General features: G+C 28.0%; 14 protein-coding genes and 2 long non-coding RNA genes across 21 annotated transcripts in view; 5 read left to right on the forward strand and 11 right to left on the reverse strand.

The window, feature by feature from the left end:
* Positions 1 to 369: 369 nt before the first annotated feature.
* Positions 370 to 1439, reverse strand: LOC126899477 (uncharacterized). Its single transcript, XM_050674439.1, has 2 exons — positions 1421 to 1439; positions 370 to 1172 (listed from the first exon to the last, which is right to left on the reverse strand). The coding sequence occupies exon 2, from the start codon at positions 1028 to 1030 to the stop codon at positions 530 to 532; it is 501 nt and encodes a 166-aa protein (XP_050530396.1). The 5' UTR covers positions 1031 to 1172; positions 1421 to 1439; the 3' UTR covers positions 370 to 529.
* A 49521-nt stretch (positions 1440 to 50960) lies between these two features.
* LOC126899474 (Krueppel homolog 1-like) lies at positions 50961 to 63137 on the forward strand. 2 transcript variants are annotated; one of them, XM_050674436.1, is made up of 2 exons: positions 50961 to 51392; positions 59974 to 63137. In XM_050674436.1, exon 2 carries the CDS (start codon positions 60000 to 60002, stop codon positions 62058 to 62060), a length of 2061 nt encoding a protein of 686 aa, XP_050530393.1. In that variant the 5' UTR covers positions 50961 to 51392; positions 59974 to 59999; the 3' UTR covers positions 62061 to 63137. The 2 variants fall into 2 exon arrangements, with proteins under 2 accessions (XP_050530393.1, XP_050530391.1); XM_050674434.1 differs by lacking the exon at positions 50961 to 51392 and adding an exon at positions 55319 to 55959.
* Positions 63138 to 68596: 5459 nt separating this feature from the next.
* On the reverse strand, positions 68597 to 71261 carry LOC126899475 (mannose-P-dolichol utilization defect 1 protein homolog). Its single transcript, XM_050674437.1, has 6 exons — positions 71095 to 71261; positions 70876 to 71017; positions 69825 to 69890; positions 69630 to 69762; positions 69270 to 69474; positions 68597 to 69155 (listed from the first exon to the last, which is right to left on the reverse strand). Exons 2-6 carry the CDS (start codon positions 70970 to 70972, stop codon positions 68907 to 68909), a joined length of 750 nt encoding a protein of 249 aa, XP_050530394.1. The 5' UTR covers positions 70973 to 71017; positions 71095 to 71261; the 3' UTR covers positions 68597 to 68906.
* A 1706-nt stretch (positions 71262 to 72967) lies between these two features.
* Positions 72968 to 75789, forward strand: LOC126899476 (uncharacterized). The gene is made up of 6 exons (XM_050674438.1): positions 72968 to 73106; positions 73306 to 73564; positions 74207 to 74336; positions 74443 to 74572; positions 74637 to 74690; positions 75309 to 75789. Exons 1-6 carry the CDS (start codon positions 73089 to 73091, stop codon positions 75456 to 75458), a joined length of 741 nt encoding a protein of 246 aa, XP_050530395.1. The 5' UTR covers positions 72968 to 73088; the 3' UTR covers positions 75459 to 75789.
* A 3519-nt stretch (positions 75790 to 79308) lies between these two features.
* On the forward strand, positions 79309 to 80969 carry LOC126898351 (acyl-coenzyme A thioesterase 13-like). Its single transcript, XM_050672297.1, has 3 exons — positions 79309 to 79649; positions 80137 to 80345; positions 80694 to 80969. Exons 1-3 carry the CDS (start codon positions 79563 to 79565, stop codon positions 80857 to 80859), a joined length of 462 nt encoding a protein of 153 aa, XP_050528254.1. The 5' UTR covers positions 79309 to 79562; the 3' UTR covers positions 80860 to 80969.
* Positions 80970 to 81078: 109 nt separating this feature from the next.
* LOC126898349 (vacuolar protein sorting-associated protein 26C) lies at positions 81079 to 86539 on the reverse strand. Its single transcript, XM_050672296.1, has 7 exons — positions 86307 to 86539; positions 85972 to 86115; positions 85598 to 85828; positions 84573 to 84728; positions 84415 to 84511; positions 81779 to 81904; positions 81079 to 81316 (listed from the first exon to the last, which is right to left on the reverse strand). Exons 1-7 carry the CDS (start codon positions 86361 to 86363, stop codon positions 81237 to 81239), a joined length of 891 nt encoding a protein of 296 aa, XP_050528253.1. The 5' UTR covers positions 86364 to 86539; the 3' UTR covers positions 81079 to 81236.
* A 404-nt stretch (positions 86540 to 86943) lies between these two features.
* LOC126897219 (Fanconi anemia group I protein-like) lies at positions 86944 to 102293 on the reverse strand. 3 transcript variants are annotated; one of them, XM_050670637.1, is made up of 25 exons: positions 102101 to 102293; positions 101080 to 101190; positions 100036 to 100211; positions 99794 to 99961; positions 97115 to 97335; positions 96856 to 97055; positions 96655 to 96791; positions 96501 to 96583; positions 96163 to 96309; positions 95882 to 96074; positions 95680 to 95809; positions 94752 to 95069; positions 94524 to 94682; positions 94249 to 94446; positions 91687 to 91817; positions 90843 to 91013; positions 90616 to 90767; positions 90325 to 90557; positions 90069 to 90239; positions 89614 to 89999; positions 89461 to 89533; positions 89261 to 89404; positions 89109 to 89204; positions 88123 to 88254; positions 86944 to 87771 (listed from the first exon to the last, which is right to left on the reverse strand). In XM_050670637.1, exons 1-24 carry the CDS (start codon positions 102212 to 102214, stop codon positions 88123 to 88125), a joined length of 4044 nt encoding a protein of 1347 aa, XP_050526594.1. In that variant the 5' UTR covers positions 102215 to 102293; the 3' UTR covers positions 86944 to 87771. The 3 variants fall into 3 exon arrangements, with proteins under 3 accessions (XP_050526594.1, XP_050526595.1, XP_050526597.1); XM_050670638.1 differs by having other exon boundaries at positions 86944 to 88254; positions 94527 to 94682; XM_050670640.1 differs by lacking the exons at positions 86944 to 87771; positions 88123 to 88254; positions 89109 to 89204 and having other exon boundaries at positions 89270 to 89404; positions 89609 to 89999.
* LOC126897222 (uncharacterized) lies at positions 89627 to 91693 on the forward strand. Its single transcript, XR_007702053.1, has 4 exons — positions 89627 to 89737; positions 89882 to 90029; positions 90099 to 90159; positions 91502 to 91693. It is a non-coding gene; the product is annotated as an uncharacterized LOC126897222 (long non-coding RNA).
* A 5303-nt stretch (positions 102294 to 107596) lies between the features above and the next one.
* Positions 107597 to 195926, forward strand: LOC126897221 (uncharacterized). Its single transcript, XM_050670641.1, has 4 exons — positions 107597 to 108774; positions 144689 to 144856; positions 179833 to 180287; positions 194974 to 195926. The coding sequence occupies exons 1-4, from the start codon at positions 108186 to 108188 to the stop codon at positions 195175 to 195177; spliced, it is 1416 nt and encodes a 471-aa protein (XP_050526598.1). The 5' UTR covers positions 107597 to 108185; the 3' UTR covers positions 195178 to 195926.
* On the reverse strand, positions 188756 to 198094 carry LOC126897223 (uncharacterized). The gene is made up of 3 exons (XR_007702054.1): positions 197960 to 198094; positions 197518 to 197842; positions 188756 to 189339 (listed from the first exon to the last, which is right to left on the reverse strand). It is a non-coding gene; the product is annotated as an uncharacterized LOC126897223 (long non-coding RNA).
* Positions 198095 to 198489: 395 nt separating this feature from the next.
* LOC126897859 (protein DENND6B) lies at positions 198490 to 202801 on the reverse strand. Its single transcript, XM_050671785.1, has 8 exons — positions 202544 to 202801; positions 202213 to 202482; positions 201643 to 201828; positions 200217 to 200449; positions 199958 to 200148; positions 199581 to 199852; positions 199288 to 199500; positions 198490 to 199226 (listed from the first exon to the last, which is right to left on the reverse strand). Exons 1-8 carry the CDS (start codon positions 202655 to 202657, stop codon positions 199014 to 199016), a joined length of 1692 nt encoding a protein of 563 aa, XP_050527742.1. The 5' UTR covers positions 202658 to 202801; the 3' UTR covers positions 198490 to 199013.
* A 3775-nt stretch (positions 202802 to 206576) lies between these two features.
* On the reverse strand, positions 206577 to 222984 carry LOC126897313 (protein hu-li tai shao). 2 transcript variants are annotated; one of them, XM_050670826.1, is made up of 18 exons: positions 222646 to 222981; positions 219374 to 219493; positions 219118 to 219295; positions 215421 to 215572; positions 214596 to 214810; positions 214376 to 214535; positions 214177 to 214275; positions 213893 to 214093; positions 212541 to 212677; positions 212351 to 212477; positions 210843 to 210953; positions 210585 to 210677; positions 210275 to 210461; positions 210112 to 210198; positions 209764 to 209835; positions 207398 to 207456; positions 207189 to 207332; positions 206577 to 207004 (listed from the first exon to the last, which is right to left on the reverse strand). In XM_050670826.1, the coding sequence occupies exons 2-17, from the start codon at positions 219473 to 219475 to the stop codon at positions 207204 to 207206; spliced, it is 2109 nt and encodes a 702-aa protein (XP_050526783.1). In that variant the 5' UTR covers positions 219476 to 219493; positions 222646 to 222981; the 3' UTR covers positions 206577 to 207004; positions 207189 to 207203. The 2 variants fall into 2 exon arrangements, with proteins under 2 accessions (XP_050526783.1, XP_050526782.1); XM_050670825.1 differs by lacking the exons at positions 206577 to 207004; positions 207189 to 207332; positions 207398 to 207456 and adding an exon at positions 208528 to 208943 and having other exon boundaries at positions 222646 to 222984.
* Positions 222985 to 226604: 3620 nt separating this feature from the next.
* On the reverse strand, positions 226605 to 233084 carry LOC126897314 (beta-galactoside alpha-2,6-sialyltransferase 2). Its single transcript, XM_050670827.1, has 6 exons — positions 232910 to 233084; positions 231932 to 232221; positions 231161 to 231480; positions 228027 to 228226; positions 227715 to 227889; positions 226605 to 227585 (listed from the first exon to the last, which is right to left on the reverse strand). Exons 2-6 carry the CDS (start codon positions 232189 to 232191, stop codon positions 227338 to 227340), a joined length of 1203 nt encoding a protein of 400 aa, XP_050526784.1. The 5' UTR covers positions 232192 to 232221; positions 232910 to 233084; the 3' UTR covers positions 226605 to 227337.
* A 1337-nt stretch (positions 233085 to 234421) lies between these two features.
* LOC126898481 (synaptic vesicular amine transporter) lies at positions 234422 to 239010 on the reverse strand. Of its 2 annotated transcripts, none has more exons than XM_050672533.1 (13): positions 238872 to 239010; positions 238270 to 238359; positions 238056 to 238187; positions 237848 to 237970; positions 237555 to 237767; positions 237401 to 237484; positions 237159 to 237341; positions 236452 to 236553; positions 236216 to 236390; positions 236102 to 236153; positions 235851 to 236034; positions 235658 to 235791; positions 234422 to 235167 (listed from the first exon to the last, which is right to left on the reverse strand). In XM_050672533.1, exons 3-13 carry the CDS (start codon positions 238156 to 238158, stop codon positions 235099 to 235101), a joined length of 1422 nt encoding a protein of 473 aa, XP_050528490.1. In that variant the 5' UTR covers positions 238159 to 238187; positions 238270 to 238359; positions 238872 to 239010; the 3' UTR covers positions 234422 to 235098. The 2 variants fall into 2 exon arrangements, with proteins under 2 accessions (XP_050528490.1, XP_050528489.1); XM_050672532.1 differs by having other exon boundaries at positions 237555 to 237788.
* Positions 239011 to 269025: 30015 nt separating this feature from the next.
* On the reverse strand, positions 269026 to 274460 carry LOC126898502 (RNA exonuclease 4-like). Its single transcript, XM_050672580.1, has 2 exons — positions 274321 to 274460; positions 269026 to 269837 (listed from the first exon to the last, which is right to left on the reverse strand). The coding sequence occupies exons 1-2, from the start codon at positions 274423 to 274425 to the stop codon at positions 269253 to 269255; spliced, it is 690 nt and encodes a 229-aa protein (XP_050528537.1). The 5' UTR covers positions 274426 to 274460; the 3' UTR covers positions 269026 to 269252.
* Positions 274461 to 286799: 12339 nt separating this feature from the next.
* LOC126898484 (RAD50-interacting protein 1) overlaps positions 286800 to 288358 on the reverse strand; it is a 5422-nt gene continuing 3863 nt past the window's right edge. Inside the window, exons 9-12 of the mRNA XM_050672536.1 lie at positions 287757 to 287971; positions 287378 to 287543; positions 287168 to 287301; positions 286800 to 287041 (exon numbers count right to left, since the gene is read on the reverse strand). Coding sequence (XP_050528493.1) covers positions 286915 to 287041; positions 287168 to 287301; positions 287378 to 287543; positions 287757 to 287971 — 642 coding nt within the window. The 3' untranslated portion in view covers positions 286800 to 286914. The remainder of the gene's footprint in view (positions 287042 to 287167; positions 287302 to 287377; positions 287544 to 287756; positions 287972 to 288358) is intronic.

Below are 288358 nucleotides of genomic sequence, written 5' to 3' on the forward strand. Positions count from 1 at the left end.
TATTTAACGATATTAAACATTTAAATACGTGCTAAGAAAAGGACAGAAGAAAACACTATATAAATCCTATACATCATATATGTATACATCATATTTTTTAGAATTGTGTAAAAATATCAATAGCTTGCTACTACATCGATATTGTAAAATTACAATGGTACAGTACAAGTTCATTACAGTATCAAATCGATGTAGTTTTATGACGCCAGATATAAAATCATAAATTGTACATCATAATTTTAAGTAAATTTTCAAATTATACGTCGTTATAAGGAAACATTACATGAATTTTAAAATTTTAGAAAATTAACCAAATCACCTTAATAAAGAGTTTAATTTTACTTTATTATAAATATCAATTAACAATTTTATTTTCAAAACAAAATTTATTGTTATTGAATTTATTTTAGTATATATTTCATAAATTAGTAGCGATTTCAAAAATGACTAATATATTAAAATTTTAACAAATGAATGCTTCTCTTACTTAATTTTTTAATTATTCTTTTTTTGATAATTTAGAATTTTATTATTTTTTTTCTATGTTGTACTCTTCAGAAATACATTTGATGACAATATCTGTAGCTCTTAGAAATTTAGCTTCATTCGTAAATTTATTTGACCCAAACAAATCTTGCAATTCTTCGTTAACTACACTTGGAAGTAATTTAGAAATCATTAATTCGATATTTTTTTCCTCTTCTGTTTTTTTTGATTTATGTTCATCTGATATTTTACTTTTTGCTATTCTTTTGTAATCATTATAAAATTCACTTTCAATTTTATTAATTAAGTATTTCAACAGTTCTAAGACCCCAATCATACTAATATGAATATTTGAATTTAATTTAATATATAGTGATAATTCATTTTCTAAACGATAAGGAATTTCATAAATTTTTTTGAAATTAATAATAGTTGTTAATGCCGTACTTACCATCTCAACTATATCTTTAGGATTTCTTGTTTTATTTCCAAATTTTAAACAGCATACTAATAAGTAAAGATATTTATACGACCTTTTTTGCATTGCTATGCTATATTGCTCCAATGAAATATCACCATTATTTATATTAGACAGTCGTACATAGGTGTCATTCACAATAATGTACTCGTTTTTTATTAAATTTCCATTAAGAAGATTTGATAATTTGTGTGTATAAGAAAATGGGCTGCAAATCGTTAAAATAATGACTGCAATTAATATTGATACCATTTTGGTATTGTACTAGAAGAAACTTAATAGTGATGCGAAAAGTATATTTTAAAAAAAAGTGAACAATTATAATATGTAAAACCAAAAGTTTTATTATCATCAAGCTTATATACAAAATACAAAATTTATTTTTGAAAAAAAAATATGCTGTATAATTTTAAGTAAATAATATTTTTTTTAGGCGTAAATAATTATTAATCTCACCTAAAAAAATGTATATAATTTTTCACTTACATGATGTGTACATTTTTATTGCTAATATAAGACTTAGGTTTGCAATAACATTTTTTATCACAGTAAAAATTTTATTACATATAACAAAAAAATCAAGTACAACTCTAAAAAATGTATTCACATGTGTTTTTAAAATTAGATGAATATACAAATTTCCCATTACTTATGTAGTAGAAGTGTTTCATGCATACACATGCATTAAAAAATTTCGATCGTTTTTTACAGCGCTCCGAAATTTTAAATTCATTCACTTTTTGTAAATACATAATAACCTATTGAATAATACGTTTATCGTGATCAAATCAAATATCTCATGAAAAAAGCTGAGCATTTTTTTTTTATTTCTGTTTGCTAAGTACAATTTGTGTTAAGCATCTACTAGATTTCCCTTGACTAGTTTAACAAATAATTGTACTATTTTAAAAATATTATTATTATTTAGTACACATATAATTTTGGTAGGTTAAATTTTAATATAATTTTTACACAATTATGAAGTGGGCAATACGTGAATTCTATACTTAAGATGGCAATATGATATGCATATAAGTTTTGAAAATCTGACATTTTTATGAGAACTACTTCAATATTTAACCTAACATTACAAATTTTTTCAATAGTCTTTTTCGTCTTCTAAAAAGCAAAATATGATTTTTGCTGAAAATTATCATTTTAGTCATCTTTTTCTAGCTATGGACTAAGATGACAAAAAAAAATTGTAAAACTTTGTAACCAAAACCATTGTAAAAGAAATGGGACCTTATAAATTAATAGGTATTAATTACAGTAGAACTCCAATTATCCGAACTCCGATCATCCGAATCGCCGATTATCCGAATCACTTTCAGAAAAAATCAGAAAAAAATTTGTCCAAAGTCCGCGGCTTCAGTGTAGGCACAACACGTGGTAAGAGTTCCCACTCCAGTTCCGGCGCATTGCAGTCACCTGTCATTGTTTATTTTGATTAGTCAGTGAATGGGTCCCGGTCCCCATTAATTCGGATAATTGGAGTTCTACTGTAATACATTTGTATATTTAAGTGACAAATTTAAAAAATTTTCCTCAGCATAAGATATCTATAATTTTGATGTTCAAAAATAACATAAAATATGAATTTTTAACCACAACTAAAATTAACGTGCGCGCACTTGTGTTAACACAAGTGAGTAGCAAAGTATACCGTAAGAGTCTTTTATATTAGTAATCATATGCTAACTATCACTATATATGATTGATTTTAAGAAAAACTGAATTCGTCATCTTACCCTGCCTTTCCCCAAGTAAATTTATTTATTAATTAACAAAATTAATCAATGTATTAAAGAATATTCTGATATTTAAGAATGGAACAAATAATTTAATATTAATAATGTATTTTATATTCAAGATAAATATAGGTATCATTAATATGTATTGGTCGGAATTTGTAGACTTTAAATTTCTATAATACAAAAAAATATTTGTACAAGCTTATATGAAGAAGTATGAAACTAAACTCATTGTTTCTTTATTTGATAAAACTGACTATAATATTTCAATTATTAAAAAACAAAAAAAAAATCTGACACCTTTAAATAATTATAGAATTAATAGACACTAATTTTACAATAGTCAGTTCATAAAAATCATCTTGAGAGACTGTCTGATCATTTATTTAGTTGTATAATTATGAACACAAATTCCATATAATTAAAGCTTATAGAAAATACCAAAATTCTTCTTCGCTTTGAACTTTTTATTGTAATCTTCTAATTTTATCAATGATCACCGAAATATGTTTTAATTTTTTAATTGTAAAATAATTATTTTTATATTCTATCTTTTTACTTCAAATAATGATAATTATAGATTAAAAATTTGAATGAGAAAACAATTTTTTTGTTAAATGTTTGTTATTTATTATTAATATGCTTAAGGGATATGTTATAAATGTGTTAAGAAAATTGTAATGTATTCTAATTTTTATTTGAATACATTTATAAAAAAAAACCATTTGAATTAATTACAATTAAAATTACTTTTTATGTTTCTAAGTGGCCTTAGTGAATTTTAATATGAAAAGGTTAGTGTTGGCATTTTTAAGGAAAACAGATAAATCTGTGTTTAAATTAGTTATATTCTAATACCTTAGAAAAATATATTTCACCAATTTTTATGATTAAGAAATGTTAATGGAAATAAAATTTTTCCATCTAAACTTGTATAAATTCAATATTTTTTTTATAATTATAATTATAATTAATAACTTTTTTTAATTAAAAATGTAGTTTTTTGCATTTTGATATTTCCATAATTATCCAACAAAAATGTTTCTACAACGCCTGTATTAACTAAGGGCGCAGTACTGAGACAGTACTAGCATTTAAAAGCTGCCCAGTCCGTACTGCCTGTTATCTCGTTTATATACCGAGGCAGTACTGACCGTAAGTACTGGCTGCAGTTGTAACGCCGTTGCTGATTGAATACCGGCAGTGTACTGGTACTACTAAACCTCCAATACTTGTTTGCACTGGCTCATAAGACTTGTGCCAAGTGTTGGTCGAATACCAGCGCAATACTGATACAACAAATTCTTCATTACTGAAAAATGCCACTATAAAATTACCAAAATTAGCAACTATTATAATGAATATGAATTTTAAAACATACAACTTTTAAAGTCAGTCAATATCTGTTAAATTCATGAAAATAATAATCTACAAATATCAATTGGAAAATAAGTGATTTTAAGATTAACCTTATGTTGGATACTATCGTTTCGTTTTTTAATAATAATCTCTTTTAATACAGTTACATATGATAATCAAACAAGGTAAAATAAAAAAAAAAGGTAATCTCGCTGGTATCGAATTAGCCGACTCCAAAATGCACCGTCTACTAATTTTATGTACAATGTAAAAATTGTGCCAATAATGCCAAACACAATTGCACTAGTATACTATAAAATACAAAACCCAGAATTTAATACAAATATGTCATATTTTTAAATACGATGATTATTTTCACCATGAAGCCAAGTCCAGAGGTCAAATTTTTTTTTTTAATTTAAGTATTTTACCTAAGCATCAATTTAAGACATATATAATTTCCGAAACATTATTAAAAGTCAAGTTGAAAAAGTTCTACTTTCTACACGCATGTTTAAAATTTAAACCCCCCTTGTATGAACGGAAATAATCCAATTAAAAAAAAAAGTATGTCGGATTAAAGGGGTATATAAAAAGTATTTATAAAAAATAATAATATTGATCCATACATTTTTCAAAAAGTTATAGTAATATAAATTTAAAAATATAAACTCGAGAATCTCTTCACGGAAATAGTACGTTTTTCTTTAACTTTGATGTCGGTTTTCACAATAAAAACAATTCCAGAGGTCAAATTTTTTAACACAAAAATAGCATGTTTTTAACTACGGCAGCTATTTGCACATAGAAGATATGCTGTCGGGACAAATTTTTTCAATTTATAGTACATAACATAAACTTTAATTTAACATATATTTAAAAGATGTAGTATTTCTGGAACATTTTCAAAGCTTGAGTTGAAAAAGCTGATTTTTGTAAAAAAGTTTCCCTTTTGAATCCCGCCTCTGTGAAGAGTTATAGAGTTAGAATTTCAAAAAAAATAATATCAAATAAGAGGGATTACCTGAAACTACACATTGTTTGATGAATCATATAGAATGACTACTTTCATTATTATTTATAGTATCTGCTACCTCAGCAACGCCAGAAAGAACATTCAGTGGGTTAAAACGTTTGAAAACCTTTTTACGTCGCACTATGAGCCAAAAGCGTTTAACTCATTTGCTGCTAATACATTTGAATCAAAATATACTCAACAAAATCGGTTGGGTGAGAGTTGAAAAAAAGTGGCAACTGACATTAAAAAAAAAAACTCATCGTAGTTAAATTAATATGTTTTCAGCTTCGCATCGAAGATAAAAACAAAATAATCATAAGAGATGCTTTATAAAGTCTAACACCCCGAGATCTATTTAACTTCATACAACCTCGTTCCCTCTTTCGTTATTTAATTTTTTGTTTATTACAAAAAAGACTTAAGAAAGAAATACAAAGAAGTTATCCAAACTGATGGTATTCGAATTTCGTACTCCGACCGTATAAGACTGAATTATTAAATGCCAAGCAGCATTCGTGCTTTACACGTTTAAATAAATAAAAAGGATTATTTAAGCTAATTCAAATATTCAAAATCGCTTTTCTGAACTTTGAGGAGGTATAATAATAAAAATAAATTTAAAATTATATTTAATGTAAGTTAGATTCACGTAACTTTAATAAAAATTGTTGGTCTAATTACTGTGGCAAGCCCATGTAAGGTATTTTAAAATAAACAAAAAAAAGTAAAATTTGAATACAAAAATAGCATGTTTTTTAGCTTCGGCAGCCATTTGCCCATAGAAGATAAGGTATCAGGACAAATTTTTTTTTTAACGTATAGTACAGAACAAGAGCTTTAATTTGACATATGTTTAAAGGACGCAGTATTTCCAGAATAATTTTAAAAAGTAAGTTGAGAAACTTCAACTTTCTATATGCATTTTATAGATTTGAACCCCCCCTTTATATAGGGAAAAATCCGATTTAAAAAAAAGTATGTCGGATGAAAGGAGTATATATAATGTATTTAGAAAAAAATTGTATTGATACATTCATTTTCAAAAAGTTATGGCAGTTTTAAGAAAATAAAATAAAAGAAATGTAAAAATTTACCGATTTTAAAAAACGTACATTTTGGGGGATTTACTCTATTGTCAAATGAATGGCTTTTCAGTTTCCCTTGGAACTAAAAGTAGAAGCAATGGCTACACAATATATTTAACAAAAGTTTGTATATTTATAATTTTACAATTACTCTGCATAAAGTTTTGATCAAATATTAAAAAGGGTTAAAATCCCTTTCATGTTGTGGCGATCAAATGTTAGAGGATTAAAGGGATACGAGATATCGTAGATTCCTTCATTGGCATAACATATTTGTCATTAATTGTGATTTTTATAATTTATATTATAAACCCTAATAAAAATAGAGCTATTTAATTACATCCATTCATTCACAATAATATCCTTACATTATTAACACAAATAAAAAAACTCTGAAATTTGAGATAACAGCATTCACGAAATATTATAACAAAGTTTTTTTCTCATTCATTTCTATGACAAAATCATTTCACTACCAATAATGTACTAAGGCTTTCCATTTGATTTTCATGAATATCATTTAAAAAGATTTCTTGTTAGTCTATACTACGTTATATTAATGTTTCATAAATATTCGGTTTTTTTAAGAAAGTTATTGCAATTTAAAAATAAAATAAAAAATTGTAATTTTAGAAATTTTTGACGGCTGCTATATTTTGAGATATTTTTCTAATTTTTTTAATAGGGAAACCTTCAAATAGATCAAGTTTGGGTACTTTTGAAATATATATCACTAAAATCGCCATGTTAAGATCTGTCAAGTTTTAAGGACACCCATAAAAAAAATAGACACCATCAAAAACCATTACAATCTTAGCTTTGCATCGAATCTAAAATGAAGTTTACATTCATATAAGTCATAAGAGATGGTATTATTAGTAGTAAATAGATGAAGAAATTTATGTAAATTAAAATAAATATGTTTTTTCAGTATTGTATTTATATTGCGAGTTTTTCTGCGGCTTATAATAAAATAATCAATCTGTATAAATTATATAATTTTATGAGTTTATACAACTAATCCAATATGATCAGATATAATCAATATAAGCAAATAATTATTACATAAATAGTAGGTTTACAAATTAAATTAAAATTATTTCAATCATATTAAATATGAATAAATGTTATTCATTAACCGATATTACAATAATTCGTTGGAAATTCATTCATTTTTATTTGGTACTCATTGGTAATTCTTTTCATAAATTTATCTGAATCAACATTATACCATATCTTTTTACAATAATTAACATCGAGATTATATTTATAAGAATCTTTAAATAGCAATCTGGAATTAATTTTATCATCGAGTTTTTTTAGTAGTTGTTTTTTGTTATTTACTATCTCATATCTTTGATCATTTTTGTGATAAAAAACGAATAAAGGCTTAATCCAATCAGGAAACTCCGTCAACAAATTTTTGACCTTGTCATCACTTACAGAATTAATCTTTGGTATCATCTGTTCCAAATTTTCGAATACAGGTATTCTATGATATTTCATGTAATCGATGATGCAATTTAAACTCTCGACCATATATTTTTTAATTTCACATGGATTTATATGTTCAAATTCCCTTAGTATATAAATGGGTAACAAGTATAAATATTTATACGCCCTGTTTTTCATTGCATTGTAGTATTGTTCCATTGTAACTTGGCCATAGTATAAAATATCGTCTAGTCGCAAATTATCATCATCGCAGAAAAGGTATTCGTACTTCATTATTTGTCCGTTGGGTAGGTCTAATAAACGTGTCGTTTCTTCAGAAATAATGCGGTACTCATTGTGTATATTTTCAATTATTCTGAGAAGAGCATTAAAATTCATTTTATGATCATCATAGGTAAAAGGTGGAAAGTCTTCTAAACCATTTTGGAGTAAATTTTTAAAAAACGATTCCGAATAAATTTTTTTGTAGAGTTTCTTTAGTAGTTTTTTATTTTTATTTACTATCTCATAAGTTTGATCGTTTTTATGATAAAAAACGAATAGAAGCTTAATGGAATGCTTAAATTCCTCTAAAACATTCTTGATCTCGTACAAATGTGTATACTTTTTAAAATTAAACATCATTATCAATTGTTCCAAATTTTCGAATATAGGTATTTTATGATATTTCATGTAATTGATGATGTATTTCATACTTTCGATCATTATATATTGCATTTCCCATTCATTACTCAAACGATATGCCTCTTCTATATAATATGGTAACAAGTATAAATATTTGTATACCCTGTTTTGCATTTCATTGTAGTATTGCTCCATTGTTACTTCGCCATTGTTTATTATGTCAGCTAGTCGCAAATTATCATCATCGCAAAAAAGGTATTCATTCTTCACTATTTCTCCATTGGGTAGTTTTGAAATAAGTATCGCTTGTGAAAAATTTAAAAAACTAGTTAAAAGAATAAATGCCTTTAATATTGATCTCATATTACTCACAAACAATTGTAAACGAATTTGCTGTTTTGACAAAATAATACAAGGTTTACAAGAAGACAACTTAAAAATAATTTGATGTTTAGTATTTATAGTCTCAACTCGCAATAATATATTAAATATATGTAAGAAAATAAAAAAATAGTAGATAAATAAATTGTATTTGTTTTGACAGTTATAAAATTTTGAGTAAATAATATGTTTGCGTTGAAGATTGTACAACGTGAAATTGAGCTGCGAATAATATTTTCATGGTTCATATAAAATATTATTTAGAATATGTCAATAAGATTTCAATTTAATTTAAAACAAAAATTATTTGACGTTAAAAATACATAAAAATATTCAACTTAAGTTTGACCTAATTGTATGTTAAAATATTTTTAAATACGTAGTTATTCTTAGTAATTACAGTAAACTGTAACAAAATTTTCCAACAAAGTAATACTAGCATCTGTTCAGAATTTATAATAACCTAAGTAAAATATTGTACCAATTATTCGTTAAAATTTTTAGAAAATCACTAAATATTTGAAAATTATACAATAAGTATGTTGTAATCAGTATACTGATAAAATTTAATAATACTGAGTTTCATATTTACAGTTTATTTTTCTAAATAAGCTGCGACAGTCCAGATCTTGTTTGGTCTCTCCAGTCTTTTTTCATTGCACTCTATATCATTAATGTTTGGTACATGTGAACAATTAGCTACTACCCTACAAAGCCCATCGTATACAGCTAGTGGTGCAAAATATGCGTTTGATAAATTAATTAAAAATCTTGAATCTTTTCGCAATGATTCGGTTTTTAATGATGATTGGAATAAAACAAAACAACAAGCCGATCACCTCGATCTTGAGTTACCCCAACCACTCAGACCTCGAAAGGTTCCTGCTAGATTTGAGTATTCAGTAACACCTTCAGCTGATATTGACGAAAAAACAACTTTAAGAAAAGAATTTTTTGCTTTAATTGATTGTCTACTTTAAGAATTACACAGAAGGTTTACTCAGTATGGTTTTAAGAAACTAGTATTCATTGAACCTATTCTTATAACAACAATAAATGATGAAAAATTTGAAAAAAAGGAATTTATAGAATTACTCTCCACTCGTGTGACGGATTTTTATATTGATCAACTGATCAATTAATAATGTTGCTCAGTATATTAAATTTTGGCGAATACAATGAAAATTTAATGCACATAGTTGATGTGTTGAGCACATTACCTGAAACTACACATTGTTTGATGAATCAGATAGAATGACTACTTTCATTATTATTTATAGTACCTGCCACCTCAGCAACGCCAGAAAGAACATTCAGTGGGTTGAATCAAATTTGAATCAAAATATACTCAACAAAATCCTTTTGGATAACATTTTAAAAGAATTNACACTCGTGTGACGGATTTTGATATTGATCAACTGCGAGCTCAATTAATAATATTGCCCAGCATATTAAATTTTGGCAAATACAACGAAAATTTAATGCACATAGTTGATGTGTTGAGCACATTACCTGAAACTACACATTGTTTGATGAATCAGATAGAATGACTACTTTCATTATTATTTATAGTACCTGCCACCTCAGCAACGCCAGAAAGAACATTCAGTGGGTTGAATCAAATTTGAATCAAAATATACTCAACAAAATCCTTTTGGATAACATTTTAAAAGAATTTATAAGTCAGACAGCGGAGAAAAAATGTCTTTTCGAATAAAAATTTGATTGTTGAATTAAACTTCTATTCATTTTTATTTTTATTATAAGTGTGCGTATATATTATTAAAATTTGTAAGTAAATATATTAAAATTAAAATAAGTTGGCGATTTTTTTTAGGGGATTTGCCCCATTTATAGAGAATGAGGGAAATTTTTTCAGTTTTTAAGGACAATGTCTTCAACTTAATACGATTTGTGGTCTTTTGACGTATCGTTGAATAAAATCGGTCGGTTGAGAGTTGATATAAAGTGGCAACTGACATTAAAAAAAAAAACTCATCGTAATNCTTTTCGAATAAAAATTTGATTGTTGAATTAAACTTCTATACATTTTTATTTTTATTATAAGTGTGCGTATATATTATTAAAATTAAAATAAGTTGGCGATTTTTTTTAGGGGATTTGCCCCATTTATAGAGAATGAGGGAAATTTTTTCAGTTTTTAAGGACAATGTCTTCAACTTAATACGATTTGTGGTCTTTTGACGTATCGTTGAATAAAATCGGTCGGTTGAGAGTTGATATAAAGTGGCAACTGACATTAAAAAAAAAAACTCATCGTAATTAAATTAATACTTTCTCGGCTTTGTATAGAATCTAAAAAGTATAAAACAATTGAGCTCTAAACATAACACAAAATTTAATGCTTGAAGTTTTTAAATCATTAACTTAGAGTTGATTTTTACAGTAATTTAAAAAGCTAAACGTGTCCGATTGTTTAACTATGTTTTTTCTAGGCTGTTTTTTTACGTTTGGTATCGCTGGCAAACTCTGCTAATAAATTAATGTATAAAAATTAATAAAACAATAAAAGTAGAGGCAAATGAATATGCAATCAGTAGCTGAATTACCATAAATTATTGTACTTTACTATTAGCACTGTTAAAAAATTAGGTTCTTTTAATTTATTTACACCTGTATTTGTTTAAGAATAGATTAAAATTACATAATATGTAACTATTACATAACGTTAAATCCAAATTGCAAAAAATCTTATTCCAAAAAAAATCATTTTGATATTATACATGTTTGTTTTATTATTTTATTAAAAAAGTTTATTTACCAACTATACTCAAAAGGAGTATAATCAAATTTGATATTTTTCTAGCTTGTTAAACTTCTTGTTAACATTTTTATCAATATATTAGGACTACTAATATTTTCATTTGTTTACCTTGTTGAAGTGACAATTAAAAATATTTAACGAACTAACTTAATATCTCAATATTCTGTTATCTAATTTTTGAAACACAGTGAACGCAAATCACAAGTTATTTGAATTAAATTACTTAAATGTTTATATTTTTCCAAATAAAGTATTCGTTACTATAAATGTTTAACTATCAAATNACTATACTCAAAAGGAGTATAATCAAATTTGATAATTTTCTAGTTGTTAAACTTCTTGTTAACATTTTCATCAATGTGATAGAACTACTAATATTTTTATTTGTTTACCTTGTTGAAGTGACAATTAAAAATATTTAACGAACTAATTTAATATCTCAATATTCTGTTATCTAATTTTTGAAACACAGTGAACGCAACAAGTTATTTGAATTAAATTACTTAAATGTTTATATTTTTCCAAATAAAGTATTCGTTACTATAAATGTTTAACTATCAAATAATACACGTATAAGACTGAGGTGTAACCTATAAACGCGTTTCAAGGCGCAAAATTATAATGCTTTTAATAAAAATTAAATACATACTGAAAACATATTTTGTTAAGTTTTAACACATAATTTTTATAACGAGTATGAAAGTATTTTTTTTTTTTTATTAACTTTAACACAACATTAAAGTTTTGGTATCGTAAGTATATCTACAAACTTTATTATGACTTTATAATTTCTAAGTATTTTTGAAAATGAATTTAAAAAGCAACCCAGTAGATACCCAAGTACTAGGACAATTAAATTATTAATTAACTATTACACTTAGTTCTGAAATATCAAATATAATTAATTTTGATATTGACGTCTTCCGAATTGCTTAAACAAATTTTATGAACAATCGTGAAATCATTAACATTCATAAACAAACACTAGATATTCTCTTAACTCTAATGCTGAGTTTTAAGTTATTATCTAAAAATTTACAGTTACCCATAGACGAAAAAAACATTTTTTCAAGCTATGCTACACAATAAAAGCACATTTTTCATCAAAATTTTTAATTTGAATCGATTTTTAATATGTTTTAAAAATCTCTTCAAATCAAATAATCATCGACCGTTGTCCGATGCCGGGAATTGAAATTATGTATTATGAGATAATAAAGAAGATTTGAACAATTTAATCATCTAAACGAACAAACACTATAATTTTAATTTTATTTATATCATTCTTTATACAAACAAACATCAATGTAATCTATCTCACGTCATCGATAATGATATTGATGTTACTCACTATTGTTACCCAACGACTTAGCATAGGCCAAATATTTAACTGACCATTGGTCGACTTAATGATTGCACTGTAAACTCAGAAGTAACTATTAATAATATTATGATCGGTAGATTAGGAGTGTCTTTTATCATTGGACGTTTTTCTTTAACATTGCCTAGTTTTTATGAGATATTAGTATAGACAGTTTTTGAACCACAAAAAATAAACAATTAAAAAGATCAAATGAACATAATATACTAATTATTAGTTTTTCATTAGCACAAATAGTGTTACTGTTGAGTAATTAGCGATAAAAGTTCAACGTTTTAACACCACTAAGTGGTCGACGATGATAAAAAAATATTACAAGAATTACGTCTAACTATAATTAAGTTCAATGTTAAGGCCTTCACTCGTCGTGCCCATATAATTGAAAGACTAGAAAACACTATTGTAAAAATTCACCAATTAATTATGTGTAGCGAAAACATTAACGAACTCCGGTAAAACACAAAAAAATGCCACCGAATCGTGCGAACATTCGGTAGATGGCGGCAGTAGATCGTGTTCGATAAAAATGGGAAATTTAAGGCAAAAAGGGACTTCAACATGCGGTGAATTAATGACAACAAATATAAGTACTTTGATTTGGGACGAATTTAAAATAAAAATGACATAATCGAATGTTAAACATTATGCAAGCCTTCGGCGTGAACTCCAAAAAGCCGTTGATTTTACAATTCTCGGAAAAGTAGCCATTATAAGAAACTGCATTACTTCTTCGAGGTGCACTTTCTCATCGTTTGTATTTTCAGTGTTATCTAATGTTTTCATTGGGAGAATCAATATTTGTCGGATTACCATCGACGGCAGTTGGAAATTCCACGGAAAGGTGAAAGTAAATCTTTATTATTGTTATCTATTTGTTAATGTAAATTAAAACTGTCAACGTGGTATTTAATTTACACTGTAAACTTAACGTTTGAATAGGCTGACGCGTATGTGATTACGTTTTTTTCTCTATTATGTCGTGCTCATGTGTTTGATTAAATATTTATTACACTTGGATGGAAACAAAAAAACGTTTAATTTCAGCTTTTTAGAACCGCTACAATCCTCGCGCGTTTACTTCTCAACTCGTTGTGCACTCGAAAAGATAGACTTTTTTTTTTTAACGTGTCATAGTATTATCTATTTCAATGACACTAGGCGGTTATAAAACGACAACAATATTACACGCTATGGTTATGAATTGTCGAGCTGCAGCAGCCGTTAAATGTCGAAAATAAATTGTCTAATTTGTAACCACAAGTACTATTATTATGTAATGTAACGAACAGACGATGTACTCAGAATCGATTGCGATCCGGCCGACCGTGTGAGCTTTGCTAACTGAGTAAATTAGATTTGACAAATACACGACCGAAAATAACATTTGGACTGTACGCTTTTTGTGTTTGACTTTGTCGTTTCAAAGATAATACATTATCTGTGCGTTGAATTCTATTCACACGGATGCGGTTGCACGTGCTCGTTACGCTTATTTTTTAACCGGTTTCCTCAAACAAAATTCGCCTAAATCAACACAAGCGACGACTCGCTGAGAAAATAAAATCTTATTTTTAAGACATTAGGGTATATATACTTGTTACGATTTCGTTGTGAACGTCAATTGTACTGGGAGTGCAATCGCCAACTCCTTTGAGTCCGACGCACGGTCAATGGACGTTTCGACGGAGATGTTACAATAAAAATGCCTTTCGTTTGGACGGGGAGGCAGATGTTTTGTTGTTTTTGTGGGCAGCCAGTGAACAGAACACGATGGGTTCATCACATTGAACAGACAGCAGCAGCTGACGACTACCTCGCACATTTAAATATCTTAAAATACACGCGTATTATCTTGTGAACCTCTTGCGCACTACAATGACTTTCGCGCAATGGTCGGTTTGCTACACGCCAAGTACAATGCGCGGTCCTTGTAAATTACAAGGATGACACACTGTTTACAAACACATCATTTACACCGCTTTTGTGCGATAGGAGCTGTTGTTATTTTTAAGTTTTCAGTTGGCCCCGAAAGAGAAAAACGGTTATTTTTGTTCTGTACTCGGCCTGTGATTTATATGTGCAATAGACATTTGATATTACGGTCGCTATGCGGAAGAGCACCTCGAATTTTTAAATAGACTGCGTTACTCCAAATTTAAAATACTACCGACAGGTTTTTTTAGTCAGACACTCAAAGTCGATCGTTGGGCGCGCGCAATAACAACGCGGCCGCTCTACAAAAACCAACGCGACTCTTTCCAAAAACACGTTGCCCGACTGTTTACTACCATCTTTTTAAATAATAACTATACACTTGGGATTGACTGGTACGATAAAAAGTAAGCACTGCGTACTTTTACTGAAACCTTTTACTTTTACGCAAAAGGCGTCAATCGGTTGTAAACAGTCAATCAATAGATTTGTGTGCGCAAGATGGCGGTACAAAAGCGACTCAAATAACAGGTCGACTTAAATGTACAATAATAATATTATAATAGCGCTTGGGTCATTAACACGTGTTCGAGTAAACAACTGAAAAGTTAAATAAAAATTTGTGTTTGTCTACTGTGTTGTTATAAACGAACTGATAATTTTCAGTCACGTCTCGTTGCCGCTCTCTATTGATTATGACTATGACGACGATAAAAAAATAATTAAAAATATACAAGTTTTATCCATCTCACGGCATTGGCGTCAGCGGTCAGACGTTAGCCTATTATCAAATTAGATAACCTGATACAATAACAATGTCCAGCGGAAGAGATGAGAGAGTACTAACTTCATGTTTGAATTGCAGTAAATTTACTCGAAAGTAAAAAACTAAACATCTCGTCCATTTAATTGTCGCCGAGATAAGGTAAAAACCGAATCAAATCGAATTAAATAAACAGTAGAAGTTGTCCGATTATTAAAAGTATAAGTTAATAAGTTTGAAACACTAAATCGTTAAATGTTTCACGGCTATAAATTGTACAGTTCTCTTGATATTTTTCTAGAATGCAGTTGTAATTGAACATAACTTGAGTTTAATACAACACAACGATAATAGTTGAGTTACATGTGTCAAATGCAATTACGGTCACCAAAGTATTGAACGACTGAAAGACGAAAAACTATTTATTATTGATGGGATCGGTCTATTTTATTACCAGGACTTTTTCATTCACTTAAAAAAACCCAAATGGGTTTTACGAAGAATTCCGGCTTATAACTTCATATTTATGAGTTGTGTCAGTGAGTTCGTAGGTGAGACCAGTGGGCCATAACCTGCTCTACCAAAGATTTTAATAAAAATTAATAAAAACGTTTCTATTCTGTGTAATTTATCTGACGAGTCCTATTGAAATATACATAAATGAATGAGTCTGGATTTATATGCAATTATAAATTTTATTAAGTTACTCTGAACACCGTCAGTCAGTAAAAATGTGTAATAACTGACTTGAAAATTTAGTAACGTGTTTAGGATTAAGCATTGAGGATAAAAGGGGGCTTATCTATCCCTAAAAATATTTCTATGTTACTGTAAATTCCTGCAACAAATTTACATTAACTCGAGTCTATCTAAAAAGGCTCAAATAAAATTAATACATAAAATATAAATCAGAACTCTTTAATTAATAATAATAGTTACTTCTACTTTTTAATTATTTCTAAATGTAAGATGAATTGAAAGTATTGTTTTTGTTGTAAGCAATTTTACGAAATTAATTCTTGTTGTTTATAGGAATTTACAAAAATCTTTCCACGACTTCATCATTCTAACATTTTTGTCACAAATGCACTCGAGTAAATTCAATTAGAATCTCTTATTGCTGTACAAACGTCCACATTAAGTAATGAACGTATAAATGGACTCCATTTTTTTTTTATTTCTCAAAAATAACTGAAAAGAAAAACTATGACAAAATGGGTTCAGTAACTGTCCTCGCAGGGACCGTGGCGCTATGTTTATGTAGAATAATCATCTGACACAAGAATTTAAAACTTACTCGTAAAAAACGTACAAAGATAATGACTCAATGTTTGTTTTCAATGAAACGTTTACAACCGTATCGAACTGTCATTTAAAAGACGAGTATGATACAAGGGAATAATCATTTGTCCGAGCCATCAACAACGACCGTTGCAAAAGTTACGTAGAAACCCTGCACGTGTCCACAGTACATATCTTTTTTATACTCCCCTCACTCGAATTCATCCAACTTACAACTTAACATTTTCAATTAATTCTTGAATTATATATATTCTCTATTCGCAGAAAAAGCAAACATTTAATATTTGATGTTATACAAACGATTTCCCAAATAATAAATCATTTACTTTCCCTGATAGGTCAGAGATACGTTGACACTAATTCGATTTTATCTATTTGTTTTTATTATTAAAAACATGTCGCTTGCGTTGATAGAGTAGTAGTTAGTAGTAACGTGTTTTTTTCGATTCTAAGTAAAAATCATACTAAAAAAACGTTACAATTATATACATTTTATGTAGCGGCTAAATACTAAATTGAAGCTGCTATATCGAACGCCTTCTTCAAGAAAATCTTAAAAAAAAAAGGCCTTTAATATACTTTTATCGGTATTTAATTACCGATCGAAAAAATTGTTTTTGCGAAGGCCGTACTTGGACGTTCGTTCGATACTTAGACCAGTTTTAGTCGTCGGTATTATTTATATTTGTTGTTTGCGACTTGTTACAAAAATAACCAGGTGGGCCTACAGTTCCGATATTATTAAATCCGGTCCGATGAGAGGTTCGATAAGTGGGGAAAATATAATATGATATTTTTCTGGATATCGCCAGATTTACTAACTCCCCCCCCCACCCACCCACCATACAGCGCTGTTGGCGTCCGGAGCGAGAGATTTGAAACGTAGAAGTCTGTATTTGTGATGGAAAAGTTGAGAATTAAAATGCATTGTTATCTAACATTGTACGATGATGAAACGCAATCCGTGTGTAATTGTATTATTCAGGATCTTGTTTAGCGGTCAACAGAAACCGGAGGACGGCCGTGAACGAAGGTCCTTTGCCCGCGTAGGCCGATTAATAGAAGTGCTCCGAAGAAAGCATTGCCCATAGCGAATGCGTTTCTAACGCGTACGTTACCATTGTGTGGGATACGGTTTATATTACCAATACGAGGGGGGGGAGGGGGTCATCAGTGATGGATGAAAGGGCGCAACACACACACCCTGTCCGTTGTACGCCTCAACAACGCAAAAGCGATTGCAGTTAATGGTCATCGGACAAATCGTCGATTATAACGATTTATACGCGGCGATTCAATCCGAATTTTTTGACGACGACGTTTGTTTGATTCCCACCGAAGGTGTATCGCAACGCCGCCGCCGACCGTCTCCATTGTACACGCGTGTTAATAGCGACGAGTTTTTTTTACCCGCACTCGTTCCAAAGGGTAATGTCCCCTCGTCGGAGGTACAATGTAGTTAAGTTGCGCTGTTGTAAATTACTATTGCGTTATCGTCGCCAGTGATGTGTGTGCACGTGCCGCTGTTAAGTGGATGTTATGGACTCGTCCTGCAGCAGCGGCGGCAGGGAACGGCCGACCGATAAAATGTGAATGTGGTCGCGCTAGTCGAAAATAGATGCACCACAACGCACACGCTGAATACAGAGTATTAATAGTGTACCTCGACGGTAACCTCTCGTTAATTCCGGCGCGAGGTTAAGAACCTCCAGGAAAAAACAACGACTTGCATCAGGTTCGTTTGTCGTTCGCATCTCGCGTTACACACAACCGTTGCGCAAGCCGCCTCGGTGCCGTGTGCACACGACGCATCGTCGTAGCTGCCTGATGCGGTCGCAAAGCCACGGAGTTTCGCCGCTCCGATAAATACCCAAATCTCCGGCCGTTGGCGGTCGCGAAATCATGACGTGTCGCGTAACTAACGTTCAAATTGAACGGCAGTCGACGTTCTCAAAATTCCCCATCGTTTATCGTACGCCGCCCCTTTATAAAGGCGGAGCGGTAAAGTTGTGATTTTGAATTTTCGGCGCGGACACGTGCCGTTTTGACCTGTAGATTTCGACTATCCGAGTGCGGAGCTCCACGAGTGTGTTTTTCGGGGCCTGGGACAGGTGAAACACGCGCCGCGGCAGGTGAAGTTCTCGGAAAGATATTCGCCGCGCGCGGAATTAAATTGAAATCAAGGAGCGGATCCCTTCGAAAAACCCTACATTTTTCGCCGTCCTGGCAGGGCTACTGACCCTTTACGGCGATCAGCACGACACGTGTGCCGCACAGTGCACGTGTACCACTACGACAGCGTAGAGCAGTCCGGACCGTAGTGCCGGGTCGCTGTTGTGTGCAACGGAGAAATGCATCGGAAGACACTCGGTATGCGGCGGTTCGTCGAACCGAAGAGCTCGGGCAACCAATCCCAAGGACGGTTTTGTAAACCCACCACGTGACTGCGGCAGAGCTTGACGACACAATAGACACTTCCACGTGCACTGAGGTCGCAAGTTCAACAAACTCTAACGCGGAGGGAACCGAAGAAAACTCGCGGTGGCCACTTTTACAATAGGGGAAAAATGGTGATTGCGCGGCTGCGCCATCCGGACTCACGGCGCGTTGGCCCGATCCATATGCCGCGCGGCAGCGACAACAACTACAACAATAACAAACATCTAGTTGCATTGTTATCCCCCGGCGCCGTTGTCACTGTTGTTTACGTTTACACCTGACCGACATACACGGCGTGCGGGCGCTGGGGTTGTTTTTGTTGTCATAAAAAAATAGTCGCCGACCGAAGTACAAATAGAGACGGGGGGGGGGTTCAAATGTAAACACGAGCACTATTGAAATGCGCGGCGAAAGCAAATTTTACATTTCCAACACGTACCTAAAAACGTCCGGCCAGGTACAGCGGAGTTTGTCTTGTCTGGTCGTCACTCGATAATAACATACTTAGTGTTTTATATTATCTAGCGAGAGTGGCGCTTGACGGAAAGCGCGTATATCACAACGCTGTTGTTTGGGGTTGACGGGCATCATGCATGTCTCACAACGATAATTCAATCTAAGTATTAACGAGTCGGTTTCAAAGGTACTTATTTAACGACTGTCTCTACATCAACCCGTCGCACTGCCGTAGTTTTTAATGGGAAATCGCACACGTGCCATTAAAACGACTCGGTTCCTTAACGAAATCGTAACCGCTAACCTGAAAACGTGCGTATTAATTATATTTCTGTATTGCTTTTTCTAATAATCGCAAGTCATACAAGTGATGTACGCCGGTGTTGCGATAACGGCTTTTAATGACACTGTTGGACGTCCCGTGGCGGTTGTGTCCAACTGGCGTATGCAAACGAGGAAAAGTCGTTCGAAAGGCCACCCGACAATAAAAACGAAATAAACGACAATCGCGATCATTAAATTCGATGAAAAAAAAAAGCAAGTGGGTATAAAACACTTCATTGTAGTAATACAGTGGGACAACCTAGCCCAATGTGTTTCACGAGTAACTTCTAAACGATTTAACGAACTGCAATGAAATGTGTTCATCGAGTGAGAAGGAAATTTTATTTTTGCAATTTAGTATCTTTTCATGGCAAAAATGAACACATTGTAATTTCAAAAAACTATCGTTGACATTTACGATGATCGACAATGCAAAACAAAGCGGTGAAAAAATCTTTAAAAAAAATCACCATCATTTTCACGGGACTAAATGTATTTCTGGGAAACCTTGGAAACGCATCGAGTCTTTTCAGACTTGGGGACTCGATTAATTCGTACACGACTGCGAATAGAAATCGTCGGTGGAATAAAACGCGTTTGAAAAACTCTCCAAAAGAGTATTTTATGGGTGACATTGTCGGGAAATGTCAACTCTGCCGGCGCACATTGTTAGCTGCTCGTACGTCATCGATTCTTGGAACACGACACATTAAAAGCCAAATCGTGCCCGGTCGTTAGAAAATCTGTCTCAACTTATTATACTTAGATGGACTCCATATATATATAACAATTGCAATAACGAAAATAATTACACGGCAAAAATCATCTCTGTGTTATTGACAAAAAAAAAAAGTGGTATACTATTTTTTTAAAAGATGTTAGTGATCAATTGTCTTGCACGTATAATATAACACTGTGCTTTACAGCGTTGTTAAATTTATTGTATGTATTCATGTATTGAATAAGCATATAGAAATGGAACTTTTCGTCTAGTCTGAATTCCTTAGAGTACGTTCAATACTAAAAAATAAAAAAAATTAACACATCATGGAAAAATTAATACCTTATCAGCTTTGCATCGAAGCTAATTATACTTTTACACGTCGCTTACCCATCCGAGTAACAGTGTATAACAATAACATTGTGTAAGTTGGTGCCTAAACTTCTGCTGTGTTTTCGGAAGCAAATGAGTAAACGTTGAGATATTGTTGTTGGCGGACTCGGTCGCACTTCACGAGATGAGATGATAACGGCTGATAGTGATTCGGTCGAATTTGTAAAGTTTTAATTCGTTCGGTTCGGATATGCCGCGGGCCACTCAAAGACCCTTCGAGTGTATACCCGATTGGTTAATTGCGTTTGAAGAAAGCAGAGGAAAATCAAGTAACCGATGCGACTTCGCGTTTGCCAGTAAACGATGAGCGGAGGATGTACAAAACGGTTGACAACTGTGTTATTTTTGGAGCCAATTGATTTTTACGATTGTGAATTGTACGCGAATAATCGTTAAAGCTTGTAACGCCCTTTTAACCCTCTCGAATTTAGCCCACGACACACTGAATAAATGTGTATTTAGTTACAGTAAAACTATTTAAAAATTTTTAGACGCTGGGTTCTGACGAAACTTCGAAATCGGTCAAATAAAAAGGGAAGGGGCGGTCGTATATCTCAGGTAGTTTGTTTGGTTGTTGGGTTTTTTGAGTATACAATGTGGTTTATTAACAATACTACACACAATTTTCTGTTCAATAATGAATTTTTCATAAAATATAGTTTAACGTGGTGTCTTTAGAAAATTAATCGTGAATTGATTTTGCACTATTAGATTGGGAATTACCCGATCAAATTTTCACTGGTTAATAACCAGTTTTGTAATTTGTAATTTTAAAAATAATTAAAAGAGTAAGAAAAAGAAGTAGTGTTTACGAAGTATAGTTAAGTGTTTCGTTTTCGTGAGTACTATATGAACTCGCTCGATGCCTTTTAAGTTTAAGATTATGCCGCTAAATACAAATCATATCCGTTCCCATCCTCTGCCGTTGCCGCCACCTTATTTATGTGTCTTTTATGTAGTCTTCCCATCTTAGCTCCCCATAGGTACTTTTCCTGTAGGATTTTCTTTTATCGCAAGCTTAACTAGGGATCTTTGCATACATCAAAAAGAGAAATATATCTCTCTTACACATTTGTTACTCAAAATTCGTCCCTAAAGTAAGCTTTTTTTTCAGTTAACAAGAATAATTCATTATTATTTATTTAAAATACGTTTAACAAAAAAAATAATTATGTCGTTTTTCCTAGGTGCAGTTAATGTGAATTATGTAATAATTTAGTTTTAACAAAAGTCGATTGATCGATTTTAGTGTTGCGACTTAGTGTTGAACTTAGTGTTGCGTTTAAAAAAATTTCTGGGCTGTATTAACTAATCCGATTGGATTGAGTCCATTAGAGCACATCAATGGTAATATATTATGATTTATATAAATATATATTACATATTAATAATATCGCTAAATTTTAAAATACTATTAGTATTGTAACATTATGCGAACATGTGATTTTTATTGTTATAAATTGATCATAGTTATTACTACGTCGTTCTGTATATTTGTAAGTTTCGACACTGTTTTCTTTATCAAATTAATGGCACATAGTTTTGATAAATCTTGTATTGATTATATCTTATTTTTCATAATTAAGTTATATAAATATTAGTGATCACGACCGAAAACAAAAAAATAAATATTAAAAATTATTGATGAACGCTTATCTCAGTATTCGTTTTATCTAAATACCTTAACATAAAACGTAGCTAGTATATTGCCAAAAATTCATGATACACGTGCGGCCTAAAAAACAAATCTTGTGTATTCGCAATGTCGAAACGTTCAGCCTTGAATTAAATTTATCGTTTAAATTGAAATACCCTAAAAAACAAACTGCGCGAGTTACTTCATTAACTTAAATTAGCCACCATGGCAAACGGAACAGGAACTTTTGATTTCATTTGTTCTGCGCAACTACAACGATATTGCACATTAACGATCGCTTAACGAATATATTCAATTGTAATTAGTTTACTTTCCCAACGTAAAATCAATAAAATAACACCATACAAGTCTAAAATCCCAATATTTTGATTATTATGGTTAATTTACGGGACTTATTTGAATTCGGGAAATTGAATCCAAACATTGTATGGTTGGGTTGGGTTTGGTCCGACTTCGCCAACTGTCCATAGTTTAAAATGTTTTTGTATCTGACATTGACAAGTGTCAGTTTTTAATAGTCTCCCGATTTTTAGTTGGCATTTTATGAAAAAATACTCCGCCGTTCCCGTTGATGTTGGCGTCAATCAAATACAAAACGGATCTAATTGACTGTTTTAAGTGTTTATAGTCAAAAAACCTTTTGGGTTCAAAAAAAAAGAACCGCACGTGCACTTCGTAAAAATTAATTTAACAATAAAGTTTACGAACTTGTGAAGAGAAAAAATACCCTTACAATCGCTGTTGTAATAATCGTAAACAATAACAAGAATATTTATGTAAAAGAAAACGCCGAAGTTTTGTACGGCGAACCGTTAAACCGTAAAATCGGTAAAGTATAAAGTATGTTTATTTAACTTTAAACGCTTAATCACTCATAAAAGTACCGATGAATTAAAAAAATACATTTATCTGTGACCCAGTTGAAAAGATTTTTTAATTAAACGTGAAGTTTTGTATCAGCATTGACACGTGCTATTCAAACACAATTTGTCTAGATATGAAACTTTGTTTTGCTGTCATAAAAATTATTATACACTTATTAACTTCCCTTGTTGCGTGTAAAACTTTGCTGATACTTCAAAATTGCTGGATTTAATAACAATAAAAAATAAATAAAACAAACCTGATGTCGTAAAATACATGTATTCGTGTTACATATTAATTTGATTTTAATTGAAGGTACATGGAGTATTTTCGTAGTTAATCGTATTATGTCGTACTCTTTAATTATATTGTAATTTTTATTGCTTCAAAGGTTGCTACTAATATTGAATCACTGCCCAACTGAATCTTACTGAATCGACTTAATACGAATATAACATAAACAAAACCGAACTATGATTTTTTATAGCTAATTTTTTATAAGTAATTCTAATTTTGTCAATGGAACCTATTTTTAATAACTTTTTTGCTTATAAATAAAAAAATATTATTTTTTCACGTTTTGTTGTTTTTAATAACTTAATTTAATGCATATGTCGAGGATTTTTTTATGATTAAATGCATATAATTTTAAACTTTTTAGATGCACATAAATCCGTACTTAAATTGCGATCGACGGCAAACATTATTATCAATAAACTATTTTCAAGTTATCGTAAAAACAATTTTATACATTTATTTTATTGCAACATTAATTCTATATTAAGTCGAAACTGAGGTACGGATTTTAGAAAAAACTGGTGAATTTTTTGTGTAAAAAGATACACTAGCAGTGTATGAATTTTGCGTGGTGCACTGCCGTACGCTCAGATTTGTACATCACATGTAAAGTGATGTACAACTGAACGATGTGTTGATAATTTTCTGAGTGTCGTTATATTACATATTTATATTACAATAACGAAATTAGAACGGACGGTCTTTGCGTTTCAATTCATTTTTTGGAAAAATATACGTCATAATACAGTTGCTGTCATTTGCATAGCCTGCTTATGACCTCAGACACCTCATTATCACGAAGACTTTTTAATTTATTTCAATAAAATTAATAAATAAATATTATTTTTAATTAATATAATTACGATCCAATCCACCCTGGTTCAAGTGTATTAAAAACAATTAACGAACATGACGTGCAAGTCGTCCATGACGCTTAACAATCAAGTTTGAATTATGAAAATATATCTTTAAATCTTGATTTTATCAAAGCAATTATCATAAATGTAAAAATCCTGTACAGTGGGGCATAATGGTATCGTGGCATAGTTGGGTCAAGCACGTAGATATAGACAGTGATTAACATTACTATCATAAAAAACACTACGATGCAAGTCTGTTAAATTTCACAATATTTGTAATTTTACAATTGCTATGTTTGAAATTCCTGTAATCGTTTAGCCTATACTCTTCTACTAAACAATCAATTACGATCCTTCGGAGACATGAAGTACATGAAACTCGTGTCTTTCTGCTTTTTTTTTCTTTTTTAATTGCGTTTTTTTTTTTTTACTTTAATGATCAACTTCAAAGAACAAAGTCGGACAATGTTTTTTCTTTTAACATTGTAGTTAAAATCTTTAATTTGATAAAGATTTAAAAGACGCAGACGTTTCGGAACATTTTCCAAAATTAAATAGAAAAAAAATGTTTACACTTGTAGGTGTCACTTTTAAACTTTTCCTGCCTGATGTTTTCCCTTGAGTTATCACAAAAAGTATAAAAATAAAATTTTTATTAAGATTAGTGTTTTTAAAACGAATTTATGGAAAATATAAGAAGTAGAAATTTCTTTTGGAAAACGCCGTTTTTTGCGGTAGTGTATTTTTGAGATACTTTGCTAAATTTTTGAAGAAACTTTTTTTTAATTTTCAGTGGTAATAGGTTCAACTAAATTAAAATCGAGTTCTCTTGACGTATTGATCATTAATATCAGTCCAGTGAGAACATATAATTTTTCTGGTCAGACATAAAAAAAATGCACCTAATCAGAAAACCATCTCAGCTTCGCATCGAAAGTAAAATACAATAAACGTAAAAAATACAAATATCAAGTTGATACATTCAACGAACAAGGTAGTAACCAGAGTCGTCTCGAGGGAGAGGTAGATAGAATTTCATCGTTTTAATTGGTAATTTTTGAATATAAACTAGTAAAAAATAATGATTAAAAAAAAAATTTTAATTGACAATGATAATTTTTTTTCCCTACCTTATATTTTTAGCAGCACTATTCGTGATTCTAATTTTTTTTGTTTTGTATCACGAGTATATCATAAGAGAAAGAGAATCTCTTTTTTCTGTTAATCAAGAAAACTGTGTCTCTAGCTATCCTATAAGACATAAACTAACATTTTAATCATTTTCCAAGATGACGTTTGAGACGAATTAAGTCGTATATATTAATAATTAGAAATATTAATGATATTTTATAAATAATCAAACATTTATTTATGGTATCCTCCTATAGAGGATTAAATATAGTGTTTTAAAAAAAAAACAATAAAAATATAGAATTAGCTACAAAATTTGAGTATTGTTTTGCTTCATCTAAAAATTGACAAAATGAAGTTAGATTGTTGAATGTATCGAAGTACTGTGTAACGTAGAGATCTTTATTAAACAATACAACTAAAAGAAGATTAATTCAGATAAATATAAGTTTAAAATAAATTGCCTAATTAACAGCACTTATCTATCTAAATAATTATGTTTTGCTCAACTTGTTATAGGCATGCAGAGTCACTGATATATATAATATGTATCTTAGAATATTTTACACAAGAACATTTTTTTACCCCTACTAATATCAAAATTAAGGTATTTTTCAAGTTCTAGGACATTATTAGTTGAGTTTGCCTTGTTAGCATTCTGGAATGCTAATATCTTTTAAAATACTAGTTAAAAAAGTTATCGATTAGTCATTTTCCTAGAGTGATCATTTTCTAATTTTAAAATTATTTAAACATTTATGTTTTCATTTAAAAAAAATAAAATAGTAATAAATTATTTTTGGAAATATAGGAAGTATTATACTAATAGTTTCTGAACTAAATTATGTTTTGAATATTTAAAGATATTGCGTAATCTATTTAGAAAATCATTCAGAAGAAGAACGATAATTTAATTAATATTTACACTTGACCATGTGTTTACGTTCAAATTATAAAAATTTGAACATAATTGGTTATTTTTTGAGGGGTTTCTGTAATAATCGATTCATTTGTCTTAGAGTCGGGGATATTAACAATTAAAATTAAGGTACAATTAAAATTAAACAAATTATATTTATCATTTTGGTTAACTAAAAAAACACTTTCCTATTATAAATAAAATAAGTTATTTTTCATTATAAACTACACATAATTCATCAATAAATTGACTTCTTCCAAACGAAATTTGATATCAACAAATTGGTTTGAGAAAAATGTCAACCTACCCCACTCTCTTGTACTTTATATTTATAATCTAGTTTGATTATATTGCCGGTATATTAGTACAAACATTTTTACGAAACAATCTCAATATTCAAGTTGAAAACACGTTAAGTGATTATTTTCCCAATTCTATTTATCATAAATACTGCGATTAAAAATTTAATTATTTTAAACGCACTGGATATTGAACGAATTAGATACGAACAGTAATTGGACGTTAGGTATTGACAATTTGTACAACAAACAATCTAATTCAGATTGTAATTACTAATGTTTAATAGTTAACAGTTTACTGTATTTTTAAATGTCAATAGATGACATGGGAAATCCTAATGTTTATTACAGACCCAAAGTCTCATTAGTATGTGTATAATATACACATAGTATATTATATTATATTATAATTCACTCATTGCGGTCCATGTGTACGTTTGAAAAACGTTTAGGCTTAAACTCTGTTGTAAACTCTGCGGGCAATGAACTGAGCGTACATCAAGTTCATTGAAAATAAGTCTAAAAAATAAAGACCTAACGTTAGTGTAGTGTGCCAAAAAATTATATGTGTTGTTACACCCGAGAATGAATCCATACGTCAACAAGTGTGCGATCAGGTCAAGGAGTCAAACTGAAACAGTAAAGTGAATGCATTCCATCATTGAGTCGATACATTCTTTACTTTGATTTAGTCAGTTGGCTGCCGGAAAAAAATTAACATAGGAAATATTTTACAAATTATTTATGAAACATTCTAATAATAGACTATTATTTTTCAAATCTTTATTTATATCTGATATGATTATAAAAAAAACTACATCTGTTCTACACAAAAACATTAACTCAAATAAACTTCAATCAATATAGTGACTAAAATACAAAACGCTCCTATTAACAGTGACATATACAGGGTGAGTAGGGGGTTGTACACCCCCCCCAAATTAATTGTTTCTAAGTTTTAAAATAATATTATAAATATCAAATATTTACAAAATATAACATACAAAAATTAATCAGCTATTAACATTATAAAAAAAAAAAAACCCAGAGCACTGAGGATGCGGCAGATCATATCTGATAGTGATTAGAATCACTATCATCAAAAGAGGCTTCTATTCAAATTTGTAGATAGTATTTAACTTTTAAAAGGAATGTTTCACTTTTTCAAAAGCAAATAAACTTCTGTTTCCTTAATTATATACTGATTGCATACTAAGCATAATTAATGAATAAAAGATTAGTATAAAATTAAATTTAGTATGAAATTGATATTCAATAATTTAGTATTGTAATTTTTAATTTATAAAAAATTATGAAGTAGTATATTTTTACCTTAATGATAAACGTGTATACAGATTGTAAGTATGGATTAATAAAAAAAAATAAAAGAAAGGTAACTTCCTTAATTCCATTATTCTAACCCTCGTTATTTGATTATAATTTCAGTTATGTAATGAAATTGTTATTTGTCATAAGGTTTAGGGAATAAATATTTTTTTTTTGTAAAATAGAGTTTAAATGTGAATGTTTACTCGTTTCCTTTATAACTATACTAATTACATAAATAGGTAAAAAAATTGAAACACGAAAAACAATGATTTTATATAAAAATATCATTTTTGTTTGTTTACAAATAGATAAATCGTGAAGACACATTTTTTTTTTAACACAGTATGTAAAATAAACTTTACTTATGTTTTAAGTTTAGAGTGATTCCATATTATTTTCAAAAATTAATTTTTCATTCTATTGTTGCTATTTTAAATCATCTTCCGTGAGCAACTAATGAGTCAAATTTCCAAAAAAAATTTACCCATTAAAAGGAAAATACATAAGGTATTTATAAAAAATATTGTTTCTGTTCATTCATTTTTCAAAAAATTATAATAGTTTAAGTAAACAAAATTTTAAAAATATAGATATTTACAAATTTTATAAATGGTGATACTTTGGGAAGTTTCACTCATTTACGATGAAGGTAAGAAACTTTTTTAACTTTTGAAAGTATGTCTTTTACTAGAACCCTTCATTAGAATTTTTTAGTTAACTTTTTTAGTTAAAAAATTTTAATTATGTTAAATAAGTTAACTAAATAAAATTAAGTTAAATAAAATAACTTTTTACTTTGAATAAAATAAAATTAAACTGTTAAAAAAAATATAGTTCCCAAAATATTCGACACTGAGAAGTTAAACTGGATTAAATATGGATTGTTTTATCACGTATGTAACAAAATCGATCGAGTGAAACGTGTTATGTTGAAAAATAATAAAATAGTCGTGATTGCAAAAGACATGAATTAATAATTTTATTTGCTCAAACTTTTTGTGCTACTGATTTTCCACGGAATGTATTGATTTGTTGGAAAATATATGCTCTCAGCGAATATTCAAACTATTCTACTTAAATGTTATTTATTTTAAAATGACTTCGAGATAATTATTTTCTTTTAGATATTTAAAAATTTTTTTTAAATCAATTCGTATTAAATTAATACGTTCATAACAATAAAAGAAATTGTAGTGTATAAATAAAATATAAAAAACAATCGAATAATTCTTTACGATAAAGTAACTTAGCTTAACTACCGTACCTTATAAAAAACGCAAACACAGTATATTAAAAAGCAAAATAAAAATTTCGATTTTTAAAAATGTAAAACCTTACTCTTGTATATTATATTTTTAATTAGAGCAATGAATGTATTTTAATAAAATATTTAATAATTATTTATTTCAGAATAAAATAATGAATAATGAAGCAATAAAATAATACCATATATTGATATGAAATAATCACTTGTGTGTTTTTATTCTTAAAGTAGTTTAGATTAAATAGTGGAGCATCTACTAGTATATATGCACCCCTACGTAATTAATTATAGCTAGTCTCACTACAGTCTTATAGAACTTACCTTACAGTCTCATTGGAATTCTCTTATCGCATAACACCCACACTTAATCGTGTTTTACATCCTCGTCAATACCACCGTTCTTTTCCACAACTGATCCTCAATACTTAAAATTTTCAACCTCTCCGATCACGTTCTCGTTTATTGTCACTGATCTCCTCATTTCACTTACCTCGCGTTCTCTTTTGTCATACTCGTACTCTATATACTCTGTCTTACTCCTACTTATTCTTAATCCCTTTTTTTCAAGAGCTGATCTCCACAGCTCTAGCCTTTGATTAATTTCTTCTCTATTTTCTCCTATTAACACTATATCATCATTCAACTTAATAAAAATTCAATCTGAAAAATCTACATAAATTTTATTTGATTGGTCATGGGAATTTTTAAATGACAATTGGAACGCTGAAATATTTTGCGCTTCAATGGAATCTAAAATGCCTACTACTCTAATGAACCTTTTAGATTTTTGTAAGACGTATAAAGTTTCTACTTTATATATAATAGGTTCAAAGTTTAGAAAACAATTAACAAACTTTCTTTAATGTAAATCTCACTCGGAGTGAATTGTAAGCAAAGAAGCTGTTTCGATTCATTGGGCATGAAAACTAGTCTTAGTTATAATCGTTTATGATAACTTTACAAACGAAAACAATTTTAAAACAACCATGTACGCTGAATGTATCTGTAAACTTTTCTATATCTAGTCAATTTTACACGATGATTAATATTTCTAAAAGTATATGAAAGACCGTATCACAATATTATATTAGAAAATTAAACGAAAATAAAAATGGTTAATTTTAAATTTGATGGATAAGATAACTTCAATCATTTCATCGGAGAAAAAACTATCTAAACGTTTTCTTTAGAGGCCGCGAAATACTCATAAAAAATTCTTTAATCATTTTCAGCGCTACGAGGATTCTTTAATTTTAATTTTCTTTGTAGGCACAAAACTTGTCTCGGGTACTCGTGTCAAAACTTTTGCCATATAGTCGATAATAATTGTTGCGTTTCTTTTGACACATGGTGAAGGGGCGGGTGTTATTATTAACCGGTGCAGTCTGATACTCGAATATTCTTTTTTTGGCTTTCTGTACTGTATTGAATATTGGATACATCGTCGAGGGGAGCGAATACTTTACACAACATCACAGCGTAAACACCTGTGGCTACGATGTCGTTAAACCAAAAGGATCTCTTGCGCATAATTCTTTGACATCATCTTAAATTGTATAATTTATACCGAGTAACAGCGTCGATTGTACATTCGGTAAAATGGCAAACAAAGTCTTTCCGGTGACACGAATAATACACAACGTCGTTATTCTAGTCCGTTTCACAAAAAGAGCCCAAGGGGATCGTTGACTATTAGCGTTTCCCGGTCCAATATAATACAAATACAAATTGTTACGATAGGATGATGCATTAAATTTGTTGGCTGTTAACTTCACGCATTGTGTGTGTGTGTGTGTGTGTAATTCCAGTGTTGATAAGTCCAACGGAGGACCAGAAGAGGCTAGCAGCGGTGTTCATTTATTTTGATTGTTGTTCGTTCCGCATGCAACTAGACTTGTGACCTAAATTTCGTAAGCGTAATAGGCCTTTTAAATCTATATCATCTGACGCAGGATGATAAAAAACTATCATCGCTGGAACTTCCCGGACGGCCTACGTGACGATCCCGTGCACCATTTAGGGAAAATATTTTATCCATTATGTTCATTACCCGTATCCGCTGGTCGGTATCAGGTCAATGAAAGAATCCACCAAAGGGACCACCGGCTGACCTACTCATGTTGAAACCGTAGCTGCCAAACTCTGACTGTTTGGAAGCGTTTTTTTACTGTGCACGCTAACCGCCCAACAAAAGCTTATTAACCACAGCTACTCATTAACAAAATCAACACCATTAGTCTGTCGACAAAATAAAACAACTACAATTTCTTCATATTGTAGTTTTAATTTAATAATTTAAAGTACTGACGCAGTAATCAGTAATAATACGTCCGCTTTTAAACAATTTTCAGGAGATATAAAAAACAAATTTTTTATCATCAAAATGCAGTAAAAAAAATTAGTTGTTTCACTCCGTAGAAAATTATAAGATTTTACTGTTCTTTACATCTATGTATACAAAACCCTTACCACGCCTTGTTATATACAAAATAAGTGGCCCGCTCACTCTGGCCTTTCGTTGGTACTGAGTTACTTGTATAAATTGCTGATTTTTCTAAATTATATTTATGTTACTAAATTATTATATCATATAATATTATATTATAACTAAACCTAGTTTGTATTATTAATTGATTTGTTAGTATACAAGAACAAAAAAACCCTCAATGTTGGGGTTGTTTGGTAACAGCAACAGGTTGTCTTAGCGACTATCGAAGATACGCCACACTAGTGATAGTGAAGTATTACCTTTTGTTTGTGCTGGAACTACCCTCTAAAAATGTCAAACCCGAGAAGTTCATGTGTTATTAAAGATTTTAATGAAGCTCCACAGTTAGAAGCTAGTTATTTAATATTTATTAATTAACTGTACAACGGAGTATACGACAATGTAAAAAGTAATTTTTCACAAATAATGGACGTGTTTGGTTAATGTAACAGTGCCTTCAATTATTGTCGTGCGGTGGCCGGCCATAGTATTAATTATTAGTATATTAATTATTATTGGTAAGTGTCGTACAAATCGCGCCCGACCCAATTAGCCTCAGTCGATTATCATTCGGTAGTTGAACTTGCACGCGCGTTAAAAAAAAAGCCAAGTGTAATCGAAGTAATTTTCGTTTCCATTTGAAAGTGACTGACTGTTACTATACAGTTTCATAATCGCGAAAAAAAGCAGCAGGCAATAAACGTTACTCGAATAAAAAAAAATAACTACGTATTTTTTTATCATCTCAATTTACCTTGGGTTAAGCGTTGTTTATTCAATAAATTTCACGGTTTCCTATTATTATAATACCAACACACATTAGTAGTACTACAGAGTACGCCGTGATGACGTTGAGTATTTGAAAAATAACAGCAGTTCTAATAATTACTATTATAATTAGAATTAAAATTATGCGTTGAAAGTCACCTGCCGGCCAAATACTTCGAGGACTTTCTGGCGACACATACTTAAAAAAAAAAAAATTTACATTGAAAACCTTTACGTTTATAAACTTCATAGACGATAAAAAAATTAATTTTTATGTTACGTTATTTTCATTATGATGTAATTACAACACGATTAAAAATAACTTGCATAAAACACAAAAAAACTACAAACATTTAAATGGTTATGTGCTATTGCCAACTGTTGAGGGTTTTGTTCGGTACAACGGAAAAATAATGAAAATACATCCGTTGACTTCACTTGTGAAATGAAATTATTTTACTTATACATTTTACATACAAAATATAATATAAATTGTACAACGTACAAAAAAAATTCGACTTGATTATTAATGTGTGTCTCGAATGACATTATCAAAGCCTTTGGAGCATTCATAATTAATTGTTCAAATAATGTTAACCGTCGCCCGGTGCGAACACCCAAAGTGCGTTTTTACACGTGCCGCAAATCAAGCGGATTGACCCTAAACTACAATACTATCGTGTCATATCATGTTGTTTGTCTGTTATTTAACTAAAAACACGATAAGCCGTTAACACCCGACTACAACGACTTTGATCCGAGAAATTCGCCCGATATAAAGTTATAAACGAGTCAATTCCACGTGACGGTTGACGTGGTCCTATCGGTATGGTTTGTTTTTGGCCTTGGGAGTTGATGAAAAAAAAAAAAAAATTGTGTAAATGTGGCGCGTGTAGTGCGTTTTAAGTCAAACACAACCGGCAGTCCTTTATTTGGCCGTTAATAGGTTTTTTATACACAATAAACGCGGCAAAGTTTTTCGGGTGCCACAAGAAAGACGAAATCGTTTTTCATCTGTAGAGTGTTTATGATGAAACTCCTTTTACGACCGTAAATCGAACCATTATTTTCCTGAGCTCTTAATGCGTACACGTGTTCTCATTCTGTGACCTTTAAAGCAGCCTCCGTGAAATTTTAGACTCGTACGCAGCCACGAGGTCTTCGAAAACCCAGTCGAAAGCTGCTCGTCCGGTTACGTAGCTCTTAAGTGACTGTAAGTCAGTCCTCACACGCGGCCAACTCGTTTCGCCTTGACGCGGTCATTCGCTATTGCTAATAGCAAATTGCTAATAACGCCCTGTCGGCGCATATTTTTCCAACTCGACGATTTTTTCATAGTTTTTTTATAAATTCGTTCGCTGTAAACCGCCGTGTACTGCATTGGCAGTGCGCCACACCATTTCGATTTCCGTTGAATTTTTTCGAACTGCTCGTAAACATATTTTCACGATATGATATTGTATATGACAAGTACGTAGCGGTACGGCTTTGGGTAATTAAAGTCGATTATTTATTAGACTTTGGGTAGTGACATGGACATGGATGTTAAAAAAAAAAAGTTGTGCCTCTTTTTGGTGTGGACGTTCGTAGTTGTTGGACGGACTCGAACGGTGACGACGAGTCGGTTGGAGGCGGCGTGTTGGGCCAACGACCGTCAGCCGGCCGGGTTGCGGGAACACGTGTGCGCTCGCGCTTCAATCTGCCGAAACGCCGTTCCGACTCCTCCGTGGGCGGTGGTGCGTCATTCAACGCGCGATGCGGACGGCCGACCGGTGGGCCGACAACGAGTGGCACCGAAGGGAAGTTTCTCGCGGCGTGTCCGCCGAGTGGGAGAAACCGGTGGCGATGAGAACGAAAACATTAAAAATATTATTAATAGTAGGGAAGTGTGTATTATTACAATACCGCATAGTTTTTGTACAAAAATATACTCGGAGACGATTATCGCAAGATCGATGTCGTCCGCTGGCCGCACCTCCGTATACATTGTGTACATGCACACACGTACAAACGCAATGTGTGCACCGATGCACGCGCGTCGGGTATTCGGCGGCCAGTACACTGTGACACGCTGTGCCCATCGTCGACCTTATCCGCCGAATATTTCATTTTCCGAGAATCAGCTCCGCGTCGCTCAAACGCTGCGTACACACACACACACACACACACAAGTACACTGTGTAATAGTTGACCCGAAGTGTTGACCAGAACCGTTTTGTTTTACTATTCAGATTTCGAGTTGGGCCGTCTTGTAGTCGTTTTGCAGCAGCGGATGTTGCTATTACAATATCCATATATTATCTCACTGATACGATCATAAGTCTCCAATTGGGGGGCAGTGAACGGACAAAAATATGTGAAGAGAAAATATTTTTTTCTCACATGCATATTTTTTTCCTGCTGTCTATAGATAGATCATTGGAAATTCATTACTGAAATAATCTTTTTCTCCAACAACCGACATTTCCTATCGAGACTACTTGTTCGCGTCACTAGATGAAAAATCTTAGAAACGTGAATAATTCGATAGTACTTCGGAAATCTGTACAGTACACGACGAGATAACTTTTTTAAACGCTCTAAAAAACGATAGTCAATTCAATACTAAATGGTTATGATGTAACACAATGTGTAGACCATCAGGAGGTAGTAAATAACGCGTACGCAAATGCTTTACATTAAAAAATGTTTTGATCTGAAAACTTGTAAAACCAATAAAACCGTTTTTAAATTTTATTTATCATTGATCTTAAAGCAAATAGATAGATACGATGTTGATCAAGTGTAATATTGTATGTTATTTAACGTTACACTAAAACCTATATTTTAATAAGTTCGTTTTGAGAGCTTTAATATATTATACTGTTAAAATTAGAAAATATTATTTTGTTCCAAATAACGAAATAACAGCCATACACTTATACTTGGAAGCCTATGATGAAAAAGATTATTTGGAAAAATAAAAAAAAACATTAATTACAAACGAAATATATGCAGTAGCGTATTAACGGGGTCTCAGGGGGTCCTGACCTCTCATAGACATAAAATCGAAGTAGTGGGGGTAGTCTAAAAGTGAATCTTCACATTACTTTACATTTAAAAAAATTATCTGAAACATTTCCTTCATTCAAAAAATACGCCACTCGACTATTTATTGTTAAACTGTTACGACCACCAGTGTCGCACTATTAAATAAAAGTATATAACAAACATCATAAAACATTTAACACACGAACTATTCCCAAAATACAGACTTAGTTTTACTAAACTTTATGTGATTCAAACTTTAAGTAGATTATGTTACAATATAATTACATAATATTTTATATAACGATAGAATTTCGATTTATTACCAAGCCAAGACTTAATTGTTATCATATCCACTTTTAGGAATCGACTGGAACTCATAATTTATTATGATAACTAATTAATTATTAACAAATAACGGTTTTATAATTAACTATGAAAATTACCACACTATCTTAATTTTTAATAATCAAAAAATTAAAATAGACGTGATTATTTCGAAAAAGTTAAAAATTCATAAAAATCGGTGAAACTACATAAGTCATACAACGGCTATATCATATTAAATTGTAGCCGTTTTATGATTCAGATCGTTTTAGTGATATAACTGTAAAAAATATTATTTTTTAATTATGTAAAACACGAGCTAATTTTTTTAAAATTACATCAGATTCTTTTTCATCGATTTATTTGTAATAAGAATTTTATTTTTCGTGCTGTAACATGCAAATATTAGGAAATTTCAAAACACATTTACACCTTAAATGAATTTAGGCAAATTACTCGCTAAAATTTGTAGTTTTAGGTAGTAAAAACAAGCTATTTTATTGTTGATTTAAATCGATGAGTTATAGAGATTAAGCCCTCCTTCTATTATATTAAAAAAAACCTTGCCTTCTTAAATATTTATGCTTTCTGAGCAATTGTTTAACAAGGATTGACATACAAGATATGACATCCTCTTAAAATGTATAAAAACATTTACTTATAAACCTTAGTTTTTTATAGAGTTTCAGAGAAAATACAGAATGTAAAATGATATTCTCTCTATTATTAATTTTAAACCCACGCCTAAGAGTTATACATGTGATGGTTGTACAACCTTTAGACTCATTTTGCCATATAAATCGAAATCTATTAATAAGATAATTAAATTAGGGCCTTATCAATTAAATATGAACGCTATAACGAATATTATATAACCACACTTTTGAAGAAAGATTGATCATACAGATACGTCATTTCAATTTTTTTTGGTACGCATAGGTATGTAGTGCGGCACGAGTGTGGGAGTTCTAATATTTTATTTGGGTGTTAAGAGACTGAGGCTGGCTAAACTGTATCTTAAAGGTATTGATAATACAGCATTTAATATATGCAAATGTACACATGTAACCCGCAAATGACGTCCCTGAAATCACATTTTTTTCTAATTAGTCTTAGGCAAAAAGTATATATATTTTTAATTTGCTTTAATAGACATAGTTTAAAAAATCTCTGAGCTTACTCCTTTGATTTCAACACTGCCAAAAACTAACTACATTTCTTCTATATTGGTTTAACAAAAAAAAAAAACAGACACTATATTTAGTCACCGAGATCAATTAAAAAAAAAACAAATGGAATATTTTGCAAAATACTAAAAATAGCTAATATTCAACTTTTGATTTACGTTTTACTTAACATTTATACACGTCAAATTACATTTTAAAATTATCTTGAAGAACATTTGCGTGATAAAAAAAAATTTGAATACATGGTCACTGCCTAAATAGAACGTCATCTAAACAAATTGTTTTGAGGTTATTCGAAATTTTTATTTAGAGCGTAGAACTTTACAAATTAATTTGATTATTTATCGAAATTATATCTTGAATTGAAACTAAATTTCTTAGAAAATTGACAAACATTTGTAATTAAATAAGAAAACAAACTTAACCTTTGGCTTCCTGAATAAGTGAAAATTAAATTACGTTCTTCCTCTAGTAGGGTGCTGACATCGATACCAGGAAAATCTTTAAGTTCGATGCAATGTATAACATGCTTTATTTGAGGTTATAATCAAAGCCGGAATAAGGTCAATATGGTCCCCGGGGATCTGTTACAAGGTATATCTTGTATCAAAATATCCGCAAGGATAGCTTCATAATCTCAATTTAAAAAAAAATCGGAGAATGACCTAATAGATTTCCTTCGTCCAAACAAATTTTTTATAAAATAATAAATATTTACTTGTAAATTTTTGGAGAAAATAATTTATCAACTAATGAACTAAATTCCATAATTTTCCTCTAGTCATATTAATTAAGTGTAATTCATTAATTATTCTATTTTTAAATCAACTTTCCTATGAAAAAAATAAATTATTAAGTATATTTTTAGAATGTTATCACTTGAAATCATTTACTTTTCTTTGTTTTATGTTAAAATATTTTTGTATAAAAAATTTTAGACAATAGTAAACATAAAAGACAAAAGAATGTATAATAAATCGTATTAAATATATAAATCATTTATAAGATTTAGACTGATTAAACAATGTTTTTAAAAATTAAGAATAAAAAAAATAATAAATAAAATACCATGTCTTCATGTTTAGATCGCTCATACCTGAACACATCCCCAATATATGTACACTCTAGGAATCATTCACTCTGTCCTCCACCCCTTTATTATTATGATTATTATAATTTATGAATATTTTACAAAAAATATTATACTCTTCAATTACGAACATACAAGTAATTTTAAATTCATAGGGACCTAGTAACATATTTTATTCAAAATAAAGACAATAATAATATTATTATAGGAAATATTTTGTTTTGTTAAAAAAGGGCAAGCCTTAATATTATCCTTACATAAGTGGGTAAACTATCACAAATCACATTTTTTTGAAATGAGGTGATGCTATTTTTAAAATGTTCAATGAGCATTACGAAAATAGACTCAACCATTAGAGTATCCAGAATTTATTTGATAGAAATAGGTGGGAGGATTTAAAAGAGTTATAACATTAAATTGTTTTTTTATTTTGGGTGATTAATATTGTACATAATTATCATTCTGTCGCCGCCTTTGCGTTGATGTTCAACTACGCTGTCTGCTGTTGATGAGTGACTATACATGAAATCTAACAGAGAAACCTTGTTCCTTACTAACTCCCTCGGCCATAATGAAGTTGCGTCACATTGACTGCAGGTATAAAAATTCTATCAAAAGGTAGAGCCGACTCCAAAAAGCTGGGATAGAATCTAAGAACATGATGACGATGATGATGATTATTGTACATAATTATAAATTGTACATATTACTGTTATAAATTATTTGTATTAATTTTTTAAAGGGTTCATTGCTGATTAATTTTTATATTTTATATTTTGAACATATTTGATATTTATAATATTGAAATTTAGAAACTATTTTCGGGGGAGAAGGGATTTCAAGCCAATAACCACCACTCTGTATACGCCACTGGCCTTAACTAATTTTTAATTTTTGAAATACAAACAATACAAAATATGCCTAATATAACTCGATAGTTGAAAGACGTTAATATGTCAAACGATATTTTCAATTTTATAAGTGTAATCTTAAAGTAATTATCTTATAAAATCTTAGATCTTGTAACCTGACGTATTAGCAAAATTGTTATTACTCTGGTCTGTGAGAATATTGCACATGTCAACAATTTTACACGTAGGTCTTGCGAAATTCTAATAATTTACTTAAATCGTTTAGATGCTAAAAAGTTTTAGTAAGTCCCTACTATGATATGAACAGTTTTACTGGCGGTGGACATAAATGCCTTACATAAAATGGTGTAAAATCAATGACTTTGAGGAAGGTTTCATTTCTTAGTCTTTGCCTTTCACTGTCAACTGTCTGGAACAATTTTAAGATAATTAGAGAAAGTTTTAATGTCGTAACAATTTTTAGCCACACCAACAAACCTATACATTAACTATGTGCACTAGTTGAAAAATTTATTGCTGTAACTAATTTGCTTACGCAAAGTTGTTACTAAACAATATTAATTAGTTAATCTGTTTATTAAAGGAAAACGAATCCTAGCTAAATATTTTTATTCACGGCGTATATTGATACTGTTCAGACATTAAATCAGATAAATTTCTTAATACTTGTTTATTATCAGTATTGATATTTCCACAAATAGATGATACTTTTCACAACAATCTAGACGGAAAAGAAAACGGTCTATATTAGTTGACATCAAAGTTAGAACATTATATTAAATATTCCGAATAATTTTTTATAAGTTTATTATTGTCATTTAAAAAGATCTTTTATGATATAATGTATTTTTTAGATAACAATTATACTTTTATAAAAATAAATTCATAATTAAATTTTGTTTTATGGTGATAGTTAATCAATAATTACTTGTTAATAAATGACCATTTTGAGCTCCAACTTTTAAATAAGAAATAAGGCCAATATTAATTATATGCATATATTTACGGTCCAATATGAGTTTTGTGTGGTCTGATTTTTTTGCGGTGGCCATTATTTCTAGTATAAAAAAATCTTTATTTTTGTTTATAAATTAGGTTTGGAGGCCTTTTTTTTAACCTTTAATACTCTTGATTTATATGAGGATAAACCACACACTAATAATTAGTCTCAGTGAAAGAGAATGTGCTCGGCTAGTTATTATCTTCAAATTAATTATAAGTTCACGTTGAAAGCTTATTGACAAGAAAACTGAGTGGGAAATATACCGGATTACCATAAAAATTGTTTACATGAAAATTGTTTTAATAAAACTTCTTAATGTAGTACACTTTTCTGCACGAGTTAGAGATTTTGTCAATAATGCAAAAACCCATAAATGCGGAATAATGATAACCGATTACTTTGTAGAGCGCTGTCTGCGTTCCCTTAGATCGAGCGAATATAATTATTAGTGTCTAAACTTGATACTTTGTGGCACGTGCTGGTAGTTGAATTAATTCGTTAGTTTATTATTGCGAAGAATCCAAAATATCTAGTACGTCATTGGGTTGTTCTAACCAATATCATACCAATAAGTACAGTTCATGACTGATCTTCAATAATGAATTGAAACATATTTCATTTTGAAGTTCTTTATTGAGTTAGAATATAATTTCATGTTTTTTTTTTTTAATTTTAAAATTATATATAGCATCGAAAATTAATGCATTTACAGTTAAATACCATAAACACCAATTACCATCATTGTAATCAGAAGTGGATTCATCAGAGAGTAGGATGCTAAAGACTTGTCTTTTTTTTAAGCACAATCACATTGAAGCGTTTTATGATTTTGATGTTTATCACTGTTAGATATAATTTATAGTAGTGTTCACTATGTGCAGATCCCCACTTTGCAGTATCCAATTGTACTGGGTTTTTTCTATTTTTTCGAATAAACTTTTTGTGATATTTGGTATTTAAATAAGTCTTTGTTTAAGTTAATACAATTCATTTGTTCAAGAGTCATCGATGTTTACTTATTAGTATAGTTAGAATCTATTGCAAAGGTTTTTTTTTAGGAAGGGTAGTCCTTTTAATGTTAAAAGAATATTTAATATTTAAAATGATCTAAATATTAGATTTAAATCATTTTTTTTAAGGGGGGAGGGTTATATGGGCTTCGTACCTACTACCCACTTATATAACTATACCTCATGACCTAATATAAAAACATAAATAACTAATAAAAAAATAAAAATAAAAATTGTAGCATTAACAATAAAAAAATGTTTTTTATATCAAAAAAACATTTTTTGTTAAACTTTAGGGGCCGTTTACAAATAAATACAAGTTGTCAGGATAATTTTTTTGTTTTACTTATAATATGTAATAAAAGCTTCAATTTAACATATGTTTGAAGCTTAACTTTGAAAAAAATGTTTGATGAAAATGGGGGGATTCAATTTTGAATCCCTCTAGTGGGCGGTTTAAGGTAGGATTTTCAAAAAATATATAAAACTAAAGAAAGGAAAATATTTACGATATTTATATAAAAATTTCTTTTCACTCATCTATTAATAAAAAACTTATGGTAGTTATAATTTAAATAAGTTTTAAGAATGTCGCAATTTATCGATTTTATTTATAAATAGTAATTATTAGAGATTTTTACCATTTAAGAGGAAAAAGTAAAAATTTTCAAAGATAACTTTAAAAATAAAATTATATTAAAGATATTAATTCAAAACTAAAAAATATTAAAAATATTTAACTCAAAAGCAACAAAAAATTTACCAAATAGTTTGACTATTTTTTAGCAATATTTTTTTAAATTTTTCATATTTTTTAGTTTTAAATTAATATTTTTGATTAATTTTTATTTATACATTTTTAAATATCAAATAAAATTGTTAAATATAAAATTGAGTTGACGAACTTCATATAATTTGTATCGCTTATAATTTTTTGACACAGCGCAATACCTCTTATAGTCCTTCAAATCTTCTACGTTATTAAAAAACTATAAACTATATTGGTAATAAATTCAATAACGCTGTTTAAATATATAAAAATTATTTATTTATAGCTATAACAGTACTAATTTTAAATTTTAAATATTTAATAAAAGCGATTTAGATAATGTCAAGTAGAAGTTTAGGATAAGGGTGACCGACCACAAGAAGTTGGGATTAAGGTGAGGAAGAAGAAGAATACGAAAAAACCAAGAACTCCAAAAAATTAATATATGTAGTAAGCCTAAAATTATTTTAAATTCTAAAAAATAAAGCTATTTACGTAAGATTATAAGTTAAAAAAAAATAACAATATTTGTCAGTTTAAACAATTTTGCTGTTATATTTTAGCAAAGCAAAATGATCCATCTGAATACTTGAGATAATTTATGCATAAAACAATTATTTCAATTGATTCATTTAATTTAAAAATTATGATAGTTTTAAGTAATTATAACAATACAAAATACCGTAAAACATTACACAAAAATTACATTTTTGTTAAATTTTGGTAGCTATTTGCATATAGAATATAAGATGTCCGGACAAATTATTTTTTTACTTATAGTAAGTAACATAAGGTTTAATTTAACATAGGTTTAAATAACGCAATGTTTCCGGAATATTTTCAAAAGCGAAATTGAAAAAGTTTTTATATGCATGTTTGAAGTTTTGAACTCCTCCTGGGGAAATAATGCGATTATTTAAAAAATTTTCCGAATAAAATAAAAATATAAAATACCAAAAAAATTCCATACATTTTCTAATAGGTATAGCAATAAAAAATCAAAAAAATAAATATTTAAGTAGACAAAGTTAACTTTTTGTGCAAAAGTTGCCTTTTTGATTCAAAATAGAGATATAATAAATAATAAAATAATAAATAATAAATTATAAACAATGTTCAGTAAGTAAGGAAACACTGGTAAATTGTTACAATCAATGAGAACAATAGAAACCCGTTTTCTTTAATTTTATCTTTATTTTGTTATCTTTTTTTAACCCCAGAACTAGCAAATTGTTTTTTTTAAGAGTCTGATGGAAAAAAAATTATTAGCCCCACAAACATAAAAAAATCAGACCGTACCAGTGTGGAAAAATATCCTTGAAAGTAATGATGTCTTCGATGAAATTTGAATATTAATTATTTTTTAAATAACATGAATTATGTTATTGATAATTTTTATTATTATAATTTTCCGAATATATTTGTAACTTCCTTCAATAATATTATAGTAATTTTACGATTTTCTCTCTTAATATTGATATTTATTTCAAATAACAAAATAAATACTATGCAGTGGCGTCAATTTAACATTATAAGTTAGGTTAAAATTCCAGAACCAGTGGGAATTCAGAGGGAGGCACAGGGTCATATGCTACTCCATTATAAAATTCTAAATAAACTTCTAGCTACTTTATTAAGCGAAAAATGGTTAATTAAACATACGAATTTGAAAGTAATAATATTGATAAAATAATTTCTATTAATGAAATAAGGCACACTATTTGCGATTATAAAAGAAAAATTTTAAATAGATAAAAGCATTTATATCATCTTTGAACAACAATAATCATTAATTAAGTTGAAAATATTTAATTTTTGTGTAAAAGTTGCTATTTGAATTCCCTTTGTGGGCAAGTAAATAGTCAGATTTTCATAAAATGTATACCAAAGAATGGGAAAAAACCTAAAGTAAAATTTTTTTTTTATATCGTTAAAATTTAAAAAAATTATAGCAGTTTTAAGAAAAAATGTACAAAATTTACCAATTTTAAAAATCAATATTTTTTGAGGAGATTTCCTCCTTTAAAGGAAACGAGGGAATATTTTTCAATTGTTAAAGGCAATTCCTTCAACTAGATATGATTTGTGAATTTTTGATCTACTGTTGATAGAAATTGGTCGAAAAAAAAACTTATCATATTTAAATTAATACCTTTTTAGTTTCACATCGAAGCTAAAAGTACAAAATTTATATATTACAATGTTATTAGGTAATTAATTATAATATTAGATATGTTTTACTTTATTATAAGACCGGACCGTCTTATTAAGAAACCAGAGAATAGGGAGTGGTTTAGCAAAATAGCACCACCCTGTAGGCCCGCCTCTAAATTGCGCAACTTTTTATATTTTTATTAATTTTTAAAATTAATAAAAAATGAATCTTCTTTTAAATGTTGCTTATTTTTATATTTATAATCAATCAAGCATTTTTAAAAATACTCATGGATTCTCGTTCGGAAGTATTAATATATTTCGTAAGTAATATATTTCGGGGAATTAAATTATTTGTTAAATTTCATAAAAATATACTAAGGTACTCAGACGAACTTGAAAACGTATCAACTGTTAAGTCCTTGGTGGATAATTATCTCTTTATGTACTATCAAATTAAATAATAAACGATAGTAATTTTAATCATTTCCAGATATCAATTGATATAAATATATATATATATTATATAGAATATAAATCTAAATATATGTCTCATTTTCACTTTCTGGCTGTACTTTTTTTTTAACTTGGTAATTTAGTATATATTTTTTTAAGTAAATAAAAATTTTTTACATAAATAATGTTAACAAATTGTTTTACATAAATAATTCTTAAAACTTGGGATACATACAGGATTTATGCATAAAATATAAGATTCTAATATAAGATTAAATATAAGATTCTAGCGAATTTATAAGAAATATTTTTACTGATAAATGTTAATTACGTTTCATAGTTCCAAAACAAATTTTTCTTTATATTAAATTAATTATTGTTCACATGCATAAAATGTTTTTTTTTTATTCAGCAATAATATTATTCCTTAAATAAAATATTTTTTACAGGAATAAATGATTTTTCCAGCGAGTAATAATGTTGTAGGATTATATAGTAACGCAAAATTATTTTTCGTTTTAGAGAGAGATTAACCCCTATAAGATCGGAAAAATTACGTTATTAATTTTTCAAGTTAAAAAAAATTTGTACTGCCTGATGGTGTGTTCGGATTAACTTAATAAAATTTATAAATGCATATAATTCACTACCCTGTTAAATACTAATTACATCACCATTTTTGGTAAGGTAACAAACAAATAGTTGAGTTAAAAATATTCTTAGAATATTTATGAATAAATCAGTATCTTATTCTTTTAAAGTAAAAAAGAATTAAACAGTTTAACTTGTAATTGTAAACAATTTATAATGGGAAAATTAATTAAACATAAACGCAATGCTTGCTCAGCTGTTCATAAAAATACACCAATGTCTTAATATCTCATATTCAATAATTATTAACTGATATAGAAGTATAATCTCTAAAAAATAATTTTTTAATACATCTTACATAATCAAAAAATTTGATTTGAGGAAAATGTTTTGATTTTATATCAGTTACATCATAATCTATTTACTTTAATTATATTATTATTTTACAGCTGATTGAAAATTGAATTGGATTTAATAAGAATGCAAAATTCTAAGCGTTCTAATTATTTTTGAAAATGTCGAGAACTCTTACCTTGGAATTACATCATGACATTTTTGCCCAAAAAGTTTCAGAAATTATTTTTATTTGGAAAATATTGCATACTTTACCCCCACGTTCTATGTATGACCAATACGTGTGTACAAGCCTAGTATTTGACTATTAATGTTTTAGTTATCATATTCGAGTATCCGAGTATTTGTTGATACCAACTCAAGTTATTAGTATAAGTATTACGAGAAAACAATAACCGAATATTGCTAAAAAAAAATTTATTTTTTAAAAATATTTTATCTAATTGATAAAGTATTGACAGAAATAATTATTACGTTAATCTATAATTCTTGACAACGCTTCATACTTATGTAGCCAAAATTACATAAGCTTAGGTATATAAATAACAATAAGCTTACATCAATTATCATTACAATAAAAGCCATAAGGTATTAGTGGCGTCATTGGGGTTTCGTCTTGGGGAGATGGAGATGAAATACACGAGGAAATTTTTCACATTCTCTCCAAACGAAAAAAATTGTATTTTCGTCATATAATTATTTTTGTCACAGGGTGATATTACATCCATATCCCTCCCCCCCATGATTACGCCAGTGTAGGGTAATATCTTTATCGATACCGCGTACTACAGTTGTTTAAATTATATACAGTACGCACAACATACACATCTAAGAAATTCTGGTGGATATGGTTTTATGAGTCGACTTGATTTCGCAAGCATCGTGATAACACTTTACGGTAAACATAAATTTGTTAAAAAAATGTGAAATAACCTTTACTCTCGAATTCAGATTTGGTGCGATCAGCTTTGACCTTAACTGTTTGTGTTCAGTACGCATAAAGTCGTTAAAGAATAAAACGCATTTTATGTTCTAAATATCGCTAAATAATCAGGCACTCAAATTTTTTTTGGCACAGTGATATAATTTGCATAAGTACATGTAATGATTTTTCTGTTTGATTATCTTTGTATAATGTTAAACGAGAACTTATTATGATAATATTAAAAAAATTGTATTAATTTTTATTTTTTTAAAACAATAGGCTATTTTTTTATTCAATAAAAATAAGTAAATGATTTTCATTATAGGTTTTTGCTATAGTTAGTGAAATTTTTTTTGTATCGTGTTGTTGTTAACTTGACACGTCTCTTTATATATTCATTTCTAGTTTGAAAAAATCCACTTTAATACTATTGAAGTATTATTGGTGTTCGATTAAGAATGATCATAAAAATAATTGATGTATTCAATATCTATGATAAAAGTTTATCTAAAAACAGTTAAGACACAATTGATTCGTCTGGTTGTCCAATGCTATTATGGCGTTTTCTACAAGGATAATATACCGAAACGTTTAGCACGATTCCTAAATAACGTCCAATCAACACCGAAAAGCCTGAAAAATTTTAAACATTTTGAAACGGCGAAATTAATCTTTCGTTTGAATAAGATCCCCTAGTTTAATGACACCTTACTCAGCAGTGGCCGTCGACTAGAAAACAAGTACTGATTGCAAAGGTAACTCCACGTGTAATTATGAATAAATAACGTAAGTTTTCAGGGACTGCGCAAATCGATTGGTTGCCTCGTCGGGTTTTCTCTAACAAATCGTGTGAAACCGACCGCAATAATTGTTGCGAACCTGGTGAAAAGGTGTACTCAAAACAAAGCGGTGTACACACTAGTATATAGGGAATAATATTGTAACTGATGTACAAACGTTTCTGACCACTAATATTCGGCTGTAGCCACTTATCTCGTTTCCATGTAATAATTAAATAATCGTTGGTTAACAATGAAAATATCCCTGGAGACTTGAAATGTACGCGTCGTTGAAGGCACTCGATCAGTTCAGCTACACGCTTTTGTATATTTTAATATTTGAATTTGTTGACCCAAAAGTGATATTACGTACATTCACACAACACCGAAATTCCTATAACTTGGACGGATGAACGTGTGTGTGTTGGATTGACACCCAATGACTCGATCAAACAATGTTGTTGACGACCGCCACATACACATATTAATAAAACTCTTGGCTATGGTATAATAATAAGGACGTAATGGTAGTTATGACCGCTAATAATACTGACGGGTACAAAATAGTCGGTATTTCGACATTTCAAACGCGCTGAATTGCATTTTCTATGCTCTACCGCTGGAAGGTTCAGTAAATGTAATGATAAATAATGTATCGTCCAATACGCGTCATTATTAAAGAAAAAAATTAATGCATAAATCGCACTACGTTTGCAAAAGGGCCATTTAGTCGACTTAAACTTAATATAAATGCTGAAAACAAAGTAACACGCAAAGTAACTCTTATGGAAGGAAACCGTTTAATTCAGAACGACTTTTTTTTTTTAGAACGACCCTTTTGTACTCGCAGCGCGAAATGTGTACACTAGTGTGCGGTTTAGTCAAGTTGTTGTCAGCAAAATAAAAATAATTGTATGAAAATTTCATCACTACGAGTAATTGTCTTGAATTGGTATGGCGATTAGTACTCCGCTTTATCTGGGAATATATGAAATAACGCAAGAAAATAATAATTAACGAATTTATCACAGTTCGTAAACTTTTTAATTTGTTCGAAGGACGTGGTAACCTAAAAAACACAATTGGTATATTTTATTCGGTTAATTTTCGTTGTGATTTAAAAAATTCCGCGAATAATTTTTCAACAACAGTAAACACCTGAATATCCTAATTGATATAACTTGAAAAGATAACTTGATTCAGATCTAAGCGAATTCCCTTAACTTCTTTTTGTGGAATAAGAATATCGAAGAAATATTTTATGATAAAAAACAACTCGCATTCACCATAATAGTATGTCAAAATCCGCGATTTACGTCACATTAACTTTGTCGTTTCCGCCTGGCTTTACACGTGTAGCCTACAGCCGCCCAGTCGTTCAAGTCCACCCAAAATGAATTAGTTTATTCTATCTAATTATCCGATCAATATATTTTTTTTACCAATCTTACACAGTATTATAGATTTTCTATTGAATTTAATTCAGTTCGCTCTTTTTTATTTTAGAAATTTGTGATTACTGCTAGTAATAGATATAAAATTTAATTTTATTGCGGATGCTACACCTCACTTCCAATGTGGACTTTATTTCTCCGGTTTTGTTTATAATTTTACCATACGAATTTATTATCTATTATAATTTAGCTGTTATTTTTCTATGATTTACTGAATTACTNCATTTAAGTCAATGTGGACTTTATTTCCCCGGTTTTGTTTATAATTTTACCATACGAATTTATTATCTATTATAATTTAGCTGTTATTTTTCTATGATTTACTGAATTACTGAAATACTGAATTCAATAGCTTTACACGTGTATGGTTATTGTATTACAATATAACATAATATTATTGAGTCGTTGTCTGTAGTACCAAAGTTATAGATAATAGAATCTGTTACTCGTATCACGACAATGTTTTAGTCGTGTTGAACTTAGTTAATTTATGTTATTAATTATAATTTTACGGTTAAAAAACACGAAGGGCGGGAGAAACTAATTAATGTATGCGTTTGTCTCGAGAATTTTTAAAGATTCTGTGAAATTAATTCTTAGAAAGAGCAGAAAATCCAAAATTAATATATCAATATTATAGTAGCGTAATTCAAAAGACATTCCCTTTTTTGCACAATCGAACATTATACAGATTGATTCTTTTAACGCTAGCCACTGGATTTTTCATAAAATAATAATTTTTTTTTTTAATTATATTTTTTTTGCTTTTATTAGTCACATATATATTTTACTTATCTGTTTTAAAATATTTTTTATGTTCAACCTATATTAAAAAACACTTAATTTTTTGACTGGTTAAAATGTGTACATATATTTTTCCCTGGAATTAAATTCAAAATAATATTTTGAATTTTTATAACATCATAGATTATAAGATTTAAAACAAATTTTCTTAAACCAAATTAAATCTCGCAATAAGTAGATTATGTCCAAATGACGTAAAAGGTTTTATTTAGTAAAAATAATGTTAAAATACCGTACACATTTTTTTGATGGCGTGCACAATTATTTCGCTTATTCCTTTCAATTAAATGTAACAACATAAAAATATTATATTTGTTGATTCTACTACTTAATTAACCGTAATTGATCAATGAAAAATCTTTATCATGTTTCACATCAGTTCAAACATCAAACAAAAATAATGTATTAAATAATGTTAGAATTTTTTTCTGATTTATTTATTAGTGAATTTTTATTCGCAATTATTCAACTATATTGTGATCAACAGTTTTTCCAAAACTTAATTTGCCGTCTTACGTGTTGTTGATATTTTTAAGGTCGATGTTAAAAATGTATACTTTAATATTAGTCAACGGACAGTTAAAAAAAGGAAGATCTACAAGGTGGACCACAGCCGGCATGTAGAGTTATTAAAAAAACCATTGCGTTTCACAACACAATGATAATAATATAATACATATATGTATATATTATAAGCATATATACATATTGTTGTACGTATGCGTGTATAACTATGTATATTTACATATATATGCTATATATACCTACATATGTATGCACACACATTATAATGATTGTTGGTGTATTATTATTATGTACATGCGACCTCTTTATCCTCTGTCCCATCATGAGGCGTCGGCGGCGGGTAGAAATATGTTGGGTATAGGTTGCACGAGGACGTCCGTGGCGGGCAACGTGCGCGTGCGTGCGTTCTACGCGACCGATTGAGCCAAGGAGCGCGTGTATGCGATGCCACGCGCTTCATGCATTCGGTAGAAACGACGGACCGGCTCCTCCACGCGCTCTGAATTTCGGCAATGGGCCGGGTTCACAACCGCCAGCCGTTCGGTAACCGTCGGCCACCGTCGATGCTCGGCTAAGAGGTGTAAGAGGTAAATAGTCCAGCCAGGCTTGGTTTGAATTTCGTTCCTCGTCCCTATTAACTTAACCATTGTTGTGGTACTGTTCATCTTCGTAGTCGGCTGGTGCCGTTCGTTCTCTGTACCCGCGAACGCATTTGTTCGTATGTTGGATATTCGGTAGTGATTATTATTTTTTAAACAATAATAATAAATACCTGTAGAAATTAATGCGGTTTATTTGTGTTTTAGTGAATCAAAATTTTAAAACCGAACATTTTTTTTTATAGCGTTGTTAAAATTTTTTCACAGTGTTTTTTATATGTTTTCGAATTTCACGAGAAACATTTTTAGTATTAATCAGAAATATATAATATAAACATTTTCAATAATATATGTATTATTATCATTTTTTTATTATCATCTTTGTTTATTCTATGTGTTGAACCCGGACAATTTTTTACTTACTAATCAGATGTAACGCTGTGAAAAGGACGAGGTACGTACTCTATTTTATTATTTAATTAAAAATTATGGCTATTGTCGTATTTAATGTTTTATAAATTAAAAAAGTTAGTCTCAAAAATATATAATTTAAACAAGTAATTTTGTAATTTAAGGGGTTAGCCTGGTGGTTGAGCTATTTAACGCTCGGAACGTTCAAAGCATTTTTAATGTCGTCCGCTTGTCTGTTAAGCCATTGATCGATTATTTTCTTTAAATTTTTATCTTCGGATCTCTATTTTCAACAGTCACGTCGGATTTTTATTTATATAATTTATAATATTTGAAAGGAAAACAATACACAATACGATAGGTATGTTGCAAAACCCATCGCTCTCTCCGCTCTCTACTGCACTAACGTCAGGCCAATGAGTTCATCAACCTCTGTCACTGAATATTGCTCAAAAAAATATATATTTGATTTTTGGGGTTGTATAGAACAAATAAATTTTTTCAAATGCAACACTATATGTTTCATACACTGGCGTGACCTAAGCCGAATAATTCTATTGACCGAGGTTATTGTAAACGATCTACAGCAAGGCCCTCAGGATAGTTACCCGTACGTCATATGGTGGGGTGACGGAAAAAAAGATACCATAAGATACATGGCATGAATAGTAGGATTTTTTTTTTACCAGTTTTTCGGTTTCATATACCATAATAGTATATAACTTTTTATGTATAAGCATATATATTAATTTGTCAAAGTAGACATGTATGTATTAACATCAGAAATAAGGTGTCAATTCGACGGTACACTGAAAAATCGCGTGGAGTGGGTCGGTTTCGAAAAGAAAGGCATAGTAATGACTAACTTGAGTGTTATTGTGCTAGTAACAAAGCTGTTGGCAATTTTGACGTGGCAGTGTTCATTGCAATTTTATTTATTGCTAATTGTTATTCTCCAGCGTTTAAACGAAACGGAGGGAGTTATTTTTAATCGAACATTGGCCAATTCTATTCGTTGTGGGTTTTTGGTGAAAATGCACACGTCGAGTATTAAACTCGATGTTATAAATATTTTTGTGTTTTTATTATTCCTCGATTTATCTTAAAACTATCACATTATTTTAAATTAAATATTAACTCGAAACGAATGTTGAGTGAGGGTGCTTTTTTTATACTAAAAAGGTTTTTGATTAATTTCGAATCGTTTTCCGAATACAAATGAATTTTCTTTTGGGCCCTTTAGTTAGCGATCCGGCTATGGTGACTCGATGTCAGCATAAACGCACTTACGGACATTTTGAACTGTGGAACTTGATTTAACGACCTTTTACCCATCGGTACATGGGAAATATCTACCGACAGAGTCTGTGTACTATTAACTCTCTTGTTGACTGTGTTATTTGATGTCTCTCGTTGTTTTTTTTCGCTTTGAGAATGACCTCGGTCGGTTCCTATAAAAATTGTTTATAAAAACCAAAATAGTAGTACACGTGCCGAAATAAAAATCAATTTTCGTTACATTCCAGTGAACTGGTCGCAATTCCCCGCGGCGCACCGTTTTGGTATACTTTCGAAGTATTTTTTTCTTCATTTTATTTATTAATAAATTATAATCATTCGTTCGCAGAAGACTTTGTATCGACTTAGAGGACAGGTTATATTCCAGGAAATCGATGCGGGGGAGAGAGAGAGATTATCATTCGATTTGATAACTCATTTCTGAGATGATTTCACGTTTTCGAATTTTGGCTATATTGCAATAGACCGTTTTTTAATGTATGCACTCTTATTGTGTTAAGCAAAAATTATGACGAAGAGGTGGTAGCGGTAGGTGACATCGTCCTTTCGACAAACTACGACGACGGTCCGTGGGTGGCGGGAAGGGTCGGCATGGTGGTGCCGGAGTCGAACGCGTTCCACACTCTCCGCTGCGTTGTCGAGGTCGGCGTCGACGGCCGGCGGGTACGGGTAGTCTCTCAGAACACACGTGTAGGAGCCGGACCGTCGTTTTTACCAACCGTCGAAACGATGGTCCGACTCCTCCACAACCAACACGGCGGCGGCAGCAGAGACCTCTGCCGTCGCACCGCACCGTTGCGTTGAGAAAGGTTACACACACGCACGCCCCCCACCACACTTCCTCCGACCCGTTGCATAACGCAATGAACGCCGCACGTTTACCGCGCCACCACCAACCGCCGATCCTTCTTCATTACGAAAACAATATTGTTATCGCGGTCGCTTTTTTTTTATTCTTATTAACTGTGATCACAGGAGTTTATAATGATATGGACCGCATTAACGTTTGAAATAGACTTCTTTCATCGTTATGTATGCCTGGTTTCAGTAGATAATTGTTATCAAACGATACTACTAACCCGATCTCGCACAAGTTATTAATGGGGTTCGAGCGAATCGATTAACATTATTCTAGGAGATAAATGAAAGTGTACTGAGACGATAGCGTGCGTTGCAGAATGCTGAGGAATTAGTTTTTTTGATCGACACTTTCAAATTTTGCATTTTTACCGCAATATATTGTCGGAGAACTCGTATTTTTTTTTTTTAGACTCTCTTAAGTTTTAATAAGCTTCGCCGCAATCGTAAACGACGGAAAACAAAATTATTTTGGAGGTGATATGATGTGCAATATTGTCTTTTTTTCAAACACAACTCGATTGTTTTTCTTACCACAAGCTAGCAATAGTAGTTTTTCTAATGCGTATACTACACGCGGAGTATTTTTTGGAAAGAGCCGCTGCGATCTACGCGTGTGCGTGCACGCACATTCTCCCCGACCACTGTCAGTGTCAATGAACCCCGAAAACACACCGTGTACCAAACCGGGGGGGAGCGCCCCTTTTATTTTACATCGCATTCGACCCTAATGCCCGACTTATTGCCTGCTGCTGCTATTACTACTACTATTGACGTTGCCTCTTGGTGTGTTAGATTGTGCTGCAACGGGCGTTCTCTAGGGTCAATGCACTATCGTTAGTGGAAAGAAAGAGGATATCACATCGTTGTTGATGTCGTTGTCGTAGTTTTCCCCTAAAAGTAAAATTTCGGTCCAACCACCGGTCGTTATGTTAACGACTGCGGGCCAAGTTTTTTCGACGATATCCGCTTTCCGTAGCTACGAGCCCTTCGCCGTCTCTGGTTTCCATATGATGATGCGCTTGTGTAGTGCGCAATGCTGTCGGATGGGATAGTAGAAAATAAAGGGAAATATCTCTCAGCTCATAGTGAACTGAAATTATTGGATTTTCTACGCATATAGGCCGGGTTTGAAAACAGTACTAAAGTTTTCGGACGGACAATACACATAAGATGTATCAAGTCGTTTTTTTCGTAATACGATCAGTTATACAACAATTGTGTCCGCCTAACGTACGGCGTGCTACTTAGTAAAAATAACCCTGAAATTACACGCGCTTCTCATCGCTCGGCAGGTGGCGGTCAAAAATACTTTCGATTGTCGTCGTTCGGTTTTTGGTTATGCATAGAGTTCCCTCCCACTTCCCTTTCAATTCGTTGCCGCCTGCGTGCCAGGATGACATAAAGCGTACGAGCCGGTGATCTCAATGCTCCAATTTTTCGTCATTTATATTCGTTTTTACGATTTTTTAAGGAAATTAATTTCTTCCATAGTGAAACGTGATCAACTCAACTCGGGGAGGAGCTTCGAGGTTGAAATTAATCCTATGCAGCTTTTATTCAAGGATATACTATTTTAACATCCTACAAATGTCGTTAGCCTAGAGTATTAACATTTTGTACAGAGAAGAGTCCCACGTGCGTCGTCCGGTCGGCCCCGATCGTATCCAGTCGTTGGTCGATGCGTTTCTTATCGGTGCACGCGCACGCACGCACACAAACACACACACACATACACACACCGCCAAAGCCCGAATTATTTTCGGGGGGAGACCGTACTGCAATACGCGCGCTTCACGATTACACTTCTACCACCACCGTGGTACCTTCATCACAGCCGCCACCACTAGCACCAGTGTACGCGCGCAAAACGCACGCACAAACGCGCTAGTCATATCAGTGTGTTGTTTGATGTATACGCGTCCAAGAGCTACGACATCGCGTTGCCGCCTATAGGTTCACGCACACTCACTGAACGTACCGAGAGTTACACGTGCCCACCGCCACCGCCACCGGAAAACAGAGAGAGGACCGCGGAACGCTACGGCCGCCACCGCCACCGCTGTTGCCGTCATTCAGTTCGTAGGCTGTTGACTGTAGTTTGTTCGTCGCTTTCCCGTACAATTTCAAAAAGCGCTATTCAAATCCTAATAAATAGTAATAGTTAATTTAGCGAATGTTCTATACTTGAGCGTAGGTCGGTAATTAGAATGCAATAACATTAGAAATATTTTATCCGATCGCGGCCGAGTGCAAAATTCATAAATATTGCGGCTTTATTTTTTCGGTAAAAAAAAAAAACAAGAAACATTTATTAAGCGGTACTTGCTGATCCGTTTCTATATGGAATGAGCGCCTCATTATGGCACAACTATGGGACAAAGCGCAAAAACAATGGATTAAGAATTTCTGGTTAAACTTAAAGACTTCGGCGATCAAAGACGACGACAAGGGTAAGTCTCTAATGGTAGTGGTTGTGCGATTAACGTTGCTCTAGTCGTGTTTAATGACATTTAAAAAAATGATACTTTATAGATTTTTATATAGCGAAAATTTGCACTAGAGTATTGTTCCGAAGTCCAGGTTATTCAGTGTATAATTTTTTGCGGAGGACTAAATAATAAAAACTATTATAAGGCATTGTTTTTAACTGTTTCTTTTTCAAAATCTAAGAGAAATCAAGTTTTTTTTATTAACACCCCAATTCCATCTCTCTGAATTAATAGTTCTTATAATGAAAAGTCGAATAGAAATTGTTTTGTTTATGTCAAATGATTTTGTAGGTTTTATTGTGTACTGTCATCGTGCTTAAAATTAACTAATTAACTTATGAAAAAAATTATATTTTTATTTCAACAGTTCCGGAGAGTTCATAGCATTAATGTGTTGAGCGGCATTTGGCCGCTTACAAATCATGATCACTTTAAACGCCTTTGTCGTATATACTAAAGTAATAAATTTATTTGTGAAACAATCGATTGAAGCAATTAGACTGTTGTCCTATGGAAGATTTTTTCATTTTTGAAAATTTGAAAAGCGTTCCGTTACGATTATTTGCATAGTATTAATTCATAGTATGTTTCTTTTGACTATTACTGATTATTGATTTAGTATGAGCGATAACAATTTCTCAAGTACATGGACTAGTCATAATTGGAGACATCATCGAGAAGGCGCCCTTTAGAGCACTTTTGATTGTATAGTGTCAACAGTGTTCAACGATGGTTGGCACTTTTGCNGTAACAATTTCTCAAGTACATGGACTAGTCTTAATTGGGGAGACATCATCGAGAAGGCGCCCTTTAGAGCACTTTTGATTGTATAGTGTCAACAGTGTTCAACGATGGTTGGCACTTTTGCAACGCGATTCGGTTCGTTTTCAAACGAACCACAAAGATTAAATGATTACATGTTCTCTCATAGTATTTCTTCCTTTTAGCGTTGAGTTATTTTAGGAGACTATTTTCGATCGACAACCCGACAGATTCGCTTAATTAACCTCATCTATTCGTGTTATCTATCATACGTTTACTCGACGAAACGCGCTTTTGCTTTTATAAGTGCAATATGCGCGTTTCAGTATTTCCCCTCCGTTGGTGCAGTAAAAAGTCAATAAATGGGTTTTCGGCTAGTTATGCTCAAGAAGTGTTCGCTTAAACTTCACCGAGGGATTTGTACATAACGGAGAACCGTATTTCGATGTAAAATAACGTCCATTTATTTCTATCTTAATTCACGCATACATTAATAGGTACTGTTTATATGGAACTTTCGGTAGCAACATTTGTCGAAGTTTATTAATCGCATCACTCTGTAATCGTCTTGTCTTTCTCAATTCGGTCATGTGCGCTTATACCCCGCGAACGCATTAAAAAATTGACCATGTAAATTATATTTGTTCATGTCTCCACGCCGTTTAGATGGCTTTTACTACAATCGTGTGTTAAAAATGTCATAAATCAAACTCGGACGGCAACGAGTATCTGCTGAAGGTTTCAAGTAAGAAATACCGACTAAGTTTAGATATCATGACGCTTTTATTTCGGCAGCGATTAATAATATCATTTTCACAACTTGCTTTTTATTTGAAGTTTCCGTCCCATCGTCGGTTCTTTTCGCTCGTCGATACACCCGTTGCAATTAGCCGATATTGCCCGAACTACTCGAGTTTCTTTGACAAATTTTTACTTTAATAAGATCACTAGAATTGAGTATTTGAGATTAACAATAGTTGTTTATCGTTTATTAAGTTCGAGAGTTTTTTTCGCGTGAGATCCATCGAATCTATTTGTTTATACAGTACACGTGTATCGAACATTGTAGATGAATTAGTAGTCTATCTTCCGTTAACTCATTAAATTGTCGAACGTGTTCTTTGTGATACTTGTGCGCATTAAATTATGTGTTACAGTGGCGAATTTGCCAAGTATTGCACGGCGTTTCACGTAGGCAATTCACGGTCTTTAGTGTCTTGCGCTCTAATTCTGCGTATGAATTAATTTGCGCTGATATTAACCCAGTCATGCCTCCCTCCATTACCCAGCCATTGTTTCTCTCTTACGTGGCTGACCACTGCGCGTACAGAGTTTACCGTACGCTTTAATGTGCCGCGCTTACGTTTAAACATACAAATTATTGTGTTTGAATACGATTTCTGTACAATGTAATTACGAGAAATACAAATACATTAAATAGACGGAAGAAACGATAATTTAAAAAAAAACATCGCCAAAAATATATTGAACTTTAACGATAGTGTTAAAATTTCGTTTTTTGTCTATTTCAAGCTTTCAACTTAATCAATATTATCTATTTAACATTTTTGTAGACTTTATAGATACAAAAAAGTTATATACAAGGTGACCGTTTTATCATAAGCCACTCGATTAAACGGCAACATACATATTTTAAATGGCTTATAAAATACATATAGATCTAAGTAAAAAAAAATAACCAGCCGATTACAATTTTTGGACCAGAACTACTTACCTCCAGTCTATATTTTAAAATGCTAATAACTTCCGAGTGACAAGTCAAAAAGTTGCTATCGATTCGTCATTTTTTTAAGTAGTTAACTTTCTATTTTATAAGCTAGTTTAATATGTATATATGTTTAATATGTATGTTGCCATTTAAAAAATTAAAATTGACATTTCTATAAGTTAAACTGGATGATTTCATAAAGCCATTAAAAGTTTATGATTCAAGAAATATATATGTAACTAATATAAATCAAAAATTTGTTCTCAATATTGTATTTATTTTGTGAGTAAATTGGTTTATGATAAGCCGACCATTCTGTATTACTTTTTACTTACTATGTTAAAATGTGAGATAGTTTTCTACCTTGTGTTCGAATAATTTATAGAGTGGCGGTTGGTGACATATTTAAATTGTGAACGATGTGATTTGTAAGCATGTGTTTTTTAACAGAAAGATACCGGTTCGACAAAGAATTGGAGAGAGAGATTCAACACATTTCCCCCTTGATCGGCATGGCGTTTATGCGTTGTGAGTGTTGTATGTCAGTATTCAATGGAACAATTAACTGATACATTTCATCGTTTCCTCCGGTGTATAGTTGACGATCGAGCGATGACAACGACCTTGCATGCTCATCTCTAACCGAAAACGTGAGGTTTTTCTTTACGACAAACGCGAGCTTACGCAACGACTTGTCGCTAGTTTCTTGGAAAACTTGTATCGTATTAACGCAATATAACAAACCCAACCTATTGTATTTAAACTGAGCATTGACGACTTCGGGTTTCTCCTGCAACAATTTCTCTTATACGATCACAGAAAGAGAGGGATTATTTTCAATTATATCTCGGAGGCTGAGCTGTTGGCGTGTTACCGCAATTATGTAATGTATCTACATACCGTTCGATCTCGTATTTGAATTTAAAATTAAAAAGTGAACGTGCGGTCGACTACCCCTCGAGGGCTACGAACAAATTCTACCTATTATCGAAGTTAGTCAACAGTTGATTTTAGTGTTTCATTTGGTACATTGACCAGTACGAAGGTTATGAGTTACATTTAAAGTGTTGATTTTGAGAGATTTCGGTTTGATGATATTTTTTTTTCAACACATGCATCAATTGTACGCATAATAAATTATTATATTTGCTCTTATTTATAATATATTCTTCTTATATTTAAATTTTTTTATTTCGAAGAGAATAATATATTCATACCTCGTTATTAATCAAATATAATGATACGATCAGAGTCTATTGTATCGCCTAGGGTATTCAATTGTGCCGCCCTGAATGATTTTTTTATTTTACTCATCAATAAAATTTCTCTACATTTTATACATTGTACATTTTTTTAATAATAATAAAAGAGAAGTTCAACTCCATAATATATACTGCTCCATACACCCAATAACCCCCCTCTAGATGCGGCCCTGGTTACGATTGTTTTTTTAAAATTCTTATCGAATAATTTTCGGTTCACAGATAACGTTTTGGGGCATGTCTCCGAAATGGTAGAGCTGATCAATGGGGAAATGCCAATATTGAATGCTACCGGTGGATCAGCTGATTTGGCTCGTGTGGGTATCGACTGTACGATCAGTCCATTAAAATCGTCGTCCACGGCGACCACAAATTTAGTTCATCATCATCAACAACAACAGCAACAGCATTTGCTCCGTCAACAACAACAACAACAACAAGAAGCTTCGGTTAAACGCGTCGTTTGTAGTCCAGACCTCCCGGTGTTTACCATCACTCCTGTGGTTGAGGAAGCGGTGATCGACTCGTCCACAGCGGTGACTGTTGTGGCGTCTTCGACTGGTTCCAAAATGACTCCCATCGCTGCCGACTGTAAGGGAGCTGCGTCCGCTACGGCTGTGGCTACGTCGTCATTGCAGTGTAACGTGTGTCATAAAGTTTTCGCTCAAAAAAACGCGTTCCAGAACCACCTACGATCTCATCTCAAGGACGCCGCTGCTGCCGATGGTCCGTTCCAGTGTAATTACTGTAGTAAGTCATTCTCGGTGCCGGCTCGGCTCACTCGCCACTACCGGACACACACGGGAGAAAAACCGTACAAATGCGAGTATTGCGACAAACCGTTCTCTGTCAAGGAGAATCTCAGCGTCCACAGGCGCATACACACTAAAGAACGGCCGTATAAATGTGACGTTTGTGATCGTGCGTTCGAGCACAGCGGCAAACTACATCGGCATATGCGCATACATACGGGCGAGCGGCCGCACAAGTGTTCGTTCTGTGACAAGACGTTCATTCAGAGCGGTCAGCTGGTCATACACATCCGAACACACACGGGCGAAAAACCTTACGTGTGCAAAACATGCGACAAAGGGTTCACGTGCTCTAAACAGCTCAAAGTACATACACGCACTCACACGGGAGAGAAACCATACTCGTGCGACATTTGCGGTAAGTCATTTGGTTATAACCACGTGCTCAAGCTACATCAAGTGTCCCACTACGGTGAAAAAGTGTACAAATGCACCATTTGCAACGACACGTTCACATCCAAAAAGACCATGGAGAATCACATCAAGAGCCACTCGGAAAATGGAGCCTCTAACGGTAACGGCAACAGCGCTCAGACAACAGCTGGTAGTCCGGACACTCCTCGAGCCAGCAGTCCGGGCACAGGCGAGACCTCATCTTCGTACGGCGGTAGTGACAAAGAGAACTGCAAGTCCTCTTTGGTTGACGACGTCGACGGCGCCGGTGAAGTCGTGGGGGAGCCTTTGCAGCAATTGCGTTCAGTCGATTCGCCTCCGGGGTCTGTCGGCAGCACCGGTTCCTCTGCTATCATCGAGCTCGAGAACGCTGTGCGACCATCTTCGTCGGCCGGTTATGACGACGACGAAGACGATCGACATTCTCTCGGCCGTCATCGTCTACAACCCCAACGGCATCAACAACAACAGCAACAAAAACTCCATCACCTCAACCAGGACACCTATCAACAACAGCAGCAGCAGCATCGGAAACGGCGTCGCAATCAAGAAGACCACGGCGAAGACGTACCGGTCTCGGCCGATACCCGATTGACGGCGTTGTGTCAGTACTTGTACCCGCGACTTACACGTCCGGATGGCACGCCCGCCGCCGTCGACTACGGTAGAGCAGCCGATTACAATGACCAACTGAGTCCGGCGAGCAGCACGTGTTCGATGACACTGACCATGGACGAATCTTCACCGCAGTCTCTGCCGTCACCTCCGCCTGCCATTCAGCTGACAGAATTTCGCGAAATCGCACTGGCCAACGCGCATCAACAACACCAGCAACAACAGCACGTCGTAGGGCGTGCCGACTATCGTCTCGAATTTGACCGTCTGGTGTCTGCCGACAACCACGTTCGGTATCCGGACGCCGGCGATTCGTCGCCTCCGCCTGCACTCGCCATTTCCATGGCCACCGAAGACCGTGGACAATTAAGTCTACCTCCCCGGAAACGGTCCAAGATGATTCTCAAATACATGGAAACGGCGAAAAAAGAGGCGCAGTGCAGCAGATACAGTTCGGTCATACAATACGCCAACAAAACCTCTATGTAACTGAATACCTCATTTTTGTGTATGCACACAGACGTACGTGTATGTACATAAATAACATTTATACTTGTGTATATTTTGTTTTTTTCTTTTCTTTTACAACTTTTAAAATCTTTAAGCGTCTAAATAGTCAAAAGTATAATGATTGAGTAGATCATATTTACATCTGTATTTTAATATTTATTTGTTGTTTTAAAGAATATTTATATATTTATATTTTTTTTTATCTGTGATAAACAAAACAAAAATTTACTCAAACATCATTTTTTCACGTTTATCTTACTGACCGGGAAAAATGAACTTATTTTTTATTAATGCTTCTCAAGTTTTTCGCAGGAACAGAAGGAAATAGGGTGTATCTTGTTTTTGTTTGTGTTGTGGTGTAGGTTTTATGACCTATTGTAATGTACTAGTAAAATATTGTCTTCATGAATAGATAAAATAATAAATCAGAATTATTAATTGTAATAAACAGTTAGTTACGAGTACGTAAGTTTTGCGGCTTTTTTTTTTGTCACGCGTTTTTATGTTAATGGTTTCATTTATCGTTAATTTTGCCTTAAAAACCCGAATATTCATAGACAAATCGTGTGATAGTGAATATTTTCAATAATAAATAGGATTATTCGACTCGCCTTTCACTTAGGTCCCGGAAACAATGTTGCCGCCCTCTCTGGGTACTCTACATGATAGTATTTGTAAAAAAACATACTTGCCTCGTTCGCGCCCGTCAAAATGCCACTACTCTTCGGTTGGGTTGCCTACAGATTGGTGGATGTACATTGCTTCATAATCGTTTAGATCGCGTGTATTGAACAAGATCGTTGAAATCCTGCAACTAATGTGGTTCTAACGTGACATTGACTATAAGTCCCCAAACGTCTAAAGAAACCATCTACCTCATTCTTATGCCTTATTATTAAAAATATTTTAATTCGTTGCCTCATGTGTTATATATGTAGAATTTATAATGCTATACCGCAGTACAAATGTAGATCCAAAGGTGCGACGCACCTGAAGACCAATTTAAATTAAATTAAATTAGTTTAACTTAAATATATTTATCGTGTTTCGTATTTATATCATAGAGTAATTTATGTTATTAATGATAAAATTATCATAATAACATTTTTTTTTATTGTATATAATGTTTAATAATATCTATAAAATATCAAATGGTCAATCAATATTTTTTTTTCTTTGTTTTTTATTTTAATTATTATCTATCGTGTTGTACGAATATAGTTTATTTTAATTAATTGTACGTGTGAATAATATAATTAAGGTATATTTTAGTATAATGTGCGAGTCTATTATACATAAAACATTTATACATGGACTGTCTTCGTTTGTATAGGCATGGCATATACGGACGTCATAAATGTACTGATTTTGGATCTCTATTATTAATCTTTGTACAAAAAATTAATATAAATTTAGATTTATATATATATATATATATATATATATATATATATATATATATATATATATATATAATAATATTAATAATATTTTAACATGGGAACGCATTTAAGTATATATTATAATTATTATTTTAAATGAAATAAACAATAATGTGTTGCATTAAATGTTCCTATGTATGAAAATGTTGTTAATTAGTACATACATACCTCGAATGATATTATTATAATTTAGAACAATTATGATTATGTTGGTATTTCTTATTTTTATGGAACATTATTAAAACGAAGAAAAGAAAAAATTACATCATATTATCTAGTTAATAAATATTGTATTTGTCATTAAACTAATTAGTGTTAATTTCCCTTACCCTTGATTTCTATTATAATATAATCATGATATATTATGTATTTACAAATCGTGTATTTTGTTAATTTCATCCCAAATTTCTCAATTGGTTTGATTTTTTAGTCGACTAGTGCCAAAACTGAACTTGTATATATGTGATATAAGTTAAAATAATGCACACTTGTAGTATGCCAAATAGAAATAATTTCTCTTGGCTTTGGCAATTAAAAATATTGTTATTAGAACACCAATCCAACCATTAACCATGTAATAAAAGTATATTACAATTAATGAAGTCTGCGTGATTTCTTTAAGATACAGGTTTTAAAATTGAGCAATTTTAATTTTACATTATTTTGTACAAAGAAAAAGAAATTATTTCCTAAAATAAGTCTTATAAAAGGAATTTCTTCTGGATTTTTAAGTGTAAACGCTTAACGAAGTTAATATTATAATAAGCAGGGCCTGTAAGTTTATGCATTAGAAAAAACGTATATAAGCATACAAATATGAAATGATCTCATGTTTTAATAAATTATTCCAGTGGAATATGTTTAATTTAGTTTTTCCAAAAATTATTCAAAATCGGAAAACTTTGTAATACCTCCTTTCATAGTGTTATAAAATTAGGATAAGATTTTATAATGGATGGTTTTATTAATTGTACAAAAAAAAATATATCAAAATCTTAAACAGTCTTTAATAATTAACAATTTGCCAGTGACTATATAATTAATCCTATTGGGTTAATTAGGAAAGTAGGTAGTTCAAAAAAATTGTTTTCGCTATACTTTTTAAAATTTAAATGCGTTCATAACGTGTTATAAAATTTTAATAATAAAAAAAAATCGTTGAAATGAAAAAGTATTAAAAAATATATTTGTATGTAAAAAACGATTCTAGTGAAAATAATATACTATAATAAGTAATCAAAGATATGCTAAATATACACTATTAAATCATGTATTCATTTTTCTAATGTTATGAAATGAATTTGTATCTTAATTATTATGTTTCTCATATAGTAAAAAAAAAAGAACATGAAATACATGAACTTATAAGTTCCAAAGCAAAAAAATTAGGAAGTGAAACAATTATGGGATTATAAAAAAATATAAATGTCAGTTTCGTTATATGCTTACATGGAAAAATGAATGACTAAATAAAAAGATTAACTGATGATTAATGAGGATGGGTACCATCTCTCAGAACATGCCATCCTATAAATAAGTTATAGGGGAGATCTGCTTAATATAAGTTACTACATTGTAATGGACTAAATTATAGGGAAATAATGTTTGTTAACACTTGAGCAGCATATTTTTAATTGTTCAATAGTATATAAGTATTAATCTAATCATCTAATTCAATTACTAAAACTTATATAAATAATTAAAGACGAATTAAATATATTTTAGTAATAAAACTTTATTATCAATTATTTTTTATAGTTATTCTCTTAAATTTCATAACGATAACTAATTTTTCAATTATCTTTTTTCATGTTAAGTTGAAAGCATTCACAACTAAAAAAAAAAATAAAATAATAAATTGAGCATAAATAAAGTACGTACCATACTACAATTTTTTTCTAAGTTTTTGAGATAAAATTTATGCAGATTTTTTAATTTATTGAACAATAACACTATACATAATGTGTTTAAATATTATATAGCAAAAGGAAACGTTGAAAAACAATTTTTATATTTTGAAGTGATATTGAAAATTAAGAACAATAGTTAGTGCGCAAAACAAATTTTTGCCATTAAATTCTCTTCTAAAGTGAAAAATACTGTTACCATACAAATTTTCATTATGAGTCATGCATTTAATGACTTTATGGTTTATTAATATCTTTAATTCTATAAATTATCAATATGTCAAATCCAGCAGATTTTATTTTATATATCTAATGTTGAAATAAAATGAATTATTCTTCGTGGAATTTTTTTTTATATCTTGGTAATTATTAATAACTAAGTAATTTAATAAATACAAATAAAATATTTTAAAACTTTAAGACTTTTTAAATACTTTCGTTTAAATCACTAACCAAACCACTTACCGTGTGTATTTACAATTCAGCATTTAATATTACACAATATTTTCTACCATCACGAGGTCACCGTTGCGAATAATATCTTTAAAGGATCTAATTATTGATTAATTTTATAATTCCTCCGCTATAATTTAATATACTCATTTTTCCATATTTATTTTAAAAATACATTTTTGTAATGATTCTACTTTTTCTTTAAATACGTATATTTAACTCATTACAGTTTACACAACTATTATAATGAACAATCTAGTTTTACTTAAAATAACTAAAAGATGTCTACGTATAACAGTAAATGTGATATTTTGAGAGTGCTAAAGTACTTTCATAATTGCTCCACTATAATAATTAATTTGTCGTGTTTGTCATCATAGACATGACTAACGGAAGGCCCAGCCTTTTTAGCTAAAAATTTATTCCTTATAAATTAAAAAATATATATGTATAGTTTATATAAAAATATATTTTGTAGAATGGAGAAAATTCCTAATATAATGTGTTCTACATACACTAATCTTGTTCACATTACCGTCAATTTTTATCGACAGTCACGTAACCCTGTTATTTATAACCATAGGCGTAATTTGGAAGATATAATTTAATATCTTCTTTCATTAAAAACTTTTTATAGAAAAATACATGTAATTATTACAATTTTTGGAAAAACTAAGGTCTCTCTAGACACCCAACCAATAGCGCCTATTTTGATTAATTTTAAAATGACAAAACATTCTTTTAGCTTCGATGCGAAGGTATGATGTGTTTTGTTTTTTTTTCTATTACCACTTCTTTTCAGCTCTCACCGAACCAGTTTCTTTAAACGATACGTCAAAAGATCACAAATCGTATCTAGTTGAAGACATTACCCTCAAATTTGAAAAAATTTCCATCGTTCCCCGTAAATGGAGGAAATCTCCAAATTTAAAAATCGCTAATTTTCCACATTTTTTTTTCTTAAAACTGCCCATAACTTTTTCAAATACGAACAAATCAATATAATTTTTTTTTTTTTATTAATGCTTGATGTCTTTACCTATCATTTGGTATATATTTTTTTTATAAATCTGACCCTTTACGTGCCCACGGGGGGGATTTAAAATGAAAACTTTCACAAAAAATTAACTTTTTCAACTTAACTTTTGAAAGTGTTCCGGAAGGTCTGATACTTTTATATATATCTTAAATTAAAACAAATGTAACATACTTCATCATGGAAAAAATAATTTCGGACTTTATTTTCACTTCACGTTGAAAATAGTTACTGTATGCTATTTTTATGTGTAAAATCTCAATTTTAAATTTTTGACTTAGTTTATTATATAGGAGTAATGGGTAGGCAACTTAACATAAATTTTATATAATAGTATTTGGTATTTGCTAGTTACAATTAATTTGACTTTATAACAAATATTCCAAGAATGTTAAACAGTTATGTGTTTATATTATAAAAAAAATTTCAGACAAAAAATTTTCATTTTGTGGTTGCTTGATATTTATAAAGTAATCAAATTGTAGTTACACTCAATTAATTTACCAACATTTTCCACTTCATCAATACATTATTTTAATTAAAAAATATATTATTTATTTTAAGAATCGGTCCCATCTAAGTCATACAATAAAACTTGTAATATAAATATTAAAAAATTATCTAAAAATTAAATATATGAATAATACATTTTCAGATGTTCATTAAATAAGGAAACAGGTCAGTTGTCATATGTATATACTTATATGAATGTAATAACTTTATTATTTGTTACAGAAAGAAAAGGAATTAGATTAAAAATTACTTTTTAATAAACTGATCTCGCTATTAAAAATAAATTAAATTATAAATTAAAAAATTATTAATAATGATAATAAAAATTTTGATTAATATACCAGGTAGAAGGTAATTATGACTTTAAATGCTTATTTCTCTAGTTTATATTACACAAGTATACTCAAGTTTAATTTTTAATAAATAATTGATAAGAATCTAAAAAATTATTATATAATGACTAATAAACAATGTTACCGTCACATAATTTTTATTAATATATATGTAAAGTAAATATTTGTGCTGATTAAGTCATAAGATTTTAAAAAATTTTATATTGGAAACAAAAATTAAATAATATTTTTAATTAAAATGTTTTACTTTAATTTCATATATCCTAAACTTTTATTATTTATAAAACAGTTTTATAATTAATTTGATTTACATTCTCCCCTCCCCCAAAAAAAAGAAACTTATCAAGAAAGAAAAGAGATGGAATAAATACAAGAATAATTAGGATATAATAAATTATAATATCATAAACCATATTTGAGCAATAATCATTATAGAATGAAAAATATGTGATATATCTACAGTAACATACTATAGAATACATTTCTATAAATAAATCAATACACATCCCTAAAAGAAATATCAGTACAAATTTATGATGAGAATAAAGAACTTCATTATAAATTAATAATTTAACTTTTTATAAAAACTTGAAATTTTATATAAAATAATATATTATAAAACCTTATAAAAACAATCTATAAAAGTTTATTTAAAGAATTTTTGTTTTTATTATAAATAGAAGTGTTACTTGATTTTTATTAAAAAAAAAAAAAAAAAAACATTAAAATACTTTTAATTTAAACTTTTTTCAAAAATATAGAGTTGTAATAGGTTTTATAATAGAGATAAATTCACTTGAGTAATAAGAAATAATTGATATTAATTGCACATTTAAACTTTGGGGCTAGAAATGATATAAAAATAATATACACTGTGAAAAAATTCAATATTTTATAAAACATACATACTTGTGTAGATAATTATATCTACAAGTATTGCAATTCATGTTTTAGACTAGATTAAAAGCATCTAGTCTAACTATAATAATCAAACTAAGTAATTATTCTCTCTATAAAATTAATACTTTTAGTTTCTTATTTAGATTTAATTACAATAATATAAGGTAAATAGTTCCAGAAATCCTTATATGAATTGTAATAAAATTTTCAACACCATTTTTTTAACGATTTTTTTTTGACTGTTTATTTTTTTTAACTACTTTCTGTGGTTTCTTATAGTAATAAAATTGAACTACAATGATGAAGTTGGCTATTGTTGCTAATAAGAAAGCCCATATGAGCAGTAAATCCCCAGTTTCTTGAATTGATGTAAAAACTCTAACGGATGAACCCAAAAACAAAAGGATGCAAGTGGCTATAGAAAGCTGACCAGTGCCTTTGTTTTTGTAATTGACGTAGCCTTGGGTCAACTGTAAAGGAGATATAAACCATAGAATCAATTATCATTTATTATTATAGAAAACATTAATTTTTTGTTGCCTAAAATTAAGATTATAAGTTCAAATTGTTACTGATATTCTTACCTTTCCATAAAACATTAATGGAATACTAATTAATTGAGCTGTCCATAGATAATCTTTGGGCACATAGCCTGAAATTAAGGCCAAAAACAAAGTACAATATAAAACTGTAAATAATGTAGAGACCTTTTTTGATATGTTATACTTTAATACTAATATTACAATAATTAATGTCTGTATAAGTATGAAGAAGGAATCTCCCCAAGCACTGAAAAAAATATGTATTTGTTAATAATAACTTTAAATTAGTGAAAAATTATAAATTTCATATAAGTATTATTATTTTTGATTGATGTTTTCTTTTATAGGTACTTCAACAGTTTAAATATAATTTTATTTTGCTTTTATCATTATTATAATTACCTAAATGGAAAATTGCTTGCATAGCTATAAACTACATTGGTAGTAACAGCAAAGAGATCCATACTGACATTTACCAAACTGATACCTTTGGCGCTTTTACTATTCCATACTTTTAGTACCTGAGGAAGTTTAACTGAAAAAATAAAATAAACTTTACAATTTATTCAATAATTTTGAATAAAATTATTGTTTAACCTAATAAAGATCCTCCAACAATTCCAAATCCGAGACCTTTGCTAGCAGAAGTTTTTAGACATTCCACTATAAAATAAAAAATTTAGTTTAGAGTAAAATATGTAACATGTAAAAAATATCAAAATTAAAAATTAATTTCCTATAAATTACTAAATAAATATTATTTTAATTATTATTGAGAACAAAATAATTATTCATAAAGCTAATATTGTTAGCAATTTTAAATATGATTTTTTAGGATGGGGAACGATATAACTCCTTAATCCTATAATTTTGATTTAAGCCTTACAAATCATAGGTGTACTTAAGGACTTAGACCCTCTTCAAAAATTAGAAGTTATATAAAAAAAATTAGGGTAGGGAATAATATATTTAGTCTTTTTAAAAATATTACCTTAAATGTATCTATGTATATCTCAAATATGATTTCCCCAATTTTTAGAAAATCAACTTAATAAATGAAGACTTGGTACATTAAATAAAATTTAAGGTAAATTAATTTTTTTGTTAAAATCAGGTTACCAGATTTAATTTTTAAAAAATGTATACATTTTTAAAAGTCAACAATTTGTATAATAAATAAAATGTAACTTTTGATAAATTTCCAAATAAAATCTTCAATTGTCTTGTTTTCCTACCAATTAAAAATAGAGTTACTTTGTTGCTACATAGACATCTTTAAATGTTAGAAACATAATCTATATTATTTTATTATAAAGTAAAATTTAAATTTTGCGTTTTAAGTTGATTTTATTTTTTTACTTAATCTAACAAAAAAATAACTAACTTATATTTTTGAATAAAGCAAAACAATTTATAAATATTTGAATACATGGTAGGTTATTCAAGTAAGATTCTTTGAATACTATAAAATTAATAGAATATATAAGAATAAAAATTAAACCTTTAATTAATGAAAACAAATCACGATTTTCTAATGTAAATGAAAATAATAAGTGAACAAAATTTAGCATTATATGAAATCTAAAAAAAAAAAAAAAAATAAAATTNNNNAAAAAAAAAAAAAAAATAAAATTGAAAATTAACTTACCATCAAAAAAATTTAGATCATAAAAAAACACCTTATAACATTTTGGCGTTACAACTAGCAACAATATTCTCTGAATAAAATCTGATACAGCTTCCATGGTTGGCCGTCAGCAATATTGGACGTGACAGAGTTAATTTTTCTCCTAAAAATGATTAAATTAAATTGTATTACAATGTGGATGGGTAGCTAGAAGATATTTTTGTTATGTAAAACAAATACCTTCGATATTAACAATTTTTGATAAATTAAATTTTGAACTGGAAGAGTGTTAAAAATTTCAAATTGTCCCTTGAGACATGCTTATCGAGAGCTAGAAGAGCCTCAATGAGCACTAAAAACTGCAAATAATAACTATAATATTGATAATAACATTCCAACTCACGAAACCGACAAACATTATCTGTTATCACAAGTTCCATGGATTGTTATCGTATTTTTATTATCAATTATTAGTAATTTTCAAATGTTTTCCGACAAGACCTCTAACGCTATCTACACATTTAATTGTTAAATGACTGGCATATGAAATTAAACACCTTTAAAGATATTTTTGATGCAAATATTCATGGAGCAGTGCCGGCGCAAAGTTTTGCGGGGCTTGGGACAAGTTAGCCATGAGGGGGTCCAGTAGTTATCTCTATTTCTGGGTTGAAATTTTTTAAAGATTTTTTTTTTTTTTTTTTTTATGGAGAATCATCACAATATCCCACTATACTGAAAAGATTGTATAAATCATACTATTAAAGTTAAAACCAAAAGTTGTATTTTTAAAAATTCAAAATTTACTAACAGTTCTATCAAAAAAATGAAGGAGTTATTTAAAAGCATTACTGTCATCAACATTCTATTTTTGAGTCATAGTAGCTATAATTTTTGCCATTATATCTAATATGCAAAAATGAACGACTTAAATTAAAGCTAAGAACATTTTATAAAACCGGACTTTCAATATTACCATTAAAAAGGTCATGAATAATGTTATATTCAATTTTTTAATCGATCAACTAGTTTCTGTAATTGTGCGAGGTATTATATTTATATAATAAAACCTATTAAAAAAAAAAAACTAATTACTGAAGGTACTCAATAATTTAAGCAGTTTATTACATCAAATTTTGTAGGCAACTCGTCTCATAAAAAATGTTTGTCGCTCACAATAAATGCTATTTAACCTCCTAATTATGTTGAATCCTATAAAGGCTGCTATATTGCAAAATTGAACGAATAAAACACAATATAGACTTTTAAGGTAGATAAAATTTTGAAATCCCAGTAATGTCTTTTTATAAAATCTATCAATGCATTGCTTTATCTTTATTATTTAGTACATGTTTTGATAGAGCGATTAAAAAAAAAAATAATAACCAAATTTTTGATTGGGTTAACTTGTTCTAAAGTTATGTTGTGACATAATTTGATTTTGATTTATGTCTTAATAATGTAGTCTACTACTGAGGGATCCAATAATAAAATTAGATATAAAATAAGCACTCTGACTGGACTACTTAGGATACAGTAATCTGATTAAATATCTTTACACGGTGGATAGAACAGAATTACCTTTGCGCAGAAAATGCGGAACACATGAGGAAGATTCATTTCACATTTTGTGCGAATGTGACACCTTTGACACATTAAGGTCTAAACAGTAGGGAAAATATTTTTCTGAAAAAGAAAATATCATAAACCTAAAATCCAAAGAGATTAGTAGTAGAACGTCCTATATATAAATAGAGTATTAGGTATACAAATAATGGTAATAACACTTCGTTAGAAATACTTATGTAAGGAAATCGAATTCTGTGAAACTGAATGAGTTCTAACTGGAGTTAAGTATTGGGAGTGATTAGGTGGAATAATCCCTCTAAAACGATAAAAATGTTCACACTAGTATATTCCAACAACAAATATGCACAAATGGGGTGCTTTAAAAATGGCTCAAATAAAATTTATAAATGCGTATAAATCAGGAAATGGAAGATTTTTAATTTATTAAATTAATTCAGAAAAACTTATGTTAATTATAAAAACTTTTTCTTTTTTTGGTTATCAGTTCAATGAATTTGTGATATCAGAACGCTGATAACGTGAAATACTGTTTCTAATTTTCCCTCCAATTGAATTGATATGTCTATAACGGATGCTTTATATTGTCAGTTTCTTAAGTAAAAATATATATATTATGTAAGAATTGAAAAAATAAAACTTTATAAATGGAGAGTTTCGATCAGGTAGCTTAATCCTTTTGTATTTTATAAAGTTGAAAAACTGACTTCGTTGTCAACACAGAGGCATATTTAAGGTTGTACTGCCCTGGGTACACTTTATTTATAATAATTATAAGCCTTTAAAATTTCAGATTACCATATTTTAATTTAAAGAAACACCTTTTTTTTGCCAAAAATTAAAAAAAATAATGATGGATTTTAGGAATGTAGCAGCTCTAAACTTGTTGGTGTAAACATATTGGAAGGATCTGTAATCTCAGATAATTATTCTCTAAATGATATTCTTAACAAATATACTGAACAAGTTCGTGCTTTAGCTGATACGATTATGCAACTGGAAAATTTGAATCTTGTGAAAGATGTTTCAGTTTCATCAAAAAACAGTAACACTGAAATGATGAAAAATAAGAATAAAATTATCAGTGGAGTCTCGGCACTTTTGAAAGATTTGAAACCCTTAAGTAATAAAATTGAGTTGTATATATAGAGATGTAAAATTATCAATATTTCTTATTGTTAATTAATTATTGATATAATTTATAATTATTATATTATTGAATAATTGATTGTGAAAATCAACTAGGTGATTTAGATTTTAAATAATAATACTAACCAGAATAATAATAAAAAAAAAAGAATATATTAATTTTACAACTCTTAGTATGTAATAATTTTTTATGTTAACCCATTAGTTCCCAAGGTTAGGAAAAAAACAAATTTTATGTTGCATTTTATTAGTTTAATATATACCCAAATAACAATTTATAAAGTCAAAAAATTTTTTTTCTTTTTAGCTTTTTTTACAATAAAATGTTGCGTATACGCAATATTAGGATTAACACTTAATTAATTCATATAAAACGTGATTATTGTTCTGTTGAGAATAAATTTTAATAGCTAAAAAGTAATTTGGTTCAACAACAAGATAAAGAAAAAATTATTTTTTAAATGTTTCGTTATATTATACTTCATAAATATTTTTTCTTCTTTTATTTATTCATTATAAAGTTATAAACAGTTAGTATTAAAGGAATAATGGTATATTTTTTATTAAGCATTTAAATTATTTATCAAATTTTTGTTAAATATTGTGTTTTTAACAGACTATCCTGGATTCCAATCTTTAAGTTCACTGAGGCTACTTAAAGAGTATGAAAAAATAGCTCAAGAAAGTCAACTATTATTAAAAAAACTACAAGAAGATGATGTCACTACTAAAAATTTAATCGAAAGGTTTGTTTAAATAAATGTTATGAAATATTTGATTGAACTCATCTTTTTAACTGATTGAAATTATTTATTTTATTTAGTGCATAATTTTCATGTTTTTTCATTTTAGAATTGATTCTATGAAATCACTTATGATAGATTTCAAAAATGAAACTGAAAAAGTAATAAAAGAAAATTATATTAGTCCTGAAATAGAAAGAGCGATCACCAAAGAATTTAATGAATGTAGAGCTGATATGGTAACATTAAAAATAAATTTTAGTTAAACCATTTTTAACAACTTTTAAGTGTTTTTTTTTTTAGTACAAAATATTGCCCCTAGTTGATCCATCATCAATGTTGAAAGAAGTATTGAGTGTGAGTGTTCAATATTCTAATATCTTTTAATTTTGTTATTGATCATTTTCAAAATTGGTTTTATAATTGTGTATTTTTATATTATGGGTTCAAGAATAAAGGAGCTAATCAAATAAGATTTCTGTTCTGTTTATTAGCCCAATTTAATCATTATTCTATGTATATATTTATCATTATTTTTTTTTATACATAGGTACCTGCCATCTTTCATATTATGCTTATCAAAATCTTAGTTGGTGTGAGGTTTTTTTTTTCATTTTTTAACCAAATTACTTATCAAAGAATTAATAATTGTAAATTTATTATAGTTTTAAAATATCATCTCAAAAATGTTAACTATTGACAATGTGTAAAAATTGTCAAGATATTTATCCACCTACTATGAAATTTACATATTTTTAATACTGGCGAAATATAGCTTTTTTAATAACCAAAATCATTTTCACATCAACTAAACTGTGATGCATAGTTTAATTTTTGGGGAGTATAATATGTGTGGTTAATTTATTATATTATATAAGGTTTCTTTTAGAGATAGTTAAAGAAAAAAAAAATATGATGATATTACAATATATATTGTAATTAAAAATAATAATTTTGTGCTATTCTCCTCTATAGATATTGGTTGAGCATTCAGATGAAGATAAAGATAGTTGGGTCAATTTTGAAGACAAGCCACACTTGGTTTTACATTGCTACAAATTAAAAAAGAATGGTTTCGTTTTGCAAAATGAAAATGACAAAAATCTTTTTAAGTTAAATATTTGAGATTATTTAAGGACAATTTTTTTTAAGTATTGTTATTAAGAATTTTGTTTTCAATTATTTCTATGAATTTTATTTTAGGTAATCCACCTATGATTAATTAAGATTATTAAAAAGTGAAAAAATATCATTTTAATTACTATCACATTATTATTTTAGATACCCTCAATTATCTACTAAAAAATTATTTTGCTAAGTGTTTTTAGGATGTTTAAAATAATTTTTTAAAATTTTTTAAGCTAGTTTTGTTATGTTTTTATAAGGTATTAGGACACTAGACAATAGGGTGTAAAACCTATTTTGGTGTCATAATAAATAAGATGCTTCATTGATCTATCACTTGGTATTAAATTTAACCTCTATACATTAGTAAGTGACACACTTTCATTTCACTTAATAATAGTTGGCGTAATTCAAAAAAGCACTTAATTGTTAAATAGAGATTAAAATTGTAAAATAAAATGTAGAGTAGGTAACCTAATATTAACCAAGGTGCCCTAGGCCTTTACCGTGGTATAAAGGTCGTGTGTTTATTACAATTTACTTTTATTAAAAGTAACTTAAAAAAATTTGAGGAGCTAAATTAATTTATTCGAATTTTATTGTATAAAAATACTTATAATTTTCTTAAAATTTAGTAGACCTATGTTCAAATCTTCCTGGTACAATTTTTTTATCGTACTACTGTACCCTCTCCAAATTACTTTAATCAACTAATAGGGTGTATAAAAATGTAGATCATCGAAATTTTAATGAGAAACATTTTTATTTTATTATATACATTAAAATAATCATTTTTTGAAAATTAGAATTTTTAAAAAAAATGTCTACTGGTTGCTCAACATTTTTAAGTACATTGAGCCCTACTAGTAATACACTAAATAATCACACTAATTATAAGTATCGCTATCAAATACCATGTTTAAAATACATGTATGCTTTAAAATACTTATGTTAGTAAAATAGGCGTTATTTTTGTAAATAAATATGGTAGGTACATCAATGGTTAATAAACGGTTATAATGCTCCATAGTAAACCATTGGCAGCACTTAAATAGACCGTCTATGGTGGAATTGTTGATGTTGATTAAACGCATAATAAACTTGATATTGTACACTGGATAGTATAGATGATATCTGACAGTGATTAAAATCACTATTATAAGAAACGCTTTGATGCAAATCTGTAGATAGTGTTTAATTTTAAGAAATTGGCGGATTATTCAAAAGCAAATTCTAAATCAAAAATAATTAAGGAAAAATTGCAAAAAACTATTGCCAGAGGCTATGATTTTTACTGAATAGGCAAACGTTCGTCGCTTTCGTTTTTTGATAAAATTGGCAATTTAAGCTAATTTAAATGTTAAAGTTAATTTTTTCGACTCAAAAGAAAAATAAATTGAAATATTTTAACTTTATATTCTATGTAAATTAATTTAATATAATATTCAAGAAAATCAGTGTACCCATTATGAGGTATATTAAAATACAATACCAAGAATTTTAACACAAAAGTAGCACATTTTTGAATATGATAACCATGTTCACTATATCTCTATATTTTTTTATCATAGTATAGAATATTACATAAGCTTTAGTTTAAGATTAAATAAAAGTGTCAATATTTCTGGAAAATTTTCAAAAATTGAGTTGAAAAAGATTACAACTTGCATGTAAAAATTGTTATTTTGAATCCTCCCTGTGGCCAAGTCAAAAGTCAGATTTTCAAAAAATGTATATCAAATGAAAGAAGTAAACATAAAATATTTATGAAAAAATAATTGTATTGATCCGTACATTTTTCAAAAACTTACACTAATTTAAAGTTGAAAAAATAAAATATGAAATCGTAAATTTTAACACCGAAATTGCATATATTTTATCTACGGAAACCATTTTTACATAGAAAATAAAAGTCGTCGGGACACATTTTTTTTTTTGAAATTATAGTATATAACATTAGTTTTATTTTAGAATATGTTTGAAGCTCAGAGTATTTTTGGAACATTTTTTCATAACTTAAGTTGAGAATTTAAAATTTTTGTGCAGAGGTTGCTATTTTAAATCCCCCCTGTAGGCAGATAAAGGGTCATATTTTCAAAAAAATTATATCAAATGAAAGAAAAATATCTATGGTTTCAGTTTAAAAGAGAATTATTTTGATTCGTTCATTTTTCAATAAGTTATCGCAATTTTTAGAAAAAAAAGTTTAATAAATGTCAAAATTTACAGATCTTAAAAACCGTATTTTTTTGGAGGATTTTCACTATTTGCGTGGAACGAGGACATTTTTTTCAATTTTTAAGGGTAATGTCTTCAACTAGATACGATTTGTGATCTTTTGAGGTATGGTTGAGAAAAATCAGTCCAGTGAGAGCTGAAAAAAAGTAGTGACAGACACAAAAAAATTTAAAAAAATAAATAAACACATTATGGTAAAAAAATACCTTCTCAGCTTAGCATCGAAGCTAAAAAAAATTTAAAACTCTTTGAGATCGACAAAAAATTTAGGATTATATTTGGAATTGAAATCAAAACAGAATGTATTATCAATATTTACATCTTATTGCAACATAAGTTACATGATAACTACATTACGAGGAAATAAATATGTTTTTATAATTGCGGTAAAAACTAATGAGAGAAACCAAATCTCGGTTCGTATAATTTTCCGAAAAACGATCAATCGATGGGTATAACTAGTGATGGAAAATATCGAATAGTAACTATCGAACTATTCGATAGTCATTCAAAAAATATTCGAATAGTAAAAATATTCGATAGTTACATAATACATTCGAATAGTTTTTAAAACTATTCGATAGTCTATGCTAAAAATAAACTATTCGGTTGTATAAACACAATTCGAATTCGAACGATAGTTTAAAATATTTGAAAATGCCGATCACTAATTTTTACTGTTATTAATTGTATAATAATTTAAAAAAGTATTGGTTAATTATCTTCTTATTATAATAATTTAGTGTACTTAATAAAAATTTTAGATAGAACTAAACGAATATTTTTTAAAACTATTCGATAGTTTTAAAAAACTATCGAACACTATTCGAAAATGCCCATCAATAGTATAAACTCAAAATTACTTATAACTATTATAGCTGATAATTGAACTTAACATCGCCGAAATTTAAAAAAAACTCTCAATTTTATAAATTTAAAAAAATTTTCAAAATTACGCTACTGTAAAAATACATTTTTAAAGTATATATATTTAAGTAAGTATACTATATTTTAAACTACTATAACTTTTTTTTACTAAATACTGATCTTAATGAAATTTTGATAGAGTATATAAGAGGTAATAAGCTTTTCTTTTTTATGTGAAAAATCCAAGTACAGGAAGAATTTGAAAGACATCATTCATATTTGTAATTTTTGTTCAACTTAACTTTTGAAAATGTTCCGGAGAAATTGGTAGCGAGGAGTTATTATGTAACATATTAATATTCTTAACACTAAGAGAAAATTAAAAAAAAAGAAATATTAGTGAAATATAAATAAATATTAATAAAACAGAAAACACGTCATGTTCCATAGATTTTGTATGTAAAATAATATGCTTAATTTAAAATAATAAAAGCAATTGCCTTTCAATAATAACTGGTTCTTTTCTATGCGCTAGTGATGTCTGAAGTACACCTTTAATTGCTGCAATTACTTAAATATTAGCAAGCTGGACAGATATTATGAAAAATTTAATATTCTTTAAAAGCGGTACATAGCGCTATCTCTTTAGATATAAATTATCAAATATTCGGTTTCCAATAGTCTGATTGCCATGGATTATCTATGTGTATTTAATCTATGCCTTAGGTAACAATACTGATTATAGATAACATAATTAAATAACAAGACTGCTCACTACGCCAATTAATAATTTATTGAGTTCATGCGTTTAAATTCTATCGAATTTATGATAAAAATAGAAAATATATACGTAATTATTACTCATACAAACGTCCTACATTCAAAATCGTCTGTAGATTTGCTAAACTATGCATAAAATTATAAATTAGTAATTCATTTTTTTTTCAATTATATTCATTACTTTTCTTAAACAATTTATTAACTAATTAAAAATTAAATATGAATCATTTAAAAGCTTTCGAATCTGTCAAAAAAGTATTTGACCTCGCAGTTCAAAGTGGTAGATTTAGTAGAAATTTTGATAAGGTAGTTTTATTAAACTTAGATCTCTATTTTATTAATAAAAAAAAGTAAAATGTGGCATACAGTTTTTTTTATTATTTTTGTATTCAACATTATTTTTTCATATAATTATCAAAATATGCAAAAATGTGAAAATATGTACTTTGAATTAATATTCAAGTATATCATTCCAATCTAGTTAAAGATAAATTTTTTTTAATAATTATATAAATTATTTTTAATTATAACCAACTATAAAAGTGAAAAATTATTTAATGTTTACATGCTACAATGCTTTTCATTTATGTGAATTGTGAGTATTAATATTGAGATTTTTGCACTATCAATTGTAGAATAAAGATAACAAAAAGTAATAATTATAATAAAATACTAAAAGTTTTATGATTAATTGTGCTATAAAAACATTTTTTCATAATTTATTAATTGATTTCCTATAATCATCAAATTATTGTTATATTTCAAATAAAATCAATTATTTTTTTTATTCAAGGTAAAATTAACATCAGCTGGTAATGGCAAGTGTGTGGCAGAAATGATTGTTGAAGATGTCCATAGTAATATTTATGGAACACTACATGGTGGTTTTACTTCATCTGCTATAGATTTTTTTTCCAGTTTGGCTATGTTAACACATCCTAAAATTGCATATAATATAGATTCGTTATCTAAAACAGGTGTTTCAGTTGATATTCACGTATCGTAAGAATGCAATTTTTAACTTGAGTATAATAAATAATATTAAAGTTATATCTTGAGAGCATCAGTTACTATACAAACTACTTGTTAGATATTAAATACAAGAAAGTACCTTTAAGGGAATTCTCAACAGAGGTATGAATAGGGATCAACTGAAAATAATTAGATATAAAATATATATTTTTATTTTAGTTCAAAGAATAGTAAAACATTTTCTATGAATACCCCATGAAAAAATCTGTTTCTATGTAAAAGGCACCAAATTTTTTTGATAAAAATCACCATTATGTATTTTTGACGTTCATAGCAACAATAGTTTTATTATTACTTATCTCATTTATTGCTGTTTAGGTACTTGGCATCAGCAAAAATTGGAGAAGAAGTAATCATTAATGCAGAAACGATTAAATTTGGGAGAAATTTAGCTTATCTTGAAGTAATTATGACAAAAAAAACTGATAATATTGTAATAGCAAAAGGATCACATACAAAATTTGTTGTTCTTTCACAAACATAATAGTCATAACTAGTCATTATCTTTAGAATAATTATAAAATAATAATAACTTTATTGTATACTTTAATGTATTTTTTTAACTTAATAAATAGGAATAACTATAAAAAAAAAGTTTCACGTATTAATTTACTTTTAATCCTTCATTTTATTGAAGGTAAACTAATTATATAGAATAATAATCAATGAAAACAAATACAATGTTATTAAAAATAGAAATAACTTTAATAAATAACAATGATAATCTTTAAGAACTATAACAATTACACTATTTAATTAGTATGCAATTTATCATTAACACTTGGAAAATCTTAATATTATAGGTAAACGTTATAAGTATAATATATATACAAAAAAAACTATTAGACTTCATGAAATATATCATCTGATGATGGTTATTGGAAAATTTTCTGTCACTAAATGTTCGTCTTCAAATACAATTGAAATATTCACTTCAAATTCTAAAAAAAAAAAAACTGTTATTTCTAAGTATGTGTTTATAGATAGTGGGTAATTACACTATATATTATACTATATAAAATAAAGTTTTATAGTCTAACTAAAGTGTTAGTAAACTAAGCAATACATATTGGATTTGAGCAACATGGAGTGTTTTTTTTCTTTTTAAATAATTTTCTAATAATTTATTAAGCAACAATTTAAGCTGATGCAATTGTTATGCGTTATAAAAGTTATTTGAGTGCAAGTCCTTCAAAAAATTTAGAAATAATGTTAACTACTGATAATAAAATATTTAAGTATTTTATTATTAAAATATTACAGTGTGGGAAAATATATTTAGCCTCCTCAATACTGTTAAGAAAAAATAATAACAGTCAAAAATTTTTTTTTACCACTAATAATTCACCAAAAATAAAATTGGATAACATTAATTCAATTAGGTTTTATCAATAAATGTTTACCGATTTTAAAATTAGCTGTTTTAGTAGTTGAACATGAAAATAATCTTGGAAAAACCATAAAAATAGGTATTGAAATTCCTGTGGCTACATTGCCTTCAGCTATTTGAATATTTTGAATTTCTGTACCTTAAAAACAAATACATTTTTTTACTTGGCTGATTTTTAAAACGTCTAATAATAAATTAATATAAATTTTATAATAATAATTTATGTTGACTTAAAATTTTAAAAAATTTATACATTTTTGCGGACTCAATGTCCTTATAAACCATATACATACTGTACTTTTTTTTTTATCAGAAAAAAGATTGGAAATAAAGTTTAATTAATTTGGTAATTGGCAAACTTATGTATCTTCTAAATCCTTCAAATAGATCCTAAAAATACTCTGAACAAAATCAGAACTTTGAAAGGGATTAGATATAGCTGAATATATATATAATTAAAATCACTAATTATTGATTTTTTAATCATTTTTTAAAAAAACTAGGAAAATACTAAGTATTCTTGGTTAGATAACTGTTCTTTAACAATAGTAGCGAGCAAAATCCTGACTTGTCCATGGTTAACTATAATGATTAATTACAAATATATCTCAATGCACCAATAAGTATAAAAACATTAAAAAATGCTCATTTAAACATATTTTAAACTTTCTTATTTTCTAACTTAAATGTAATTGGTAAATCTTTTTTATTTCTGATACTCTATATCTTTTTTATCTGTTTTTACTATAATTGGTTATAACTAATCATGTTTCTCAATGCCAATGTAAAATATTAGGAAAAATTATCAATACAAGACTTGTGTAGTGTTCATTGAATGTATAAAATATTTCAGTTTTTACCAAAATGTAATTAGGAAATAAAGACAATAATAGTATGTTTTTTATTAATATACAAATTCGTATTGAAAAATTATGAAGATGTAACAACTCTTGGTATGGTCTGACTGAATATTGAAAAAGTCTACATTACACGGAGAACTTACATAATTACTAAATTTAAGAAATACTCTATGAATTTAACAGCTTTCTTTGGGACAGAAGTTTTCAAATAAAAATATTTTTTACTATTTTATCTCACAGCATTAAACAATAAAACAGAGTCCTTCAAGGATCAAACCTTTCTGTTATTTTTTATATTTATTAATATTAAACTGAGACCATCACTAATTCTTAGACATGTACTGTGTACACTGATGATTTCAATATTCTCTGTTGCTGAAAAGAATATTCCACTGTCGATACCTTACTTCAAGAGGTTCTCAACAAACTTTACTATTATCTCCAAGTTTCATATTTTCAGTTGAGAAATCTCAAAGCATTACTTTTTCAAAAAAGAAAAAAGATAATAAGATAAATCTCAACATGGCTGGTGTTCCAATAGTCAACAGCAAAACAGTAAAAGTCTTAGGTAATTATAACTAAAACTTTAAGTCAAATATTAATTTGACTCTAAAAATAGTATTATTCCCTACATCAAATATTTATAATCAAAGTGTCTTCTCAGACTTATAGTAACAAAACCTTGGCTCATATATCATGGATATCTTCATCTAATGCTCTATTTACTATCTACAAAGCTCTTATTTTCTCTAAGTTGGAGTATAAATTTTTCCTTGTGATAAATTGTGATCAAACAGTGTTAAAGATTCTAGATACAATATATCATGTAGTCGCCAGACTTTCCATCAAACTTTTGTTCAAGCACTATAGAAAGCATACTTGATTTAAGCAATTTTTTGCACTTGAACCATATACTTAAACAACTTCTGGCAAACATTTCAACCAAACTAGCTAGAAATGGACTTATTCATCTGGCACTAAAAGTCATTGTCTTCAATTATCTATTAATAAGTGATATACTTGAAAAAATGCAAAAAACTAATATCAAAGAATTCCCACAAGTCAAAAATTTCCACCTACACATGCAGCAGGTTGCATCATAAGTACATCCACCTACATATTATTAAAAAATAAAATGTTAGATTTATTTGGGTAACTGGATACTCTTACATAGGTCATGAAAAATTGGGCCACTGTGCTAAAAATGTTGCTGTATTTTCTAATAAATATTATAATTTATGTTTCATTTTAAGTCATCAAAAATTCTATTAAACTGAAATACCTAACTTAATAGAGTTAAAAACACTACTACTCTATATATTCAAGAAACCTTTTTGAATAGATAACAAAAAATGCAATTTAACTGAATGAGAATTAGTCACACCAGACTAAAACATAGCTATTCAATCGCTAAAGTAGCCATATAGCTATGTAAATATTATTCAAAGTATATGCTATTTAATGTAATTGTTACTGGCTTTGCTGTCAAGGATTATTTTATTTTTAATAATTTGTTTTTTTAAATATTCATGAAATTAGGCCACAGTGGTCTCTCAGCTACAGCCTTAGAACTGATTTTTAACTGAACTGTCAAAATTGGTTCCCAGATGAATGACTACACTAGAACTTTAACAGTGACACATACTTTATAATAATTAATTAAACTGAGAATGGTAAGCATGATATTATACTTGCCCTTCTCAGTTATTTATTTTATAATCAATACTTCAATAATATTCTTTATACTTATACAAATATATATAATTAGTTGATAATATTTATAGCTTACAGTCTTTAGAGAAACCTTCAGCACATCCACAAGTTTCAACACGGACTAATTGAACATCTATTGACTTTATTGGAATATCTGAGTGTTCAATTTTTAACTGCAATATAAATATATAGTTATGATCCACCAAATCTCAAATATTAACCATATGTCCATACTTCTCCTTTGAATGGTTTTAAGATTGAACATATTACTGAATCTATAGTACCAATTATGTGAAATTTTGGAATATTGGAACAATCATTAACGTTTGCCAAGGTATTTTGATTGATTACAAACTTGTCCACTTTAGTCATTATTGTATCTGTACGTGGCTGCAAATATTGCACACTACATTTAAATTATATTACTTACAAAGTAATAAAAATATAACATTTCAAAATATACATACATTTTTTTAATTTTAGTAAATAATTTAAGATTGTTTATTTTAAGGTTAAAAAGGTCTAAAGATTATCACTATGTAAGGTGTATAAAAAGTGTTTATAATAGGGTACTATTGAGTGATGATGTGAAAAAAAGGTGGAAAAAGTATTTTTAAAAATTACTGAATGAGGAGTATCCAAAAGAGACATTAGAGGATATCTCATTAAACGAGGGATTGACAAATTTAATTAGTAAGAAAGAGGTATGGGGGACTGTAGCATCAATAAAAAAGAACAAAGTAGTAGGACCAGATGAAGAGTCAGTAGAAGTATGGAAAATATTAGGCGGTGTTAGCATAAGGTGGTTGAAAGATGTTTTAAATAAAATCTCATTAGAAGGGAAAATCCCAGATGAATGGAGGAATAGATTATTGTGGTGCCGATATAAAGTAGTGATGGGAAATATCGAATAGTAACTATCGAACTATTTGATAGTTGTTCACTATTCGAACTATTTGATAGTCATTTAAAAACTATTTGAATAGTAAAAATATTCGATAGTTTATGCTAAAAATAAACTATTCGGTTGTATAAACACAATTTGAATAGTTTAGGATAAGGGTGGCCGATCCCAAGTAGTTGAGATTGAGGAGAAGAAAAAGAAGAATTTAAGATTGTTTATTGGCTAAGAAGGTGAAACCTATTTTAAAATTGATCATTATTATTAAAATGTTATTAGGGTTTCATTATTGTTTGTATTTGTTCAATACTTAAAAAAATTATATAAATTAAAACAATTAAAATTTTTTGAGCCTTACTCTATTTTCAACAATAAATTCAAGTGATTTGCGAACGTCTTTGTTAAGAAAATTTCTTTGAATTAATGCCTTGAGTAGATATTGAACATTAATGAAGACCCCATGATATGATTCATACAGTACTTTATTGGTAAGTGGTTTAACTGGCGCTTCAAAAGAAATTTCTGTACGCCCAGATGGCAAACGTCCAGGTCGAGCAATATCCAAGTTAAATAACATCAACTGTATAGGCTATTTTAAAAAAAGATCTACTGTACAAAAATTTTCCAATACTATATAATATAGTACTAAAGTAATACTATTTATAATACTATATATTATAATTATACAAGGAAGTAAAAATATTTGAAATATAATATAATAGGTATACATACTTTGACTGAATTGTAAAAAGCATCAAATGTACCCACATTTTGTGAGCTAATTTGCAAATCAACAAAACCTTCAATTGATAGTGAAATACCTTCATGTTTAATTTCAGTTGGAGTTTTTATGCTTATAATGCCACATATAGTTTCCTATAAATACATGGAAAATAACACACGGATAAAAATTTAATATTGAACATTAATAAAAAAAATAATTTATAATCTAAACATCAACAACACCACTGTCCATAGTTAAAAAACAAAGAGACAATGAAATTAATTTAGTTGATGTTATAGTTTTGAATTTTTGTTGATCATGAAAAAATTATTAAACAACTTACTCCTTCGTGATAAATTTTATTCGGTCTCTTGAGCAAGATGTCCAATTGTATAGCCATTGCATTAGTTAATAAAATTTTGGATGGATAGTTGGTCAAATTTTTAAATCATTTTTCTGTATTTAATAGTCATGATGATAACATTATACTACCGTAAACTGATAAAGTTATCAGAAAGATGATAATTTAGCTACATTTTTAATATTTTATGGAGCAAAGTATATATAATACGTAATTTTTTTTTAATCCATCCTTATATTTTTGTAATTTAAATATGTATTAAGAGAAAAATTATATGAACACTACAGGTTTATTTATAAATTCTCGACTAAAATTAATTATAGGTTGCCAACTGCTTATAAGACTAAATTTTCTTAAATTAAACTTGTTAATAAGTCAAATCAATCTTAAATTTTATTTATAGCAAAAAATAATCCCTTCAAAGAGCATTTCTAAACATTTTTAGTTATTAATTTTTCTTTACATATATTATACATCAACTATCTTAAATACTGAATACTAATTAAATTCATTAAAAAATTTGATCCCTGGAAAAAGGAAATAATAGAATGAGTAAATATAGTGGATTGAAACTGTAAAATGATATCCAGAGAGAGTATAAGTATGATGAAGAGTTAAAGTATTGATTAACACATTTTTATTTTTAGAAAGTGAAAAATTGACTAAATATTTCTCATTGTGAAATGTACATTTAAGAGAAGAATTAAAAGATAATAAAAATAATAGGCCGGTAATAAATTTTGACAAAATTTAATTGAACTGTTACATTTATTAAATGAATATAATTTATAGGTTAACACATAGAGTGCCAAAGATGCTAATTTATACTTTTTTAAAGTAAAAAAAATGTTATAAATATTTCTCCAAGTGTCCAATTGTTATTTTTGCTGTATTAAACTATATGATATTATTAGGTATATTTAATTCATAACATATTTACATAAATAAAATATTAATATAATAAAGAGACTTTAAATTCAATGTCTTTTTTTAAGGGCAAAGTGGCTAACCACTCATTACCATCAAAAATTACATTTTTGGTAAAAAAATGACTAAAAATATTTTGTAGTAATACCCTTCTACTATAGAAAATTTTTAGGTACGTCATTGTTTGGAACTAAACAAAATATTTATTATTAATATTTGAAATAATATCTTTATAAAAATTTGTCAATGTATGCGTGTGCTAAATGGATGTTCTGAATAAGAGAGTTGGTATTGGAGATAGAATTCCATCATGATGAAAATAAATATATGGTGATAATGTACTTTGAAGATAGTAAAAAGATTTCTTACATATATCCCCTCTCTCAAGACTACATCTTGAAAATATCCCTGTGCTTATAGTGCCTATATTTATATTACAATACAGTTTTTAGGTCTTAATTATTACGCGGAACAGTCTAAATTAATAAATTGCTCACATATTATATACTATTGATGTTATCTGAAAACAAAAATGAAGGAAAATAAAATCAATAATTCAACATAATTCATTATTTAATTAAATAGAGTAATAACAATATTTCTTTTGTCTAAGAGTCTTTATATTAGATAATTATTTTTTAAGAACATTATTTGAATGGTTGGATTTAATAAATGAATAAATTACTATAAAGGATTCTAATTTATTTTTCCAATTTAATAAACAATTTATATAGTTTATACACTGCAATTGGTGTACATAATCTAAAATTGTAATTCACTTAGTAATAACTTAGATTATTTTATAAAAATTATTCTTTCATAAAAATATTAATATTTGATTTTGTATGTATTAATAATATTAAAAGTATACTTAATCAATAGATACTGAAATGTTAGTATCAAACTTCTGTTTTTTCTGAGGAGGTTGGTCACTATCATTAGATCGAAATGATTTATTTTGGATAGAACTATAATCTTTTTTTTGTTTTCCTCTGTTAGTATTCTAAATAATAAAACAAATATAAATATTATTAAGTAAAAAATGTTATTGACTATTTAAATATTAGTTAATGAAATAAAACAGTAATTATGATAAAGGAATGTAGAATAAATTTTGTTTCAGAGGGAGATGCAATATATTTTTTAAATAAAAAAAAGTGGTTTCACCATATAAAGACTAATTCATATCACAAAAACAAATTTTTCAGTTTCCTGAAAAAACAAAACAGATTCCTTTGGAATTACCATTTATAAGTTATTTTACAATCCATCATAAACCCATTAATCATTTTTGTAGGTAAAGTGTTACTAAAGGGACAGTGGGGCCGAGTCGGTAACACGGTAGTGTTTTACACGTACTACCTTATGTTCAAAACTCGTTCACAGGCGGCTTCATTTGCCAAACAAGAGATTAGTTTGGTAATTGGAGTCACCATCTCTCTCTCTGGCGACGGACTAACCACCCATCCCGGAGTATCAATGGTTTAGAACCTCCTCCTTTGGGGGTGGCCGCTATAGATCTTAATGGGTATATAAAGCGTTAAAAAAAAAAGTGTTTCTAAAAACTGGCTAATTAAATATTAAGAAAAAATTTTAAATTATAAGAATATTTTTTTGTTATTATTAAAAACAAATAATAAAAAATGTGATTTTGATCAGGTTAACTTTGTACATAAAATATGTGCATCAACATTTTTGTGACAATAAGATTTATCATTTAATAAAAAAAATATTTTTTGAAAAAAATATAAAATACACCAAAGTTTTTATAAAGCTTTCAATTATATAGTGCATTGAAAGTATTAACATTTAGTGAGTACTTTTAAAATATAAAAATCTATTCATTTAATAATTTACTTTTAAATTCTGTGTCTTAAGAATTTCTTGAGCTTTTTTTATCTTGAGTATAAAATCCCTACTTGCAGTTAACTTAATATTCATCAAATCTCTGTCCTAAAATTATTAATATTAAAAGATAAATATTGTATTTAACCAACAAAATTCCATACTTTGCATTTTTTCCCCAGTTTAATGATTAAGTAAACAAATAGTTCAAGTTGAATTACTACTTTTGGTATGTAACTGGCCTGACGTTTAACATATTGTTTTAGTTTATGTGATTCTTTTTCCTTTTCTGTTAGTGGTCTATTATACTACAATAAATAATTTAATGAATTATTTAATGTATAGATAAATTTGTAACACTAACCTCATCATATATAATGAAATTTGAAACATTTGGAATAAATAATTCATTAATAATTTGTGACATCTTTCCAAATCTAGAAATTGTAAATTTAAATTGTAATTCACATTTTTATGTTTCTAAAAATATGATGAATAATATAACAAAGTACTCAACAAAGTTTGTTTGTAAACAAGTTTATAATATGAAGATCGCAAAAGAAAATGTTTTGTAACTGCATTAACTGTACTGAACACTTGATGTAATAATATAAATACTAATTCAGTACACTGACCAAGAGGTAAGTCAGTTTTTGTTAAATTATTTGCAACTAAAATAAGAAGTATTAATTGATGACACATTGCTTTTTCTTTAGCTTCTATTCTTTCTAGATAAATAATCTTAATATTTTTTTGTAAAGCACTTAATTCTGCTTTGATTTTAGACAAACAAGATGATATGTGATTGAATTCACTACTCAAACATTGACATAGTTCTATACACAAAGTTTTCTTATTATAATCTGTGATGAATTTTAATTGAGATTCATTTGTTTCAGAAAACTGTGAACATGAAAAACAATTAATATTAAAGTAATCATAATAAATGTTTTTTATCATTATACCACATACTTTTTTAATAAGGCCAAATGAATTACATAGGTATTTAATTGTGTCGGCTAAAATTGATGGATTTTCATGGTGAGCAGAATGTAATTTCATTGTAAGTATTAAAAATTCTTTTGCACTAGAAGTTGTAGAAAAAGAATACTTTTCAATTACAGTAGATAACCAAACTAGTATCTAAAAGTAATTAATTTTTAAAAAGTTCAACAACAATATAACATTAATATTATTTAATGTCTAATAAAATAAAGTTACAACATACATTTTTTAATTTTTGATTACTGTTGTTAATGGAATGACAGATGACTGATATACATTTAATTAAATAAATTTCAATTTTATTTGAAGAATCCATAGTATCTTCATCATTATCTACATTTCCTGAAGAATTTAACTGATTACTCTCCAACACTGTTTCTAAATGTAACCTAATATTACGCAACACATTAAAGAGTTCTGATTGATCTTCACTGGAATCAATGGCATCATCTTTATCTTTAAATATCACAAATTATGAGTACATTATATTTATAACAATATTTATTTTTCTCACTAGAATCTTTAAAAAATGTATCCAAACAATTTTTATAATAATAATTGATAAGTGTAATAATTTTTAAATAACATTCTAGGCCCAGCTCAACTGCATATTGGTTGATTTTAATTTTTTTATCCAAATCAAATAGAAAATAATTATATAATAATCTAAAAATAAAGTTACTAATAATAATTAAATTAATGATAAAATTATCAAAATTCTTAAAATAACTTTTTCCTTGCCTTGTTAATTTGCATAGATTTTGGTACAGATTTTTTGGTTTTATGTCTAATGAAAGTAATTGATTCATTTCTGTTACATGTTTTAGTACAAGTTTTAGAATTAATTTCCAAAGTCTTTCATTTTGTCTTAGTAATGTTACAGTTTTCTGAGTGGACCACCTAGTATAAGTGCTAGAAAATATTTTTCTATTATTAAACATCCAATTAATTTCCATTAAGCTTATATTTAAAAATTGATACTAGTACTACATAAAATTTGTCATCTCAACATTGCGAAAATGGGGAAGTTACAATTACTTAAAACCTAATATATATATATATATATTTTTTTAAGATATTTTATGATCAGAATTTTTTTTCGATAATTTAAGTATGATAAATCGAGGACATTTTTTTAAAACTATTTAAAAAAATTTTTTTTATTTGTTCCCCATGTTCATATGTTCCACTCACCTTCCTTAAAAAATAACTTTGTGAGAATACATAATTTTTTTTATTGTCTGTACTTTAAATGATATTTAACTTAAGGTTAAAATTATTATGAATGAATTTCAAATATTAAAAGGTAATTATAAATGTATTTAACAGTTAATGAATAAAAAAAGCAAGTATAAACATTTTAACATTTTTTTATAATATTCTAATATTTTATTTTTCAGGGTGTTCCTTTATTCTGTGAGAACATTTTTATGCTTAACATCTTATATTAGTATTGGAAGAAATAAGTTTCTGTTTAAATTTTACATTATAAGCCATTTCCAAAATTCATTGCTGTGAACAGTTGTCCCCATGTGTCACTACTTAAATACAGACTTGATTTCTGTGCTAAAAATTCTGTTCTTACCATAGTAAAGATAAAAACTTATATATCACATCAAACTCTAAATGAATGATTGGTTCTACAAAATTCTGATATTTACAACTAGCAAGTCTTTTTATTTTAATTTGTTTCTTTTTATTAATGTTATTAACAGTCTATGAAATACAAAATAAAAAATTATAAATATAACTGACAACTTATAACTTTTGATATAATTAAAATTTCGCTATAATTTTTGTATTCTTTGACTATGTTAAAAGCATATTTTTTGATATTTATTTTTAATAATAATAAAAAAATGATTTACTTAAATTATTTCAAAGTTTTAAAATAGCTTATTTTTTAATAGGTCAATAACAAATTTAGGGTCAATACTTGAGTTACAAACATTATAATACATAGAATGGGTATATAACACCAATGGTATTTAAGGTATAAATACAAACCAATACAAGATGTAATCACTTGCTAAATATAATTACTAGTATTAAAATGCTTTTATTTCGATAAATACTTATCATAAAATTGTTATTGACCCAACAACACTTTTTGTAAGAATAACTCTAAAAAACAGCTACTGTAAAATATTGTAAAAATCAAAAATAAAAAAAATTAATTTTTATTATTAAAAATAAATATTAGAAAATATGCTTTCAAAGCAGTCTAAAAATGCACAGAGTGATCGGTTTATTATAAATAACTCAATAATTTTCTCAAGCATTACTACTGAAAAATAGCATATTTTATACTATAATATTTAATATTTTCTTTGGTCTATGTTTTCAAAAGTTCTTTCATTGAATAAAAACAATTTTGATGTTTGTCGATTATAACGATTACAACTATTTATGATATATACAGTCCATAATTACTTTTAATGTGCATGGTTAAACGTGAACACGGATAATCGAGATTCCATTGTATTAGCTGATAAAGAATTATATGTAACTAAAAGAGATCAAAAGTTGTTTTTCTAATATTGTATTTATTTTCTGAGTAATTAAGTTGATTATAATAAACCGATCACTCTGTATGTATGTATGTATATATTCATAAGTGTCTCTCACCATGTTTTAACATTTTTAATACCTATTAGTCCAAAAATATTTTGTATTACTTTTTTTAAAGAAACATTTTTATAGTTGTGGACTTAATTAAAAGCATATTTTTGTTATGACTCTAATAATAATAAAAATAAAAGTACTTATTTGTTTTTTATTTCTTTAAAAACTCAAAATAGCCATTTTTATAGGAATTTTTTTATAGGTTGATAATTGACTTATGAATTTTTTTCTGTTCAAACTGATAATCATAGTTATTTTAATAATAATAAAGAATAATTTAGGAACACATTTAAATGGTAGAACTGCACACTATGTATATTAGGGTGGTCCTTATTTTGCAAGTTTAAAAATTTGATCTGAATTTTGTTCTATACAGCATCCAGAGGATATTGCTGAATTTTGACCGTCCTAGGTCAATCCCTTCATGTCCCTCAAAAGGATTGAAAATTAACAAAAAGATGTAGGAATTTAGTTTTTTGTATATATCTTTTTAATTATTATAAATAGAAAAAATTCTACAGAATTAATAATGCAGTAAACAACAATCTAAAGTAAAAAGTCTTTAAGAATTGTTTGTAACATTGATTGTTCAATGTCTAACTAATAAAAACTGTTTAATTTTATTTTTCATAAAAATATAGTATTTTTTTGTTTTTAACGTTTATCTCTATGAATATTGCAAATACAAAGATATTGCATATAGAAAAACATTTTTAAAAACTTATGCATAAAAAAATAACGTAAATTTTTTGTAGTACTACATTTCAGTGTAAAATTTTTAAAAAATATGAATGTTTCAATGTATTTTGTCAATTTTCAATCCCTTTGAGGCACTTGTAGGGGTTCACCTAGGACGCTCAAAATTCACCAATATTTTCTTTATTCTGTATAGAACAAAATTCGGATTACTTGACATCAAATTTAAAAAAAAAATAAAAATAATGTGTATACAAAATAAAAAGTGCATGTCACCTATATAATAAAAATACTAGGAGTAAGAACTGAAATAATTTCCTTTTTTTGCAATTTTTCTTATATCTAGTAAATTAGTTCATCTATATCAAATTTTTTTATTCATGTTGAAAAAATGATATTGTCTTTCAAACTTTAACTAAACTTCTTTGTAATTTGACTTCAAAACAGTAGAAGTTTGGTTAAGGTTTTAAAAGTAATTTCATAATAGTATTAGTTTCTACCATCATTAATCTAATATATTCTAAAAAAAAAAAAAAATTACATATAGGTTAACAAATATGATAAAAATGTTTGAAAAACTGACATTATTTCTGTTATTACCCCTGAAAAAACGATCAAAGACATGAAGAACATTGTACAATAATTAAGTAATATAATAATTGATTTAAAAAAGGGTCCTTTTCATTTGTCAGGATGGGGTATAACACTCTTAGAACACTTTATATACACACATATTATGATTATATATTACAAACATATTACGTTTGTAACAATTCATCAGTTCATTAATAGAAAAAAAAAACTAAATAATCATCATACTAAATACCTTGATAGCATCTATAATGTGGTTATACTTAGAAAATAATTTTAGTAATTTCTCTGTACATTCTTTTTCTTGATCTTGACTAGTCCATGAGTTAATCAAAGATGCAATTAAAGACTGGTAGACACATAATACTTGTTTTATGACATTAGCATACACCACATAATTGTTTATTACATCAAACAAACTTTCATTATCATTCTAAAAGCATAAAAATTGTTTTTTTAATTTAATGGTTATAATAATTATAATACATTAAATTAAAAAAAAAAAATTACTACTTTTATTTCATCAGTATTACATTCACTATAAAAGTTTATTAATTGGTCAAGTAATTTTTTCAATTCGCCATTATTTTTATGAGAAGAATTACTTTCAAATATAATATTTTTTACTAATAAATTTTGAGCTAAGATAACTAGTTCATCTAATGGTTCCTATTTATAATACAATTGTATTATATTAAAATTATATGGTAATTATTGTTACTTATTTTTAATACTCACATGAATTATACATTTTTCATCTTTTCCAATTGTTATTGCTTTTTCAAATTTTAATGATTTTTTATTATTAAAATTAACACACCATAAGCTCAAATGATCTAATAGCAAATTGGTGACACTAATGTACAATTTTTCATTGAGGAATACTACTTTTATTAAACCTCTATACAATGAACATTTTATTTTAGCATTTTGGTAAAAACAAATTTTTAAGAAGTCCAAAATTTCTAAACAAATTGCTTCATTATTATCTGATGAGTCTTCAAGAATGCAGTTGTTAGATGAATAAATATCAAGAGAAATTTGATCCAATGCTATCTAATTTTCATGTTACAAACAATAAAATTTATATTAATTAAATAATTTAAAGTCTATGTTTAAAAAACCAAAGAATACCACCGAATTTGTGATTTTTTGATTTTTAGTTATTTATTTAACTAACACACTATAAAATTTTTGTATGGAAATTATATAACTATTGTAAATAATATTCATACATATCAGATATGGTTTTTACTGCTGAGGCTTTATTTAGCAAATAAAAAAAAATAGTTTTTATTAAATAAAAAATGTATTTTTCAATAACCTTAGAATAATATATAATTAAATTTTCATTTGGCTAACAAAAAAAAAAGAATGAATTGGTTGATATGCTCCTTACATTTTGATTAAAGCTTTCAATATGTTAAAATATTTCTTACTTTATAGCAATTATTGCAAGAAATAATAGTTGTACTATACTTTTGTTCATTACTAAAAAACATGCCAAACAAAGAACAAAATCTAAATTGTTTATCTGATTATTAAACATATTTATCTTCAAATATAAAAATAAATTTAAATGTTTTGTAATTAAAATTTTGTGGTGAAAATAAATATCCTATTTATAACCAAAAGAAAGTATGAAAATAATATTATAAATAAAGACCTGTGTAAAAAGGCCTGGCCATGAGTCTTGATTACTTGTTTCATTACTAAAAATAGTAACATTTTCTAATTGAATACTACATAATATATCTATAAAGCCCAAAACAGCACTATGTCTTGTCTGAAAATCTCTTCAAAATAAAATTCACGTATAAAACATAAACAATACTTAAAATGTATAAAATAAACTTAAGCAAACACACCGTGACAAAAGTTCTTTACGTAAAATCATAATAACATTATTCCTCAAAAAAGAAGATATTTTTAAAATAGGCATAACAGCATGTGTTACATTATTTATCAATTGGATAGGAATTTCTTTGAACAATCTAAGTAATTCAGTGATATTTTCAATAACATTGGCTTTTTGATATTTACAAAGTTTATGTAAACATTCTACATCACACAATTAAGAAAAGATTTACAAAACAATACATAATTGTTTTAACATAAAGTATATATTTTATTTTAATATATTAATTACTTAAATATTGGTTTGCTGAAGGTTTGTATGCAATAAAATTTGTCAAATTTTGCAATACACTCCTGGTTATAAATGATCTTCTATTAACCAATGATACAATGATTAGCAATCCTAACTGGTGGATTTTATTAACAACTCCTATATTTTCTGTAATACAACATTACAATTTTTAATTATATACAATTATGAAATAACAGTATTGAGATATTTTTAATATAATAATTTATAAGTACTGTGTTACATATATAATATACTATGGACAAACAAAAAAAAAGTTTGTTCTTTTTTATTAATACATTTTATAAATTAGTTAATTTATAAAAAAGAGTTATAAATACTTTTAAATAGACAAGATGTTGTTCCAAGGAATGATAAACCTAAATTGACTAGTCCCTTAAATACTTTTTCATAGTTTGATATTCTAAGCATTAGAATTAATCAATCTATTAAGATTATAAAATCGATAATTAATTGTATAAAATATAAACATACTCGCTTTTTATAAATATTCGAAATCGGTCAAATTCATCATATAAATTTGTATAATTTAGTTTTAACCAATGTGAGACTTTAATAGTTTCATTTTCTTCTAAAGAGTGAACTATTAATTTTTTTATCAATGTAAAAATCTAAAATTAAAAATAATTAGGTAACATTAACCTTTTTAATAGATATAAATATAAATTTACTTACAATAGTCTCATATGGTTTACAACAAGACATAGTTAATAAAAATGATAACATAAATGGTCCAAGTACCATGCAAGGCGCTTCTATACAAGTTTCAATGTACTTTACTATATCATTCACAAATGACGCGTGAAATTTTGCAAAATCTTCCAAAAGAAATAAAACTGTAGTTTTAGTTTCCATCACATCGTTTTTAGATGTACCTTTTATAAAATAACCATTTTATAAATTAAAAAATTAATGATTACTTGAGTAAATATACAAATTTCAAATCCATTTTGGTCATTAACATTTGTAGTGTTAATTAACTTATAATCAAAATATTTTTGTATAGTGAAAAAGAGATGTAAAAAGTCTCCTCTCAAACAAAATAGTAACATTTGTTGCAATAAAGGGGGCACTTCTTGCAATTCCATGTGTTCAAAATATGAACATAACATATTTATAGCTAACTCGTGCTCCTTTTTACTCAATTGAGTTTTCCTGAAAAATTAAAAAAATATTATTTAACATTGGTAATTTAATCTAGATTTTTTAATAGGGGTTATATATGATGGAAAAGTGGATGTATTATTTTAGAATAACTAGAAAAAACCAACAGTTATTTTTATAGAAAATTTTTTCATATATGAAAAAGTATTTCATATTGCTAATTTAAAATAAACTTTTAATTCCGTATGCTTAAAAACTATTAGGTTTTTACAATGGTATGACATATTTATATTCTTAATGTAGCTTACATTTCCCCTTTTTACAAATAGGATCATTAAATTAGACATAAAATCAAGCACATACTGGATGCGGAAATAACGAAAAAATTGCAGTGGGCCCTACGTTCCAACAAATAATGATAAAATTAAAAAGGACAATTATAATTTTTCATGGTGAAATTAGGGACATCTAATAATTATTTTTGGTACAAAAAAATAACCAAATATATATGAATGGAATACCTTGTTTTAGATAAACATATCATGGTACCTTTAATCTACAGCTTGTTCAGATAACATTCTTTACAGTAATTGTAAAATGTTATAACTTTAATGATTAGTAAATACTCAAGTATATAGAAAACAAATTTAAAACTACAAACCCCAATATCAACTAGAAGATTTTCTTTAGAATTAGTTATTTTAAAATACCCTTTCAATGTCCCACAAGAATCCTGTGTATAGGTCACTAGAGTCTTCTCATATTCACTAAATAAAAAAAATTTTTATCGTTGCCATATAATTTCAACTATCATCGGAGAGATCTGACATAAGTACTTTAATAAGCAACAATTCTCTTTAGTTTAAATATTTCAAAATGTTGCTAGAAGCATTTAATATTTTTTTCAAATGATTATGATGTAATATACTATTGAATTATAGTAAGTATAAATGAAATTATTGGATTCTATTTATTCTATATACATACATATATATATAGAATGTTTAGTAAGTAAGGAAACGGATTTCCATTATTCTGATTGTTTGTAACAATGACCTGTTTCTTTACTGAACATCAGTATATATTTTTTTTAATTTCTTGAGATTTTATTTTTACAAATATTATACCTCCATTATAATAAATACTTAACAGTAATTAAGTTAACTTAAATAATATTTGCGCTCTGGAGAAAAGTTAATAGAATGAATAATCATGATACATTGAGATTTTAAAATGATATCGGAAGATTGATTTAATTGCTAGTAGTAACAAATCAGAAGAGGAAGCGACATGAAAATCTGCTACTTCATTTAAATATTTACATGATTAGGAATCTATTGGAATACAATAGATTTTCCGAGTCATTAATAAAAATTATGAGATTAGATTTTATAATAGAAAAAGATTTTGCTGAGGAATAACCGATATAATAACATAAAATTAAGTTACTGATGTTAATAACTTCATGTAAATTTCAATTAAAAATTATTCGCTTTTAAACTTTTGTAAGGATATAATAAACTTCTTTACTTGATGTATATACTTCAAAATTGGATATTGATTGTTGACAACATTCAATAGAGCAATAACAACAATTTGTTGGTATTGCTCTATCACAATGGTGATCTTTCAAAAAAAGATAATTATGGTAATTGAATCACTTAATAGGATAAAGAACCAATTCAGCATTTTTTTTTTTAAATACGTTTTATTTACTAAGATATATTATTTTAACTGAGTGATAAAGCATTAGTTTTAAATATATACTAGAACATAGTGTAATCAATACAATAATTTTATTTTATTATAAAAAGCACTATATTAGTAGTATTTTACCAAAAATTCAATATTAATGGAATAATGTTAAATATTAACATAATAATTTATTAGGAGAAACAAAAGATCTAAAAAATTATTTGTGTTTGAAATAAACCTCATATATTATTTTGGTGTTCCTCTCGGACTCCCCATAAATTGACCTATCCTTACTATATGAATAGTTTTATTGTCTGAATGATAATTGTTAGTTTTAATATTTAGATTCTATCCTTAGATATTATAATATAACAATTCACTTATATACAATGGTGTACCCAAAAATTTTCAAAGGGGGGATAATACCAAAAATATTTTGGTGACCTATTTTTAAATAATTTTTTTTTGTTAATTTTAATTTAAATTAAATTTGTTAGTTTAGTACGGTTTATGAGGGGCTTTCACCTTTCCAGTTCCCTGGATACATTGTTGCCTCTATGAATAAAATTTTAGTAATAAAATTAATTTATAATATTTTTGATTTATAAATGAAAATGTTACTCAATAATTATAATTAATTTTTTTTTGCTAACTATTAATATTAAAATAATGGTACAATTTTTTTTAATTATGAGTAAAAATTTTTATTATTAAAAATAAAGGAGAATTTGAGAAAATAAATTTTTACTTAAGTTCAACAAAGTTACATTGAAAAAATGAGTAGCATAAGATGCAAATATTTTTGGATATATACCTGAACATAAGAGCTAAAGGTAATATGATATCTACATCAACTTTGGAACAACAAATATCTTTGATTATTTTTTCTTTAAAATCAACTCCACTGAGTTCTATGCCTTCAGTTCTTACTGTATTTTCTTCAGATATAATTTTTAACATCTGAGGCATTAATTCTTTCCAGCTAATGAAAAGAAATTAGTCATTACTAAGTATAGTTTTTGAGAAATAAAGTTATAACAACATTGTTAAGCATACACTTGAATACTATTTTTATTTGATGATTCAATATCTTTTTTACATATCTTTATAAACTTAATTAAATGTTTAGTAGACAATTTATTAATTTCTAAAGATAACTGGTTAATTATACTAATTTTAACTATTTCAGAAATGTCAGCAGTGCAAATGGTTTTTAAAACATATTCATAGACCTAAAAAATATAACATAATATTAGTGCTTAAAAATAATTTTTTTCTTATTAAATTGCTAATAAAACATTTTTTAAATATTATTGCCCTTTTAATAAGTTAAAAAGTTATATTAAATATGTTCATAGAAAATAGTATTTTCTATTAAAGTATTCAATAAATATATGATTAATTAAATTATTATTTATCAGAAATTTAACTTGGTAGCTCAACATGTATACATCACAATTATAATAAATAAATAATGAACATATTGTGAGCTATCTTGGAACTACTGAAAGACATTACACTACGGTGCTTCATACTACAAATAAAACTCACATAACTATATTATATAGTAAGGCATAAATTAAGAATTAAATCAGATGCATCAGATCTGACCCAATGTACATTTTGTGGAAGTGGGGCAGCACTAATTTTACTTCATTCTAAAAATTAAATGATTTTAAAATAATTTTATTACCAAATTTGTCAGTTAAATAACCAAGTAATAATCAAAGGTACCGTGAAAAAAAAATATATTTTTTGTTAAAATAAAGTATGTATTTTCTTAATGAGCACCAGTAGAATATATTTTCATGATATTAGCACTAAAATGTATTTTTACATATAACAAATACATAAAAACTGAAATCTACTATAGAACATTTTTAATTATATTAATTTAATTAAATTAAGATTTACTTTTTCAATGATGTGAGTTTTAGAGATGGTGTTAATTACCTTAAAATATCAATTAACAGTATTTCCAGAATGACCAAAACAATTTTATTTTTTATTACAAAAACATTCTTAAGATCCAATTATATGCAATTATAATACAATATTATAATTTGCAATAAGTTTAATAACGAATCATAATTTAATTACTTTTGCTACAATTGGCTGTGAATCAGTGATCACCGATAATCCAACCAATACATATTCCAAAATTTTTGGTCCATCTTGTTTATAGATTTTTTCATCTATTAATGAGTATACCTACAGTACAAATAAAAGTTGAATAAAGATTAGTACACTTTAGCGAACAGTATTCATTTATTTGAACCTTTCTATAAAAGAAATCTAAATAAGAGTAATATTTTTAATAAATCAAAAATGGCCAAAATAGATTAAGTTTGAATAAATCCAAAATGATGGATCTATATAACTGAGTGGGTGGGTGGGTAGCTCACGACTACTTCATTCATAAGTATCTTAACTAAATCCATAGTTAAATTTTATATTTAATTATTACCCACGAGGTCAATGCAAACAACTATGTTAATATAAATGATAACAATTGTTATCAATTTATAATTTTATTTAAAGATTTTTTAAAAACTTCTATTAAGTATTAGTCATGGTACTTAAATAAACATTTATCAATAGTATAAAACTATAAAATTTATTATTAAAAAATATTTTTACTGGTAATTTGTTTAACCTGTTAAATTGATTGATTCAAATCTTTTTAAGATTAAAATAAAATTTTTATTCAACATTTTAAAACATTTGTTCAATGTTTTTTAAAATTTCCAATTCTTCCTTATATTTTTCTAAAATGATATTAGAAAAATTGTAAATAAAAAATATTATGTAGTTTTATAAATAAAAAAATCTTAAGAGAAATTCACTTATAATTATTTTATATTTTTCTTTTCGAAGTAATTTTCAACATTTTTATGAAAGATTTAAGGGCTGAGGGGTTAATTCGATAAAAATAACTGTTTTACAGTTACCGTCTACTGTTTACTATTCTAAATTTTTTTAGCTTCGAATTTTATAACGAATTTCTCCATAGGACAAGGAGACTTCAATTTTTTAAAAACTGATATTTACGAAATTTGATTCTAAAGAGCCAATATATATTTGTATTAAAAAAACATGTATTTTAATTGAATAGACTTACAGTATTGACATCAAGCTCTTCGCGAACAAACGATTGAAATTCAACAAAATCTTGAGTACTATTTAACCTTTTACTAGCCAAATTAAAAAGTAATATAATTTTAGTATTACTCATTATTGTATTTAAAATAGTTTAATATTTTGATGTTTTCATTGTTCTCAAATTTTTATTTACAAATGTTCATAAATAAGAACTATAAATATATATTTACCATTTATTTTATATATATACTAGAATAAATAAAAATACAGTTTGACCAACGTTAAAAAAATTGAGGACTTATTAATTTATGTAATAATATTAGCATTAAATAGCCAAAATCAATTTCTGGAAATCCTTTCGTTGCTATTATTGTGTATCATTTTAACGAAGTGTATACTTTGAAAATATAATGAATGTCATTTACTTGTTGCAAAGAATAATACACAATTCATTTAATTATTAATTCATAGAATTTGATAAACTTACATATTTTTGAAAATATTCAATAGTTATGAAGGTATGTTATTTTTAGCTAAAAATTTGTTAAAATAAATAAATTACATTTCTCTATAGAATTTCCATCTATTTATCTGTGCAATTTAAAGGTGAAGTTTATTTATTTTTCTTTTAATTTCTTTAGTTTTAAACATTTCAACACCCATTAATATATCTTAATAACTCTAAAAACAATTGATTTTATGAAATGTCTGTTAACTTATTAACTGATAAATTAAAATCATCTGTTTTGCTAGTTACATTTTTTTAACCGATTGTAAGAATGAACAAGGAAATTTTTAATATTTAATTTATGAAATACTATATGATTGTTGTAAATCCATATAGTCATATAGACGAATCTCCTTGTTTTTTTTATTTTATGTAAATTATTATAGTTGGTATAATCAATAATAATATTATTGTAATTATAATGGATTAATTAAAGGGTGATATTTATAATACATAGATTTATCTTCGATTAGAAGCTGAAAAGGTTTTAAGTTTATCATGACATGTTTTTTTCTTATTTTGTTTGTCACTACTTTTGTTCAACTCTCACGGGACTAATTTTAATAACCAACACGTCAAAAGATCACAAATTGTATCTAGTTAAAACATTGCCTTTTTAAATTGAAAAAGATTCTCTCGTTTCTATTAAATAGGAAAAATTTCCAAAAAAATTTTGATTTTTAAAATCAGCATATTTCGACATTTTTTCTTAAAACTTTAATAATTGTCAAAATAGCAACTTCTACACAAAAATTTTACTTTTTCAAATTAAGTTTTGAAAATGTTCAGGGAATACTTCGAGCTTTAAATATATTTTAAAACAAAGCTTATGTTATGTACTATAGGTTCAAAGAAAAAAAAAGTTGTCCAAACGACTTATCTTTCATGTGCTGTTATAGTTAAAATTTAAACTATTTTTTTTTCTTCAAAATTTTGGATTTCATATTTTATTTTTTCGAATATAATGCTATAACTTTAAAAAAAATGTACGGATTAAGTAAAATTTTATTTAATAAATACTTTATGTATTTATAAATCTTTTTATCCAACATACTTTATTTTTAATTCGGACTATTTTCCTTTACCTAGGGAAGTTCAAAACTTGAAATGTACAAAGTTTTTATATAACATACGAATATAGAACTCTTTCAACTTAAATTTTGAAAATGTTCAGGAAAATCTTCAATATTTAAACATACGTTAAATCAAAGTTTATATTACATACTATAAATTGAAAAAAAAAATTATCCTGACGTTTTGTCTTTTGTATGTAAACAGTGTCCAAAATTAGACAAAAACATTATTTTGGTGTAAAAATCACAATGTCTCTTAAGTTGTTATTTTTACTTAAATTTGTCATAACTCTTTTGTATTTATATCATAATAAATTATTTCAATGAAAATCATTGTAGTCATTTCTGTGAAAATATTGATGTTTAAATAGATGTTGCAATTGAAATATTCAGAACTATATTCTGCATAGTATATCCTAGAGTTATTCCCATAATATACTAATATTCAGAAATATTCTCGGTCTATAATTTTATTCGCTGATGTGTTGTTGAATTTCAGTTTAACCTAAATTTATTTGTTTATTTTATTTTTATGTGTTAGTAGTTTTTTTTACTAATTAATTATCTTAAAAATTAGAGGCGATAGAAAAAATAAAATTGCAGATTTGAAATAACTCAACAATTTCTTAAAATTATATATTATGTAAATATTTGCATCGAAGCGTTTCTCATGATAGTGATAAGTTTATCAACAGAAAAGGAAATGCTTTAAAAAAAAAAAAATGTTTAAGCTACCAATAGCTTAAGGTAAATTGCAATTTCAATTTCATAACTGAAATTATAATTAATTAATGAAGGTCATAATAATCAAATTAAGAAAGTTTACTTTATTGTTTCCAACTCCAACAGTTCCTTCTAAAAATTAAACACTATTCACATCTGTAGATAATGTTTAATTGTTTGTAATTGCAACGAAACGTTTTTTATAATAGTAATTTTAATTACTTTCAAATGTCATCTATACTTGGCCGACTATGCCTTGTCTCTACTGTGTCGCGAACCCATTGTGGAGTTTCTATTTTATTTGAACAAACAATTAAACAAAAAAAAGTCTTCAACTCTATTATTTATATTGCTTCATATTGTAGCGCTGTTCGCTTTTTTTTTTAATTTTTGGATTATGCGTTAGGTTTAACTTTTACTCTGGTAGATCTGACCAGAACGAAAACCAATTACTATTATGGCGGAAAACAAGAAACGCAATAGTAAAAATGGCAAAATGCGCACTATCAATTATAATTGTTTTTTGACCCGGTAATAACATTTCTCATTGCAAAAATGATTTTTCCGCCAGACATAACATTGAACAGAATGTTGTTATGTAGTAACATCTAAGATCAGGTAGTGAATATACACGTCTGTTTTGTAGAGTATTATAAGATAGTAACTGTAACCTTAATTATAAATAAATTGATAATCTGAACGGGTGTTAATTGATATAATTTCTGTATTTATCGTTTGATTTACTATGAAAAATAGTAATTACTGATTTTTTTATGAATATTAATTTTAAACGTTTAATTTATGTTTATTTCAGTATTTCTATGTGGGACTCATAAAAAATTTGTTATGACAGCTTTCATACGCTTCATAAGCAAAACACGTTTTAAAAAAACCTGGTTAAAATGCAATGCAAGTTTTGTAATTTTTGACGTACTAACCCTGTCCATGAGAAATGGCTTGAAATGTTACGACACATTAGATAAAAATGGATTAGAGGTAGTTATATCGATGCTAATAAGTTTGCTTATTATTTAGATTTTATTTATCGTTAAACATATTACATATACAACTGGCATAATGTGTAAACGTTTAAATTTTGTTGATGTGTTGATAGCGAAAAACTAAAATTGCTAATATGTTAATTAAAGCGCGGACAATGTATGTTGTGAAAATGAGTAGAGACTAAAACAAATTACTCATATGACGAGTTCATTGACTTTTTATCGCTTTGTCTGTTTTTGCGTAGTGATTAACGCCTCAATAGCAAATTGATTTATTAAAATCGATAAAAAATATCGCATTTATTCATGACCAATATGTGAACAATGAAATAAAAGATGCCCAGTGAGGTAAGCGGCGGGACACAATTGATTCGAGATCACAATAATATCAATATAATACAATAATTTGCATTCACAAAACAAATAGATTAAAATTATGTTTTTAATATACATTTCTATAACTTCACTTTCCCGAAGCGTAGAAAGTTATTTTTATTAATAATTTTTCTTTATGTGTTAAGGAATTTTTCTCGTAAAGTTAAAGGCTTCTGAATTCACATGTTAAATATCTCGAGAATCCGCCGGACTAATATATTTTAAACGTATAAATTATTACGATTAGAGCACATTGTTATACTTTTCTGGTATAGTTAAATACAATCAATTGTGTTAGTCTGAGAAATCTTGTGTGTTCGGCTGCGATACATTATTATATTAATTAGTTTTAAATATATATGTATGTATATAAATATACGGTTTATATTGTTGCTGCGAACAAAGGCGACTCTTATAATCAACCAGGCGATAAGTTGCATAATTGACCCGGTGGACCCAATTACCACAATTAAGTCAATTGATATATAGGTACTCTTTTTTTTTTTTACATAAAAGGCGAGGATGTTTGCACCGGTATAATAATTTTAGAAGCTTTTCTTATCTGGCCACTATATTTAGCTACTTTGTACTTAATAACAATGAAAAATAAACTCGTATTCGCTAAATTTGTAACATTCTAATCAATTAAATTAGGAAAAAAGTATTTACTAAAAAGATCATACTATTTATAATGTTGAACTATTTTAGGCTTTAAAAAACAAAAGCAATTTTAAACAGTTAGATCAGGGAATATTAATTTATTGGTCGATGAATATTCAATTTATATATATATTTACGCTTTTATTCAATGAGCCTGCGCACCTGCTACACCATCCGTGCTAATTATTTTTTCAAAAGTTCATTAACTAAAGACTGTTAATAAACAGTAGTATTTGTATATAAAAATGATTACGTAACTCAAGGGAGAAGGAATCCACATTTCATTATTAGCCAGTGAGTGTGCACCTAAAACGTAAAAGTTATATAATTCGTCGTAATTCACACATTTTTATTAATTCGTAGCTGAAAGTAATTTGTAGGGTATTAAAATGATTTATTTTGATTCAATTTTACGTTTACTAGTTATAAGATGTTACTTAGTATTTAATTAATACATAGTATTAATTAATTTGATTGATTATTGTTATTCCGATAATTTATTGTGAGAAGTAAAATGTCGATAACATTATTAATTATCAAGTTCAAAATTCCGGCTCTTAACTATGAAAACATTGTATAAATATGTTTCAAAAAATTGATAATTATTATTATTATTTACGATAACACTCCAGAAGAGAGTATTTATGTAATTAAATTATAATGAATTAAATATTATTGTTTATGGCTTTTATATTTTACATAAGCCGTTTGTATGATATACTAAGATGTAGTGGTTAGTTTCAATTTGAAAAGTGATAATTTTAAATTGATTTTCGGTAAAACTATCTTAAATTTTAGATAGATTAACAAATAAAATAATTTTCACGTCCTGAGAAGGAGCGTGAAAAATTTACGAATAACAGTATTAAATTGCTGGAACAAAAGTAGAATATCAAGTTTCTTCTAATTTTTTTTTTTTGCAATTGCTCTTGATGTTGAGAAAAAAATAAATTATGCTCTTAAAAATTTCCTTAGATCTCATTATTCTAAGGACTCCTATTAATATTGGTCAATGTTTAATTTACGATTTGTACTGGTAAAATGATTTAATTGACAATAGAGGTATTTTGTTTAATTGGTCGACTGTGGCACATCTCCACCTCTATCTACACCGTTATAATATGGTTCGCACGCCCGTGACGTATCACGGCGCTAGTGTGCACTCAGTGCCACTGTAGCCTGTTGCACCTAAAGTGTGCATGGCATTGCAGTTGCACCAAGTTACCCGTCCTAGTCTCACTGGGCAACGTTATCGTCGCCGTCGGTACATTCGCGAAGCGTTCCGTCACGATCTTGTCGCATACGATTATCTCAACGAATTTTGACGATAGTAAAATATTTTCTATAGAACAAGTCGAAAATCGTCATCCTGTTGATTGATTACACTGTTAAGTTTTATGGCTCATGTTAATTGTTGAACATTTTCGTTAATAGCAAAAGTTAATTTCGCAAATATAAAAATTGTTTTTACTGTAAACGCATGGGCGGTGTGGCTTGGACATAACTATAGTTAGCGTACGAACAGCGCCAGGCGTACTGAGTGTTGGTGGCGTGCGCGGTACGCCGCAGCACGTTTAGTGGGGATCCGCCGCCTGTGGAATATCACGTGCTCGTGAGCCACACCAGCACGTTTGACGGTTTAGCTGTGCGGCGCGTACGTGCACGCGCGCACCCGAGTTCCTCCGTCTGCTCTTCGGACATCGATTGCGAAACGTTTTCACGTGTCCCCGTTGTTGTTTACGTCGTCTGAATCAACCGGACAACATGCCGAAATCGGAAAAGACTACTGCTAGCGGTCGCATTCTGTACGAACTGCCGTTGAAGCACCATCACCATCACCACCAAGCCAAAGTGCCGGAACGTAGAGCGTCGCCGATATCGGATGGCCGCAAAGAAAAAAAGCGGTTGTGCACGAATTGCAAAAACCACGGATTGGCAAAAATTTGGAAAAAACACAAACGGTACTGCATGTACCGCGATTGTCAGTGCGCCAAATGTCAGAAAACGGCGGCTACGCGTAAAAATTGCGCCCTGCAGACGGCCAAGCGTCGTGCCAAACAGGAGGACGAGCAGCGCGAACAAGAGCTTCAGATCAACCCCAGTAGTTTTTTGGACGAGCGGCCCGTACCACATCCCATACAGCAAGGGTCGTTGGCTGGTGGCACCGCGGAGTCTGCCACGTCGTCCACGTTCCGGTCCATTGATCAGCTCAGCGTGTCCTCCACCAAGGCGTCGTCCTCCAGGACTTCCGACTGCGACTACAACTCTTCAATAGACATCGGGGGTGGCACGAGCGGAGGAAGGCCGGTATCACAAGCGGATGCGGCTAGCCGATATGTAGACATCGACGCAGGTAAGCAACCGCGAGCACAATAATAATTAAGGTGTCTGCGCGCGCGTTCCATTGATTAAGTGGTTCGGTATCTGTTTGTACCGACGGTACGCTTGTTGTTAATGTTCACGAGTATGTGACGTTGCGGCGAATACACTAAAGTGTTGTGACGATACTGATGAATTTTACTTGTGTACGAAATGAACGAGAACAGGTCGCAACAGAATTGCTTAAATATTGTGCAAATATAAATGATATAAAAATAATTGTTTTCGGTCCGTATCAGCGACCGACTGTATGAGAGGAGATCTTGTTGTTCGTAGAGGCAGCGGTAGAACAGTGACGTTTTTTTGTTCGGAACGCTATTTGACTGGAGTAGTAGAAAATCAAGATAAAGGTTTTTTTTATTCTGTGTATTGAATAAGTGTTAAAGATAAACCCGTGATTACAAAATTACTAATGCCACGGTTCGTCTTCGTAGTTTGATTGTATAACAGACGAATGACCTTGTCGTGCCACTATTAAACATGGTAATATTATGGTCTATTTGATTGCCCCTGTAGCCTGTGTAAGCCTCGAACTCGTTTTTTATAAACATTATATCTATTTGAAATTCCGCATCGGGGACACTCAACCTGTCCAGTGTGGTCGAGTGACACCGCACACGTGGTGGTCATGCTAACTGACTGATCCATCCATCCATGATTCTGCATCCGTGTAAAATAACAATCATAAAGAATGTCCAATGTCAACTGATTTGCGCTAACGTACCAAGTGCAAAAAAAAAAATAAAATTAATTATAGCTTGCGCGGCTATGATATTTTTATCAATTGCATAATGATAACCAATAAAAACCTATTATTTACGGGTCTTTAATTTTTATCTGGCGATTAAACAAAAGCAGCTGGACAAACACGATAAAATTCTTGACAATTTACGCTAAGCTAAATTTATTTAACTTTAAATTCATCTTTGTCGATTGTTTTTCGTGAGCCCGGGTAGCCTTTGTTTTTATAGCTATTGGTTAAATGTTACAATGTTTTATAATAATATAACTTTGTCCCGTTTGAATTTGAACCGTTTTGATAATTCCCATTATAATACCATTACAACAATAGCCATAAAGTATTAACATTGTGACTTAATATATCATTAGATAATTGTGAAAACACTCGCTCTTTTAGTTCCCGGGGCCATCGATTTTGTACGGTGTCGAAATGGAAAAAAATTATGAATGTAACTATTATGTTGAGCGTCAATGCAGAAAATTACCGACAATTACGACTAATGCATACTTATTTCCCCGGCAAATAGTTTATTTACTTTGATTTCTCTTTGATCAGACTTAAGCAAAGGCACAAATCGTTCTCGAAATATAAACAACAAGTGATTAGCAAATAAGCGACCTTACTAGAAATAGAAATGGAACCGAGAAAAGTTCATAGATGTAATTTAGGACACGGATACATAAAACTAAGCTCTCTGAACACACACGTGTGGGCAATCATTTGTTTATTTTTACCACCAACGTCTTATAGACTTACGATATAATATCACCGAATATATTACACGCAAGTAAATCGTTGATTATTATTTCCTTCGCCAAAAATAATATTTAACGTGAAGTTTCGACGTATTTTTGTTATAATTATCGTTACAATAAAGTAAAAAATATTTTTCCTGCAATGGATTATACACATAATCGCACTCGCTTTGCAAATTTAATTCGTTTTGCGCCCGAAATAGGCAATTCGTATTTACAGCCGTTAAAAAAAACACGACGACGACTTAAATCGCATCGACATGCCGGTCCTAATAATAATAATAACAACTGAATAATCTTAAACCATAAATTATTTAGCCACGTAAGCGGTCGTAACCCCAAGTCGCTGCTCTCCGTTGTTTCGACTAAACGCCGTTTTAAATATTAAAAGTGTATTTTTCAACTTATAGATACAAACACATATACCAACATAACTAGGGCAAGTCCGGGCAAAGTGTATGACGATTACATCTAAAAAACGTCATAAATGAATTTTATAAACTTAAAAGTATACTGTGATTATTAGTTTTGTAAAATTTTTCAATGTGTGAAAAGCACTTTTTTTTCTAAAATAATTGATAGAACTATTATTTGAGTATATAAAAGTTGTTGCACAGTCGTTGGCTTTATATATTCAATGATCTTTGTGTAATGGATCAACTTAAATTATAGTTATAATTTTATTTAAAAAAATCGGTTCGGCAAAGTGAATAATTGCTTAACACTGTTATTTAAGCTAAAACCGTTAAGAGAGTATCAGTTAATGAGGTTGATTGAAGAATTCTTAGCTTAAGACATATATTTAATTTTACTTTTAATGTCTTACATTGTTTAAAAAAACAACACTCAAGTTACAATTACTTTAATTGAAAATGAGAAAGTGAGTTGTTGCGCGTATAGAGGTTTTTAATTTTCGAATTAGATAAATGTTGAAAAAATAAAGTTGAAATATTCACTTTACCCTAGAAAGTGCATAATTTAAAAAACAATCGCGTTAACGTATTAGGGGAATACTTTCTTGTATAGGAGTGAAATCCGAATACGAACATTTATAGTGCAGAATAATATTTACACAGTACAATCGAATTATAACGAACATCCAAAAAACTTGCCAAAAAAAAAGTTATACTTATAAAATGATTTTTGAACATTTTTTTTGACTCGCAGTTAATTAATGTTTAATTTAAAATTTATAAAATAAAAATATACGAACAAATTCTGTGTAATGTTTAAACTGAGTTTGTAGAAGCGACGGAAGTGAACAAAAAACACATCTCATTGGGAATAAGTTTTGAAAGAAACACAAGAGCAATACTCGTGAGTATTACGGTAGTCGGCGGCATAAACTCATTACGTGGTTACCTAACGACACGAAAATGTAAACGCAGTAGTGTCAATGATTATTAAAATATATCTCAAGTAAAATCGTGAAATTACTGGTTTTTTTTTAATCAGATAAGCGCCTGCTGTGCCGTCACTTATTTAGCGAATACAGTGAAAAACCGTTTTAGTCGAGTAAATTGTGGACGAACCTTTTATGTGTCGGCATAATAAATTCATGTTTTCAACGCGTCTAATTTCCTATCGAGTGCTGCGCCGTGTACAGCGTATAATTAAGAAGTACCTTTTTGTTTTTTGCGTTACGCCCATCAACGGGGTAAGGACACGTCCGTATTAACCGAAATTCGATAGGAGCATTTAAATAATTTTCACCTCAAACTGAACTTGCCCGACAAGTACTACCGACCAATTAACGGGCGCAGTCTTGAGGACTTTTCCAAACAAAAGAAAACGGGTTGTATATTGTGACGGGTCGGACCGAGTGATTTGTCGCGGCGTACAGAAATCGTCTTGTCGGCAATGTCAGAAAAACGGGCCGGAGGTGCAAAAGTAGTTGTTTCGTTAATAGTCTCGACGACGACGATAATTTTTTAACGACCGCTCAATGTCATCTATATGGACGGGACGTAAAGTGTAAAAATGGCACACGTGTAATGCACATTGGAAATATACATTGTATTAATAATAACCATTTAGAATGCTACCGGTCGGATGTAAAACACGCGTGTGTATCGTTCTTTAAGAAAATAACTTTATCGAGGATTTCATTGAGTCGTTTTTCACGTATAATGGAACATGGAGTGACTTCAGATATAGTTTGATATATTAGGCACTTAGTTGTTAATCTTGTGAAATCGACGGTATAATTACTTGGTAATTTTAAACTGACTGACGCCTTTCCGATACAGACATCTCTCTGGTATTCTCGATTGAACTCTACGAAAAGTTTTTTTATCATCAATTACAGTTAAACGAATACAAAAAAAGAAACGTATAATTAAAAAAAATATATTTGTATTCTCCTTAAAAGTATTTAAAACGATTTTTCTTCCTACGTTTTCAATGTATTAATAATAGAATTTTTGTGCCGTAGAAAACGAAAAATGTTTTTTAACTTGATTCACATTAAAGAAGCGTACGCCTTGAAAATTATTAAAGCGTGTTATTTGTGAAATGTGTTTGGCGGTACATGTTCGAAAACGTCGACCACTTTACAGAATATTTGTTGAGTAGTTCTAACAAAAACATTCTCTCGTTAGGTTCTCGAGGAGGATTAAAACGATTTTTTGGTTAAAGTTGAACAGCTCTTTGTAATTTGTATTGGTCAATTTTGAACTCGCAGTGAAAAAATATCGCACTACTCGACTATTTTTACACTAGATTCATGAAAAATTGTACTTTTTTAATACTCTGATAAACTTGGTGTTGAAATTTTAAAGCGACATCGCTTTTCGGCGTTGGACACTTGTGCTGAGCCGGTACTGGCGACGATAACTGTTCAGTAACTGTTAGTCGCTCACTATCATTGGAAATAAATCGTTTTTATATTATGATTAAATGAAATATCCGCTTGTGTTTTCTTAATCGGTGTAAGATATTTACTTGAGTATCGCGCAAAGGTTATTCACTCTGCGCGTTGCATCACGTACTTGTGATCACGTACTATTTTGTGTGATTGTTTATAACATCGTATATTTCTGGTTACGGAGCACTTGTCAATGGGCCACACTGTACATGATATTTATTAGACGGCCAAATATCCAAAGCGCTTTTACTACGCGTGTCGATCGGACGGTTCCTTTTTTATTTTTGTAATTTACACGAAATCGACGGCTAGCCGGTTATTTGGTTCGGATCAGAGAGTAAACAAAACCATTTAAGTAGGTGATGTATAATGTATAACTGTTGTACACTAGTACAGCGCGTGCACGGCCGATGGGAATCGACTACATTTCGGTACGGACCAGGTCTAATCCGACCCGCGCTCTTCCATATTTACTGTGTGTTAGGGACCGTAGACAAATGCATTATGCAATATTATTAGTGTAACGTGTTAACCGTAAACAAAACACGGACCTCGTGCACTAGATCATTGTCCAGACGTCCTTATGTATATTCATAGGGATTTTTTTTTTCTCCGACTACGGCAAACCGTCGCGTTTGTTTGTTCGTTCCTGGGGTAATATACATATTCATGTGTTGGATTTACTGCTTCTTTCACTGCCGGGCTAATATTGTCGCCGTACCGTCGCCCACATCGAGTAGTTGAATGTGACCGTAAATTTCGCAGTGTCGACCGAATTTAGTCGCAACGACTCCGAGAGAACGCGCGAAATGCGCCGGTACGGTAGTAAAACTCGGCGGAATCGGAATAGTAAAATTATTCTATTAAAACGAAATCGTAGCGATATTACGAATAAATATAGTCATGGCCGGACCTCTTGTTTTGGAATGTTCAGAGAAATTTCTTATTAAAACTTTTGTCGTTAACATTTTGTTATTCGTCGTTACCTACTACTTCACGGTGTCATGTTTTTGCCATACTTTGAACGCCGCGTATAAAATATATTTTTATGACACACCGCCGAGCCATTCCATTGGTTCAATTGTTTGGGTTATGATTATGCATCGCGTTTTTTAATGAACGCATAACAACATCAAGACAAAATACTTTAATAAATAAAAAAAAAAAAAACATTATTTATGTATTTTTTATTCCTCATTTTTATGGATATGTATATTTGGGTTGCGGTTCATATACTTAATGATTATTATTGAGGTTTTTTTTAGCCATTATACTCGGTGTTCTATGAATATGAAGTAATACACTTTTTCTTTCGTGTATGCTTTTTGTAAATAAAAGTGAATAATTTATGAAATTCAAGCCATTTTTTAGCTATTTGATTTAATTTTTACGAGAAAAATAACGCATAGGGCGCCTCGCGTTTAATTGAAATTGCAATGAAATTCACGCAGTAAATAATGGCAAGTCTTCATAAAAATATTAGTGTTTTGTTAAAAAAAAAAAAAAAGACCCACGGGAAGACTGCAGTGTCGTGTAATCACGAGGGTGGTATATGGTTAGACAAATTCTAGAAAAATAGTTATTCTAGAAACGGTATTCGACAACACTTTCTTTGTATTGTATGGTCATAAAAACAGGATGTGTATTATTTCCCGTTGACGAGATTTCTTGTAATGTGCGAGACCACTAGAATGTGGCGTAACCAAAGGTATTAAAATGAAACGTGTGTAGCGATTATTCGACCTTCTGGTTTCACTCGATCCCCCCCAAAAAATACGAGCATTACGCGTTAATAACTCTGTGGTTGATATCCCTCTCCAATTGTCCCTTAATGACGGTCGCATAATTTATGTTTTTATTTAAGAGTTTCCAGCAAAAGTACTTACATCGACTTGGTCGATACCCTATTTTTGTAATGGTTTCGCCGAGTACCTCGACCCAGCCTAGTATAAAGTGTAACATGATTTTTACTCGGTTTATTAGCCAGACCAATGTGGTGATTCCCAATATATATTTTAGGAATATAATATATGATAGTATAATGCAAATTGCGCCGGACGCATATTAATTATACAGTGCACACCTAAATGCGTTCATAAAGTGCCTCAACGTGAGTGTTTTTTTTTTTTGCTAATGCCGTCCCTTTATTTCTTTTACAATGGCGTGGCATCCTTCGGTTTTGGTTTACCTTGATCGTGTGACGTGATAAGTATCTGAATTAACATAATTCCACAGCAATATCTGGACCACGGTGCCTTTAAAAATGAATTCATAACTGATCGTCTTGATGTTTTGTATGGTACTCTTTCACTCACACGCGTGCAGGTTTTTTATTTTCGTAATCGCCTCCAAATAAAAAAAAATAATAATAATAATGTAAACGTCGTCCAGTGTTATTAACCGGTCACTAAAAGCCGGGTAAATTGTCGTCGTGTAGATAGACACCGGAGATAAGGATAATGATAGAGATTTGTAACGATAAAAAATGTATTGTTCAAAAGTGTTTTTTTTTTTGCCACTGTCGATGGCGCACTGTAATGTGTTACAAGCACTTAATTCCGAGGTATTATTTTTCTCCCTATTCAAAAGTGTTCTTGCTCACACGCTTTTCACACGATCCCGGCCATCTTCTTATATTTAAAGTTGCTACAACATTTTTTTTTCAAAATTGATTCAACGCGTCAAATATAAGCGACATTGTTGTTTTTTTAGTGTAATTTTTTGTTATTTGTTGAAAATTCAGTTATCTCGATCAGTCGTGTTGGCCTATTCCATTCGCATCTTTGATTATATTACTGGAATTTTTGCTTTAAATAATTTTAACAATTTGTATTCATTCATAAATACTTTTTGTGACTATATCACCATTTCTATATGTAACATAATTGTTTGCCATTTGTTACGCTTAACGACTGTGTTATCATTTGACCTATTTTTGTATTTATATATACGACATTATCAGTTCCTATGGTATTTGTGTGAGATCAGATTCTCAGGATCTTAAAATTTATACGACACTATGTGTATAATTATATTTAGCAATCGTGTAAACCGGATTTTTGCTCATAGTCATGAGCTTCGTTAAAAAAATATTTGCGCATAAGATGTACCCAACACTCGCGTGCACTTCAGGCATACTCCTATTAAAGCGCCTGCGGCCTAAAGTACAGTTCTATAATCGTGTGCATAAGTACATATATATATATATGCGAAATTCTCTTCTTCTATCCGTAGGGTAAATATCTCGATATCGCTTCTTAATGATGCACAGCCAAACATTGCAGTTCTTAAGTTTATAAACATAATATCGCTAATCACGAGCATTTCCGACGATATTACTATGATTAAAGGTACTTGATATTGTAAATTACAGTAGGCCGAATAAAAAATCGTGTACACGACTAAAAATTTCTTTATGCAAAAAAACGCATCAATAAATAAAAATGTTTATAGCTGCTTCGAGATTGAGCTCGTATCTCGATGATTATAAGTAAATAAGGAATAATTATCTATGTCAGTGCTCAGACATGTTTTCGTCATAACCTTTGGTAAGCTTCCGAGGCACTTATTAACAGTTGCCTTTTGGTGAATGCTTTGCTACGATAAAACTCCCTTGTGTATAGAAATGATTGCTTACGAGTATAGTGTACGTGTCATTATGATTAACTGTTGTTCATTATTTGAATGCACTGGCTCTTGTACGGGTAGACATTAATGTTTCTTTGAGTATTTTAATAAATTATAGAATAATCAAGTATGCGTACCTATAATTATGACATTGAGTAATTACCGCGTTAATATATGAATAATATTTCTGTTAATTGATCTAAAATGTTTTTTATATAAAAATGATTTCTCATTTTTTAATAATTAAATCTGTTTTTTAATGAACAATTCTAAACACGAGATCTTTAAAAGGATAAAGAATAGATAAAATTAGTTCAATCGTACACACACATACGAAGGAAACAGACATCAACTTATTTTGCATATTATGTTATATTTTTAAACGTAATTATAATTAATTTAAATCGTTACGTTAATTATAAATTCGTTGTAGGTCACGCAATGAATAATTTTTTAGTCGATGGCCTCATTTTCTATTCTAATTCAATTTGTTATGTTTACTTCTTATGCCAATCATCAATAACTGTGATATATTAAATACAAGTATAAACGCAAACGTCGGAAGGATATTATAAACGTTGAAAGCATTAATTTAACTAATCTCTCTTGTATCTATTTTCGGTTTCCCCTACAATAAGCGATCCGTGGAATAAATGTGTTCCTGTTCATTTAATATTAATGATAACTTTTTATTTTATTTAGAATGTTGTGTTAGGCTGGTGTAAAGCAACGAGTGTGTTACCAACAATAGTTTTAAATAACATTACATCGGAATTTATTCATAGAGAACAAATTATTATTGAAAAATAGTCACTTTATAATTTATATGCGTAAGCTATTCATTTATAATTTGTTGTCGCATTTCCTTCGATAGATCGTTACCATGTTTATTCAGATAATGTTATTTTTTTCATACAAAAATGTGTATTGACTAAGGACGCCCATTGCGCGCCGCTGGTAATAATTTAAATAAGCTCAAACAAAGTTTAACACATGGAGCAGGTGACCGTTAAAAATAGGCGACTGCGATATCACATTGATGCTGTTTATTATTAGGAACACTTTAAAAGCTTTAGGCAAAAATTACGTTGTTATTGTAATGAATATTAATATTAAAACAAACGTGTGATATATAAAACGCTCAGTGATTGACATTTAAACTATTAATATTTTTTTGTCATAGGGTATAGTCGAAACACTGTGCGGAGTAATAGATTTTCTCGTAGCCTACAAAGTCTCCCGAATCGCGTGTTTTTATTCAGTAACGTTTGTAACAACAATTATTGCTGTTGGGTAATGTAACTAATCGGAAATCAGGGTCGCGATAACTCGAGTCATTGTTATCATTTCTTAATGATTTCAATTTACGTTAGATAGTAAAGGTACTCTTATGTTTAACTCGACTAAAACACGTTGTTGTTAGCGGAATAGGTTTTCATTGAGATCTCATGAAATCTTGTAGGAGACGTACAAAATGACTGTACACATGTTACACGGGACCGTTGTGTCTATTTGTATACTTTCTTCGATTATCTGACAATTGATGATGTTTGCCGCAGTCGAGTAGAAAGGGTCAAGCGTTTATACGATGTGCATGTTCGATTACGCGCGTGTAATATAAAAAAAAAACACTATAAATGCATAGCGGCAATAGGTATAATAATTACCGTCCGGGCTGCATTAAATGGAGGGCGGGGGACGGGCGGTCGGTAATAATATTTGAATATTTACGACTGAAATATTATGAACTGTCCGACCAAAGCTGCGTATTGTATTGTACGGGCAGCAAATGCCATGCGCTTTGAAACGGCTATAAAAGTTGATCATACAGATTATTGTGTACACGTATAAGTAGCGAAGAATAGTCGTAAACTCGGACCGGCGTATAATATTTTATTATTTAAAAATTTATTTTATTTTTATTTAACATCAAGGAAAAATAAAAATAAACGTGTGTGTACACTACGGTCAATATTGTCCGTGAATCGATACCGTTTGTGTCTGTTGAAAAAAAAAAAGACATAACGAGTGTTTAACGTAAATCTTTTTGGCAATAATTATTAGCCGGCTGTTATCCCACGCAATTTTATGGGGCATTGCATAGCGTGTGTGTGTGTGTGTGTGTTATTATTACTATCATCTCCGTGCAAGGCGGTTAAGAGGTCTGGACGCGGACTGCAGTAGTCTTCAGAGTAATAAAATAGTATTCACATAAGATGTAACGACGAGGTAACAAAATGATTTGTACCCAAAGTACGCGGTTACACGGAAAGTATACACTAATCTTAAGTGATTGTTTACCATAATACGAGCACGAGGAAAACGTTTTATCTTTGCAGACCAGCAAAATAGAATTACCCGCTCGGTTAGATGCGTCTATTCACGATTAATTTTTATTATGATCAAATCAAGTTGTATTAGCTTGTTTTTTTACTTATTTTTAGAGAAAAACAAACATAAATCGAGTAACCGCTGCCCACCAGACTGCGGTTTGTGGCCGAAAAATTATGAATGAGATACAACATAGTTGGAAAGATTGAAATTGTTTTTTTTTATGGAAGAGTCATTTATGATCGAAGAAAGTTCGTATCAAGTTATCTCCCAGTGTAATCTTAGACGCGAAAAGTCGAAATACCACATCCGTTTCTTGATTTTTGTTAAGAATATTAAGTAATTGACGACCGGTCAATTTATGCGTACAATTCTTCTATATATTTTTTTACGATTTCGAGTCGTCATTAGTTTATGCGCTAAGCAATATCATGTAGAATTATGATTCTTTTTTTTTAGTTAATACTTAAAACGAAATGAGATGTCGTACAGTGTATAATTTACGAGGTAAACCCGACTTTGAAAATGCTCGTGGATTTTTGTGGAAAACTATAAAAACAGCAGTAAGACCGAGTTTGCGGAGGTGGCGCACTCGTTAATAACAATAATATAATATACACCGGTTCGGTTCTGGTCTGGGTCTGAGACGGGGCGCGGTTTCGTTTTATAATCATCAGTCAAACGCTTTATGGAACAAGAAACATACCCAATTTACTTTTAACAGACGGCAATAAAGTTTTGTGAGAAAAAAAGACAAAAATTGATTATGGCTACTAGAGAAATTTTAACCATACACACAATCTCTGGTCATGTTTTACGAGCACGAGTTAACAAAGAGTAAAATTACCAAGCGTTCGTTGTTATAATAGAAATATTATTATTATTATTATTTTATATACACACACATATATATATATATTATCACGTTTAAGAACAAATACATACGTGTATATAGTACGCAAAGCAGTCCCGGAAGTTATTTTACCAGAATATTTCCTTCACGTGTAGGACAAAGTAATTATAGTGGACTGGCGTACCTATTAAATGAATAGTTGGCCTATTTGATAGGCAATATTCAATATTCTTATTTAACTTGTGTATTATAATTATAATGTGTTTTTCCGAAAATTCCATCGTTTTTCATGCTTTCGATATCGTCTTCTATTTATTTCATTTATTAAATAAAAGACGTGCAATCATCGGTAAGAGTTTGTTATTATTTTTTTTAATAATTTAGTAGATACAGTCTACTTCAAGTTAATTATTTGACCGTTTAAAGTTTGTTTAATTTATTATTAAACGCTGAGAATGTATGATTATTGTGGGTTTTTAATGTGTCTATTTAAAATGTTCAAAAATATACGAAAACTAAGAGATTACGCAAATGAATATCAAATCGTGAGCTCAGAATTTAGTTGGATGTTATTTTGACTTTTTTTCTACTCGTAGCGTTATGTAATTACGTTTTTGTGAGAAAAACACATAAATTCATTGCTGTGAGACTTTCTGTCACTTATCTAAATTATCTTGATATAATTACTATTGATAGTGTGCGCCAGTATTTTGTATTGTATGTTTTCAGCAAAAAAAAAAAACGTGTTATTAATTATTCAGAATTTTATTTATGTCATTCCAATAAGAATAAGTGTAGGAATCTTCAATATTTTCCCACTTTGGAATCGCAATGGTTAAGAAAAAATTCAAACCTTGATTACAAGGTCTTGAAGCACATAAAAACATTAATAATATTGATATTATTGTTGTTGCTTCAATTGAATTTTGTGCTATTTTTTGGTCCGATATCAATAGACGCGGATTAATTGTTGAACAGGAATTTATTATGTACTATTGTTTTTTTAAAAAAACGTGTAGTAAATTGTTTTTGACGTGTTGTAGCTGTAAGCCTAGATTAGTGAAAATTTATCAACACGAGTCGATTCTGTGGAAACGATCAAGTGTTAAAGTAGTTACTGCGGTAGGAACTATTAGAACCCATTAAGGTTGTGTAAATCTCGTCAGAGATAGGTCTTCCGAGTACAGATAAAATGTCGTGCGTTATCATAACCGGACAGTTTTTGTTCGATGAAAAATTTAAGGATGCTTAATTTTGCGAAACCGACGCGGTGGTTTTGATAGTTTTGATTAAGTAGAAATTGTGCTTTAGCGTTTCCCATGAAAAACATCGTGGAAACAAAAGCTCAGTGTATGTGTTGTGTTCTTGGCCATTACGCGCCATTGTTGATTTCAGTGTTGTGTGATATCTTCAACGTTCTCGGCTTATAAAGTCGTCAATTGGGTTTCTTGTCTCTAAATTGAAAACCACTACACGCGACAGGCGACGGAGCTGGTAATGACTCTACCAGCACTCGCATAAAAAAACGTATATACACGCTGTATCGGCTGTAGGTCGGGAATATTTCAATCGGTTTATCAAGACCGTCCTTCATTAATGCAACAACAAGGATGTTTGTTTATTTTAACTCGTTATAATAATGTTTATTTATTTTTCGTAGGGTACGAAAAATAATGCCTATGAAATAATCAATTTACTGTGCTCGTGGAACGCGTTGAAATAAATCAAGAACTTAAAACCAATGAATCCTTTATTTCATACAACAAAATAAACAAACAATAATGACTTATCGACACCGCCATGTTTTTGGTGACGGTCGTCCTCGTTCTGTGTAATCGGTATACGAATAAGTCTCGGCTCGAAAGGGGAAAAAAATGAAGTCTTTTTATTTTAAACTTGTTTTTGTTGTTTCTATCGCGTGGCGCCTTTGTTGCGCTGAAGCCATTTAGAGTGTTTATTCTTCACCCTCCCGAACTTGTTAACGCCCTTTTGAACGAAAACGTTACGCTACCTGTTGTCCACCAATGCAATTGTTGTTTTTATATACTAAGTTTTATTTTCTCACAATCTATTCAGAGAATCGCATAGGTGTTTCCCCCGGTTTTATGTAAATTCACGCATTGTGAGTGTTTTAATAGCTCTTATTATACAGACGGGTTAACTGTCGTGTATTATTTCATAGATTATTAAGTTTTATTACAGTGAAAGCATTGGGGGTTTTTGTCGGGCCACACATTTATGAAAGGCGTCACTGTGTACTTGCTGTATGATGACGGAGATCTTGAGATGCCGGCGACTAAAAGTTACTCGGTTACCACCGGCTTATTAACGCGCGTAGACGAGTTATACCAGAGATATTTCCCACCTCCCAGACCTCATGAAGTATCCAGTTTTAGCGTGGGCGTCTATTCATATCGCCTTTGAGCCAAATGAACCGTTTTAATTGCAGTAAGCGTTGTTGTTTTAACTGGAGCGCATTGTGATCTTCTCTGGAAATCTCACATTATCAGCATCCAGTGTAATCTATTGCTCGACCTCAACTTGTGAAGCATCAACACGTCTAACGGCTACTAATAACTTTTTATACGCTATTATTTCGGTAATTTTAAGATGTGCCAAACTAGGAAGGACAAAATGTGTGGTTTCTTACAACAAACATTACAATTACATTGTCGCGTTCAAACATAACGCCTGTGGTTTGGTATTGCGTTGCTTCTGTTTAGAACTATATGTTGTATTTTTAATATTCTGTTACATGAACAATGAACTGACATACGAATAGATTTCTACTCGATTAAAAATTAACTAATTAAAATACTCATAATTCAGACCGTAGCTGATTTATCCGAAATTTCCACTAAAGTAGACGATGTTACGGTTCGGTTCCCTGGTTACTACACGAGATTGTTTTCCGCTAGCTATTCTCTGTTGTTTCATACATGTAACAATATAATTCCCCCGACACTCGTCTATCATGTGCTCAACTAGGCTTGTCCTGTTTTACCATCTACCCCTTTTTACTTTGGTAAGATTGTTTAGAACGAGTGTTTTTTTTAATAAATTGTGTGTCAAATAAATTTTATCTTCATATACTGAGCTTTTAAGTTTTAAACGTTAACTTAGATTAAAAACGATGAAATAAAATTTGTGTTAAAATTACACATATTTAACTTTTTTTCAATTAACTTTAAATGTATATACGATATATATATATATATCGTGGAATCAATACACTTGGAGTGAACAGTTATATCATTTCAAATTTTAAAAAAATATTTACTCAAGTTTATATTTACTACGTTGTACGGTAATACATCTTATGTAGTCTTGACGGTTTTATATTTTCTAAGAGATCAAAGATATTGTATGAAAACTTTATAAAACCATTCAATTATGAAATATATTTAAACGATAGTTTGAATATCGTCATACACAATTGGGTGCGGTTACTTGAGATATCAAGTATTTGTTTTTTTTTTTTTTTATAAAATATTAGCAATATTTTTTATCTGTTATTTCAGTAATGTATAGTATGCTGTATCTATAAATTAGTTTATTTTAATATATATATATTTTTTAATAATGTGATCTTGTTTACCGTTTCACCAAGTATATTATAAAATTATTGCTAAAGTCGTCTTAATTATACTTCGAATTAGTTTATAATATTAAATCCGCATGCATAAATATACATATCTAACGATGGTAATAAATCATCGCATTGCATACGTAATTATCATTCAGAGTATCTGAATTGCATTGACCTCATATAATGATGGACACTTACCATCTCTCTCGCAGTTATTTATTATGTAGTTGATAACTTTGAAATATACCAAAAATAACTTTTCTGGAAAAGTACTAACCTCGTATCGTCTAATTAATTTTAATATCTCTATTATCTTTTGTCTGCGCATAAACGCAATCGACGTGGATACGGGATACAAATATATACCTGTTAATTCTTCATAGATTTTTTTATTTGATTTATCTATTTAGAAATTATTTTTAAGTATAGGTTAAACAAAAAACTGTTATTTATATTAAATAATTAATATCCATTGATACTTTAAAATCGAACATTGTCTACTGTATCATAAACACAGAAAAGATATAATGAACATTTTTGTTTACAAGGCACCAAAGGATAATTAAAAATCGTATTTACTCAAGTAATGTGGATAAAAAGTAAACAAAAAAGGGCATGTCATTCGAAATACAGTGGTGCAATACTACTCCAGGATATGTGTGTTTTGCGGTAACATTTTCGAACTTTTTAACATATAGAGTCTTTATTATCAGCAGTCACTTATCTTTGAGTAAACGAAATATATGTATCGATAGTTGGAGATTTCCTTAACGATACTTGAACGGTTCTCGAGCGGAGCAGTCACTTGCTGCCGACGGTATTGTTGCACTGCTATTGTTATATAGCCGACAGATTTATTCGATTGAAAAAAAAAAAAAGTTGAACGAGATCATCGCGTAGATGAAACATTGTATACAACGCGCGTGATGAACACAAAAAGGGTGTTGACGGGCCGAGAAAAAATATGGTGACATATTGTAAAACCGTTATTCGTAACCCTTGGCGTACATGTGTGTCAATTGTGACTATAGTATCGAGTAAATCATGTGCTGTACCTACCCGTAAGCAATATAAGAGTTTTTATACAAGCAGAGCTGTGCGCGTTGTCATACTCGTGGAATTTGTTTGTGGTGGTTTTGACGTGTAGATGATTCGATGCACTCATGTCATCTAATAAACAGATTAGGATATGGCACTTGACGTCTGAAGAGTTGTATTAGAACATACTCGAATTCGATCGGGCCTTTGATTGTACGAATAAATTTATGTAATACTGTCAAGTGTCGTTATTTGCGTATATATTGAATTACAATCGAAATTCAACTGTACAACTGTTAAACATTTCTGGAGGAATCTATTGTTGTACAATAATTCGTTGGTTTAAAATGATATTACGAGAATTACTTGAAATTGAATTTCTAAAAAAGCACCAAGTAAGCTTACAAAAGTCACTTTTATGAATTCGGCTAAACAATTTCTAGAATCGTTTGAGTTTCAAGCGATTATAACGGTACTTTTTTTGCGGGTACCATTATAATTCAATAAATAATATAGTCAATGATATGGCAAAAAACGTGTGTATCGTCATAAACAACCGTTTTCCTGGTCAAAATGTTTTTTAAACTGTTTACACAAAGGCATAGAAAAAACGATGCCGGTGTTGCCAGAGAATAGCAATAACGATCCCTGGAGAATATTCGCTCGCCACTCTCTTACATTATTCCTTTTAAAAGTAGAACAAATGATTCAAATTTTGCGTTTCTCTGGGGCCAGTTCAGTTACTGAGCCGTTAACTTTTACTGTAATAACCAAAATAGTGACTCGATCAAAAAGCGTTTATGCAAACGCACCGACGTAAACGAGTGAAATTGCGTAGTCAGACTGTAATCCAAGTTGGTTTCGCTGAATTTTTTATTATTTTTATTTCATTGGGTTCTGCCTTTCGGTGTATGTAATAACAATCAGCCCTCGGCCGACGAAATGCACAAACACCAATGTTATTGTACCGAACGGTTTGATAATAATAAAAAACGATACGACAATAAAGATAATAATAATAATAATTATGTTACGTAAATATTGTTATTAAAACGCATTATAATTATGTGTATTACTATGATGACCTCAAAAGCGCCAAGTGGTTCGGATGCACGTGAGCGGTGCGCGTGCCATGCGATGACGGTGTTCTGGGGCGCACAACGCGCCACACAATACGTTGCGCTAGGTTAGTGTTTATTTTTTTTTTTTCATGCAGACGCGCCGCTAACGTGGCCACGCCGAGAACGTTGCGGGTAGGTCAACACTTACAATGGCTTAACGACCGGTCATCGGCAACAGCGAACGTTTCTGCCGGGGCAGTGGCGCCAAGACGCATGTCCAACGACGCCGTCGTTTTTGCTGCTACTGGTGCGCCTGTTCTTGAACCGAACACTGACACGATCACGTCGATTTCCGCGTCCTACGACGTTCTATTTATCACCTTCGCACACCGATAACGATGATCATGTCCTGAAGTCAATTAATCTCAGTTGGAACGTTTGTTTCATGAAACTCGCTAAAAAATCAACCATGACCTGCGACAAAAGATTTACGCGACTGCTATTATTAAGGATTCTATTTTTGAAAGTCCACGAGTCGTTCAAGAAATTAAAATTATCAATGCAATGAAAATTTGACGAGGAATATATATATATATATATAATTAAAAAAAAAAATAAAACGGACCTCTCAAAATGAATTTTAAAATTGAATTCTTAATAATTTAGCAAAAAAAAAAAAAATAGTAGGTAGGTAGTATCGAATACACCCCTCGAAAAAACTTCGTGGAAAAAGTGTGTGTTTTGATTTGTAAAAAATAATGCCATGAAGCGGACCCGCATTTGCGATGGGAACATGTAAAGCGATATTTTGTCAAACCAAATGAAGCGTCTGCGTGAACAATTTGGCAGAATAATTATGTTATTTTCATTGAACTTTGTTGTTGATCATATATTACCATTGCGAGTATGTACTTCATACAACAGTGAATTCGAGAAGTTCGAGATGGTTATCATAGATATATATAATCTATTCACAGACTGTTTTTTTTTTTTTATTACTTTTTTCTACTATGCATAGCGAGGCTTACTAGGAATTGTTTAAAGAAAAATAATTATTTTATTATTATTTTTTACGGTTACAAGTTTTGCACGCATTCCTACGGCAAACACGCCACAAGACGATTAATAGTACAGCTCCTACGTTACCATTTAATATTACCGGTGTATAATATTATTTTTCTATACATTTATTAGTATCGTGCTACATTATCACACTAGATAATCTCCCACTCGACCCTGCCTCTCATGTTCATCATTATAACCACAATCAATTATGGTCATTCCAAATCGGTTATTTTCGACCGAGCTCGATTTTTTTCCCGTCCGTATGACATCTGCGTGACAGCAAACGGTTGCCGCAATAAACGATCTTATAGTTATTTCCTAAATATAATATATTTTTATCGGTAAAAACTCTAGAAATACATCACACGCCTGTAACTTGTAACGCAATAATAATTGAGCAGGCAGCGCCCGTCCATACGAACAACAATGTACGATCGGTTTGAATGTTGTTTGTGTGTAACGATTTTGTTTTTATTCTCCAGACCAAACGCAAAACGACTAGTGTGAAATTAATACAACGTATTGATTTTACAAAGAAAACATTAGTGGGTTGCCTGATTTAAAATAATTACAGTTTAGCAGTACGAGAGCATGTGGAAATGATGCCTCTAATTATGAATATTGTTGATACACGATCAAGGCTAAACAAGTCGCACAAATTATGCATTGCCCATCGGGCTATGAAATAGCTAATGAATTCACAGTGCTTTTAAATGCTTAAAAATAATACGGATCAGATGAGTATGGTTCATACTAGGAAAAGATTAAAGTAAATTGAGCTTTTGCATTGTGGCTGTGGAAATATCAACTGTTATATTCATCGTTTATACTGTATGGGGGCGATCAAAGAACCGTTATTTTTAGGTAATTACAACAATTTCATAGACGTTTAATCAGTTTTTTTAAGGGTCTTGAAATAATTGTTAAACTTATAATCAGCGAGGGACACCAATTAATAGAAATAATATTATTTGTTCAATAATAAATAAATTATACTAATATACGTGTACACGTATTAGTATTATTATCTACCAATAATATTTTGTTGTAATAGATCATTTCTTTCGGTCGATGTTTAGCAATTGTGTTAATCTTAATTATCATATTATTAGACATAAACAATTATTATATTAGACAGCTACAATAAAAACTGTTTGTTTCATAAAATGTTTCAGAAACTAATAATTTTTTATTTTATAACGTGTAATCTCTCAATATTTTTTTATTGTTGCAAATAATTAGTTAGTTGTACCTATTGAATAAGAAACTTTCAAGAGATGTTTCTCGAGTAAATGAATTCTTGTAAATTTCACATTAAATGAGAAATTTGGTGTCCTTAAGCATAGGCGCAAATCGGGGAGGGGGAGCTTACAGTCGTCCTCTTCAAAATTTCATTAAAAAATTCGTATATATTTATATAAAAAATATGTAAGGAGGTGGGGGAAGTGTATATAATGAGTTTCTCCAAAAATTGATCAAAATTGTTCCTACGAAGTCTAGTCATTTGAAATTAAATCTGTAATCAAGTACAAACCAGAAAGATCAGTCATTTAAATAATGACTAATCTCTGTGAATGTTTGTAACCTCTGCACTCTCATTAAACATTGTCTAGGGATGCTTTGAGATAAACAGCATAATAAACACTGATAATTGAAAAATTTCCATTAAATTATGTTTACCACTTGTAAAATGTCGGAACAGGTTGTCAAGTTAAGATTATTGTGCATAAAATTATTATTTAATGTGTTTAACATTCAAGTAATTAGAATTTCTTATTAATGCTACATCATGCACTCCTTCATAGGTGTGTAAATTTATAAGCTATTGGCTTCATTTCATTTAAAAATATTACTTCAACACTATGTTTTGTACCTATGTGTGATATGACATTTTACATTTTTAACACAAAACAAGTGTGATGATGAAGAACAGTATGATTATTAATATTATTTTTAATTTGTCGGCAAAATCGTTGCGAATTCAAGTAGAATTAATTTTTTACTTGCATATTCATGCAGTAAGGATCTTTTCTAAGTTCATACATATTTATTGAATCTGATGCGGTCGTGTTTTTGAACAATATTACACCGTATTCGTTGGTATGTACAAGAAATCATACGGACTTAAGCCGAAAAAATATATCTTCAAGTTGTGGGAAACGCGGCGTGTGTCTAATTATTTTATTTGTGAAAACAAATTGTCTTGTTCGTAAAAAAACGAAAACCACACGGTACGTCAATTTCGCAATTGAATAATTTTTGATTTCAGCGTTGAATAACTCGTTGCACTCACTGTGTATTATCCACTTCAGTGTGTTAAGAACGACTGTAGCGTGAAACATAAATTAAGTATTCAACTTAATGTCTGTCGGCACAACGTAATGATCTCAACAATTATAAAAAAGAGTCATTACAACGTTCGAATTGAGTTATTTTTAATTATTTGTTGGCTTAGACCGACTTACGCTTCTTCAGAGAAATTCTATAAACTTGTACTACGCAATCGGTTACTGTTTGATAACATAATTGTAACGGAAATTCAATAGGTATGTGTGTAAGACTAGACAATGCTACCGTCCAAGGTTTCTGCGCGTTCCAATATAATAATGATACGTCCGTGCATAGTATTACACACGTGTATACAAAGTGAGTTGTGCAAAATGAGTTTAAATTTAGATTTCGACGGGAGGCGCATGTATATAGGTTTCTTTGCCACTGTTTTTCTATTCTACGGCAATAATAGCATATGTTTTTTATCATTATTGCTACACACACACACACACAAAAAAAAAAAAAATGGTGTAAACAAATGCACTGCAGTGCATGACCTCTCCCGACGCCGCTAACCTTTAATCCCAGCAATAACATTTGCAAGCCTGTCATTCATGTCGGTTGACACATTGAGCTTGTAACTTAATAATATTAAAACCAAAGGCGTTTAAATTCCATTTGAAATCTCAGTATAAATACATTCTTAATCCGTTTTTACAATTTTTTTTCTAGATGAAAAAAACATATCCTTCGGGCACATGGCGCATATTTAGTGAACCGCCTTGTCGTAAATTGGCCGTTTTCAGTGCATTTATCATGTGAAAAAAAAAATAACTTGGCAAATAGATTTCAAAGCGTCCGAGATATTTTAAGATATTTTGATGATTATTTTTATGTTTTATTACTGTCATGTTATTTTCGTTGTCCAAAATAATTCTGTTGGTTGATTGAACTTATGCATTGGTTTTGTTGTTTTTTTTTTTTGCTTAGTTTTTTTTTTAATGCGGAGCAATAAATAATTTATCGTTAAGAATAATCCCGTAGACTTTCTAGGCATTCTGTGGTATTTGTTTATTTATTTGAAAAGTATTAAAAAAAAAGTAGAGAAAGTTGACCTGAGTGATTTTTTTTTAATGTACCAAAAATGTAATATAGTTCAGCCGACATGAATAACTAATGTTCTTTCATGTTATTTATAATAGTAATTTATTTAAAATATTATTTTTATAAAAAATGAATAAGTGTGGTACAATTTGCATTCATAAAATGTGTTCTTTTTACTTGGTGTAAATTAGTAAAATTTAAATTTAATCTCAACACAACACCCCAGAAGACTAGATTGAATACAGTGGACAGAAATTGACTCCAAATCAGTGGTACAGACATTAGCTGCAAATTGTATCTAATATATTAATCATAATATATTTTAAATAGAATCCGGCTTAATTTAAAAATGTTATCATTATTTTACTATAGGCGAAATACAGGCAATGCTACCTATTGGTTAATACCTCTCACCTTGAAATCTCGATAAATACTACAATTATTTAAATAGATATTTGTTAAAATCGTATTTATAATCCATTTTAAAATAATGTATATCAATGCTAAATTTGTTTCACTTTTTACCTGGCATATATGATAAATTTTTTATTATAGTGGTGTTTTAACTATAAATTCATTAACAGAATTTTATATTTTAACTAATCTAAGATAATTGTATTTTAATAATCATATGTAGTATTTTATGATAGCTCAGGATTTTTAAGATAATATCGTAATCTAACATCTGATCTTATTAATTAACGAGTAATTAAAAATTAAATGCTCACGGTGATACTTTATTAATTTGATAATAAAGCAAAGAAATGTAATCCATTGCATAAACTAAAAAGTTTTTAAACATAATTTAATGTTTAAAAAAAAAGTAGTTAAAAAGAATTGGATTTATTATTGTTATTGTGGTATTATCCTTCTATACAGGTAATTCCCATCTAAATTATTTTTTTGGAAAATCACGTGTCATTTTTATTTTATTTGGCATATTAAAATTAAAAGGCGAGTTAGTCTATATTTTAACATAAATTTATTTTCTGTACGTCAATTACTATAGATTTTATAACTAATTTTCTTTAAGTATGAGACATTATCAGTATCTCCTTTACAAATTTAATCAATTTTTAAAATACTGTTAATTTGCCTTGTATGGTATAATAGAAAATAATTAAAATTATACTTAATTTTATGTAACATTTTGTTTCTACGTTTATTTATAGAAAATAAGGTTATATATTTGTATGTGATGATTAGAACTAGTAAATTGAAAAACTAATAATAGGTTCACGAGGTTATATGCTCCACATATTTTTGAAAAAGTTTCTAATCTCCAATTTAAAATCAAATTGTGTTATTGTGATCACATAAACTATATTATAAATGTTTCTCAAGGTTATAGAACAATTATATTTTATCTATCTGTTGTCCATAAATAAAAAGTCGATCAAATTTGAATTTTCAACAACTATTTTTAATTAAAATCATCTTTAGCCATTATTATTTAACAGTTTAATATTTACAATATTAATGATTTTTACGATATAATGTTTTTAAAACAATATATAATAGCGTAAAAAGTCGATTTAATATTTTATATATTTTTTAGTTTATACACATAAATAAATGATATATAGATAAATGTAAAATTCACACAAGAGGCAAATTAAAAACGATAATATTTAAACATTTGTTTTTCACTTGAAGTTATGAATGTATCAGAGTTAATTTTTTTCGAAAAAAAATGCATATATTTTTTTACATTTTGTGGTAATTGACAATTTTAACTTTTCGTCTCTCGTTTATCATCTTCAATTATAATTTTCATTTACAATTTATATATCAATTGGAACTTTCTATGCCTTATTGTACCTCATATCTCTCATATTTCTTTTTGCACAGACCCTTTCATAAAATCATAAAATGCACAATCAATTAAAAATATTTCTCAAATCGTTATATTAGCGTCTGTGTTTGCTTTTCATTTCGACAGAAAAAGGTTATATTTGAGTTGGAAATTGAACGCAATACACAGTTTATGGCTGGAAACTGCTTTAACGATTTGAAACTTGTACAGAACGTGTCGTCGTTGTTTGTGATGGTATACGCAGAAATCTTGCGAGTTTTATTATTTTTAGTAGTTGTTTTTTAAATATCTTTGTGCACAAATAGTTCAGCCATTATTGTGTTCTGTAATAAAGTTAGCGATGCGTGTATCAGCTAAAAAAATATTATTACTTATAAGTTTTGCGTCAGTTTTTGCTGTTTACGCTTAGCGATTTTTTTAAAATAAACGACTGGACTATTTCATTTATAATGCCGTGACATGTGTCACATTAAAATTCTATGTTTCTACGAATCAAATGCGTTTCTAAAATGTACTAAAATAAGTTTAAACAATTGTCAATGTTGTACTTTTAATAAAAGTATAAAGCTAATAAGTTTTTGGTAAGTGTAATAAAAAGTGTTCAAAATTAAATTGTGTAATTTCAAAAGTGTTCCACTTAATTTTTCCACCATGTGTACTTCAAAGTTTAATATTTATATAAAAATTAAGGTGGTTCTTTTATATAATAAAAGAATTATACTAAGAAAAATTATATTTTACTTTAATAAAATATAATTCATTCTTTTTAATAATAATGTATTGTACTGAAGCTGTATTGATAGCTTTGTGATTATTATTTCTTTATTATATTACATTTTTTAAATTCATTTCAATAAAATTGTTCAGTAATTAATATGATATAAATAATATAATTTAAAATGATTTATAAACTTAATCATATCCTAAGAACAAAGACGCATTATTAGTTTGGAATATTTAAAATATCTAAAACATTTTGTTCTGTGAAATTCGATTGTAAATCAGTTTTAAAATAAACCGATTAGTTATTTAATTTAACAACAGTTTTAATTCTTTTAAACGGTTTCACTTGGGATTATGTTTATTTACAGCTGTAGCTTAAAATTTTACATGTTTGTTAATACTTATGGTTTAAATTTTTCAATTCAAAGAGTTGATTCGATCAGGATGACAAAGAAAACAATAGTCATTATTGTTCTTCAATTTTGTTTGTATTACCATTATATTGTATAGTACTGCAAACAATTAATAATCAAACGACTGATACGTGGTTGTAAATACTATAAATGTAATTATAATAATAGTTATTACTGACTCATATTAAATGAATACATGCATATATTTAGAGTAGTGGTTTAAATCCATAAAATTTTAATCAGTGAATATAATTGGATTACTAGTAAAGATTGTTTGAAATTATGTGGTTTGAACCCTCAACACCTTTACTTATAAGATAAGTAGGAAAACATTTATGTGATGCATCTAATGCAATTTTTCTTATAAAAACTCGATACTTATTATATTGTGAAAAATCACATTACCTAATATCAGGACTTAAATAAAAATTATTTATTTATTTATTTTTATTAACGAAGATAAAACGAAGTTTATATACAAATTTTATTATAATAATAACAATGATGATGTGCATTAAAATTACTGTCTACTATGAATATAACAAAATATTTAAAGTTTACAAATTTTTATTTATTTTATTCAATTTTAAATTATAAAAATTGCATTAAGATAATAAAATAAATATAAAAACATTACATAAGCTAACTTATAAATAACATTTTTTTAGAAAACGAATTACCAACAGATATGTTAAGACATGTTAGATATTTTTTAAATAACTGAGGGATATAAACGAACCCATTGCTTCGTATATTATGAGGATTTATTTTAAAGTTAATTAGACTTAGTAGGAAGGAATTTCCAATTTCATTTTTTAATAGATATTAAAAGTTATTTATAATTTTTTATCTTATTAAGAATTAATCCGTCATTGCTCACGTGTGATAATTTCCCTCGCATGGTTTTTATGTTGAGGAACACCAACTTGTTTATAGTTATATTTGCTACAATTCCATTGTACCTTATAAAAAATTATCAATATGTTTCGTTTTATATTTAGTTATGTTTTATTTTGTTTGAAGTTATGTATTGTTTAACGTTTTTATATATTTTTTTGTTAATCGTGTACGTTAACTTTACATATTAATATTCCAATCGTTTTTTGGTAGTTATAAAAACGGTTTCAAGTCTTGCCTAATTCATAATACTTGTATGATAACTAATAATTTAATGTTTTGTTTGGATGAATTATTTTTAACATTTCATATTTATACGTGTAAAAATAATACGACATTTATTATACAGTACATGTATATAGTTATATAGTGTAATATATATAGTTAAGTCGAAATTGCGACATGTTTAGGTATCGATATTCGTATCCATTTCATTGAGCTTTATAGATTTTCCACACAAGCTTTAAGTTATTTCCTCAATGGAACGTTAATTTAACTACATAAAAAAGATAAAACTGTTGATCTGCTGCGTGTCCAATTAAATCTGACAAAAATCTATGAGTATTTAGTTCAATTAATCTAAAGTATTCATTAATATCATTTTTACTTTGGAATTATACGCTTCTTGCATAATTATTTTATTAATAGGCTCAATAGAAATTTTTAAATTACTTTACAAAACGTTCAAGCTTATAACTTATAATTTCAACACGTTTTTTAATTTTTTGTTTTTAGGTAATATTTTTTGAAAAAATTATATGTTTTTACCTAAAATGGGAATGGGAATGGGGTAATATTATAATAACATTATATTTTCAATAGGTCAGTCTAATAGAGTTGCGAACTCGCAATTATCTTAAAAGAACTTATTAAATCGACTTTGTATAATTGCCAATATACTGAAAAAATTAATTATTCTTGAACTGGATGTGAAGTGGGGTAATTGTATTGCATTTTTTTAAATAAATACAAAAGTTTATATTTTGTATTTACATTTAATATGTTAGCAACACAAATATAGACCAGTAATTTTCAACATAAAATAAAATCTGCTAAATATTTTAAGAGAAAAAATTAATTTATAATTACCACAATCATTTACACTCACTCCACTTCACCCTATTAAAATTTAGATGTACTTGTGTTTGCCTAGATAACTCTTGTACTCTTTAATAAATTTTATTTCATATCAAAATGCCATCTAGAAATTAATTGTTAGACAACCAATATATTTTGTACCTTTTTCATCATGTCTATTGTTTTTTGATAACACTATATGATTAGCTGTGATTAAATAATTTATTATGTACACTACCCATGCAATACCGACAAAAGTACTTTTTATATGAAACGTTCAACGACAGTGTCATGCCCTTGACCTGACATGCATTTTATATTTGTAGGCGCTCAATATGTGTGCGAGATGATCTTCTAACACTGTAACACTTGAGACTCATCGAACCCTGGTTCACTTTTTACATAATTTCTTTTATGGTGTTTCTTCACATGTGTACATATTAGGTACTTGAAAAACGGTTATATGGAAGTACATAAAATAGACGTCTTAATGACACACGCCGCCGAATTATGCCAAAGGTCTCGTGTTAGATAGGTGAACGACATGATTTTTGTGTTCTGTAGAAAATGACAATTTAACTTTTCTTGTTAATTTTCTTAGAAATTTTTTATTAGCCGTTGAGTACTCGGTCGGCCTATTGTTGAACATTATAAGTCGAGCAACTTGCCAATTATGTCGGGCGTTTTGCTTTATAACGGAACAACTCTGTTATTATTGTTTGTTATTAGTTTTATAAGAAACTGAGCTCTAAATATCGCGGTTGGTCAGAGCTGTATTATTTTAAACTTATTTCATAACAGTCCACATAAAAAGTTTTTTGTAACCATGTATTAAAATAATATTTAAGGAAATTATTACATTTGTACTTGAATTTAAGAAAGGCGGCAATAATTGTGTACGCAGGTGGCTATACTGAGTTTCTATAGATAATGTAAGTAAAGTGTTTCCTTGTTCGGTATAATTTTTAATTTATTTTTTTAACTATTTGCAAAGAAAAGAGGTGATAGGTGTTCGTACAGAATGTCGTTTGTTAAACGCAGTGCATCCGTTCTATAAACAGTTTGTACGGTTATTCAAAGAACTAATTTTGTTAAAGACACGTGCGAATAATATGCGTTGACACACATGGTATAAAAGAATTTCAATGTGTAGACTAACCACCTCTTCTGCCCGGTTGTTTAAAAACCAATCCATTTATCGGTGGAAGGTTTTTGAATATAAAATGAATCATACACAAATTTTACAGATTATATTCACGACACACTTAGTATTACGGATGTTGAGCGTAAACAATTCTGAACATTTGCTCAATGGTAATATCGAAGGAAAGTGAAAACACAATATCATGTTACAAGTTATATATATATATATTTTTTTTTTCTTTGTTGACTGTTTCCCTTTAAACGCCAATGGATGTATGCTAATAAGACAAGGTCAATACTACAGCAACTTTTACTTATATTGTCTTCAAAAAACCATCATGAATGAAGGCATAAAATACTCGACAAGCCGAAGGATCTATGTTTTTAGAGCTACGGTAATGCAAGAAATATTGTTCGGTCAGATTAATGATTAACTTGTTCAATATCCAATTGTGCAGTCAAAGTTTGAAACTGACTGAATCCTTAGGAATCACAACAATTCAGTAATGTTCAACAGTTCTCATCGTATTTCGGATTTAATTGCGTTTCACTGGATTTGAACTTTGGATTCTAATACCGAATATAATAATAATATTATTGTGTTTTATCAATGAATAATAATATGGCGCAATGCTGTAAACATTATGTACATACATATGATATTATTGAAAAGTATGTATATATATATATATATATATATATATATATACTTTTTATATACACGGCTATCGACAGTATAGAATTCTCTGGTTTATTATGTGTACAGCATTATCATCTTAAAACTTTTTATTAGATAATATATTGTAGAGTGGCTTTGGTTTCGATATAATTATGCGATTTTTCAATAATAATTACACGTGATATTATGCGTATAATTGCCGTTCCTAAAATAATTCTGCAGAATAATTACTTTTCAAAATTTGTAGAGAAACATTGATCTGCGTATATAGAGAGTGGATGACAAAAGAAAGAGACACGCGATCGACCTTAATCTGATACAGCATGTAGTCCGTAAAAAGTTATCCGTTCATGACAACCCAACCTTATTATGACACTTTTTATTATCCGTGCTGTGCACTGAATGCACGTTCCGCGTTTATTTTCCAAATAATAAAACTACCATCAATTATTTCAGTACATATTAATTAAAATTCGCGTTTTAGCGGTAATTAGTTTCGACTGAACTATACCGCTTAATGTGTGTGCAAGTGTACGAAACTCTCCACAAAGTCCAATGGTCGAGCACTGGTAATTATATGATCCGAGCCAATGTTTCATAGTCTAGGTACGATACATATTTAATAGGAAATGAAAACATGCAAACGGGTCTACGATACAATTGTAATTGCCGACAGACATGAAACGTCAGTTAAAAAAAAGCTCTGGTTTTGCCAACTTGTCACAGTATCGATGAACAATTACACTGTAAAGGTAGTAGAATTCCGCATTAGAACATTAATTGTTGCGCATTCTTTTAGTACATTTCCTGTTACAAGCACCTCAGCGTGTACGTTTCTTAGTCGTAAAACTATGACTGCCTGAGCTCCATGGTATTTATATGTACACAGACTTGTGACTAATATACGTACACGCAATAAATTATAAGTCCCCAGTGCTATATGGGAAAATACGTCGTATAACTCCTGACAAAATTGTACAGCGAATGAGGTGAATAATTTTGTTTTAATCGCTTTCAGTTTTGCAAAATTAAAACCACCGGTGTGGTATGTGGTTCGGATTGGGCACCGCATAAGATTAGTATCATAAAAGCGAATTCAACTATTTTCCTTTCTCGTTAGTTCCATAGCTGCGGATAAATTATCTTCTCGACACTTTGTTGGATGGTGTTTGACCGGGTCTATTCAATGTCATCTCCGTCGTAAACAGCTAATGTTTTATTATAAGACTGAAATGTATTTTTTTTTTTTTAAGTAACAACGATTCTTTCTATTCCAATGGAAACACAAATAACTCATTGTTAAAATACATATTTTACGATCATGAGATCCCGCGTCAGGTGGGGTAGTAAAACTCGCAAAGACATGTCACAGCCACAATATCATGAGCTCAACTTGTGTTAAAATTTCGGGGGCAAGCAGTCCCCTCTAAACATTAAGCTATCGTATTTCTATACAAACGCATTAAGTAATTCACTATTTTTGTAGTAGAAGTTTTTGTGTTTCTAGACGATCTTTTTTCATTGCGGTTTAACATTTTTTTTTTTCTTTATACATTTACAACGTTCATCCGGTGGGATATCTGCTAAGAATATTGCAATCTACTGTTAACATTAAACGGTCTAGTTATATAAGCTAGAGAAGATTAAATTCGGTGGTCCGTCAAGTCTGCATTATGAATAATGGAGTGTAGTAGTGTTATACGTCATAACTGCGGTGTAGTGCACAGCAAATATTAATATTTTATTTTAATGTCTAGTGATGTAAAACATTTCTTATGCCGAGTATGTATGTATATAATATTATTAGGAAATTTGTTGAAGGTTTTTAGTTTTTATGAAACGACAATTTACAGAAACGTAAAACGTTTCCTTGAGTGGTTTACCATCTATCGTAGGTTAGATTAATAAATAACACGTTTTTTATTCGCTATTAAGTAAAAGAACGCGTCATTAAATTTGTACATTTTTTTGTTAAAAAATTTATCGTCTTCTATATGAATCAGTGTTTAAATTGACAATAGCGTATAAAAGGCAGGGTTTATTGTATTAATAAAGGCAATGTTTTTCTAACTGACTAAATGAACCATAAATTCAAAAAAAATATTGAATTGATAACAATCTTATTTTGGGTCATTGAATGAAACCAATAAGGCGGATTTGATCGAAGTTGGACTTTTTCTGCTCCGGCGTAGAAGTTGTTGTCGCAAACCAAAGATAATGACTCGAACCAATCGCTTTATCTGAAGTCTTAAAAGGGACATCAGGCTCAACGAGATATTATTTTATTATATATCCTTATATTGAATATCATATTGCTCGCTATACCGTATTTAAGACGGCAGATAGTTAAAATTTATCCTCAAAGAGGATTCGCCCGTGAATTATTTTTATGATTACGTCGCGACTCCGGGAGAAGTATAAAATACTGTGAGGCAATGGTGTTTCACATATCTGAGGGTGTCGGTGGACGTGGATTTAATGGCCCGAGGAAACGTGTTTTGTGCGAATTTTATGACCTTATGTGTCGGGGGGTCGTTGGTGAGCTCTGTCAGCACGCTAGTGCATTGATAGCGGCTACGAGACTACAAGGCTGTGCACTCTAGGACTCGGTCTCTTTAGTAACCATTCTCATACACTGTTGGGTTAACACGTTGAATATTCGTTGTTGTCTTTTGACATTGAGGGCTTAAACGTTGCACGGGGGTAACCGACGTGGTAATACAAACGGTAACATAAAATCGAATACTTTACATGACCAGTAATGTTTGATTTACAGCACTAGCAGTCGTTCTTTTATTTTTATGTGTACATTTCTTTTTCTTTTTTTGTTGTTGTTGTCCGTTGCTATTATACGCGTTTTATGACGTTGAGCTCAGCGTTCTTGTCCGAAAATTCGCACACTTTATAGAATTCGAAAAGAAGCATTCTGATTAGATTTCCACCGCGGTGGACATTTAATAGCCCCTGAATTGCCAAGTCAACTTTATAGACATAAAAACGGGGCGGTCATAAATCCACTGGACTCCTATTGTCCCATTGGTTTACAACTATGACGCTTACGACGAATAGTGAAAAAAGATAAATTTTAATTTTCATCCGTTATTACAATAGTACTGAACTACGTCCAAAGGTGTTCGCCGGAGGAGAAGGAACGGTAAACGCAAATAAGTTTAATCCGATCATCAGCCGCTCGTTTACCGCGTTTGATTATCATTTGAATAAGTGAAAAAAAAAATAATTGAAAAATTAAAAACGAATTAATGTGGTTTAAATAACGCGGGGGAAGTCTTAAGCCGAAAACAATGCGTAGGACAGTTCTGTCGGTTTAACATTAACATAATAACGATTTAGAAAATAAAGTCGGCGATGGGGTCAAGTTCTATATATATATATATATTGATAATAACATTTTTGGTCGTGCTACAATGTATTTGGCAGTAGGCTCTGCGGACCAATATTATTTAGTATTCTAAACCTAGAACCGTGGACAAGTACATTGTAATATTTTATACCGATTGCTCGTATTGCGATCACGGCTTTCCAAATAGAAGGTCATTTTAGAACAAATAAAAAATAGTCGCAGTTATTTATTACGTGCTCGGGACGCGACGTATATGAACTATTAAAAAAAAATTACAATTATAAAAGTAGATGTATCGTGTGACGGTGTCCGTTGAATTTTATTATTGTATTCAAGATCGCAGGGGTCAGTGTATTAAGATGGTAATGTATGGCATTATTATTTAACGACTTGTGTCAATTATGTGGTCATTTTAATGAGAAATATTCCTATATGGTAATTCTGTTGCTTTAAGTCCAAACCCGTGTGAAGCCAATCGATACCCATGGCGCCCAAGTTTTAAAAGTAAAATTATCATCCAGGCGAATTTGTAAGTGGGGCGCCTTAGTGTAAAAAGTTATATTAATTTTTAAAGTATTACTAGACCATCGGCGCCACTGATCTGCTTGATACAATTTAAATTTATATAAACATTAGCTGATAGTTCTTAGAATAAGCATTTTTTTTGTAAAGTACGGTTTCAGAAACACGACAACATTGCGCGGTTTTTATTTCAAGACAGATTTTCAAACGACATTTTTTAACTTCCGAATTAACAGTAAGCTTCAAAAGTATTTCTCGACATTCGTAGATGTTTGCTACAAAGCTTGAATCGTTCATTTGTTCACTTTTTATTTTATGTTATTTTGATATTTTATCGTTGTCATACGCACATAAAGAATTGCATAAAAAGTTTCTCTATAAATAAAGAGATTTGATTTTAGAGTTCGAAAACTTTTACTGTTGTTATTTAGATTAGCTCGATATTTGTTGTTTCAAAGAAAATCGCTAAGTAAAATTTGTCGATCGGCTTTGGGTGTTCACGAAGGGAACAAATTCCACATGTCGTGTTTGCCCAAGGCGAAAGGTGTATTATAGATTTTAATAAATAAAATTGAATTAAATTCACGGTTGGTACTTTTCAGTCAGGTTGTCGGCCGTTATTATTATAATTAGTTCGATATTTTCTACATTTTGTAACACTATATGAAATGATGCCGGGTAAATACTGCTCGTTATGTTATAGATAAAAACGTCGTTAAAATAATATTACCTTTAGGTTGTTATGTAGAACGTTTCAGAATTATTATGTTTCTGAAACGTAAGTTTAGTGAGTCTGCTGCATTAAAGCCGTTCCTTCGTCGCGCCTATTTAGTCTGAAAATGCGTTCCAAAAATAGGAATAAGAGGGATAAGGCTTGTGTAACAACGCGCGGACTTGGTATGCTTGCTGGCGTGTAAGTGCGTGTATATATATATATATATATATATCTATATATATATATATAAATGTAAAGCGCAGTAGATATTATTGCAGCACAGGACGTCGGGCAGTAAAAAGCCTCTGCAGTATGACGAGAGCTGTCTGCGCGTGGAGATGGTGGCTATGGGTACGTTTTTAATGCTCTCCAGGTCGTAAAAAAAAGGGCGCGCCTCGTCGATACTCGGAAAATCTACCTCCCTACCGTCGTGCTGCGCCCCCTCCTGACGACCGCGACTTCATCTCGAATGCATTTTCCACTGCACCGTCATGCGGCCGGGGGACTTACGTAATAAAATTTATATTGTCGAAGACGTCCGCGATTTTATCGCGCAGAATTTTAACCGGTCGGCCTATTGTACGTTTATATATATATATATATATATATACGTACATTATACATTACTAACCTATCGTAAAGAAGAGAGCCGTCGGTAAAGTGTCGGCGGAGAGGAAATGGAAAGTCGCTCTTTCCTCGCGTAAGTCTCTTCTTCTACGAACCCATGCCGAATCGTAAAATCCTTGATGCAGAACTTTTCCCGTTGCCAACGTCCCGGTGCTCGCTGAATTAGGGGGGAAGCAAACTTTTTGGGTTTGCCCTTGCCACACTGGGAATGGCGTTTTTGATAACCGTCTTACGGTTTCTTTTACATCGTATTACCCTCTTGCTTTTGTATGTCCGATGACGGTTTGTTATTAGTAGCCACAAGCAAATCACAAAAACCTACGGCACGTTCATATGAATGCGCTCATCCCAAACGACGGATCGTTTACTGTTTTCGAGGAGTAACTTCTGTGGGCTGTGTACGATCTTATTAAGTAAATATTGGCATTAAGTTTACTGTGTTCATAGTTAACTATCGCTGATTTTGTTGTTGTGCACGATCTGTACCAAATAATCCATTTTATTGGATTGTCATTAATCAATAGACGAAATTATCATATTATTAGTAGTATTCGTTTGTACTTACGCAGTTACCTCTTGTACAATGGGCAAATAAAAAATTCAGATTCAGTGTCTTTAAATGTATGTTCACATAGTATTTTTAATATATGAATACTCGCGAAAACTGACCATATTCGTTACTATATATACTAGGGTTTAATACTTTTTAATCTAATACAAATCACCAGTCAAAGGGTTGCGAGTGTGTTGTTGTGTCCCGCAAAATGTTCAATATAAATAGTTTTAATTTCTGATACGAGACATAGTCTATAATTGGCTTAGTAATTCGATGCATTGAAACTTAAAAACACATTTTTTGTTTTTTATATTGAACTATTTTCACGTTTAAAATATATAACTTTTGTATTTACAAAAAATCTTTAGTGGAAATTTCGTTTGTTCGTTGTTTTTCTTTATTCGAGTACTGCGGTGGTAATGATGGGAGGATTGTATAACAGTTACTTGTCCGAAGACGAAAAAAATTCCACACCAAAGATACAATTTTTTTTAACTGAATACATTTTTTTTTTGTGTTGCAAACAATTGCTTGCCTAGAGAGTGTAAACATAATTTCCAAATTACAATCCGCCTTCAGCAGTAAGGATGTGATGGGACGGTTATTTTTCAGCGGTATAGTATTTCTTATATTGTTACAATCCCACAGCACTTGACTTCTTTTAAAAACATTTAAAAACAATTATACTGATAATATATATATACAAAGACGGGAATGTTACGTGCGTATAAACTTGTATTGTAGCGTTATTTGATTGTAACAGCAAACTTAGTGTAATTTTGCAAAACAATGTAATAACTATTGATTTTTAAAAACAACCACGTAACGTTGACCATTTATGATTTTTGTAATAAAAATGTAATTTCATTGAAGAAAGAAATGTACAATTTCAAACTTGTCAGTAATAAGTCACAACTGAAAACGAGCGAAACACAAGTGGACACTGTCCAATTAATACCCGGATTATGAACATACAGACTCCCAATGTCATCCGATTATCATTGCCACACACTAAACAATAATGTACTACACCTGTCCTCGAGATTAAACACATAGTCGTGTGAATATATTGATGAAATCGGCAACACCCACACACACGTTATAGACATACGCCATTGTGACGTCCATTGTCTGATACGTTGCAATTACTCGGCTAAGGATGATAATAGTAGTTAAGCAGTTGTTTCGTTCGACTGAAAAATAAATGACTTTGGGGGAAATCATTCTGAAGTAACGTGCCATCAAACGGAAATTGCAAACGCCGTACCGAGTGATACCATTTGTTATGACTGCGACGAAACTGTGCGCGTGTACTAATTGCAAGGACCCGCGACAATAATATTTTAAGACTGTTGTTAATGCACTAGTAGCCATTTCAAGTGCAATTCTATACGGCTGCTGCCATTTAAAATAATACACCTCTTGACGATTTGACTAATAGCAAACTCGTACCGTAACTCAAGTATGCCGTACGCGACTTGCGAGTAATGATATTGAGCGTTACTAACAACCTACGCGAATCCACTTACACGATTCTAATAATAATTAATAATCGCTCGAGACTGAGTGCATATGAAATTTGGTTGAAATTTTCTTAATATTTCGGCAGAGACTTTTTTTTTTTTTAGTAGTTCCATAGGCGGTTTCTTTAAAAAAGTATCTTTTAGACAACAATTATTAGAAATTGCGCGACTCGGTAATAGTGCAGTTGATTAATAAATCATTCTTTTATGATTTCATTTGCTAAACAAGCCAACAAATGCGTTGAGTCCATTTTTTTTTTATTGGGGACACGACTAAACGATCGACTAGTCGCGTTATAAATATTTCCGGATAAATTTGATCTCTCCGGCCGTCATCGATCAATATTTCCTCCCTTTGCACGTTATTATGAGTTTTTCGACAAGGAAACGTGCAATCGACACGATCACTTTTCGAAGAGTGATTGCGTATCCGTTTTATGCGAAAATGCGCAATAAGCCGTAAATGTGCACGGTCTTATTAGAAAGAACGATTTTTGTATTAGTTGTTTTAATCTCGGATCATTGGTTTTTCAGACTCGAGACACGAAATGGCAATGAGCGACCACATTGAAGATATCGGATCCATTCTAAAAGAACTGATTAACCGCACTAAGGAGTTTCAAAACTTGGACGCATTCCGGCTGTTTGTTTTGCAGAGTAACACGTTCGATGTAGATAAAGCTACCAAATTAATCAAACGGGGTGAGTGTATAAAATTCACGTTTCCATATTCTATAACGATCGGCTTGTTTTGCGTTGGCGTTTTTACACGAGTATATGCTTGTGCGTGTATATATATACTATTTGAGACAATCCTATTCATTGCCACGCGTTTGCCGCACCCACTTGCTAAAAAAATATTATACTTATACATAAATATATTATACTTGTGACGGAATGATTGATACTACTGCGGTAGACGGCGTGTCACATTTGGCTAGAAAACAAAATCATCAGTAGTGTAAATACTGACGAATAGAACAGTTGGCAACTTGTACGCATAGCACCTATTTGTTTGTTATCAGAAAGTTTGTCGCCTTACAATGTAGTTATTACATAACAGCCGTTATAGGCAACATTTTTTTTTTTTTTGTCGAGCACGGCTAAACCGTCTACTTGTCACCCCTTTTTAAAAATATAGTCGAGCTTCACTGCTTGCTATAGAAATAATCGCTTTCGTTTCCAGTAGACGACGTAATAGTCAAAAGTGTTGTCGTAGAATTCAATTATTAACAACGGCAATACATGTTAGACATAAGTGTTATTGATGTCAGCTACAGGATAATAGTTTTCCCGTAGGACATTCGAATGTAACCAACTGCTGGCGTCACCAAACTGTGTGACCGACTTGAGTAATTATCTTTTAACTCTACAAATTTTGTGCGGTGGACATCCCGACGACGTTGCGATTCAGTCCAAGGCCGTGTTAAATATGAAAATATTTGTTGTTTCACAACGAGCTTTTTGTAAAACAACGTTACACGACAATTAAAAAGTTAAACCCTAAATCGCGGTTCGACACGCATATATTTTTGACACGTTATATTCCGTTCAGCGATCACGCTAATACTCTAACGGCCCTTGCCCTTCCTCGTACACATTTACCCAATCAAACTTTTACATAAATCCTTCTGTTAGATAACATCCAAGGTTTTTGTGTTTAATGCACGTGACATCAATTGACAAACGATTGATAACATCTGAAAGGACCCGTTGGATAGGCGTTAAAAAGTTATATACAGTAAAGGTCTGTAACAGTTAGACAACAACCTAAACATTTTGTGTGTGTTCGTGTATATGATTTGCTATATAACACACTGGTCGTGAGAAAACTCAACGCTTTGTTATAAATTTGTAAAACTCTCTTTGCGGTTGCCATACATACAAACGCAGTGAGAGATATAGATTTTAATAAGTTAAGATAGATACAGATTATTTGTTGGATATTGTTTTAACGCGAGTGAGTTTGTCTTCGCTTCAAAGTCAACTTGTGATCATTTCTAAGTATTAAAGAACAAAGTATAAAATTTAATCTGTTTATCTAATACTGTTTTTGACGTGCAATGTTTGTATTAAGTTATTATATATTTATTATGCGCCCGATCCCGTCCTGTAGTGTATTATACTGTGCGGCAGTAGACGCTGCCTCTGTGATATGTTTTTGCGCCATTTGAAAAAATCAAGTAACGCATTTTCTGTTATTTGTGTAAAAAAGCTAGTCATTAATGTAATGCGCGCTTAATAGTGAAAAAAAAAAATGGTATAATAATGCCCCTAATACTATCGCGTGTTAATAAAGTAAAATAAAATATTCTAATTATTTGTTTGTTTTTAGGTGTAATCATAAACAGTTGAAAATTACAACTAAATTTATAACTTAATTTTCAAAAAAAAATAAATAAATCTTAAATTAATCTTTCGATTTCATAAAATAATTAACAACTATTTTAAACGATAATTTAACTTTATAAAGTAGTAAATTAATTTGTGTTTCACTTAAAAATAATAATTTAATTTCATTACAAAGTTAGTAAATTAATGTTCAGAATTATTTTAAACAATTAATTTAAATTTGACAACTCAAATTAAATTCAATAGAAAACAATAATAAATTTAATGAATTTTTAAATCAAATTTCTTTCTCAACTAAATACATAAATAAAAGTTTTTATCATTGTAATTGTATGAGCTCTTCAGGAGACACTTCGATGTGATTTATGTAAATGTCACAGCGAGGGATTGCATCGATCATGTCAATGCAAAAATGCATCTGAATGCAAATTTTTTGTGGACCTACACTTCGTCAGGAACCAACCGCCTGCTGCAGCGTACGCTGGTCACGTGACTTCACTCACGAAAAGTCCATTAAAAGTCTTTCTATTAAATGATTCGTGTTTAATGTTAAATGTGTGTATTAAACGTATACATTAAATTAATGTTTCTTTTTATTTAATTTTGTTTATGAAATGTTAATTCGAATAAGTTTAATACTTTGCAAACAAAAAATGAATTATTGCGTTTGACGTTTCAAAATGTGGAATTAACTTACTTCGTGTTTTCATTAACTTTTACTCGACAAATTTCAATTGAATCTCAATAATATTTCTTCTTTATTTTTATGTTGTTGTTATTATTTTAATATTTCATTTTTTTTTTTTTTTGTTCGGACGAGGTAAGTATATATTTTTTACACATTGCATTTTCTATATATATATATATATATATATATAACTATTTTACAATTAATGTATTTTTTTTTATTGATCACAACTCGGAACATATTTATTTCAATAGCAAATGCCCAGTATATTTTTTCTCGTGTTCTGTATTTCATTTGATTGGGTTTAAAATAGAGGTCTAAAAATAAATTATGGGATTTTATTAAAATTTTTTCTTTTAATTTGTCATTGCTATTATTTAAATCGCAAAAATTAGTAGGATTATATACGTTGGAACAAACGAGTTCAAATTTTTATAGCTTTTCTCGGTTAAATAATTAAATATAAGAAGTTCTAATAATTTACTCGGTTTTAAAAATGAACCTACGCGTTATGAGTCTCTTAGGTTTCAAATGCCAACATTTGGGTTTGTTATTCGTATTATGAAATGAAGGGTTAAAACACAGTAGGAGGTGTTTATATGCTTAAAATTAATACTATTTAATAGAAAAAGCAAATCATGTCATCATTGTAGCGTATTAATTATGAAATATTATCTTGTAATAACTTATTTCTAGTTATAATGTAATTTTTGTGATTCGTGGTATATTAAATATTTTACAAGGTTGAATATATTTACCTTTTAAGTAGAGTTTGTCTCCTTATTAAGTAATTATCGACAATTTTTTTTTTAACTTGAAGAAGTACTTTTTTTTGTCACGAAATTTATATTAAAACATGAAATAGTTAATTAAAATTAGAAGATTTCAGATGTTAAACAACAATCAAGTTAAAATGAATCGCTCAATATTTCGCAAGTAAATTTTCTTCGAAAAGCTCAAGAACTCGTGTCTACGTTTACCAAACACAAAACTTTGAATAACCACTTCAAAACTTACACGTAGAAGTTTGTTTTTTACTCTAATCGACTAAAGCTATAAACATATGACAACTGTGAGTTGTATTAGAACATTATGTCCTAATTTTATTGAAAATTTCCTACTTAGATTTAACTAATATGATTTTTTTCTTTAATGAAAAATTAAGTATTCTTTTTATTTTATTTTTAATCAAATTTCTTTTTTTATACTAAATCATACTTAGAAAGTATGATTATATTTTATAGTATTAGTTTGATATATGTTTCTAAAACTTGTGTGTAATGTCTTTTTTTTTGTTGTTTAATTTAATAAAAATATTTTTTGTGTTTGTTTTTTCCATCCTGGCCTAATACCCGATATCATGTATATGAGTCGGAAGGTAAATTAAAATGTTTTGTAGAAGTCATGCCAAAAAATTCTACAAAGATACTATGTTTGAACTAAAAATAAACCAACCAACTAAGAACCAAGTATCACAGCAAGTAAACGTTAATCAATAATTGATACTTAAAATATAACAAAAATAATATGTGTATACTAAAGTACAATATTCTCATCTAAAACTTCAGGACATTTCTGTTGTTGACATATTATTGATATTAACTGTTTTAAAAGACAATAAGAAATACAATTTATGAAGGTTTATTTTTGAACTTAGATTTGAAAACGTTCCAATACACTATTAAAATAATACGTAAACTTGTCTCAAAATCTGACAAAACTTTTAAGTGTTATAATATCACTTTTTCTTTTATAAGTGTATCCTACGTACTATTATGAATGATATGCCTCAGTAAATTAAGTAGTTATAAGAACTTACTTAAAACTATTATTGAATACGTACGGTTTAAATAAATATTGTGGGAAACCTATTCAAAGGTAATACATTTTTATAAACTAATACATAATGTTAAGTTTATTTGATTTTTTTTAAAATTTAAATTGAATAATAAGCGTATAATATATAAATAAATTATATTATTTATTATCAAAGATTTTGCGAATCTAACGCGCTTGGGGTGCGCAATGACTTTTTGAAATTGAATACCAATTTTATAAAAAATTTAATTACTATAATAAGTATTTATTCCTATGTTATACTTATAAATCATAAAACTTGTAATCAGGATATAATTAAAGAAATAGAATATGATTTGCTTTTGGAATTATTCAATAATTCCTTTGAAAATTTAACAAAATTTAACAGTATCTACAGAATTGCATCGAAGCGTTTTTTATAATAGTGATTTTAATCACTGTCAAATATCATCTATACTTGTCCCAATTATGCTGTGACTGTGCAGGTTTTTTATATTATTGGTTATAATATTTGGAAAAAACTATATGAAGTGTGTTCAGAAAATAACGGGAATTTTTTAATTTCGCGTGTTTGGAGAGTCCGATTATCAAAATTTGTTTTTCATAATATATGTACCTGAAGTATGATAGAATTTTCAGCTAGATTCATATTTTACTTAGTCAGTTACAGTCGCTAAGGTTATACGTGTTTTTATGAGCTCGCCGATTTTTGTTAGTTAAAAAAAAAAACGAATCGGAGGATTTGTATCAAATTTTGCGTAAAAAATGAAATAAAATGTAAAAAGGTGTATGAAATGTAAATAGAGGCCTATGGTGAGTCTGCCATGAGTAAAACAAGGGTTTACAAGTGGTATAAGCGTTTCCAAGATGAAGACGTTGAAGATGACGGACGCCCTTGCACATCAACAACCGATGAAAACGTGGAAAAAGTGAAAGAAATGGTTATGAACAATGGTCGAACACAATCATAGAAGTCATTGATGATGTTGGAATATCATTCTATGAAATTTTTTCAAATGTTTTAGGTGTGAAGCGCGTAGCAACTAAATTTGTTATAAAATTGTGGAATTTTGAACAAAAACAGCAATGAATGGAAGTTGCTTAGAAGTGACTTAATGAAGTCAACGACGATGCAGTAATACTGAAACGTGTTATAACAAATGGCGAAACATAGGTTTATGTATACAACGTCGAAACAAAGGCTCAATAGTCCCAGTGAAGGCATTTTGGGTCGCTAAGACCGAAAAAAGCTCGACAAGTGCGATCGAACGTGAAGGTTATGTTCTTCGATTTTAATGGCATAGTGCATCATGAATTCTTGTCACGAGGTCAAACGGTCAATAAGGAGTACTACCTACAAGTTTAACGCCGTTTGCATGAAGCAATACAAAAAAAAAAAAAGCCCGGATTTGTGGTGAAATAATTCATGATTTTTGCACCGCTATAATGCATCTGCTCACACTTCATTACTTGTTCGTGAATTTTTGGCCAAAAACTATATTGTAAAGATGCCCCAGCCTCCAAATTCGCCAGACATGGCTCTGTGTGACTTGTATTTCCAAAAATAAATAGAACCTTAAAGGGCCGTCGTTTTACAAGCATAGATGAAATTAAAAGCGCACCGCTAAATGAGCTGAAGGCTATCCCAAAGATCGAATTAGAGAAGTGTTTCGAGGACAGGAAGAAGCGCTGATACAAGTGCATAATATCTAAATATTTTTTTCAAAAAACGAAAATTCCCTTTATTTTCTGAACACACCTCGTATATTAATTTTAAAGTAGAACAGTGAAATATTACTGACAAAGTGTTATCGTTGCGACAAATTTTTGATTATTGTAAAGAACTATTAGTCGTTGTACATGGTCTATGCGCGAAGAGTGGGCAAAAATAATTATTAGTAGTCGGTCGTAATTTTTATGTAAGATGTATGTATAGTCGTGTATAATATACCTACTAGTATGTATTCAAAGTATTTGCTTAAGTAATTTAAATTGTATTTATTAAAATATTTAATCTTTGGTTATCGGTTTAATTTCGTCAGTAAATATCGGAAAAGAGTGAAATCTACCCAATCTCAAATAAAAGATTTTATAATACTTATTTATGTAAAAAGCCCATGAAATTAAACAAAAAATATCTCCGTTTTTCGTTTTATTATTATAATAATGCAAACAACTATTAGATTTCAATCATTACTATAATAAAAAATCTAATTATGAGACCATTGTCTTATTTCTAAATTTTCTTAATTGGTATAATACTTTATGAATAATAATATAGAAATAGCTGTTTTAATATTTTAAGATTCATTGTCAAGAGACTTGAATAAATTGGTACCTTTATTAATACTTAATAACTCTAATAATTTTACTTGTTGGTTTAACAAAACATTTAATCGCTCAATTTACAAAAATCTTGTCTAAATTATATTAACTTTTCCTATATAATAACTCAATACAAGTTAAAATATTAAGTAGATATTAGGAATTTTTGAATTATTCATAACGATCTATTATATCATATACTAAATACTTTTGGGAGTGGGTTTCTTATACCAATTGAAATGCTATACGTAACTGTGTTTATCTAGATGAAAAGATTGCAAATAATAGTGATGATATAGCTAAATTATTAAACTCTTATTTCAGAAATTCCATCTATATCCAATTATTTTGGAGATGATAATTTTAATCTTCCTTCTTTTTGTAATACTTCATTAAACAAAGTATCAATCGTTTGTGGTTATCAAAAAAATTTTAATTTTCTGCTTCTGATATTATATTATAGTTACTTTTTATCTTCTATTTCTGATTCTATAGCTTATCCTGTTTCCTATTATTGAATAAGTTTTTAAAAGAGGGAATATTTCCATATAGCTGTAAAACAAGCTCTATTATACTTAAATTTAAGTAAAGTGATAAATCTAGTATTAGAAATTATCGAATTATATCTGAACTTGTACAGTTAGGTAAATTACTGAAAAAAAAGTTCTAAATCATATAGTTAACTCAGCTAACTCTTCGGAATGCCATCATATAATGTATGATAATGTGTCATCTCATTAGGATGGCACAATTATTTAATCAATTTTTTGTTTCTGTATAAACTGCTAACTGCCTTCAATTTATGGTTAAAAGTTTTTAAAAGTGTACATGTTATTTTATTATTTAGAAAAATAATCAATCTAATAATATGTAACACAAAATTAATCAAGTTCTATAAAAATTGTATGGAAGTGCCTAGATTTTTTTGTTTAGGCAACACATTTTAAATATAAATCTACAAATGAGTAACCTAATACCAGGCGTAACTGTGAATAATAAATTTATCCATTAAAAAAATAACAATTGTCGGAATAATTTTTGATAGGGAAAAAATATTTTATAATTGCATATTCCATTTTCTGTCTTTTACAATGGACACAAGTTAATACTTATACTCACAGACTTTATAGTTAGGACAAAATATAATGTAAATTTAAAGTTATAACGATGTCAATGTTCTAATGTGCTGAAATTTTTGCAAAAATTGATGTTTAACTTCGTGAAGTAACTTAAAAATTGTTATCAATCTCGCTATAACAACATCAAGAAGACCTCGGGCGTCCCAATATCAGCCTCTAATATACTAATACAATGAAAATAAATGACACTTTAATCTTAACAACAATTAATAATAAAGTAGGTATGAGAATATATAGTTATTAATCTCACAATATGTACAATTTGAAAAGAGATTATTAATGAAAAATAATCGCGACGATTCATACAAGGTGTATAACTTAAGAAACTTTTAATTCAATTATCAATTTATTGAATTTTTAAAAATAATTATATATTTCTTAGATTATGTTCAACTCATAATTTTTATTGTGTATCACTAATAAGTAAAATAAATAATTTATTTTATTTTTATTTTAGCTTCAATGCGAAACTGTTAAGTTATTAATATTGAATGATGTGTTTTTTTTTGTGTCTGTCGTCACGTTTTCTCAGATCTCCCCGTGGTCGATTACTTTCAACGATACGTCAAAACATCACAAACCGTATCTAAATGAAGACCTTGTTTTTAAAAATTGAAAATATTTTCCTCGTTCACAGTAAATGGAGGAAATTCTCTGAAAAATTATTAATGTAAAAATCACTAATTTTGGACATTTTTTCAATTTTTTTTACTTAAAACTTTTGAAAAATAGATAAATAGAAACAATTTATTTTATAGTTATATGAGGAAGTTACCTATCATTTTCTATATTTTTTTTGTAAATTTGACCCTTTACCTGCTCACAGTGAGGGATTCAAAATGATAACTTTTCCACAAAAAATTAGCTTTTTAAACTTAACTTTTAAAAGTGTTCTGGAAATACTGAAACTTTTATATATATCTTAATTTAAAGCTTATGTATTATTAAAAGCTATAATAAAAAAAGGTTAAACTTATTAGCATAACTTTTTAGCTTAACTTGAAATTTGAAATTGATACCATTAAAAAGAAAATATTAAAAAAATGCATGAATAATAAATCCTTAAATAATCATATGCATATTTAAGATTTTAATTTTTTCTTCGCTATATATTATAGCTAGAGTTAATAACTAAAACACTTTTTAAAAAAAAAAAATGTGTTATGGTTTTAAACGTATTCTTATAAAAAAGTAGCAGTTTTCGTTGTTTATATTACTTAGGGTAATTATATTTATTTATCAATTAACAAAAATAATCAATATACTAAAGAATTAATATTCTGTTATTATAAAATGAAACAAATATTTTAATATTAATAATGCGCTTTTTATTCAGTATCATTAGGTATCATTAATATTAATTGATCTGACTTTGGACACTTTAAACTTTTAAATTAGAAGAATTTAAAATATAAGGTTATATAAACAAGTCAATTACTAAACTTACGTTTTTTATTTGATATAATTTACTATGGTATTTTAATTATTCAAAAAAAAAAAAAAAATGATATTTATAGAATTTTATATTAAAGCTTATATAATATATTTATTATGAAAAAAAAATGTTGGAATTTTTTCAACTTAAATTTTGAAAGTGTTCCAAAAATACTGATACTTTTATATATATCTTAAATTAAATTTTATTTAATATACTTTACTAAAAAAAAAAAAAATTTTGACTTTATTTTGACTTTATTTTGTCTTCATGGTGAAAATGGCTACCGTATGTTATTTTTTTATTAAAATTCTCGATTTTATATTTTACATTTTTAATTTTATAATGTAATAACTTTTTGAAAGATGTATGGATCAATACCATTTATATATTTCTTTCATTCGACATACTTTTTATTTAAATCGGACCATTTCCCTTTATACAGGGGGTTTTCAAAACTTAAAATGCTTATAGAAAGAAGAACTTTTTTAACTCAATTTTTGAAAATGTTCCGTAAAAAACTGATACTTTTTTATATATCTTAAATTAAAGTTTATACAATATAATTTATTATGAAAAAAAAAATTTCAGACTTTATTTTGTCTTCACGGTGCAAATAACTACTGTATGCTATTTTTATGAGAAAATTTTCGATTTTATATTTTACATTTTTTACTTTAAAATGTTATAACTTTTTGAAAAATGTATGGATCAATACAATTATTTTATAAGAAATAATATTTATATGCTTCTTTAATTCGACATACTTATTTTTTAAATCAGACCATATCCCTTAATACAGGAGGGGTTCAAACATAAAAATGATTAAAGAAAGTAGAACTTTTTCAACTTAATTTTTGAAAGTATTCCGGAAATACTGATATTTTTATAGATATCTTAAATTAAAGTTTATTTAATATACTTTACTATAAAAAAAATAATTTTGGACTTTATTTTGTCTTCACGGTGAAAATGGCTATCAAATGCTATTTTTGTGTGAAAATTCTCGATTTTATTTTTTACATTTTTATCTTTTTGAAAGATGTATAGATCAATACAATATTTTTATGAGAAATAATATTTTTTAATAATTCCTTTTTCATTCGACATACTTTATCTTAATCAGGATATTAATAAAGTACTAGCAGATCATATAGTTTTTGAAATAATACACCAATTTTTTAAAATTAAACACAAATTAATTAATCTAAAGATTTGCATCGAAGCGTTTTTTTTATAGTGATTTTGATCACTGTCATATATCATTATACTTGATCCAGCTATGCCACGTCACCACTGTGCCACGACCCCCCTGTACTGGGTTTTTTAACATTATGATGTTATAACTTTTTAAAAAATGCATAAATCAATTCTATTCTTTAATGATAAATACTTTATATATACTTCTCTCATTCAACATACTTTTTATTTAAATCAGACCATTTCCCTTTATACAGGGGGCGCAAACCTTTAAAAATGCATATAGAAAGTAGAACTTATTCAACTTAACTTTTGAAAATGTTCCAAAAATACTGCCACTTTTATATATATCTTAAATTAAAGCATATGTAATATACTTTACTTTGAAAAAAAAAATTTGACCTCTAGACTAGTCTTCATGGTGAAAATGACTGCCGTATATCAAATATGCCATTTTTGTGAAAAAATTCTCGATATCATATTTTTAAATTTATGTTGCTATAACTTTTGGGAAAATGTATGGAACAATATTATTATATTTTTATAAATAATTATTATATACCTCTTTCATCTGACACACTTTTTTTTTAAATCAGATCATATCTATTTATATAAGGGGATCAAAACTTTAAACATGTGTATTGAAACTAGGAAATTTTCAATTTAATTTTAAGGATTAAAAAAATAGGTTCAATATGTCATTTTACTTATTTTTAACATATTAAAAATCAAAATTAGTATTAATTTAAAACAATTTTTATATGTAATTACTTATTTTTTAATAATAAGTAATAATATTAAAATTTAGAAGTGATAGATAAAGTCTAATTGCATATTTGAAAACAGCGCAAAAAGTCGATTTAGAAAAGTATATTTTTGTTTCTGATGAAAATTCCTTGTAGTCCAGTGTATAAAACTTATAAATTTGTTATAATTAATAAACATTTTTTATTGAATAGTATTGCATCATGCCCTTTAAATTTTTATATGCGTTAAAAGTAAAGAAATATATAACTACTTTATCATTTTTATAATATCTCCGTAAAAATTACAATATTAAATTATTGAATATCAATTTCATACTAAATTTAATTACTTTAAGTATTATTTATTCATTTATTATAATTATAAATCAAATAACTAATCGGAATAAAATTAAGGGAATAAGAGTTGTTGCTTTTGAAATAATCTACAGATTTGCATCGAAGCATTTTTTATGATAGTGATTTCAACACTATAATCTATACTTGTCCCAACTATACCACGTTCATATTGTGCAGAGACCCCATTATGCTACCTTTTTTTTTAAGTTATAGTTGTATACAATTTATCTGGCCATTTGATTAGTAGTACTCTTTATTTAGTGAACATTTCTATCTAGTTACACTAGTGTGTATTCATAGTTCTTTTTTTTATAACCGTAATTTTAATATTATAACAGTGCTTTCAACACCAAAAGATCTTAAATAATTTATGACTATTAATATTTTAATATAAATTTAAATCATTAATTTCTTAGTTTTGCTTTTTTATTTACTATGAACATCTTTGTGTAAAGTCTTTTAGTTTTATCAATGATTACTAAAACATACTTAAATTTTTTATTTGTAAAATTAATATTTGTGTATTCTTTATTTCATTTGAAATTATGACTATTTTTAATTAAAAATTAATTCAGAAACACAATTTTTTTATTAAATTTTTTATTAATATGCTTACCGGAATGAGATTATTGTAATTGGAAAATTCTAGTTTTATGTAGATAGAGAATATATGGGCTTTGCTACTTAGTCCATAGAGAAAAGAAACTATAAAATACATATTATCATCGCTTGGCGAGAATAAATTCCTATATACAAAATATGAAATAACTATTACAATTGAGTTTAGATAATACTATCTATACTCAATTATTTGATAGTGTACTTTTTTCTAGATATCGAATCTTTTAATTTTAATTTCTGCACATAGAAGACTTTTCATGCCAAACAAATGATATCTATTATAACATATCCAATCCATTACTTATGCTTATTATACATTAGCGGCTCTACGTGACACTCTTATGATTTTCTGTTTTATTTTAATTCAAGCATTATATTTTACATTAACAAAAGTATCAATAGTTTGTTATTATATCGATATTGTACAAACGTTTTACCATAATATTAATATGGTTTATGTCGCTTGGTATTAAATCGTAAATCATATATAATGATTTGAAATAATTTTAGGTAAATTTTTAAATTATACTTCGTTAAAGGAAAAATATTTCATGGAATTAAAATTTTCGAAAAATAAAAACAGAATTAACTTGATAAAGTATTTATTGCACTCAAAATAATATTTTCAAAACAAAAATTTTATAATTATCAATTTTATTTTGATATTTATTTTATAAATTAATGGTGACTTCAAAAAGCAACTGACATATGAAATTTTTAACAAAACAATGTTTCTCTTACTTACTTATTACAAATTATAGTAAGTGCTATTATTTTTGAGATAACAGATTAAAATAATTTTGAAATTTTTCATTTTGTTGTATCTTGTACTCATCTGATATGCATTGTTTGACAATATTTCCAGCGGTAGCACATTCATACATATTCATCATTCTATTTGGTGGAAAATATGCATTCAAATTTTGATTTACTACACTTTTTAATAATTTAGATAACTTTTCCACATTATTTTCTTTTTTGTCTTCATTTGAAATCAATGTATTTATTATATTAACAGTAACTTTCCTCAAAAAAATTCCGATTGCATATACTGTATATATATATATATTGTATAGTAGTTAGCTCGCATTTATTAAACTGTTCTGACTCCTCTTTTAAATAATCACAAGGTATACTATAATAATTCATGAATTTAATAATAGTGTTTAAAGCTTCATTGATAATATTAACTATATCAGTTTCGTATCTTGCTGAAAAATCACGTATTAAATAAACTGAGCAGTTTATTTAATATTATTATTATAATAAAATTATTAGCACTAATAATAACAGATATTTATACGATCTTCTTTGCATTGTCTTCTGATATTCCACTAAAGAAATTTCATCATTATTAATGTTACTTATGAGTTCATTATTTGGATCTTCAATCATGTATTCGTATTTTATTAAGTGTCCATTAGGATATTCTGATAATTTTAATGCGTAAGACAATTGGCTGCAAATTGATAAAATAATTTCTGCAACTAATATTGAATCCATTTTGATAATACCCTACAAATTTACTAATTTCATGAAAAGTATAGTTTAAAATATGTTAACAACCATAATACAAAAAAAAAACTAAAAAATTTTAAGCAAAAATAACATTTTAGACATAAATAATTTTTAATTTCACATCTAAAAAAATATATACGAATTTTCACTTATGTGATATTAACATATTTAATTACTAAAATTAGACTTATACTTGCAAAATTATTTTTAATTATTTAGTAATAAACTCTTCTAATAGATTTAACAAAAAAATTAAGTACAACTTTAAAAAATTATTCACATATATTCTAAAAATTAGATAAATATAAAATTTTTCTATTATTTATGTAGTAGAAGTTTTTAAGCCATACACTTGCATTGAAAAAATTATATTTTTTTTTACAGTGCTCTAAATTTTAAATGTATTTATTTTTTATAAATACATAATACCATACTGAATTATCTATTATAAATAATTTACAAATAAATGTTCTATTAATTAATAAAAGAGTCAATTCATAAAAATCATCTAGAGAGACTGGGTGACTTTAATTTAATTTTATAATTATAAACACAAGTTCTATATAATTAAAGCTCATAGAATATATCAAAATATATTTATGACCATTTAAAATGTTCATTTATGATACTCCTTGATGTTACAATAGCATTTTTTTTCTTAATGTAAAATCTTTTAACTTTATCAATGATTACTAAAACTTATTTTAATTATTAGTTTCGATGCGAAGCTGAGGAGGTATTGGTTTTACTATGATGTGTTTTTCATTTGTGTCTGTTCAGTGAGAGTGGTACTGAACCGATTTTTTTCAACGATACGTCAAAAGATCACAAATCGTATTTTCAAAGACATTACCCTCAAAAATTGAAAAAAATTCCCTCGTTCCCCTTAAATGGGGGAAACCTCCAAAAAAAAATACAAATTTAAAAATCGCTAATTTTCGATATTTTTTCAATTTTTTTTACTTAAAACTATCTTAACTTTTTCAAAAATGAACAAATCAATATAATTTTTTTTGTAGATGCTTGATGTTTTTACTTATCATTTCGTATATTTTTTTTATAAATCTGACCCCTTACCTGTCCACAGGGAGGGATTTAAAATGAGAACTTTTTCACAAAACATTAACTTTTTCAACTTAACTTTTGAAAGTGTTCCGGATGGTCTGACTCTTTTATATATATCTTAAATTAAAGCTAATGTAATGTAGTTTCTTATAGAAAAAAAAAATCGGGCTTTATTTTACCTACGCACTGAATATGGCTACCAAATGCTATTTTTGTGTGAAAATTCTCGATTTTATTTTTTACATTTTTAACTTTATAATGTTATAACTTATTGAGAAGTGTATGGATCAACACAATTTTTTTATGAGAAATAATTTTTTTACCCTTTTTCATTCGACGTACTTTCTGGTATAAATAAAAAAAAAATCATTTGAATTAATTAAAATTAAAATTAATTTTTTGTTTTTATTAGACTATATTAAATTTTATTAAGAAGAGGTAAAGTGTACAACTATTGGAACTTTGCGAAAACATCTATGTTTTAATCAATATATTCTGTAATCTTAGAAAAATATTTTTCACCAATTTTTATGATAACAAAAAGGTAATATAATTCAAATTTTTCCATCGGAACTTGTATATATTCCAATATTTTTTGTGGTTGATAGTGAGAATAGTGTAAGCTCTTCAATAAGCTCCGTGTTTTAATGTAAATGGCCTAATTAGAGACACACTTCGCTCACCTATTGCGATGCTCTTATTAAGTTATCAGTATTACAATATAATTATGTATTATGTTTAAAAAATCAATTAAATGTTCAAATAGAATAAATGGTTGGTTTTTTAGGAAAAATTACCATATCACATCATTAGATATACAAATAAATAAGTCAAAAGTTTTTTATATGGTTTAACTTTAAAGATTTACTCAAGTTTAATAATTTAGTAAATATAAACTTTAAAAAGTAATATACTAAAAAATAAATTTTGACTATTATTTTATTAGTGGCGTATAACCAACATTTTTAGTGTCAAATAAAATTTTAAATTATAAACTGAATATAAGACCTAAAACTGTCTAATAAACTTCTAGTTGGATAATTGAATTCTCTACAAATTATAGGAGTAGTTTGATACCAATTTTTGTATATTAATTTTTTGAATTACCTAATAATATTTCGAATATTTAATGTATGAAAATACCGAGTAACATTTTAGATTAGATACTAGGTTTTGCTAAGTATTAATTAATATTATTATCCATGTTTTTTTTTAAGTTAAAGTGGTATACAATTTATATGGCCACGTAGTTAGTAGTACCCTTTTTCGAGTTAACATTTCTATCTAGTTACACTAGTGTGTATTCATATTTCTTTTTTTTTTAATCATAATTCTAATATTATAGCAGCGCTTTCAATACCAAAAAATCTTTAAAAAAACAACTAAACTAAAAAATTTCCTTTGAAATTTTAAATGGGTTTAAGTTGAAAATAGACTTCATTAATGAAAAATAAATTTTAAGTGGCATTCCAACAAAAAATGAAAAGTCAAGTCTGAACGTACTAATAATTATATTTTTATCATAGCAATATTCTAACATAAATAAATTAAAATAGTCTCCTAAAATGTATTTAATACACTGTTAATTGAAATCAATAATCAAGTTATCAATCTTCTTATTCAATCCTGTACTCGTATTCATTAGATATGTTTTGCGCAATTATCTCTGCAACAAATAAGTCATCGTCACTATCAAAGTTATAAGAGGGTGGAAATTGATCTTTAAAATTATCGTTGACTACACTTATAAAAAATGAATAATTTTCTATTCTGTCTTTAAGCATCTTTTGAATGATGACATTTTCTAAAATTAGTTTTTCTAAGATTTCATCTTCGAATCTATCATCTTCCCAGAGGTTGTATATTATCAACTCATCGCTCTCAACATTATATTCCATGTTTTTTTTATGGAGTATCTCTATTTCTAGTGGTTCGGTATAATTATTGACTATTAAACGTTTAAGAGTATCTTTGAATTCTATTAATAATTCATTAATTCCAAACACATTTGTATGTTTAGATCTATTATATTTTATGAATTTTATAATCTCCGCTTCTAAAAGATTAATTGGTATCTTGTGTTTTTTCATGAAAGTAATAATAGTCTTCATTGCTGTTCTTATCGTCGTAATTATGTATGGTGGATTTTTTTTTAAAATCGTAAGATAACTATATTCTGTTAACAAGTACAGATATTTATACGACCTGATTTGCATTGCTGTATGATATTGCTTCAATGAAATATAGCCATTGTTAATGTCACCAAGACGTATGTCATTAGGATGACTAATAACATATTCATCCATCAATGTATCTCCATTAGGTAGTCTCAATAACTTTTGTAAATGCATATGGTTTGCATGTAAAGTTTGATTATAAATTGTCAAAATAACGAATAAACTTAATGTTAACTGCATCGTAACCAATAACTTCACAAGAACTAAAACGAAAGTAAAACTTATCGTATTTACGGACACTAATATACTATTGTTTTATTATAATAAAAATAATTGTTTATAAATAAATATATTAATGAAGTTTTGACGTAAATACGCCATGAGCAGTCAAGTAGCGAAAATGTATAAATTTAGATTAAAATTATTTAGCGACTTCTACAGGTTGTGCAGTAAGTAAGGAAACAGGTCAGTTGTTACAAACAATGAGAACAATATGAATCCGTTTGCTTACTTATTGAATACCCTATATGTTTTAAATGAAATTCACACTTGAAATAACAAAAAAAAATCGTATTTGACTAAACGTTACCTATCCATAATATTTTTTCTAATTACTTTAATTTTACTTTAAAATATCAAATACTTATGTATCTGACAAATTGAAAAAATATGCATGAATTGTAATTTCAGTTAACTTGGTTTTACTTTTAACTAAAAAACTAATTTCAATGTGTAAATTGATTATTTTTTTCTATGAGTAAGATCCCAATTATCGTCCATTATTAATACCTAAGGTTTTTATTAAAAATTGTTTTTGATTTTTTAATTGATAAAAAAATTATAAAAATTTGATCATAAAAAAAATATTATCTCCAGTTATAAAGTTATAAATGGTCCACATTAGGTTACCAGTTAGCGTAAAATAATTACTATTCAAATTAAAAAATTAACCCACTTAACTTCTAACATATTAGTATTCAGCTTTTCTCGTTAGTAATTTTTTTATGAAAAAAATGTATTTTAAATAGTTCAACTAAAAATCAAACTAAATTTTTTTCTCTTGAAAATCAACATAGAAAAACTGAATAATTGGCCAAACCAAAAATTATGGTTATTAGCAACAAAACTAAGAACCGGATTAAAATAATAAAATTCAGTTTACGTTTAAATCTATTGTAACGTTATCTTATAATTGTGTTTAATGTTATTCATCATTAAACTCTATCCAATTTTTGTATTTAATGTTTTTAATATTAAAACGTTCATAATTGTTTTCGTTAAACAGTTTTTAAATGTTACTAATCTTTATGTTTAATGTTAAAAGGGTTCAAACCGTAATTAATAGCCATAAGCAGTAAAAAAAGGAGCAAGTGATTACTTTTTTCTAGAATAAAATTTTTTTGATTGATGAGTATAATTTATGAATAAATACTTATTATAGTAATTAAATTTAGAATGAAATTGATAATCAATAATTTAATATTGTAATTTTTATGAAGAAATAATAAAAAATTATAAAGTAGTTGTATAATTTGTGACCTCTATGGCAAACGTGTAAAAAAATTGATACTATATTTTTCAAACAAAAAATTGTTTGTTATTTATGTATAAATTTATTGGTCTATATTGACTTTTCATCAGAGACCAAAATATAGTTTTCTATAAAAAAAAATTAAAAATTAAATTTTTTTTTTCAAATTATTATTGGTTTTAATTTTTAATATATTAAAATTAATCTATACAAAATTTCTATTCAAATTGTCATGTTTAACCTATTTTTTGATTCTTTAAAGTTGATTTTTACGAAAGTTTATAATATAAAAAGGTTGAACTTTTTAGTTTAATTTGCAAGTTTGAAATTGACATCATTAAATAGAAAATTGCATGAATTTTTTACATATTAAAAATCAATAATAACTTGATAACAATTCTTTTTTTATATGTAAATATTTGTTTTTAATTAGTAATAAAAGAAGTGTTAGAAATTCTAGATTAGAAATGAGTGTAAAAATTTCGCTAGCATAAATGGTCTATGTCATAAAAATGTTTCATCTACATATTTTACACATAAAAGATTTTTGTCAAGTGATATAATGTATTATATCGAATTAAATACTTACGTTTATAATACATTAACGTCTCTACTTGACACCCTTATGTTGGTTCTCTTTTTAATTCAAATTCTGATAGTACATTTAACATTGACAAAAATATCAATAGTTCGTTATTATATTAATAACGTACAAACGTTTTACCCCAGTGACAATAATAATATGGTTTTATGATGCTAGATATTAAATCATAAATCAAGATTTTTTATAATTTTAGGTAAATTTACAAGTTATAGGAAAAATATTACACGAATATTAAATAAAAACAGAATTATATTAATAAGGAATTTATTTCACTCAAAACAAAAATTTTATAATTATTAATTTTTCTTTGATATCTATTTTATAAATTAAAGGTGACTTCAAAAAATAACTGATATATGAAATTTTTAACAAAAAAATGTTTCTCCTACTTAATTATTACCAATTATAATAATATTAATTTTTTTCAAGGTAACAGATTAATATAATTTTGAAAATTTTCATTTTGTTTTATCTCGTACTCATCTGTTATGCATTTTATGACAATATCTCCAGCGTTTCTATAATGAATCAAACTCATACTTCTCTTTGGTGGAAAATATTTTTTCAATTCTTCATTTACTACACTTTTTGATAATGCAAATATTTTTTCGTCTTTTATGTATTCGTCTTCGTCATCGTCTTCGTCTTCGTCTCCTTTTTCGACATGCTTTCCTTTTTCGTCTTTGTATTCTTTTTCGTCATAGTCTGGGATCAAATTTTTGTTTAAATTAACAGCTAATATTATCAAAGGTTTTTCGATACCAAATAAAGTAGTGTGGTCGCTTTTATTAAACTGCTCTGACTCCTCTTTTAAATAATCACAAGGTATACTATAATAATTCATGAATTTAATAATAGTGTCTAAAGCCTTATTCATAATATCAACTATATCAACTACGGATCTAGTTGGATAATCTTTTTTTAAATAAACTGCTAATAATAACAGATATTTATACGATCTTCTTTGCATTGTCTTCTGATATTCCACTAAAGAAATTTCATCATTATTATTGTTACTTACAAGTTCATTATTTGGGTCTTCAATCATGTATTCGCATTTTATTAAGTGTCCATTAGGATATTCTGATAATTTTAATGCATAAGAAAATTGGCTGCAAATTGATAAAATAATTGCTGCAACTAATATTGAACGCATTTTGATAATACCCTACAAATTTATTAATTTCATGAAAAGTATAGTTTAAAATATGTTAATAACGAATACAATAAATAAAATATTGTATTATCAGCGTTCTTATATGAAAAGCATACAATTTATTTTTGAAAAAACAAATATGCTATAAAATTATAAGTAAATAATATTTTAGGCATAAATAATTGTTATTCCATATTTAAAAATATATATAGGAATTTTCACATAAATTCTTCTATTAGATTTAATAATAAAATTAAGTAGAACTTTAGAACATTTATTCACATACATGTTAAAAATTAGATGAATATACAAAAAATTTAAAATATAATTTCAATATATTCATTTTCTATTATTTACGTAGTAGAAGTTTTTAACGCATACACTTGCATTGAAAAATTTATATTATTTTTTACAGTGCCCAGAATTTTAAATGTATTTATTTTTCATAAATACATAATACTCTATTGAATTATTCATTTATCGTGGTCAAATCAATATCTCATAACAAAAACTAAGAAATGTATTGTCTTATTACCTATGTGATAAGTACAATGGGGTTAAATATGTTTTCAGTCTCCCTTACCTAATTATCAATAATTGTTCTATTATAATAATAATATTATTATTCAGTATACAAATAATTTTAATAAATTACCATAAATTTTAGGCTTTCAGATTTTTTTTTAATAAAAATTTTACAAAATTAGGAGGTGGACTTAAAAAGAATTTTGTATTTAATTTATTATATATAATTTTCCAAAATCATATGTAATTAAATTTTTAGCTAGAGTTAATAACTAAAACATCAATAAAAAAAATATGTATTATGGTTGTAATCATATTTTTTTATAATAGTAACCATTTTCGTTGTTTATATTACTTAGGTAATTACATTTTTTTATGTATTAAAAAAAATAATCAATATATTAAAGAATTAAATATTCTGTTATTATAAAATGAAACAATCATTTTAAAATATAAAACGGACTTTTTATTCAATATAAACAAAGATATCATTAATATTAATTGATCTGAATTTGTACACTTAAAATTTTTTAAATACAAGCTTATATAAACAAGTCATTGATATATTTTTTTGTCTTTTTATTTGATTTATTTTTTGTTTTTTTATTTGATATAATTTACTATGGTATTTTAATTATTAAAAAATTAAAAAAAAACTGGTACTTATAGAATCAATCCATAAAAATCATCTTGTTAGACTGTGTGACTTTCATTTAATTTTATAATTATAAACACAAGTTCTATTTAATTAAATCTCATAGATATATCAAAATAGATTTATGACCATTTAAAATTTTTACTTATGATACACCTTGTAGTTACAATAGTATTTTTTTTCTGAGTGTAAAATCTTTTAACTTTATCCAATGATTACTAAAACTTATTTTAATTTCTATCTGGGATATATTAAAAAAATAATTAAAACTAATTATAATTATAATTATTTTTTTTGTTTTTATGGGACTGTAGTGAATTTTATTATTAAATGGTATTTAATATTTTTATAAATTATATTAACTATTGTTACTTTAGGAAAACATCTATGTAAATCAATATACTTCGATATCTTATAAAAATATTGCTCACCTATTTTTGTCATAAAAATATAATAATTCAAATTTTACCATCACATCTTGTATATAATTCTTTTTGTTTTATAATTAATAGTTTTTTAATAAAATATTATTTTTTTGCATCTCAATTTTTCTAAAACTACTAATGTTATTCAAATGAAACAATTATTATGACTTCTCTAGAACTTGAATTTTTATTCTATCATTTTACTAAACTTTTATTATTTATTTTTCAGAATTCACCAGAATTAATAGAAAAAATATTAATAATAAATAATTCTAGATAAACCTAGATTTTTAGAATAATTGTTTTGTCTTAAAGAAAAAATTACTAATAATTATATGAACTTACAAAAAATAAATACTTTGTTACTTTATTTTCTTAAGATAAAATATTTATTTAATAACATTAAATGATTCTTTTTAAAAATAAGTATATCACAAGCAGTAAATTTTAAGATATAAACATTAAATACTAAGCAGTAAAACAAAATTATTACCTTCAAATATAACTAATCTTTTATTTAATTTGAATTTAATTGGCAAAAATTGAAATATTTTTACTCATAACTAAAATTGAGTAATATAAGTTTATGACATAGGCTTGGAGTAGATCCAACCTCTCTCCATTAGAAAAATGTATAATATATAATTAAATCATACAAATAATAATGGGTTATCTGGGAGTTATATATTCAACTCTATCCCCTATAATTAATTAACATATACATATAGTTATCAATGACACTTAAATAAAAATTGAGTTAAGTGAATAGTCAAGCTGTAAATTAATAGTTCTACCTGAAAATAAAAATAAATAAATTTAATTTATGTACAATTTGAATTCAGTGAACTGAAAATAGAGGTATTTTTTTAGATTAATATTGATTGATATCTGGCAATAATTAAATTCACTGTTGACAACAATTTAATGACTATTTAATATAAATTATAAAATATATATTCATAAAGTATAAGTAATGCGAACGTTTTTCTTTTTTAATTATATAGAATGTTTAGTAAGTAAGGAAACTACTTCCTATTGTTCTTATTGTTTATAATAATTGGCCTGATTTCTTGCTTACTTAACACATTGTATATTACCCTAAACAATGTTTAATTCGGCTCTTTTTAGAATAAAGCAACTATTCCGTTACTATACAAAATTTTAAAATTGTCATTTTTTACCGAGAATTTTGTGATGTTTGGCTTTAATAACTCATATAAATTAAGATTCTTCATTAGTATTTATTTTTTTATCTTAACCCCTAGATGTACTCTGTATTATCTTAGATAAGTATGTCGTCGGCAATGATGAAAATTTCGTATTAATCCGTCTAGTTTTCAGAAAGTTATTTCAATATAAATCTAAAAGTAAAATTATCAACATTAACTGTTTTATGACAACTTGAATTTTTTGGAATATTTTACTTTATTACGAAAATAGAGATAATAGAATCTTCGTATCGTTAAGCATTATTGATCTAGTGGTAGCCAATTAATCGTGTATACTGATACACAACAGAAAGAAAATACGACATAGTAAAACTTTTAGTTTCTCAACTACACATCGAAGCTAAAATAAAATAAATATATAATAATATATATATGTATTATTAAATATTATATAATAATATATATATTACTGATATTCAACAGTAAGACTTAATTATGATATTTTTATAGTAATCTCAACTATGTGGTCTATTCCTGTATAAAAAATTTAAGAGAATAGTAATATTTTTTATTGATGCAAGAATTTAAAGGTATTCTATAAAAAATTAAGAATAGTATAATTATTTATTAATTATTAAAATCCATTAAACATATATATTTTTTTTAATTACTCACATTAATAAAATACATAACTCATCATAAAAAATGATGACTTGTTATCAATCGACTATACTGACTGAATCAACAAACTCTATTTTTTTAGTCTTAATTAAAGATTTATCATCGACATAGCGTTCGATTCTTTAGTAAACTTGAGTAATTCGTGTTGATGGTCAATGACTATTAGCTAGAAAGAGAGGAAAACAATTTTTTTACTGATAAAATAATTTTTTTTTAATTGGTAACCTTTTAAAATTTATTTTTTATAGCATCACGATTTATTGAAAAATTGTCGTCTAAAACAATATTTACAATTAAGAGTGTATCATCTCTTACTCGAGATGGTCTTGGCTATTGCCTATGAATGCCTTTTATTGATACAATAAGTTAACAATTGTCAATTTTTTAAATTATATTTTAAAGCACAATAAAAATGATAAATGTTACAAATCAAAAATTTCATTTTATTTAATGTGGCACATGATATTTGAGTCATTATTAAAAAAAAATATTCTATTAGATAATATTGGTAATATTTTCACAATAACATCTTTAAAATAAAATAACCGAGAACGAGTATAATATGAGTATTTTTCAAAACGATATATAATTAACAAAATTGTATAAATTATATTATATCTTTTAAATTACTATTGTAAATTTATTTGAAAAACTATCTAACAAAATAAATTTTTAATTAAGTGAAAAAAAACTCAAAATATTTTTCAATATTAAAAAAATTAGCAGATATTTAATGTATTTGATGAATAGGTAATTAAAAAATTGAATACACAGCTAAAATATAGAATACATATTTTTAGTTATTTTTCTTTTTTTTTATGTCTGTCACCACTTTTCCTTAGCTCTCTATGAACCTATTTTTCTTACCGATAAATCAAAAAATCACACATCGTATCTAGTTGAAGATATAACACTAATAATTAGAAAAAAAATTCCTTGTTCCTTTTAAGTGAGAAAAATCCCCCAAAAAGTTTAAATTTTCTAAATCAGTATATTTCGACTTTTTTTAAACTTTTTTACTGAAATTGGCCAACATTTTATAAAATAAATTAATCAAGTTAAATTAAAAACAAAATTTTTTTTTATTGCTTTAGACATTAAGCAATTTTTTTTTCAGAAAATTTTACTCTTTAAATGTCTACATGGGAGGAATTCAAAAAGAAGCTTTTGCATGAATAATTAACCCTTTAAATTTAACTTTTGAAAATGTTTCGTAAATAATTTAACTTAAAACATATGTTAAATTAAAGCTCCTTTATATACTATAAGTTAAAAATAAAAAACCCAGCACACGGGGATCGCGGCACAGTGGTGACGTGGCATAGATGGATCAAGTATAATGATATTTGACAGTGATTAAAATCACTATCATAAAAAACGCTTCGATGCAAATCTTTAGATAGTGTTTAATTTTAAAAAATTGGTGGATTATTCCAAAAGCTTCATAAACTGCTAGTTCCTTATTAATATCCTGATTAAGATAAAGTATGTCGAATGAAAAAGGAATTATTAAAAAATAGTATTTCCCATAAAAAAATTACATTGATCAATACACTTTTCAATAAGTTATAGCTTTATAAAGTTAAAAATGTAAAAAATAAAATCGAGAATTTTCACACAAAAATAGCATTTGATAGCCATTTTCACCGTGAAGACAAAATAAAGTCCGAAATTTTTTTTTTACATAATAAAGTAGATTACATTAGCTTTAATTTAATATATATAGAAAAGTGTCAGACTTTCCGGAACACTTTCAAAATTTAAGTTGAAAAAGTCAATTTTTTGTGAAAAAGTTGTCATTTTGAATCCCCCCCTGTAGGCAGGTAAAAAGTCAGATTTATAAAAAAAATATACCAAATGATAGGTAAAGACATCATGCATCTACAAAAAAAAGAATTATATTGATCCATACATCTTTCGAGAAGTTATAGCATTATAAAGTTAAAAATATAAAAAAGAATTTTTTTACAAAAATCGTATTTTTTTTATTAAGTTTAATGTCTGTTTTCACCATGAAGATAAAATAAAGTCCGAAATTTTTTTTTACCATTATAAAGTATATTACATTAGCTTTAATTTAAGATATATATAAAAGTGTCAGACCTTCCGGAACACTTTCAAAAGTTACGTTGAAAAAGTTCTACTTTCTATATGCATTTTTATGTTTTGAATCCCCCCTGTATTTAGGGAAATGGTCCGATTTAAAAAAACAGTATGTCGAATGAAAGATCTATATAAATACTACTTCTCATAAAAAAATTGTAATGATTCATACATTTTTCAAAAAGTTATAGCATAATAAAGTTAAAAATGGAAAATACAAAATCGAAAATTTTCACACAAAAATAGCATTCGGTAGCCATTTTCACCATGAAGATAAGATAAAGTCCGAAATTTTTTTTTTTCATGATAAAGCATATTACATTAGCTTTAATTTAAGATATATATAAAAGTGTCAGACCTTCCGGAACATTTTCAAAATTTAAGTTAAAAAAATTAATTTTTTGTGAAAAAGTTGTCATTTTAAATCCCCCCTTGTGGGCAGGTTAAGGGTTAAATTTATGAAAAAAATATAATGAAAGGTAATGATATTATGCATCTATATAAAAAAGAATTATATTGATACGTTCATTTTTGAAAAAGTTATGGCACTTTTAAGTAAAAAAAATTGAAAAAATTTCGAAAATTAGCGATTTTTAAATTTGTAATTTTTTTGGAGGTTTCCCCCATTTACGGGGAACGAGGGAATTTTTTTCAATTTTTAAGGGTAATGTCTTCGACTAGATACAATTTGTGATCTTTTGACGTATCGTTGAAAAAGTGATAACAGACAAAAAAAAAAAAAAAAACACATCTTAGTAAAACCAATACCTTCTCAGCTTCGCATCGAAGCTAAAATTTTCTAACGCCGGTTGTCGTAGTTAAAAAAAATGTTTTTTTTGTGTTAAATACTCGATTTTATATTTCATATTTTAAACTTATAAATTTTTAAATAATGAATAGAACATATATTTTAATAATAAATATATTTTTCATTTGACATACATTTTATTAATATCTGATCACTTTTTCTTTAATAGGGAGTTTCAAAACTTAATACATATGTATAATAATTAGAATTTTTTCAATTAAAGTTTTGAAAAAGTTCCAGAAATCCTGCAACCTTTAAACATTTGTACATATTCTTATGTTACATACTATAGGGTTAAAAAAAATTTCACGGCGACTATATGTAAACGGTCTCTGAAGTTAGACAAAATATATTATTTTGGTGTAAAAATCATTATTTTTCGTGTTATAATATTCTACTTCAATTTTTATTTCAACTATTTAAGTCTACAGAGTGATTCTTTTTACGCTATCCACTAGATTTCTTTTAAAATAATAATTATATTAACAAAATTATTTTTTGTATTATTTAGTTTCATATATTTATTGATTTAACAGTTATTAATTACTTTTTAAATCATCTCTTATAACTATAAGGGTGTTAGAATCATTATTTTTAAAGAAACATACATATTTAACTAGCTGATAAAATAAAATAAATTAGTACAGTGGGGTTGCGGCACAATATGGACGTGAGATAGATAGGGCAAGTATAGATAATGATATCTGACAGTGATTAAAATCTTTATCATAGAAAAGGCTTCGATGCAAATCTGTAGATAGTGTTTAATTTTTAAAAGGAATTATATAATTATTCCAAAAACAACGTCTTCTCTTATTTCCTTAATTATTTCTTGATTACAAGTTTTATGATTTATTTAATATTGATTTTTACGGAGAAATTATAATGTAAATGCATATTTTGTTAACTTTATGGCAAATAAGTACCAAAATTTTAAGTATGGATTTGTTAAAAAAAAGAAAGTTAACTTGTTCAATTCTAACCTTCGTAAGTTAATTATTTCAGTTATAACATTGTAATTGAAGTTTGTCGTAAGCCATTAATAGCTAAAATATTTTTCTCGGAAAGGAAAGGAATTTATTGGCATTAAAAGAAGAAAAAATTCTTATTAAAATATTTATAACTAACACTTGCACCTTTTTATTATTATGTTTTTTTTGTAAAAGAGGTGGTTAAATGGCGGTTTACATACCTCTACTCCTATTTGACCTTAAATATAGTCATAAATAATTGACAAAAAAAAATTGATATAGAAAAAAACACGATAAATTGTGATTTTTTACACAATAATAACAAGCCATGACAGATTTAAGTAAAAAAGTTTTTAAAAATGTAGAAATTTACCGATTTTAAAAATTGTAATTTTTTGGTGGATTTCGACTACTTCAAGGGACGTAGGAAATTATTTCAATTTTTGATAGTAATGTCTTCAACTAGATATAATTTGTGATATTTTCACGTATCGTTAAAAGTCCGATAAAAGTAGAAAAAAAGAGGACTTTTTTAAAAAAAAGTGCAAAAATTAAGAATGCCTGATGAGTATTAAACTTTTTATCTACAGTGAATCTAACGCACATTAAATGAGCAATTTAAGCTAATTTATATTTCAAAGTCATTTTTCTTGACACAAGAAACATTAACAAAAAAATCAAAATAAGTTTAACATTATATTCAATGTAGATTGAATTCTTATAACATGAAAATCGGCGACACCATTACTGTAATCTCCTCTTAGTACAATATTTTAGTCTAAAATGTGTGTCGGATAAAAAGAATATGTATAAAGTACTCATTAAAAAAAAAAAAATTATTAAGAAAATGTCTGGTTGTAACAACTTTCGATGATTATTATTTCGAAAGTTATTACCAAAAATATAGACTGGCGTAGAGGAGCGGGTAAAAAAATATTTATAATAAGACATTTCTCAGCCGCACTTTACCTACCAAGGTATAATAATGTTAATAGCTTTCGAATTACTGGTTCAAAAGTGGTTATCGATTAACTATTTGTTTAATTAAATCATTTTTTGTTTATAAGCTAGTTAAATATGTATGTCGCCATTTAAAAAATTAATTTGACACATAAGGTTTATGGGATGAATTTAAAAAGAGATTGATAACTTATAAATCGAGTAATACATGAAACAAATAAATACAAAAAATAATTTTCTTAACATTTTAAATGAAATCAAGTGGTTATTGCTAAAAAAATCACTTTGTATACATTAGGTCAAACAATATATTCATATAGGAGGGATCAGTGTTGTATTTACGGTAAGTGGAGGGTCCATGGGGTTCGAACTCCCTCGTGAACATAAAATCGTAATAGTGAGGGGTAGTGGTTGTGTGAATCTCCCTACAACTCAACAGTCTAAAAGCTATTTAAATTCCCTACCATACAAAATTTCTAAATACGCCAATGAGAGAGAGGTATGTAACCCCCATTTTACAAAAATATATAAATAAGATTTAATTGTTAGCTAAAATTATTTTCAGGGAGGACTTTTCCAGATTTTAATGTCCATCCAATAAGTATATTAAAAGGAAGGGGGCTGTCCTTTCCAAAAAAAAAATGATCAAGCTACCATTGGTTTAATTATAATTTCTGTTGTATAATTAAAATTATAATTTAACAACGGTAGAATAATTGAACTCTGTTTCCTTTTTCTTTTTTATCTATTCTAGTAATGATATCACACTATAACAATATTAGAAAAGTAATGTATAAAGATAGCTAAATTTTGTTATTGGTTAATTGACAGACTTTAAACAGTACAAAATTTCTTTAAATAAAATACAATCTACAGTTTCGCATCGAAGCGTCTCTATGATAGTAATTTTAATCATTGTCAGATTTCATAATGCCCCGTCAATACTTTACTTTATTTTTATTATAATATCACATTTTAATTGACAATTTACTAACGGTTTTTTATTAAAATAAACTTCTTTATAATTTTTTTAAATTACATTATTATGTGTTATTTTTGATTCTGATAGAAAATAATGTGCAAAAATAATAATATAAATAGGAATAGAGCAAACAATGACAGAATACCTTTGTATATAATATTGTACTTCTTAAGAATAAATATTCATAAAATACATATGCTTACACAATAACTCATATTTTAATATTTTTATATAGTTCGATATTAAACGAGTTATAGATGTTTAAACTTTAGAAAAAACATCTTACTTATTTTTAAAAATAGCATACTTTTTAGGTCGCAAATTGATAAGTGTTACTACTTCATAACATGACAGGGTGTACATTTTTTCCAGTTTATTTAAACCGGTTTATTGATATATGACATGATCATTTCAAAATAAATATGCTTTTATTCTAACNTTTAAACCGGTTTATTGATATATGACATGATCATTTCAAAATAAATATGCTTTTATTCTAACTGCTCCTAAACTTTAAATAGCTAAAACTCGCTAAAAATTAAAATAATATAAAAACAACATATTTTTCAATTGAATAAATCTGATGATTTAAAAAAAAAAAATAGGTTTCCATTTGAAAATCAAAATCTGGTATGAATTAGGATATAAGGGATGGTAGCAGAAAATGAATCATTAATGTTTGTAATTCATTTATAATAAGCTACACAATTAGTCGAAAAATATAAATAATATAGAGAATACTTCTTTCATTATATGTATTTATTTATTAAAAAAATATCGTCGTACAGTATGAGTGATATTATGAGTTTATATTCATTACATAAATATACGAATAACAACTATAAATTAAAATTAATTAATAATAATAATAAAAATCTAACAAAATAATATATAAGGTGTTCAGCAAGTAAGGAAACGGGTTCCTATTGTTCTCATTGTTTGTAACAATGAGAACAATTGACCTATTTTCTTACTTACTTAACACTCTGTATAAAAAATACAGTCATCATTGAAACATATAATTGTATTTAAGAATAAGAGATTTTATTTTAGCTATACTATTGTAAAAAAATCAAAATTAGGAATTTCAATACAAGAAGATAAATAACGATTTAGTAAACTAAATTTAACATAATTATGAGAGCTTGTAAAAACTTAAAAAAGGTTAGTAAAGCGTGTATTGATAACAGGTACTTTTAAATTAATTTCTTCTATATGTATGTAACTATAGATACATATGTAAAAAGACATTAAGGGCTTTTAAATTCGAAAAAGTTCCGTTTAGCAAGTTCAAGTTCCCTAATTATTTTATACTTATAAAAAAATGTGTTTAGAAAAATTAAAATCGTGAGGCAATATCAAACCAAGGTCACGAACTTGTATTACTTTATTAATATCATGGCCATTATATGTATAGTTCGATAAAAAAATTTTTTGCGGTGACAAAATTATATATATGTACATTAAGACTCATTTAAATTCAAGTCAGTAATTACCAACTATAAAAAACATCAAGGTCATATTAAGGATGTTTAATATCTTTAATAGGTAGATATAATTTTAAATCATCAGCAAATATTCAAAAAAATTAGAAATAACCAGTGATAAATGGCTCCCCTAGAGAACTAATGAGGATACTTTTCTAAATTTGTCTGATGTTATCTCCTTAATTTTTGCTCAGTGGACTCATTTTAATTGTTAAGCTCAAAAATCATCACTTTTTTTATTTACATAATTTTACTTGGGTTTCTTTGACAGATCGTAATTGATTAACTGGACAAATTTGAAATTTTATTCAAATGCAATAACTCGAAATTTAAAAGAATCTATTTCCATAAATAATTCATAATTGAATCCTTCTAGCTTGGTGATTTCACAACCTAAGTTATTAACTACCACTTTAAATGTAGTTAATAAAGATTCTATATTGATTAGATTATTATTAATACATTTTAAACCTGATTCTTTAGATGTTATTAGATTCCAGATATTTTCAATAGTGATTTCGGTTTTACACATCACATAAGAACTTAATGCATTTTTTTGGCAGGTTAATTTTATAAGGCTTTAATATTTAAATTTTTCATTCAAACTTAAAAATCTTAGATTATTTTTTTAACCTTTAAGTGAAGTTGAGAAGGTATTTTTTGTACTATGATATTATTTTTTTATCTGTCACAACCTTTTCTCAGCTTTAACTAAACAGATTGTTTTTAACAAAACATAAAAAAATCATAATCTATAGATCAACAGTTTCACTATCATGAAGACATTACCATTAAAAATTTGAAAACATTTCTTCGTTCCTAGTAAATGACAAAAATCTCCCAAAAAATAACAATTGTTAAAACCGTAAAATTTCGACATTTTATTAACTTTTTACTGCAAACTGTCATCACTTTTTCCGAAAGCTATTAACAATTATTAAAAACGATACATTCATTTCTAAAAAATAATCAATATGAAGTATTTGTATTTAACAATGAGATTAAATATAAGTGAGATCAAGAACATTTATTTTTAAAAATACTACATTCACATAAAAAGTTTTGATAAATATGCTATATTTTAAACAACATATTAAAAAATAACAATATTCCTGACCAATTTCCGATTTGGAAAATATTTTGACGAATTTTCTCGGTATATTATATTCCAGTGATTATTATTTTGAGAATTTTACACACATAACTTAACAATATTATTTAATATGAACTGTGTATGTTCAATTTTATTGAATAGTACAAGTATTTAGTCTTGATGAATTTTTAATAGAGTACCAATGCTTATTCAATATATGTGTATTTAAAAAAGGTAGCTTTGCTATAAAATGTACAAACTCATGATCTAAATTTTAACGACAAAGCAAAATATTAAAAAAATATAGAAGAAAATTAGTAAAAATTAGAAATAAGTTAAGATAGTTAATACGTTCGCAAGAATAGGCTTAGTTAAAGTATAATCAAATGTAACTTAATTTATACATTAGTGTAACTATATGAATTTAGGGTGTCAATTAACTTCGTCCTTCTTTCTTAACTGTGAAATCAACAAGTTTGTCTATTAGTATTTAAACCGCAAATTTCAAATTAGGTTTTAGAGTAATTATTGTTTTATCATTGCCAAAAGTTAATTTTCAAAGTGGTTAATTTGATCTAGTCCAAAGTAGAGAAGATTATATTTCAGAAAAACACATTTATGTGAATAAATCCATAAATTATAATCCTTAAAATCAATAAACTATCCTTAATACCCAACAGAGCTAATCTCATAAACTGAGTCTGTATTATTCGGCACGTCTAAAGATGCCAAAAATAATCATATAACATGAAACCAGTATCTTTTCTAATTATTAATTCATATCTTAGTGATTTGCACACTTATGATATTCTCAAAAATTATATAACTTGCCCTTTAACTTAAGTAAATTTGTTTACAAAAAAAAAAAAAACATCTCAAAAAGTAATTTTTTATTCATGACATATACTTTTTATCAATATTTAAAACTTTGTATGTCTGATATGCAGGATAAAATAAATTATATGAGATTATACTCATGAGTACTACTATATATGATTATTATATTTCCGAGATTATTTAATTCACTATAGTATAACTCTTACATAAAACTTTCATTTTTTTTATTATATTTAAAACCGAACTACATCTAATACTTGACAAACGTGGATTATAATTGGTATAAGCTAGTTAGGTTGGCTAAACTGCTACTATAAAAATTTAGTATTTCATTCAAGTGTTATTATATATTGTGCCAGTTAACTATTAAAAGTTTAAGTATTACACATTGTAATACACATGAAGTCAACAAATTTTTAGCAGAACAATAATAAATTTAGATTTTCAATGACGTTTCATGCAAATTAAAATTTATGTAGAGCAAAAGTATACCTAACCGATAAAATAAACTACCATTTTTTGTTAGATGGTACAAAACACATTTTTTCAGTCAATTATCAAATATTTAAAAATTGAATTTTTGTGTATTATAAGATTTGGCATCAAGCCACAGGAAACATATTTTATATAAGGCACATAGTGTAAAAAATGTATTTGTTAATTTTAAGTGTTAATGAACATATAAAATATTATTAAAGTATACTATTAAGATATAATATTGCGTAATCCAATGGGTACCATTCTAATGGAAAATCAGACATTTGATTTCACTTTTTAATTGATTTTAGAGTTATAAACACAGTAGATAATTTTTTTTACTCTTACTTTTTTGTTTTCGCGTGAAAACTAAAAAGTATAATAAAACAAAAAACATTTATATTTAAAACGTCATAAATGAATAATTCCTCAGACAATTAAAATAATAATTACATTAACGTAAAAATAACGTAAAAGGTTAAATGGAAATTTTTATTTTTGAATTTCAAGTCCTGCTTTCAGCACATTTTATGACTCATAAAAACATACATGCAGATTAATCCGCATATTGGTAATGATTAAATTAAAATATATCAACTAATGTTGAAATATTTCATAAAAATGCTGACAGTATGTGTATAGGTTAGTATATGATAACGGTGCTGATGGTACGTACACGCAACTTTTTAGTCATTTTTGTTGCTTTAAGCACTAAATATTTTTATGTTTTTACTTTGATGCGAGAATGCTATAATGTTACCATGATGAATTTATTAATGTACATAGATCCCTTCTTAGATGTCACTGGACCGGATTTTGATGGACAATACGTCAAAAAATCATTAATCGTATTTAGTTAAAGACATAACTTTAGTTCCGTACTGTCATTAGGGCAAACATATATTTATAACATATTTTATACCAATAATTAAAATACTATTATGAAAAATATACATTGTATATGGCCATTGTCGTAGGACACATAGTAACCCCTTGACTTCCAAAAATGTTAGGAGTAATTGAAAAGTAACAAACATTTTATTGGATATTTCAATAATTTAAGTTATTAAACAATTTTAAAAACATAATGAATTATTAGCAAAAAATGTTCCATAAATTTTCTAATAACGAAAAATCTCTAATTTAATACTTAATACAATTTATGAAGTATGACTATATTATAAAAAAAAAAATAGAGAACAATTATAATTTGATAACAAAATAAATGTATACAAGTAAAATAAATATAAATTAAACTTATTTTTATGTTGCTGGTACTTATTTTTCGATAAAGAAAAACCAGTAGACAACATTTTGTATGTATCTAATTATATTGAAGTAATATTATTCATTTAAAAAATAAAATTTGAACAACACAATATACCAAAAATAATATCACATTATTAAACCTATTTTAAAGTGAATTTATATTTTTATGATTATCAACTTTAAAATAATACTGATAATAGTAATATAATAACTAGTCTCGCTACGGAAACCATAGGTTTGCACCGCCATCTAGAGAAGGGGCGGCAAAAGCGAAAAGGATTTTACTTTATATTGTATTACTATATATTATTATAAATTATATTGTGGAAAAAACAGGCGACGGGTATATGAAAAAGTATTTTGTAAAATTAATCACGATTCAAATTAGGTTTACTGCCGTCCATTGCATCACATAAATTTATAATTCATATTAGCAAAATATGAGTTGTATGGGAATTAAAAAAGTATGCTTTATTGATAGTAATGTTTTCTCTTGTATTATAGCACACGAAGACCTTAAGTACATAGAAATCGCACCCGAAAAGGACGAAGATGAAGTGATCATGGAAGAACAGCCTCCGATCATGCGGCTGACCAGTCGAGTAGCGCCAGTGGCCAGCATGATGGCGCATCACCATCAGACCCTACCAACGGCACCGGCACATCACCACCGCACCTCGATTGTGGGCGATTACAGAGAACCGGTAGCACCCGCTGTAGTCCTAGATACCGTATGCGGACGCCGAACGGCAGTCAACGGCGTAACAGACCCTATCTGTGCTGCCGGCGCGGGTGCCGTCGTCGGCGCATCCGGACCGCATCCGCAGGTTGCGCTATGGCACCCGCGACCCATTTATCCGTTTCCTCTACCACTGCCCAATACTACCACTATTGGATTCTGGCACTCGTCGCAGCCACCGTTCCCGTCGTCCGGCGCTTCTTATCCACCTTACATAGACGTAAGTCGTATCATATTTTCGCTCTAAAAGTTTAAAGGAACTAAAGTTTTGAAAAATATCACAAGGGTAAAGAACACGTTTGATTTCCTTCATTGGTACGTTTCTATTAGGAGAATCGATAAATGCTAAATTTTATAGTTCTATTGTCGGAAGTAGAGGACAATCAAAGAATTACCTACACACAAACAAACAGGTTGTCAACAAAGTTACGAGATATTTTTTCGAAGGAGCCATAAACTTCACTTGCGAAACGTTACATCCTTCGGTCACCTGTCCGATTAGTTGGTATTTCCTTAACGATTCTAATTGCTGTCATAAGTAACGCGCTCCTATTTATGATTTCCAACGAATCTGTTGCCGGCCATGACAGTACACATCACCGGTTATTAATTGAACGTCCCTAGGCGTAGAAATGTCCTGTGACGTATTCCACAAATAGATTAAACTATAGACCAACCCGATGAATTCATACCGTTCGATCGAATGTATTCAAGACAACTAGTTTTCGGCACACGCGCCAAAGACTATCCTTCGAATCCTGTCCTTACAATTGCAAATCCTCACAATTGACTATTATTCCCCAGACTCTTGCCGTTAATCACCTTTAATAGTATCACCGTGTTCTTTGAATTGGTGATTATTTCCTCAGTTTTTCGATTTTTTATCGTCTCTCGCGGTCAGCGACTCTGTCGTCATTAGGCCATTACTATTAATATTATTGTTTGGCGGCGGCGGCGACGAATAAATAAAAAAAAGAGGGCTAGCAACTCGCTTGATAAAATCCGCTCGTGAGTCCGAGTTTTTTAAATAGAAATAAGAATAAAAACGGTAAAAATAACCGTGTTCGCCTTGAAGGAATCATTGCGTTGTTGCATTAAAATCACAGCGCCGGCGTTTCTATTTTTTTTTATTGCATAACACGTAAACTACGTGACGCCTCAGCAATAGGCTTTTTTTTATTTCGCCAATTACGATTAAGTATAGTCGGCGAGACTGACGGCCGAGGGAACAACTCGTAGAAAGTGGTAAAATAAAAAAGCGGCTCGGGTAGAAACAAACATTAGCACTACACCTGTGAAGAAGCTCATAAATATCAGCGGGAAAATTATTCATTTGGTCGAACGCACAATTTACGACCAACGACAACGTTATATTGTGTTCTGAAGGGTGTGACTTTTTAAATCGCTATTTTGTTGCACTTATTTATTTAAACTTTGCCTTTGAGAGTACACGTTTTTTGTCGTTGTCCCGTTGTTATCACCCCAACTCTATGGTCGCTACAGTCGACGGTTAAAGCGAACGGTCAGCCGCCGGAGTAACGGGGTGGGCGAGACTCTCAGGACCGGCCGGGAGAGACCCAGCTGAGCCTGATAAAGCTGTTAAATTACCGAGCTATGCAGACGGCTATAAAACGCAGTCAGCTTTACGATCCTCAGCCCGTTGCAGTCTGAACTTTTGTCATTTTAATGAAAGGTATTAAACGCGCGGCAATGGGTATGCAGGTACTTTCATAAATGTATACGTACATAGGTGCATGCGGCCGCCATATTATTTATTCGGTTGATTATTCTAAAAAAAAGAAGAGCGAGAGAGAGGAAGGAAGACAAACGAGTCGACGGCAGAAAGTTCCTGCAGGCGGTGCAGTTATTTTTTAACGACAATCATTCTGATGTGTTTGTGTAGTCGGTCTGGTAAAGTACAGTGCGTAACGCCGGTGTTTTTGTGTTACGGGTGGAATGACTTTTTCTGGGACAAGGATTTTTTTACGATATCATTTTTACTGGAAACAATAATTATACGCGCTTGTACAGGTATCACTATGTTGTACGAGCATTGCACTAGGAACCCATTACGTTTATTATTTGTGTATGATTATGCGTAGTAGTGAAAAATATTGCCTTTATAGGGAATAATGTACATGATATTTTGTTTTTTACTAACAAATATGTGCAACACAATTCTTTTGATTTATAAAATTTTTTATTTATACGTTTACCTAACGAACGTATATTTTATGATATTGTTTGCTCCATTTATAAGGTCAAAAAAATTCTTTGATTGATTATACTTACAGAGAATCTAATAAAGCAAACTTTCAAAAATTATTACATGAGATCAAATTCTAGAGTAAATTCAATTGGACAGTAATATTTTTAACGATTCTGGTTCAAAACTTTGTAGAAATTTGTGAATTTATACTGAAATAACTTCTTTAATTTAATTTTAGGAAAATTACAAGTCTCTTGTCTTGTTAACTCATCAAAAATTGGTCACTAATTAAAGCGACCAACAGTATAATTTCGGTAGCTCGCTTAACCAATCTGGCTCTGTTACTAGGAATCATTGAAATTTTGAATCTTAAACAAAAACTACTTATATATCTTTAAATTTGTAATTGCATTAAAATTGTTAAAAAAAATCCCAAAAACATTGCATATACATTGTTTTTCATGTGCTATTTAAAAAGCATTATTCATTTTATAATTAAGAAAATCAACAAATCTCCCAGTTGACAAAAAAATGTAAGTAAAAGCATTGTAAAAAACGATAACTATATTAATTTCTATCAAATTTAGTGTTTTCCAATTTAGTATGCTATATAAACTTAATTAATCTGTTGAACAATTAACTATTTAAATTATTCAAATAATTTTTGCCATAGAAATAATACTAAGTTAAATTTTATAAAAAAATATAAATCATTTCTCACTAGTATTTCAATCAGACTTTCAAGACGCTATAAATGAAGAGTTTATTGGAATAATCATACAAGTTTAATTTTAATGATAAAAATAATAATTTTTTTTGTGTAATTAATGTAAATATAAACTTTATGCTGAGATTATTAAAAAAAGTAAAGATTATTTCTATTAATGTAAAAATTTCCAGTAATTTCTCCTATTTTTTTTAAGAAAAATCGATGGCTAAAGCAAAAAAATAATTTTTTTTTAATCTTAATACAATTTAACTGTGAGGCATAAAATCATATCAAATTGTATTGTTTTCATTTTTTTATAATTCAATAAAACCTTACTTCTATACACTAATAAGGTAATAAAATATACATAAAGATGGAAAAATAAAATTTATCCGAAATCTCTATTTCTAAGAGTTATTGGTTATTAAAGTGAAAAATTATCCAAATTTCTGCAAAAATGGCCAATTTTGAAGTGCTTTACATAGCAACAGAATATTAATAAAGTTAAAAATGTAAATTTTGAAATTGTTTCGTATAATATCATAATCATTATAATCAAAATAATAATCATATATTCCTTACTCTATCCCTTATATTTATGGTTGGTTATGCCTTAATAATTATTTGATCAATATGGCTGTTAAAATTAGGTAAGATATGTATCATTGTTGAAGTTTCCTTATGGTCACCCATCCGGGAGCTGACGGCGAACATCAATACTACCTTGACCATATTATATTATTCATATTATGCAATATAATTACTTAACCAAAAATCATATAAATTTCAGTAAAAAATGTCGATTTTGTAGTTTTTAGCATAGTAACAGGTACTCACTTTATTCAAAATTTCTCAAATTAAATTTTATTTAATGTAATATATAATTTATAAAATAAAAACGTTTTTCTAATTATGAAAATGACTAATCGATAACAACCTTTTGACTAGTTATTCGAAAGTTATTAACATTTTTATACTTGGGCAGGGGAGAGATCCACCCGAGAAAGCCTAACAATAAATATTGTCATAACCACGTCTCACCTTCAGTCTATAATTTAAAATGGTAATAACTTCCAAAATAAAGTTATTATAGACCAATTCATTTCTTAATTAGATCATTTTTTATTCTATACTCTAGCTAAATATCTATGTTGTCACTTAAAAAAATAAAGTTGACACGCTTATAAGGGATGGCAATTTTAAAATATAGGCTAGAGAGGTGCGCACTTAAAACTATTTATGTCTGATATTTTCCGGTCACATTAATTCTTCTAATCACTTTTAAAAAATGTTAAAAACTCTGGATGTACTTGTCCAAAAGCTTTTATAGACCCCTCATTTTCTTAATTAGATCATTTTCTATTTTGTAATCTTGTTAAATATGTATGTTATTATGTTTAAAAAAAGAATTTCTCAGTTATGTAATTATTTTTAGAGTAATTAATTGGGTTATAATAAAAAAATCTTCCTTTAAAGAAAAATATGTTCAGAAACACTTTTAGATTAGATGGGAAGCTGAGAAGGTATGAGTTTTACTATGATTTTTTTTTTTTTGTGTCTGTTACCATTTTTTTTCAGCTCTTACCGAACCGATTTCTATCAACGATACATCAAAATCATATCTAGTCGAAGACATTATCTTCAAAAATTGAAAAAATTTCCTTTGTTCCCCGTAAATGAGGGAAATCTCCAAAAATATTACAAATTTAAAAATCGCTAATTTTCGACATTTTTTCGATTTTTTTTATTTAAAACTGCCATAACTTAATCAAAAATTACCAAATCAATATCTTTTTTTTTTTATAGCAATTTCTCCACAAAATTTAACTTTTTCCACTTAAGATTTGAAAATATTCTGGAAATACACCGAGTTTCAAACATAAATGAAAATAAAGCTTATGTTATGTAAAAACTAAAATAAGATTTATCCCAACTTATCTTTATTGTGAATATAGTTGCTGTAGAGAAAAAAACATGAAATATTCGTGTAAATTTACGATTTCATATTTTATTTTTTCAACTTTTTGAAAAATATATGAGTCAATACAAATTGTTCATGAAAAGTACTATTTATATACATCTTTCATTCGACATACTTTTTTTTTTAATCAGACTATTTCCGGACCGCANTTTATATATTTTTAATTTTATAATGCTATATTCTTTTTGGAAAATGTATGGAGCAATACAATTTTTCTATGATAAATACTAATTATAAACCTCTTTCATTCGACATACTTTTTTTAAAAAGTATGTTTGTTTTAAACCAATTCCCTTTATATATTTATGTATTATAAATATATTACACTTATAAATCATAAAACTTGTAATCAAGATATAAATAAGGAAATAGGAGATCATGTTGCTTTTGGATTAATCCACCAATTTTTAAAAATCAAACACTATCTAAAGATTTGCATCGAAGCGTTTTTTATGATAGTGATTTTAAACATTGTCAGATATTATCTTGACCCAACTAGCCCACGTAACCATTGTGTCACAACCCCACTGTGCTGGGTCTTTTTATTATAAGTCAAAATAATTTAATTTAAAAAAATTTATATACGCACTGTTTCAAAATAAACGACGATATATTAAGGTATTACAGAAGAAATCATATGATTCAATATTTTTTTTTTAAACCTCAGATATTATGATGTTATAAAATATGGTAATTAAAAACAAATACATATATTTTATCTATGCAAATTTATAATATCTTATTCAATTTTATACATTTATATGGCATCTTTAAAATTAAAGCATTTCTATGGCTTCTTTAAAATGTTTAGCATTTCTATGGCTTCTTAATTTCATACATTTATATGGCTTCTTTAAAATTAAAGCATTTCTACGGCTTCTTTAAAATATTGAGCATTTCTATGGCTTCTTTAAAATGTTGAGCATTTCTACGGCTTCTTTAAAATATTGAGCATTTCTATGGCTTCTTTAAAATTAAAGCATTTCTATGGCTTCTTTAAAATGTTGAGCATTTCTATGGCTTCTTTAAAATATTGAGCATTTCTATGGCTTCTTTAAAATTTTGAGCATTTCTATGGCTTCTTTAAAATATTGAGCATTTCTATGGCTTCTTTAAAATTAAAGCATTTCTACGGCTTCTTTAAAATATTGAGCATTTCTATGGCTTCTTTAAAATGTTGAGCATTTCTACGGCTTCTTTAAAATATTGAGCATTTCTATGGCTTCTTTAAAATTAAAGCATTTCTATGGCTTCTTTAAAATGTTGAGCATTTCTATGGCTTCTTTAAAATATTGAGCATTTCTATGGCTTCTTTAAAATTTTGAGCATTTCTATGGCTTCTTTAAAATATTGAGCATTTCTATGGCTTCTTTAAAATTAAAGCATTTCTACGGCTTCTTTAAAATATTGAGCATTTCTATGGCTTCTTTAAAATGTTGAGCATTTCTACGGCTTCTTTAAAATATTGAGCATTTCTATGGCTTCTTTAAAATTAAAGCATTTCTATGGCTTCTTTAAAATGTTGAGCATTTCTATGGCTTCTTTAAAATATTGAGCATTTCTATGGCTTCTTTAAAATTTTGAGCATTTCTATGGCTTCTTTAAAATATTGAGCATTTCTATGGCTTCTTTAAAATTAAAGCATTTCTACGGCTTCTTTAAAATATTGAGCATTTCTATGGCTTCTTTAAAATGTTGAGCATTTCTACGGCTTCTTTAAAATATTGAGCATTTCTATGGCTTCTTTAAAATTAAAGCATTTCTATGGCTTCTTTAAAATGTTGAGCATTTCTATGGCTTCTTTAAAATATTGAGCATTTCTATGGCTTCTTTAAAATTTTGAGCATTTCTATGGCTTCTTTAAAATATTGAGCATTTCTATGGCTTCTTTAAAATTAAAGCATTTCTACGGCTTCTTTAAAATATTGAGCATTTCTATGGCTTCTTTAAAATGTTGAGCATTTCTACGGCTTCTTTAAAATATTGAGCATTTCTATGGCTTCTTTAAAATTAAAGCATTTCTATGGCTTCTTTAAAATGTTGAGCATTTCTATGGCTTCTTAAAAATATTGAGCATTTCTATGGCTTCTTAAATTTTATACATTTATATGGCTTCTTTAAAATATTGAGCATTTCTATGGCTTCTTTAAAATGTTGAGCATTTCTATGACTTCTTAAATTTCATATATTTATATGGCTTCCTTAAAATGTTGAGCATTTCTATGGCTTCTTAAATTTTATACATTTATATGGCTTCCTTAAAATGTTGAGCATTTATATGATTTCTTTAATATTTTGAGCATTTCTATGGATTATTTAAAATTTGAGCATTTTTCTGGCTTCTTTAATATTAAAGCATTTATATAGTTTTTTTAATATTTGAGAAATTCTATGATTTCTTTTATATTCTATATATTTATTGTTTAATTTAAACTACTTTAATTAAAAACGTGCTTTAGTCTTGAACATATACACATTTTTTTTAAACTATTATAAATATAAATATATATATATATATATATTGACGTTCCTTATTTTATTTGGTACTGAAATAACGCTAAAAAATACAAAATAAGCAATTTGCACTTCGACATATGCAAAATTACGCAACATAAAATATCATATTTAGCTTATTGGTTTTCCAAAACAAATTTTTAATTAACGTAGGTATCTCTAGGACCAATAATATATATATATATATATGTATGTATATAACATAATGCTAGAAGTTATGAGCCTTGGACATGACAGATTAATAACATAATAAAGTTTTAATAAAAAAAATATTAAAACTACTTATTAGTTTTCCAGTTTTAATTATTTCTAATTTCTTATATCGCTTAAATAATAACTTAACATTAAATACATAATATTTTTACATTTAAAAATAATAACAATAAGCTAATATAGAATTGATTAATAAATATAATTAATAACAGAGATACATATTTAAAAAATTCAAATACAAAAATCATCTAAGATAAAAGTTATGCTGAAATTTCGATTAAAGTTATGGTTTTTAAAGTTTTTTTCAGGTTTCATTGGGTTTTAGCTATTTAATTTTCAATGGGATTTGGTTTTTTTTATTGGTTAATATATCTCAAAAAATTACAATCTTTTAAAACGACAATTTTTTTCCGCGGTTTCAAATGACTGTACTTTCATAAATATGCATAGTTTAATTTAAAATTATAATTGGTAAAATAGTGTACAATTGCCTTTTTATCTATATCGACTTCTCAATGACAAAACCGCGTAACTCGATAGTTCAAAATTACTCACGAAAACGAAAAGAAAACACCTTTTACAAATAGCTAACAATATAATTAGGTTTCTCAATTATCTCAAAGAACAATTTAATAATAGCGATATTTTATTCCAAATAGGTTTAAAATATGCATTAATATAATAAGCATGTATTTTTAGGGGAAAAAAATATCAAATTTTGTCTTGAAGACTTTTTAGAAATTCGATAAATTACGTAAGTATTTTATTAATTTAAAAAAAACTACAGTAGTTTTTTTATTCAATTCATGGAAATTTTCTGACAATTTTGACAACTTATAGTATACGCAAAATTAATTAACACGGCTTATTTTCTATAAGTAATTTACCATATAAAAAAAAAAACGTTAAATTTTACAAACGAAAACACAGCAAATAATATTATTATTATTAATCAATCATATATTTGTAACTGCTACAAAATATTTGTTTGCTAGATAATTTCTTTTTTTTTCTACAAACAAAAATTTTTATTTAATTAACAAAAAATTATAGTCTGTATTTTAATAATTAATTTGTTGATTTTATTAATGTTTTATTTTTAAATATTTTGACTAGTATCAAATTAAAGTTATACAATAAGATTTTTTTAATAATTTGTTGAATAAGTTCTTAGAGTACAGGTTTATTGGGATTCTGTCTCTCTTCCAATAAAAAAAATTACCATCTGTCCAAAAAAAATTTACCAAACTCTCTTCAAATATTATGACTGGTTGAGTTGAACGACTATGTATAACTTTGTATCACGATTTGTATTTAAATATGTATATAATCTAATATCATTAGATTATCATTCAGCTACAATTACGATTCTTTGCCAAGTATGACTCGATAAAAAAGAATAGTAGTATCAATAATGCTACAAATGTTTGATGTCGGTTCGGCATTTTTTACTGCGTACCACTGCATGCAAATTATTTTAAGGGTAAAAGATGTTTTATCATGAGTTTAATTTTATTCATTTTCAAGGGCAGCGAACTCCTTTAATATTTGTTTATGATATACCGGTAACTTATTTATGGATAATCTTACTTAATACCGTGCTCGAACATTTACCAAAGTTTCTTTGCAATCGGATAAAAAGAAATCTAAGGAAAAAAAAACAACATTAATTTTATACATTTTTAAAGATAAGTGTATTTGTGTGTAAAATATGTGTAGAATGTTGCGTATATAAATGAATTTTGAATTTTTATCTGAGCTTAGCTAACTCAAACTTTACCAAGTCCAGCATTTAAGTAACCACTCGGTCCTTGATCCGGTGACGATAGGCATTTTCAAAAATCGAATAGGTAGTTTGGTCGACTAATATGGTATCAATATACCATGATCTCTTATTTTAGCGTCGTCCCAATTGTGTTTTCAACTTAAAGAGTTATTACTACTTATTTCTGTACCAAAATATACTGATGGAATTTGAAATGTCTATTCACACGTTTAGGTCTCAACAAAAGCATATTGGTTCCAATCTATAACTAATAGTAAATGCGATATTTGTTATTCCAACGTTTATCGCAAGAATGAGTATAGTATCTGAAATGGTCACTCGGTAATAGCTCCGTAAATAGAATTTTTTAAAGTCATAGAAGAGCGTTCAGAACACACGTTGTAATGGAATATACGGTCCGCTAAGGATAGTAAATCGGAAATCTCATAACAGCAGCACGTGATGTTGTACCTCACGACGACCTGTCTACGACCATTACAACGGTCGACCCTCGTGTATTAAATATTAACTGTAATATTGATCAGACCTAACAGAGGCACAAATATTTATAAAAACGGAACACGACCGAAACAAATAGATTGTTCACCAGTTGCATTTGTGCTAAGATGCAGAATTCGTTCACTCAATATTTAAGTACGTTTAATGAGATCACGAAGAGCTACCGCAAAATTTAGCGAATCAACACAAAACAATTTGCAATAGGAATCGGTCCACGAGGTGTTCCTACAAACCGGAATTTCCAGTCTGGAACCTACAGCTTTACGTGGGTGGTTTTATTACGTTATTGCAAAAAAACAAACAACAACAGCAGTTGTACCATTCCGTGGCGGCCACAGCCTTGATCGCGTTTGCCTAAATGATTTATTCGCGCGTAATGTATCCGATGCACACGTAGTACGCGAACAACACAATTAGAAATATTAATAAACTATTTGACCCTCATCTGTCCTACGTGTTTACTCCGCAAAAAAACCTACTGGTGAGGTCAAACCGATTACAGCGGTGTTATTACATCATATCCACGTACGGCCGGGAAAAACGGTTTTTTCAGCTTGAAATTAATTTTTTAGTCGTCGTAGGCGGGATCCACATTGTACTATCTGAACTGGATGATTTGTTTTCCGTTTGACGAGTTCATTTTCCATTTAAAGAGACCACGAGGGCGCAGAGGCTAGTTAGTGATCAACGGCTGACTAGCCCGAACAATTTCTAGGCGCTCGTGAATTTTTACCGTACTAAACTGCGAAAAACTAAGCGGTTTCTTTCGTTTTTACAATTAACAAGTGGTGATCTGAACTAGTCTTCTATTTACGGTCAATTCGTCGAGCTTAACGCGATGGACCTTATTTACATACACGGAAAGTTCACATGTCCGTCCGTGCATGGTGAACGAGTACTTAATATATTTGCACATATAAATGTNAATTTCTAGGCGCTCGTGAATTTTTACCGTACTAAACTGCGAAAAACTAAGCGGTTTCTTTCGTTTTTACGTTTACCACCAGTGGTGATCTAGTCTTCTATTTACGGTCAATTCGTCGAGCTTAACGCGATGGACCTTATTTACATACACGGAAAGTTCACATGTCCGTCCGTGCATGGTGAACGAGTACTTAATATATTTGCACATATAAATGTGACCATCCTTGGGCGAGGGTCGACGGTCGGTCTATTGCTGTGCGTACATTTCAGAGTGATATAATTATTGTTGTGAAGGGTCGCGACTAATGCAGATGATTGTCTGTATGTGCGCGGAGGTCTGTTTTAATGGAGTTGATGGAAACGGTAGTACAATTTTATTGTACAACGACCTATAATGTAATGTATTCAGCAAACGAATGAAACGGGGCACCTTGGGAAATCTTCCACGGGGGGTCGGAGGAAAAACCTATTCAAAGCATACAATATCCAGCGTTATCTTTTTGTCAACGTAGTTATTGAAACCAATTTACAGCATTGTGAATAATATCGTACCAATAATTGTAAACATCATATCATGTACAATAACATTGGCGGTACTCTCATAAATAAGTGTGAAGAACAAAGAATTTGGGGGAAAAATTTTCTTGCAAATGTAGTACATGGAAAATAATTTCCCAATCATTTTGGAATAATTTGCAAATATATGTCTCGTTTTTTCCATGTTTAATTTAATGTATATTTTTTATCGAAAAAAATTAGAAGTACTTAAATATTAATTAAAATACTTCTGGTCGCCCTCGGGGGCATCTTCGGATAATTTTTCTGTAGATGAGTGCGGATTAAAAATATTTGTACTACTAGTTAGGAAATAATTGGTACAAATAGTGATTTGAACTCGAGGATGCTCCAGCTCCAAAGACCAAAAAAAAATTCCCGCCCGATCTTATTGATTGAATTGTGACATTCCACACCCAAAGAAAAACCTCAATCAAAATTGAAAGAGAAATTTTATCAAGGGTTTATGATAATGTTTTATTAATACGAACAAAATAACTATTCTTATAAATAATTATTGTTCAAGACAAGAAAAAAAAATATCATATTGATAAATATATCATTGATTCAATGGTAATGATATATTTATCAAATTGAACAATGAATTTATTATATAGATCGAGGTTTTTCTCTGGGTGCAGTGTGAAATTACAAATAATATCGTGAATAGTCATAATATAACTGATGAATATAATAATGATGTATTAATACAACATACTAAATGTAATAGTATTGAACAAAAATAAAACACTTTTTAAGAACTCTATATAATTCCAACTAGTATCAATGTTTTATTTATAACCTTAAAACGTAATGACCAACAGGCAGCATAAATTAATTATAGCTAAGTTAACCAACAAAGTATAATTATGGCTACCAGACGTCCGTATTTTTGAGGGTCGTCCGTATCGTCTGTATTTTTCATGAAATTATCAAAAATTTTCAAAAAGTTATGTGCATGAAAAAATGTACGTGAAGTGGCGAGTAATTGGAGAATTCTGTCACATTCTCTCTTATTTTGCTCTGAGAGGCGAGAAAGAGAGAGAAAATATATGTGAAAATGGGCAGAATCAGGCAGACTATAAGTTTGAGTAGTGACCAATCATGCCATCATATGGCACTGAATCAAAATATCGATGAAATTAAGAATATGTTTTATTGATAAGGTATATAAGAGAGATATTGCATTGCGAATACTTGAGATGTTCATTATAATATAATTATTCAGACAATAAAACCAATTGCAGAATGAATATGTATGTGACTTATAATTTATTGAAAATTGATAAAATAAGTCGTAAAATCAAGTAAAATGTCAATCTAGATTATCGATCATCGATTCCTATTGATAACAATTAATTTCTATCGATTCTCATTCATTTTCATAAATGCGCATCACCTATCACGCAAACAAATTAAAATATTTTTTTTTAATATGATTATTTCTTCTACTTTTTGAAAAAAAAAAAAAAAAATTTTATTTTCCAATTATCAATAGGGGGGGGGGTAGGTTTTGATATGTCCGTATTTTTCACTCGGAACATCTGGTAACCCTAAGTATAATACATTTTTATTAAAAAAAAATACAGCTCAGCAATGGCTATATGTGTTCCTGTGTACATGGACAAATAAAATCTATCTATCGTAAGACTGTTTTTTTCACCGTTAAAATGAAAGCTGAATACATTAATTAAAATTAAAGTTACAATAATTTTTGGACCTTGAGAAAAAAATTTAAAAACAAAAATATCTGACAGCTCTTCATCATTGTACTATATTTATTATCGACAAACGCGTAGAAATTGCATATAATTAACACTTTTTAGATGTAGAATTTTTTTATATTGTTAAACTAATACATTTCTACGAACATAATATTCTGATATTCCGGACCGTTATAATTAGCTCATTACGGCCGCACTACCAATCAGAGTGTACGTGCGTGTCATTACACTGAGGGTTGACATGTACAAGACGTGACGGGGCCTGTAACTCGTTGTTTTCGCTTTATACGCGTACCTCCCCTTTGTCGGCACAGTATCATCGATGTGTACACATAATGCAATTCTATACATTTTAATAGTGTTATTATCGCGCACGGAGTGTCCTGGGACGAGTAATTAAAATCATTTTTTTCCTCTACCTTACTGGCACGCAAATCGGCAAACATACGCAACGGGCCGAGTCGAATCGAAATCCAATACCGCCCCCACATACTTCAAGTTTCAACTAACCATGACCGTCAACTAATCCGTGTCGTAAAACAACAAAAGTGATCGGGGCACTTTTGGCGTGTCTGCAGTTCACACTCATCAGTAACATTAACCCGACACCGTTCTAGCAGCAGCTCTTTATCCGACGGTACATGAAGTTCAACAAGTGTATTTTACCTTTTTATTGTGGTAATATTTCCAAGTTCACCCGCGTTTCAATATTATGACATAACCAATATTCGCAATACGTACTTTATTGTACACAACTTAAGTTTCAAATGGCAACGTAGTGTACTCACTTTTCTCTACCCCTTCAAGTAGCCACCTGCAAGGACTTTCTCGAGGTTTGTGAGGCCCGACGCAAAAATAATTCCGATACTGTCTACTTCATATTTTATTTTGCGACACCATAATTAAACAAAAGCCCTTAGGCCCTGTTAACCCTTACCTTCCTTAAGAATAGTTCAGATCGCCCGCTAATAATTTTTACTCAGTTATTACCACTAATCTCATCGAAATGTACTTAAAAGTCCGGAACAAAGCACAGTATTGTTAATGTACAGTTAGAATAGTTTTGAACTCGGCTCACTTGGGTTGTAGCTGTTTCTGACACACTCGACTTTCAATTTATTATGAAGCATACATAAAGTCAGTATTTGTGTCTATAATACAAAAACACTATAGGTACCTATATAGCAATAAAATGTTTTACGATTCTGTTTATTAGACTATAGATGCATATATGAATTTTTTTTCAACGCTGATGAATAGAGAACATTAAACGAGACATGCGAGAAGACGTAATAAAAATGCGCATACAGTCTTGAGCATTAAAACTTGAAATCCTTATGACTTATAAGAAATAGTTAGGTCGTTATACGTTGTTAGTATTATTGGAATTTTATGGTGTTAGGACCTCATTGGTGACAACAATGAGCTGTACTCAAGTCTCCGTCATAATTATTTCCGATGTATTTTGTTTGATAGGACTTTGTATATAAACATGTTGTTATTATAATGTCAAGGCACAAAATAACACTGGAAAATGGCGACTTATCGGATTAGAAATTATTATGTGAGCGATCGAGGAATACCTTCTCGGTGTTGTACTAAATTTATTTTACACGTTAATAGTGAAGTCGAACTGTTTCACACAACACTCCTGTAACTTCAACTCATTTCAAAGAACTCACATGGAGGGGCTTGTGTTTTTTTATCTCAGTCTATTTCCCCACGCGCCATTCAAAGCAAAACACAATAATTACATCTAATTGTACTAACGCGAAAATCGATTATGTTGACAGGGCGAATGGTCCAGACACTGTAGGCTGCCAATTTTCAACCCGGAACCGCAACCGGAACCCGTCAACTTGCACAACAACCATCATCGGAGGGAGAACAGGTCATTGGAGGTGGTGGAAAGACCTGAACGGGTACACAACCGGCCCCTACTCCAACCGGCCGTACAACCTCAAGACGACCGGGAATCGACTAGGCATCACGCTTAGCTTAGGAGTCTGATGGGACACATCTGTTGACCGAACTTACGGATGTGTGAATTTTTATTATTATTATTATTATTATGTCTATATATTTACTATTTTCCAAACTTCTTGACGCTCACGAGATGCCGAAGAAGTTTTCCGGACATCGTCATTTTTTATGTTTACTATCCTCGTTTCATATTATTATATATTGTACATATATAACTATTGAGTTTTTATATTATTCTGTAGGCGACACAATTTGATTCGCATTACCATTAGAATACTATGCGTTTTTGTTTTTTTTTACCCGGCAAGACATTTGATACCATTTATGTAAATCCATTAGCGGGAGATGAACTGTCCAATTATTCAGTTAGTTAAACGAGAAAAATATTTTATGCAAATTATTATAAAGAAATTAATCAAACAATATCATTATGTTATAATTATGTTTAACCAGAATGACTTTCAAGTGTGTTAAATTTTCCAAAACTAATACTGGAAATGCGTGTGTGATTGTAAGGCATTTAGAGACGTAGTGCATAAGTAGAGAATGACTTGTCATTATGAATTACATACAGTTATTTAATTTTGTCTATTAATTTTATTATTGCATGCGTTTATATAGTTATTAAAGTTAGTATTACGCGTGTTCTTTAAAATACCGAATATATATAAATATATATATATATATATATAATTATTGTAGCAAACACGAAGATATTATTGAAAAATGTTTATAATATTAATAAGTATGTGTAAAACCATGAAATTTAAAAAAACAACCTTACAAGTATGTAATGATTATTTTATTTTTTATTTTTTGACATATGTATGTTACACTGTTATTATTTTAAGATTATACAATGTTATTATTTTGGTTATTAATATTGTTCATATAGTTGCATATTATGATGAACTGTTCAAAATACAATGTAAACTTTATTGAATTAAATTATTATTAAATATTTTCTGAACTAAGTTAGTTTTTAAAAAAGTTTAATATTAAGTAATTTGCGTTAGAGTTGAAATAAACCTAGTATGTAGAAAAAATATTATGTTTTATTACAACGGACACCTGTTTTTTTTATATATGCCATCATCATTTAACAAAACTAATCTAGATCTCAAAAATTTTATTTGTACGAGTCTTTCAATTTATTTTCCTCTAAAAAATATTCATGATATTTACATGGATCTCATGTATATATTCTTATTTGTAAATGAATAGGAAAAATAAATAAAACACATCGTTTTAAAATTAATACCTTTTTAGATTCGCATCGAAAAAGCTGCAAACATCATTAACCTTTTGGAGTTAATGTAATTAAACAGAGGCAGCTCCCTTCATTTCTAAAATGAAATCAATAGTCCCAAATAAACGAATGAAAATTGATTCCAAATAATATTCACTAGTTTCAGTAAAAATACTATTTTTTTTTTATATGAAGGTAAAACAAAAATCGCCAATTAAACCATCTTTAAAAAATCTAAATAAAATCGGTAAATACTTTAAGAACAGAATGTAGAAATTGAAACAGTTACTACAACTCAAAAATCTCGTTAAGTGTTAGAAATCAAAAACCTTTAGACTACCTACCTGATATTGGCATAGTTGCATTTGTATGAGATGCCAAAGCCTAATAATTAAACCTAATCCTAATAATTAAATAATGCTTCTAGGGGGGTACAAAGTAAATGGTAGAAAATTAGTTCTATAATACTAATATATAAATTAGAGCACGGGACTATGTTAAAATCCAAATAAAAAAACTTAAAAAATGAATCGTATCAAAAACCTAATCTAAAAACCGGTGTATAAATACTAAATATTTAAAACTTGATCCATCAAAAATAAATTTAAATTTCACAATTATATGTTGTCAAAAAAATAAAGACTTGAAATTTAATTGTAAGCTAGAGATTATAAATTTATGTAGTGTTTTTGAAAGGTATAAGAAGAATGACAGAAAATAAATAAAAAACGTCATTGATAGTCTAAAAGATAATATATTTGACAATGAATAGACCGAAAGAACTGTCAAAAACATTCTTCTATTCAAAAGAGTAAAAATTCATTATAGATCAATACGCAATTTGTCTTATTGTATCGAATGGACTAAACAAATTTGGTCATACTGACTATATATGACTTTATCTAAAAGTGATATACATGAAAAATGCATAGAAAATTTCACTAGCTTCCTTAAAACGTGTTAAAGATATAATTAGAAGAGTTAGTAAGATGTCTATAATTATTTTTATTTTTGTTTTAACTTCCCCTTGAACAAATTTTGAACATGCTACTGATGTTTACTTTAAGTAGGATTACTAATATAAATTTAATTAATTAATATTTACATTAAATCTTGTCTCTAATTTGTACTGCTTCGATGAATTTTAAGGTTTTTACTATGTTATAAAGTTAGTTTGATAAATTTTCTTGTGGACCAATGGTCAGTCTATTGCCTTCAGTATCGTTTTGCGGCATTCAAGTACAATATGTTTTCAGTTCCTCGTGTAGTTTGACAATGGCCAGACATCTTTTTTTTAGTGTTTCGGACAAAAATTACAATTTTAGTACTAGGAGCTCATGAGAGTCGTTGATAAGTAACGTAATTTTTTATATCAACTGACCGATTAATGTTGGTGGCTACATGAAAAGCATGAACATCATATAGAAAACCTGGAAATATGATCGCATACATTAGTCTTAATAAATTCCTGGTATTAAATTTTAATGTTTATCGTAAAATGCCGATGACAGTCTAAAATATTGACTATGTTAATTCATTACGCGTACCTCAGGAATTCTTGATACGAAATTTCAATCTTATTAACTTTTAATTAAGCGGCATAGACATCTTAAAATATCAAATATTTATGAGCCCAAATTTGTTCGAGAAACGCAAGATATATTCATTTTGATATTATTAATAATCGCTATTTAATTTTTTTGTTCACGATTGTTTCAAATTCGATCCTCAAATACCTTTAAAATTTCCTATGCTCTACAGTCTAATGCGGTTTGCGCTCAAGATAAGATATTTATATTTAAAACCGCGTTCTAAGCTTTACTCATGTTTACATAAAATAAATACTATGTTAGTTGAGTAAATAAAATTTTTACATAATGGATTTATACATGAAGAAAATTTTTATTACATCTCCTTTGATCAAAATAAAATTCATTATTTTCAAATTTGAAGACTATTATTTCAACCAAGTATACAATTAATCATATTTTTAAGCAATAGTATTCCAAAAGAAGTCGAGTATTTACATGATCAGGTACAAAATAATATTAAATAAAAGTAATACAGATAATCTATAGCAATTTAAATAATTTGTATTTCATTAAATATTGATTTTTATATTAGTGGACTTTTGAGATGACTCTAATTAAATAATACTAATTATATATATATATATACAGTTGGACTACGCTAACCTAATAAAAATATACTTTAATATAAAACTAAAACATAGACTATATACAAGTAGAAGAATAAAATTATTTCAACAGTAGTCATGATAGTATACATAGATAACGTACCAAAAATAATTCTGTGTACCCGAAATTACTTTTGTCTGACATTATTATATTATTGCTTAGACCATAGGTATCTAATGCATTATTTGTATACATACATTTTAGTTGTCTAATATTAAATCACATTAAATAACTTAAAATACAATTGTACTAGAATAATTATTCATAAAAAATTGAATTATGTAAACACTTATAAAAAAAAATGTCAACAATTAAAACTCAAATTTGATAAAATATTCATATAAAAAATATATAACCCTAAAATATTCACAATTAACAGCCTTTTACAATAATTAGTGATGTATCATCTAAGAATTGGATTCTTATTGGATAAAACATTTTTTAAATCTTCAGGTAATGAACTTATGATGTCATCCATTTTCACTTTTAATTGATCTTTTATTTTCTTATTCAATGGATATCCTTTATTTTCACATTCTTCTAATTTTTCACGTATTTTCAATATCATATCAACAACTTCCACCTCTTCTTTTCCCTCCATCCATTTATTTATATCCTAAAAACATTTAAGGAATTACTTGATATTAGATAAATGAAAATTGTTTTCTCTATATTACCACACTAGAAAGAGCCTCAATTTGTAATACTTGGAGTTTCATCATCATTCCATTATACCGAACATTATACCAACCATTAAAATTAGGAGATCGAAAGAATTGTTTGTAAAGACCTTTCCAATCTCCTTTAATACCACAGGTAAGTTGAGGTCCTAAATTTCCCAAACTTGCTAAAAATTCATCAGGGTTGAATGGGCAAGGTTTTGGTGCAGCCTAAAAAAAAAAAAATTTTCTAGTTATAAAAATTGCATTTATCATATATTAAAATAATGTATAAATTCATTATATCATACCTTAAAAGGTGAGACATTTCTTTGCAAAGGCATTAATGAAGTTAAATATCGTTCAAGAGGTATCATAAAACTTTGAGTTAACTCTAAGAAATGCCGTCTAAGCAAAGCTGATTGAACTTCTTCTGGTCTTTTGTTTTGCATTCCTCTTACAAGTTTTTTTACAATAGACTTATCTTTTTGAAGGAATGATTTGTACTGTGTATAAACTCCTGGCTTAGAATCTAAGATTTTTAAACTGGATCCTTTTATTAATTTATTTTTTGATGAACATTCTAAATTTTTTTAATAAAAAAAATGTTTGGTTTTTTTTTAATTATTAATAAGTATTACTGTTAGGAAATATAAGTTAACAAGTAACTAAACTAAAAAAAAATTACCTTTTTTTGATGAATCCACAACTCTTACAATATGTGGCCAATGCTGTAACGTTTTTGAAAAATATGGATTTGTAACACCAAGTATTATTGGTGGTGGATTTAATGTTTTACTCATATACTCCTTAAACTCATTATCATGTATCGTAAAATATGGTCTATAATCTCCATAGTAAGCCAAAGGTACTATTAGGCTGCGAAATTTAAATAAATACTATAAGCCAGTCAAAAATTTAAATTAAATTAATAAAATAATATTTACCTAACTAATGCTTGAACTATTTGAGAACAATAAGTTGGAGATGAAGCCATAACAACAATTGGTTCAGAAGTCAACACAAGTTCCCACAAAAGATGAAGTTGACTAACAATTGATGAAAAACAATCAAATGTGTTTAACTCATAAAGAGATGAAACAACAACTGGTAGTTGGTAATCAGGGACCATTGAATTTGATGTATTGCGTATCTTATTATTATCACACACTAATTGAGCCTAAAAAAATATATACACATACACATATATATATACAGTAAACTCCCGATTATCCGTGGAATAGGGTGGCAGGACATCCACGGATAAACGAATTCCGCGGATAATCCGCAAAATTAAATTTTACAATAAAAACTAAGTTGAAATTGAATTTATTTAAATTTATTCACAATATATTTATAATAATAAATATAAATTATTAAAATAAATAATATTTAATATTTAAATAAATGTTAAATGAATAAATAATTAATTAAAAAAATCAGTCAAAAGTTTTTGTTTCTTTGTTTGAAAACTCTTCTTTTTAACTTGTGATTGAAGTTTTTTTAATAACATTTTGTCACACAGAGTTGTATCGTCTTGTTCTTCTAGATATTTAATGATCCCGTCTATATGTTTTAGAGCTTCTTCATGGCTCACTTGCTTTACATCATTTATTTCATCGTTTTCTTCTTCTTCACCTTCACTTTCCGAAACTGTATCTAATGCTCCACTTACTATTTGTTCATCACTAAGACGCTCAAATCCTGGATCATTGGCATCACAATTTATCCACTCATTAATGTTTTCTTCGTCAAAATTCTCTCCTCCAGTAAGAGATTTAGAAAAATTAGCCAAATCAAAAGCAGACACTTCTTCTTCTTCCTCTATCAAAGTATTTTCCACACACGGTAAAATTTTTCTCCAAGACTTGACTAACGTAGTTTGCTTAACTAACCCCCAAGCAGTATTTATGTCATAAATGCTATCAAGAATTGTGTAATCTTTCCAAAAACTTTTAAGATCATTGCCCTCTTCAATTCTTTTTTTAAGCAAACTTGTTCTATAATTTTTTTTTATAGAAGCAATTACCCCCTGGTCCATTGGTTGGATGAGAGCTGTGACATTAGGAGGCAAAAATNTGTCAAAATTTTCTTCTTTTGCTTTTTTTTCTTAAAATTAAAAAAAAATATTACTTTTTTTTTAAATAAATAAATATTACTATGATATTATTATAGTCCAACAGTATTATAATTTAAAAAAAAAGTAAAATATTAATTCGATCAAAATTTATAGAATTTTTCAGAACAAGCTGGATCACCCTGCATATACTCGCTCTATTGTAATTATTTTCTGCACATAAATTTAAAAATATATAGATGGGATTATTTTTTTAACTATAAAAATATAAAAATTTTTTAAATCATTGTAATTACCTGTAAAACTATTCCTAGTAATGGCAAACTAACAGTTTCTCCAGCATACAATGCTGGCCATTGCTGAACATCATGCCAAGCAACTTCTATACCTGTTAAACCATGCTTAAAATATTCAGGAGCTATTGTTCCACAAACTTCAGAAAATAGACTAATAAATGGCAATTGAGAGAGTACAATAACACTCTAAAAATATATTTAAGTTTATAGTTGACACAAGTTATATAAATATTGTCATAATTATAGTATTAGGTACAAGGCTGCCACTAGAAGTTGCAGGACTTTTAATATATATATTTTTTTTTAGTGAAAAAAGGACATTTTTTTTAGTTAACAACTGAGATTGCAGGGACTTACATTACACATCCTTAGTGTCAATAATGATTAGGTAAATTATTAGTTTTATCAAGCCAAATATCACAAAAAACGATTATTATTATTATTTATATTTTAATGTATTAATGGTAATATAAATAAGATAACTTTTTAAATACTAGCTTTTATATAACAAAATATATACAAATTAACATATGAAGTATAATTAGCTAATATTTACAAAAATTAACATACTTTTTGGAAGTAACCTCTTGGAAGAGACAAATCTTTGATTTGTCGGAAAAATACAAATCCATATAAGCAACGGTTATCAGCTTGAAGAAAAACTGGACATTTACTATTGTAATTGATATGACATTGACTGAGGGTTTGAGACTGTGAACATTTGATTTTAATGTGAAACTGTGTATCTCCCATACAACCTGAATTTGAATCTGGGAAAGCAAGATAACACAAATTTGTTTTATCTTCTTCTGACAATAAAACATTACTAGGGTACAATAGCTAAAAATAAAGAAAACTATTTTAATATTAGCAAATATAATAAAATTCGAGTCTAGTCTACCTCTAAAGCTTGTCCAAACTCCAAATCAAAGGTAACAACACAAATGCCCTTGATCCAATCAGACAATGCAACATTGTTGTCACTGAATGGATTTTCAGATAAACACTTGGCCATTTTAACTTACACATGAAGAAAATAAGTTAAGTTATTTAAAAAATAAAACTATTTTACACAAACTTTTAAATGAAGAGTTAAAAAATAATTTTTAAGCCATAAAAACACACTATACTATTTAATACTTTAATACGGAACAAATAGTACGTCTGTGAAGTTAGCTCCCGAGACTCAGCGCCCAACCACAAACTGANCACTGATACCTAATTATAGTTTTACTATCTTTAAGCTAAATAGCATGGAATTAAAATAACTTATTTTTAAAAAGTGAATCAACAAAATTAGATACAATAGGTTTAAAAATTATACAGGAAATAAGATTTAAATTGTATACATTTTTGTCACATTGATACTTGGTGATAATTCTGCTATCGTTTATAAAATTGATAAGAATAATTGATAATAAATAATATAAACATGGTTCAATTTCAATCTCAGCAATAGATATTATAAGAATGGATCTGCTGTAGGGGTAGCAAGCATTTATTGCAATGTAAATTATATAAAAAAAAAAGAATATCTGGTTTTTCCATTTTCGCACGCAACCCCTTTGTGTTAACTCTACATCTTCTTATAATAATTTGCTAATTAAATACAACAATCTTCATTTTCTTCTGTTTTAAATAATGACTAGAAATTATTAAGCTTAATCTTGTGATCGACAAACCCGTTGACCAAATTCAGTTATGTAATAATTTATACATGAAATAAATATAGATGTTCGGCAATATTCTTCAATAGATTTTGTGTTGAATATTCATTCAATATACCTGTTTTCCAACATCTCTTGACATTGTTATTTCCACTTGAAATTTTTCAACCAATTTATAAATATCTTGAAATACATTTTAACTGTAAAAATTTTAATTTCTTCTAAAGTTAATCTTAAATACATGTTAACTTTTTGCAAATGTTCCAAAAGGGGTAACCTAAATCCAAAACCTTTTGATAATACAATTAATGCAATAATAAATTCTTCATCCAACAAGATTTTTGTAAATGTTTTGCCTTTCCACTAGTATTGTTATCATTTCAATCTATTTCAAAATAAGCGTCGACAAAAAAATTAAAAAGCTCCGAAAAATGTATAGCGTGATATCTTTCAATACACCTCGTAACACAACTATGTTTAGTGTTTTTTTTTGTTGTATCGAGAAAAGGATTTCGAATTTTTTCGCTTAACAAATATGAAAAAAAAACTTGAATTGCACCAATTAAACTTAAACAGGTGATAATTGTCCATAAACTACATGATTTAGAGACAAGATATCAAATATTAGCTGAACAATGAACATAAATTTCAGAAAGATATATTTGTATTATGTAAAGTTTAACGCTTTTATTGTTTCCTGACAACTGCAGCTCCATATGCTTAAAATAACTATTTTTTTGTAAAATAGTTTTCTTTTCTAAATTAATTTATATATAGTTTCGAATAAGATTTGGTTTTCCAGCGCCAAGAAAAATGTTCAGTCTGAAACCCTAATCTACTAGTTCAGTTTCTGCAACGACAATAATCTTATTTATATATTTTAACTCATAAATTGTAGTGTTTAATTTAAAAAAGAGGTGTAATTTCATTTTTGAGCCATAGAAAGTTACATGTTTTAAATCATTTAAAAAGGTAAATTTTTTAATTGATACCAAGAATTTTTAACTGCATAGACAGTTGTTAAGTTTATGATAAGTAAATCTACAAGAGAAATTGTGTAATACAGGATTTTAAAACTTTATTTAAGATTCTTTTAAAATTATAAAATATAAAGTTACATATTTTTGAAGCAAATCGTTAATTTCGTGAATTTTAAATTAAGGTCTTCATTAAATACAGAACATTATAAAATACGAATGACAAAAAGTTACATAAAACCAACAGTTAATTTCATTTAATAAAATTAAAATAAGATATTTTTATTTTTAAAAACAATAACTTATAATCTAGAAAACAGGAGAACCATTCATTTTAAAACTTACAAAATAATTTATGATTTATATTAAAAATGCGAATTTTATTGAATTCTATAAAAAGTCCGGAACATTTTTCCGAGTTAACAGAAGTCCCTAATTCTACTAAAAAGTGGGTACTATTAATTAATATTAATCATAAGTAATGGTTTTGAGCGCAAACTTCAAGATTTTATTTAGAAAGAAATTTTTGACAGGTATTGTACATATTTAAGAGTCCATAAAATTATCATGGTTATTTAAGATCCATTTCTCATTGATACCATATCTCTATTGTATGGTATAAAATAACTTTAAAAATCAAATCTGTGTAAAAAAACCTAAGCATTTTCTCTTTAAAAATAATATTTTTATTTCTTAAAAAGAAATATGGTTAAAATAAAAAACAACTAAAAGTTATCGGTATATAAAGCAATATATTCATGAAAACGCTTAAATTTTGAAAAATTAAAATTTTAAATCAAAATAAAACCAAAAAGGAACACAAAAACAAAATAAATAAAATGTATAATATTATTAAATATTAAAATAAATAAACAATAATTTTAATATAAGCTTTTCATTATATGACAATTTGGTGTTATAAATGTTATACACGCTTAAAAGCATTAATTATAAATAAGTTAACTTAAATTATACTTGTGTTTCATAATAAATTATATATTATATATGTATATCATTAAATAAACTTCATTCTAAAAACGAACTTTGCTAAAAGTATAATATGTTATTGCATTACATACACTACCAGACGCCAGGTCTGTAATTTACTCAATCATGGTATACATAAAAATAAAATAAAATTTTAAAAACATTCATTCTCACAAAATGAAAACTCAAGCAATATAGCTTAATTTACAAAAACTTTTAACATTTTATACTTGAAAAACATTTTCAATTTGACTTTTTTTTTTAAATAATTTATTGTTAAATAAAAAAAAGATGCTATGTTTCATACATTAAATGTGTACCATTTTGACCAAAAATAATATTATCTTTATAGCAAATTAATAGTTTTTCATAAGATAAAAATGTCATTTATCAATTGAATATGATTCATGTTCATATATATAGTCAAAATTAATTCATGACTATGCTTCATTATTAATAATATAACATTTAATGTTAGTGTTGTAAGAACTATGTGATGTTGTATAAATTTTCAATAAAAAGAAATATAATAATTACACAAATAGAATATGCTTCAAATATAGACCGTAAGTGCTACAATTGCCAATCAAAAAAAAAAATAATAATAATAATAAAAATAAATATGAATATGAATAAAATATTAAAAATTGAATTTCATTAACATTTTAATAGTGACTCTAATTGATTTAATAATTTAATTAAGAGATCTAAATAAATAATTAAAAAGTAGATTTAATTTAAATTTTCAAAATAAAGTTTTTATTAGACATATAACTTTTAAAAATCATTTTTTTGCATTATACAATTAGTATAATATTAAGCAGTTTTAAGATATATTAGAATTAATTAGAACCTCAAAATTACTATTATTAATACAAAAAAAAATTTAAAAAATTTGTTTTTGACAAGTAAAATGAACATTTTTTATTTGAATGGTATTTTAACATGTAAAATACAATACCTATACAAAAAAAATTTCCGTGATAATAAAATTAATATTCTATTTAATAAAAAAAACTTTATATTAAAATACATAAATTTTAAATATTATATATAATCTTTTGTTTTTCTTTCATTTTGTGAAAAAAATCTATTAATATTGCACTAACACTACATAATATTATATACTATGTTTTAAGCCCAAAAAATCATTTGTATTAAAAAAAAAAAAAATACATATATATAGAATACATAAAAAAAAATTAATTGCTTGAAATTATGGGAAGGTGAAATAATTTAACTGGTAAATATATTTATATAATTCAAGTGTTAGATCAAAACTAATCAAAACAAAGAAAAGATTATACAATATATTTATTTATAGTCAATAAGAATTCTTTGGGAAATTAAAGGACAATAATTATAAATATTTTATTTTTACATATTAGTTTTGGTAACAAAAATGTTTACAAAGTATAAAATAATAGAATAAGTTTGTCAAATGAGGTCAAAGATCTACTTATGGTACATCAATAATAAATAGAATAACTAATAACTAATATATAAACTAATGTTTAAGTATAATGCACAAAGACAATTTTTAAAAAAAAATAAATGAAGTTTTATTAATATCAAGGAGTTCAAAAGTAAGTCAAAAATATTATCAAAAAAAAAAAAAGTTAAGTTCTAGGTAGGAAATATGTAAGGATGACTAAATGAGCTAAAGACAACAAATAATGATTGGCCAAAGCAGCAATTGGCGAGGCATTTGACAAAATTTTCAATTGTATTCTGTAAAAAAAAAAAATTTAACCAATAATTTATGGGTGAAAACCAAAATAATTTTTTTTAAATCAATAAATAAATTCAAAATGATGTTTTTAAATAATTTAATGTTCATCCTTTTTCTTCAATATATTTATTATAAATTCATTTAAATTATAGTTTTTAGTAAAATTTATACAAAAGAACCTACTTTAATAACACGGCATTAAGCTTGAATAACCTTCTTCTTTTCTTTCTTTTTCTTTAGAAATGATGGTGTTCTTATTCCTTTCTTTTTCTTTTTCTTATCCTTATGTGATGAGTCCTCAGTAGATATTTCTTTAGTTGGTGAACCCTGTTTATTTAATGATAGCCAATTAAATTCCAGTTAAATAAAATTAAACTAGAAAAAATAATTACTTCTTTACTACTGGAGAATGTACTTTGATGAGCATCAGATTCGTTATAAGTGTTTTCACCTGATTAAAAATCATTCAGTAAAGAAATTATACAATTTTGAAAATAAATGAATAATATTAAAATTAATTTCATAAACATGGATATTGACTAAATGAAATTATAATAATTTTAAAATTTCCAATAATTTAATAATTGTTGTTATTTCGATTTTTATCAATGTATTAAAACTAGCACCAAGATTATTTTTTCAAATTGATAATTGTAATTTTTTTTTCAGATTTAATTATTATAAATATGTGTAACACTTATTTTTAAATTATAGCATATTTTGTTTATCAAAAATATAGTGACAGAACTTAAAAAAAAAAAAAAAATTTATATAGAAAGGCAAAATTAAGTTATCAACTAAATGATATTTATAGACAAATTATTATTATTATTTTTTTTAGAAACTATTATAACTAAATTAAAGTTTTTTGCTTTAAAATTAAGTAGGATTTTTTTTAAAGCAATTACTTACATTGCTAAAAAAAAAAAATTGAGTCGTGTCATAATTACTTTTAATAAGTGTGACATGGAGTTTTCTCTGAGCATTCTTACTTAATTAATCAACTATAATTATTTCTTGGTATAAAAAAAGGTATTAATAAAAGCAAAAGCAATAAATTCTAAAATGCTTTAGGAGTTCTGTTATTATAAAAACATAATAAGAAAATATTTAATTAACAAGGTCACAATAATAGAGAATATTACACTATTAATAATAAGCTTCTTTATGAATTTAATTAATTCTTTTATTAAATTGTAGTGACTTCAACAATTATTTTTAAATAAATGTAATTAATTAAATATGTTAAAAATATAAAACATTTAAATAGTATCAAATGAATATATAAAAAATATACCTCATAGAAATATATTTAATAAGTCACATTCTTAACAATTCAATGAAAACAACAAATATTAAATTTTTGAATATAACTCATAGTTTAGTATCTTTAACTCATAAAAATAATAAAACAAAAACTATAATAAATTTTATCAATCAAAATATGAATACTTTTCTATTTGATATTACAAAATGTAAATAATAAAATATTCAAGTAAATCCAAAGCACAAGGAACTATATTCTTTTAAAACTAAATAATTTTTAGTACAAAAATGTTAACTAGTAACAATTTAATACTGTATTTAAAATCTAATATAATACAACACTTAATATTCAAAATACAACTTTACAGATGATGCATGAAATTAAAAATGTATATCTAATAGAATAGAAAAATATTTTGCCTTTCTGTAATTAGTCATAAATATTTATTCTAGTGGGTGGTAGTTCAGGATAGGTAAGGACAGGTGTCCAATGTGGTGTTACAACAATATGGTCATATTCATTTTCATCGAAATTCAAGCTTTCATTCAAAATTTTATTGTTTGCCATCTGATTATTCATATCATAGAATTCTTGGACACAAGACATTTTATCAAGTGTAGGTAATTTTAACCAAATTGGTTTAATGGTACTTATTTCATTTTGGTCTTGTGCTAGAGAATATTTCACACACAAATAATTGAATTAATTATACTAATTGTTTTAAAGACTATGTTTTCAAAATAATAACTACAGAACATCATATAGTCTTAATTAAACTTAATTAAAAAATATTATTATTTTTAAATGTTAGAATTCATAAAATAATTTATTTTGCTTCAGTTAAATAATTTAAAATACATTAACTTAGATTAATATTTCAGTTACGGTTTACGAATTTAATTAATTAAATACATAATACAAATTTATTCCCATTAAAAATGAATTTATTAAGTATCAAATTCAAAAAATTGTTTGAACTGTATCAGAAATATGTTAGTTCATTATGAAATTTAATAAATTTAATGAAGCTTATCTAGCTTAAACATAAATTATAATAAAATATGTCAGGCATAATCTGGCATGTATACTAAAAATACTATATGTAACTTACCTAACTCATTGTTATATTATACAATCTACTAACTGGTACTAGTAAATTCTATCTAATTTTAATATTTAAATAAAAAAAGTTTTTATTATATTTTTACTATGTTATATATATTTTATCTATATTTATTTGTGAGAAAGCTTGAACTATGTGCAAATAAACTAATATAAAAAAAATGGTGTATTATTTAAAAACATATTGTTACATAATATAAGATTAATAGTTCTTAACTTACAAAAATAGATAAATATAAGTCTTACAATAAGTAATTACCAAAAGATACTTATATTATTTTTTTAAATTTTAAGCTTATTATAAAATCAAAATATTAGCAAAATTCTAGTTGTATTATAATTTAAACAGAATAAATTTACAAAACTCACCTTCACTGAGAACAATTTCAGCCTGATCTGGCTTTAGCACTGATTTTCTTTCAACTTGTAAAACTCTAGGTTCTAAAAAAATTTAAACAAACTTTTACTTTCTAGTTTTAGAATTCACCCTTTCAGACCCATGATACATTCTTGTGTACCAGTAATTTGTTTCTTTTAAATTTGTGACCATAAATTTAACAATGCTAAATGGCATAAGCAACAAAAATAAAATATATTTTTTTACAAAACTTAAAAGTTTGAAAATAGATTTTAAGTAATTTTAACTAAAAGAAAAAAATCCGGTCTAAAAGGGTTAAGTTTGAGACTTGATTATTTGTTAAAAAAATATATACTAACCTCTACCTCTACTTTCATCATCTGTTTCACTAACAAGAAAATTTTCAGTTTGTCTAGTAGGTGAAAAGTGTTCACTATCTTCATTTTCTACACAAATGTTGATACAATACTTAAATATTTTAACTCACATTGGAAAATGTGGATAATTTTTAATGAAAATTACCTTGTTGACCTCTATTAACTGAATTCTTATAATATTCTATTTCTTCATCAGTGACTGCGTCAAATGGATTTTTGGCATAAGGTGTCTTGTAAACAGTAGCATTATGTTGGAAATTACGCTGTATAATTCCTTTAGATGCAGCACCAACTAATATCACTTGTTCCCCATTAGCATTCATGTTAGCATCCTATGAAGTAATTATTTTGTCATACGAAAATAAAAATTTATTGAGAAGTAATATTTAAATTAATAGAAGAAATATTGTTCAAATAAAAATTACAAAATAAATAAGAAGCAAGATTTAACTCACTTGGAATTTTTTAGCTTCTTCCCATGAAACACCATCTAATATTTGGGACTGTGGTCCAGATGTTATTTTATCAGCTCTTCTATTTTCTTTTATCTAAAAATTAGATCAAATTTAAGTAAAGTATCTTAATTTCTAAAAGTAATTATTTTTTAATTTTTATAGTATACTTGCTATAACTTTTAGAAATTTTAAAGCTATTATTTACCAATGCTCACTAATATAATATATACTAAATAATACAGCACATTAAGCACATACTTGCTGTTGAAGTTTTTTGAACTCTTTAGGATTTGTGTTCTTTGGAACAAACTGTAAAGGTCCATCAATTTTAAATGGTGTACTTGAATTAGGAGTTGCTTCAGACACCCACTGAAAATATTAGTACTAATAATTAAGGAATAACATTTCATAAATATCGCTTATACATTTTTATAGAAAAATTAATCAAGTACAAAAGAATATTACAAAAATTGACCAATATATTTTTAAATTCATAGACTATCGTAACAATATAAATACCAAAAAATAAAATTTTATACACTTTTTTAGATGCTCTAGAATTTATTTTAATTTTCTAGAATTAAAAAGATATTTTGCTACCATATTATTTCTTATAATCTTCTTTGTAAAATGGCAAATTAGATTTTTTTTTTTTGATAAGTTTTGAATTTTTAGACTGTTAAAAGCAAAATATGATTTGCTAAAAATGTTTCAAGCATTTTAATACATGGAGTGGTTATGTAGTACAGATTCAGTATTCATTATTAATATTCACCAGTACAATTGTACCCACCCATACGACATACCTATGTAAGTACTTATCCTAAAATTGTTATCAACTAATTAAAATTTTTTGTAAAAAAATATTAGAAAAATGGGCTTTTAGAAATTTTGAAAAAATTATTATTTTTTTAAATTTTTTAATCATGAAAAATAAATAACAAAAAATATGTGTTTAACAGATTAAGAATGCAAAATTTATATATATATATATATAATTAGATTAGATTTAGTTTTAAAATATATATATTTTTTTATTTTATTCAATTATCAACGAGCTATGATTTATTTAAGTTTAGGGGACGCGAGTGTTACTCACATTGATTTATAAAATACACGCAAATTTTACAGGTCATAAACCGATAATTGAGAACAATACACCGATAATTCTTATTGGTACACTAAATATTAATGTTACTGTATTTACCCGACTATAGTTTTATTTGTTAAATTTCCTAAACTTTAAATAATAATATCTAATTAAAAAAATTGGGTTTCCATTTGAAAACCTTAAGTTGATATTGATTTAAAGGTAAAGGAATGAAGATGGAATCTTTATTTTTCTTGTCAAATAGCTCAACAAAGATTTATAACAAATAAAATAATTACATATATGATAACGCTAATATTTTTAAAGAAAACTCATGAGGCATAGTTAGTCAAACACTCTATATAATTAAAATGATAAAAAATATTTAATTGCATCATATTTACACACAATTTTTTGTTGGCTCATCTGATGATGACAAAAAATATTCAATAGACTAAAAGTTATAGGATTTGTCAGAACAATCACACCCAATATATTAACTTTTACATGTGACTAATTATAGTTGAATAAATACATAGCTCAAATTATAAAATATCATGGCAATGTTACAAATAATATTTTATTAACTTTTTGATTAATAATTTAATAAAATCAAATATATTTAATAATAACATAATTATTTTGTTAAAATTTTTATAATTAATTAATTTTCTACCTTAGTAATTTTTTTGGGATCTGATGTTCCTGTTTCAAGTACTTCTACTTTTTGATACACATTAGGTGAATTTAACCATTTTGTCCTATCAGTTGATTTACGTCCATCATAATACTTTTTCCATTGCCTAAATATAATGAAAATTTTTTACAAGTTAATGTATTTTAGATAAAAAATGTAAGGTATTTACCCATTTTTGTATAGCTCTTCTTCTTCTAATAAATAACCAAGTGATGAAACTGCAGGTGGTACCTCAACATCATTTCGTGGACGTGGAGGTTCACCTTTAATGAGTGGTTGTCGATAAATATAACCTGTTCTAAAACCCTAGAAAAAAGAATTTTGATTAAAATAACATTTCATTATCACATTTAGTAAATATTTATTAATTGCAAAAAAATCAATTGTTAGTAGTGTTTGTCAAAAATCAATACAGTTTTTTGACATATGTTAACAAAAAAATACAAAAATACTTATTGCAGTATCAGATTGAATTGGTCAAACTTGATTAGATATTTACCAAATAAAAATATGTACTGATCACTATCTAAAATTTAACTCAATAGTTAAATTATGGAAAAATAATTTTTTAACTAGAAAATGGGTAGTATACATAATAAATCACCTGTTTATACGTATATAGTGGTCCGTGATGTTTCGATTTACCAAAGTTAAATAACTTTTGACCTAACCAATATTTTTCATTATTTTTTTAAAATAATTTTTATATAGTAGGACTATAAGTTTTATTATAAACAATAGTTATTTTATTCATTATACCAATTTATTTTTTTAAAAATTACAAAAAAATTGTTTAGAATAAATATTTGACCATATATAAATCAAAAAATAAATAATAATAATCAAAATAAAATAATAAAAATGTACAAAATTATTATAATTGTATGAGAAATCTAGTGGTTAACAATAAATTAATCATTCTGTATATAGAAATACAGGGTAATACTATCATTTAAGAGTAAAATTATTTCTCAATTTCTTTTTTGCCATATTATCAAAAATAAATATAGGAGATTTCAATTTAAGAAAATTAAAATTAAAGATTATTATTCCAGAAGGGTTGATATATATATATATATATGTGGGAATTACAACAGGCAACCACAGGAACAGCGCAAAAACGTAATACTATTATTTAATACATATATATTTATTCACACACAGAAGCCCTGTTAAATATTATCAAACAAAAATAACATATATAAAACAACACACACATATGAATAAAAATTGCACACAAAAACTCGTCTTAGCCGACTCACGATTTGATTTAATTTTCCCTTATAAAACTTTATGATACCACTATCTGCCTCCAAACCCGGGAAGTGGTGTCATCTAGACACCAATATTACCCATATATATATTTAATTATATAATATTGCAATTCATCATACCAAATTAAAATAATAAAAAAACAGTAATAAATTTATCTCATTAAATTATTGTGATTAAAATTAATGATAAATATTATATAAATTAAATTAATTATTACTATAGTCTTGATAATTTAGTAATACATACGGCATTGTCAAGCATTCTCATAAGAGCTTCAAACTGAAGTCCCCCTACTCTCCAACGTTTATCTGAAACAGAAGAATTGCCTGCAGGTAATGGAGCTGGTGTTGTACCATCAGGTGGTGATCTAGCAGCATCATAAATAGATTTACGCTGTTCCTCAGACATAGTGACAATATTTTCTAAGCCTACTGGTAAAACTTTTAGCTAGAAAAAATATATAAATATATTTAAGATTGTTTACATTTATTTATAGTTCAATAACATATTTTTAATTTCTTTTTTCTTACTTGAGTTTCACACGCAGTGACAACATTATAAGCATTGTAAAATGCTTCTTCAATTGATTCACCACAGCACAAAGCACCATAATTAGTAAAAAAAATAACCTAATAAACAAATTATTAGTTATTAGCATAAGAATTTGTTAATATAATTAATATTGATTAAATCTAAAGGAGTTAAAAATAAATATGCTAATTTTTATACCTTATTTATGGGTCCTAAACTACGAGCAATTTTATCTTTTTCTTCAGAGTCTACATTAGATCCTGGGTATGCGTAATGTGCCATATCCCCAATTAATGCACTTTCTTTACTTATATGAAGTAAACCACATCGTAAAGATGATACAGCCAAAACAGGGCCACTAAAAAAATAAAATAGTTTACTAATATTGTTAAGGCCCTGGTAGTTTAAGTGAACTTACACTTGTACATCAATAATAGCTTTTAAGTCTGGCCTAGCAGCATAAATAGCAGCATGAAGTTGAAATGCACCTATGTTTACACCATAATTGGTTGTTCCCGTTTCCATAACATTTCCTTGCATGTCAATTTTTATTAGACTGGAAGCTGTTACTTCATTGCATAATAGACCATGTGGGTTCACTAAAAAATGTTCTTCCTCTTGATTAAGTCTGGCCTAGAAAAATTGACTTAAAATAATTATTTGGTTTAATTATAATAACCTTCTCAAGTTAGAAAATAATAAAAATTTCAATCAATTAATATAATGAATATAGGAAAATATTTGTTTGAAAATTTAAAGCCATTAATATTTTGATTGGCTAAGAATTTTCTTTTTTCTTTTTCAGTAAAATTTCAATTAACCGTAATTTTCATATATTCATGTGACTCTATCCTCATCATTATCCTAGATAATTAAAGGTTCTGTTATATCTACATAAAAATATCATAAGTGATTATACTTTTTTTTTGTTTTTGTAAGAAAATAGATTCAGATCATAGTAACTATATTAAATTAACAAAAATTGAAACAAATGATTATGTTACATTATGAAACATGTACCAATTAACTATTATTAAATTCTTGATTATTATTTTTTGGAATCAATTAACATAGTCATATGGGTGATATTAACATTTTAAACAATCAGATCTATCTTTTCTTACACTAATTATTCCATAATTTATTTATTGCAAAAGATGTGTGGAACTTACAAATTTTCTTGTATAAATACAAATTTGTATATTATACATATCTAGTAAATATATAATTATTCGTAACTTACTGAGACTTGATTGTAAATTCCTTGAGTCCAACCATACAAATCCATTAATCTAAACACTGAAGCCAATTTACATCTGATGATTTTTTCACCTTTAGCATAACCCATGCTCTCCACACCACGGATATCATTGATGGGTGCAACACAATTAGAAGCTGTCCAACAAAAATTGTTGTTAAATATATAATAATTTATTTGATTATGCGATAATCTTAGATGAAAATCCCACTTCAAGTCTTAATTATTAACATTTAAAACTTTTCTCGTTTGAAAAGTAAAAGGTATTATCATATCATATCAAAAAATACTTAGTATATAGCAGGGGTGGCCACAACGAGGCTCGCGAGCCACATGCGGCTCTAGAGTTAATCTGGTGCGGCTCTCGAACCTGAGTTCAGAGTAAAAATATTACTGATTTAAAACAATATAATAATGCAATGTACAGGTTGAAAGTCTTTTAAGCTTTACAAAACTCAACATTTGTTTTGACAAGTCTTTTTTGTAGACTTGGCAACACTGCATACACACCAAACTATGTGTCGATATGGCAACGGTGTACGAGTACATTCTTTTTCAGAAGAAAAATACCCTCTAACAAAATTGTGTGCAAAGAGACTAATCTCAATATTTGGCACTACATATGTGTGTGAATCACTGTACTCAACACTTAAGTTCATTAAATCTAAATATCGATCTGAACTAACTGATGAACACTTGAGTGAACTCGTGCGAACTGCGCTTACCAATTATAAACCAAACTTCAAACAACTCACAGCTAAAATGAACACTCGTAAAAGCAATTGAACATTAAGTTAACATTGAATGTTATAAATAAGTAGAGTACAATAAATGTTTCTTCTTTTAAAATTAAAAAGTGTCTTTAACTTATTAACCATAAATTCATCTCCAAACAATGTGGCTCGCCTTAAAACAGCTTCATAAATTTGTGGCTCCCTGAGTAAAGGTTAGTGGCCACCCATGGTATATAGTGTAAGTTAAGTAAAATAATTATGTTGCTAATATTGAAAAGCTTTCACTGAGATAGATAAAGAAGCAGACAAATATATAAGATTTTTGTTACTGTGAGGAAAAGGCTGAAGAACAAAGTTTATTTGTTATAACTTATTTTTTTGACTAATGAAACAAAAGAGACGTTTTTTTTATTAAAAAAAATTAACAGAACTTCAAGTGACTAATAAATAGTTCTATATTGTCTAACTTTTTAGGATTTTCACTAGATAACATTATATCTCTACCAGAAATATCAGTTAATAAAATTTCTTCTTCATATGTTTATTCCAAGTTTTCTAATGAATGTTTAATCTACAACAGTGAATTGCTTATATTTTGTTTCTTATTTCAATATTTATTTTTCAAAAAATTACTTTCTTTTTCCCTATTTATAACAAAATATTAAGGCATCATAAATGCTTTTCAATATATTATATCAGCTCCTAGTAAATTCATTATCCCATATTCCCAATCATATATTTTAGAGATATCTTTGCTGATATCAATCGGAAAAAAGATTCTTTTTCAATGAATTTCAAGTCATGTAAGTATTTTGGGCAATATACACTATGATCAATAAGTACCGGGAATGACTCATTTAAACAGCACGCGGTTGTCAAATCCGGTTATTTTTTTTTTTCTCAAGTTGGTACACCCTTATTTGATGTCTCTGATAATTTTGAGCGGTATCACATCATTATTATGTGTTTGACAGCTGTAAACAATAGATAACTTTTTTTATTTCGTCGCATTTCATAATGGATAAATCAGTAGAGCAGAGAATCTGTTTGAAATTTTGTGTTTCCAACGATATTACGTGCAAAGATGCATTGGAAATGTTAAAGAAAATATATGGGGACTCTATTATATCGAAAACCAGAGCATACGAATGGTATAAAGAGTTCAAAAGTGGCCGTGAGGTGTGTGAGAATTTGCCGCGTGCGGGTCGTCCATCAACATCAAATACCGAAGAAAACGTCGCAATGGTAAAGAAATTAGTTTTAGAAAATCGTCATGTGAGTATAAGAGACGTTGCTGATGAAGTAAAAATCTCTTACGGAACAGCACAGCACATAATTTCCGATATTATGGGCATGCGACGCGTTGCAGCACGGTTAGTGCCAAAGGAGTTGAATTTACTCCAAAAAGAGCATCGAAAGGGTGTGGCCGAAGAAATGATTTGGGAGTCATCTAACGACCCTACATTCATGAAACGCATCATAACTGGCGACGAGACATGGGTCTACGAGTATGACGTGCTAACTAGCCAGCAATCATCCGAATGACGTGCTCCCCACGAACCAAATCCAAAAAAAGCACGCCAAAGTCGCTCAAAAATCAAGGTTATGCTCACTGTATTCTTTGATTACCGTGGTGTAGTGTACTTCGAATACTTGCCAAATGGCCAAACCATTAATAAGGAGTATTACATCGGTGTTATGAAGCGTTTGAGGGATGCAGTGCGTCGTAAACGGCCGGATTTGTGGGCGGCCAAAAATTGGATTTTACACCACGACAACGCGCCAGTTCACAAAGCCAAACTAGTGCAAGACTATTTAATGAAACACGACGTTGTACAACTTCAACAAGCACCGTATTCACCCGACTTAGCACCGTGTGACTTTTTTTTGTTCTCCCGACTTAAATTGCCGCTTCGTGGGCGTCATTTTGAGTCGCTGGATACCATTAAAGAGAATGCGACGAAGGAACTCAAGGCTATTTCGGCTCAGGCCTTCCAGCGCTGTATGGATGACTGGGTTAAGCGCTGGCATCTTTGTATCGCTTCAAATGGAAGCTATTTTGAAGGAGATAAAATAAATTTGGAAGAAAATTAACTTAATTTTGTTTTATTGACTCATTCCCGGTACTTATTGATCATAGTGTATGTAATAAAAATAAAAAAGATCATATCATACTATAAATATTTCCACAATAAAGTAATCGAAAACAGGAATTTTTGTGAACCAACAATATGGGCAGTGTCACATCTAATTTTCTTTGAATTTCAAAAAACCTCCCCAAATTTAATTTCTGTGTACACCACTGGACTCAAATCAAACTCTTCAATTTTAGTGCTAATATCAACAACTTGAATTACTTATAATTTTATTACATTACTTTAACAAAAAATGATTGAAATAACCTATTGAATCAATTTGACTGTCTTACTCAAGAAAACTTTTAAGATGAAAATAATGTCATGTTTTTATATGTTAAAATCAACTAACAAGTCCTATATAATAGCATTTTTTTTTATAAAAAAAAACCCCTAACTATATAGGTAGTCCACAATGTTTTGACAATTCAAATTACCTTTTATCTAGTTAATATTTTTCATTACTTCTTTCTTTTATCATTTTTATAGTTTTTTACTACAATAAAAGCATATTTTTAGCTTTAATTTGAAAATTAAATAGTATTTATAAAGTTATAATTTTGTAATGCTATTTAAAAAATGAATACAAAATAATTTGCTAGATTTGTTAAAACATTGTGGACATCCTGCATACTGACATAATAGAAATAGTTTCAAAAAGCTTAATTGAAAATAGTAGTGTAATTAACATAAAATTTAATTCTTTAAAACAAAATATTGTTGGTACTTGATGCATTTACAAAACTGTAAGAACATTATTTATATTTTAATATGATTGGGATACCTAAATATTTTGTTAAATAATATATGTACCTTTAGATCCTCCAGATTGACGTCCACCGACTATGTCTGATATTTGTTGCAGTAATCCAGCAGGAACAGCTCCTCCATCTTTCATTTGCACTTCAATTATTCTTTCAAGTTCTTCACGAAATAGTCTTGAATTCATTATCATCTCAACTCTTTTTCTACGTTCCATTTCTCTTACATCCTAATAATAAAACAAATGTTGCGTCAACATTATAAAAAATAAAACAATTTTAAATATGAAATTTAAAAAATATCTAACAGCATCAATATCAGCAGGCCTCATTTTTCCGCGTTCATCTTCATCATCATTAGTATTTGAATAACCGTTAGTATGAGGTTGTTCCACTTCTACATCAGCCATGATTTAACTTTATTATATCTAAAAATTACAAATATAATTTATTTATTTTGCAAATAAATTTGACTTTAAATGGAAAATACTTTAAAAATAACTTTTTTGATCTAATTTAATATATTTTATTTAACAATAATAAGATAATATTTTTTGATTGTCTCATTACAATTCTTATCTATTACTATTTTCCCTCAAATTAATATTAAAACTAATGATTACAGAACTTTGATCAATAAAAATAAAGTTTATACAGTGTGAGTTGGGATTTTTTGACAACTATTGATTTGGAAAATTTTTTTATTTAATTATTTACGAAATGAATTTAAAATAGTAAATCATTGTATCATTAATCATTTCACTTAATTTTTTTTTAAATATATATAATTACTTCTTTATTTAGATTTTTTTTATGCAGTAATTTTGATGGATTAATTTAAAATTTAGAAAAATATATGCTACAAACATTTGAATATTAAAAGTAGTTTAGTTATGCAAGCAAGTATAGTTTTATATTTATCATGTAAATCTTACTTGGTACAGGTAAGATGTACTTAAATGTATTTAGTACTCAAATTTTTATAGTTCATAGAATACTAATACAAAATTAATTAAAATATCAAAATGTTGTGCTTTGTTCAAAAATCATTTCCTTAAAAAGTAGCTAGGTAACGCTAGAGTAATAATATAAAAAGTGAGTATATAGTTGATAGTTTTTCTACTCAATTGTTCATTTTTATATTATTAGTTTTTAATTAAATTTAGTACAAAATATAAAAAACTAACAAATAAAAATATTTTTTGAGTCTACTTAGTAAAGTTTTTTAATTATCTCAATTAATTTTTTTTTTAATTATTTGTTATTTATTATTTATTTTTGTGAATTCATAAATTAAAAAACTGTAAAAAATCAACCAACATCATATGATAAAGAAGAAGTAGAACAAAAACTATTAAACTATTCAAACAATAATGAATCATCCTGTAAAAATAAAAATATTAACTCTGTCAACATATAAAATAATATCAATTGATTAAATTGTTATAGAATGATAACAAAAAACTAAATTATAAACAACTCACGTTTTTAAAAATAATTTTAAATTTCTAAAAACTTTTTAATGATAGATTCTATTTAAAATTGCTTCATAAAAAATATTTTACATTTTTACAAATTATACAGAGTGAAAAATATATATATATAAAATAATAATTAAAACCATCAAGTTTAAACATTTACTAAGTAGTGATCTCTTTAAAAATCTTTCATCTACCATTCAAAAAGCCTTGACGTACTGATTAAACAATAGATATGCAAAATAACAATTATGCCATCAAGTATAATACTGAAATATTATACTATAAAATAAAAAATTGGGAATATTGATACTATAGAACCCCTGTGCTTGACTGTTAGTAATATATTCTAAGGATAGATACTTCTCATAAAAATTTTAATTCATAATCTATAAGTAATAAATAATCTAACAATGAGTAGATTGTACTTATTTGTCCAGTACAATCAGAAATAATTATTAATTTATTATTTTTTACAACTATTATCTAGTAAAAGATAAAAAATGATATGGAGTTTAAAAGGTCATCAAGAAAAACTAGATGAAGACCCAATATATTTTACTTGATGAGTATTTTAAATTCAAGATAAATAATATATTTTGAATTAAAATTTGAGTTATGAAACATTATATAGGAGAAGACCTATTAGTTGACCTTTAAATCTATGACTAAAGTATGCACCAAAATTGTGATATTAAAATGAAAAAATTCAGATGATCAAAAGCATGGCATAAGTGCTTGCTCAAATTATAATTGAGTGTTTATAGTATAATCATATTCATTATTTATTTTCAATAATAAATTTTAATACTTATAATGAAATTTAATGTATATTTAATATACATAATATAACGAGTTTAATCTTATCTACAGTAGTTAAAATCATCAAAATTAAGTTATTCTTTAGTTCATTACACTTTATAAGTCAATAAATCTTAAAAGCACATGGTAGAATCAAATATTTTGTAATGCCTACAGGAACAGTATCAAAAAAATTCCAAAATATTAAATAATATCATATAGAAATCCAACAAGTTGATTATTTTTATGTGTAAAATTAAAATGGATAAGAATTCAATTTTTTTTTTTTTAATATCTTATGGATGATAAATTGTGTTAAGAGTAATTTTTCGTGCTTAATTACAACTTGTTTTTTTCACAGTGTATGATTAATATTTAAACGTTCAATACATTGGTAATCTACAAATGAAACCTAATATAAATAAAGAGTATAATATTCAGGCACGGATTCAGGATTAACTTTAGGGGAGAATGTAATATATAAAAAAAATTTATAATATTTTTTATATTATAATTGTCTTTATAATTGAAATTTACTTTTTTTTATATTTGAATAACACAAAGATCACAATTTGTTATAATAGAAAAAGTATGAAAATAATACTATACTTAAAATCTGTTTGACATTAAGAAAAAAAAGATCAAATATGAATGTTTCTAAACATCATACTTTTAGAATCCTTCAAAAATGTAAGAAATCTCTTCTGATTTTTTCAAAAATAAATTAAAATTAATGTATTTGCATTTTAAATAATCAGACACGAAATTCTGATTATAGAAATCATTCTTAAAAGATGCATGTGATAAGTTTTCATCATAATACAAATTTTTAAATTTAATTTCTCACTGGTCAATACGAAATTTCCAAAATTATAAAAAAAATTCAAATTATAGTATTTATATCATTTTTATATTGAAAATTAATAATATTTAAATTGATCTCATGTTTCATTCATACTTATGCACCTTTTAAAATATTAAACCGATAGTTTCTATGATAAGGAGATGACAAAATAGTATTGTTATTAATGTTACTTATCTGTGAACAGGAAACACTTAGGGCGATTAAATTTAAACACTACCTATATAGTTGATCATTCCAATTGACTAATAATAATTCTCTCATGTACTTAATGAATCAAAATATGTCAACATAATGTAGTCACGCCTCAAAATATTGGAATAACTTACGTTCTCCAAAGTTAACTAGGTAAAAGCTATAAAATTAACGACACATCGTTATAGTTGTAGGGGTCGAACACCGGCATTCAACATAACATTTTAAATTTTTTATAACTCACCACTATGAAGAAACCGAAATGCACAACAAATCAACCTTATGGTATTAATAATTTCAATTCACACTATCGCACAACAATGGAATTATTTTACGGATAACATATCGGATACCGAAAGGCTAACGCGGCTGCGGCGGCAGTGGACTATACAGAGCCAACAACGGCAACAGCAGCGTTGTCGAAAACGTACGAGACAGTATAGTACACGATAGGATACAAACCCTGACGCACGTTTACGCACGTACACACATACACATTGACTCACACAAGCACAGTGTTAATGACTCCAAATCACGAACCAAAAAACAAATGGAATTCTAGCCGCTGGCGTTTGCTGTGTTCCAGAGTCGGAGAGATACGCCCGTTCGGGTAGACTGTAAACTATGACGGGCACCGTTATTAACCGGAGGTAAAATTTAAAACATTAGAAGGCGACACTGCGAATTGATAAAATAACCTTACACTTCCTATCATGTGATTACGAGATTATTTTACAATGAAATGGTGAATTAATATAATGTTTATTTACTTAACAATTACCAATTAATTTTAAATGACTTGCAATTGCTAAAATATATTATTCATGAATAGAATTACAACAAATACAATTAAAAATTCAAGCCAATAATGAAAAATTAAGTATTTTTCCAAATATATAAATGTTTTAGCTATTTGTTCAAAAGAATAGTAATTTAAAAGTTATAATATTATCACGATTGTGCAATTAATTCTATAATCAAATTTCAATATATTTTTTGTAATAAATAATTTTATGAATGGTAACTTAGAATTGTGTGCTAAGTGTCACAATATTGCATTCCTATTTTTTAAGGAGAAATTGATCTAATGTCCAATAATTTTGGAAATTTAATTCTAAAAGTTATTGGAAGATAAAAGTAGTGAAAAAATTGATGTTTTTCATTGACACTTGCAACCTAACTAATATATTGATATTATTTATTAAATTTTAGCTATGATGTTAATCTAAAGGTATAGCTATAACTACATAGTTAATATTATATTTATATGGATGTACTTCTTTTTTTACAGTCTATAATCACGCTAAATGAAACGTAATTTTCTTATTTAATAGAATTATGCATAAATATTACATAGTGTTTAGTTAAATTATTTACACCTACATTATAAGCGATTTTCTAAATTTAAAACTAATTGTTCTTAAAATTCACCTAGTGTATAGATTTAAATAGCCAACGAAATTTCACGTGCATAGAATTAATACTACGAAAAGTTATTGACAATAATAATGAGTTTAGTATTTATTGAGTGTCTGATAATGCATTATATATTTTTTCATACAATGATGGAAGTATACAAAATGAATTTAAACACTATTATTATTAAATTGAATCATTTTTAAAATTTGAAAAACTGTACCATAGTAAAAAACAATATATTTGTATAATTAATGATCAATAATTTAATTTATGACTTTAATTCATATGAAAACAGTTATGGTTTGTAAATTCTTTGCTTGAAATCAAAAAAGAAATAGTTACTAAAATTATACTTTGTCATTTAAAAGTTGTTCCCGTAAAATTGCAATATTGTATGGTCCACTTACAATGTATTAAACATTATTTTGATTTGTTATGATTGTGTTCCATACGGCTATTTTTATCCGTTTGACGTCTTCGCTACTTATTGTACTCCACAGTTACTCGTTTCTTAATCTTATTTTCTGCAATTACATTGTCAAGTTTTAAATATTTTTAATTATTTTAAGCATGATACTAATTTAATAACTTTATATAATTCCTATAAAATTGACACAATAAATTTTTTTATAATTCAACTGGTATCAATTATTGATTAAAATAATTGACTGTATCAACAATTACTGTCTACAAAATTTATGATTTAAATATCTCAAATTATATTGATAATAATCATTAATAATTAATATGTCTCGTGACAATTAAAATTAAAGATAAACATTATATTAAAACATTTAGGTACATGTTATAAAAAACTTTCACTAGGTAACAAATTCTAAGGATATTTTTACCGGCAATGCCTTTATTTTAGATTTTGCTTGAGGAGATAATTTTTTATCAGTTTGGTATCTATCAAATCGCTCATTTTACATTTAATTCTCCCCCTTGATTATTACAAAAAAATATATTGCAGCCTTAAAAAGTACAGTCGAATATTCAGCTTAATTATCTCATAATTTCGATTTTGTCATGTAAAAAACAAAACATTTTTACTTTTGAATTTATTTATTGGTAACAATTTCATAATTTCAAGATTGACCCAAAATTAGTTACAGTGTAATAATCAATTTTCTGAAAATGCCTGTCAAACTCAAGGTCTATAAAACGATTAAACTTATACGATAAGTCAATCTTTTTTTTAACAGTATCAAATTATATAAGGTAAGTTAAAAATAAATAAGTTTTTTTAATGATTTAATTATTTAATTTTATCTCAAAACCTAGTTGTGATTGTAAAAATNAACAGTATCAAATTATTAAGGTAAGTTAAAAATAAATAAGTTTTTTTAATGATTTAATTATTTAATTTTATCTCAAAACCTAGTTGTGATTGTAAAAATCTAAAATCTGAGTCATCTGAGTCGAAATTCCTAACAGAATTAACTTAATAGTTGTAGACAGCAAAATGGCTGTTGTCTTGTGTCATTAATCAATTGATAGAATATACAGGCCTGCCCATTTATCCTTCAAAATAAAATAAAGCAAAACCACTTTCCCACCTAAATCGCATTTTAGTTTTTAGAAACATTAGCGGTTTTTGGACTCAATACATTTTTTTTCTCGAAAAATCTTAAAATCAAAATGATTTTTTATTTAAATAATTTAAGGAAGATAAAAATACCTTTTTAAAGCAAAAATTGGAATTAAACGTTTAAAAAACGTATGTCACCTTTGAAAATTTTAATAAGTAAAATAATTATTATAATGTGAGCTATTCAAAATCACCTCAAACGATCATATTTAAGGTGCCATATCTTACTTGACAAAATTTGTAATGTTCTACGATGACATCAGTTTTCTTGGATCCTTGCCAGTATGTTATTTTTATTGTTGTTATATCTTATATAGATTCTAAAATACCAACTTATAAACTAATTGTATGAAAATAAACATATAATTTTAAAATAAAAATGCCTACCGTTTAAAAAGAATATCCATTAAGTCCAATACATAAATATATTTAATGCATTAATTTGTTTAATGGAAATTAACAAGTGCAGTCTCGAGTCTGCTTATTATTAGCAGGATCGAGCCATTTTATGTTCCGTCATTCAATATCATTTAAAATCTAGTACTATATGTAAAATTTGAATTCAATTTATTTAAGTTCAGCTAGTAAGTTTTATCGAAAAAATACGTATAAATATATTTTCATACCATTAATCGAATTTTTCTGGATTGTTTTTGGTTTGCATAAAAAATAGTTTGAAAGCAATGGTCTACGTCGGACAGTAATGTGTTACATCGAGTCTACGTTCATTTAAATACTCTAAGAAATCTATTATAATAAATGAGATTCATACGTGTTAAGAGTGAGTACATATACCTCACTCGCTTGATCAAAATTTTAAATAGTACTTATAGAGACATATATATGTATTTTTAATCTTTGTGAAAAAACTTTTAATGTCTAATTAGTTCCTTTCAACCTAGCACCTAAAATATACTTAGTTATTTGCTAAAAAAATCACTAGAAGCGTCTACATTTTTGTTTTCGTTTGTTCTTTTAAAACACAACGATTCACATTAAAAAACTTTAATTTTAAAGTCGTTAGGTACTAACCTAAATCCAAAGTGGTTTTATTTATCCAAACAGCTTCTTTGCGTTCTTTTAAATCATTGAGATTTTTTATTACGTATCAGTTGCATAGTAAAATAATCAATACCTTATTCTTACGTGCTATTAAGTAGACAGGTAAGTTATACGTTTATTAGTATTTTTTGAGTTGGAGTTGACTAATATATTTTATATGGATTTTTTATTACCTTCAATATAGTTGCCAAGTGTTTTAATAAATTTCTCTACGCACATTAGAGTTAAATAGTTTTTGACTCATTGATGTTAAAATTTATTTTAAACTAAAATACACAGATTTATTGTAATTAATTTCAAATTGAATATCACATTATATTTTCATTTTATCATCGATTTTCATTATTTTAATAACTTGTAAAGGAACAAGTTATGTATTAAGTTTAAAATTGGTTACTGCCATAGAATGAATACTTATTGCCCACTCTAACAAAACAAGCCCACGGGCTATAAAAACAATATTTTACGGTACTTAACAAATCTCGATTCTTATTAAACTTGTTATGTAAAAACTAAAAATTAAAGAAATACAATATTTAAAATATTAACAAATAGTATAGAAATAAAGCAACTACTTTTTTTACAAGTAATAAAAAAAAAAGATAAACAATAAGCAATAAACGTTAATAAGAGGTGATTAGCAAATAACTAATATCACAAAAAGGAATTTTTCAATAATTGACAAATCGAAACAAAACAATTTCAATACTCTCGTTAGGTAATATATAATCTTCTAAAAATTTTTTAAGAAATACATGTATTATGCTATTACAATTTATCCAATTGAACTATTTATAAAATTATAAATCTACTTTTTGTTGACCTTAATTTAAGTAAATGAACACATCGGCAGGTTTGATATTCTTATAGATTACACTGAAGCGATTTGTAACCTTCAATCGATACAAAACCAGTGTGAAAAACTGTTTGATCAGGCATGGTATTTGCTGCTAACATTAACAACTTTTCAGCAGCTAGTGGATGCCAAATTCCAAAAGTACATGTATCATCCACCTTTTCGTGATAATAGTGACATCTATGTGTAAGTCTTTCTGATGGTATGAACTCAAACATATTTACAACTGTGCATCGAGGTAGTAACATTGCTAACCCTAAAATATTTTTAAAAAATTACACATATAAAGTACTTAAGTTATACCTAATGTATTTTAATTTCCATGATATGTATAACAGTTAATGTTATATTTAGTATGGAAATCAATAAAACTAAAAAAATATACCCAAAAATCCAGATGATGGGGGATTTCGCCTTATATGAGCTGTAGTATGGGATTGCAAGAAATCCCAAAGAAACCATAAGTAATGCGGATGTACAATATGAAAATTGGACGAAGGATATGTTTTTCTGTAAGTCATATAGTTATTTACAAAATCATGCTCGGGATTCTGAATCCACTGAAATTAAATAATTTAATATTTAGTTTATTGTTATCAAAAAAAACTTCTTGTCTTAATTTTTAAAAATAATATTTATGTCGTTTTACTACATCCGTACAATTTATTTTTAATTTTTAATATGTTTTTATTTATACCTCATTTACAGAAGAAGAGTAATTTGATGGATCCCACATTAAAAGTTTTAATTGCTTGTACAGCGGAGAAGACAAAAATTTGAAATTTGGTTTGCTAACAACTTGTGAATTTAGTATACGAATTGTAGTTTTAGATCCAACATCTTTTTCATATCCTTTTGTAGGAGCATTGTTGAAACGTAATACTAAGTCGTGTTTATCTAAAATAATTCAAAAGTACAAATTTGTATTTAATTACATTAGTTAGCAAAATTGACCTATGATATCCGATAGTTATATTTTGTGTGAACTTATGTGCCGAGTTTGAAAAATTAACCACAAATAAAACATTTTGAAAATATTATTTTGGAATACATAAAAAACGTTAATTTCTCATTAGTTTAAAACATTTTTACTTTTAGAATTTCTTATCTCAATTTCGAACTCGGCTCATTATTTTATATAAAATAAACGGTAGCACAGTGGGGTCGCGGCAAAGTGTGGACGTGTCATAGTTCGGACAAGTATAGATGATATCTGACAATGATTAAAATCACTAACATAAGAAATGCTTCAATGCAAATCTTTAGATTGTGTTTAATTTTAATAAATTGGTGGATTATTCCAAAAGCAAAATTAACTCTTATTTCCTTCATTATTCCTGATTAATAGTTTTTTGATTTAGAAGTATAATATATGAATAAATATTTATTATTGCAATTAAATTAATATGAGATTGATATTTAATAATTTAGTATTGTAATTTTATCGGAGAATCTGTACAAAATTATAAAGTATTTATTACTTTTATGGCAAACGTGTATACAATTAGAAGTGCTTGTCACAAAAATGTTCATAAAATAATTTGTGGTTAATTATGAATAAATGATCTACAAATAGATTTCATTAGAGTCAAAAATATACTTTTACTATTCCATTTTTCGCGTTGAATTTTGTTTTCCACCTCAAAAAAAAAAATTAAGAAAAAATGCAAAAAAAGTTATTTTGGCTGGCGGTGCTTGAACTTTGTACCCCGAACTTATAAGACTGTATAGTTAATAACGCAACCACTGTGACCATGATGAATAATTTATATAGAAATAACTGTTTAAGCTAGTTAAAAAATTCAAAGTCGATTTTCTTAACTTTGAGGAGATAAAATAATCAAAACAAGTTTAAATTTATATTTAATCTAAGTTAAATATTGTAAATTTTATAAAAATCGATGGACTCATTACAATAACAAACCTTTGTATAAGTATTTTAAAATAAATGAAAAAAAAATTGAACACAAAAATAGCATGTTTTTAACTACGGCAGCCATTTGCAAGTAGAAGATAAGTTGTCAGGAAAATTTTTTTTTTTTAATTATTAGTAAATAACATAAGCTTTAATTTGACAAATGTTTAAAGGACGCAGCATTTCTGGAACATTTTCAAAAGTTGAGTTAAATAAGTTGACTTTTGTAAAAATGTTGCTACTTTAAATTCCCCCTGTGAGCAAGTTATGTGTTAAATTTTCAAAAAAATGATATCAAATGAAAGGAAAATATCTAAGGTTTCAATATAAAAAAAAACTGATGTTTACTGATATTTAAAATTGTAATTTTTTTGGAGAATTCTCCTATTTACGGGGAACGAGGGAATTTTTTTCAATTTTTAAGGATAATGTCTTCAACTAGATACGATTTGTGATCTTTTGACGTATCGTTGAGAAAAATCGGTTCAGAGATAGCTGAGAAAAAGTAGTTACAGACACAAAAAAATAAATGAATAAAATAAACACATCATGGTAAAATTAATACCTTCTCCCCTTCGTGTCGAAGCTAAAATAAATATACGAAATATTTTGTGATTATTAACTTTAAAATCAAGTAGCCAATAGAAAAAATATCGTGGGAACGTTTTATTTTAATTTTATATAGATTTTGGTTTGTCAGACTTCCCGGAACATATTTAGAGATTAATAATAAAGTAAATGTTCTTTTGAAAATTGCGAATTTTTTTACTTTGACAGCCGATTTAACCTAGTGAAAAATCGTGGGATGGATTTTTTTGTTAATATTGTTATACGAGGTGTGTTTAAAAAATAACGGGAAATTTTAAATTTCACGGGTTTGAAGAGTCCCTGAAGTATGAAAAAATTTTCAATTGAATTCATGTTTTACTTTGTCATTAGCAACCGTTAAGGTTAGATGTGTTTTTATGAAAAATGGATTAAAGGTTTTGTATCAAATTTAGCGTAAAAAATTAAATAAAGTGTAACATAATGTGTGAAATGTTAACAAAGGCCTATGGTGAGTCTGTCATGAATAACAAAAACAATACTGTAACGATACTCCGCCTCTATATTCGCCAGATATGATTTCATGTGACTTTTTTCTACTTTCAAAAATACGGAGAACCTTAAAGGCCCGCCGTTTTACAAGAATAGATAAAATCAAAAGCCAATCACTGAATGAGCTGAAGACTATACCAAAGATCGAGTTTGAGAAGTGTTTCGAGGATTGGAAGAAACGTTGGCACAAGAGCATAATATATAATGGGTACTTTTTTGAAGGCAACAACATTAGTGTAGACGAAAAAATAAATATTTTTTTCAAAAAACGAAAATTCCCGTTATTTTTTGAACACACCTCGGATGTAGTGCCCAACTGTGTAAATTGTTAATTACAAAAAATTAATCATTTGAATATCTTAAAAATGTTGTTGATATATTTAATTAAGGGTAGAAGATTATTAACAATTTTGTCTATAATAGTTCTAGTGAGCAAAATTTCAATTAATTTGAATCCTTTTTTTGTTTTACACTTTACGTTTTATTTATGTATCATGGTCAAAAAAATTTGTATAATACACCCCACACAATGTTAAGTACTAGCCCTTAATAAAATTGGCTTGTGTTCTGTAAACTTTATGACTTAGACTAATAGAACTATAGACTATAATCCAAGATAATTTTCTTAATAGTAGGCCTGCCTTCTCCAAAACTTTGCAGTGTTTTTTTCTCTCTCACCCCTTATAAACTGTGCTATGTTTAATTTATTTTTCACATTACATATAAAAAAATATTTTTTTTTAGAAATTTCAGTTTTTATTTTGAAATCTGTAATGGAGTAAAGTATAAAGAGTTTAATTCTTTAATTAAATAGTCACCTATAAAATGTCCAAAATTTGAATTTCTTAAAGTTGCTGCATTTGATACAATAGCACAGGAATCATAAATTTCACTATCGTCAAATAGTGGTACTTCTGATAAGTAGTCCATTAACGGGTGGTCGAGATCTGATCTTTCAAGCGTTCTAAAAGTATCTAAACTAGAAAGCATATCACATACCCAATTCTTATTGATAATCTTGGAAGCTTGTGGTTTGTATGGAACGTTATATGGGTTTTCACCTTTGAGGTAACCATTATTTTCCTTCATTACAACTTGCCTTAGACGTGTAATTATTTTATTTTTAAAGTTGGTCAACCTGAAAGTTAAATCTTTGTGTTAGTTGATTTAAATAATTGACATTATCGATGATTTCAGTATTAAAATGACTAATGAAAGTCATCGGGAGATTATTAATTAATTCATAATGTAAATTATTAAATAATTTTTCAAAGTTTAATCTAACTACTTTTTATAATTGAATCGGCTGGTTTGAGTTCCCAAAATCATTAACCCCTAAAAATATTGCCACTGATAGTTTCGTGAAAAGACAAACGCTTAACTCCGTCATTTATTAATGTTATAAGTGGATTAAATTAGTAAGAAATAATATTTTAACCTTATATTGTAAACAATTTGTTTAAAGAGTACCGTAATCTTATTATTAATTTTTTGGTACGCATACTTATTTCAATCAAATAACTGCCAAAGTATAGATTATTTTTTGATATAATTGGTTATGTAACTTAAAATTATTAAAAGTTACCTGCCTAATAATATTTGATTCGTCTAATTCTTCTTCATCCATATGCATTATAGATTTTTTCCCCTTGAGCATTGGATTGACAGTTAGGTCCCCTTCATCATAATATTCGACGTATGGTTGTCGCGTGTAAGTCATATCACGTATCTGTCGATTTTTTACACTTATATGGCGCCAGTATTGAAGCCAGAGTAAGTATATGTATCCACACATACCTAACAATACGACGTTCAAAAAGAACCATACCATTAAAGCTACCGAACGCATTTTCTCCAAGTTTAAGTGTTACAAGTCCATCTATAAATATATTTCGTTATAAATGTGTCAATTTAGTTAATTTTTATGTGAAATTATAGTTAATATCAACACCCATATATTAAAACAATAAAATTTATAATTTAAAAAACATTCTACTTTATTTAAAAATAATATAAGAATTTTAATGTTGTTTTTTTGGATGGGGGAACTATGAAAAATTTAAAAGAACCTTTTTTTTTTCTTGTTTATATCGTTTGATCTAATTTTCAATGTAATTTTTAAAAGGTTGGAATTATGTCGTATATTATTTACCTTTTGATACACGTTTAAACCTTTATTACTATACGTAGTTATTGTTTTACTATTAACTTCTTAATATCGTATATTTAATGATAAGTAAAAAATTGTTAAATAAAAAAATGATTACATTATTATTTTTGAAATCTCAAGTATTATTGGAAAATTAAAAACTATTGCAGTAAAACCCTACTGAAACATTCTTGAAAAGTTGTTCATAGTATAAATTAAATGATATTTGTTTCAGTTAAATTTAAATATTGTATAAATGTTATTATACAAAATTTAAATAAAAGTACAACCTTTTTTTAGCTAAATCAGTTTAATGTGAAAAATAAATAATATATAGAAAGTAATTAAAAATACATACTCAAAAAACTTTTACTTATATATTTGTTTAATTTTAGTTATAAAGTAATAATTGAATTACCTGAATTTTGTTAAAAAATTTGCTTTTTTCAATGTAAGACGTAAAAAAATTATATACTATCATTTTCAATATGATATTACATAATATACAAAAACATATTTTGTTTAAGGGTTAGTGATAGAGGCTTTTCAATTTGTCCAGCACAATGAAAATGCTACACTGTGAGCTTTACCATCTATACAGCATCCTTTCGCCTTCTACAGAATCAATATAATCAAGCTTTAGACTTGCGCAATCAGTGATACAGATAAAAAGAAAGACCGCCATGAAATAAAATGATTAGACATCTTTTTTAGATTATCAAATTTGTTTGATAAGATTCATAAAAATCCTATTTTTAATTGATAAAGGTATCATAGTAATTATTTCTATAAAATCAACAGCAAGAAATTATTACTTTTTTACTTGAAGGTCACAAATTCATCTAGAAAAAAAATGTTAGATTTATGTTTAATTAATTTATCAACTTCAAAACAAATTCTACCTCACCCAAAAAAATCTATGATAAAGAAGTAATATTAAAAAAAAACCTAATTTCTTAACTGACGGATCAAGTTCTCCTTAATTGCCCTTATACTGAAAATGTTTTTTTTTATAATTATAAATTTAAATAAAGGGTTAAATTCAATGATAATTTTTTTTTCAATTAAAATTTTTTTTATGTCATTCTATTTATAAGCTTTTATTTTTAAATAAAATATTATTTTTTAAAAGCTCATCTTTATTAATTACATATTTTTTTTACAATTGACCTGTTTCCTTACTTTTTGAACAACTGTATAATATAATTTACATACACTTGAGTGTAAAATAATATATAAAACAAAAGAACCAAAAAAAAAAACAATTTATTTCGTTTTTTATTTTTGTTTGAGGAAGTGAAGCATTCATTAAGCGGGTAATAATTTTTGTGCAAAGGAATTCCCTAAATTTAGATTCTGTCTTCAAAAAAACTGTTCATATACACATGTTTTAGACATATGAATTTGAATAGTTTATGCCTTCACGTTCCATCAAAAAAAAATATCCTATCTCATGTTATTTTTACATAGCTATAAGAGAATTGTAAATAAATGGTCTTAAAAATATATAGCACTGAATGAGTTGTTTTTATAAATTAATTATAAGTATTAAATATTTTTAATAATTGAAAATAAAAAAATGTAATCGATAAGTTTATATTTTCTTTTGACTTCATTTTAAATAAAATAGTTTTTAGAATAACAATATTGTTTATTGTATCATATCCTTACATACTTTTCATATTTCATTTGCAGTCTGCGTCATTTTTGTTATTATTTATGTATCATTTATAATTGTTATAGAACCTGGAAAATTTATTAACAATTGAAATGTAACTCTCGTAATACAAATAGTAAACGTGCCTATAAATGGGTACGAACTCTACAAGATTAAACATATTATATTTAATTTTATAGAGTATATGATATTATTGTTTGGAATGATTAAATAGTTATAAAAAATACTTAACGACAGTAATTTGGTCTGACACTTTATTATATAAAGAAAACATGATTAATATAATAATTAATATATAGGTATGAATATAAATATATTTTTTTTATAAAACAGTCTTAGTCAACAAAATGTCCTGCGCTCAAAGATGTTATGAATGATGAGCAATAAAATACGTATACATATTATAACTTAGTACAATACAATTAATAATAGTATATGATAGAAAAACATTATTATAATTCAAACCACGTTTAATTTATTATCGCAATAATGATTGTAAATATTTCGTCGTTAACAATAACATAAGTATTATAGAGTAGTATATAATATAACAGTTTATATATTATATTTTAACATAATATTATTCTCGCGTAAATTGAAATAATTTTTCTCTTAATTGGCTTAAAATTGGACAACCATTAAATTGCACATTAGCAAAACATTAAATTTTCATAGGCCATAGTTTTAATTAATCATTTTCAATTCTAACTGAATATACATATTAATGTTATTTAGAGAGAAAAATGTAAAATTATAGAATTAAGCTAACGTTTTGTACAGGTTGACGTGAGTATTACTGTTAAGCTGATTTACTTTCGGTCTTCTTGCATTTTTTGCATATTAAAAAATTCATATCTGGTGTATCATTTTTGATTGAACAAAATGAAGCGCAATGTATCAAGCGTTAATTAAATCACGAAGCAAATTATTTATTCGTCTTCCATTTCATTCTGATAGGTTATATATCGCACCGAAGATTTTTCGCCGGTAACCAAAGACTGGAAAAAGTATAGGATGTAAATACATTTTTTTAACAATTATGCAGTTTTCTTTAGTTTACAAATTTGTGTTTAATTTTAATTAATTCCTTAATAACTATATTTGTTAGTTAAAATATTTATTTATTAAATTTTAAGAATTTTTACAAAAATTTCGGGTAAAAGAAGTAAATAGTAAACAAGTAAAAAAATTGTATAATTTATATTTTCATAAAAAAAAACAATAAATTACTGAAAAATGAAAGGTCTTTACAGTATTTAATATAAATAAATATCAGTGGAACACATATCCACATAACCGTGTGTATTTAAACAATTATTGTCATATTTATTAGAAAATAGCTCCTAGGTATTAATTTAGTTGCTTGATTAACAATGATACCTCAAGAACTATTTTCATTGGATAATATTTTGGTCGTTTATAAATTATTTTCAAATCCAAACAAAGTATGTTAATAAGTAAACAATAAAAATAATTATGCATTATTACTTTTTTCTCCTCTTTTGTCGGCGGACTGCGTAATATGTAGAGTAATGGTGCATACATAAAATTGATGATAGCAATGCCAAACAACATCCATTCAAACCCGATTGTGTTCACTAACGTTCCACTTAAAGCAGGACCTATTTAACATATTTAAAATTAGTAAATGTCGGTAAAAACATATTTTTTTATGGTTAACCTATTGCGAATCCCAAACAGAAAGCCACATCACCAATTGCATAAACACTTCCATAAACTGCTGTGTGACGAATATCGACCAAGTATCCAAGTTCGGGCATCATAGAAGAATCCACCATCCCAATAGCAAATCCTAACCCGGCATTAGGTACAATCAAGTCGTTAAGTGCTCTAGCAGTTGGAATCTTGATTTTTTTTTAATTATAAAATTTAATTAATACTATAAAAATAAAATATTTAATATTTTCTTACAATCATTAAGCAAATCCCAATAACTATTAATCCTATCATCGCCGCCAGCCATCTACAAACGATAATAAGTACATTAAGTATAAAATTCAAACTTTTTTTTTTATTCATTAACACCTTCCCATACGGTGCCCAAGTGGTCCAAATAAGTTTGTTCCTATTAAGTAAGATATACTTGCTGGTAAAAAAGTTACTCCCTGTTTCAATCTCCCAGCTCCCATGGTATCCATCATCCATATCGGTAAGGATGGTTCAAGCATAGAAATACCAGTGTTTGCAAATGTTATAGCACCTACAATTCAAACGGTATACTTAAATTAAAAAATTAAAATCCATAAAGATTTTAATATTACCAGCTGCAATAATAATATAAGGATCCATTATTAAAGATTTTAACGAAGGTGGTTCCCCTTCTGTTTTTACTATTCCGGGTTGAAGAAGCAAAAGTTGTAATACTGTAAAAAATATATTTTCATGAAAATAAAAACGATAAGTCATTGATTACAAGTTATTTAATTTGAGAAATGCTTTTAAATTAATCATCATTATTAAAAGTTGAAAATTTTATAATATTTTGATATTTTATTTAATTATGACGAACGATGACATCACGACTTAAGTTATAACAAGATGTAGAGTTCTTCTTTTAGAAAAAAGAAATATGATATCAATGAAAAGTTTTTCAATATAATTTATCGCAAGAATGGAAAATATTATTTAAAATTTTTAAGTTATTATTCTTATTAATACCTATTATGCGATTACTGGTAACTTTTACTTATTTATCGAGATTATTATTTTTTTTTTTAATCGACGATAAATAAAAAGTTATTTAATCATAATCTTCTGTAGAAACAAATCCGGGTATGTCAGTTATCGCCCTAGATACTAATTGTAGTCCCCGTAAATAATCAATTATATCAATGAAGGGTAAACAAAAGAGTGGAGAAGCAAAGCATCACACGAAAACTATCTTAAAGCATGAATTAATACGAGTTACATCCCTTAGAAACAATTTTACAAATTATAAATAAAAGTAATATTTATTAAAAATGCATACATCCATCTCCGAGGGCTAAAGCTGACAGTATTAAAAATGGTGCGGTTTTTCCTACATATTCATACATAAATCCGCCAAATGGTGGTCCAATCAATACGCCAAGTGCTAATCCGCCCAATGCGATACCCATTGCATTTCCTCTTTCTTGATCGTCTGGATAACGTTCAGCTAACATACCCATCCCTGTAAAAAAACATTATAACCAAACAGAATAATTAGATTTATATATAGATTTTGATTACCAGAAACCGAAGAGCAAGATGATCCGACTCCTTGCAGTGCTCTTGCTAAAAACAATACTGAATAACTACGCCCAAAAGCAAAAACTAAAAGTATGGATAAAATCGTTCATTAATATTGCAAAAATCAACTTAAAATATTTTGAAATAGACTTACTTAAAGTGGATATGAACATTATGAAAAATCCAGCAAACATTGGTATACTATAGCCAATTCTGTGTGTAAGAGGTCCAACGATTGGATTAACCATAAGTTGTACTACAGCCTTGGAAGCAAACATAATTCCTACGGCAACTGTCTCATGAACTAAATCGTCATGCCTTTCTTTTCTGAGCGTTGCTTCTTTTTCTAACCAGACTGATTTATTTCCTAAAACATGCGACATACGTACTAAAAGTTTACGCACGTTAACTATGTTATATTTTTGAATACATTATGAGTACACATACCAGGAGGGCCTGACATATCTCCATGGGGAACAGGCAATTTGTTGGATGGTACGGGGGGTATAGTTACGCTAAGTGGCTGATCGGGATGTTGGATATCGTAAAGAAACTCTGGCATAATAGGGACTGAAATGAATAATTATTTTTGTTACTCATATTAAAACAATTTGTTTTAATCAAATGAAAATTATACTTTTTAGGACGAACTTACCTACTGTAGTGAGAAGCATATTATCCAGGAGTAAAGCAATAGCTACTATAACTAAAACAAGTTGGCGTGATTGACGACATCGATTTAACCATTCTTCAAACATTCCTCTAGCTAGAATATCTAGCTAAGTATCTGATTTTTAAATAATGCGAAATAATATACCAAATAATTTTTTTACTTAATTTATAAGATAAGAATTTATTTAAGAACTTACATAAATCGTCCAGTCTAATGTAGTTAGAGAAGATAAATGTTGATATATATTTTAGACTTGCAATTATTGATTTTATCCGAACTCATAGCTCTAAAAAGAAATTGTTTTGCAACTAATTTTTATCAATATATTATTTATCATTTTTTTGATACATACATTTTCAATTGGTAATAAGTAAACAAATTTTTTTTATTAAAACTCATTGTTTAGAAAAATATATATCCTTTTTTATTCAAAAGAGAAGAGAAATTTCGAGCTTAAGTTTTATGATTCAAAATCACCACATTTTATAGTTGTTAATAAACATTAAGATTTGCGAAACAAATAAATTATTTTTAGCATAAAATTACTGTTGCTACTAAAAACTATTTCAGGTAAAATATTGAAAGGGTCACCAATTTAGGTTCTCTCTTTTATCGAAGTTAACAAGATACTGATTACAATCATTCGCATTTTATTTATTAAATTGATGTTTATTTTGAAAAATGAACGTTAAAAATATTGAAAATCATCAACACGTGTCTCGCGTAAATAGTAACGACTGCGCAACAGGTACGCAACAACATTATGTATTTTTGTTTAGCTTAGGGTGTGATAGTTACCTGTTACGAATGATGAACGGCGTCCGTCGAGTGCCACAGCTGGACAGTCAACCGCCGGGTACAAAGCCCGGGGACTGTGTGTGCGTCTGGTGCTTAAATGTTAAGCCAAACGTTCACTGATGCAGACTCTGGTGACTTACGTTGAGCACTTTGCCGCCATCCCCATCGACCGAGGCGCTATGTATGGGGCAGCCACACATCAACAGTCACGATCGTCTCATTCGTCCCATCTGCTTATGCCGCCTACGCGTTTACGACATTTAACTTCCCCTCTACTCACCACCAAACGTTTCACCAATGAATTTTCTTCGCTCGGCAGTCCATTATTTTTATTCGCTCTCTTTCATACTTGTTGAATAGACAATTAAATGAAAACTTCCGTTCAGAGAAATTCTAGAATTGATGCGTTTTTACTTTGGCATGAATCTCAACCCAACCTTTTCTTCTACACTTATATACGTTTACACAGCGCACTTAACATTTCGCCTTGGTTTTCTATTTTTTTTTTTTTTAATTTTCACAATGCTTTTTTAACAAAAACAAATATACGTAATTCATATAACGTTCATTTTTTAAAGAGACGACGGCGCGCAGGCCAATCAAATAAATTCTAAAAATTGAAAATTTTAATTCAAATTGGTTGTTGAAAATATATTTTTACATTGCCCGTCAAATTAGATGAATGCATTTGCATGTGTTATTAATTCCCAAATATTGATATTTTATTATCTGAATACAGACTTCATTACAAAATCTCAACAAGTGAATTCTATTAAACTTTCATTAAGTCAAAACAAACAATGTTCAGTTTTTAAAATTGAATTAAATCGAAGTTTTATTTTTATAAAAAGTCACTCGGAATCATAACAAGGTATCTAATCCGTCAAATTATAAGTAATTGGCATAGTATCAGAATATAATATACTTTTTTTTTCTCAAATAAATAATATACACTTAGCTGTTATACTGTACAACTTGATTTATTCAATGATATTTACATATTCACGAATACACGTATACATGAATTTATTACTAACTTAAGGGTGTGGCTAAAAGCTAAAAGAATACTTTATCCACTTGAACCTTATATATGATAAACTCTGCAAATCTTAGGAGAATTTATAAATAAATAATTTATCGATTCCCATGAAAATAAACAGCCAGATTAATTTAGTCATAATTATGTATTTCAATAAAGTTTTAGTTAATGTTAAGTACATAAATTTATAAATCTTAAGATTACTTTACTACTCATAAGTTTTTTAGTATTTGACTAAATGTACGTAAGAACATAAAAAAAAAAGTACTTGTTACTTACAAATTTCTATGATTATATTAGAATCTGTTACTAAGAGTTTGGTTTGCATTATTATTATTATTATTATTTTGAATCAGTACATATAGCTTTTATTAAATTATATTTAATTCTTCATATGAATAATTACAGTTTAAATAGACGGACTATTAAATACAATTAAAACATAATTTTACGCTTCACCAAGATTTGGAATGAATACATTCATTTTTTGAGTGAATTCATGAGTACATTAAATATGTAAAGTATAAATTATAAATGTCAATTAATTTTTTATAAGAATGCGAATGAAAATTGAATGTAAAAATGAATTTATCGATTAATTATACAAAAAAATAAACTTATAATTTTTATTTTAAAAAAATGTCTATTATTATCCTCCAAACAATATATTCTCATTTTCGTGTGATTTTTATCATGTATTTTTCCATCCGATAACGTAATCTAAAAACATAAAATTTTTATCAGTATGTAGAGTGTTCAGTAAGTAAGGAATCGGATTTCTATTGTTCTCATTGTTTTTAACTATTTACCTGTTTCCTTACTTACTGAATACTCTGTAGAACTAGTAATACTAGGTAAATAACTGATTACCTAATAAAATCAATGATTGAAAAACATTTATTAAATTGTTATGAATTAAAATTTAATACATTTTGATAAATCATTCTAGTCAAAATTATGTCAATACAGTAATTTATTTATTTTTGTTATTTTAATAATGTGTTTTATGAAGTGAGCCCAAAAAATAAAAATGAATAAATATTTTAAAAGGGAATAAAAAAAGTTTTTAGTATTTAAATTTTATTATTTATTGTAAACAGAAGACTGATTTATTTAACTTGTACATAAATAAAGCCTTTACTTGATGAAACATGGCTTATCAATTAAAATGTTACAGCACATTAAAGATTAACATAAAATGATAACATTGTAAGACTTAAAAACAATAAATACAACTAATAATAACTAACGCATATAAGATCACAAATCATATAAATATGTTCTCATTAGTATTAGACACTAAAATAACAGTATAAATAAATTAAATAATGCAACCAGCGTTTAATAGGAAGAAAATAATTATGATTGAGTGTGAATTAAGATTGTAATAGAAATCAAGATTGGTTATATTTTCGATAACTAAAAAGTTTAAAAATCAATTACTGTTAGAAACAATGGAATAACAATGAAATAGATTATGTAAAAAATCACCGACGACTTACTTGTCAAATAAATGGCAAAAGGGAAACAAATCAATTTCAATTTAAAACCGAAAGCGGGCAAATAGGTATGCCATAACTTTATAATTAAATAATTAATAAGCTTATGGGACTAGTCTAATTGTTGAATCCACGTATAATTTGGAGTTTGAAACAATGAACCTATACCATTGTGCAAAATTAAAGGGAAGCGTGAAACTATTAAGTTGACCACGTTTTTGTTAGAGAGACTTTAAAAAAATAAAAACGTCAGAGTTTAGATAGTTAAAATTAAGACATGAGAAATTTAAAGTGACTATAGCTAAGAGATCGGCATTTCATTACCATTAATATCCGAATGACTTGGTAATCAATGAAAATGGACAACTTTACCCAGAAGAGTAAAGTTTTAATAAAAGGGATTTGATAGAGAAATTAATCGGAGAAATGTGAAAACTGAAAGGATTAACATTTAAAGCTAAAAGACTTTCCAAAGAGTCAACTCATTATCATTTATCATTCAAATTATCATTACGAAAATATTAGATACTAAGAATAATCTATTCGCATTATGTTCCAAACCCTGATCATCATATAATGAATAATTTCAATATTGTAATAATCAAAATATTTTATATTATATTCTAAGTTAATAGTTTATTTTATCTAAAACATATCAAAAAACTGATTTAAATCATTAAGAATAAGGTTTTTTTGGATTAAGTTATAAGCGCATGACATCAAATATCGAAGACGATGGCCTGATTCGTTAAAATGTTTTTATCTTAGAATCTTGAATTTTGCAATCGCGCATAATTCAAAACATATACATTTCATATGTATTTTGAATAATACTATTGCAAATTATTTGAATAAGTTTTTCTATTCAAATTTTGATACAAAGACTTATTCACGTGTAAAGTTTTAACTTTGATGATCAGTAGTTAAATATACGAAATCATTTGAATTTAGTTATTCATTTTCCTCCCTTACTATGAAATTTAATATCATACTGGCCAATAAACTACATAATGGCATAATAGCTAAGCGAGTTTGTGTTTGTCATATGTCAAAAACAGAGCACTGTGAAATCCAATAGTGCCTTTTTATCTTGACTCTCCAAAACCATCACAATTCACCATAATACTGTTTTTCTATTTCCCGTTTGTCCACTTGAAAACAATATGCTTTACTGCCGTCCGCCCAATGGGAGCCGTTTTTAGCAAAATAAGCAAAGTCATGTACAATGCTCTTGTGTACTTTCGTAATTAATCACTAGTTGTTTTAACGATTGTCATGGTAAACTTGCAGTGGTAATCAATCAAAATAAAAATTGACAATTGATTAGCAAAATACACAAGATTACAAAAAATATATTGTTATTACTCGTATAGTATTAAAAAGTTTTAATTGATTAAAAAATATACTAGTATTTATTAAAATTATTAGTACATTAAATAAATTATACTTTTATTTAAATTATATTTCATACCAATTATACAACAATATTTTTAGTATATTGCAAAAAATGTTTATATAATTATTATAACAATTATTAATAGTGGTATGTTCTAAGTTTTAATATTGATTAAAGTTAAACTTAAAAAAAAAAAATTTATGTGGCTTTCATTTGAGTCACACATATTTTCCTGTGGTTATTGATTTTCTAATATTGATATTTTATATATACAAATGACAATAAAACGTGATATTTTAATTTTATTCGAAAATAATGTTTTTTTTATGATTTGGCTAGTAACGAGTATTTATTTTTGAAACTAATATCGTAAAATTGTATACCACAAATGTACATTAATATCGTTCAGTTTTAGATAGTGTTTAATTTAATCCTTTAAAATGGGTCACCAAGCACCATGTGAGAATTCAATAATACCTACTGATAAGGCAATTGTTGATATGATTAGACCTAAATGGGCACTTACAATTCATATATATAGAAGAAATTTCATTTATTTACCTTTCAATTTAGAAAATGAAGAATTATTTAGTTTAAAAGGTTTACTTTGGAATCATCTAAGGGGGAAAACCCAACCTGGAATGAATTGCATATCTAAAAAAGTATTAATGTACAAGATAGATTTGGCTTTTTATAAAAAACAACGAGCTTTTGTGAGTAAATTCTAGCAAATATTCAGCTCATAATAATAAAACACCCATTATATACCAAAGAAATATCTTTATCCATTGTCTGGATACTAGACATAATATGAATTTTTATTTTTATATTTTAAACTGACAAATAATAGTTATTTTCATTTTTTAATTTTTGTTTCAGGTCTCAGCTGAATATGTTAAACGAAAACTTTAACTCTACATGTCATTAGTTATACTTTTATAGAATTTAAATTTACTTTAATAGTGAATACGTGACAGTGAAAACATATATATTTAAATTGCAATTCGTTTACTAACAAGAGTTTTAAGAAATAATTATTTCGAGTAAAATGAGAGCTAAAGATATGTTTAATATTACACAAACTAGACTAATACAAGATCTATGTAGTTTTATTTATTTTTATCGAAGAAATTGATTTGTTAAATTAATTAAAAATGAGATCGTTTTAACTTTGAATAAAAATATATTTAAAATTAATATTCTGTACAAAACAAATTATTTAATTTTTATTAAAAAATAAAAAGTTATGTTACTTAAATATGATTGTATATCAAATAACTATTACTATTGATGATCTTCAAAAAATTATAACTGTTATGTTTAAATTAAATTGAACCATAGGAATTTACGAATGCGTAAGATTTTTGGAACAAACTTTTTAATAGTCTTCACATTTTTAATTTTAGGGTTAATAAGAATGGATTAAAAATTACTTCATAACTTTATAAGTTTAAAACAAGTGTAACTGAGCGAACTTCTACGAAAAGAAAATCGATTATAGACCATAAGAAAATATTGTAATGTGACATGCACAGGGAATACTGATAGGGTGTTATTTATCCAATTGGATATAATATACATAATAATCTATTTGTAATTCAAAATAATTTGTAATCAACAGTAATTGCCTTTGGTGCTAGAAAGAATAGATGATGAGAGAACTAGATAAGGTTAATATGAGTCCAAGGTATTTCTTACAGGATAGGATCTTCCTCAGCAAATTAAAAAATATTGAAAAAAAAATAATATTATATAATAATACTTAATTATACAATAATTTTATAAAATTCCACAGTCCTGGAAAATACTTTTATAAAATTTTAAATTATTTAATTAGACCCTCTATCTCTCTCCACTAGTAGTGCAAGTTTATAATCCCAGCTCATATTAATAAGGTTGAGTAGTTAATTGATTTTATTTTTGCAAAATTAATTTTTTCCATTTAAAATAGGAGGAGGTTTTTAACCATTTATACTCCGGGACGGGGTTAGTCCGTTGCCGGAGAGTGGAATGGCGACTACAATTACCGAGAGGATCTCTCGTTCGGCAAATGAAGCCGCCCGTGACCGAGTTACGAACCTGAGGCAGTGCACGACAAGCACTGCCGCGTTACCGACTCGGCCACACCGTTCCACTAATATACTTTATTATGGAAATAAAAACTGACTTTATTTTGTGTTCACACTATACCGTATGCTATTTTTGTGTTCAAATTCTCGGTTTTATATATTACATTTTTAACTTTATATTTCTATAACTTTTTGAAAAATGTATAGATCAATACAATTTTTTCATGAGAAATGTTATTTATATACCTCTTTCATTCGACATACTTTTTTTTTAAATCGGACTATTTCCCTTTATACGGGGGGGCTTCAAAACTTAAAAATGAATATAGAAAAGAGAACTTTTTCAACATATTTTTTGAAAACGTTCTAGAAGTACTGCAACTTTTATATATATATATCTTAAATTAAAGCTTATGTAATATACTTTAATATGAAAAAAAATTCGGACTTTATTTTGTTTTCATGGTTAAAACGGACATCAAAGTTATTTTTTTTTTTATTTTATAGAAATATACATTCTATACAATGAACAAAATAAGCATATATGATAAGAGTAGAATAATTTACATGAATACACTTTGATGAAAGAAACTACTCATTAATGACACTTACCATGGTTTTTTTTTATTTTTTATTTTTCTAAAATTTTTATTTTATATTACCAATAAGTCATTGGAATTAAGTCAATTATATTCATATTAATTGATATTATTAGAAGAAAGATCACGGCACCACTTAAGGTAACATCAAAGTTAATAAAAAAAATACGATTATTGTAAAAAATTACTGTATTAAATTATTAAAAATCAATTTCATACTATATTTAATTGCTATACTAAATATTTATTCATATATTACAATTTTAAATCATAAAACTTATAATCAGGATATAAATTTGGAAACAGGAGATCATGTTGCTTTTGGAATAATCCTCCATTTTTTTAAAATTAAACACTATCTACAGACTTGCAACGAAGGGTTTTTTTGATAATATTTTTAATCACTGTCAGATATCATCTATACTGGACCCAACTATGATTCGTCCCCACTGTGTCGCGACCCCATTGTGCTGGAATTTTTTTTCAATTTCAAAATTTCCAACTTTAGAATACGAGGTAAAAATAACTTTCAATTACTTTTAATCAGTGAAATTTTCAATTAATTACTTCTATAATATATTATTTTAATAGAGATATTTTTATCTATATTATACACAATTTATTAATGAAAAAATATTCCAAAAATTGTTTACTTTAATAATATTGTGAAAATTAAATTGATAATTACTTTAACCTAGTGTGCCCAGCGAAACGTGCTCTTAAACAGTTTTAATTGTTTGAAAAGAAACTGGTATCCATTATTTTATAATTAAAAAGATGTGAACTGATGAAAACATAATTCCAGTTCTTTATTGAAGTTTTATATGACTATAAAACTGAAATTTAATAATTCAACCGAAGGAATATCGTTTATTGGATTTCTGGAATTTCATAATGTAGGACAAACTGAGAAATAGTAAATGGTACCAGGTTTTTATAAAATTCATTTTACTCCATTATATTCCGCCTTCGTCACTAACCCATTGAATAATAACATTCCAAAAATGACATCTTCTTAACCCAATGTCATTTTATGCAGTAAAACAAAAATTATAGTTAAATTTTATGAATTTAAGTGATAAGATTTTTTTTAACGACTATATATGTAGAAGAATCGTGTTCAGAATAGTTCACAGTCAGAAAAATTAATATTATAATTCTAAGCACTTTAATTTTCGCAGATTTATAATGCTGTTATTATTCCCGATAGTAATATNCTTTTATGCAGTAAAACAAAAATTATAGTTAAATTTTATGAATTTAAGTGATAAGATTTTTTTTAACGATTATATATGTAGAAGAATCGTGTTCAGAATAGTTCAGTCAGAAAAATTAATATTATAATTCTAAGCACTTTAATTTTCGCAGATTTATAATGCTGTTATTATTCCCGATAGTAATATATAATAAAAAGCCATTTAATTCTCAAGAACGCTCTTTGTGTATATTTTGGTTGATTGAAAAAAATATGTATTTTTGAAGTCACGTTCTGACAATGAAATATCGATTTTAAGATGTTATTTTGAACGTCTAATGATTAACTACAAGTACATAGCGGCAGTAGAAGACATTAATGAAAATATTTCTCCTATTTTCAATTCAGTAGGATAGAATTGTGCAGGTTTTCCGTATTATTAAAATTCAACATAATATATCGGTTTTTTTTTCAATTTATCCAAGTTTTCAATGATGTAACATATTATTAAGTATTATTACAAGTTGAATTTTATGATGAATATCCTTGAATTTAGTAATTAATTTTAGTAAATAGGTTTTTGAAATACTTTATTTATAAGTTTTATTTGTTGATTTTACAGCCCACGTGCATCACCTAAAAATAGCTCAATTATATTAAAATATGATATTATTTATATTAAAAAAATTAATTTGCTAATTATTCGTAAATTTTATATTAATACAATTTTTATCGGATCACAATTGTCAAACTACTATAAATAAGATACAACGAAAAACTTTAAAAGGTGATTTAGGTGCAACAATTATTGCTTGATAATTTCACATAATGAGAAAAATTTTAAAAATAATTAAGTTTGAATCGATAATATTTTTGTGTAATATAGACCATAGAAATTATGAACAATATTTAATTATTGGAGCAATCAATTCATCAATTACAACATAGTTATAATTTTCTGTAAAATCTCATTACAAGGAATATACAGTGTGCTCAAAAATCTGATAAGATATTCATTTTCTAAGAAACTGATGAGAATTTTTAATTTTTATAAAGAGAAAAAATATTGGATTCAAAAAATTACAATGATACGTAGTTAAATATTTATTTTTCGTCTCTTCAAAGATACAAATCCTTATTTATAGTTCTCTTAGATGGGAACCCCTATATTTAACATTATGATATGATCAAAAAAAAAAATATAACAAACTTATTTCTTGCAACTATTTTATACGTTCAATTGTTTATGTTATACATATTATTTAAGGATTTGAATGTCATGTAAAAATTCATCACTGATTTGGTTTTATAATACCGGTAGCAGCAATAATCTATTTCGATTGCAACAATATATTTTTGTTATCTCTTATTTACATAACTGACGTGGAAAATAATTTGTGTGCTATCATAACATATTGCAGCTACGGTAGCAGCAATAATACCGATCGCATTGCTACTGTTATTATAAAAACAATCGATTTAAGAAAAAAAATTAAACTACATATCATTGTAGTTTTTTGAATCCAATATATTTTCTCTTTACAAAAATTTAAAATTCTTAAAAGTTTCCGAGATAATAAATATCTTATTAGATTTTTATCACCCTTTATATATTCATATTACTATGAATAATAAATGAATTTTAATTAATAAATAATTTAGTTTCGCATCGAAAATAAAAATGTCGATTAATCAACATTTTTTTAATTAATTAATTAAATTTGAATGATTTTTATAATAAATCCCTTCAGAATATTATCCTTTTAAATATTCGATGCAAAACTGTAAATGTATTGATTTTTCAATGAAATGTATTCTGTTCTCATGTTAAATGTCAAGTTACCGTAATACTATAGATGTATCATCGTAACATATTGCTTGGTAACAAATTGAAAAAAGTTCTAAAAAATTATTTCTACTTATTTATGCAATTAGCAGGGTATCTAAGCTATGAACTTATTTTATCCAACATCCTTGTAAACAAATTTACTGATATTCCATGAAATTTTTAACAAAACAAAAAAATTTCACTTGAATAATAATTAAGCAAAAATCAATCATATATAGTATTATGTAAAAAACAATGAAATTTTTTATCACTGAAATTTTATTTTTTCTAAAAATGATTCTTCAAAATTTTGAAGTGGAAACAAAGGAATTTTTAGTCCTTCTTTATTTTTATAAAAGGTAATAGTTAGAAAAAGTTTAAAAAAAGGGGTGACTTCCGCAATTTTGAGAGAAGTATGCCTAAAACAGTGATAAAATTTTAGTCTTAAAATTAAAAAAAATTATTTTTTTTGATACCTATAGATTTTTTGGTGCTAATTTTAATTATGCCAGTAGTTTTTTGTATGCGACCAATATTTTAGTTACAAATTAATAAATTGTAAAATTACTTTTATTTACCAAATGGTGATTTAAAAATAGTAAATATTTCTTTTTCAATACTTCTTAATTGTACTTTTAGGATCTTAATGATAATTTGTGTAATATTTAAAGTCATTCCACAATTTTTACCTTTGATAATAACATTTAATTTTTTTAATAACAATATAAATAAATAAAGCTTAACACGACGAAACGCGACGTATTTGTCACAAATATAGATGATCACTTAGAGTAATTAATATCACCATCATAAAACTCTTCAATGTGTATCTGTTCAATTTCTCAATAATTTGTATTGCTTGTACCTGGGATGTTGCCTATAAGTAGTTGGCCCTACAAGCACTTAGATAATATATCACTATCTTATATATATTAAGGGGACATTAATAGTAAAACTAACAATGGTACTTCCGATGGCCGGAAGATGTCATCCGAAGGATGACCGCTTCATTTACTGCCTTGATTTTGAATTTCCACACAATGGTTTTTATGTGCTTTTATGATAATATTTTAAAGAAAAACAAAAATACTAACGAGAAATATAACCATACTAATTGTTTAAACTTTGACGAGGACGACTAGAACAACACAATAACCATACATGCCCATCGGCCTTAACGCGTATTGTTATTTAGATAACCAGTACCACAAACATAGCAAGAAGTAATAACATATATATTTGGTAATTCTACAATTTCAATATTCTAAAATTTCACTCAAATATTAATGCTTGTTAAATTATTTGTTTTAAATACAATGTTCAATGGAAATTTCTATAATTGTTAGCCTATACCTTTTTGCTATAGAGGAAAAGTTAATTGTTCATAATCAATCAAATGCTATCCCATGGGAACACTCAAAATTTACAAATTAAACACTATCTACACATTTGCATCGAAGAGTTTCTAATGAATTTGATTTCAATCACTGTCAGATATCATCTATAATTGTATTAACTATGCCACGTCCATACTGTATCGTGACCCCTATGTGCTACCGTTTTTTTGTAATATTTTAGCAGAAAAGTAATCCTTCTTCAATAAAAAAAATACTAAAATAAAAATAACCCCTAAAAATATGGGTTTTCCAAAGTTATATTTTCAATTATAATGACGTAATAATAATAATAATAATAATAATAATGAAAAACAACTATTAACCCTAAAAATAATTTTATAAAATTGCAATGATGCATTTATTAAAATTTAATAGCAGTATTTCAACAGTTAAAGCAGATATACACACATGTCTCACGTATGTATGTCTCATAGCACACATACACAGATACTTTTGGAACAGATGGCATAATGAATATATCAGTTCATTACAAACCAGATCAAAATGGAAGCAGGAGACTAAGTCTCTCAGCATTGGACAATTGGTTTTGATCAGAGAGAACACCAGCCCCCTCGAATGGAAATTAGGTTGAATAGTTCAGCTTCATCCTGGTCTAGATCGTATTTTTCGAGTGGTCACCATCGTTACTTCAACAGGAGAAAAACTTAGACCTGCTATCAAACTCTGCCCTTTACCCATACATTAACATATTGTTCACTAAAACTCCATTTATATATGCATTACTAATACACCTATTTGTTGTAGATTTTGATTTGTTTCGACCATTTGACTATTACCATGTCAGGTAGATATCAATCGGCAAACTTGAGGTTGTCTGGTCTTGATTTCTCATCCAAACAACATGTAGCCGACCAAGTCTTAGACAGACTGCTTTAATGTCCAACCATGAGCCATATATCATCAAACTCGATTCACCGTGCGTTGCTACACATACAAAGAGCTCTATCAACCCTTCAACTTTTAGAGTACTTTGTGGGTAACCGCGACGTCACTTTGGTACAGAACATTGTCAAAGTAATGGATTCGTTTTTGCTGCATGAATGGGAGAAAGTTCTCGAAAGTAGAAATCTAGATTCCTTACCTTCCGTCCATGAGTTAATTATATTTTTACACCATGGGTCAACACTCGCTGTTCTTGGAGCACCGCAGTCATCCACAGAGCCTATGTCCATTCGTCCAACGACACATGTTTTGATCTCGTTCATTTGTCCACCTACAACTGTATCAACTACTACTAATCGTCCAAATGCATCTCGGCCTACTCCAATTGCTGTTGAATCGTCGAATCAACCTTAAGAAAAGGTTAAATACACGGTGGCCACCGAAAGGTGCCCATTATGCTCGGCCTTCCACCCCATTCGTTCTTATTCAATATTTTTCCTAGCAACTGGAATAAAGAGATATTACATTGCAAAAGAGTATATTCTTTGTCTATATTGCCTTCTACCAGGGCACAGAACTGTGCGCTGCAAGGAACAAGTCCCTTGCCGTATATGCCAGGGCAAGCACTCCCACTTGCTCCATATCGACCATAAACCTATCACGAACTCCCCCTATCAATTCATCTAATTCGTCATCAACAATAGTCTCTCGTCATCTACAATAGACTTTTCAAGTTCAACTGTCTTCTATCAACCTAAATATACAATCGCACATTCATCGAACATCGCTTCAAAATCCTTGCAGTCCTTCGACCACTGGACTACTTGCCTACCATTTATAAAGGTGCATACCTTTATGGTGGGCGTTATGTTCGGGTGAACGCTCAAGTTAAACTGATAGTGTATCAACTGGTGATAACACTTCACTCATCGGACGCTTGGCCGTTACGGTTTTGTAATTATTCGCTAATTGTACATCGTCTTACGACCATTTTTGTTGTTGATGTTTTTTCTCGTTATTATAGCCACCCTTAAGTGCTTTACAACTAACCTTAGTTATATAAATTTTTTATTGTACATTTAAAGTGCATTAAAGTTTTATTCTATACTGAAACGATTTTATACCTGTAGCCACAACTTATCTTGTGTTAATATTAATTTAGTAATAATTTTTAACAATTTAATTTATTATTATTTACTTACACCTCGTGGTTTGCACATTATCTTAAAGTGAACTATAGCGTTCAATTGTCATTTCGCATTTTAATTTGGAATAACTTAACTGTCTGTTTGTTAGTAAGAACAAATTTATTTACTAGACCACTCTTCTTAAATTGTAAAATTTGCAAACCACTTGGTCCATTTGTTCAGTTTGGATAAAATTTACACTTTTATCCAATCTAGTATTGCATTTTGTCTCTTTTATTAGGTCAGTATTTTATTTTATAATAGTGTTGGGACTTTTGAACTTAATATTTGCTCATTGTTGTCGCACATGATTGTACAATCAATCATGTTGTATGTTTACCCAACAAATCTAGTTCATTAGTCCATTTGATTGCACAATACTTAAATAATTGAGCCGCTAGCCTCAATATTGTATCCTAGTTGACTGTTATATTGTTCAGATAATTATTTTCTTATTCATTTATTGTTACATTTTAAGTTAATCGACCACTAGGTCGCTGTGAGGTTAAGATAAATTCTTTTTCCCTTTTTTTTGAACTTGAAGTCATTGTCCTGTATTTTGTTATCGCTTCATACCTAGTTATAATCGTTTATTTGTTTAATTATTTTAAAGTGATTTTCTGAAACAATTGTACTTCATTACTCTCTATACACTTGTTAATTCTATTCAACCTTTGTACATTTTTTACACACTATAACAGTTATTTTGTTTCATAAATGTGTACAAATAATTCAGCATGTGTCAATTTGAATTAATATTCTGCTCTTAAAAATAAATTGAATTTGTTATTTTTTATATTATCTCTTTACTTAACATCAACCAGAATCTCTCTCCCTATATTATACAGTACACTCTTATAGGCAATATTTAATAAGGTAACTAATTGAACATTTGTTGAAGGTAAGGTAGTCAGCGCATTAACGTTATGCAGTCGCTCACAATTTATAAGTTTTGATCTTCACTCTCATGGTACTTTAAACTAATTATTTTGTTGTAGCTTATTTGTTTTTAGTTTCCCCTCTCCTTTCACTACCTGCACACTCCTATTCAAACAAAATCATATAAACATTTTTTAGAATCAACTGGTCATCCGGCTTTTCTCTTGTCGTCTATGTTGGGTTAGATTCTTTAATATTATTTAATTCCTGCTCCTAATAAATACCTGTACTAAAAAAAAACCTTTTATCATATTGAATAGTTTGAAGAAAAAAAAAGGACTACGATGTCAATGATAGTTTTATCAATTGTTCTATAAAATAAAACTATATTTTGTGACATAATTATGTTTCAATAATTGGAAAAATAAAACATGATTTTATTGAAGTTAATTGCATTAGTTTTTGAAGTATATTTATAGATATCAGGGTAATATTTATTATATCATAAGTAGCGATATTCTATTGTGGACAAAATTCAGAACTAATAATCAATTACTTTATAAAGCCAAAGTAGAATTAATATTAAAGATGCTCACTGCTGTGTTGGTATTTGTCGTAACACAGACTTATTTCTTTACTTTACCAATCTTTAGTAATTTTTCGTTAAAAAAAAGTGCCTACGACGTAATATTACTAGTTCCCAACTATTATAATTTTGGTTGAATAACTCCAGGAAGACGAAATACTCCTATTCTTTACATCGATATTACTATATATAAACGAGTATTAGATGTGTAAAATTAAAGATATCTGAAAGATAACAACAAGATAAATATTAGTGACGGGTCTTTTACAAATGAACGGATTGTATCAGAGAACGAGTCGATCCGGATCACAAAACAAAATATCGTTCATTCCGTTTTTAGCAATACGTATATTGAACACACTTTCGTGGTCCGTTCAATAACAACAATTACATTACGTTATCAATAATGTATGTATATACAATTTTTGTACTTAATATTTAACTATTTATTTCTATAAATATATAATTTTTTAACGGACGTTTGTCCAACGTTGTAAAGAGAGATTGTGATACCAACCAACTGTGTTGATTACTGGCTCAATAATCGAACCTGCTCTTAACCAAATGTAACTAGTAGGGTGTCCCAGAATTTTGATGTTTCGGAAATGCTTAGTGCACACCCCACAAATTTATTTGTAAACATATAAAAAAGAACACAAAAAAATTTCAGGTCGATCAAACAAGTTTAACTCGTGCCTCGACTTGGGATTGAAAATTAGCTAAAAGGGGTAGTTTTTCAGTTATTTGTGATTGACTCGTAAATTAGTGCTCTCAAAAAAAAAAAAATTTTAGATATAAATCTTTTGTATAACTTAAGTTTCTATAAGTTTTTGCTTATATGGATGAGTAGAGTGACTAAAGAATATAGGATAAAGAATATGCTGTATATTGACTGTGTTTTTAAGTTAGCTAAAAATGGAAGAATTGTTTTACAAATGTTTAAATAATATTTTAAAAACAATAATTATAAGTATAAGCAAAAATAATAGTGATGGGAAATATCGAATAGTAACTATCAAACTATTCGATAGTTCTCCACTATTAGAACTATTCGATAGTTATTCAAAAACTATTCGGATTGTTTGAAAAGAACGAAGAGCAGAAGATAAGTTTAGCAGTGATGAGAATGCTTATATGGATTAGTAGAATGACTAAAGAAGATAGGATAAAGACGAACATATAAGGAAGAGTATAAGTGTAGCGTCAATCGTGGATAAGATGAGAGAAAATAGACTTAGAGGATAGAGGAATCAGAAGTTGTAAGAACAGTTATAGTGTAAAATAAAAGTGACAGACACCAAATAGTTGGGATTAAGGCGAAAAAAAAGAAGAAGTAGATAAAAACATAAATTATAAATACTCTATTTGTGTTCATTTTTCCAGCATTTTCTATCATTGTTTAACTATAAATGTGAGTTGGAAAATGAAGTAAGAAATAGGAGCGAAAGTAAACTTTATGAAATTATAGAAAATGCTGAAACAGTTTTTGATGATATTATTAATTCATACAATGTAGAGATGGACAATTTAGTGCAGGATTTATGTAATTATGTAATGATAAAAATTAAAAGAAGTGCTAAAAATTAAAAACGAAATAGGTAATACTCATTTATAAAAATATATCACAATTAGAAAGCTATGTAAATTTGCGTTTTGAAAATATATGTGAATACATTAAATGAAGTTACAATCTCATAGATTTTGAGTAACTTGACATAAATTAATTTTATCTCTAATAGTATCATGTAATAGTAACGCAGTGTCGTTTACGAGAAAGTATATTTATGATTTCACATGCTTTGACTTCACAAAACCAGGCGTTAAGCATCCCAGGGCTGCCTCAGAAAAGTCTTGTGCACAAGTCTTAAAGCGACGGTTATGTAATAACTTGACAACGTATTTTTTAGACAGGATACGATGTTTGGCTACTGTATGTACTAAATTGGCTAGTTTTTATCTGTATTTTGAGATTTCTTTCTAAAGACTATATGATAGTCTGAGGCGTGGATATAACTTTTTTTCAATAAATACTCAACAGTTAAATTTCGACAAAAAAATCGCATTTAAAATAATAACATATATTATTATAAGCCATTTAAGATTTAGGTTCGTGTATGGAATATGATACTGCAGAGATCACAGATATACAGAGTGTGCCAAAAAAAAGTTCACAGGTGCCATAAGTAAGTTTACACTGATGTTTCAACGTTTATTTTAAAAAATACATGAAAAATATATATTACAATTACCAATAAATGCTCAAAATTCTTGCCATCATTATTTAAACAAGTTTGTAGGCGATCAGGAATGCTTGGGATTACATTTTTGAGCATGGTGGGATTCAATTACAAGTTTGAAAAAACCTATTCAATTTACTCTTTAAGCTCCTCAAGGTTTCGCAAAGGTCGGCTATGAACTTGATCTTTAACATAACCCCACAAAAAAAAATCGAGTGGTGATAAGTCTCTGGACCTCGGGATAAGTCTATGTTGCCCCGACGCCCAATTACGCGATTTTGAAACGTATCATCTAGGTACGTTCTCACCACATTAGTGTAATGCGCCGGAGTGCCATCTTGTTGGAAATAAATTCTGTCGAAAATATCTTCATGAACAGATTTGAGACCAGGAAAAAATACGTTTGTAACATTTCGAGATATGATTGGCCATTGACCGTTGATTCAAAAAAATATGACCCGAAAACACCGAAGGAGGACAGTCCTGCCCATACCAAAATATCAGGTGTATTCAACTGATTTTCAAACGTGATATGCGAATTAACTGTATCGTAATAAACACTGTTGTGCCTGTTCACAAGTCCATTCAATTTGAACTGTGCTTCATCGCTAAACACGATGTAATTATTATATCGTGTTTAGAAATCTTCAATTATTGAAGATTTCTTCGTAATGATTGCGGAATTCGTCAAGCATTATTTCACAGTATTCGAGTCTACGATCAGGATCATCTTCTAATAACCCACGAGTTAAGCGAGGAGTGTACACTTTAAATTTGAATTTTTTAACAGTTCTACGATAGTGTGTATGAGAAAGATCGAGAGATAACTTTCTCGTCTTGAAGATGTTTGGGGATTTTCTACTAAAAGCGTAGCAACCCTTTCCAGATTCTCTGGTGTCGTTGCACTAACCGGTCGTCCACTTCTCAACGCATCTGCAACACTTCCAAATCTTTCAAACTTTGTTATAACCTTATAAATGTTTCTTTTTGATGGAGGTTTGGTGTTGTAATGACCTTCCCATTCATTAATAACAGTTTGTGGATTTTTTTGATAGTACCTTTTGACAATATATGTTCGTTCTTCTGTGGTAAACCTCATTTTCAACAACACGCGTTTTTAAATCAATACTGGTTTTTTAAATGAAAAAAATTATAACTTTTAAATTGTAAATTATCACAGCCAATAATGTTTAGCAAAGATTGATAAAACGATCGCAAGATGTATAACAACCGAACAGGGTAGTTAACTTCGTTACCATGGTAATCAGTATCGCGCGGTGATATTTTATGCTGGGTAAGCGCAAAATAAAATTTCAAGTTAAAACAAAAAAAAAGGCATTTTATTAATAAAAATTACAATCTAAAAGTTATTTATAGATAAAATCCATTCGTCTTTCTTGTTTCAAAAATTCATTTATAATTTCATCATAAAATTCCGGATTATTTTTTTCTTTGTGCAGAAGTTCTTAATAATAAAATAATAATAATAATAAAAGTATATTAATAACGAAAATAATCCAATATGTATCGTAAAAATATTGGAATTCCGTTTTTAAAATTATCGATAAGCGCTTGGCATAGCACTTTCAACCGCCACGTAAAAACATGTATATCCCCTTCTACCGCAACCGGTCATTCCTATAAATAACGATACAGGTCAGGCAATCCAAAATACGAGCGCTTCTGTAAAGAAATTGCCTATACGAAAAAAATTCATTTAATTTCTTTCAAAGAAACCTAATAATTTTTTTTAAATTGAATACTCAAATAAGAATTAATGAATAGTTGTAATTTTAATGTATAAGTCAAATTGTCATTTAACATTATAATTGTTAATCTTTTTATTTCTTCCTTTTTGGCCGGGCATACAACGCTTACCTAGCTTGCCCTGATCGCACGCCACTGATGGTAATAGTGCTTGTTGGAGAAACGAGTTTTACGTATCAGAGCATGGAATCGTTGGAGGTTGGGCAACAGCGGTACATTTAGTGCACTCTGTAGGATGTTTAGATAATTTCGTAGCATTTATCTGCACGATTTCACCAACAGATGGCGAGTCAGACCGATTTTTTGATTAAAAAGTGGGAAAAATTCACATTTTTTAACGATTGCTTCCTGTTACTCGCCATTACATTCAAAATTCGGAGGGTTACCCATCTTAATTTTAAGTTTACTAAATAATTTATGAATTTTTATAATTATTTTGATAATTTAAAGCAATTTTGTAGTCACAATTTTTTGTAAATAGTATGCTTAAAAATCTGTACTAGTAAACAAAAAAGTGTGCACTTTTTATGGGCATACCTTGTATATTTATCTTATTAAAACTAAATTCATTGCGGTTAGTGTTAAAAAAATACCGTTTATTCTTCAGGAATATAATATAAATATAACATAGAATTTATAAGATTTGATATTAAACTCTAATGTAAGTAGTATAAAATAATAAATAAGAATTCAAATATTAATTTTCAACATTTTATTAAGAGAAATGAATCTATGAAACTTCATCAACTCATACACGTGAAAGGCAACAACTTCAGCATATTGATTTTAATTGTTTCTTTTTTCAGTATTTTAATTCGCAACAAATTTATGTTAAAACTAATGCTAATGTAAAAAATAATGCATTTAATTACAGTAAATTAATTTTGGGCTTTTATAATGTTTGACACGACTTACGTTAATGTAGTCGACACTGGTTTTGAGGGTAGAGACCCTCAAAAAAAAAAAACCGAAAAGACGAACACAGTTAATAATAATATTCGCATAATATCGCGGCGCTTTCACTGGCGTAGACGACGCGGTGTCCGGCGTGATCCTCGGCGTCAAAAAGTTAGCAGCGTCGACGGCGACGGTGCGGATCGGTTCGTCGAGTCCGGTCGTGCGACACGTCCGGAGCCGGTGGCGTACATCCTCGACGTTGTCACTTAGACAACGGCAAGAGGACTCGACGTATCGTTTGCGGCGGGTCGTCGTCGTCGGCCGTGAGGCACTTGTTGGACTGTGCACCGTGGCGTATGGTGGCACGCGGTGTTGGTCAGTCAAATACTCATAGTAGAAAGACGACGGCTGAAGAAGGTGGCACGAGTAACGGGTCATCGTATATAACGAAGCGACGTGTGAAACCAATATGATCTATTATGGATGACCATCAATGTAGATAGTTTAATATACGAGATATTCATTCTGTGTAGTAAAAAATGGTTATATATTAACAATACGGCTCAATAAATGTTGAAAAGTAACGGCATTGATAAATATGAAAACCCGTGAAAGCTTGTGGGTGCTGGTGGTGGGGGTGCGACTTTAAATATTATACCGCTAGTTGTAGGTATAAAAAATCGTCAAATTAAATATAATAAAATTAAACACGATACACATATTATTATTTTAAAGGTCGCGGTAGAAAATAGAAATGAAAATAATAATTATAGCGATTATACTATTTTAGTAAACCAATAACGACGATCGTACACGTAGTTAATTCTAAAATTAATTTATCCAATATAGTAATATACTAATATTTTACTGTATGGACGACGCTGTCGGTCGTCCAAAACCTGTACACAACATTGTAGCTAAACCATATCCGCACGCACACGATTGGGCACATCGTTTATAATATACGTTTCAAAATATTATTCGTACAACGTTTGAATTAATTAGTTACCATAAATCATCTGTTTTATTGATACTGGTTTCACGCTCATTGCATAATATCCAGCTCATTTATATGATAATTAGGCACTACGAGACGTATACCCCTTTCCGTCGTTGATAATTTTAAATCAAATCGATTTAAGTTGTAATAAGTCAAGTGGTAATATATTTTGAGGAGTTCAAAAGTCAAGTTAATACTATTTGTAATTTTTTTTGTTAAGCGTACTTGATCTTGTAAAAGGTGAAACTTTGTGTTGACAGACGCTTAAAATANTATTTTTCAATTTTTTTTACTTAAAATTGCCATAACTTTTTTAAAAATAACCAAATCAATATAATTTTTTTATATGGATGCATGATGTATTTAACTAACATTTGGTATATTTTTTTTATAAATCTGACTCTTTACCTGCCTACAGGGGGGGATTCAAAATGACAACTTTTTCACCTTAACTTTTGAAAGTGTTCCGGAAAGTCTGACACTTTTATATTAAATTAAAGCTAATGTAATGTACTTTATTATGAAAAAAAAAAACGGACTTTATCTTGTCTTCATGGTGAAAATGGCTACCGAATGCTATTTTTGTGTGAAAATTTTCGATTTTATTATTTATATTACATTTAACTTTATAATGCTATAACTTATTGAAAAGTTTATGGATCCACACAATTTTTTTATGAGAAATAATATTTTTTAATAAACCCTTTTTCATTCGACATACTTTATCTTAATCGAGATATTAATAAGGAACCAACAGATCAAGTAGCTTTTGGAATAAATTACCAATTTTTTTAAAATTAAACACTATCTAAAGATTTGCATCGAAGCGTTTTTTTTTATAGTGATTTTAATCACTGTTAGATATCATTATACTTGATCCAACTATGCCACATCACCACTGTGCCGCGACCCCCCTGTGCTGGGTTTTTTTTATTTTGTAATAGAATTTGATATTAGCCGATATAAATGTAATCCGAATCCAAATATCTCAAAAAATATCTCCGTTCAGTAAGCTTGATAATAAAGGATTGTTTGCCACCGACGAGTCAAGTGTTACACTGGATCATTTCAAATCAATCCTTTAGTTCGGGATAAAGGGAAACACAAACAATATTTGAAACTGTCGGTTAACGTGGTTAGTAAATGACTATGTCCAAACATGAGTTATATTGGTTATACGTTATAATTCAATTATAATGCATACAAACATCCATTAATAAGTTTAATCGTGTTTTATTACTATTTTACACAGTAAATGTTAGTAATTTATGTTAACTAACGATTAAAATCTTAGAACGATAAATACCAACAAATTTGTTTGTAATTAATTTTGTCTCGATAAAAGAAATAACACTAATATCATTTTCGTGTTTATCTATTTTGCTCTTTACCTATTTTTTATAATAAATAAATTTATTTTTCGTAATAACCCATAAAAAAACTATAGTTTCAGTCGACTATTCAGTTCATAGATATTTTTCAAAGAAAGATTATCATAAAACATTGAGATTATTGTAAATTTTGTATAATAACAAGCATTAAATATTTATTATACACCTATTATCTTATAATAATAATTATAATGTAAGTTTAAAGTTATTGCTATAATAATTATAGTTATTGCTATAATTATATTTTAACATTTCGTTATTTACACAACAAAAATATATACAAACACTCGAATAAATCTATTTTTTACTGAAACGTGTTTGCTCATTACTGCTAAATTTACAATACTTCAAAAAAAAATTATTCGTTTTCAAGCCAAATACAACGATCGTTGATTTCCTATTTATTTTATTTCGTCACTATTGATTTCAAGGGGAGGAGATTTAATTTACTACCATCTCCAGTTGAGATTTTCATAGCCCTACCGAATTTTTTTGAGAATACATTGCCTTAGAATAATATATCCTTGAGATTTAAAAAAAAATGATTCTTATCAAACTAATTAAAATATTTAATACGTTGATGTTACGCATAAAATTTTGTTTTGTCAGTAATTATTATTATAATTCATTGTTTTTAATTTAAAATTAATTTAACACGAAAAAAACAATATCTTTGTCCAAAACTTTAATTGTTACTCAAATGAAAAATAATATTTATTTAAGAATTTTTTTCTCATTTGAGTAATTAAACAACTATCATCAGCTTCATTCAGTGTTGATTATGTTGAAGGAATGCAATTTAGAAAATATAAATAACAATTATCACTAGGGTTCGAAGAATATTAATTTACTTTTTTAGAAAATGTACCTATAAACCTTTTATTTTATTTTTTATTAAACGAATGAGTAATAATTTTATTGTACCCAAAGACCGATTAATGAAGATATTTATAATAGTGAAACTCGTGGTACGATGACTTGGGACAAAAAATAATTACCACGGCACGTCGGTCTACATTAAAAGCATTGTCTGTAGGCCAAAATATATTTTTATTTATTTTTTTACGGAACGGTTCTAGTGATTGTAAAAACACGAACCCACCGATCTTCTTCATCAAATTTCTATACGCTCATTGGAAATAGCTATTCAAAATTACCACTGTAGCTGACATAAAAATATCTAGTATTCCTGTACTAAAATTTATTTATAGTAACATATTTACAACTTTCCTAGTAAAAATCCCATTTATTATATCATTTATATAATCTGTTTTTAGCATATTAAGGTTATAACATTACTATTGTAATGTAAACTCAAAAAATTCAATTTTATACAAAATTTTTAAATGCTTTTGAATTTCAGTACACTAAAAATATATATACCTAACCCAACCAAACCAAACATTTTTTTTGTAATAATTCACTCTATAAAATGGCTATATTGAATTTCTTTTTAATATTTCTGGTAATTTTATCAGAATTAAACTCTAGCATATTTTTAAAAAAGAAAGTAATAAAGAAGATTTAAATTCAACAAACAAATGTTATGAATATCAAATCTTTACCAGATCATTAAATGTTTTTTAGTCTTTACAAAATTATAAAGATAAAATTGAATATATGTATTATAAACATTTGATATATTTTTATGTTACAAATAACTCCTTGACAATACTATATTAAGTTAATAAAATAACTTAATAAGACTTGCATATTTTTTTATTAGATATAGAATATTTTTATTAATCAATAATGAGTAATGTCATAATTATATTTTCGCACACAATATTTGTATCTTTAAAATAATGTATTTTACACTTATTTTGAAAAAAATTAGGTTTATAAATTATTTTATAAAATTTGAATGATTTTTTTTTTTTTTGTTTTTTNATTACAATATGGCTTGAATAGCATGCAGTAGGGGGGCACCCAATGGAACTACCTACATATTTGAATGATTATTCTAATAATTTTTACTCCAAATTTTTTATAATATATATATACTATATATCATATAAATATAACGTAGCAAAAATAATTGATTTTTTTTAATAATGTCTACTTCCTATGATCGATGAAATAGTTTTTAAAATATTATTTTTTCATACGTCAAGTTATTTTAGTAAAGTTTTAAAGATTTTAATTGTAAAAGTTTATTTGATATTTTTTTGGAACAAACATGACAATTTAAATAATTTAGAATTATGCGTTATGACAAAAATTTTATGCTATGAAATATTATACATGTGGAAATTAAAAAAACTTATGATATTTTCCAATATATACATAAATTCTACTTTTACACATTATAATATGTCAAAATTCAATTAGGATAATAGCTTAACAAACATTCAAACTTTTATTTAAATAATCGAATTGTTACTAAAATACAACGAACATAAGCTTTTGAATTTGTATTTAATATATAAATTTAATACATGAGAATAAAATTTTCCTATATGAATTTCATACATTTTGAAATTAATAATAATAAATAAATAAAAATATTTTGTTTCTGAATTGCTGCTACTAAAAGTGTTAGATTTTCAGTAGTTTTAATTCTTGTTGAAAAACCCAGTTTTGGAGAATGAACAGCATCGGCTTCAGTTATTTATTTATGTATATTTTAACGTCCTCTAAATTAATAAACTTTTTAAAAATATTCATATTCTAAAGCAGTCGGCTCCAGAAAATGTGTATTTTTATAGATAATAGAATAATGCTAAAGAATTAAAAGCGGATAAAACAGATTTTGATCGATTTACAAAACAAAATAAAACAGTTTCGGCTATAAAACCTAATTTTGAATATAGAAAAATTACGGTTTTAAGTTAAAATAATTTTTATAAACAAATAAGGTTTTGATTAATAAATTTAAATTGGTTAAAAAAAACACTTTTGGGAACACTAAGAAACGATCCGAAATAATTTTATTTTTTATGTAAACGTTGTTATACATTAAAATTACTTATGTACACATAACTATACAGATAAATAGTGTAATTTTGACATAAAGTATCAAAAAATCGTTTACAAATATAACAATTTTCCTTACATTTTATGCGTTAAAAACTTCCAATACATGTATGCGAAAAATCGGACATAATTTTTTAATAATAAATTATTATTTAAATTGGATTATTAAATATTAAAAGAATTTTATGGAATGTTGGTGCAATATCTATGGAATAATAAATTATATAATTTTTAGCGATATCTTAAATCCTATAAAATATTTGTAGATTTTTTTAATAAGTTTATTTTTAATAATCTGTAACTATATTTTTATTAAAAAGATAAGTTTAAGTTAGCTAAAATAAAATTTTCTTAAAGCTTTAATCGTAGCTAAGAAAGTATTAGTTTTGTCATGGTGTGCGTTTTTCTTTATGGACAGCCATAAAAATTCTCAGTTCTCACTGGACCGATTTTAATGATCATTATATCAAAAGAATCCGATTTTAATCTAGCTGAACCATATTCGAGCCAAATATTAAAAAAAAATCCTTAATTTTAGAAAATAAAAAAAATGTATCAAAATTACGCTATTGTAAAAAGTAACACTTATTCAAAGGAGATTTTCACATAGTTTACTAGAGACACTAAGCTTTCTTTTGATATGCTTTTTCTGAAAATCCAATTAAAAAAATTATTACAGGATGGATTTAAAAAAGACCACCCACACATGTCAATTTTTTTTTCACATGATTTTTGAAAATGTAACAATTTAAAAAATTGTTCTACTACAGTACAAAAATTATCTCAAGATTTTTCTAGTAAAAAAAGTTGACCGAACAATTAGCAATTGTAAATATATGAATATACAAATTATTGTGAAGTATAACAGTTTTGGATTCAAGCGTTTGTTATGATAATAATGTTAATCACTATCAGATATCATTATACTTATCCCAACTATGACACGTCTCCCTTGAGTTGGGTTTTTGGTTTCGGTTATAATTTAGAAAATTGATTTAGTCTTTTGCAGGATTTGTTCCGGTGTACAAATCTGGCTTTAGTTTATTCTCGGTTTTAATTGAAAAAAAATTAAAATTTAAAAAACTTTATTACTTGATTGTTTTTGGTATTATAATATAAAAATAAAGCTAATACTTTATTATTAAATATTTCTGGTTACAGCAAGGTAATAGCTAAAAAAAAAATAGTATTTTTTTACTACTTTCATACAAATAGCTTGTATGTGTAATTTTAAATATGTGTTAGAAATACAATGATATGATTTATTTTTATGCATTTAATTAGTTTTTATTTTATTTTAAGCGTAATTTAGTTTGTTTTCTTTATAATAATTTATTTTAAAAAGTAATTTTTAACTTCGATGCGTGTCTGAGAATCTCTGTCCATATGAATACTTTGCTTTTACCGGACCGATTTTGTTTAGTGATATGTCAAAAAATATATATATAGCATCTAATTGAAGCTATCAGCGTCATAATTTGGAAAAATTTATTTCTATCCCTTTAATAAAGATAAATAACCCAAAAACACAATAAAACAATCAATATTAATTTCAGTTTTCACTTTATATTAAAATAATTTTTTGAAAAATAGATATTTCTTTACGAAATTTTATAAACAATAGTGTAGTGTGAGGTTAGTTCTTACAGTTCTTATGTTGTTATAATTGAAATATTTTAATTGTAAATTTTAACATCACTATGCAAATTATAAAATTTCATAAATAAAGTATTGCTTCTAATATTTTGTGGAAATATTTTTCATACCTTACCAGTATCAAAATTTATTTACCTCTTTATGTTTTTGCGTGTCAAAAGTAAATATATTTTGCTTTTAATTTTTTTGGACCAAAAATGTATAATGAGATATTTTTGATACAAAATTTTACTCAATAGGAAGTACTTTTTTTAGTGACTATTTTGAAATCATAAAAATCTGTTTTTGTGTTATAACGTTGTTTTTAAAAAAAATTCTACATGAGGCTAGTTTTAACAATATCATGAAGGCAAGTTGTTACAGTATATTTATCACCCATAAAAAATTGCTTTATTTAATAAATTTAATAAAATTGGTACAATTTACTTCATTTTAATTGGATAAATATAATAATGCTTCTGTTACGAATATGGACTGTATTTTCTTATAACGAGAAGTAGACTACTTAGGTCGATTAACTCTAAATTAATAAAACGAATTTTTGCTGTATATGTGTTATCCACTTAACCACTCTTTTCCTATTCCACTGAATTATTACTTTATTTTATATTTTATAATAGATTTATTTAATGTAATATTTAATGCTCTCTTTGTCTAATTTCAATTGAGCATCTACCACCGCTAGCAATCGTACTTCCTAGATACTTAAATTGTTGAACCTTCTCAATTAAGTTATTATCTATTTCCAACCTCACTAAAGGAACTTCTTTTGTTTTAGTCAACACCATTGTTTTTTTTTTATTTGCATTTATTTACATTTGATACTCCTGCAATATTTTAATGAGGGTGGTTAGAGATTTTTGCATGTCTTTTTCCGATTCAGACACTAAAGCAATATCATCTGCAAATCCTTGCTAACACAAAGTTAATTTGGTAACAATTAGTATCCCCTGGTGCTATTCATGTATAGCGTCTTCTTTTTGGTAATTCAAACATTGTGTTGGTAAGTAGATAATTGTTCTGCTTACAAAAATCGATTAATCTTTCACCTCAGATGTTTCTGGTTCCTAAGCCATGTTTGCCTATTATTTGATTTTCTTGTCCTTCTCCTACTACCGCATTGAAATCGCCCATGATAATTACATTATCGCTATCTCGAGTTATTCCTAGTAGTTCATCAAGAGAATCATACACTTGTTCGATTTCGTCGTCTTCACTATTCGAGGTTGGAAGTATACCTGGATGTAACTATCATGTTTACTGTAGATGTCTTCAATTTTATTAGTAATATTCTATCATTCACATGATAGGTATTTTCTACTTGCAGTCCCCATTCTTTGTTTAATAGTATTCCAACAACGTTTTTCCCTTGTTTATCTCCACTATGTATCATTCGAAAATTATCACTCCAGAAATCTCCGTTGTCACCCCATCTAGTTTCACACACTCCTAAAATATCAAGCTGTTTAAGAGTCATTTGTTGTTTAAATTCTTCAAATTTTCCTGGTCTTAACAACGTTCTCACATTCCTATTTTAGTTGGAATAGTTTTGTTTTTGATTTTATTTTCAATGTTTTGTTTTTTGCTTTGGCATGGATTTCGCTGGCTGACGACCTGGGAAACGATGCTCTGTCTACCCCTGCTAATTCCGGGTTCCGAATCCCATCATCTCGTTGTATATCATTCCTATGGTTATCTTTCATTGCTTGATGTTTGGGAATATTAATGCAGTAGTTTCCCGTTGCATTCTGCATCGCAATGTCATCTCTTATTACTAAGGGATGCTATTCAAGTATATGTAAATATATACTTGATACTAACAATGTTTGCTGCCCATTGTTAGGTCCATTTTGGTCGACTTTTACGACGGGCATGGACTGCACCATACCATGATTCATCGTTGAAAGAAATCGGTTCGGTGAGAGCTGAGAAAAAGTGGTAACATACATACAAAAAAAAACACATCATAAGAAAACTAATACCTTCTCAGCTTCGCATCGTAGCTAAAAAAAATATGTATACGTAGAAATATTTAAACAACCTATTGCGAATTTGAATAATCTAATTTAGTGTAACTATATAACATAATTCGTTATTAAACAATTATCGGTACTTGTGCTGGACAGATTGATTGATGCTTACATTATATGAGTTTCAATGCAAATCTGAGAAGATATTAATTTTAATATAATATTTTAAGCGTCTGTCAACACAAAGTTTCACCTTTTACAAGATCAAGTACGCTTAACAAAAAAAATTACAAATAGTATTAACTTGACTTTTGAACTCCTCAAAATATATTACCACTTGACTTATTACAACTTAAATCGATTTGATTTAAAATTATCAACGACGGAAAAGGGGTATACGTCTCGTAGTACCTAATTATCATATAAATGAGCTGGATATTATTCAATGTGCGTGAAACCAATATCATTAGAACAGATAATTTATGGAAATTTTTTCGATTTTCGAGGGTAATGTCTTTGACTAGATACGATTTGTGATCTTTTGACATATTGTTCATCAAAATCGGTCCAGCGAGAGCTGAGATTGAGCGTTCACAGACACAAAAAAAAAAAAATAAAAAAAAAACACATCATAGTAAAACCAATACCTTCTCAGCTTCCAATCGAAGCTAAAAAAATATCTTTAACATAAATAATTTAATTTTTTTTTGTAACGTTTAGTTTAGATGTTTCCGCAATAAACCGTTACTTGATAAAGAAGCCTATTTTCATAAAAAACCACAATTAAGATGAAACAATACATTAAGTAAAATTTCAATCGAGTACTAATAGTCCTGAGAAATGTAAATGATTCAAACATTCCTGGTAATTTAAGTTAATCACAATACATTTTATTTATTATATATATATATATATATATATATATATATATATANTCTGCGGGGATTCGAAACGTCGGCACGAGCGCAGTTTTCCTAGCTTGGGGAATCGGGCGCGTCCTCAGGTTGCGGATAGAGGAACGGCCTGCCGATATGCAGGTTAGCTCCGAAATAAGCAGTCCATTCGTTTGGACGGACGTATATAGTATTCTAAAATACCAAGTTCTTAAATTTTTAGCTTCGTTGCGAAACTGAGAAAATATTAGTTTTACATAATGTGATTATTTATTTACTTATATATTTATTTTTGTACATGTCACAATATTTATAGATATCGTTAGTGATTTTTTAAACAATTGTTTTGCGAACATTAAACATTGCTAAAAAAATCATTACTACAGAATTTCACATATTTCAAAATATTGGCAAAATTTAAAAAAAAATCGAATACTTATGAATGGTTACTAAATTTTTGTAAAATATTTCTAAATAAGATTGTTTTATTATTATTATAATCCTATTTCAGCAAAATTTAACCAGTTTTCTATTATGAATATTACTATTACAAATATATTTATCTGAAATTGAACATATTTTATCTTACATTATTTTATATTTTTATCATTCTATATTTATTTAACGTACAAATTATTTTAGTGAGATAATAATAGAAGATCTTTTAAATTTTTACTATAAGTGCATTTATCTATATAATATTATATTCATTTATGTCATAAATAAATAAGTTTTAATAATACTGTTTGAACAAAATATATTTACAATTTGGTTAAAACAACAATTTCAATACAATACTAAAATCATTTTTAAACTGGGTTATTAAAATTATGAACCAGAAAAATATCTTTTAATAAGAACCATTCTACAAACTAAAAATAAAACATATTTAATAACAATATATGTAGCATTTAAAAGAAAAACAAATTGCTTAAACATTAAATTAAGAGTCTTGTTAAAGACATTATTACAAAAAACCAAAAAAAAAAAAAATTTTATTAGATTATCTAATAGATATTAATTATTAGATTGTTTATGTTTTGAACCAATTGATTTATTTCCTTTTCTAGGTCTACTTTTTCTGTTTTTTAACATTGATTCCCAATTTTCTCTAACTAACATGTATAATTGTAAAGTAGCTTTTGCATCTTGAACAGAACTGTGTTCACCTTCTTGTATGTTAACTCCAAGGAAATGTGAAGTAAGTCGTTTTAAACTTGGAATACGACCATCTGTTAATTGCTTGAACTCCCAGTAAGTTGAAGTGTCTCTAATCATTCGTTTGGGATGTGAGATTTTCAGTACCCTAAAATCATTCACAAGAGCATGACCAACTAATAGTTTCCCTTTTAATATCTCCGAAACATCATTTTTTACTTTGGAAAATAATTCACCATTCTCAATATCTTGAGGACGAACTCCACTGACAGCAGTACGGTAATTAGTAATTTCTTTTGTTGGTTTAACAAAATTATCATAAATTGTTACACCTTCAGAATTAACTATAGAAACTCTAGCTAACATATTTCCTTTACCATCAGAATTTATTCCAACCATTTCACAATCAATTGCTACGACTTCAATTTTTTCTTTTTCTTGTTTCTATAATAAATAAATAAAATAAATTAATATAAATAACATTTAAAAAATTTTACTTCAGAGAAATAAATTTTAATATAATTCAAATATAATAATCCTGAATATTGTCATTCAAAGCATCAATAATTCAAATGTTCAGACAGTTACTTTATTTTTGTTTAAAAGTAAATTTATCAGGAATAATTTTTACCTATACAGACGGTATGATACCATTTTTAAATGTTAATTGTTAGCTCCATTAGCATTTTTATAAACCAGTTTTAAATAATATATAATATAATATAAATATATAATTCCTTAATATATTAGCTTCGATGCGAAGCTTAGAAGGTATTAATTTTACCATAATCTGTTTATTTATTTATTTTTTTTTTTTTGTGTCTGTCACTACTTTTTCTCAGCTCTCACTGGACCGATTTCTTTCATCAATACGTCAAAAGATCACAAATCGTATCTAGTTGAAAAAATTACCCTTAAAAATTGAAAAATTTTCCCTCGTTCCCCGTAAAAGGGGAAAACATCCAAAAAAATTACAAATTTAAAAATCGGTAAATTTTGACATTTTTTTCACTTTTTTTTCTTAAAACTTCCATAACTTTTTGAAAAATAATCAAATCAACATAATTTTTTTTATACTAAAACCTTAGGTATTTACCTTTCATTTGGTATCATTTTTTTTGAAAATCTATCACTTAACCTGCTCATTAGGGGGGATTTAAAATAGCAATTTTTTTACAAAAATTAACTTTTTCAACTTAATTTTTGAAAATTTTCCGGAAATACTGCGTCCTTCAAACATATATCAAATTAAAGCTTATTTTATGTACTATAAAATGAAAAAAAAAAATTTGTCCCGACACTTTTTCTTCTACATTTAAACGGCTGCCGCAGTTAAAAAAACGCTATTTTTGCGTTAAAATTTTCGATTTTCGATTTTTAATTTTCAACTTAAAAATGCTATAACTTTTTGAAAAATGTATGTATCAGCACAATTTTTTTTTCTAAATACATTATAAGTACATCTTTCATTTGACATACTTTTTATTAAAATTAGACTTAAAATCAAGACTTAGCAAGAAGGGAGTGTTTAAATTTTCTACAAAAAAATTCTGTTATAAATAAAGGGGGTTTAGGAAAAAATGAAAAACATTCACGACTCATAAAAGACTTAAAAAATAAAAACTGTTTTTATTTAAAGGCAGATAAGGGGAATTCTGTTGTAATACTAAAAAAAGAAGATTATTATGAAAGAGTATCAAGAATGATTCAAGAGGGTCCTTATAAAGAAATTAAAAAGAATCCATTAAGTAAAATGATAAGGGAGGCTACAAACGTCATAAATAGTTCAAAATTAATAATCGAAGAAAAGTTCAGGTTTTTCATTAAAATTTCAAACCCTCAAATACCTAAACTATATGCTTTGCCAAAAATACATAAGCCAGGAAGTACTATGAGACCTATTGTGTCGAATATTAATGCTCCGACTTACAATTTGGCTAAACACCTAGTAAGGGTATTTTCATCTTTCAAAAAATTCGATAGTTTTTCAGTTAAAAATAATATTGATTTAGTTAAACAATTATCTAGTTATACCATTCAAAATAATGACAGGTTAATTTCTTTTGACGTAGTTGCCTTATTTCCGAATATTCCAATAAATATAACAATTGATTTTCTTAAAGACTGGCTAAAGGACCAAAACATTGAACAGGATAAAATAAATGAGCTTATTAATTTAACAAAGTTATGTATGAGTCAAAATGTTTTTCAGTTTCAAAATAAATTTTATGAGCAAACTGAGGGCACAGCAATGGGAAATCCGCTATCACCATTTTTAGCAGAACTTTTCATGAGTAGGTTTGAAACAAATTTAAAATACACTTATGGTGATTTTCCAAAAATTTGGGTTAGGTATGTCGATGATATTTTTGCAGTTATAAATAAAGATTTTAATATGGGGGTTTTCATACAACATTTAAATTCTTTTTACCCATCGATTAAATTTACATATGAACAAGAAATAGAGGGAAAATTGCCTTTTTTGGATTTATTAGTTAAAAGAACAGAGGGGGAACTAAATTTTGAAATTTATCGGAAAAACACACACACGTTCAGATACATTCCGAACACATCGAACCACACCTGGCAACACAAATTGTCAGCTTTTAATAGTATGGTTTACAGATTAATTAATATTCCGATGAATAAAATAGATTATGATAAAGAATTGGTGGTTATAAAAGAAATAGCTAAATTTAATGGGTATAACGAAAACATAATTTTGAAATTAGTCCGAAAACAAAAGTGGAAAAAAGAAAGGAGGGCAGCTAGTACACTCTCCAGCGAGGGGGAACAAAAAGTAATTAGATCACCAATTTTATTTTATCCGGGCATCTCAAATGGATTAACTAAAATATTTAAGAATTTTGGTATTACTTTGGTAACATCTAAGAGTAATAATTTAAGAGATTTATTAGGTAACCCTAAAGATAAGGTAGATGAAGGGGGGAAATCAGGCATTTATAAAATACAATGTGAAAGTTGTAATAAATGTTACGTAGGACAAACAAAAAGAAATATAGGGGTCAGGTTTAAAGAGCACTTAAGAAATATTAAAAATCAAGAAATTGAGAAATCTCCAGTGGCCGAACATTTATTGACACATAATCACTCTATTAAAACCATAAAACTAATTAAAAACGTAAATAATTACAAAGAACTTAATATCAGAGAAGCAATAGAAATGTTTAAAAATAAAAACAATTTAATTAATTGGGATCTTGGCCCACTGAAAAATTCATTATTAAACTTGTGTAAACTGGCAAAATGTGATAATATTACTTAGTGATAACGTCACTAGGTGATAAGGTCACTAGGGGTATATAAGGGAGTTTTTTCTAGTCGGGGTGTCAGTATGTGTTTAGCGTTGATAATGGTAACATTGTTTCCGAAATACGTATCCGCGACTTTTCATTAATTTTTTTGTGGCTTTTGAGTTTAATATTTTTAATATTTTTTAGTTTTTTTTTAAATTAATAATATTTTTAATATAGTTTTAATTTTACTTACAAAAGTAAATAATTTTATTTTGTATATTTAGTAATTCTTTAAATCTATTTGTGTGTGCTACTACCAGTCTATAATATTCCATATTTTTTTGTAATATGTTGCTATATAAATCATAAATTTAAAAAAAAAAATGATTTTTAGTTTCACCTGAATTTAACGATGGATTTTTACAATTATAATCAAATTTTAATATACGCTCAATTGAGTAAATCTTTTTAACAACTTTGTTTTGTTTGGTTCATTCAGTTAAAGTTCTGAATATTTCCATTGTAGAATATTTTTAAACACCAAAAGTTATTAGGAAATGATTATTATTATTTCTATTTCAGTTATCTATTACAATAAAAATGCAAAAAAATCGAATTTTTCTGAAAAATGTACTGCAAATAGTAATTATAAAATTTCCTGATTGCATAATTATCTTAACAATTTCATTTTTTTCTATTTAATAATATTAATTTCAAACTTGTCAGTTGAGCTAAAAGTTATGGTAATAAATTCATTTTTTTTTTTTTTATTATAAACATTCACTTTAAAGAACGAAATAAAGAAGGTTAAAAATTATTACTTTTAACATATTAAAAATCAATATCAATAATAATTTGAAAACAATTCAATATAAAAATTATATAATATATAATTAAAAGAATTACTAATCTGGGTATAATTAAGGAAATAGATTGATGTTGCTTGTAATTATCCATCATTTTTTTAGAATTAAACACTATCTACAGATTTGCATCGAAGCGTTTCTTATGATAGTGATTTTAATCACTGTCAGATTAAATCTATACTGGACCCAACTATGCAACGTCCCCACTATGCCGCGACCCCACTGTGCTGGGTTGTTTTTTGTTTGGTAATATTAAATAGTTATAGTAATCACCACGTGTTAAGCATTACTATTGTGTATCTAAGTAAAAACTATTTTATTTGATAAAATGCAAGACCGCTCATCATTAACGTATAGTGATAACATTGTGTTCATGGGATGGAAAGTTTTAATGAAAACATAACTTTAAACGTGTAATGAGTATTAGAATCGCCAAAAAGGCAATTGAATTAAAACAGGAATTTTTCATCTATTTTTAAGTATTATAGTTTATTAATTATTATATTAATAAATTTTCAAAAAATACTTTGTTTTTCTATATTTTACATCTTCTCATAAAACCATTGTACTTATATCCCGAAAGAAAATTATATTATATCATTTTATTCAATAATTACATTGTAACTCAGTTATTCTCATGCTTATACAAGACCAACCAATAACTAATTTTTATACATAATTTTAAACATAGAAAAATATCATTTTACATTCATTTTTTTGATTTACTATAGTATAAAAAAAGATGTCCCAAGCTACTTAATAATAGTAATTTATGTATAAAATAATAATAATTACAGATATTACCTTTGAATCATTTTTTTTGGAGCTTGACGACCCAGTTGAAAACGTAGGTATGAGAATAAAACACACAAAAAAAAGGAATATTCCAAAAGAAAAATAGAAATTCATTTTTATTAATGATAATATGAGTTAGTTAAACGTAAAAAATTATTTTTATTATTGAATTAATTTAGTTTATATAGAACAATTCAGTCTATTTTGATATATCTAAAATGTGGTAAAACAAATTAATCAATTGTCTTATTTACATTATATATGACATATACTTTACATTAATAATAAGTATTTATATATTATCACAGGAAAATATTACTTACTCATTCTCGAATAAAATAAAATATAGTATGAAAATATTAATTTTATTAAAATAAATACAGATACTAATTTAAAATGTAATCAAGTGTATAATTTATCATTGTAATATTTCTCATTGTCAAACAGTATAAGATTTTGTACAAAAATTAGTATATCACGATGAGTAATACAAAAGAAAATAGAATAGTGATAAAAGGGGTTTGGGTATTTTAACCAAGGTTGGATATTTGGGGATTCGGTCAATTTGTGATGAACTGAATATTCTAAGTCCAAGTTCGATCACGCGGATAAGTATTGTCAGAAAGAGTCAAAATAATAACAATTATAATGTAACATTTACTGATTGAACACTAAACACCGAGTCAGTGATCAGGTCCCTTTTTATTAGGAATAATTAACAATTAATGATATAATTAACACTACTACACTTTCTAAATGCTATAGTTTCTAATAATTATAATTTTTCTTACTTACTAGTTATTAATAATATAAATTCCTTAAAACTAATGTGATGGTGTCACGTTACCGTTATTGTGAGAGTAATTTTAATAAAATACAGACAGCACATCCGCTTCCCGAGACTGATGAATTAACAAATAATATTTATTGCCAAATGGCAATAGTTCTAATTATTATAAAAACCCAATAGACCTGACCATCGTGGTCAGTCGACTCCAGTGCCTTGTGTCATTCATCAGCCTCAGTACTCGGTTGTCGCTGTCCGGCTTACTGTTTAAAGTAAAGTCTTTGTTTATTCCTTTTTAAACCTATCTACTCTCTCCCACAACATTTCAGAGTATTTGTGTCTTGCACTTCGTCTGTACCGCATACCTAGGTGCTACCCTTATTCCCTTCCTATAACAACAGCCTTTCGACACCCTCAGCTAACCCGGAGTGTTAGCCGAGCACGGTGACTGCTGTACGACAACACGCACGTGAATACCTAGACAGCAGGCACCACATCCTCATCTTTACCTTCGTACACATAACCATTTACATATACTCCTTTCGTTTTATTGTGTTACGACACTAATATTTATATAATAATTATGAGTTCATAACACCATCACCCTTAAAGAGAAATAATATCTGAAGATATTATTTCTTACAAAAATAGAGCATATTATATTTTTACTTAAGGTACAGATATTTATGTTAAATTTTCTTATAATCTTTGTCTAAATCTAGTGTCATACATAATTCTTTCTGGTTTATTTACAGTATGATTTTCGGTTATGTTTAAAGGTTCTATTTCTAACGTGGGTTGGTTTCTGACGGGTTTTTTTTACAATATTTTACATATATATACATGTATATACAACAGTTATAACAATTAGTAACCCGAAAGTTTTAAAAAGTAAATTTACTATAAATTTGTTATTATCGTAAAATCATAAACGTGTTTATGGCTTAATAAATCGACGATACGCTCTTGGTACGATAATTATTCGTTTAAATTATTTAGGGCTGCTTGATTGAGCTTAACATTTTCCAGTTTTTCAAGATGTATTGGTTTTTGTGCAATTCTATTATATATATAGTTGCAACAACTTGAATTTAATAGGCTAAACTCTCTAGGAATCGACTCAAATTTCGATTCCAATTGAGTTTGGGTAGCCTCAAGAGTAACTGATGGTGTTTTCGCCATACAGTTCTCTTTCAAAGATATCCTTCCACTTTTATTCAAGACTATTTTTTCGACTATGGTATGTGAGTTACATGTTATAGTTACGACTGTGCCTTTTATCAATTGTTTGGAAAGTAAGAGTTGTACCAACTTTCTGAGTTAAACTGTGGAATATGGACATCACAAGTCGATGGCAGGATATATTTATTATTTAATATGTTTGTTTTGCATGTAGGGACTATATCTGTACCGGAAAAGAACGCGTCGGTTTTACAAACAAATACATCATATAATAATTGACAATTACTAAGGCTGTCAAACTTTATATAGTGTGATATTAAATTATCCGTAAAAAGATATTTGACATTTTTTCTAAGATGAATAAATTGGTTTTGATTATCGAAAGGAATAAATATTGGTACAATATGATAAATAATGTAATTATTAATACTACTTAACGGTAACTTAATTTTAAAAATTTCGTTAACGTTAATAAGGTTTACATTTATTGGTATTTGATGGTTGTTTGGTATTTTAGTTAAAATATGATTTATCTCGTTTAAAAATTGTTCTGGTTTTATTATTATAGGATGTTATTGGATCCTTTGAGAATAAATAATGGCTAAAATTAATTTACTTATGGTTTTCTCTAAAGATATAATATTGTTTTCAACTAAGGATTGAGTAATTTCAACATTTTCAAAATCTACCGAATCAGCTGTAATATTTTGTAAGTCAGATATGGACTGCGAGATTTTCGCTAAATTGTCATAGAATATTTTTTTATTGTCATTTAACGAATTAACATACTCATTAAAGTTAGAAACTGTACTTTTTATTATAGAAACTTGGTCGTAAACTATCCTAAAAATATCTTTATCATCAATATCAAGTTTATTAATCATATTGTCATATCGTTTGATGTCGTCAGCGTCAACGTTACCAAAAAGCCATTTAATAGCACTTTCTGCTCCTTCCCAAGATCTCCTTACTCTATGATAAAGAGTTAAGTATTTAATATCGTTTATTTGAATCCTAACGTTATCAGCCATACTCTCAAGAATTTTATAATTTTTTAGAGTTAAAGTATTCTTATTGCTTATAGTTCCTACGTTTGCTAACATACTACTTATGTCTATAATTTTATTTTCTAACGATTTTATATTTATATAAGATGTAAATGTCCAGTAATTGTTGTAGATTTTAGCTTTTCCAAGTTTTTCGTATTGTATTCCGGGGCTTTTACTTAAATCTATAATTTTGTAATTAGCTATTTCTGGGGTTTGTGAAGCCGTACACTCCATCGCCCTAAAAGAAAATGTTTAATTGTAAGATGAAGCTAAAAAATGTTCACGTAAATTTAATGCACATTTATATTTATTGATATTAATAGAGTTAGTTTCTTTAGAAAAATATTTTCTCAATCAGGCAGTATGTACTAGAGCTCTGCATGGTCCGAATTTTCAAGAACCGGACCGAACCGTACTGAAAAACTAAAAAAAATACCGGACTGAACTATTATATGAAATTTAAATTGGACCAGACCGGATAGAAATTTTAAATGAACCGAACCGAACCGGATTATTAAATAAAAAAACTCTGCCCAGACAAAATTAAACCAGATATGGGTCATTCCATGTGAAATCACCTAATGGTGTGTGCTGGTATAGTTCCGAAATTTATGAAATTTATATCATAGACTTCTTAAAGGTTATTGACAACAAAAATAATATATATTTTTTTTTATTATTGTTTTTTTACTAGATAGTGCATTTTTTTTAATTAAAAACATGAAAAGACAGCCTATGTTCTAGAGCCTATAACTTCACATCCAAATAAGCTATCACTGTGGAACTAGCACTGTTTTACTCATATTAAATAGTACTTCAATTTCATTCTTAAGTTTATAAATTTTGAATTTTTATGAACATCGAAATTTTTTATTTAAATTTTTTAAATTTTGCAGTATTTTAATAGCAAAATTTGAAGGTCAAAAAATTTTTTAATTAAAATTTTTTTTTCTTTTCAGAAACTTTTAGTAATTTTCTTTTAACACATATCATATTTGAATCGATTTATAATTTTTTTTGTATCGTTTTACGGTCTTGAACATGCGCGGTTTGCTGAAAATAGCCAACTTTATCATCTCATTACACAAAAGTGACTGAACGAATTTTTTTCAAATTTACATAGTACTTTCCTTTAGGCAATTAAAACGTCTGATGAAAATTTTATGATGGAGAAATAATTTTAACGCTACTTATAGAATTTACAAAATTTACAATTTGCGTATTATGGAAAATCCACAAACTACGTAATTTTCAACACTCAATTTTAATTTCTTGTATTTATTCTGCGTTCTGTAGTATATTAAGTTATTGGGACTCATAAAAAAATCCTAGGAGCAATGGCTAAGTTCGGAAAAGCTCCATTACTTTTCTTCATAAAGTTAATTACATCAATGGATATTGTTGATTCTTCGACTACGTTTTGACAAATTAAGAATTTTTCAAATAAATATACGCACAAATATCTTTTTCATCTTCAGATTGAAGATGTAATACCAAGTCCATATTATGAATATGTTGAAACTTTCATGGATTGTCATATTATTTGAAAAGCTTGAGGATTTATCCATGTTTGCATTGTTTTGGTGCACAATTCCATTAAACTATGTAGTTATTCGTCTAACCATTGTTGTTCTTTTATGATATTCAGTGTGTCCTGTACTGGTACCTTTGTGAATAACGAGACTACGTTGAAGCTGACCAGAATGTCTCCGTCTTCCCAGTTGGTTTGTTGCAATTTTTCCACAGAATCAGTCGAGTTTTTTCATAGGAAGATGTTTTTCCAGTGTAGGTTTTCAAAATTTGTGCTAAGTGACCTTCCAGGTTGTATGGTTAAATAGCAAACATGGATAAATCCTCAAACTTTTCAAATACCAAGTCAATATATTTAGATCTAATAATTTTTTGTTTTTAAGAACTAACCGATTGTTGTATAACTTTGTATTTTATTGTATTTGATTATAATTAGATATGATGTAAACAGATATAAAACTTATATTTTATTTTCGTGTAGAATGAATGCAAAAAATTAAATGTTGAAAATTACGTAGTTTGTGGATTTTCCATAATACGCAAATTGTAAATTTTGTAAATTCTATGAGTAGCGTTAAAATTATTTCTCCATCATAAAATTTTCACCAGACGTTTTAATTGCCTAAAGGAAAGTACTATGTAACATAATACATTCACGTATAAGTGATCGAATAAGTGTATTGACCGACAAGATCCAATATTGTTTGCAAATTAGCGATACCACGATGCGTGGACCACCGTGGCCACTGATTTCATGCCAGTGACGAATAATTAATTCAGAAAGATATGATGTCTAGTAAAACTTGATGCTTTTGGCTCGCGGGTAATTTAGCATTAGATAAACGGCCACCGACACATATTAGACCGCGACTGTCGATAAATGGACGGAGACGGCCGACTGGCTTTATCGACACGGGCAAATCGTGTGACGGCTCATAATGTAATTTACTGAATTTATAGCGCTGTGAACAATGGGCGATAATTAGAGCCGCATTATCTAATGCACGACGTACTAATGAACCGCTATCAGTAGGTCGTCGTCGATATCGATTGGTAAAACGACAAAGGTATGCGACAGCGCGTAGCATATGCGGGTACGATGAAAATCGACTGTACCATTCATCCTCTATAACAGTAGCACTGGTAATTAAATTGACGGTCGTAATCGCCTTGACTCCGGGTAACGTTAAAATTTGCCGATATATTTTGTTAATATCAGCCGTAAAGGCAAAGCGTGATAATCGGAATAATGTTAAGACATCGATAACATTGCAATTTCAGCCCCGCATATACACATTGGTTTAATGATGTTCCGGAAAACGTTTGAGCCGACGCGTCCGAAACCACTCTTAATTTTATATTCCCTTCTGATTGTTTATATACGGCGTGATGAGGAACGAAATATAAATCTTTTTTAGATGTAGCGAGAGACATATGGCCAAAGGCCAAATATTTTGCCATGAATGCACAATAAGACTCACGTAACCGACGATCCGCCTCTGATTTTTTCTCTAAATACGCAAAACGTCGCACAGCGACTGCACGCGAACCGTAAAAAATATTGTCCGTAACCGGTTGACAAAAAAAAAATGGTATCACCGAACGTCCGTCTTCATCACGCGAACTTTTCTCGTTATACATAGTTTCACAGAGACCCGCGTGAGTAAAATCATCAGGCGCAGCCTCAGGTTCCTCTATCTACCAGGATTTACTAATTATACTAATTAAGTATTTTCCACCGACGACACAAGAGAAATAGGGCAAGACAGTTCAGTATCCAAACACTGAGCCAAAAGCTACTGGCAGCGCTCTCCGACGGAGACGCGATTATCGTCGAGTATACGCGCGAACACATCTGCGCTGAGCAATCCCGAGTCGAAATTTAGCACATCAATAGCATCTCAAAGTTTTCAAAAATTGAGACGTCTGATGCGCTAGTGATGGTCTTAAAAGTACCTCGCTCAATGGTATTTAGCACATCAATAACACTTCCAAATTGCAGTTATTCGGGATAGCCCAGGTTAGATGCGTTATTGATAGCCTAAACTCGAGGACTTTGAAATGCTGTTGATGCGCTGTTCTTGAAAATTAGCATTTCACTAGCGTTTCAAAAACATCACGAATAATAATAATAATGATAATAACAATATCAATAATACATGTTATATGAGAAATTTTCCTTTTTATTCCATTTAATTTGAGTTTTACAATGAAACAAAATATTTATTATATGTATTAGGGGTCGCGATTGTGAACGGGTATTAGAATACACGGATACACAAAGCCCGGGTACACTGGCAAAACATACAGGGTGTCAATTCTATTTTGTTTGTAACAATGAGAACAATAGAAACCCGTTTCCTGACTTACTGAACACTCTGTATATTAAAGCCCGTGTATTTAATACCCGTGCATACATTGCATATATATATATATATTATATTAAATATATGACTATTTAAGGTCACGGGTATTTAAATGCCCGGGTATACACGGATATTTTTACTNAATTGCATATATATATATATTATATTAAATATATGACTATTTAAGGTCACGGGTATTTAAATGCCCGGGTATACACGGATATTTTTACTACACGGACTTAAACCCCGTCATAGATAAAAACACGGTACCCGTGTAGTTCATTACACGTGTAATCGCGACCTCTAATATGTATACTTAAAGGGATTGAATTACAATGTTATTTTCTGACTCATTACCTATTACAGATTGATCATTGTTGTTAATTATTGAAGAAGACGGATTATAAGAATCATGTCATTATACAAAGACTTAATGGAAATCAAGAATTCAAATTAATTTTTCCAGATTATAACATTTGGCTTCTACTCATATATAACTGCACGTATACAAAGAAATATTCAATTGTTTCAATTGAAAACCTTTTAGATATATGTATTTATATGAATGTAAATAATAAAAAGTACATTAGTTGTCCCATAAACAGCACGGAATTAGAATAAATATAAATATTTAAGATAAAAAAGAATAATTATTTATTAGTTTAATAAATTCCTCAATATATGCATACATACCTCATACATATCCTAATTATAATCGAAATTCATAAACATACTGTAAAAACTTGATAAAATAAATGTAAACTTTTATTAAATAAATAAATATTTTTCACTTTATTTTAGAAATAAATGTTATTTTTATTAGGATTTTAGAAAAGTTATTTTGCGAGTATTGAAAACTTTGATGTGTTAATGAAATGCTAACTGGATTTTAAAATTTTTATGATTTTGATAAGTTTTTGAAACGTTATTTACAGTAAAGTTGAAAATTACAAATTTGATGTGCTTAATTTTTGGTATTTTATCCATTTTGGGACACTAAGCTGTTAGTGATGACCTCTGAAACGCTACTGATGGGCTAAAATTGTCCTACTCGAAAGAAAACAATAGAATTGACAATGTAGATGTGCTACTGATGCGTTAAATTTCGACTCAGGACAAGTCCACATTATTAGGCATCGCAGATGACGGATCCGCTAAAGCGAGGTTATCATATTTCGCGGCTATGTCATCATCAATACCTTCACTGGGCATCTGGACGGTAATAGTAGGAAACATCCATGCGTTGAATGTAAAAATAGGCTCTGTCGCGTATCTTGGTCGTATATCACACTTTACTAACCCTTGAACATTTGGTACCGATGTCCCCGACAAACCAGAAACCGGTGCCGACCATCGTGTGACCCGAAGTCCTAATCGCGTAACACAGGCCGAAGTTATTGCATTAATTTGTGACGCCGTGTCCACAAGTGACCGTACCGTGTGTAAAACGCCGACACAGTGGCGTATGTGTATGTGTTCCTAATAATAGTGAATGACCAACAGTCGGGCTGTGTCCAGTGAGTGACGCTGGAACAACGGTTTCATCTTGCAACGGTTGGCTATTGGTTGTAACGTTGGACATCGGCATAATACGGACGTCAGCATCTGTGTGTAATAGTGGGTGATTTTGTTGAGTACAGTTGTCACACGCTATCGGTGCCCGACAATCGGGTGCCCAATGACCGACACGGAGACAACGAAAGCACGCTTTATTTTCACGTACCCATTTAACACGTGTGGCGGCGGCCCATGTTTTGAACGTTTTACAACTGGATACTGCATGCCCGCCGTTACAAATTTTACACACACTGCTCGACTTATTGTCAGTGGATACTAACGACAATGACATTGGCTGTCTCCTACTCTCGGATCCTGTCTGCAACGTGTTTTGAAGTCTCGGTAGTTGCCTTTGAGTCCTTGGAGTAGACTCCTGTGGCACGCACTCAAGCACGTTTAAACGTTGTTTCACGAAATTAAATAATTCCAGTACAGTCGGAAAGCGATTTAACAGCTGAGCTTCGAATAATTTAACCGTATGCGTCGGTAAACACCGTGACGCCATCGTAAATAAAATAAAATCTCAAAGATCTGGTAGTTTCATCGTATTCAGTAACGATACCCATTCATCAAAAATCACTAGAAATTTATGTAGATCATCGGTAAAAGACTCGTTAGACGATTTCGGCGCTGTTCATAATTTTTCTATTAATGACGCTGCGACTAAACGCGGCTTATCGAAACGCGCCTTCAACGTAGCCCACGCAAGTTTATAGTTGAAACTTATTGCTTCTGACGCACTACCCTTTAAACACCCGGCTAAATAATAAAACTTTTCTTCATCCGTAATATTAGGGCGCTGATCCACAGTAGTGATAAAACGATCATAGAATGACATCCATTTAAAAATATCTCCATGAAAGGTAGGCAATGGTATGTCAGGTAATCGGGTAANATAGGCAATGGTATGTCGGGTAATCGGGTAAACGTTGCGCTGGCCGAACTTTGTGTAAGTGAATTATTATTACTCGACGGCTGTTCAGGTCTCCCTATCGCAAACGTCTCCGGAACGACTACGTGCGCATTTTGATTATGATGTTCTACAGGCCGATCATCACTGTGTTCATGTTGTCATGTCCTCGTTCATGTAGCGACATACGAGATTCTCGATGGACCGAAATTAAACTTTGTGTATCATCATTTATTATGAAAATTATTATTATTTTCATTATAATTGTTTTTTTGACGTTTATAATCATTTTGATTTTCCCAATTTTGCTTGAAAGTATATCTGTTTTGTGTGTTAATTGGATGGCGGTTTTGATTAGATGAAAAATTATTATTGTTAAAACGCGCTTGATAATTTTGATTATTAGGATTATTTTTGAAAGGAAAAGCATTATTATGAAACTGATTGTTATTATTTTGTGGACTACAATTATCTCTAAAATTATTTTGAAATTTGTTTGGTTGAAAATTGTTGTTAAATCTATTATTCTTTTGTGATATATTATTCATTGCTGACAAATTATTAAATCGAGAATTGTTTTTTATTATATTATCGAATATTATTATGAATATTTCTTTTTAACTCTTCTAAATTGCAATTATCAAGAATACTAATATATCTGGCAATACTTGGTTTAAGACCTTTCATTACATTTCTTACTAATTCACTCTCCAACATATTACTATCAATTCTCTTACATAAAGTTTCCATGACATTAATATAAGCAACTATTTGTTCATCATCTAACTGTTTTTTTTTTTCTAACAAAATACGTAACATATCATATTGAACAATAGGTTCAAATTCTTCTCTAAATTTTTTTCTAAATCATTCCAGGGTAATTTCTTTGATTCAATATTATCATAAAAGGTAAGAACTGCACCTTGTAAAAATGCAACTAAATATTGCGGTTTATCAACATCTAACCAATTATTAATTAGCGCTGCTCTATTAAATGTTTTTAAGAATGAGTCTTCGCGTTCGTTTATACCTCCCGAAAAGGTAGTTGGTTTGAAAAATAAATTTTTATTCATGTTATAATTATTAATTACTTTAGATGAAACTTGATCAGTATTGTTTTTATTGTTTAAGTTTTTTGAAAAAAAACGCCAAAATAATCTTATTTTCAAGTCTTATACTGTCCCAGCAGTTACTAATTTCCTATTTTCAAGTTCTTTAATTAACTCTGATTTTTTTATCGAATTTATCCACTCTAAAGTTTTTTTATATTATTCTGGGACTTCTTCTATTACAATTTTTTTCTATTTCCTCTGACATTGGGTCAATTTTGAAATGAAAATTTTATCTATATTCACTTTTTGTTTTTCTTTAAACTCAGGTATTTTCCTCTGACTTCAATTCACTATATAATTCAAATATGTATTTTTTACTCAATTCACTTTTTTTTTTATGTAGAAACTTTTCAGTATATATATTTAAGCTATAAATGATACTGTTGAAAGGGCTATTAGGTTGATGCAAGATTTTCATCTGTTTGATAACAGTTGAAGAGGAGCAAAAACAATTTTTGTTGCGTTGTGAGCAAGAACATAGAAAATTATACCCAAATTCGAATAAAGAAACTCTCAAAAGAAAATATCCCCAATAATAATTTTTAGTATAAGTATAAGCATTGTAATTCTAATTTCTTTAAAATTAAAATAAACATGATAAAATTATCATTTCCAGTTGGTATTTTTTAAATTTGTTGTGTATTAACATAAACAGAATTTGACTACAAAAAATTTAATCAATAATGCTCATATATTTTATAAAAATAATTATTCAATTATGTTAAAACAATAAAACGATCGCCCCAATGAAAATTGTACTCATTACTTTTTTTTTAGAAAATTAAAATTTGAACAATTTTTTTATGAAATATTACTCCTTATTATAAACGGCTCGTCAGATATGATGCAATATTCTTAAATATACCAATTTCGACAGTTTCGCAAAATAATACTTATTTTTCAATTCTCTAGAAAATTAGTGGGTTTAGAAAAAAAATTATAGAAACTTAAGTTATACTAAACATTTATATCTACAATTTATTTCCTTAACATTTTATTTCGAGAGCACTAATTTACAAGTCAATGGCAAATAACTGGAAAACTACCCCTTTTAGCTAGTTTTCAACCCCAAGTCGGCACGGGTTAAACTTGTTTTATCGACCTGAAATTTTTTTGTGTTCTTTTTTATATGTTTACAAATAAATTTGTGGGGTGTGCACTAAGCATTTCCGAAACTTCAAAATTCTGGGACACCCTACTAGTTACATTTGGTTAAGAGCAGGTTCGATTATTGAGCCAGTAATCAACACAGTTGGTTGGTATCACAATCTCTCTTTACAACGTTGGACAAACGTCCGTTAAAAAATTATATATTTATAGAAATAAATAGTTAAATATTAAGTACAAAAATTGTATATACATACATTATTGATAACGTAATGTAATTGTTGTTATTGAACGGACCACGAAAGTGTGTTCAATATACGTATTGCTAAAAACGGAATGAACGATATTTTGTTTTGTGATCCGGATCGACTCGTTCTCTGATACAATCCGTTCATTTGTAAAAGACCCGTCACTAATATTTATCTTGTTGTTATCTTTCAGATATCTTTAATTTTACACATCTAATACTCGTTTATATATAGTAATATCGATGTAAAGAATAGGAGTATCTCGTCTTCCTGGAGTTATTCAACCAAAATTATAATAGTTGGGAAATATTATGTTAAAAAGACAATCATTTTATCAAAAAAACCAGGTTGTCTCAATTTAATAGTATAACAAGATTTTGAAATTTTATATTGAAATAATTTTCATTATTATGAAATTCCACATTGTGTGTGTTGGTTGTTTTTTAAAGTTTTAATAAAATGACCTCAAAAACATTTACTTTGTAAATAGCATAGTTCATGAATTTTTTTCCTTATTTTTAAATTACTTACAATGAAATGGTAAATTCTTAATTTTTTAAATATTATTAACAGAGAATTAGTTAGGATGTTCTACAGATTAAATATTAGCTATTAACACGTCAATGTTTAACAAAATGTCTTACTATTTTAAACAATTTTATTTTTTAACAAAATATATATATATATATATATATGAACCAAAATAATTTCAACACATAATTTAAAATTAGTTAAAAACAACAGTAATTTAAATTTTAACTTAAATCAATTGAGTTTCCATGCTCTATTCTTCTTAACAAAATTTCTGATACTTCATTAGGCATTAATTTTACTGGTTGGAAATATGGTTCAAAGCATAATACTTTACAAGCTTCTAATAATCTACAAATATATACAATTAATTACATATATTTAATATATCAATAAGTAAAACTTAATATTTAAATTTTAAATATTGCAATTACAGTTTTTCTAATTTAAATTTATTTAAAGAAGTGTATTATTTACCGTTCAACATAAATAGTGGGTTTTGTTGTGTATCTTGATATAATTGGTAGCATTTTATATTGTACATCACATTGTAAATGCTGTGCTCCTCCCTTATTGAACATATTTGCCATGAGGATATCATTAAAGATATACTATAATATAAGTGTAATTAATAGTTGAGAGATTAAATAGTTGAATATAAAGAAACTTATGCAATATAAAACTAACATCTGATAATTTAATTGCCAATTTAGGCCAGGATTTATTGAATAATGAGTGTGGAAGATTCTTTGAGAGCAAATCAAGATTTTCTGCAAATGTTTCATACATTACCCAACCACTATCAGTTATAGTGTACTTAATGTTTTCATTTATTGGACTCATTACATGCCATCTATTAATACAAAAAAACCAAATAAAATAATTTAAAATTAATAAAATTCTTTACTCTAATTCTAAAATAATAAAATAATGTTAAAATATAACATAAATAAAGAAATTCAAGTTTTTATATTACACTTTCCATTAATAATTTTCTAAAAATACTTTTACTTTATAGCTATAAAAATAAATTAGTATGTTTCAATGTTTTATAAATAAGTCTTACCTATCTCGTTTGTAATTTTTAGCACTTCTTTTAATTTTCATCATTACATAATTACATAAATCCTGCACTAAATTATCCATCTCTACATTGTATGAATGAATAATATCATCAAAAACTGTTTCAGCATTTTCTACAATTTCATAAGGTTCACTTTCGCTCCTACTTCTTACTTCATTTTCCAACTCACATTTATAATTAAACAATGATAGAAAGTGCTGGAAAAATGAACACAAATAGAGTATATATAATTTATGTTTTTTATCTACTTCTTCTTTTTTCTCGCCTTAATCCCAACTACTAGGTGTCGGTCACTCTTATCCTAAACTATAACTGTTCTTACAGCTTCTGATTCCTCTATCCTCTAAGTCTATTTTCTCTCATCTTATCCACGATTGACACTACATTTATACTCCTCCTTATATGTTTGTCTTTATCCTATCTTCTTTAGTCACTCTACTCATCTATATAAGCATTCTCATCACTGCTAAACTTATTTTCTGCTCTACGTTCTTTTCAAACAATCCGAATAGTTTTTGAATGACTATTGAAAAGTTCTAATAGTGGACAACTATCGAATAGTTTGATAGTTACTATTTGATATT

The sequence above is a fragment of the Daktulosphaira vitifoliae genome, unplaced genomic scaffold (assembly GCF_025091365.1).
Source record: "Daktulosphaira vitifoliae isolate Bord-2020 unplaced genomic scaffold, ASM2509136v1 Scaffold_2, whole genome shotgun sequence".
Classification (NCBI taxonomy): domain Eukaryota; kingdom Metazoa; phylum Arthropoda; class Insecta; order Hemiptera; family Phylloxeridae; genus Daktulosphaira; species Daktulosphaira vitifoliae.

What these genes read in the sequence shown, in the direction of transcription:
- LOC126899477 (XM_050674439.1), bottom strand. Translation starts at nt 1,030, where the DNA reads ATGCAAAAAAGGTCGTATAAATATCTTTACTTATTAGTATGCTGTTTA.
- LOC126899474 (XM_050674434.1), top strand. Translation starts at nt 55,869, where the DNA reads ATGGCACAACTATGGGACAAAGCGCAAAAACAATGGATTAAGAATTTC. An exon ending in GATCAAAGACGACGACAAGG is followed by an intron (nt 55,960 to 59,973) that starts GTAAGTCTCTAA and finishes TTCGGTTCACAG; the next exon opens with ATAACGTTTTGGGGCATGTC.
- LOC126899475 (XM_050674437.1), bottom strand. Translation starts at nt 70,972, where the DNA reads ATGGAAGCTGTATCAGATTTTATTCAGAGAATATTGTTGCTAGTTGTA. An exon ending in TGATCTAAATTTTTTTGATG is followed by an intron (nt 69,891 to 70,875) that starts GTAAGTTAATTT and finishes TTTATTTTATAG; the next exon opens with TGGAATGTCTAAAAACTTCT. An exon ending in GCAAGCAATTTTCCATTTAG is followed by an intron (nt 69,475 to 69,629) that starts GTAATTATAATA and finishes TATTTTTTTCAG; the next exon opens with TGCTTGGGGAGATTCCTTCT.
- LOC126899476 (XM_050674438.1), top strand. An exon ending in ACTAAAAATTTAATCGAAAG is followed by an intron (nt 74,337 to 74,442) that starts GTTTGTTTAAAT and finishes TTTTCATTTTAG; the next exon opens with AATTGATTCTATGAAATCAC. An exon ending in TGTTGAAAGAAGTATTGAGT is followed by an intron (nt 74,691 to 75,308) that starts GTGAGTGTTCAA and finishes TCTCCTCTATAG; the next exon opens with ATATTGGTTGAGCATTCAGA.
- LOC126898351 (XM_050672297.1), top strand. Translation starts at nt 79,563, where the DNA reads ATGAATCATTTAAAAGCTTTCGAATCTGTCAAAAAAGTATTTGACCTC. An exon ending in TTAGTAGAAATTTTGATAAG is followed by an intron (nt 79,650 to 80,136) that starts GTAGTTTTATTA and finishes TTTTTATTCAAG; the next exon opens with GTAAAATTAACATCAGCTGG. An exon ending in TCAGTTGATATTCACGTATC is followed by an intron (nt 80,346 to 80,693) that starts GTAAGAATGCAA and finishes ATTGCTGTTTAG; the next exon opens with GTACTTGGCATCAGCAAAAA.
- LOC126898349 (XM_050672296.1), bottom strand. Translation starts at nt 86,363, where the DNA reads ATGGCTATACAATTGGACATCTTGCTCAAGAGACCGAATAAAATTTAT. An exon ending in TGAAGGTTTCTCTAAAGACT is followed by an intron (nt 81,905 to 84,414) that starts GTAAGCTATAAA and finishes TTTGTTTTTAAG; the next exon opens with GTACAGAAATTCAAAATATT. An exon ending in AACAGCTAATTTTAAAATCG is followed by an intron (nt 81,317 to 81,778) that starts GTAAACATTTAT and finishes TTTTTTTTTTAG; the next exon opens with AATTTGAAGTGAATATTTCA.
- LOC126897219 (XM_050670637.1), bottom strand. Translation starts at nt 102,214, where the DNA reads ATGAGTAATACTAAAATTATATTACTTTTTAATTTGGCTAGTAAAAGG. An exon ending in CACAGCCAATTGTAGCAAAA is followed by an intron (nt 100,212 to 101,079) that starts GTAATTAAATTA and finishes TATATTTTTTAG; the next exon opens with GTCTATGAATATGTTTTAAA. An exon ending in AACATCTTGTCTATTTAAAA is followed by an intron (nt 96,310 to 96,500) that starts GTATTTATAACT and finishes GTTGTATTACAG; the next exon opens with AAAATATAGGAGTTGTTAAT.
- LOC126897221 (XM_050670641.1), top strand. Translation starts at nt 108,186, where the DNA reads ATGCCGAAATCGGAAAAGACTACTGCTAGCGGTCGCATTCTGTACGAA. An exon ending in TACCAAATTAATCAAACGGG is followed by an intron (nt 144,857 to 179,832) that starts GTGAGTGTATAA and finishes CTTGTATTATAG; the next exon opens with CACACGAAGACCTTAAGTAC. An exon ending in CTTATCCACCTTACATAGAC is followed by an intron (nt 180,288 to 194,973) that starts GTAAGTCGTATC and finishes TTATGTTGACAG; the next exon opens with GGCGAATGGTCCAGACACTG.
- LOC126897859 (XM_050671785.1), bottom strand. Translation starts at nt 202,657, where the DNA reads ATGGCCAAGTGTTTATCTGAAAATCCATTCAGTGACAACAATGTTGCA. An exon ending in AGTTTGGACAAGCTTTAGAG is followed by an intron (nt 202,483 to 202,543) that starts GTAGACTAGACT and finishes CTTTATTTTTAG; the next exon opens with CTATTGTACCCTAGTAATGT. An exon ending in CAAGAGGTTACTTCCAAAAA is followed by an intron (nt 201,829 to 202,212) that starts GTATGTTAATTT and finishes ATATATTTTTAG; the next exon opens with AGTGTTATTGTACTCTCTCA.
- LOC126897313 (XM_050670825.1), bottom strand. Translation starts at nt 219,475, where the DNA reads ATGGCTGATGTAGAAGTGGAACAACCTCATACTAACGGTTATTCAAAT. An exon ending in AAGAAGCTAAAAAATTCCAA is followed by an intron (nt 210,462 to 210,584) that starts GTGAGTTAAATC and finishes ATTACTTCATAG; the next exon opens with GATGCTAACATGAATGCTAA. An exon ending in TGAAATTGTTCTCAGTGAAG is followed by an intron (nt 208,944 to 209,763) that starts GTGAGTTTTGTA and finishes AATATTCTCTAG; the next exon opens with CACAAGACCAAAATGAAATA.
- LOC126897314 (XM_050670827.1), bottom strand. Translation starts at nt 232,191, where the DNA reads ATGCGTTCGGTAGCTTTAATGGTATGGTTCTTTTTGAACGTCGTATTG. An exon ending in ACTCTTCTTCTGTAAATGAG is followed by an intron (nt 227,890 to 228,026) that starts GTATAAATAAAA and finishes ATTTAATTTCAG; the next exon opens with TGGATTCAGAATCCCGAGCA. An exon ending in CCCATCATCTGGATTTTTGG is followed by an intron (nt 227,586 to 227,714) that starts GTATATTTTTTT and finishes AAAATATTTTAG; the next exon opens with GGTTAGCAATGTTACTACCT.
- LOC126898481 (XM_050672532.1), bottom strand. Translation starts at nt 238,158, where the DNA reads ATGTTTGAAGAATGGTTAAATCGATGTCGTCAATCACGCCAACTTGTT. An exon ending in TATGCTTCTCACTACAGTAG is followed by an intron (nt 237,971 to 238,055) that starts GTAAGTTCGTCC and finishes TATTCATTTCAG; the next exon opens with TCCCTATTATGCCAGAGTTT. An exon ending in AATGTTCATATCCACTTTAA is followed by an intron (nt 237,485 to 237,554) that starts GTAAGTCTATTT and finishes CCATACTTTTAG; the next exon opens with TTTTTGCTTTTGGGCGTAGT.
- LOC126898502 (XM_050672580.1), bottom strand. Translation starts at nt 274,425, where the DNA reads ATGAATTTCTATTTTTCTTTTGGAATATTCCTTTTTTTTGTGTGTTTT. An exon ending in CCAAAAAAAATGATTCAAAG is followed by an intron (nt 269,838 to 274,320) that starts GTAATATCTGTA and finishes TATTTATTATAG; the next exon opens with AAACAAGAAAAAGAAAAAAT.